The sequence below is a fragment of the Anopheles coustani genome, chromosome 2, assembly GCF_943734705.1.
Source record: "Anopheles coustani chromosome 2, idAnoCousDA_361_x.2, whole genome shotgun sequence".
Taxonomy (NCBI): Eukaryota; Metazoa; Arthropoda; class Insecta; order Diptera; family Culicidae; genus Anopheles; species Anopheles coustani.
Window position 1 is genome coordinate 38,884,959 of NC_071289.1, and position 265,694 is coordinate 39,150,652.

The 265,694-nt window shown below is 46.5% G+C and overlaps 17 protein-coding genes across 22 annotated transcripts; 9 read left to right on the forward strand and 8 right to left on the reverse strand.

The window, feature by feature from the left end:
- The first annotated feature begins 1,461 nt into the window (after positions 1-1,461).
- LOC131266082 (uncharacterized) lies at positions 1,462-128,805 on the forward strand. Its single transcript, XM_058268435.1, has 82 exons — positions 1,462-1,495; positions 26,713-26,768; positions 44,709-44,922; positions 45,032-45,133; positions 45,634-45,750; positions 45,820-45,951; positions 46,028-46,399; positions 46,853-47,095; positions 47,954-50,329; positions 50,573-50,866; positions 50,959-55,560; positions 56,318-56,500; positions 56,589-56,720; positions 56,791-58,605; positions 58,680-58,772; positions 61,724-62,533; positions 64,210-65,541; positions 66,863-67,006; positions 67,086-67,235; positions 80,875-81,093; positions 81,385-81,567; positions 81,684-82,175; positions 82,263-85,598; positions 85,864-86,190; positions 86,337-86,654; positions 86,893-87,219; positions 88,076-88,396; positions 88,499-88,813; positions 88,909-89,232; positions 89,304-89,627; positions 89,761-90,075; positions 90,203-90,523; positions 91,085-91,414; positions 91,526-91,837; positions 92,068-92,391; positions 92,518-93,474; positions 93,566-94,531; positions 95,832-96,152; positions 96,399-96,710; positions 96,787-97,797; positions 97,881-98,531; positions 98,778-99,089; positions 99,166-99,498; positions 99,565-100,176; positions 100,260-100,910; positions 101,157-101,468; positions 101,545-102,555; positions 102,639-103,289; positions 103,536-103,847; positions 103,924-104,256; positions 104,323-104,934; positions 105,018-105,668; positions 105,915-106,226; positions 106,303-106,635; positions 106,702-107,313; positions 107,397-108,047; positions 108,294-108,605; positions 108,682-109,014; positions 109,081-109,692; positions 109,776-110,426; positions 110,673-110,984; positions 111,061-111,393; positions 111,460-112,071; positions 112,155-112,805; positions 113,052-113,363; positions 113,440-113,772; positions 113,839-114,450; positions 114,534-115,184; positions 115,431-115,742; positions 115,818-116,150; positions 116,217-116,828; positions 116,900-117,223; positions 117,370-117,702; positions 117,769-118,911; positions 118,999-119,211; positions 120,103-120,498; positions 120,582-121,550; positions 121,680-123,947; positions 124,034-124,474; positions 125,062-125,577; positions 125,653-126,138; positions 126,611-128,805. The coding sequence occupies exons 1-82, from the start codon at positions 1,462-1,464 to the stop codon at positions 126,850-126,852; spliced, it is 47,517 nt and encodes a 15,838-aa protein (XP_058124418.1). The 3' UTR covers positions 126,853-128,805.
- A 4-nt stretch (positions 128,806-128,809) lies between these two features.
- On the reverse strand, positions 128,810-132,095 carry LOC131266083 (beta-alanine-activating enzyme). The gene is made up of 5 exons (XM_058268436.1): positions 131,881-132,095; positions 131,229-131,804; positions 129,715-131,164; positions 129,361-129,645; positions 128,810-129,271 (listed from the first exon to the last, which is right to left on the reverse strand). Exons 1-5 carry the CDS (start codon positions 132,093-132,095, stop codon positions 128,870-128,872), a joined length of 2,928 nt encoding a protein of 975 aa, XP_058124419.1. The 3' UTR covers positions 128,810-128,869.
- Positions 132,096-133,738: 1,643 nt separating this feature from the next.
- Positions 133,739-137,143, reverse strand: LOC131263012 (rab GDP dissociation inhibitor alpha). Its single transcript, XM_058265137.1, has 3 exons — positions 136,490-137,143; positions 134,969-135,444; positions 133,739-134,896 (listed from the first exon to the last, which is right to left on the reverse strand). Exons 1-3 carry the CDS (start codon positions 136,881-136,883, stop codon positions 134,435-134,437), a joined length of 1,332 nt encoding a protein of 443 aa, XP_058121120.1. The 5' UTR covers positions 136,884-137,143; the 3' UTR covers positions 133,739-134,434.
- Positions 137,144-139,066: 1,923 nt separating this feature from the next.
- LOC131261866 (phospholipid-transporting ATPase VD) lies at positions 139,067-187,938 on the forward strand. 4 transcript variants are annotated; one of them, XM_058263711.1, is made up of 13 exons: positions 139,067-139,382; positions 154,818-155,096; positions 155,331-156,457; positions 179,877-180,057; positions 180,138-180,317; positions 180,392-180,516; positions 180,971-183,212; positions 183,659-183,829; positions 183,907-184,092; positions 184,177-184,377; positions 184,458-184,645; positions 184,730-184,870; positions 186,589-187,938. In XM_058263711.1, the coding sequence occupies exons 3-13, from the start codon at positions 155,382-155,384 to the stop codon at positions 186,632-186,634; spliced, it is 4,737 nt and encodes a 1,578-aa protein (XP_058119694.1). In that variant the 5' UTR covers positions 139,067-139,382; positions 154,818-155,096; positions 155,331-155,381; the 3' UTR covers positions 186,635-187,938. The 4 variants fall into 4 exon arrangements, with proteins under 4 accessions (XP_058119694.1, XP_058119697.1, XP_058119695.1 ...); XM_058263714.1 differs by having other exon boundaries at positions 184,730-184,815; XM_058263712.1 differs by having other exon boundaries at positions 154,818-154,929.
- A 422-nt stretch (positions 187,939-188,360) lies between these two features.
- Positions 188,361-190,928, forward strand: LOC131263292 (uncharacterized). 2 transcript variants are annotated; one of them, XM_058265468.1, is made up of 3 exons: positions 188,361-188,439; positions 188,529-189,826; positions 189,889-190,928. In XM_058265468.1, exons 2-3 carry the CDS (start codon positions 189,253-189,255, stop codon positions 190,344-190,346), a joined length of 1,032 nt encoding a protein of 343 aa, XP_058121451.1. In that variant the 5' UTR covers positions 188,361-188,439; positions 188,529-189,252; the 3' UTR covers positions 190,347-190,928. The 2 variants fall into 2 exon arrangements, with proteins under 2 accessions (XP_058121451.1, XP_058121452.1); XM_058265469.1 differs by having other exon boundaries at positions 188,363-188,439; positions 188,536-189,826.
- LOC131263291 (DNA topoisomerase 3-alpha) lies at positions 190,763-194,684 on the reverse strand. The gene is made up of 4 exons (XM_058265467.1): positions 194,513-194,684; positions 193,799-194,432; positions 193,473-193,730; positions 190,763-192,949 (listed from the first exon to the last, which is right to left on the reverse strand). The coding sequence occupies exons 1-4, from the start codon at positions 194,675-194,677 to the stop codon at positions 190,986-190,988; spliced, it is 3,021 nt and encodes a 1,006-aa protein (XP_058121450.1). The 5' UTR covers positions 194,678-194,684; the 3' UTR covers positions 190,763-190,985.
- A 401-nt stretch (positions 194,685-195,085) lies between these two features.
- Positions 195,086-196,172, forward strand: LOC131266691 (uncharacterized). The gene is made up of 2 exons (XM_058269299.1): positions 195,086-195,550; positions 195,621-196,172. Exons 1-2 carry the CDS (start codon positions 195,211-195,213, stop codon positions 195,989-195,991), a joined length of 711 nt encoding a protein of 236 aa, XP_058125282.1. The 5' UTR covers positions 195,086-195,210; the 3' UTR covers positions 195,992-196,172.
- A 151-nt stretch (positions 196,173-196,323) lies between these two features.
- LOC131266690 (transmembrane 9 superfamily member 4) lies at positions 196,324-199,665 on the reverse strand. The gene is made up of 8 exons (XM_058269298.1): positions 199,525-199,665; positions 198,981-199,387; positions 198,759-198,914; positions 198,422-198,699; positions 198,142-198,351; positions 197,479-198,080; positions 197,254-197,392; positions 196,324-197,187 (listed from the first exon to the last, which is right to left on the reverse strand). The coding sequence occupies exons 1-8, from the start codon at positions 199,534-199,536 to the stop codon at positions 197,087-197,089; spliced, it is 1,905 nt and encodes a 634-aa protein (XP_058125281.1). The 5' UTR covers positions 199,537-199,665; the 3' UTR covers positions 196,324-197,086.
- Positions 199,666-199,781: 116 nt separating this feature from the next.
- On the forward strand, positions 199,782-200,806 carry LOC131267786 (tRNA (guanine-N(7)-)-methyltransferase). Its single transcript, XM_058270741.1, has 2 exons — positions 199,782-199,893; positions 199,964-200,806. Exons 1-2 carry the CDS (start codon positions 199,799-199,801, stop codon positions 200,571-200,573), a joined length of 705 nt encoding a protein of 234 aa, XP_058126724.1. The 5' UTR covers positions 199,782-199,798; the 3' UTR covers positions 200,574-200,806.
- On the forward strand, positions 200,801-203,103 carry LOC131267785 (activating signal cointegrator 1). The gene is made up of 4 exons (XM_058270740.1): positions 200,801-200,953; positions 201,021-202,005; positions 202,342-202,849; positions 202,930-203,103. Exons 1-4 carry the CDS (start codon positions 200,886-200,888, stop codon positions 203,013-203,015), a joined length of 1,647 nt encoding a protein of 548 aa, XP_058126723.1. The 5' UTR covers positions 200,801-200,885; the 3' UTR covers positions 203,016-203,103.
- Positions 203,104-242,645: 39,542 nt separating this feature from the next.
- On the reverse strand, positions 242,646-244,717 carry LOC131264368 (hormone receptor 4). The gene is made up of 3 exons (XM_058266671.1): positions 244,696-244,717; positions 244,202-244,474; positions 242,646-244,135 (listed from the first exon to the last, which is right to left on the reverse strand). The coding sequence occupies exons 1-3, from the start codon at positions 244,715-244,717 to the stop codon at positions 242,646-242,648; spliced, it is 1,785 nt and encodes a 594-aa protein (XP_058122654.1).
- A 3,521-nt stretch (positions 244,718-248,238) lies between these two features.
- Positions 248,239-248,559, forward strand: LOC131263832 (uncharacterized). Its single transcript, XM_058266093.1, has one exon. It carries the CDS (start codon positions 248,264-248,266, stop codon positions 248,372-248,374), a length of 111 nt encoding a protein of 36 aa, XP_058122076.1. The 5' UTR covers positions 248,239-248,263; the 3' UTR covers positions 248,375-248,559.
- Positions 248,496-250,371, reverse strand: LOC131263831 (tektin-4). Its single transcript, XM_058266092.1, has 6 exons — positions 250,300-250,371; positions 250,162-250,236; positions 249,593-250,094; positions 249,236-249,530; positions 248,938-249,160; positions 248,496-248,864 (listed from the first exon to the last, which is right to left on the reverse strand). The coding sequence occupies exons 1-6, from the start codon at positions 250,369-250,371 to the stop codon at positions 248,496-248,498; spliced, it is 1,536 nt and encodes a 511-aa protein (XP_058122075.1).
- Positions 250,372-250,712: 341 nt separating this feature from the next.
- On the reverse strand, positions 250,713-252,365 carry LOC131263373 (uncharacterized). Its single transcript, XM_058265562.1, has 2 exons — positions 251,471-252,365; positions 250,713-251,370 (listed from the first exon to the last, which is right to left on the reverse strand). The coding sequence occupies exons 1-2, from the start codon at positions 251,981-251,983 to the stop codon at positions 250,714-250,716; spliced, it is 1,170 nt and encodes a 389-aa protein (XP_058121545.1). The 5' UTR covers positions 251,984-252,365; the 3' UTR covers position 250,713.
- Positions 252,366-253,627: 1,262 nt separating this feature from the next.
- On the forward strand, positions 253,628-254,634 carry LOC131263115 (spindle and kinetochore-associated protein 1-like). The gene is made up of 3 exons (XM_058265271.1): positions 253,628-253,998; positions 254,059-254,371; positions 254,436-254,634. The coding sequence occupies exons 1-3, from the start codon at positions 253,669-253,671 to the stop codon at positions 254,591-254,593; spliced, it is 801 nt and encodes a 266-aa protein (XP_058121254.1). The 5' UTR covers positions 253,628-253,668; the 3' UTR covers positions 254,594-254,634.
- Positions 254,512-255,681, reverse strand: LOC131263114 (mediator of RNA polymerase II transcription subunit 6). Its single transcript, XM_058265270.1, has 3 exons — positions 255,401-255,681; positions 255,056-255,336; positions 254,512-254,968 (listed from the first exon to the last, which is right to left on the reverse strand). Exons 1-3 carry the CDS (start codon positions 255,598-255,600, stop codon positions 254,649-254,651), a joined length of 801 nt encoding a protein of 266 aa, XP_058121253.1. The 5' UTR covers positions 255,601-255,681; the 3' UTR covers positions 254,512-254,648.
- Positions 255,682-256,706: 1,025 nt separating this feature from the next.
- LOC131262437 (regulatory-associated protein of mTOR) lies at positions 256,707-265,256 on the forward strand. Of its 2 annotated transcripts, none has more exons than XM_058264440.1 (4): positions 256,707-256,819; positions 257,702-260,815; positions 262,664-263,982; positions 265,036-265,256. In XM_058264440.1, the coding sequence occupies exons 2-3, from the start codon at positions 257,763-257,765 to the stop codon at positions 263,817-263,819; spliced, it is 4,209 nt and encodes a 1,402-aa protein (XP_058120423.1). In that variant the 5' UTR covers positions 256,707-256,819; positions 257,702-257,762; the 3' UTR covers positions 263,820-263,982; positions 265,036-265,256. The 2 variants fall into 2 exon arrangements, with proteins under 2 accessions (XP_058120423.1, XP_058120422.1); XM_058264439.1 differs by having other exon boundaries at positions 256,752-257,388.
- Positions 265,257-265,694: the final 438 nt, after the last annotated feature.

A 265,694-nucleotide genomic window follows, 5' to 3' on the forward strand; every position in this document is an offset into this window, starting at 1 on the left:
TCATTTAGAAATGTTCACACAGTTTTATTCTGTATTTAATAAAACTTAGCGTTGTTTACAAATTTTTAGATTAAATGTAACGGACCCCTTTTTTATGAAGCCATAACGATTCACTAACTGTTGACTCCTCGGTTTAAATATTCTGTAACTAACTTAATTCTAAGGTACCTTATTTCTACAATGGATAGCTCAATGTAGAAATACATCAACGATCATAATTGAAAACGATGAAACAACCTCACATGTTTTAATTTTGATTTGATATTGTTTCCATAACATAACTTTTTTCCTATTTTTTTAACAAGTTCAAATGTCTTTCTAACGGTTGTAAATATAAGATCAAAGCGAAAGAAAATATCTGAAAAAAATGACACCATTTCCCTTTGGACTTCTTTGAAAAACTTTATCTCCTGCATTCATAGATAAAAATGAATAATATTCAGAACATTCCTTTTCCAACGATTTTTCTTTCTTAAAGAAAGAAAGATTTCGAAACTTGGTTTTATGAAATGTCAAACCAAATGACCGGTTTCTGAGCCGCTGTGCACCGGGGGAAGCACTTTTTCAGCGTTGGTTTAAGTTCTTTGAAAATAGAACCCACCATCGACCACTTGACGGACACGCTATTTTTAACTCGATGATTCGACCCCGGTCCCGGTGGCTTCATACTTCGACGCGTAAGCAAGGGACGGACGGATGTGAGCGGAATACATTTCGGTATGCTCCTCGAGAGGAGCGCACGTCTTGAGGGCTTGCGTCTCCATAAATTTACAATACAATACGCCGTTGACCGTGGCTTCCAACGAGTGGCTTCCGACGGGCGGGCGCTGCTTTTTTGAAATGTCTCACAACCTCCGAGACCAAAAGGGTTCACGTGCGTGATGACACGACCCTAACGGAGCTCGAAAGGTGGCTGATTGGGTACCTGGACAGGGGGCACCTGGGTTTTGTCAACACAGCACCTGATGACACCCGGTCGCAGCGGACGCTTTTCCGTTTCGCGTTCTGTTCACGAGGAACGGCCAGAGTTAATGCAACACCCCGCTACCGGATGAGCACACACACACATAAATCGTCGCACATGTACGTGCCCAACCACCCGGTCCGGGCTGATGACAATAAGTGCATATTAATTAACAGGTAGCTGGGTAGGGTTTCCACTACTGTTCGGCTCGTTACCGGCCACCGTACGTGCATCGTTCATTACCATATTAGTGTCGATTTCCTCCGCAACGAGACGAGGAAAGCCTCGCTTCTTCCCAACGGGTAAATGTGTCTTTTTTTTTCTGGGCACCTCCTATTGCCTCGCAGTTGCAGGTGTGATGTCATCTATTCTTTTCTCGCCCCCTTCCCTGCCCGTTCGCTTATGCAACGGCCGGTTCGAAGATGCACCCACGATAACGGACTGTTACCTTACCTTCGTCACGTTTCTTACATCTCTCATTTTCTCCACTTTTTCAGATGCATGCGCTTAGAAAACATTCATCAATATTGGGTAAGTAGATTTTCCTTTTTTAACACATCGTTTTCAAACGCCATCGATCCGGGGGCTCCCTAGATTTGATCGCGGAGATTCTGCCGTTTGGCTCTTCTGCTTCCGTACGGTGATGAAGATGAAACAACTCCAGTTCGCGCAAAGATGCAAAGAAAAGCGGCGCTTGGGACGATCGTAGTTGCGATCGCGATCGCGCTCCACATCCATCCGCTTGGAGGAGATCGGGCGGAGGGAGAACTCCATTGTTCGTCTATTCGTTTGGCAACAAAAACAGAAAAATCAAACCCCGGAGCGGGTTGAACAACACAGGGCAAGGAAGTGAAGCGAACCTTTGCCCAAGGTGAACCAAGGCTGGAAAAGAACAGAATACACCGAATAATCGAATTATACAAACATCAGGCAGATGGTAATTTGGGGAACATTTGGTTTTTAGTTATGAAATCTTCTAATCTTCGTTTTGTTTCGATGTTGGAGAGCAGTGGAAACGCCAAGAAATAGAAGGGCACCAAAAGACCTGTTGGTTATGGGATTATGTACCGTTTATGTGCCAAGAATACCGAAAGTACAAATAAATTTAGCTCTTCAAAGCACGTGTCTTTGAAACCGCATAATGATACAAGGCTGTTAGAAATACAAATATAAAAAGAAATCTAATTATGTTCCAGCAATCACATGCTTGCACATGCGGTGCAATTGGAACTTTTAAATGCATAGCCAATTTACCTTTAAACGTGTTACATGTTTATGGGATATTGCTAATTTTGTGCATGTCGTTAAGTACCGCGGTGTACACTTTTTTTACTACTTTTAATTACGTTTAGTGGAAGAAACTTAAATTAAGTGTTTTCCAATAATGTTACATAAATAATATCGGTTACAAAAAAATAACTTCAAATAACAAAAAATAGAAATCACATTATGTTGTAAATGATTGACAGCATTTTATAACAAATTGTTTAAAAAATAGGGCTTCATTTGGGTTACTTGCAATTCGAGTTTGAATATTACAGTTTTTTTTTCAATTTTCCAGTACTAATTTGCAAAATGTAAACATATATGATCATTTAGCAATGAATATACTCAAGTATCTTAACTGTATCAGTTAAGGTTTGAGAATAAGGATTTGAAGGAAATATTAAAATAAGATATGCATTTAAGTATGCTTTGGCACTCGGTTTGAAGGTGTTCTTAGGGCAGTAGTTGCACATTTTACAAACACAAAACAAATGTATACCCTTACAAGTTGTAGCTGATGTGATTTGAGACAGTTTATGGCTCGTTCTTTGATCTTTTCGGTACTTGGCTCGCATTAAACCCGTTCCAAATGGCACCGGGTCAAGGAAGCGGAATGCCTCCAGGTTCTAGGCTTCTGAAACGTGCCGGCGTGCGCGCACGCGCGAGTTCACCGTTCGAGGGCGCAATGCCATACCGGTTGTGCTCTCGGTTGGCCACGCCATCATCTGCAATGATAAACTCATTCCCATTCGTCACACACGGGGAAGAGGGAGGGACGGGATCATCATCACGAAGGTGGCTCATGTCCGTCGACGGGCGTTGCATATCGCTCGCGTTGGCAAATGAACTTGTTAACGCAGTGCGCCGCGAAATTAAAGTTATAATCAGAGCAAAGGCATAGGCAAAGCGTGTCCGGGACAGCTTATGCTGCTCGCGAGGTGGTGATATTTCACTCACGCTTCTCCAATCATGCAATTTACTGCACTGCGGCTAGATCATGTGGCGCTGAGCGTGTATGTGTGTTTGAGTGTGTGATTGGAGCATGAAATCCAGCATATTACCACGCGATGGCGGTGATGCTGGAAGGGGTCCGTACCCGCCTGCTGGTAAATGTCCGCGGGAGGACATTTGAATACGCGGACCACAGCCTTAAACGGACCGACAAGCGTCCACCCAAGGCGGGGTGCTGTTTCGGGGTGGTAGCATAAAAGTGAAACTTTTGCCTGGGTGTGGTTCGTACATTTGCAGAGGTTCCCCGCCGTCCCTCGCCCTGGCCTTCCGTTCCCCACGCGGCGTGTTGAGTAAAGTGAAGCAAAGTAAAAGTAAGCGCACGAGAGGTTAAAAAGTCCCATACGACCTCGCACCTCGTTGCGGTCCGGCAGTCTGGGAGTTGAGTAATACCTCGTACCGCAGGGGGAATAAACGTTCAACGTTCCATGCTCCCGAGAGGGCAAAGAAAAACGCCGTTCTTCATCCCGCCAGCAAGAAAGGGATAAACGAAACGAGCGAAAGGAGATACAAATAATAAGAAACCTGATTAATTCCTCGACCCTGGTGACGGGAACGGGCAAGTTTTGTACATTTTTCCATTTTCCCCTCACCTCCTCGTGAGCCAAGGGGGAATAATTCGTCCGTTCCGGAGCCTTTCGCGCGCGGTGGAAAATCGTGACGGCGTGTTGAATTTCTTCGTCAGGGTTTTTTTTTTCGGTGGCCTGGTCCCGCTGTCCGGGTGACACGCCCGACACTCCCACCCCCTCCCACCTCGGAAGATCGTGCGGCAATGCAGGTTCGTGAGCACGGATTGCGATCTCCCATGGGGGGCCAACAAACGAAAAATACTTTTACTGCAAAAGAAAACAAACAATATAAGAACAAAAACTACCGAACTACAAAAAAACTGCAGCAACAAACTAAGGCAAAAGTCAGCAAAACAACAAAAAAAAAAAATACACCGAACAAAACGTGCTATTTGTTCGGCGACATGGGGTTCGTCGCTTACATTTTTGGACCGCTTTCGTTCTAACACGCTCCCGGGTGCAGGCGTTGAAGTCTTTTGTTTTCGCTCGAAGCCTGAGGTTCGTTGGGCTTCTCGTCGGGTTTCGGGTGTCCTCGTGGGGGTATTATTTACATACAACAAATTAGTTGGGTGTGGTTTGCGCGTGCGTGAGAGTTATGCAAAGGAACAAAATTGCAAACTGTAAGAAAAAAGATGAAAAAAAATGCATCGAAGAAAAGTGCAAAAAATAATCGAAAGGAAGTCGCCACATAGCAGGCGGTACAGAGACACTGGGACCTCTCTCGGGCCCGTTCTTTTTTCACTTCGGTGCAGTCAAAACAATCGCAAATCTACTCGATCAATGCAACCCACCGGGTATTCGCATTTCGGTTTTAAAACGAACCCGCAGAAACCGGTTAAAAACTTGGCTTGTTTCCTCGATCTCCGGCAGCCTAGCAGCGACCGATCTCTCCATAAAGGTTTACCGCTTACCGTTGCAGCGACTTGCACGAAGTAGGTGTAGCCCAAGGTTGTCGTTGCGAGCCGAGGTGTTTGTGTGTGGGTAAGTGTGTCTGGTTTATGATGGCGCCTTCCACGTTGGGGACGTTTGCTTTGCACGGACGGAACTGCAACCGAGTGCCCGGGGTGACTATGCGGAAAATAAAAACAGTACGGATTTGATATTTGAACCGACCCGATTTCACATGATCGCAGGCGTGCATCGGATTGACCGGACAGGCGGTGCACCTTCGACCACTCAATGCAATACTACTACACGAAAGAAACAAACATGGAGGAGCGCTGACTTGACCCGTTTTAGGTGTGTTTTTTTTCCAATTCATCCCTCGTGGCCACATGTGCGCCGGTGTGCGTTTAACTAATTTCCCATGGCTCCCACGTACCACGTACGTTAATCATCTAATAAAACCTCTCACTGCATTCTGGGTCGGGGCGGGGGCGTTTGAGTGCAGTTTTTAAAAGCACGAACCCGACGACGCCGCTGGTGAGTTTGCATATTACCTAATTGTGCACGGTTTGTCGTTACCTTGGGCTCGTTCCGAGCTTCGGAAGGCAGAGGAGCAGCTGTTTTAAAAACACCTTTTCACGATTGCCTTTTTCACAAAACGCCCTGCAGAGAAATGAACTACCAAAGAAAGCATTATTTTTTCATACTGTAGTTAAAAGCCCCCTCCCGAAAGCAAGCAATCTTTCCGGCGACCCCCACGGAAAGGACCCATTGTTTGACATAATTTGGCGATTGTCCGCGATCAGTTAAACGGTTGTTTGCTCTGCCGAGTGTGTTGTTGTTTTGAAAAGGCATCGCCATTCAACGGTAAACTGCAATAAAAAGCGATAGATCTAAGGGGGCGCGCGACCGCTAAGTAGAACGGGCGCGCACTCAAAGCCGTGCATGATTTGAATGTTTTATTTGGATGGCAACATCGGCCGATCGACAAACACACACACCGATGACGTACACCGCGTTGTGCGCCATCATGCCGGTTTCGGTAGAAAAGAGTTGCGTTCGCGATTATCGCAGCGCCGGCCGAATGATCTCACACTGTGGGGTTTTGCTTTGGTTCGGTGGTGGTTTTTCGGCATCGGCTGTGGTTTGCGGGGTCGGCCGATGTTTGTGTGTTGTATATTTATTTCCTCTCCCTCGATTCCATTTCGGCACCACGCAGGGGGTAAGGTAAGGTAAGATAATCTTCTCGGCGGTGCGCGAAAAAACAAAAATAAAAGGGGCGAGAAACCTAAAATCTCCACCGTCGGCGGAATGGACGGAACGCGAAACAACGGTGCTTTCGTGTGCGCACGTTTGGACTCAATTCCCGCCCGCTTCCAGAGTGAAACATTCCTCGACACCCGCTCTCTCTCTCTCTCTCCCTGTGGATGGTGGAAGGAAACGGACCGGTTCGGACATGGCGAACGACGCGACGAGCAGGCGGCGATTTGCTGACGAGGCGGGCTGATTTTGTATCTCAGACGAACGAGATGGTTGCATCATTGTGGGTTTTGAAGGGAAGTCAGTTTTCTTGCTGCTTTTGCCAGACTTCTGCAGATGTGCAGCATCGGATTGTGATCTTCTGCTGTAGCAGATGCGACCGATGCTTGTTTCGTGGTGTTTCGGTCGGGTTAGCTTGCGCGGAAGACAATCACTGGCATTACCATACCGTACGGGCAGGCAGGCGCATAAATTACAAGCTGCTTTTTTGGGCGCAGCGTCCTGTTTGAGGCCGTGAAAAATGTACCACCCACCCGAGCCATCCCCGCGAAGGAAGCGAACGAACGAAATGTCTTGATGCGGCATTTAAGTCTCTTCTGTCTCCGCGGCAACACACATGTGTTGGCAACATTAATTAAACATTCACAGCTCGACGCATCCGCACCAGCTTCTAGCCCGGTGTGTGTGTGCGTGCGTGCGTGCAGAAACACAAACATGGCAGATCACCAACCGAACCAACTGAACAAACACACACAGGCTCGAAGGTCTCGGCGCGGCTTTACGTAATCGTCAAAGTCCACACACACGGGATTGGGTTGCTGGTGACGAACGCAAATGCCGCGGCCTCTGCTGGCGTCATCGGACGTTGTTCGGCTGGACGCACAATCCCACCACCGCCCGGCGCAGATGGTGGAAAATGTGGCAAAATAACGGGATTTTCCGGGAATTCGGACCGGGTTCGGTAATCCAGCCGATAAGCCGGTGGTGAAATGCCCATCCGGCGGCGGTATCAGGTCGCCGAATCGTCGGGAATGCCTGGAAATGGGGGATGTTTACCGCGTGCTCAAAATGGGAACGACCACGGAACGGCGCAAAGGAAGGAAGGGTACGAGAAGTTCGCGAGAAGTTTATCGACTTTTGTCCCCCTTTTGGCACGAGGAATGCTCGTTGTCACCTGGCTCGATCGATCACTGCACAGGCGATTTGACTCCACTCGACGTCGCCATCATCGAAATCGGCGTCACGGGATGAGATTGAGGCGGCGAACCGAGCGAGCGAACGAACGTGCAAGACGCCAGGGGGCGAAGGTGTTTCCTGTTTCCTCTACCGGTTGTCGTAAAGTAAAGAAGAAAAATAAAGTGCGCGGGAAAAAACGCTTCACGCAAGAATAGAATAGCGGGAAGAGGAAAAACCCAATGATGGCCGCCAGCCAAACCGCGCGGGTTGTGGGTTCAATCAAACACCATCACTACCACCACAGACTACAACAACGACAACAACGGGTTGGCAAGGCAAATCGGAAATAGCTCCGGAGTAATTTCCTGTTGTCGTTTGTGGCAACGCATTGCGCTTGGTTGGGCGGGGTTGGGGAGGGGTTCGCAGGGATAAACGTTTATGACAGCCTATAAGCGCTTTCCACAACGATGAGCCGGCGGTGTTGTTAAATTACATCCAGTACCAACCTCATTACTTGAGCAAATATTGTTTCATCAAAAATGGTGTCTCACAAAACCACAAAATTCTAGTCGAGGCTCAAATCAGGGGAACGTGAGGTAAATCCGTTTGAGAGGCAATATGCTTACTTTCATGCATGACACGAGCGTAAATGTGTATATGTTACACGAAAACTAAGTTTCAAAATAAAACTGTGTTTTGTATAAACATTACAGAAACATTAAATTTATAAGCCGACATTCTTTAAGTTTCCGGTCAGTTTGAACCATACTTGGTGCAGATATAGAACATAAAAAAGGCTACTAAACAACATTTAGTAGACTAAAATAATACATCATAAATCTTCCATAAAATGAAACCAATTATAAGTGGAAATATACAAAAACAATATTTGCGAAAGAGTTGCATTAGTACTTTAGCACTATTTAGTAGAAACCAAACTGACAACGTCATAGTTTGTTAAAAGTTTCTCTAAGTGTCTTCGATATAAATAGTAATATACGGAAAACCGAAACCGAAATATTATATCGCCGCTTAGACTTGGTCCTTAGAACAAATTAAAAAAAACAAAACATCTATAATGATTTGGTTTTGCTTGTTGAGATCTTGAAGCACTCCAACCAAAAAGTTTAATTTATCTTCCACTATCTTCTTATGCATGATGTGAAGCTACTTGTTTAAAATATTCTTCACATGGAGCAAAGAGGAATTATTTTCAGGTTTTTTGCGTACACAGTTAGTTTCATTTGAAATCACTTAAAAACGGTGTAAAATTACTCCACGTTACCCTACACTGCCTTGTAAAACAATTTAAGAAGCGAAAAATGATGAACCCGCTTGCTGGTCAGTTGTCGTTTGCAAAGCAAAATGAAACAACTCGGCGTAAAACATAACGACAGCACCTTCCGCGCAAGTGCAGCGACAAACGGACATACGAAACATGATAATTATGAAGCGGCTCACCTCTCCGTTCGCAGAACTGTCCGCAGCATGTCATCATCACGTCGTCCGGCCGGGGCCAGGCAGACAACAATTGTCGTCGTTTCGATATTTTGTTCCGATCGTCCTTTTTTTGTTATTTGTCCTCGAGTGTGTGTGTGTGTTGATTGTGTTGCTTTGTTTCTCTCTCTCTTATGTTCCTCCTGTCGATCTTCCGTGTTCCTCGGCACATCCGGCATCTGGGGTGCGGCTATGGAAAGAAAGCCTCCGGGTCGTTGAATCCGATCGATGTTCGTCAAAGTCTGCAAAGAATGCGGTGTGGTGTGGTGTGGTTTTTTATTCCTCCTGTTTGTTTTTTCGAACACTCTCCGATGACAACCTCGACGGAGACGGTTCGCCAACTCATCATTTCGACGGCGGTGATGGCTTAAGTGCCCGCACATTTCCTCGGGAAGTTCTTCCGAATCAATTGACGGGGGGTTGAACGATCTGTCGATTCTGCATGATGATCGTTAGGAAAATCCTAACGTTCTTCAAATGCAACGCACAGCGGAACGCACCGGGGATGACTCGACGGAAAACAACCGAAGATCAAACTCATCGTTGTCGTTGCCCGTGGAAGTGGAAAAGTAAATTATTCGAATTTCCCCCCTACTCATTACCTCCAACTACGGGGTTTTCCGTTGAAACACTCCAGTACTAGAGGTTTGAAGCGAGCGACAACGAGCAGCCAACTGCATAATCGCCCTCGGGTTTCGATAAGTGATCACTAGAATCAATAACGATGGCACGGCGGTGCATACACCCTTTGGGAGGACTTAATAAGCTCTTATTGGCGCGCGATGGCTTCCGAAAAGTCTACTGACCTTAACCCCCTTCGTCGTTGTTTCACCCCGTCGGTCCAGGAGTTCCTCCTTTCCGTTCCGCCGAGTGGGGCAGAGTAAAGCAGGCAGCAGCTGGCCGGCCCGCGGGGCGAAGGTGTTAAATTGCTTTAATTAATGGCTGCACACGATTGCATCCACTTAAACGCTCTATGCAAACAACCTCATAACATGCCGCAAACCGACCGACTCCCGCCGTCACACTAAATCATGCCGGGAGTCGGAAGCCTTCAGCTGGACCTAGAGAGAGGGTTGGTATTGGAGGTGATGGTGGCGGTGGTGGAAGCAAAATCTGACCACTTGTGCTGGCCTCTTCGGTTCCTCGATCGGTTCGCGGGTTTTCGGCGTTTTCTTCCTCCGCACGTTCCTCCGAGGCGAAGTTGGTGGTTGGGATTTTCCAACACCGTCTCCGTCTCCGGCTCCGTTCGTCCTGGGGATACCAGAGCGCGGTTCCTCGCGAGGTTCCTCGCGTGGTTCCTCGCGCGGTAATTGTGAACCCCCTTTTCTGGCGGTCGGTACACCGCCTTTACCAGATTCTGTTAACTGATAAGGAAAATGAAATTCTCGCTTCGTTTAAATCATTTATTTATAAGAGATCCATCGGGCGAGATAAGGCGTCGGAAACTGGCGGGAAGGTGAAGGTGGGCACGGCGGGGAGAATAGATTGCGATTGCGCGGCCTGCCGAAGAATGTGTGTGTGTGTGTTGTTTAGGGAGTTGCTCGAAGAACGTCGAAGAATTTCGAGTGCAACCCTTGAAGCCGGGCGAAACCAGCTGCTCCAAAGGAGGCGATCGAAGGCTCAGGAAACAATCACGCGCGGAAAACAGAACACTGCGGGAACGGCGAGAACTTATTTCTGGCCCCTGCCTAGTTCTGAGATCCTCTTACCCGACCCGAAGTCTGTGCGCGGAGCGATCAAGGCATCCGCAAAGGCAAAGGAAGCAAATATTTATAAACACATATAATTTTAATAGACCTCAGTGGTCCGCAGACAGGTCGATCCTAGATACCGGATGAGGTGACCGTTGGAGGAGGGGTGGTGCAGGGATGCAGAAACAAGAGAATGCGAAAGATAGCGAACACAGGTCTTACGGCCTGGTCTTGGGCCGCCTGTTCGCGCGAGGATCAACGTGAAGGCTCTGATAGAGATTGTTCTGATCCAATATGAATAAACATATGTTTGGCTATACATTAAACATGAGCTTGATGATTCGAGATGGATGAGCACGCAGCAAAAGCAGCGGCAGCAACGGCAGCATCGGTATCACTTTACCTCCACCACTCGAACCGATCGTCATCCGTCTTCTTATCGCCATCACTTACGCAGAAAAGCGAAAGAAGAAGGTGATCGCGATCGGGCGGAGAGAACACGTACGGGAGGATGATGATCGTGCACGACACGTCCCATACACACACACACCTATGGTGGATGCAAACCGTCTCGATCGTGTGTCCGCGAGAGGGATTCGCGAAAAACGCGTGCCTGCTAGGGCAGAAGGTAAACGAACGACCTTCTCGTATCCTTAAGCCATTATCAGGCCGTCGTGGTCGTGCGTTTTATGCTCCTCGCCTCGGATTCTGGAACCCCCCCCCTGGTGGCGTAATAGCCGAATGGCACGCGGCCTCGGTCCGCCTGCCCGGCGAGGGGGAGGGGTTGTGAGAAAATTAGCATTCATATTTCCTACGAGCCGCCGTCTAACTGTTCTTGCATCCTCTAGGCACGGCCGGCCACTCTAATGCTCGCCCTGCCCGGGAATCAAGTTTGGTTGTTTCTGCCTTTCTTGATAGAACCGGCCACCTCGGCCAACCTTGGACGGCCGTATCCGTAGGCCGTGGCGTAGGAATCTAGTTTTGCCATGTTAGATTCCAGTCCGGGTCCGCTAAAACTGCAGTTAGCTTCAGTATCATTTTGCGCCCGCACGCTTCCATCCGAACACCCGTTCGTACTCTTGTGTTGAGGGCCTCCGGGATGGATTGATGGCCTTTTGACGTTCAATTCGATACATCTTGTCAGAATCAGAAATTTTAAGAACACAGCTTTTAAAGAAGCTTTGGACAAAAGGAAGTTTTTTTTCGATTAGATAATGTCCTTTTAAAAATATTCGTTTCGTTTCAGCATTATTTGTTAACTTATCTGTTCGTAAAATTTATTCCCAATATCATGATGAATTAGTTGGATTGTTCTTTATCTTGCCCAACAATGAAATGTTTCAAATATGTTTTCAAGAAGGATCTATTATCTTGTGTTTAATCAATTCTGTTAACGATTGCTTTCTATATATTATTTTTCTCTTTGCAATACTTCGTTTTTCAAGTGAAAAACTGCGTAAAATCTTGTTATTTTGCTATCTAATTCTGTTAGATTTGTTGCGTTACTCCAATACAGTTTGTTTGTTTATTAGCGGTTCTATTTAACTGTTTTTCAAAATTATGTAAACAGTTGCTTTTACAAAATGTTTGTTTTTATTTTTAATTTATCTATTTCCTAGCTCCACTCTAACGTTAATACAAAATACTCAATCCTTTGAGTTTGATTGCATGCATTGTTGTTTTTATTGACGAATGCTTTCTTTAGGCATTTAGAAACATACTACCGTTCACTCTCTGCATAGCACGAGAAAAGTTGTGCATTTTTGCGCCTAAATCATTGGTCCTTGTATGGAAAAAAAACCCGCTAAGGGGAATCTTCAACCCTTCATGAGTGCCCTCCACCAACCGTCGATCGGTGGTTGAATGGCGGAATTTTGAGTTCGGAAATAGCCTATCGTGTAGTGTCACTTTTATGGGTATTTTAAAGCTCAAAATTCACCTTGCGCTGGGTTTTCTGCACGTTCCCCGCTTGAAAGGGTAGCGAGTGTCGGCGGAAAACACGAGCCAAACGTCACCCAAGCCGGAGATGGTGCCATTCGCAAAGGGCGGAACGGCAGGACGCAACACGGGGTGAACGGGGTAGTAATTACGGCTGCCTGTAACTGATTTACAGCCGCAATTAAAACGATCTTAAAACAAGCAACATTCTGCGCCGTGTGCCGGCCCGCGGATGGATGCACACGCTATATACAGTGCAGTGCGCATTCGTCGCGCTGGGTGTGAGACGAGGAATCGAATGACAAGCAAACGGCAGGTTCGTCGCCGTGGTCGTCGTTGTCGCCAACGTCTTCGTCGTTCCCGGCTCTTCTGGAACAATCGGGTGCGAAGGGTCCTCGGGGAGCGGAAACGAGGCCATTGTAGCCTGTCAGTGCCCGTGTAACCTGAGGTGGGTTTTAGACCCGCTGGGTAGAAGTTTGTGCATATTGTTTTAGTGTTTTTTCCCCATTCTCGGCTCTTGTTATTTCACCAGTTTGTTCCCATTTCCTTTACATCAACGCAAACATTACGGGAGGGCTGCATAGGAGTTCCTTTATTCCTGCAAAAAACCCACACCCCGTTCCCGGAGTGCCCTGCATTCAGACAATTAGTGTTGATTTTATGTTTCAATGTCTGTTTTTTTCTCTCTACTGTCGCCTGTCCTTCCCGCGTTTGTTACACTTGCCGTGAAGGCATCGCATCCACTTGCCACGGAAGGGCGCATGCCTGCTTCTTGAAACATGAAAACCTCGCCCGACCGAGTCATATTAATTTGAACCTGCCCTGGAGGAGGGTGTCGAGCAGTGAGCTTCGATTCAACATCCTCCCCGCCTTGCGCAACCCTGCGCGACATCGTCTCCATCGTTTGTCGGATTTAATAAATTTGCATTAACCTTTCATTGTCGCATTGCTTGTTAATATGTTGGCTCGGCTTGTGTAACATGGTTATAGCATAAGAGCGATCCGATGTTCTACCGGTCGCTCGGGTGATCCCCTCGCTCACCACTGTCCACATAAACACGATGGATTGTCCTGTTGGAGAAGGGGGAATACTATGCTATCCATGACGGAGCGAATAATTGCTACATAAATTTTATGCACGTATTTAAATGAGACGGCTTCTCTTGTGCCACGTATCTTCCTTTACACGACCGATCATTCTAGCATTAAACATCGGATTGTATCGGATGGCGTTTACCAGTTATTAAATCGGGAAACCATTTCCGCTCCTAACATGCAATGGTACATGGGCAATAAAATAACCTTTACCGCCAGGTTGAAGACTGTTTATAACAAACGATGCCATTGATATGGTGGTCTGTAGATGGAGTATAATTTACCATGCCATGCTGCAATAAAACATGAGGTAGGAAATGAAGTATTTGCTTTGTTGACCCAATAAAGCATTGCATAAGAAGAACGTTTAGGGGTACGCTATTCAGCATCGCACGGTGTTCCGATCGACACCCGGTTTTGGGTCATGTTTTATAATGAAGATGCTCGCTACTTTATCTCAAGTTCACATGCTGAACAGGAGCCCTACTTTTTGTTTGCCTCGGACAAAGATATGCGCTCTCATATCCACTCGGAGTGAAGCGTGCTGGTGCATCGGGAAGCACGGTTTAAACACAATGGATCATCCCAAACGGCTCGGGGAATGTGTAGTGTGGTAACGAACGAGGCAAGTCTCTTCTACCCTCCAGGAGATGGGCCCGATATTCCGCCACGGGACCCTACGCCACTGCCGATCCCGTTAGAATTTGCTCGTACCTAAACTAAAAATAAAGAGAGAGGGCAACGAAAACGTTAAGAAGTATAAAAAAACGAAACATAAGCCTACAAATCTAGCACAAATCCGCGCCCCATTCCGACGCAACTAGTCCGGACGTGTGCTTCTACGCCCTTTGCTTCACGGGGTGGGTGGAGGGGATGTGCGAGGGGGTTTTTACACCGATCGACCGCAAGCAGCAGCAGCAGCTCGTTCCACGGTATCAGTGGGAACGATCGCTCACAGACCCCGTTCCGGCAAAGGGGTGGCCAACTCCGGTGGAGGTTGAGATGCTGCAGCAGACCAAGCACAGACCCCCTTAAGCCGGCCCTAGACACAAATTGAAATAAAAGCACACGCAGACAGACGACGGGAGCGAGGAGAACAAAACAAAAACGAGTAAAAGAAACGAGAACGAAACATTAAAAACCGTCAGACAAATCGAAGCGAAATTATATAAATTAGTTCACCCTATTCTAGGGGGCAGCGGCACTCAAACACTCCTCCTCAGGCCGAAGCGAGCCCTTCCCTTCGTGTTGGTTCAAGATCACGATCGGACCACGGCGGAAATCGGACCACGGATGGCATCGGCAAAGCCCGCCGAGATGATCACGTCATTCGGTTGTTTTGTATTGTAATCATTATGTTACTCGCGGGTCATCGCTTCACCCGCTGCACTCCTGACGGCGCACGCCATTGCTCTAGTCGTGAAGTTAATCTTCCTTTTTGCAAGAAGTGCAAAACAAAACTGAACTAACGGAAGGGGTCCGTGAGGGTGGGGGAACATTTTTGACGGCCTTTTAACTTAAGTGCATCTTCAGTTTGTTAGAAAAACGGTATTCTCAACCATTTCTGAGTTCTGGGGTTATTTTCTTCTAGATTAGGGAAGAAGCGCCTGGGACAATCCAACCAGATACGGTGATACAAAAAGCATGCTAGAATGACAAACGGGTGCACGAGGCTATCGGCGGTAACTAGTTGGGCCCTTGCGACGACCTTTACGTGATCGTAAGACTGATCCTACAAAACGCGAAAACCGTTCCATACCGACGCTGCTGACCCAAGCATCCGTCCGTGCAGCGGTAGAGCACTGGAAGATGGATCAATTTTTCTTCTCCCACCCTCCCATACACCTCATAAACCGTAGGGTTCACTTCCTGGTTCACAGGCAAACGACGGGGCGATCGCGATCCGGGCACGCTCAGAATCTGCTCCGTCATTTGCTTCTGGTCGTGTGGCCTTCTTCGTCGCAATGGTTGTTCTTCTGTACCTCAGTTCGCTATTTTGCACATTGTCCTCTTCGGCTTGGCACCGCACCCGGCGAGATGGTCCAGTTTCACCTGGAACACCGATGGTACAACACCGTTACGACGACCGGCACCGTCCGTCGAGTTCCAAATTGGAGTCTTCTCCTCTGCCGTGGCAAGCAACGAACCCTTTTTCGTGACAAATTGATTTGATCGTAGTCCGCCCCTTCGCTTCGTCGGAGGGGGGGCTTTCAGGCAGAGACAATTCTTTCAACTCATCGCTGCAATGACTATCATCTTGCTGAAGTGGGCGAATCAAGCTGCAAAGGAAGTACAGGAGAATGTGTTGTGTAAGGCGTGTTGTATTGCTCTTAGTTCCGGCGTGCTATTCCTTACCCGTTGGATGCTGCAGGACGCGGGATTTGCATTACTCGGGATTCTCGTGAGTTCGGTTGATAAACAAAAATTACAACTAACCACTCGGGACGTGCCGCGAGTAGTCACATCTTCGGCGTGGTGAAACGTAACGCTACCCTTTTACGGAGCGTCCGCTTCTCTCATGGAGCAGGCGGAAGAGTTGGAGGAGTTCAGGGACTACGTGGAAGTTCGCGATGGCTAGCAAGGGTTTGATCTAATCTAAAAATGATGAAGTTCCAAGAGCAGCACCGAGCGGAGAGAGCGAGAGAAGAAAGAGAGAGATAAAGATTCCCATACATCATGCCCAGGGCTGCTCCCCGAACTGCGTTCCGCTGCTCACCCCTTGGATTAACGGGTTCGGTGCATCTTCCTTCGGATCGGATGCCGAGATTGGGGATGCAGGACGCCGCGGTTGGCCCAAAGATGGACCAACCTCGCCAGCACGACGGCGGTGAAAACGAAACATACGGCCGGCGACGACAAAGCGGCCACCGATGTCGGAGGGGGGAGGGACAGTGACCTCTTGGCTCGAGGCATTTCCTGCGACTTTGGCTTCGCGAAAGACGGGAAGACTACATCGATTACCTTCCGATGATATTATGATGATGTTTTTGTCCCAAGCGAGAAACCGGAGGCGCAACGAGAATAGAACAGCGAAGGGTGGGTTAGAACGGCAGCGACACCCGGGAAGAACCGGGTGCAGCTCGGTGCAACGGGTTTCGCGGACCGAAACGAAGCGGCATTGTGATGTTGTTGTGTAACCGGGAGTTACACGACGATGGCGACGGAGCGGTGGGCAACGCAAGATATGATGCAATAAGTGTAATCATAACTACTTGCACCCTTGCCTTCGCCCCTTAGCGCCCTCGGGTGGAAGACCTGACTGGCAGAAAGTTAAAAGGGTTTAACGGGGCTAAAGAAAAAAAAGGCAAGAACTCAAGCACCCAGCGCCGATACTGGGACGCTTCTTTATCGATCTTGAGAGAACGCGCAGCGAGAGGTAGAAAATTACTGTCCGTCGGCAGGGACACTGAACCCAATGGTAGCCGGCGAAGCCGGAACGTGCACTGTCATCAGTGTATTGGCTCGCTGAAGGATTGAAGGCCGGTCCGGACTGGAGCAGGGACTATAGGTTCGTCTAACCTGTTCGCTTGGTGGAACTCGGAAGAACGAGAACCCTGACGACGACAAGACGCAGAGCTCGGGAATGCTCAAAGCATATCGATTGAGCTGTCCACTTTGAAGTGTAACGAACACGCGTGTATTCGCGTGTCGGGTTGTCTCAAGTGAGACACTTCACACCCTTGGGAAGCCGGTTCAACGACCGGGTGTTTGTGGTTTTTAGGGTAATTTGGAGATCTCCAGCAGAACGGAACGGTGATTGTTTTTTTGTTTCTCACTCTTTTCGGTTATGGTCTTCCCAAAAGAACCGTTCTGTCAATCGTGTGGACTCCAGGGAACCTGTGGCCGTTGCAATCAAACCGAAACGACTTCCAATGGCATGTGATGCCTTCATTCCAAGCGCAAACGATTGGAGATCATGTTACTGATGATCATTCCGGCTATACTAATGATGACCATGATCATGATCATTGCCACGACGACGCTTTTGTTTGCTCTCCATAGCGAGGCGAGCGGGGTAAAACAACCAATCGTCGATGGGGATCATAATCAAAACTGACGGAGAAACGGACGAAAACCCAAACTCCAAAATCAGATACCGCGAAAGGTGAACATGGACCGTAACATCAATGGCCATAAGACGTCCGAACTCGTGCGAGAACGAGACACATATACACACATTTGGTCTTCCAGAAAGTAGGGCCCCCGGGTAAGCAATGGCAATAAATAACGAAACAAAAGATCCAAGACCGGGTGGGAAGAGGTCCATCGGGCGGGACCGTTCAAGAAACGCACACCGCACACAGAACAATCTGTAACGGGATTGTGTAAGAAATGGTTGACTTTTCATGCATTCGACCTCAAAACTCCCGTTTCGTCAGAAATCTCAGGATTCAGCCGGTGAACTTTGTCGCGATGCTGCGGCAAAGCGGAATGCTCGTTTTAGAGGTAACGCATGTTTGACAGATCGGCATAGATACACTCGCACACACACACATTCACCGATACGGTGAAGCTGTTCGAGAACGTCGGATAAAAGATTGATAAGCATCAAGGTCGGTTGATGTCACTCGTATGAAGCACTGTTGGAAGTTCGACCAGCTATCCTTTCTGTAGAATTTCTAGCCGACAACAGTCAAACTGTCGACCGATCTTCCAGAACCCAATTTATTACGTCTACCCGTCGGGCTAGTCGTTATTCTTTGCCTTATCCTCCCAATACCCGAGCACGGTTGGTCTTTACGGATAAAACACGAGTAAATTAATCTGTCATCTTTTTTTATAGCGCGCGACGTTGACTTCTGTTCCCCGGGAGACACTAATTCTCCGAACATCCAAAGTGCCCATCCACTTTATCAAACAGCAGACAGGGCAGGGGCGCTTTGGAGTTGAATTTTTATGTTGTTCCTCTTCGAATAGAGTTGCATGTTTTTGTGTCTGGATGGATGGACGGATGGATAGATAGACTCCGCAGCAAAAGAGCTCAGCTTCTGGAGACCCTTGGCACCAGAAACATGACATCGATCCCGATTAGCACGGCTCGTCGATATTTGCGAAGAGTCTAGTCCAGTTCGTGGCGCGAGATTCCGCAGCCCTTTGCCAGGTTCCCTTAGTCGATAGAGCTGTCCACACATTGCTGCCGCTGCTAACGATAATGGCCGCACGTCGATGGTACTCGCTGCGTTGTCTCGGCGCTGAATTCCGACGCGAGTAGAATTAATGAAGAGTTTAAGACAAAACTCTCCGCGAACGGTGCGACAGCCGAACGTCAACTTCATCGTCGCCCGGCCTTGGCTATCAATTATCTGGAACGTACGCTGAGGTCCACAACACCGCGCTCAAACTTAAACACATCCATCCAAGCGCGTGCGTCGCTGGCCAGCGGAAAGAATCAATAATCTGGTCCTGGGGTCCGGTGGTATTTGCTGAAGCCTGACATTCTGCCTGTTTGTTGTGCTTTATTTCTGTCCTTCGTCCATCTGCGAAAATCCTCCTAGTCCGCGAGCACCTTCACCAACCCAGCCCTGCCACGCCAGCCTTCACGGACATCCTGGTCGTAGAAGTTGATCCATTCTAAAGTCTCTGCCGGCTGCAGTTCGGCACTAGAACCTGACGGACTCGCAGAACGCCCACGGTCGTCGCCGAAGGTCGCCTTAATAGGATACGATCGGAGCCAATCGACCGTGAATCATTGCAGCACTTATCACCCACTCAGTCGGCTTGATCATTAGCACACGCCTTCGGTTACCTTCCACGGCGGACCGAACCGAACGGAGTGGATCCCGTATTGAGGCAAGTTGTCTGCAGTTGTCGGTTAAACAAACGACGGCGCGACGCCGGACAAACACACAAGCGGATAGCTTTTCACACCTTATCCCTTCGGGGTGCGGCAACGTTCTAGCGTCTAGAAGGAACAACCCGGGAAGCACACAAACGGGATGCACATCCCCTGCCGGAGCTCACTCGGAGCTACCACCGAGGGTCGAGAAATATGATCCAATTTTAGGATGCGTGAAATGGGATGTGATTTATGTTCACTCATTTTCCCGGTCGGCTACCAAACCCCGTGGCGAAGGACGCACCCGGGGCGACGGTAGCCGCTACACAGCTTACGGTCGCAACAGGTACCCCATGCCCATCAGGCAGGTACGTGGAACGAAGACCCGATGGAAATGTGATCCTCACTCCAGGATCATCCACTCGTTACAGATATCGCCCGTGACGGAAACTCTGACCCGAGGTGTTTCGATTTACAGACCTTGAAGGATCATGAGGATGAGCTTACAAACAAACAAACAAACAAACAAACAAATGATGGAGAGTGTAAAACATTCAGCCACTTAACCTTAAGTTTCTGATGCTTTTACGACGCCACGTTTTCCTTGAACGGTGAGGTGAAGTGTCAAACGGGTGGTTATTTATCACCAACCGGTTTCTACGTGGACGGCATTGCAATTCATCGGTTTTGGCCGATCTTTACCTGTGTCTTGGACTTTTCAACACGTGATTCAAGTGATTAATTTGATTTTTTTCAAAGGGGTAGATATTTTACACACTATTAGAACATCCGTCACATCGAACGCCAAAACCTTGGGAGTACGAGAAATACTTTGAAATCGACCCTGAAACTAACGCCAAACCCACAGTTTACGATCGCACGCTCCGTAACCGGGGTGAAGGAGTTTCGAAAAATCCATTCGTTAAGGTTTTACTACCCCCTCCGGGAAGAATCGTAATGCTGATCAGTGTCTCAATGAAGCCCGGGCATAAATCACGCTATGCAAAACGGCCAACAACGGGAACGGCACAGAACACTCAGCGCCATTTCACCTGCCGCCCCTGAAAGATTCGTCGATTCGTGGTAGGAATTAGTTGCCTTCCACATTTTGCCACCCGTTTGATTCCAAAGACCCCGCCATAAATTCTGTCGTCACTAACGATCGCTTATCGATCGTAAAATGCGATGAGTCGGCTTTGTTCTGCAGGAACAAATCACGGGAGAGGGAAAGACATTGCTTTAAGTCCCTCACTTGAGCCACCGGATCGGGGAAAAAAGTAGCTCATTATACGATCGTAACGAATCGGTACCGTAACGGTTAGGAGTTCTGAAGGTAAGCGGTAGGAAAGTCGGTAGAAATACAGTAAGCCGAGCCTCGCCTATAGGCAGAGGGAGCGTATTATCCGGCGTGACTGACGGGATCACCCAGGATAAGCGCCTTCGCGCCGATCGTAATTGGTCGTACCGGTAAGAAGCGATGAATTCATTTTTAATAATAAATTAAATGAATTGGTAATTAATTGCCACCGGGTTCGGCAACGAGTGCGCATGCCGGTCGCGTCTCGATCTCTTATTCGATCGGCGATACAGCAGGTACAATGCTGCTGCAAGTTTGCCACCCTTGAAAAGAAACTCGATCCCTTGGACTCCCGGGAGGCCCGGAGTTCGGAAGGCAAGCTCAGTCAGAAAAAAAGGCGAGCAGAGCAGAGTCCACCACACGTCCCGGGAACGGCAACGGCAACGGTGGTGGAGAGGTTCAAGTTTTTATTGCAATTTTATTTCTGTCACGAGTATGTACGACAGCGAACATTCGCCCATCCGTGAGCCGTCAGTGAGCCGGGGACCTCCCGAGACATGGCCGAGCAGCCTTTTACAGCCACGCCAAGTCTCGGAGCGGAGGGATCTGTGCACCGTCTGGGGCTCTGTTTGTTTGTCAAGTAGATTACCATAAAACGGGCCTATCGTTTGTTAGGAGATTTCATTAGAATTCTTCATGCCTCTCCGGTTTTCCGTGTAGAACATGTCTTGCGGCTTTCCTCGATTTCTCCCGGGGCGGCCAGCAGCTATCCCGGCGAGAAGGTTAATGATCTTACGACTTCTAATCAGCTCGTACGGTGCCCCGACCGTTGGTTGGTAGGCGAGATACGGGGTAAATTTACGACCCCTCTCTCCCGCTAATGGAACGAAATGAAGCCATTTCGAGGTTCTAATCTTTTGAGAACTTCCCCCCCCTGGGCGAGCACTTTGGCACTCACCGAATCGGCGCAAATGGTCGCTTGGATGATGAAAAATAGCGAAGAATTATTCATTCCGACTAATTGGCGAAGATGCAACGCGACGGGTCTTTGTGCCATGTGCCGAAGATCAATCACGTCTCTTGTCGTCTACCGCGAACCGACGGAGCATATGAACCGCATTCATCAAAGTGGTATGTCCTCAAAAGGCAAACCCCCGTCGCGGTCATAACTGGGCAACAGTTGGTCCAACTTTGACGAAAGGTTGACACAAACCAACCCCTGCTCCAGAAAAAAGGCGAGAAAAAGTCCTTTTCCGGAGCAAAGCATGGACCAACAACGCATGGATACACAAATCAAGAAACCCGCCTCGATCATACAAGGACGCACTGCGACGACACACGTCAAACAGACGCCCGAACCCCGGCCCCGAGCTGAAAACTTGTCCCGCCCGGGTATTGGAGACGATGTTCGTGCGCGATTAACATGGCAGAAAATTGTAAGCATACCATGCTGCCACTGATAATGGCGGCGAGCAGTTTTGCTGCCGGTATTTTTATGTAGTGACGAGTTGGTGCGTCTCGTCGCTTAAAACACGGGCGGGGAGGACCTCTGAGTCTGGGGCCGATTCGTGCGACGTCGAGGCGTTATTTATGTGTATCAAACGCATTGTAATAGTGCAATCCATCAACACGGGTTTTAACGCATTCTGTGACAATTAAAATTCTTACATTAAGGATTAATGTCAAAAGTACGTGCTAGGATCGTGTGCCGGTCGATGGCAAGGATATAATGGAGAAATTCCTTCCAGGACGTTGTATCCAACTGTGCAATGTGGAAGCTCGAAGGCAGATGGGATGTTGCTGAACGCTCATTTAAATAAATGAAACACGTGTGATTGATGTTGATTTTACATTATTGCACACTTAGTGTGTTCAACAAATCTCTATCACACTATTACTTTAGTTCTTTTTCCTATCACACTATTACGTTAGTTCTCTTTACTAGACAAGAATTCGTTGACAAATCATAATGTTTGTCTAGTTTGCATAGTGAAACCTACTAACATTTTACAAGATATTAGTTTTTTATTTGGGAAAATCGAGAAGTTAAGAAAGTCAAATTCTCTAGGAGTAATTGAATTTAATGTTAGCACTAAAATCTTCGCTGACGATGATGAAGAAGCTTGCGAACAAATATTTAAACAACAAAGTCTCTTTCTGAATTCTATTTAGTTAAAGCTGAATACGGTAAGCGTACTCAAATTAATTGAACAGTTTCCAGTATTTGAAGCCCTTTTTGAGAATAAATAAGAACATCAAGTAGAAATAAGTACGAAGAATGAAGATCTCACTGATTTATGGAATGCAGCAAATGAGAAATAAGACTGTTTTGGTTTGCGAGTTTGAACCTCCATGTTGGGCCGAGCCTCCCTGCTTAGTCTAGAACTCCCGGTAGCGCTGGGAATCTAGAAATGGAGCTTTTCCATCCTTTTTCCAGTGCGATGGGAATTGGAACCCTCCCGGAGGGCATCGTAACTCCCGATATCTCGAAAGCAGCGCGCACTCCCGCGATCGGGGCGTAATGAACGAAAAGGCAACCGTGGGTCCATGATTGCATTTTGCGTGCCGTGAACCCCTTCCAGTCCGAACCCAGCCACCATCCCCCGCAGGAAAAGCGGGATGGAAAAGTTGCACATTTAATGAATTATGGCCCTTTTTATCAACGCCTACCACCGGGTTGCGGGTGCGATTCGGGCGAGGGAACGGCGGTAAGTTTGGACTCGGCGGTGAAATGGGTGTAGTACTCGTTAATTGTGCGACCGTGGTGTGGCCATTCTATTTTCCTCTTCCATTCCTACGTCCAGTGTCGCTGATTTGGGTGGTACAGCTTTCGTTCTCTTCCGCCACTGGAACAACGAGTTGTGTTGGATATTTTTCGAGTGTGTATGTGTGTGTGTGTGTGTGTGTGTGTGTGTAATCAGCATCCGATGAAATGTACGGAACGTCTATAGGCGCGTACAAAATTTATGGTCCCCGTGCCGAAGGGGCCAAAATGACACCAGCCCCGTTTTTAATGAACCACCACCTCGGTTCAACTCGGTTTCCCGGCGAAACCCTTCGGGAGCTCATTTCTTGCACCTACTGTGTACCAACACTTTTCTCTTTTTCACCTTTCCACCGTGTCTGTTTTCCGGCGGGAAGAATTGTCCCCGGCGCAGTGCATGGCACCAACGGAAACGGCCCTGATATCCAGAAACGGATGCTGTACATGTTCATGTAGTGTTTTTCTTTCGTTCCCTTAGTTTGCTCAGGTTAATTCTCCCTCTTTTCGCTCCCCGCGCCAATGGCATGCCATTCCGCGGGGCCGCACGGTGGATCCGTTTCGAGGCGGAATTGAATCAGTCTTCCACCCCTTCGTTGCAGTCCAGTTTTGGCCACCGCGGTCGGGGAGGCGCAATAAATTGCCAGCAGCCTGCAAACGTACACGATCGCCACCGCCACCGATCGGTTTTGGTTGTGGATGAATTTTACACGGTTAATTTAATTCCATCACCATCATGACCGGGCGGGGTTGGTGGCGTACAGCAAGGCATTCCTTCCAGCATCGGCCATTGTACTCCAGCTCTCCCTGATGGAAAGCCAACCCACCCCCCCGAGCCCCTCACTGGCAGCACATTCCGGGACCGGGTGTGCGAACGTGCGCAGCTTCCCATACCGAACCAGATACCGGATCGCTCGCCGATCGAGGACTTTGCCAATAAATCTTCGCACCAAATGTTTACCGTGCGTGGTCCGTGTGATGATGCGTTGTCCAAGCAATTGATGTGCTCTCGTTCTGCATCGGAATGTTCGTCCGCCCGAGACGGTACCGATCGAGCATAATTGAATGCGTTCCGTTCCGATTATTGGCAATATTGGTCGACGTCGAGCGACGGTCGACGGTTGTAATTAAGGCGAGCAGTCATAAATCATGTCCTGTCCTTTCTATATTTATTCACGCGTCCCCATCCGGGCTGCTTCTAGGAATAGGGTGGTTACCTTTCCGTTTCGGTGCACTCCCTGACCCCGGACGCGGCATGTTTGGATTGTATGCTAATAGGATTTTTATCCTTTCCCTCGCCGCACACGTGTAAGCGCGTGTGATCTCGGTTGCTGTGTGTGCGACGATCGTGCACTTCCATGTGCAATGCTGCACTTTTTCCGTCCCCCGGCGAAGCGACGTTTGATAGTGTCTACCCAACCGTCGCGCGTCCTGGTCGTCCGATGGCGTTAAAACGCCCTCCCGAGCACCGGAGGATGCGCCAGTACCGGAAATAATATAGTTACAGGCTTTTGGTCGGCCAACGGCGAACGATCGCCGTCATAAATCAGTGATCGATTTCTGTGCTAACAAGCGAGGGGAATTCATTGTTTCTGCCGTCATAAATATTGATTCCCGCTTTCTAAGCCGACACACGGCGGTATCGCGGATCGGTTCGATGTTGGCCGCCAAGAGCCCGACCGATTCGACCGGCGGTACATTATCTCGCGATCCTCTTCACGTGAGGCAAATTTGTATTTTACATACATCATTACGTTCCATCCCCGTACTATTACGAGCTCGTCATCCGCTCTCGGTTTTATCGCCGGGTTTGCGCGAAACCCACTCTGTTACACCTTTCCCGCAGTTGTCCCGGAGGCTACAAGGTACGTGCATGCATCCCACCGAAGACTCCCGTGCGGAACAAGCAACAACAGCAGGAGCAAAAAAAAGCGCAAGAAAAAGGTTAACGAACGGCCACATTCCTCTTCCTCCCCGCTGTGGGTAAAAAGGCACATTCCGATGTGGGAAAATGGACATTGCTCCCGCGCCATGTCAGGTTGTAATAAGCACTTTTTATAAGTGGTATCGATAAAATGTACGATTTGCTCAAAGTTGGGGTTTCGCATTGTACGACTATTTTTTTTTTGTGCGCGCAGCTTTATGTTGATCAATTATCATGTGTTGTTCCATTGAGTTACGTAGCTTAGTTGGTAAGACGTTGGTTTCCAACCTACAACACAGATGGTTCGAAACCCACTTGAACCACACTTTCGATTGTGTTCATTTGTAGTTTATTTAAAAACAATATTATAATAAAGTTTGCAAACTAACCTTTGACACTGAATATTCTATTTCTGATGTTGCACCGATACAAGAACCGCAACAACTAAAGCAAACCGGTAAAGATTTGTTGTCTCGTATTGTTTGTTGCTTGCTGATTGTTTTGCAATTACCGGTTGCACAATAGGTGAACATACTTGTTGTTCTGATTGGCCAGCGTGGCAAATATTTTGCTTCGTGCTGTACTAGCTGTATTTCCAACATGTAACGGTAGCTGGTCTTGGCTTTTTTCATCTCCGTCCACCAGACGGTCAGGCCCGATGCACCACCGGTGCATTTTCTTAGCGCATCCCATCGTGGCACAGATCTGTCAAGTGCCACCGGTGGAGATTGCGTAAGAAAGCAGTCGGTTTGGTCCGCTTGCTTTTGGCACCTGGCTCCGGCTCGGCTATTATTATGCAAAATCGAACCGATTGCCAGCGACAGATAAGCGCCAGTGCGGACGCAGCGAACCAAGGCATGCTGACCACGGCGAGCTTGCGACGCACAACAAATGGGTAGCATTTTCACCGAACAAGCGATGCGGTTTTGTGCATGTTTTCGAAGATGTTGGTTTGTTCGTCGCCTGGAGTGGGCTGAGCGCACCATCAATCCCCGGCAGGTAGCGTCTCAGATGATGGGTGCAATGGAGGGAAGCATCATCACGGCTTTGTGATGCACTTTAAAGGATGATTCCCAAGAGAAGGGAAAGAATAAACCGAGGCTTTTCGAAACCCAACGTACGACGGATGCAACCTCCGAACCGGGAACGTACCGGTAATGGGTTAGTCACGCTGGCCACTTAACACCGGGGCGATCTTCGCGTCCCGGAAGAAAAGAATGACTGTGGGAGCACTCAAAATCGAAACTGAGGTGCACATTCTGCTGGAGGTGTGGGGTTGGCTCGTGGACTTGTTCGACCATTCGTCTCGCGGAGGGTTTGGCAGCTGATCGTAATGTAATGCACCCTAGAGCATACACAAACACACACACACACACACACTCCCAGCACATAGCGGTAAAAGTGCTCGGGAAACCCTTGACGGAAAACTAAGGGCTATAGATAAACAGGCACGCCACCTTCTCCGGCACCAGCCAACGCCAACCGGTATTGTAGTTCGTTACTTGTCTGATGGGTTCACTTTGTCAGTCGTGCAATATCCCGCAACGGGACGCCGTGTGCAAGCTAATAATGCTAACATTCACTCTTCTTCTTCTTTCTTTGCAGCAAAAATGAAAATATTTTTGCCACTAGTGGTGTGGATAATACTCCTGTTTCGAACGGTAAGTCCTATATTTTAAGTGGAAACTTGATTATACAATTTTTCGTTTATTTTTCATTTCATTTTAATCAACTTTATATATGCTAATAAATCTACATCAATTCGAAAACCGAGTAAAACTAGGCTAAATTTGGAATTAAACTCAATAAAGTAAAATCAGTGGACCATCAACACTAGAGAATTGAATGTTAAAACTCCATATTCCATTGCATTAAAAGTCAACTTTGAATAAGTATGAGATATGAACAACTTCCTTTTTTTGTTAGCCAAAAAGTGTTCGTCAAAATGCTGATAGTTAAGATGTTAGATCGAAATGATAAATTAGGTATTGTAACAAGCGTAAATTATTTTTAACTTCTAGAAGACACGGTCAGCAAATTATGAAACAAAAGTTGAATAAATGGTTATGCTTAAAGTCAATTTACATCTTCTTTCAGCAGAAGAAGATATTGTACAGTTACCAATATGTGTGACAATATTGTATAGTTATCAAAATTACTTTTATATTAGTTACAAACAAATTGCTAAAAACATACAATTTCATAAGCTTCTTACACATTATAGGTTCGTGATATTTTTTTACGCCACGTCATAATTCTATTAAAACAAAATCTTCTCTTGCCCCAAATTAACAGTGTTGGTGATACAGAATTTACTGATTGATAATTATAGTTTCCATTGAAACTTGTTCAGTTCTTCGCACTCGCAACAACGGATTTCACTTTTAAATATAAAGATACAAAATGAAGCAAAATTGTGAAACAGTGCTGTTAAATTGAGCCAATGCAAGCTGGCCCGTCGAGTCGTTTGATGAGGCGACCCGATAAGCGCAAAAAGCAGGCTTGAAACCGTCCTGGGGCATCCATTTGATGCAGTTGCATCGAAATGATGTAAGTTCCCCTTGGAGCCGCCTTCGGGGAGCATTAGCGTGAAGGGTAAAAATGCAACCTTGCACTTGGAAATGCAGACGCCAAAGCAAGGAAATGCGCAAAAAGGCCGATGCGCAGCAGACGAAAAACGAAAAAATGCACACGGACAGGGGAAAACAAGCAGACTCACCAAAGCGCTTCCCGTCTCTCGCCGGTGCGTATCACTTACGCGGGCGCGTGTAGTGTCTTTCGGATTTGGTTTCCTCCATTTCGTCGCCATTTGCTCGCGACCCCTCCCTCCGCGGGGTCCCCCGAAGCTTCCTGTCTGCTGCTGCACATTTCGCCTTGTTAACGTTGGCGTTGCGTGCGTGCAAACGCGGGCAGGCACACGTTTTCGTAATTAGCGCCTGATTCCGACAACGACGCCGTCGGGACGATGCGTCCATCCCCAGCCGGGCGGTTGGACCGCCAACATTCGACCGCTTAACGAGAGACGCGATGCGTCCCCTCGGGGGCCGTACGTACGCACGTACGTTGGGGATATGCTAAATTGGAATTTTATTGTGCGACCAATGTGTGGAAAGAAGGGTTTCATCGAAGGCGGCAAGGGCAACTGCACCGAATGGCGGTCTGGGTCTCGTTTGTTGCCTCGAACCCGGCAGCGCCCCAAAACAAATCACCGATCACCGACAATTCCGCCGTACACGGATAATTGTAGGAAGCATTGCACCGGAATCGTTATTCATACCGCGAGGATCTCGCTGGGAAGCTGGCAACGCTCGCCGAATGAGGATGATATACTGAATGCCACACGTGACACGCCATTAAACATGCTCAACATTCAGAATATTGTCATAGACGAGGAATCAGTGATAGCCGCTCTACGGAAGCTGAACAAATCATATTATCCGGGACCGGACGGCATTCCTTCCGTAGCTCTAGTCATGTGCGGGAGTAGTCTGGCTCCCCATCTCGCCCGCTTATTCCGTCTGTCTTTTCTCCAAAGCACTGTACCAAAGATTTGGAAAACCTCCTCAATGGTACCTATCCATAAGAAAGGCGATCTCAACGTTGCATCTAATTATCGAGGCGTAACATCTCTCACCGCATGTGCCAAAACAATTGAAATACTTATATATAACGCACTGATTAATCCGTCCGCGACGTACATCTCTTCGGCTCAACATGGGTTCATGCCTAAACGCTCTACTTCTACAAATTTAGTAGAATTTGTCTCAGAATGTATGAGTAGCATGGACAAGGGCAAGCAGATTGATTGCATTTACACAGACCTGAAAGCCGCCTTCGATAGTGTATCTGTAGATATACTATTAGCTAAGCTAGATAGGCTCGGCATGTCAGAAGCAATCCTGCTATGGTTCCGCTCCTACCTAAAAAACCGGGTGTATTACGTCAGCTATGGTAGATCTCGTTCTAACGCTTTCCTGTCCACGTCCGGAGTTCCGCAGGGCAGCAACTTAGGACCATTGTTGTTTTCGTTATTTATTAACGATCTGTGCTACGTTTTACCGACCGAGAATTTCCTCATGTACGCAGATGATGTGAAACTCTTCCAGCCAATGAGTTGCGCTAATGATCGTGATAGCTTGCAGCAGTGTTTAGATAAGTTTATCGACTGGTGTGACCGTAATTTCCTAGTCATTTGTGTTGAGAAATGCTCTGTGATATCATTTACTCGTCTAAAAAAGCCTGTACATGCTGACTATAGAATAAGACAAGCTATTATAACGCGTACCGACCGAATCCGTGATCTAGGTGTCCTTTTAGATAATAAGTTAACCTTTTTACCACACTATGACAACATTTTAAAGAAAGCTAATAGGACATTAGGGCTAGTTAGGAAAATGACATCTGATTTTAGTGACCCTCTATGTTTAAAAACTATCTATTGCAGCCTTGTTAGATCAATATTAGAATTCGGTTCTGTAGTGTGGAGTCCAAGTGTCGCGTCCTGGACAAATCGGCTTGAGGCTATACAAAAAAGAATGACTAGGTATGCCATAAACCTTTTACATTGGCCCAATAGCAATGACATACCATACTCTACACGTTGTCTGCTGTTAGGGATAGAAACACTTGAGAGAAGGAGAGAAAAAGCCAAGGCTATGTTCATGTTAAAACTGTTAAAAGGTGAAATCGACGCCCCGAACCTACTGCAAAAAGTCGGTATCCAAGTCCCACGTCCAACCGCTAGACATTACACCTTATTGATGACATCGCGGCATAACAACCAGTATGCCAGCAATGAGCCTATTTCTGCGATGATAACTAGCTTTAACAGAGTGTACCACAGCCTCGACTTCAATAGAAACACTCATGAGTTGTTTGAGGAATTAAGACACGTGTCCAGATGAGTCCTTGTTATATCACGTCCAGTAAATAACCATTTTAAATGTAACTATGTCTTGTGAAGCCCACGGAGGCCGACAAGTGTCTTAAACAAACAAATAAACAAACAAATAAACAAAACGCGGAGAGCGTATATAATTGGAAAACAATTTCCCTTCCTTCGCCTTCGGGATGGTCGTGCCTAACTGCATTCAAACGAATATTCCCCGTTAGGTGTGCGGGAGAATCCTCGCTGGGAACCGATGTATCACCAGCAAGGAATCAATTGAAACATCACGCAACTGGAAGACTTTTCCTCGCGGTCCCACCAGGTCTGCAACTCTTTCTGTCATTCGATGGCCATTCCGGCGAGATTCCAATCGAAATCCCTCGACCAATCAAGGCTAGAACACCCCTGTGCCCGCTGGAAGGTGCGTGTGATCTTAAATCAGTGATCACCACGCGGAGCATAAGGTAGTCGACATGTACTAACGTAGATGCGCCTGGTTTCCTTTCGGTGCACCGTACTCGTTTCGTTCGGTGCTGCAACTTCCCTTAACGTATTCCAACAGGGACGACGAGTAGCAGTGATAATAATAAAAAAACGGAAACCCCATCGACCACCGGTGGACCGATGCGATGAGCACATTTTTCACACGACCACTAGTGAGAGTGGAAAATGATGACTATCGCTTCGTTTACACTTCTGCGTTTAGCGCGACGTCGACGTGGCGTGTTTGCTGTAAGACGATCCCGGTACACCGGGCTGTGTTTTATTTTTCTTGAACGGTGTTGTACTTTCCGGCCCCCGCTCCTTCCTCCCCCGATGGTCAATCACCAACGGTGCCGCCCAAGCCGAGCCAATATTGTGGCAAATTTATACTCAATGAACTCCACCGCTTTGCCAAGCAACCGACGCCACCTTCATTCCATTCCGCATCAAGGTCGGTCGTTACGGTTGGCGTAGCCTGGGAAAGGATCTACCGCTGCCGCGCATCCATTTTCCAGCATCGTGGAGCAAATGAAAATTATTTAAACCCCAGCCGCATTTTATTTTGTCTTCCTTCCGTGCTCTGTTTGTCGGTGATTGGAGGTCGAAGTGTTTTGTCCGTTCCTTCGCGCGAACGATGGGTTTTTTAAAACTCGCCTTTAAGTGGGAGGCGATCGCCATTAAGGAGTGGTAGTTTATGTGCCAGTTTTAAAATTGAAAGGAAAAATATATATCATGCCATTAACACTGCAAATTGAATATCGGAGGTGGTAGTAAAAATACGCCGCATTCCACAAACGGGGACTATTTTAGAACAGTTCCTGTGAGTGCCTTTTCCGATAAAAAGTTCTTGGATCAAGGAAAAAAAAATGAACAACATAACGACCTTTCCCGGTAAAATGTAGCTCGTTTAAGTGGAATCTTTTCAATGAGAGCTCGTGTGTGCCTAATTAGTGGCATTTCTCTCGCTAACAGCTGCCCTAATGAGCGGTCTTGGTCGCGATGTGAATATCGTAACCGCTCGTTGCTAAATATCGACCGAATCGCAACAGTCCTGTGCTGATTGGCAGCAAAACCGTAATAGTAATAATGGTAATAAAAAACAAAACTGCTCGCTACACGTCCCATTCGTGCGGCAAAGGAAGAACGTTCCATCATTCCGCCGGTCGCGAGTGACGAAGCGAACGTAGCCGTGTGTCTGCACATCCGTCTTCGGAAACTGTGTCATTAGCTTAACGATCAGGCTGCTGCTTCGGGATCTTCCGGGAGTGAATCTTGGTGCCCATCTCCAGTCGCTAACTCTCGCTGACCTAGGAGATGAAAAATCATTAGTCCGTGTGTTCCGGTTTCGGAGGGCTCTGCACTAACCGTATTGGGAGCGCACCGCTCGATAAACAATCGTTTCCCTGGTGTACCGGGTGACTCGTTGGTTTATTCCCAGTTCGGCCGCACAGCTCCGGCTACCGTGGGATCGAGAGTATGGGATCCCGATTGATCGTGGCATGCATACACTACGGTGTGGAACTTGGACACCCCCTGGGCAACTTGAAAACGGAAGGATTACGACACCAGAACCGGCCCCAGCGTTGGTTCGAGCGTACTCCGGCACGGCATCCGCAGAGGACGCACTCGACAAGTGACGGCGCAGAAGGAATAACTGTTCTTTCCTCGCCGTAGCAACCCGTACGGCTACCGTGCTTACCCGACAACCGTGGTCTCCCCTCGGGGAAAAGTGGGGCCACCGGGCGGGGGGTTTGTTTTTATCTGACACTAGGAAAACCGTGCCATCCGACGGCGGCGCGGTCGCCTACCTTGGCGTCCTGAAGATGGCACACACCACGGCATTACCTTTGCGCGGGTTTTGCGTGGAATTTCTAACCGGGACCGGGACGAGGGAGACATTATGTAGGCCGCCATCGCCACCACCGGTCGCCACCGGCATCCTCCAGGGGGTCGTCGGTTGTAAAAGCCAAATGTCATACGGCGGCCGCAGTGCTGCCAGTCAGTCGCCGATCGATCGGCCAACTCTACCGTTACAAGTCGGCGAAGACGCGCGCTGGTGGCCAGACGCTGCACTGCCAGGGCACTTAGAGGGTTTGTGAATTCCCCCCCCCCCCGTTTGTTTTTATTCGCAACCGAAGGGGTTTTTGTTTTTCACATTGAAAACCGGTCAACATGCACACACAAACCACTTTTCGGAAGAAAGCAGACAAACCGGTTCGTCCAGGCCTGGTGCTAAAACGGTCCCGTGTCGTGGCAGGCCGCGTAACAACTTGCCGTGCGGGAAAAATCGGTTCGGTTTTCTCGCTTTTCGCCAACAACGTGTGACTCTTGGTCGGGCCCAGTTTCTAGCTCGCAGGCGTCGTTAACCAGCCGCAGCCGGGTTTCCGAGTGCGAGTACCGATGCGGACCGAGGGATTGTATGTGGGTCAGAGAACTATTGGCAAATGTCAGAGCTAGCGCGTCCCGGCAAGAACCTGGACCGACGACGATGTTCGCTGGCACATTTGGATGTAGTTGACGGTGAAAAATTGTCTGCTAAACACGACCCCGCCGTGCTGCGATGGAGGACACGCGATTTGGCCGCGAAACAATGGCCTCAAAATGGACGTTATTAACGATGCGACGGAAGGCGGAAGTACAGAGCGCTCCCAAACTGTCATCGCTGACCCGAATGCAACTGTCAAAAGAAGAGAAAGAGAGAGACCGCACAGCAGCGTTTTTTTGTTTAACTTTCCACACATAAAAATGTTAAAAGGTTAGTTTTCAACTATGTAAAACATTTGTAAACATTGTGTCTTAGATGTAGAAAAAAAGTATCTTAAAATGTCCAATGATGCATGCTCCACAAGACGCCAAACTGGTCCAGGCCCACACTAAACACTGATTCCCTTCAGCGTCGAACAGCGAGAAACTCGCGGGCCCAAGAGGTGCTTATTAAATTAAATCTTTCCCCGGCCGTACCGTTAGCCGCTTCGCAACGCCCATTCCGGCGTGCGCCCCGATGTACAATGATAGAGTTCAATGGAAATGAGAATTTATCTGCGTTATGCTCTAATCAGAGCACTATCGGGGGCAATTTAAACCGGTGACTAGTCGACGGAATGCCAGTACAATCAACCGAGCCGCAAAGCGAGAACCAGAGGACTCGCGCCTTTGCCCCAAACAACACCTTGGCGGCGGTGGGGAACCCATTAAATTTAGACGACCGTTCGGGAGCTCTTTATAAGGACGTACCATCGGTATCTGCCGCAGGGAACCGTTCGAAGGTGACGGTGTTCTGATGAGCGCTTGCCGCCTCATAGGGAAACCAATTCTGGGTGCCAATTTAGCCACCGTAATGGAGACAGTGCTTCTGACAGGCCGCCACCGGCTTTCGGCCAGACATTGGACACGTTCTGGCGGCACCGTTCCTTCTCTACCGAAGATATATTTCTATTTTCCAATGTTTTTTTGTTTCCATTTTGTCCTCCTCCTCATCCAACGCAGATGCCTACGGTATCCCGCGGGACTTAAGAATCATGGGACCTGAAAGGCTGTGTTCTTCTAATCATTAGTTAATAACTATTTCGCCCGGTTAATGTCCGCAACTAGAATAACACACACATACACACAGACACACGGCGAAAAGTGGAAGAATGAACGAAAGCGCGCGGCTTTAGAGGGGAGGTTCCCGAAACGAAGCTGAAATTAAGAACACGACCACCAGATCACGAGCAGAAAATGAAGAAGGTGTGGAGTCTGGCGGTACATTGAACCTAGCGGCTGCTCGGGCAAAGAATATTGACCGCCAGAGCAAACGCCACATTGTTTGCTGCCAGCAAAACTTTATCTCTACACACCTTTTCTGCCCTTTTTTTTTGGTGTGTTTCTCTTTCTCTCTTGTAGGTCCCTCGCTATATAGACGAGATGGACGTTTTTGTTGATGTAATTTTCAATTTCCTACGCACTCACTTGGGGATTACGGTCGTGGTTCAAACATAATCGAAATACACGCGGTTCTCCAGACTGGGACTCTCTCGGGGATCTCACACACGCCAATGCGCGATCGAACAGCGCCAATGTAAAATTGAATAATTTCAGGTGTTAATTGATATTTGTAAGGGGTGGAGTGCCGAATATTTTGGGTCTGATTGGATTTCCTTTTCCTTCCTGTCTTTCATTTTGCGCCAGCGCGCGCCGCTTCTAATCAAATTCGGACCGACCATGGCAAGGAGTTCTGGAGGAGCGGCCGGTCTATGAAAAGAGAGAAGTTAGACCTGCTAGCGCTACGTTGCCTGGGCGGCAAGGTTTGTGCTAGATGATGGCTGGGTTAGACAGTCCTGGAGTTGGTGCGTGGAGAAAGAGACTAGACCTGAGTTAAACCCACATTCTTTCGATGTTATCGGTCAACAAAAAACGCTTTCAAGCGATATTTATTTTCATTTTCCACCATATTTTGCGAGCGCCAATCAATATAATCGCTCGGAGGTACCGTTTTCACAAACAGGTACCATATAATTATCCATCTGTGATAATGCCGGGTGGTAAAGGTGAACGAAACCATGGCTCTAGATTTCTGTTTTTTTTTTTTGTGTTGTCCTTTCCAACACTTTCAATTTATGACTATCAAAAAAAAAACAACTATTAACGCGTATTTTAAACATACAGAAAGGTAAAATTATGATGGAAGATAATGTAAGATGTTTGATGGCAAATATAGCTTGAAGAAAACACAGTTTTTTTTGAGTAAAGCAGATTGTCCAAACCGTAGTCAGCTTAATTTAAAGAGCCTAATTTTTATATTTTACATCGAGATGAATAAATATGAGTTAAAAACTATTATTCCACATTCACCGTCAGCTTGAGCTCTGATCTCTGCTCACAAGCATAACCGTTTTCTCCGTACTTTCGATCGCGCACAAATGATACGTCTGCCGTATGCATCGTTTCGCCACTTATTTGCATACAGCCTCACCCGGTTACGGCATTTTAGGGGCTTCACTTTCCATTTTCATCATTATGATTCACTTTCACTTCTCTGGCGTCGAACACGAAACACAAGCGGGTTCGCGTAGTATGGAAAACAAAAAAATGAAACCCTTCGGAAAGGGCAGCACGCACACCTCAAGGGTTTCTTCGAGGGATGTCGACAGGGCCTGTTGTGGTTCCGTTTTCTGCACAACGGGCTCCGCAATAGTCGGATCAGCTCTAGGATTGGTTTTTTGCAGAATTGCAGAACCAATCCACTGCTAAAGGGATTATCCTAATGAATTCGTACTGGTGGTGATCAGCTCGGAATGCTCCCCCGGTTGGAAATAATTAACAAAACTGTCCCAACGTCGGGTGAGTTAATTGAATAATTGACGTCGCCATGGGCACATCGACAGGCAGGCGCACAGAGTAATTTTATTATCTGCATTTTCCGCCGCCCCTCCAGGCGGGCCGGAACGCGATTAAAGCAGCATCTCCAAGGGGAGCGGGGAAGTAGTTTTAAGACAATCCTTCACCGATTCCGGCGCGGCAGAAGAAGAAACACGCGTTGGCTTAACCCTATTCACCAGGCGGGACGGTTGCGGCTCGAAAACCGCATTTGCGGCGGATAATGGAGCGTTCCTTTATTCGCTTGCCGACAGTGCTTACGCAAATATTTGCCGTAATGATGCACACACACACGCACCTAGCACCCTCAACCTTGGGCCCACGGCTACGGGCCCACGGGCGTAAACCCCGGCCAGTCGTAGGGAGCATCTCCGTGCTGGTGGACCATTTTTCTTTGCCGTTGCCGTTGAAGATTATTGCGAGCGCTTCTCTCCGCAGGGGTTCTACTGCGCCGGAATGTGGCCCCGTAATGGTTGCCGGTGCGCAAATCTCAATCACCCGGGAGGTGGGCAGACGAGGAGGACTCAGTGGATTCCATTTGGTTTAGCGATTTAATGACAGGATTCACCACCCGGAGTTAGGGAGGATGTTCCTGCGGCGTGTGCTACTTCTTATATTCCAACCCACGGCTCCAGTGAACCGCAGTAGTTCATGGTTGTATTAGAAGTACGAAACAAAATCTGGCACTAACCTGGAATTGATCAATTTGGCAGGGTTTTAACAGCTAGCAAAGAACATTTTACAATCGGAAATACTTCCACTTCAATAGCGAATAGGCGGCGAATTGTTTAATTCCCCTTAATCTGCTCATTCTCGAGGTATACCAGCACCTAATGAAGTTAATGCCTCCCCGCTGAATGGTCATTGTTTTTTGTAGGGACTCTAACCGATCCTTCCATAGGCGTTTGGACGCTAATAATTGCGTACACTTTGTTCATAACTCGCTAGGCCAAGGGGCATGCGTTAATGGTCGCCGTTTGTCGCTAATGTGTCGCCGGTAAGTTGTTCACACTCCAGACCGACCATAGGAAGCCAAACATTTGATGATGGGCTCGCGGAGCCTTTTGAACTCGGGATGTTAACGAACGAACTCCACAGAATGATCCGGCAATGCAACATGACGTTTTTAACGACCCCTAACGTGGATAGGCATTTACGCACGGTTGGGACCAACTTCCTTCCCCGAGAGCGCCCGTATTCTGTGGAGTGGCGACCTGTGAGTGGCGCTGGATGAACAACCTTTTCATGTGTTGACCTTACAGTGACTCCCAAAAAAACCAGTTCCTTAACGATGTGCAATTCTCGGAAATTTGGTGTACAGCCAAGGCAAATATAAATGGCTTACTTTCGGGTATGGCCATTTATCATCATTTCTCGGCTGACTCACGACGCCCGGTGAGAAATGGCAGACGTTTGCCATTTTATTTGAGGATTCCTGTTTTTTTTCCTTAGGGGCTCTTTTCTCAGCTTGCTTTGGTCAATTTTCATTCCGCTAAAGCAAAGAATGCCACTGCAATCTGTCCCGGAGGGTACAGGCATACAATGGAAAGTGCTGCCTTCTTTGGCAATCAAGTGGTTTTGGGAAGAACCTGAAATTCCTCGTCGACTGGGGAGCGCATTAGCTGAAACTCCGAGTGGAGAATTTCGGGAATCTTGTACACTCGTTACGGGTCAACTTTCCTCGTTCACCCCGAAGCCGGGTCCATTTACTACCGATATGAGAGTAATAAATCTTCCCAAAGCCCCATAAAAGAGGAAGGTAGCGTGTGCAAATTAATAAGCCTGAAGTTTCCCCCCTTTTTGGTTTCGTCGGTTCTTGGGTGTGCCCGCGCGCCCATCTTGCATCTCTCGGGTGGACGACCATTTTATTGCCCTCTGGCGGCCCAAAACGTGCCCATGCTTCACCATGCCATCGAGCATGCCGAGACATAATACCGAGCAAGCAGTCCGAGAGCTAACGGATCCTGATCCCGAACGAAGCCGGAGCCCATTGTGAGCGCCATTATTTACAGTATCACCAGCGGCTTTTACGACCCCCGCGCGTGGAGCGGGATAGAAATCGGCTAATTACCATGTCGAAAGCGAATCGTAATTAAATGCAATCAATAGCGACACCCCACCACGTGGTCCACGATCATCCAGCGCCGCCGTCGATCAATCAAGTCGCGTGACAATCAGTTTTACACCGACGATCGATCGATCGATCGATTGCACGACTCCTCGGCAGAACACGGCTCGGTCGGGTCTACCGTTAGAATTGGGGAGGTTCCTTGCTAGACTGATTGTTTTCCCGCCCCGCCACACGATGCAATGGGCTCGAGAATCTTTCGAACGATCCCTTACGTCATATAGGGATTGAAACGAACGAACTGGAGGAAGGTGGTGGGGCTCATAGAAAACCCCACTCACAAATAATAAAAAGTTGGGCTGGAAAGCACGACTTGCAACCGAATCGGATGCCAGACACGGTGCTAGAATGCCACCAAGAATTCGTTCCGGTCAACCCGGTGGCGCAAAGCGGCATAAAATACGCCTTTTACGGAAGCTGCGGGCGACTCCTGCCACCGAGGGTTTAGGAAGTTCGCAACGCTCGGGCGACCCGTCGTAATCTAATTTGCCGCCAACGATACATCACTGTCCGACGCGCCTTGTCATGGTGAGCAATACGAATTGACTCTGCGTGTAATTTATCGATTAATATTGAAACGTCGCACTAGAATGCAACAAGTTGGGACGATTCGTGGGCTTGATCGGTCCGACGATCGGTCGCTTTCGAACGCCCTCAGAAACGGGAGGTTCTTCGCACTCGAACCAATGCGTACGGTGGAAATGTGTAGAAGCCAAACGTTGGTCGATCCGATCAGTAAACAATGTTGCTGAGGCGACACCGTCGCCATTATGACTATTATCATCTCTATCCCCCATCACCATCATCATCATCATCATCCTTTGCGTCAGTTCCCTTTGAGACTCGGGGAAGCTAGGATTAATTTTCCCCCTGGGATGCTTCCCAACCGTGGTCGTGTTATTTATGCAAGTTGAAACATTCTTAGCGCCACTCTACCGGCGGAACGATGTTTTGTATCCATTCTTTTTCCCCGCACCAAGCGCGTAATGAAGCAATAAATTGCCGCCATATCATACACATTAAAGCGCGAATGTCATTTGTCAATTGAGCCCGAAGGTTTGAACAAACGGAAAGCTATAAACATGGCCATTACATTGGACCTCCGCGGTCCTACTGGTTTGTCAAAGGGATTATTATTTTTCTTGTTCCTCACAAAAGAGGATTAAGTCGGTGAGATGAGCAGCATAATTTATGCGATAAAAAGCAATCTTATCGCCGGCTAGGGGTCGTTTAAGATTTGTGCTTTGCTGGTGTGAAACAAACCGAGAATGACTTACCGGTTTCCAGCAGGGGCCATTCTCTTCTCAAGGGCCGGTTCTTGGGGCTGGAAAGAACCAAAGAAAAAACAATCGGTCCGTTTAGTGCAGGTAATTGTGTGTACAAAACAGTGCCACATTCAATTTTACAGTTTGAGGTATTTGTTTTCCCCTCGCCGCAGAAGGGGGCCACATTTCACCTGAGCCATGAATTCTGAATTGGTTTTGAGCAGTTTACCAAACCTAACTGAGTTTTACGCTAGCGGTTTTCTGAAGAGTCCTCTCGCGCTAGCTATAATTAGTTTCGTCACCTCAAGAACGTTCCACATCAGAACGCAAGGGCAATTGTCTGAGCTGGTCGTAATGGGTAGAGAGATCCACATCCACTCCAAACCCAAACCAACGTCAGTACAACAGGGAAATGCGCTCTACGTGTGCTCTGCAAGAAGACGAATTAAAACATAATTTAACTCGTCAACCGTTTGAAGGTGTGTTAGAAACCGTTAGCCAATTTTCTCCGCGACCCATTACCTCATCGGGTTTGCTGGTCCTGAAACCCAGGGGAACGGAAACGCAAACGACCATGCAACTCCATCCGTTCTTCGACCAAAAAGTTTATGTGTGTTCGTTCATTCCACCGATGGCAGTGAAGCTCAGAGTAAATTGCACGGCGTGGACAGAGGAATCGTTATTAATTATTAATAATCACCCATTTTACAGCCGAGCAGCAGAAGAGCAACCTTGGAACGTTATTTATCGGCCCCGAACATCCCGAAGGGTCGCACGATTGCGATCGAATGCGTTGTTGTTTTGAAAGATGAAAAGCCACATCCTGGGCAGGGCCGGCGCCCGAGTCGGTCATCGTGAGATGACCCACGGCTGGATTCATCTGCTTCCTGTTTCTGCTCTCCACGAGCGGAATCGTGAATGCGCCTGTGATCCGTTCGCAGAGTGCATTTGCGTCGGACCCTAAAGTGAAAGGTTAACTAATAGATTATCGACGCCAGGCACATTGCATGTGTATGTGTGTGTGTGTGTGTGTCTATGTGTAGGGCCAAACCTAAGAACGTTCAGTTTAGCTTGAAGCAGCCGCACGACGATGATTAGTTCCTCACCGCAGCTACACCGATTAGCCATCGCGATCGGCGTGGGCATCCGACCCGTTATCTTCGGTCAGAGATCTTCATAAATTTCCCGATGATTACAAACAGTTTTCCACGGATCAGAGTGAAGCGGTCCCTTGGCGATCCATCCATTAGCCATCATTAGTTGTCAGGCAAGAATTTGAACGGACATTACCATTGAACCTGCAAGCGAACGTGTTCGGTATTCGTTTTCTTGAAACCGTTTGTCTTAAGAAAACCTTACATGCCGTACGCTGTCCCGGTCCTAAACGATTACTTACACCGCACGAACAAACACAACATTTCCATCGGTGCCAGCGGGAGCATCGGATCGGTGGGAATCAATTTCGGTGAAATGTAAACACAAAGTGAACCCACTGACCAAACATTCAATCGTCACGCTGGACAGAGCACTTCAATCTCGCACGGCGATCGATGCATTTAGCCCGGGAACCTGCTGCACCTGGTTGGGAGTGGAGAAAACATCCCACCCGGCGTGACTTTGCAGGTTTGCCCGGAGGAAAACTAATTACGGATCGATTCCAGTCACCGTAGGAACCTCGATCAGAAGGCAAAGTAAAGGCAGGGAGAGCAGGGAACTAATTCAGCCGAGGGTCAAGGGCCGTATAGAGGAATGGACCGCATGCAATAGTTTGCAACATAGTTAAGCGACGAATGCGCTGTTCAACAAAACGCCGTCTGGTAATTGATTTTATTTGATATGGATTTATAATCAATCCCGTAACGCTCGCTTTGTTTGCTCGTGAAAGCGGCCCACTTCTTGAGCAAACTGATCATATTTACCTTGTTTCCTTTTGTTATGGAATGTCTCCGTAAAACTCCTTCAACAATGAAATGATTAATAGAGAAAACAAATTTCAAATAACTTACTTAAAAGATGCCAAGGCATCTGAAAAGCTTGGCAAAATGTTAAAATTCTGTATCATAAGTTTTTAGGGACTTCATGTAAACCTTTAGGTGAAGTTATCCTCATCTGTCCACCATGCAGCTGTAAAGCGCTTTGTGGATATGTTTCTTCTGATGTTATTCGTATTACATGTCTGGTTAGGAATGAGAAAAATCTAGTTGTTATCAAATTCAAATTGGCTTGAACAGTTCAGAGTAACATGGATGTACAAGAAGTTAAATTGCTACATATTAAACATATTTTAGATGACTACTATTAGAAATTATAACCCACGATTCAAACTAATTAAAATAATTCCAACACAAGAACATAAATATCGTTCGTCTACCCGCACTAAAAGCATTTTGTAAGAAGCTCCAAAGGAACTGCGTTGATGTACAAAAGCAATATCAAGCAGGATTTATGGGAAACTCGACACACTAACAACGGTAAATCTTCGCCACTTTATAAGCCTAGGACGGCGTGTACCAGCAGACCATAAACCAGCGAACGAGCGAAACAGGGAATGCTTATTTAAATTAAATTATTGTAGTGCATGTACAATCTAAACTGGTGCATCCCGCCCCATCCGTGTATTGCACCCCCTGTGGCACTACTGTCCATCTTCTTTCTCCTGTGCATGTGCCTGTGTTCTGAAATAACCGATTGTACCAAACGCTGGCTTAAGTGGTTATGGGGGCTCGATATCGGCAAACGAAACGAACTGTTGAAACAAAACCATAAAGAAACGGCCGCTCCCTTCGGTCGCTCTCTAAAATCTGCTTCCATGTTGCCAACGAAACCATTTATGCTCTTTAGCATGTGCGATTTCGAACTCATCACCAGCATCACCCCCACCACCACCACCACCACCACTGCCAGGGCGATAAAAGTGATTGTTAACATGAGACCAAGGCGATTTGGTCTTGCAAATGCTAAACGAATAATAAATCAACATGTCTACGATCCCGGCAAGAGGTTTATGGTACGTTCTATAAATCTTCGCACCAAAACAACCCTATAGTGAGCAATCCATCATCGAGCGGCTGACCTAGGGAGCTGAGGGCCTTTGGCGTGGGCATTGTAAACCTGTTAGTTTTCGGTTCTGTGCCGAACGAGTCTGGAATAATTTTCCAATGGCATAGAATGGGATATGAATCAATTTACAGATCGACCAATAAAACCCGGCATACACGTGAACCTAGCTCCTTAAGATTTGATTCTCACTGAAATGAAAAACAAAAAACAAATATGGAACTCTTTTTTCTACGGTTCGTGGTGAAGTCAAAATTATAAGTTACACTAGCACCGTCCGCAACTGACTGCAAAGTCATGAGTCGTAATTTAAACGCAATAGTTCTGGGTCGTATAAGTCGTATGCAAAGTGTACTTGTACAGCCAGTTTTTTTTTTATTTCATTCCTTCAACATTTCGCGTACATTTAAAAGCGTATAAAAGTTGCACCTGCCATTTATTAGACTCGCCGTATTATTAAACCAGCGTCGCCAGCAAGCCTAACCGATGGAGACGAGTTTGCTGTTTGGTGGCTTCTGCTCAAGTGTTAAACTTGACGTTTAAGTAAATAGTACCCCATCATCAGAACCATCGAATTCCAATCATTATCCTTCCGCGCGTGTAAACCTTTTATCGTGTTCAACTCGTAGGACCAGTGTAATAAAGGGAACGGTCGGTGTATAACCGGTACGATGAGTGCGTATGCGTGTATTTTGCTAACAAGTTCAATCAAGGATGCTATGGCTCCTGGATCTCCGCCCCGGTTGGGCCTCTGCATGGTAATAGCATGGCAATTTCTAGCTGCTAGGTGTCAAGAAGTTGTTTCTTCCTCCTCGCTTCTCACATTCAATCTCGATTATGAGTTTTATGACTCTTCAAACACAATTATCGGCCTTCATCTGGTGCCTCCGATATTCCGGTCCTGTGAGCTCCGTTTGAATCAAGCGTGAAAGAATAATATACATAATAAATATAATTTCGCAATCGCGATCAAGAACCATGCAGGTCAACATGGCGCTTGCGATTGCTTCCTGCTTCTTGTCCGAAACTGCTCCGCAGGATCAATGGACTTTGACATGAAAGGTTACAATGGACAATTGGATCCATTTCCTACCGATTCACGCACCCTACATACAACATTGTATCACGTGACGGGTTCTCTAGGCGATCAACGAATTGCAATGGTTGAGTTCCCCGCTGGCATGATAGGCCTATTTAGATGTCAGCCAGAGAAAGCCCCATTTGTGTAGGCCAGAAAGTAGAAGCTTCTGTGAGAACGCACCGAACGGCTCCATCGTTCGGATTCTTTCCTATTTTGGCAGTGGACTTGAATCACAATCGAAATCCGCTCGTAGACCGTTATGGGCGCATTCCCTTGGAGCGACGTCTCTGGGAGCCACACTTGGCCACACAGTCGAACTCTATTCGTCGGACATAACTTTCGAGGGCCCCGCAAGCCACATAGGGAAACCGTGTGGGCCACAATAGGGAAAAAAGCCGATTGACGAACGGGCCTCCCCTGCGGCAACGACCGTCGAACGTGAGGCATCGGATTTTGTACGCGTCATCGTTGTCAGTCCTTTTTCGACCGTTCAACATTAGCTGGGTAATTGTTGGAATGTTCTTTACGCACTGTTCGCTCTCGTCTCGTTGCGACGTTCAGCCGGTGCCGTTCGAGTGCCACCCAGTGCGTGACAGTGAGGCTGATCGTGGGTTGCTGCCATTACACATTACTTGCCCCAGCAGTACCCAAACGGCCCAACACACCGGGGGTGGCTTTCCCTCGAGCTCCTGCGATCCGGATATTAATTTGTGGTCCTCCAGCATCGTTCGTTCGGAAACCCCAATGGAACGAGCTTAAATTGAAATTTTATTTCGGGACGCATCCAAAAGTGACTTAAAGTAGAATGAAGAAAACAACATTAGTAACAAAATGCGATCATGCTCGAAATACGCTGCTAGATCGTACGATTGCGAGAACACCATCACTGTCGCAAGGGCTATGGTAAATTGGACGAATCATCCTTGCTGCGGGCGTCTATTTGATTTGATTTTACGGCGTTGGCGATCCGGGAAGACCACAAAGCTTCTGTGGTTACGCTTCAGCACCTTCCGTGTGGTAGAGAGAACAAAAACATAACAAACTTTGAATGGAAGCAAACAACTTTGGCCACGTTCTTGGTGGTCCACTCCAAACTGGGATGGGATTAAGATGGGAGAAGGGTAACGGACAGGCTGTGAACCGGTTCCCGTGTTTTTTTGGGTGCACATGCCTTGCCAACATACATGCTCCGTTTGACATAGAAATGTATCCCTTGCGAATAAATAGCCCTCATTCAATTAAACAACATGTTTCATGAAACACGATCCCCATCCACGCAGACATCTCCTTACCATGACAACATTCCTAATGGTGTTCTTTCATTTCCTCCTCTCCTAACAGGCAAACTCACAACTGTCCGCCTCACGCAAGCACGTGGGAATCTTCGGCTTGAAGCACGAGGTATTCTTTCTCAACCTTGAGGATGGCTATTTCGGCTGCCAAGTCAACGAATCCACAGACTACCTGCAGCTGTATGAGCTGTCCAAACTTTGTGATGGTACATCGGATTGCTACATGGGCTCCGATGAGCTTAGGAATAAGTTAAAATGTACAAGTAAGTATGCCGTCACCGGGTGGACGATGACGGGACACTACTGGCGAGAGGCCGTTTAATGATGGCACTCAAATGCAAATAATTCCTTGTTTTCCTTTTTTTCTTGCAGACGATTGTGATAAAGACGGCACAGCTTGCTCGAATGGAGTGTGCTTAGACGGCCAATGCCACTGCAATGATGGCTTTGGTGGTTGCAACTGCCAAGTTCCGGGTAAGTCGTACAGGCAAGACGTTTCTCTCTTGCATTGACCAACCTTCAAACGATTTCGGACACCGAATGCACATTCATCAATCACGAGCACGATCCTGAAGACGGTGTAGTGACGTAAACAATGAATTAAATTATCGATTGTGTCAAATTACCTGGTTCCAAGGTATCGAGGCAATTTTTGATGGTCATATGATTGAATAGATAACACAGGAAACATGCAGGTTACGACCTATTCATCTGTTTCCCGTCCGAAAGGAAATCTAAAACGCATGAAAGATACATTTATCATCCCGATGATGTGCTGGTGGCTTATACCATGTCATTCGGAAGGACGTTCTCATCGAATGAATCGTGTAAAAGCACCATGATAATTAAGCCAATTTGGATTCCAGTTTTAATTACCTGCTTTACAAACAATTTAACATCGACTGTGCCTTCTTTCAGACGATTATAGCGATAAAAGTGCTTTTTGTTAATCCTCAACTGTTTCCCTTTGCTAGATGAAAACGAATGTAAATATCGACCGTGTGACGTTTTCGCCCACTGTACAAACACCCTTGGTAGCTTCACCTGTACGTGCTTCCCTGGCTATCAGGGCGATGGTCTTCACTGCGAAGGTAAGCGATAATTGTGGCAAATCACAGGATCTCGGCTCAGTACCTTAACTTCCTTGTTTGAATCGACAGATATCGATGAGTGCCAGGATCCAAACATCGCCCAGCGGTGCGTGGAGAATGCCGAGTGTTGCAACTTACCAGCGCACTTTGTGTGCAAATGCAAACCCGGCTTCGAGGGTGACGGTGAAGAACGGTGCACAGGTAAGGGCGATGGAAGCCGAATGGGTCGAACTCAGCTTGACACACCGATTTTCTCTCTTTCTCGCGCCCGGGACAGATATAAACGAGTGCGTGGATCCGCAAGCGTGCGGCCTGAACGCGGAGTGCGTGAACCTGCCCGGCAACTACACCTGCCAGTGCCGGGAAGGTTTCTACGGCGATCCGTACAACGGCTGCGTCGATGTGGACGAGTGCGTTCAGCCCGGCGTTTGCGGACCAGGTGCCATATGTACGAACCTTGAGGGCGGTTATCGCTGCGACTGCCCGCAAGGCTTCGACGGAGACGCACGCTCGGCTCAGGGTTGTCTCGACTACGATGAATGTGCACGATCACCGTGTGGGCGGAACGCGCTCTGCCGAAACGAGGTAGGAAGCTTCCGATGCGAGTGTCAGCAAGGATTTTCCGGCGATCCGATGACGGACTGTCAAGGTAAGTGTGGCGCCCCGAGGGCTTTGGGACTTGAAAACCAAGTTCCGAACCTCGATGGCTCGACGAAGGTTTGTTCTGCGAACGGGTTTGTTCGGGCCGGTAGCCCGGTTCGTTCGCGATGGTAAACTCATCCCGGTCTAATCACTGCTAACGCATTTCGAAACTCTAACTTTCAATTCGCATTCGCTGCTATTATCGGCCGGCGCGCATACGGCACACTGCATCAACAACACGGAACTGGCATCAATATCATATTATACACGCAACCACGTGGACACAACCACCGGACACGGGCAAATACCGGGCACTGATACGCCAACCACTGCCTGCTAACTAACCGAAACCGAATCGACCACCACAAAAAAACTCAAAACAATTCAAAACGGAATCATCATGTCGAACTTCATCACACACTACACCTGCGTACACGCAACCACCAACCACCCGACACAGACGTTGACGAGTGTTCCGGCAATCCGTGCGCGGAGGGCGCCGTCTGTACCAACGCACCGGGCGGCTACCGGTGTAGCTGCCCGGCCGGGCTGACGGAAACGGACAACGGCCAGTGCACGGACATCAATGAATGCGCGAAAGCGCACGCTTGCGGAGAGAACGCCAAATGCATCAACTTCCCAGGCTCGTACAAGTGCTTGTGTCCGCAGGGATACGAAGGACGCGGGGAACTGTTCTGCAAAAGTTAGTTGACATCTCGCTTGCTTTCCATTCCATTTTTCCCGCAACCAGTGCAGCTCACGATGACCGACCGGTGGTGGATATACGCTGGAAAAGAGGATAACATGAGGATAATGTTACTATATTTAAATTAGTCAAGTATAGCATTTACTACAACGAAACTTAAAACAAATCTTTAGATATCTATTCTTAATTCAATGTGAAATTTTGATTTGATTGTTTTTTTATAATACAATCTATCCTTAACTCGGAAATGGTAAAAATATGGCAATATTGAAGTCTGTATAACACTAAACAATTGAAGGACTTCTTTCGTGGATCACTGAGTTAGAAAAGAATCCGTTCTGAAATTAAGGAAATTCGATAACGTCTATATCAATTTATGATCCGCTCAAAATTTCAAAACTTATTTTAACATATTCCACCAATTAATAAACAATTAGCGAAACGATATAAGAAACTATCGTTTGAATGAAATTGAAATTCGTTTGCCTAGTGCCTACAGAAATCATTCTATTTCAATTCAATTTTCCTATTCTGAAAATCAAATGAAAAGCTTGCCATAACATTTTCGTTCTCAAGAAAAAAAATCCTTCTTTTTAATTCAATTTTCGTATTCTGCAAAATCAAGTATTAGGTATTCCATAGAATTTGCATCCTCAATTAGATCGCTATCCTCTTCTCGAGCGATCCCAAGCGATCAGTCATCGGGGCATGGTTCATCCACCTGCTTTAGCTTCATCCACTAATCTCGCATTGTTCAACATTACCAACACCCACCACCTACACTCCACACGCGCACATCCGCGCACAAACACACACACACACGCACACGTACATGATTCTGTTTCCACCTTCTAGATGTAAACGAATGCCTTGATAATCCATGCGGGGAAAATGCGATATGCACGGACACGGTTGGTAGCTTTATTTGCTCATGCAAACCAGAATACACGGGCGATCCGTTCCGGGGGTGCGTCGATATCGACGAGTGTACGGCGTACGAGAAGCCGTGCGGTGAGCACGCGGTGTGCGAGAACGCCTCGCCCGGCTATAACTGCCTATGCCCGCAAGGATACCGCGGGCGGCCGAATGCGAAGATCGCCTGCGAGCAGGCGGACGTGAACGTGCTGTGCACAACCGCGTTCGACTGCACCAACAACGCGGAGTGCATCGAGGGTCAGTGCTTCTGTCAGGACGGGTTCGAGCCGCAGGGTTCGGTGTGCGCGGACGTGGACGAGTGTCGCGGTCGGAACGCGAGTGCTAGTGCTGTGTGCGGTCCGTCGGCGGTGTGTGTGAACGTGCCCGGCTCGTACCGGTGCGAGTGTGAGGCGGGGTACATTGGTACGCCGCCCCGCATCCAGTGCAAGCCACCGTGCGCAGACGTCAAGTGCGGTGCGAACGCGTACTGCAAGGCGGAAGGCCAGGAGGCGTTCTGCATCTGCGAGGACGGGTGGACGTTCAATCCGGCCGACATCGGGGCCGGGTGTGTTGACATCGACGAGTGCGACCGGGGGCAGGGTCCGAATGGGCGTTGCGGGGTTGGAGCGATTTGCACCAACCACCCGGGAAGCTACAGCTGCAACTGTCCACCCGGGTTCACCGGAGACGCCACGCGGCAATGTTTCGACGTGGACGAATGCAGTCGACCGGGTGCCTGTGGAGTCAATGCGATATGCAAGAATCTGGACGGTTCGCATGAGTGCAGCTGTCCGCCGGGCTCCGTGCCGGATCCGGACGCGAGTGTGCGCTGCGTGAGTGTGGTCGCCTGTACCAAGGACGCCGATTGCCCCGGGAATGCCGTGTGCGATCAGCATCGACGGTGCCTCTGTCCCGAACCGAACGTGGGCAACGATTGTCGACATCCGTGCGAGAAGGTCACATGCGGCCCGAACGCCCACTGCATGCTGGTAGCGGGTGGTGGCGCGCAGTGTCTCTGCAGTGAAGGCTACACTGGCAAACCGGGTCAGTGTGTGGACATAAACGAGTGTGGTGGAAACCCGTGCCCCAGCGGGGCGGTCTGTACGAACCTGCCCGGTGGCTACACATGCCAGTGTCCAGGGGGCAGCTCGGGCGATCCGTACTCCGGCGGATGTTCCAAGTCGGCGCTGAATGCTTGCGGTGACAACAACCCCTGCCCAGTCGGCGAAAAGTGCATCCAGGACGTGTACAGCGGCAACAGTGTGTGCATCTGCGGACAGGGTTACCGACGGGACGCGAAGGGTGTTTGCCGGGACGTGGACGAGTGTGCGGATGGCTCGAAGGCGGCTTGCGGTGTGAACGCGCTCTGCAAGAACCTACCGGGCAGCTACGAATGTCAGTGTCCGCACGGATTCAACGGCAATCCGTACCAGTCGTGCGACGAGTGCAACAGTGCCGAATGCCGGTGTGCCGCACCGTACAAGCTGGTGGAGGGCAACTGCGTGCTCGATAGTTGCTCACCGGACGGCAAGTGTCCTGGTGGGGCAGAATGCATCTCCATTACCGGCGGCGTTAGCTACTGCGCATGTCCCAAGGGCTTCCGGACGCAACCAAATGGCCACTGCGAGGACATTGACGAGTGTGGCGAGGGCCAGCAGGTGTGCGGATACGACGCCATCTGCCTAAACACGATCGGTGGCTATGAGTGCAAGTGTCCGCTCGGGTACTCGGGTGATCCGTACCATGGGTTGTGTGCGCTCGCCCAGAAGCGCTGTGCGGCCGACCGGGAGTGCGGTGCGAACGAGAAGTGCGTTCAGCCGGGTGAGTGTATCTGTCCGCCGCCCTACTACATGGACGCCTACGATGGCAATCGGTGCAAGAGCCCGTGCGAACGGTTCCCCTGTGGTATCAATGCGCGCTGCACACCCTCCGACCCGCCGCAGTGCATGTGCGAGGTCGGCTTCAAGGGTGATCCACTGACCGGATGCGTTGACGAGGACGAGTGCGCCAACAGTCCGTGCGCGTACGGGGCGCAGTGTGTGAACCAAAAGGGTGGCTACAAGTGCATCTGCCCGAACGGAATGGTCGGCGATGCGTACAAGGGTGGCTGCATCCTGGAGCAAGGCTCGGTCAAGAGCCAGTGCCGCCGGAACGAGGATTGTGCCGAAACGCTGGCCTGCGAACGTGGCACCTGTGTCAGCCCGTGTGCGAGTCTACTCTGCGGAGCGAATGCATTCTGCGAGCCGGAAAAACATGCCGCCTGGTGCCGCTGCCGAGGCGGGTTCGTCGAGGGACCAAATGGAGACTGTGTATCACGTAAGTGGCCGCTTTTTATACCTGGCACGTGGAACGTCACTATAGAAACTCTCTGCAGCAAATCTGGATCTTTCCTTATCAGTATGGCCACCCATAGTTCAAAGCAGAAATAGTAGAATTTTGTAGCCATTGAGTTCTGAAATGAGAAGTAAAGCTTAGTTCCACTACTGTCAATTCGTTTACGTCCTATCTTTATAGCAACATTAAAACTCACAATTTCCTTGTTTCTTTTATCATCTACAGAATGTGAAGGTTATATGTGCGGTCAGGGTGCAATGTGCATCGTGTCAAGCGCTGGTCCAACCTGCAAGTGTCCACCGGGTGAGATGGGTAACCCATTCCCGGGTGGTTCCTGTACGACAGATCAGTGTTCCAACAGCCGCCCATGTGCCGATCCACAAGTGTGCATCAACGGACGCTGTAAGCACAAGTGCGACGGCGTGGTGTGCGGCATTGGAGCAACCTGCGACGGTACCAGTGGCAAATGTATCTGTGAACCGTACTTTGTCGGAAATCCGGAGCTCATCTGTATGCCACGTAAGTATCCGACCAAACACAACAAGTACAGCAAAGTCTGCGAGATGTTTTTTCCGATACTAATCTATTGTTATGCTTCTGTTTCCCTCTAGCGGTTTCATCGCCCGCCTGTGAACCGTCCTGCGGGCAGAATGCCCACTGCGAATACGGTGTGGTACAGAACGTGTGCATTTGCAACCCGGGAACCTCGGGCAACCCGTACGGACTGTGCGAGCCCCAGCAGCGGAACATGTGCGCCCGGATGCGTTGCGGTACGAATGCGGAATGTCGCGAAACGCTTACCACCGCGGAGTGCGTTTGTCCGGGTGGGTTCAGTGGCAATCCATACGTTGCTTGTCGGGATGTGGACGAGTGCTCGTCGCCGGGTGTTTGCGGCGAGGGCGCACTGTGCATCAATACGGCCGGTAGCTTCGATTGTCGGTGCGGGCCGGGCTTTGGTGGAAATCCGTTCGTCATGTGTTCGGCCATCGAGAAGAGCGTGTGCGACAATCCGCGACGCTGCCAGTGCGGCAAGAACCTGCAGTGCCCGCCGGGATATAGCTGCGAGCGGGGTGTCTGCAGGGATCTATGTGCGAAGACCACGTGTGGGCCACGGGCAGCTTGCGACTCGGGACGCTGCGTATGCCCACCGGGCTACACCGGTAACGCGGAGGACCGTGTGACCGGGTGCGTTCAGGAAGGCCAGTGCGACAGCGATGCGGACTGCGAGAGCTCGAAGATTTGCTTCCAACTTGGCAAGGGAGTGCGCCGGTGTGTGGACGCCTGCAGCAAGGTACAGTGCGGACCGAACGCACTCTGCGTGTCGAACGATCATCGCAGTACTTGCATCTGTGCCCCGAGCTACGTCGGTAATCCCGGCGATCTTACGGTGGGATGTCAGCAGGAGGCGAAGCTGGTAGCCGAGTGCCGCACGGATGGCGAATGCAAGGAGGGACACGTGTGTACCGTCACCGAAACGGGCCTGCATGCGTGCGTTAACCCGTGCAGTATGGTCGAGTGCGGTGTGCACGAAACTTGTACACTGAACGAAGCCAAGCAACCGGTCTGCCATTGCCAGAGCGGATACCGCTGGAACCCGGTGTCGTCGACCTGTGTCAAACCGTCGATTCCGGACTGCACGACGGACGCCGACTGCCATCAGGTGGCTGCTTGTCGTCAGGATGAGGTTGGGGTGCTCAAGTGTGTTGCCGTTTGCACGGAATTTACCTGCCCGCCGAACTCGGTGTGCGTCTCGTCAAACCACAAGGGAAGCTGCCAGTGTCTCCCCGGGTACACCGGAAACCCGAACGATCGTAATGGATGCCGACCGGAGCAACAGAACACCTGCCTCACGAGCGCAGAGTGTGCCGAATCGGACGCTTGTGTTACGCACGAGGGAGCGCTCGGCTGTCGGCCCGCGTGCGAGGGCATACAGTGCGGACCATTCGCGATCTGCGTCACCAACAACCATCTGGCCCAGTGTCAATGTCCGCCCGGTTCGTACACTGGCGATCCGTACGATCTCGCTAAAGGATGCCAGTCGGTACCGTGTGTTTACAACCGCGACTGTCCATCGAACCAGCTTTGCAACCGGATGACGCACAGTTGCGTGGACGTGTGCCAGGAGGACACCTGTGGTGAGAACGCCGTCTGTATCGCGGAAAACCATCGCTCCGTGTGCCAGTGTCCGCCCGGGTACAAGGCAAACCCGATCGCCGATGTGGAGTGCGCGCTGGTGAAGTCATGCGAGCCGAACCCATGCCACCCGTCGGCCACCTGCGAACCGGGTCCGGATGGATACATCTGCAAGTGCCCGGTGGGACAGATTGGAAACCCGCTTACCGGCTGTCGGGATGAGGGTGAGTGCCCGAACGGGGACATTCAGTGTCCGGAGAGTAGTGCCTGCGTCAACGGGAAGTGCGTCGATCCGTGCGTGGGCGCTTGTGGCATCAACTCGCAGTGTGCCGTCATTAACCGGACGCCGGTGTGTAACTGCAAGGCAAAGTACGTGCCCGGTGCGACCGGATCGGCTCGGGATGGTTGTGTACGCCAGCGAAGCGGATGTTTGAACGATCTCGACTGCAATGGGGATGTTTGTCGCGGTGGCCAGTGTATGGTTGCGTGTCGCAACACGAACGATTGCTCACCTGGAGAACGCTGCCAGGGTAGTGTTTGTACCGTGCCCTGTTCTGCCCACAGCCAGTGCGCCGAAGGACAGGCGTGTGCCGTTGGAACCTGTACGATCGGATGCCGCAGCAGTAAGGATTGCGCCGGTTCACTGGCCTGCATCGACTTCAAGTGTACGGATCCGTGCGCGGCTGGTAATGCTTGTGGACCGAACGCCCTGTGCACAACGAAGGATCACGTGCCGCAGTGCTCTTGTCCCGCCGGCTTCGAAGGTAATCCGTCGCCCGATCAGGGATGTGTACGTATGCCAACAACCTGTGAATCGTCGGCTCAGTGTGCCGCAGGGCATATGTGTATCGCGAACCAATGCAGCCTGCCCTGCTCGGAAACGACGGCTCCGTGTGCCGTCGGTGAACGCTGTCACAACAATATCTGCGCCAAGGTGTGCTACACGAACAACAACTGTCTGCCGGGTGAGGTGTGCACCGAGGCCGGAGTTTGCGTGCCAGGGTGTGCGACCGATGCCGACTGTCCTTCGCAGCGCATCTGCCAGGCAGGCAAGTGCAAGTGCATGAAAGGATTTATCGGTACGCCGTACGGATGTGCGGATATTGACGAGTGCTCGGAAGCGCCATGTCATCCGACGGCCGTTTGCGACAACATTCCTGGATCGTACCGCTGCCAGTGCCCCGACGGATCGGTAGGTGATGCTTACACGAGCCCGGGCTGTCGCAAACCGAACCAATGCAACAAAGACACAGACTGTACGGACGAGCTAGCCTGCATCGGGGGCAAATGTCGTAGCCCTTGCAGCACCAAGCAGTGCGGATTGAACGCGGAGTGTCAGGTTGTGGACCATCGGGCGGAATGCTTCTGCCCTTCCGGCTACCTGGGCGACGCGATGGACCGCGAAACGGTCGGTTGTTTCAAGGTGGAGTGTGTCCATCACGAGGACTGCTCGATGGATCGTGTATGCAGCGACGATTCGAACAAGTGTATCAATCCGTGCGAACAAATCAATTGCGGACGAGGAACGTGTCAGATCGCAAACCACGAGGCATCGTGCGCCTGCTACCAGGGGTATGCCTTCGTGAACGGGAAGTGTGAGGACATCGATGAATGTAAGGGTGATCAACAGTGTCACGAGAGTGCGATCTGCGAGAACCTCCCCGGCAGCTTCGTTTGCTCCTGCCCACCCGGGTTGGTGGGGGATCCGGTCAGGGAAGGTTGTAAGAGCGCCGCCGAATGCATCTCGAACGAAGACTGTCCAAATGGGGCCGTGTGTGTGGACTCCAAATGCCGGAATCCATGCGCCGAGGAAAGTGTGTGCGGAGAGAATGCGCTCTGCACGGTGCTCGGTGATCGGGCGCAGTGCGAATGTCCACCGATGAGTCGAGGCGATCCGAAGGTCGCCTGCCGGAAGGTGGAATGTACGAACGCGGACGAGTGCACGACGGACAAAACCTGCATCGGGTACCGGTGCCGCGACCCTTGTACGCTTAAGGCTGCCTGCGGCAACAGTGCGAACTGCGTGACTAAGAACCATCTGGCCGTTTGCTCGTGCCAACCGGGCACAACCGGCAACCCGCTGCTCGGGTGCGTTCCCCTCCAGTACTGTAACAGCGATCAGCAATGCCCAACGGGGACGAAGTGCAGTGGTGGAGTGTGTTCCTCCCTGTGCGCCACCAACCGCGACTGCATCGACGATCAACTGTGCATCCAGGGGGTCTGTCAGCCAACGTGCCGCTCGAACACGACCTGCCCGGACTTTCAGTACTGCCACAATGGTATCTGTACGCAGGAGTTCAAGTGCCGCTCGGACGAAGACTGCGATGCGGACGAGATGTGCATCACCGACTCGAGTGGCCGTTCGGAGTGTCGTAACGCATGTAATGCCGGGCGTGTCCTGTGCGGCCGGAATGCTGACTGTGCCGCCCGCAACCATGCGGCCGAATGTGAATGCAAGCAAGGGTTCTTCCGCGATGCGACCGGCGTTTGCCGCAAGATCGAGTGTCAAACCGACGACGACTGTTCCTCGGACAAGATGTGCGAGAATCATGCGTGCAAGATCGCCTGTCTAACGAGTGAAACACCATGCGGGCCGAACGCGCTCTGCTCGGCGGAAAACCACCGGCAGGTGTGCTACTGTCAGCCGGGCTTTACCGGCGATCCGCGCCAAGGCTGCTCGCTGGTCGACTTTTGCAAGGAGAAACCGTGTGGTCCCGGGGCCAAGTGTCGCAATAGCCGCGGTTCGTACCGTTGCTCGTGCCCGGTCGGACTGGTTGGTGATCCGTATCTGACCGGTTGCAAGAAGGCGTCCGAGTGCGACCAGGATAGCGACTGTCCCGAGGCAGCCGAATGCGTCACGGTGGGTGGAGAATCGAAGTGTCGTGACGTTTGCGCCAACGTGGCCTGCGGACCGAACGCGGAATGTACGGCACGCAACCATAACGCCGACTGCCGCTGCCGCCAGCGGTACGACGGCGATGCGAAGGATCTCGTCAATGGCTGCAAGCCGAAGGCGATGGCCTGCAAGCGCAACCAGGACTGCCCAGAAAATTCCTACTGCCACGGGCAGGTCTGCAAACGTAAGTTCGGCTGTCCGGGTGATTTTCGGGTGATTTCCGGGTGGGCTAGAAAATGACAAGAGGAGTGCTACACCGTGTTGGTTCCTTCGCCGAGCGGAACACAAATTTATGTGAACAAATTCATTGTTTTTGTAAACAGATCCTACAGGAAGGCAAACAACCTACGACAATAAGTGTTTTTCCTTTGCAGTACACTTCTATATGATTATTCCCCTTCTTTTCCACAATCTCCTTTTCGACACTTTCAACCGAAAACAAACAGATCACTCATTGCAAAACGATCGTACATCTAGCACAACTGATAAATTAAACATCAGCATTGCACGGGATACCGCGAACGTAAAACCACTAAATTCATTTTCATTTAATTATCTCCGAACTATAGTAAACACGTAATATGTTGACTCTTACTAGTATTGTTAACAATTTATCCAACATGCCAACCAATCAACAACCAATCAACCAAACTCACAGAACCGCTGCGCGGCACAAAAGCGTCATTCGAATCACACGGCTTCGTGATCTCTAGTAGGCCGGCTAGAAAAAACAAAGTAAACTGTCAAAACATTCAACATCGCAGTAAACAATAGCGTTAATTCATTCTCACACCTAGTTTGTCAAATCTTCACCTGATAATTAATTTTTCACCTAACGAAATTGTTAAATCAAGGGGAAAATGTGGGACTACGTGGGGTTAATGAAGTTGCCAGTGTGGACCTTCTTGAAACTGACCGAAGTTGTGCGATTATTTCCACAGCGGCCTGCTCCGAAACCGACGAATGTAATCAGGACGAGGTGTGCTCCAACGGGCAGTGCATCAATCCATGCCACGAACCAAATGCGTGTGGTATGAATGCCGAATGCCTGATGGGTGCACATGCCAAGCAGTGTTCCTGCCCGGCAGGATTCACCGGCGATCCGGCTCTAGAGTGTGTGCGAGGTGAGTAGCGCCGGGTGGTGCCGGGAAGCCAAAAGTGGTGACAACACCAAAACATCCCTTAATACCGTGTGTTTCGTTCCGTTTCTAGTTCCGATTTCGTGTGCCTCGAGCGCCGACTGTGTCGACGGTAGCGTCTGCAAGGAATCGATGTGCCTGCCACGATGCCGAAACGATCAGGAATGTGCGCTGAACGAGAAGTGTCTTCAGGGAAGCTGCATGCGTAAGTATTTTCTGCGGATAAGATCCAAGGAGTCTTCGTTGCTAATACTTTTTTCTTCTGTCCCTCGTAGTGACTTGTCGGCTGGATAACGATTGCTTCCTTGGGCACATTTGTCTAAGCGGACGCTGTGTGTACGGATGCCACGCGGACAGTGACTGCAGTGCGAGCGAAACGTGCCGTGACAACCGGTGTGTCAATCCGTGCTCGGATAGCCCGTGTGGACCGAATGCGGCGTGCACCGTGGTCAACCATCGTGCCAGCTGCTCTTGCTTCACTGGAATGGTACCGAGTCCGACGGCAAAGGTGGGTTGCGTACGTGCACCTGCCCTGCAGTGTACGGAGAATCGTGACTGCGCCGACGGAACATCCTGCATCGATCGTATGTGTCGGCCGGTGTGTGCCAATGACCAGGGCTGTCTGAACAATGAGCGTTGCGATGGCGGTTCGTGTCGACCGATCTGCCGCAAGGACGACGACTGCCGTACCGGTGAAATATGCCAGGGACAGACGTGCATGATCGGGTGCCGATCGGACAGTGGATGTGCTGATCAGCTGGCTTGCATTGGACAGCAGTGTACCGATCCGTGCCAAGAACCGACCGCTTGCGGAACAAACGCCGAATGTGTGGTCATCAACCATCGGAAGCAGTGCAGCTGTCCGGGTGGTTTAGTGGGTGATCCGTTCGGGCTTGGCTGCCGAGTGGAGACACGGCTCTGCCAGTTACGTACCGATTGTCCCAAGGGACAGGCGTGCTATAGTGGGACGTGTATGCAGACTTGCCGTAACGATCAGAACTGTTTGGCCGATGAACGGTGCGTACGAGGAACGTGTCGCACGGTATGCAACAGTGATGCATCTTGCGGAAGCGGTCTAATCTGCGAAGGACGCATTTGTCAGGCGGGTTGCCGCTCGGATACGCAGTGTTCCAACGAACAGGCTTGCATCAACAAGAAATGCACAGACCCGTGCGCCACGCTCGGCCAGTGTGGCTCGTGCTCGGAGTGTAAGGTGATCGATCACGGTGTACAGTGCAGCTGCCCGAACGGTTACCTCGGCAATCCGCTGGTAGCGTGCAGCCCACCGGTGGAAAAGTGTCACGCTCAGTGTACCTGCGACGAAGATGGAATGTACTGTGTAAAAGCTTGCCGCCAGCTGAAGGATTGTGGCTGTGGACAAACGTGCAGTCGAGGCAAGTGCCGAGCGAAATGCAACCCGGGCAACTGTCCAGCGGGGCTACTCTGCCAGAATGGCGCTTGCGTGGCTGGATGTCGGACAAATGTGGATTGTCCGAGCGAGCGCACATGCACCAACGGCAAGTGTGTTGATCCGTGCGCTGGTGGAAAAGCGTGCGGAAAGAACGCGCTCTGCCAGGTTTCGGACCACCGCTCACTGTGCCTGTGTCCGGACGGTTTCCAGGGTGATCCGGCTGTGGGATGTGTGCAGTACGAATGCCAGACAAACGACGATTGCGAACTGGACAAGAAATGTGCCAACGGAAAGTGTACCAACCCGTGCCTGATTCCAGGTGCCTGCGGCCTCAATGCGCAATGCCGTGTCGTGAACCGGCAGGCGCAGTGCAGCTGTACACCCGGTTTCTACGGAAACGCTCGCCAGGAGTGTCAGTCGGTGCAGAAGAACAGCTGCGCTCAGAATCCTTGCGGCGAGAATACCGTCTGCCGGGAGGACGAGCAGGGCTTCGAGTGTTCTTGCGAGCCGGGCTGCGTCGGCGATCCTCGACAGGGTTGTCTGTGCGAGGGCAAGCTGAAGAAGGACGACTGCGAGCAGTACGCATGCGGCACGAACGCTGTGTGTCGGATGACACAATGGGGCGCACCGTCGTGCGTTTGCCTACCGACACACCCGCACGGAGACCCCTACATGTCATGTAAGTCGCAACACACACCGATATCCTGAACACAACCTGAAGTGATACTAATCTTTTCCCTTGCTTTTCAACAGGTACCAAGGAAGACACCGATACCGACTGTCGTACGGTCGGTTGCGTCGAAGGAGAGTGTGTGCGCGATGGGGCCAAGTTTATCTGCCGCAAAGGTAAGCCGAAATTTTCTTCACTTATGCTTTCCACCTCCTGCCCTCCGATTGGCTTAAACCAAAACGAGTGTACTTACCCTGCCGTATCTTTTGACGATACGCGGATCAGGTTCCTGTACTGTTCGCCGCCCTACGTCCTGCGAACAGTAATGGTTCCTAGGTCCGTTTAAGCTCACCAATTAAACTCAACGCATCATCCTCTAATATGCTCTCATGCCCAACGATCGGGCATCAACGGAACAGTTGTGCCGATCGATGGGCCATTTTTGATATCATCTTCTCTAAACTATTAATCGGATGATTAAAAAGCGATCACCTCGAACAACTAAGACTTGTTCTAATATCGGAACTTAATTAAAATCCTAATCTGTTATTCACCCATCACCAACCAATATTATCTGTCACTATTGTTCCTAAGTTTATACAGATAGTCTTTATTTAGCATAATTGCATGGATGTATTCATCCATCTATTTTATTTTTTGTGTAATACATCGTTTAATGTGAGTACACTTAGCGGAATATGACGCTTTTACCCGAAATCGAAACTTGTTAAACATTGACGAAACAATAAGTTTCATACGGAAACTTTAAGCTGTGATATATTTTCACTGTCATGTACCAGTTTCCACTTAATGCCGTTTTTTCTTGCAATTGTTTTAAAGATCTGTGATAAAACAAAGATGTAATGTTATGTTCGAGCAATGTTGCCCCACACACAAAATTTCACACCAAAGTCTGAACATACACTACTCACCGTACACTTGCGCAAAAAGGCAAACAAAAATATGGGGGTTCATAAGAGCCCTTCCACTACACCCTAGGTTAGTAATTCGACGTGTTTTTCGTCTTGTGTATAAATTTACAGCAAACAAAATCAACCAAAAAAAACCGCACGACTTATTCTACTGATATATCTGCATATATACATATCTTATTACACCCTTTATCCTCTGTTTTGCGAATCTGTACTGTTTGGTTTTATTTTTTCTAATTCGATTTTCTTAACGGACGAGCTTATTCTAACTGGATACAGAGTCGTTTGTTTGTTTGTCATTAAATCAAACCAAAAACCGATCTAATGTTCAGAAATGTCGCTGTCAACATCGCGGTTACCCAATCTGCGCTGCATTTACTTCGTTCGTTTAACGTTAGCCATTTCGCTCGCGTCCAACTGGTCTTGTCCTCGAATTGTCATAGATGGACAGCCAGAGGCGTGCGACAACAGACAAACATATTTACGTTTCCACATCGAACAATTGCCTAGTTTGCTAGTTAGTTAGTTAGTTAGCTAAACACCCAATCTTTACCCCGGTTTGATATTTCGCGCTTCTACCACGTGTACCATATCCAACGTGTGTTTGCAGCATTTGTTGTGCATTGTCTTTGATTCGATTAATGCTGAGCCTGTTACCAAATATTTGTACGTAGCGTATCGCACCCCACCCAGTCCAGCGAATGGATAAGAAATTATTTCAAAGGATATCCGTTGCCGTAGTTCTACTTTTCATTATCTCTTTCACTTTTTACCTACCCTCCTCTCTCTATTGAATTGCTTCTTGCCAGATTGGGAACTGTGGACGGGACACTTCTCACATATAGTTCACTACTTGCACGTGTTAGGCCTCGGGTTTTGTATGTGTAAACAAAGTTGGGTTACGTACGGGTTTGCGATTTTTGTTTGTTTTGTTTTTTTTTTCATTTTTGTTCACTATATACTTTTTTAAAATTTTGTAATACAACTTTTATTCAAGTTTTACTCAAAAACACACAAATATTGGTTTGTTTTGCACTTGTTTCCTAGTATCCAAATTGATTTTCAATCTTCTTTTTATCCATTTCGTTTCTCTCTTGTCTTCCTTTTTCTTTGTTTATTCTTATTTTCTTTTTTAATCGCTATCTCTTTTCCTTATATTGCTATCTATTTTTCTACTTTTCTTCTTCTTTTATTGTCTCCGTTTCTTCTGCAAATCTTTTTGCTTTTTCCCCAAAGCTTTTTCAAGTATGATGAAATTTCATTCGACTTTTTTTATCCCTCGCGTGTATGTGTGTGTTTATTCATCTCCTACTAAAAGTATGTTAAAGTATGTGAATGAGCTTGTACCTCATCTGTACATATATAAGAATATAAACTGATTTGGAGCGCATACCTTGCGCTTAGTACTTCCAATTCGATCGACTACTAGGACAGTGCCGATAAAATTGTCTCACCCAACTCCTTCTAGTCTCCTCAGTCGGAGTCTCACCCTTTCTCTACCCTCTGGCCATCTCCTTTTGTTAACGGAAGGTTTCCTATTTTGTCCCGTTCATGTCTATTATCCTCCACCTGTGTTTTCCCTGTTACTTCTAAACCTATTTCCCCCGGGCAGAGCGCATGTGTGTTGGATGTAATTGCTATTGTGAGAGTATACGATCAGCGACCGATACGATTAGCCATACAGCGTTGATCGGTTTCGGAACCACCGTCACCACAGTTCCTTACGCGACCATCTGGCATCCATCGAGACCCTGTTGGCGGCAGGTCAATTCCCTGCTGTTGTTTCCCGTTTCAAGTCGTTCACGATCTGTCTGTGCTATGCTTTTGAAATAATTTCGCAACATTTCCATTCCCGGGATATGGTGGGCTGCCATGCGACCATTTCCAGAGACGTTTGCTATCTCTTCCGTATACTGTTGCGTAAACATCCCGAAACAGTGCAACAGGAATGCGCCTACGCAATGGACTGCTCAAAAGGCATGAGCTCTAGGATTTTGTCAGGGTACGGTTTTCTCCTCTCTTCGACACATCGCGTACAACTTTTGGCCAACAGTTCAGTGGTTTATACTAGCGGATAGGCGACGAAAGTGGACGAGCAAACTGCATCCTCCGCCCATTCTCTACCGAACGAAACCACCACCTCAACCACCACCACTTACCAACCAATCCACTTATCATCACAACAACACCTCTAGACGAATCCTGCGCAAACGATTTGCAATGTGCCAATGATAAGGCCTGCATAGGAGGCAAATGCTCCGACCCGTGCTCGCTGCGGGGCGCTTGCGGCGACAATGCGCTCTGCCAGACGGTGCTGCACCGGCCACGGTGCTCGTGCCCGAGCTGCTACATCGGCCGCCCGAACGTCGAATGTAAACCGGACCCCAAGTGCGAAGAAGTGCGCACCACCCCGCGACCGAACGATCCGAAGATAGTGACGGTGGCGTGCGAGACCGACGGCGACTGCCACGAACGTCTGCGCTGCGACGCTAGCGGACAGTGCAGCGACCCGTGCACGGTGCCGACCCCGTTCGCTTGCGACCCCAACAAGAAGTGTGTCTCGCGGCGCCACCGGCCCAGCTGCGTTTGCGCACACGGCTTCATCGTCAATGACAGTGGCGAGCTGGTGTGCGCGCCGGAGAAGCGCGAGTGCTTCGGCGACGACGGCTGCGCCTCCAATCTGGCCTGCCTCGAGGGCCGGTGCGTCAATCCGTGCTTTGCCACCGGTACGCGCGCGGCCCCCTGCCCGGACGACAAGGCCTGCGTTGTGATGGACCACAGGCCGACGTGCGTGTGCATGAAGGACTGCAGTCCATCGCTGTCGATCTGCCTTCGCGATAGCGGATGTCCGGACGGGCTGGCCTGCCGCAACTACCAGTGCGTTAATCCGTGCGAGACGACCACTTGTGCCGACGATACGCCATGCTATGTCGAAGATCACAAACCAATCTGTAAATTCTGCCCGCCCGGATTCGTTAAAGATGCACGGCACGGATGTTTGAAAGGTAACATGAACACAAATCCAAACCACCACTCCTCTCTGTTTCTGTTCGTTTAGTGGCGACTAGCGCATTGATCAATAGCCGACCTCTTCTACTTCCGAATCATTTCCGCTACATGTTTCACTCTTCACTGTTTCTCTTTCTACTTATTTTATCTCTTCTGACTTCCTCCCGACATGAAATATCACGAATTGCCAACGAATCTATTCGAAAGGATGCCTCTACACCACTCTCCTTGTTAGGGTTTTTGTTAATCTTTTAGTCCATTTTATCTTCTCTTTTCTGTACTTCGTTGTAAGCCTGAACGTTTTTCTTTTAACAGAGCGTACTTCTCAAATCACTGTAAACACCCATCCAATACAATTATTCTGTATTTTGCATCGTTTTTTGTTTTCATCAATAATTTTTCGATATTTGTTACAGTCGTTGCGTTAACGATCTCCTTTATTATGTCTTCTTCCTTCTGCTTTTCATTTTCATCAACTTGGACTTTAAAGATGTATATTGTGGAATTGCTAAAGTGATATCTTGAACACATTATTGGGATTTGTTTATTCGACTGTGCTACAATCTTTCAAATTTTTCCTCTCATCTTTTTCATGTTTCGACTATCTCTTAACTGTCTTTTGCTATCAGCTTGCTCAAGTCTCTGTCAGCCACAACTTTGGTCGTTTTGTCGATGTTGAAGCAATGGCATAGTTGGAACACCACCGAGTGCACTGTTTTTAAGTGCTGATGGTGTTACGTATGGATAATAATTTGTCCAATAGTCCACACAATGACGGTCGCTGTTGAAAGTTATGCTCAATCATTCACACATGCTCATATGCCTTATCGATTCTCCATTACATATCTCTGGTCCTCTCACCAATCCCGGCCAGTCCCACCCAACCTTCCTTGACGGCAGCAAATACCTGTCGTATTACATAGATACGAAAACAGTAAAACATGTGCAATAATTTTTTCCTCATCTGTTTCTAAAAAAAGCACTTGCTGAACGTTTATGGCAGTATCAGCAAAAGTTACAACGGGATGAAAAACATTCACCAACATTGCAAACCACACCTTGGTACATGCTGATAGCAATAAAAGGCAACATTCAATGCGTTTCTCTCTATTTATCTGCGATTCTCTGATGCAGCCTCAATATCTGCCTGTCCTGTCTATATTTCGTATTGCATCTGTCACTTCATCTGTCTATCTGTCAATCTGTCTCTCTACGTCTCGTTTGTCTATCTACCTTTTTGTTCATTTGCGCTTTTATTTTGAACTTCAATGCTCAATGTTCCATTGTTACTAGCATCGAGTTCAAATCGGAGCATGGTTTGTTGTAAATAATCAAAATTGTTCGTGTAACATGACTTCGCCATGTTTTTCATAGGTTTAAATTTTCGTCTCCATTTTTCTTGTTCGCATAGTATTTTAAAAACCATACAAATTTGTATTTTTGCGTTCTGCCTATTCTCACATTGTCTCTTCCTTATCGTTCTACCACTGTCTTCCTTACGATACTGTTAACGTTCTTGTTTCTAAGTTCTGTTCTATCACATCTGTCCCCTGTGACTATGTTTAAAATGTAAAAACAGTCTTGTATATTATTTGTGTACCATCTAAGTGACATTTACCTCAATGTATTTATTTGTAACCTCACACCAACTACTTAAACCTTACTTTCACAGCTGTTGAGAAAGAAGAAAAGGAAGGAGAAGAAATTCAAGACATGAAGAGAGTCAACTGTTCGGAGCACTCCGACTGCGGCGAAAAATTGCACTGTTTAGTCGGCCTTTGCGTTGATCCTTGTAGGTCTGGTTGTGGTGAACGGGCGCATTGCACGGTTAAAGCACACCTTCCTCTTTGCTCCTGTCCTTCCGGTTTCACCGGGGATCCGTTCAAACGCTGCTCAGCGTTGGATGGTTCCACTAGCACCCCTTCCAACAAGCCATTCCCTGACAGTACGACTGAATATCCTGAGGAGTACTACAATGGGCAAAAAATTGATCGATCGGACGAGTTTACCACCGTGGAGTCGGATGACGTGAACACGAACGTAGCCAACGAAGTGCAGTCCTCTAGTACTTTGGCATACGATTCATCAGATGAAATTACCGCATCGTTAACTACGGTCAATGCTGCCGTCGAGAATGAAAGTACCACTGTTAACGATGATAACTTTAGTGAAAGTGAAACAGTTCCGTCGGTTATTACCACTCATCGTATCACGACTATTGTTCCGGAAAATCAAACTGATGAAGCATTTACCACGGCCACCTCTGCCTATTCAACAATTATCACAGAAGCCACCGACGATACCGTTGAGACGACGTTACAAGAAACTATGAGAACTACAAAGGTGTTGCCGGAAACAAGTAATACTACGTCAAAGCCCACCAGTCATGTCGATACCCTGACCAAACAAGATCGTAAGTCAGACGGATTGGAAACTCCAGATGGTGGCCAACGGCCTACCACGCCGATCGATGATCTCTTCGTCGAGTTGTCGTCCACGTCCAAGCACTACGAATTCATGCAGAAAAGTGAAGCCACCGTTACTCCTTTCGGAAAGAAGAGTTCCACGACGAGTATGACAACTGTGGAGGATATTACTACGACCACTGAGCAGAACCTGCCGGACGATCGTAGTATTCCGCTGTCAACTTCCGGCTACGAAGGTGACGAGTACATCGACGAAGATGATACAACAACCGAGCTGACAGTGGACACAACAACATTCCCGGCCAAAACGATAAAACCGACCAAAGAAGCTACCATGCCGTACGACCTGCTTCCAATGGGAACGACTGCCAGCCCACTGATGGAAGTCGTTCAATGTCGTACGGAGAGAGACTGCCACGCTAACGAAACATGCAGTGGAACCGTCTGTATCGATCCGTGCGTTCAGTTCAATCCCTGCCCTCAGGATATTCCTTGTCAAACCGTAAACCATGCCCCTGTGTGCTTGTGCAATAGCGAAACCGACACCGGTTACAGCGTTGATTGTATGAAAACATCAGGTAATATATCAAAAACCACAAAAAAAAATCATCCAACGCAACCAACTAGCTATCCTGTTTTAGTAGGCAGCCGCTCGGGCTCGGTACGTGGATTGGACGGGGTGAACTTGCGAATTATCTTCGAACTGGTTGTCTTTTCCTTTCTCTCATTTGGTCCCATCCTTGGTTGATCCTCATGTCCTGCACGCTAGATTGAACTGTAAGTCCTCCCGATCGCAATCACATGCATGCCACCGACATACAGGATTGACCCCGCATGCAACACTACTGAAGCGGGTGCTCAAGTGTAGAAGTGATGCGATTCGAGGTTTATCTCATTACCATTCTCGTATATTGTGCCTCGATGGATGCAGTGACTCGCAACTCAGCGGTCCTGTCCTTTTGGTAGACGACATGTTTAGACTTCTCATCCTGTCCATTTAGGTCCTCTTTCTTCACTTCGATCTGATTGCATTTGCGAGTGAGCTGTGTCTTCTCCGTAGTAAAGTCTGTCCTTTCTACGTTCGCAAGATTCGTCATGTTCACGGAAGCTTTGCTGGTGCCGCACTGCTAGTCCACGTACCGATCGGAGCTGGTGTTTGTCTCATTAGAATTGAACAGAAAAAAATACAATCGAACTGGAATTTGACATTGGCAATGCTCTCATTATCGTATCGTTTGGTTCATCACCCTCTCTACCGTTCTCGGCGTCTTTTGTGCTGTGATAAAAGGAGCGTGTGTCACCAAATGGCTCCCACACAGAGACACCCTACTGCAGATCAGACCACTGCAGCCGCATGATAAACTCTTCTGAGATCAGAGATCCATCAATTTTCCTCTTCTTTCTATCAGAGTGTATAGACTGATCGACTGTGTAGTACGTAGCGGTTATTAAGTGAAAATCAAGGGAAGGGAATAATACCTCGTAGTGTGTATCTATGTATGAAAAAAACTCTTGTATTATCTCATCAAATGTATTCGGTTTGCATGTGCACCGCCTCGCCCTACTCTGGGATCATGTAGATTAATTTATATAAGCAACACTTATTTTAATACATGGTGAAATTGGGAATATCATACATACTAACCTGTTTGCTTATGAGCTCAGCTCAACTGCTTTTCGTGTGCCTCATGAAACAAAATACGTGTAAGAGCTTTTTTCCTTTTCTTGCATGTACAACGATTGCATTTTAGTCAATAGCATATCCAAAGGAAAAATTGGCTCTATTGATTGTAGCGAACCTCATACTCGATTCATCGAGATTCGTTTTTATTTCAGTGCCATTCAAAAGCGTCACTGTGATTTTGACCATAACTAAGACAATTATTTTACAACTTACAGAACTCGGATGTAGACATAGTAACGAATGTCCTTCGGAACGGTCCTGTATCAACGGTGTTTGCGTCGATCCCTGTCGATCGGGCAACCCCTGCGATGCTGGCGAAGAATGTGAAGTTCAAAATCATGAAACTGTCTGCGTGAAATGTAAGTTCGTCAGTTGTCATTCATACCCGAGTTAGGTTATAAATCTTAGCTGCTCTTTCTTGGTTCGTCAATATTATAGTGTGTCAATGCGAGAAGACAGCAGACTGTGCCGGCGGATTGCACTGCGATGGATGCAATTGCGTTCCAAAGAGCGACGATCGTACGACTGGCTGTGAACATTGCCCGCCTGGAATTCCATGTGATCCAATCACTGGCGGTTGCGTCAAGGGTAAGTACTACAAAAAACTCTCACCCGCATCTACAACTGCGCGCATTGTGTGTCTCCGATTTTCATTTCCCCATACCTCACTACGAAGCATATAATCGCCGACCGCCCCTGATAGTACTAAGGATGGTCTTATCAATATGGTCTATCCATCGCCATCTCAGTATCCTAGATTCATTCTCAGCTCCATCCTTATTTAGCTAGTTCAATAGTATTTTCCTCTGGCTTGCTCCTACTCTGTCGCTCTGCTAATGTAGTGGAATTGCTACGTGAAGTATTTCATCATGATCGTAAGTTTTCCGCTTCATAACTGTTTTGTATTTCACAACAACGTTGGCTATCACAAGTGATGCACGGTTTGAAATCTGCAAAAAATGCAATTAAAAAACTGACACAAACTAAATTACACATTGCTTTCATTGCACATTACTCAGCTCACCTACATGACAACACCATACCATATACTGTTCAGTTACATGAACTACACATATGAACATACGTCATTGATCACATGTTGTGAATAAATGAAGTTAAATAAAAGTTAATTTTATTTTTGTTTTATATTGATTAAAAAAAACACGTAACACAGTTCCAATCGCAACCACCGACACGTACTCTGATGTAAATAGCACAGACATGTTTGTCGAAGGGGAGCCTATGAAAACAGTTAACAACGTAACAAACACAGCTATAACAATGGCTTTGCCTGAGAGTGAGACGAAGCGTCTAACAACTGATCTAATTGAAACTACCACTGCCCGGATTGCAACAACACCTTTCAATAACACTGTATATACCACCGGAAAAAGCCAAGCAGATGTTGATAATAGCAGCACAACCGAATTCCAGTCTTCAAATACCGAAATGATAACTGAAGTCAATGCTTCCACCGAGAGTACCCATAATATGACATTACATCACCCTACTGCGGACAAAGCGAAACCTGAACTTAACAAAAACAACGAACTAACAACCTCAACAATCTTACCGATACATTGGCTTTACACCACAACGTTCCCTGACCGTGACTCTCTATCAAAGCCTCAGACTACTCACAATCCACTACCAGGGACGACCATGTATGACGAGACAGCCCGAACGACTCAAATATACGATGATAGTAACACAATCAGTGCAGCAGAAACTACTCGGATGCCCATTACCAAGCTTGGTGCGTCTGATACAACAACTGACTATCCCGACGATCGCACTTTTGATTTTGATCTACGTGTTGATCAAACAACTGAGCTCGAAGAATTCAACACAACCACAGCCTATTCTGCAATGCACACAACTCAGCCAGAGCCGCCAACCAGCACAGTGAATACTATTGAATTATTTACTACTACTGGTTCATCTCCTCGTGCCGATCAGACAACAACAGTCAACGAGCCAGATACAACTACGGCCTATCCTGATGAGCGCACAACTCAACCAGCAGTAGATACTACTCGATCATTCACTACTACTGGTTCATCTCCTCGTGCCGATCAGACAACAATGGTCAGCGAGTCAGAGACAACTACGGCCTATTCTGATGAGCGCACAACTCAGCCAGCAGTAGTTACTACTCGACCATTCACTACTACTGGTTCATCTCCTCGTGCCGATCAAACAACAATGGTCAGCGAGTCAGATACAACTACGGCCTATCCTGGTGAGCGCACAACTCAGCCAGCAGTAGTTACCACTCGATCATTCACTACTACTGGTTCATCTTTGCGTGCCGATCAGACATCAATGGTCAGCGAGTCAGATACAACTACGCCCTATCCTGATGAGCGCACAACTCAGCCAGCAGGAGATACTACTCGATCATTCACTACTACCGGTTCATCTCCTCGTGCCGATCAGACAACAATGGTCAGCGAGTCAGATACAACTACGGCCTATCCTGATGAGCGCACATCTCAGCCAGCAGTAGTTACTACTCGACCATTCACTACTACTGGTTCATCTCCTCGTGCCGATCAGACAACAATGGTCAGCGAGTCAGATACAACTACGGATCAGACAACAATGGTCAGCGAGTCAGATACAACTACGGCCTATCCTGATGAGCGCACATCTCAGCCAGCAGTAGAAACTACTCGATCATTCACTACTACTGGTTCATCTTTGCGTGCCGATCAGACAACAATGGTCAGCGAGTCAGATACAACTACGGCCTATTCTGATGAGCGCACAACTCAGCCAGCAGTAGAAACTACTCGATCATTCACTACTACTGGTTCATCTTTGCGTGCCGATCAGACAACAATGGTCAGCGAGTCAGATACAACTACGGCCTATCCTGATGAGCGCACAACTCAGCCAGCAGTAGAAACTACTCGATCATTCACTACTACTGGTTCATCTTTGCGTGCCGATCAGACAACAATGGTCAGCGAGTCAGATACAACTACGGCCTATCCTGATGAGCGCACAACTCAGCCAGCAGTAGAAACTACTCGATCATTCACTACTACTGGTTCATCTTTGCGTGCCGATCAGACAACAATGGTCAGCGAGTCAGATACAACTACGACCTATCCTGATGAGCGCACAACTCAGCCAGCAGTAGAAACTACTCGATCATTCACTACTACTGGTTCATCTTTGCGTGCCGATCAGACAACAATGGTCAGCGAGTCAGATACAACTACGGCCTATCCTGATGAGCGCACATCTCAGCCAGCAGTAGTTACTACTCGACCATTCACTACTACTGGTTCATCTCCTCGTGCCGATCAGACAACAATGGTCAGCGAGTCAGATACAACTACGGCCTATCCTGATGAGCGCACAACTCAGCCAGCAGTAGAAACTACTCGATCATTCACTACTACTGGTTCATCTTTGCGTGGCGATCAGACAACAATGGTCAGCGAGTCAGATGCAACTACGGCCAATCCTGATGAGCGCACATCTCAGCCAGCAGTAGAAACTACTCGATCATTCACTACTACTGGTTCATCTTTGCGTGGCGATCAGACAACAATGGTCAGCGAGTCAGATACAACTACGGCCTATCCTGATGAGCGCACATCTCAGCCAGCAGTAGAAACTACTCGATCATTCACTACTACTGGTTCATCTCCTCGTGCCGATCAGACAACAATGGTCAGCGAGTCAGATACAACTACGGCCTATCCTGATGAGCGCACATCTCAGCCAGCAGTAGTTACTACTCGATCATTCACTACTACTGGTTCATCTTTGCGTGCCGATCAGACAACAATGGTCAGCGAGTCAGATACAACTACGGCCTATCCTGATGAGCGCACATCTCAGCCAGCAGTAGAAACTACTCGATCATTCACTACTACTGGTTCATCTCCTCGTGCCGATCAGACAACAATGGTCAGCGAGTCAGATAAAACTACGGCCTATCCTGATGAGCGCACATCTCAGCCAGCAGTAGAAACTACTCGATCATTCACTACTACTGGTTCATCTTTGCGTGCCGATCAGACAACAATGGTCAGCGAGTCAGATACAACTACGGCCTATCCTGATGAGCGCACATCTCAGCCAGCAGTAGAAACTACTCGATCATTCACTACTACTGGTTCATCTTTGCGTGCCGATCAGACAACAATGGTCAGCGAGTCAGATACAACTACGGCCTATCCTGATGAGCGCACATCTCAGCCAGCAGTAGAAACTACTCGATCATTCACTACTACTGGTTCATCTTTGCGTGCCGATCAGACAACAATGGTCAGCGAGTCAGATACAACTACGGCCTATCCTGATGAGCGCACATCTCAACCAGCAGTAGAAACTACTCGATCATTCACTACTACTGGTTCATCTCCTCGTGCCGATCAGACAACAATGGTCAGCGAGTCAGATACAACTACGGCCTATCCTGATGAGCGCACATCTCAGCCAGCAGTAGAAACTACTCGATCATTCACTACTACTGGTTCATCTTTGCGTGCCGATCAGACAACAATGGTCAGCGAGTCAGATACAACTACGGCCTATCCTGATGAGCGCACAACTCAGCCAGCAGTAGAAACTACTCGATCATTCACTACTACTGGTTCATCTTTGCGTGGCGATCAGACAACAATGGTCAGCGAGTCAGATACAACTACGCCCTATCCTGATGAGCGCACATCTCAGCCAGCAGTAGAAACTACTCGATCATTCACTACTACTGGTTCATCTTTGCGTGCCGATCAGACAACAATGGTCAGCGAGTCAGATACAACTACGGCTTATCCTGATGAGCGCACAACTCAGCCAGCAGTAGAAACTACTCGATCATTCACTACTATTGATTCATCTTTGCGTGGCGATCAGACAACAATGGTCAGCGAGTCAGATACAACTACGGCCTATCCTGATGAGCGCACATCTCAGCCAGCAGTAGAAACTACTCGATCATTCACTACTACTGGTTCATCTTTGCGTACCGATCAGACAACAATGGTCAGCGAGTCAGATACAACTACGGCCTATCCTGATGAGCGCACATCTCAGCCAGCAGTAGAAACTACTCGATCATTCACTACTACTGGTTCATCTTTGCGTGCCGATCAGACATCAATGGTCAGCGAGTCAGATACAACTACGACCTATCCTGATGAGCGCACAACTCAGCCAGCAGTAGAAACTACTCGATCATTCACTACTACTGGTTCATCTCCTCGTGCCGATCAGACAACAATGGTCAGCGAGTCAGATACAACTACGGCCTATCCTGATGAGCACACAACTCAGCCAGCAGTAGAAACTACTCGATCATTCACTACTACTGGTTCATCTTTGCGTGCCGATCAGACAACAATGGTCAGCGAGTCAGATACAACTACGGCCTATCCTGATGAGCGCACAACTCAGCCAGCAGTAGAAACTACTCGATCATTCACTACTACTGGTTCATCTTTGCGTGCCGATCAGACAACAATGGTCAGCGAGTCAGATACAACTACGGCCTATCCTGATGAGCGCACAACTCAGCCAGCAGTAGAAACTACTCGATCATTCACTACTACTGGTTCATCTTTGCGTGGCGATCAGACAACAATGGTCATCGAGTCAGATACAACTACGGCTTATCCTGATGAGCGCACAACTCAGCCAGCAGTAGAAACTACTCGATCATTCACTACTATTGATTCATCTTTGCGTGGCGATCAGACAACAATGGTCAGCGAGTCAGATACAACTACGGCCTATCCTGATGAGCGCACATCTCAGCCAGCAGTAGAAACTACTCGATCATTCACTACTACTGGTTCATCTCCTCGTGCCGATCAGACAACAATGGTCAGCGAGTCAGATACAACTACGGCCTATCCTGATGAACGCACAACTCAGCCAGCAGTAGAAACTACTCGATCATTCACTACTACTGGTTCATCTTTGCGTGGCGATCAGACAACAATGGTCATCGAGTCAGATACAACTACGGCCTATCCTGATGAGCGCACATCTCAGCCAGCAGTAGAAACTACTCGATCATTCACTACTACTGCTTCATCTCCTCGTGCCGATCAGACAACAATGGTCAGCGAGTCAGATACAACTACGGCCTATCCTGATGAGCGCACAACTCAGCCAGCAGTAGAAACTACTCGATCATTCACTACTACTGGTTCATCTTTGCGTGGCGATCAGACAACAATGGTCATCGAGTCAGATACAACTACGGCCTATCCTGATGAGCGCACATCTCAGCCAGCAGTAGAAACTACTCGATCATTCACTACTACTGGTTCATCTCCTCGTGCCGATCAGACAACAATGGTCAGCGAGTCAGATACAACTACGACCTATCCTGATGAGCGCACAACTCAGCCAGCAGTAGAAACTACTCGATCATTCACTACTACTGGTTCATCTCCTCGTGCCGAACAGACAACAATGGTCAGCGAGTCAGATACAACTACGGCCTATACTGATGAGCGCACAACTCAGCCAGCAGTAGAAACTACTCGATCATTCACTACTACTGGTTCATCTCCTCGTGCCGATCAGACAACAATGGTCAGCGAGTCAGATACAACTACGGCCTATCCTGATGAGCACACAACTCAGCCATCAGTAGAAACTACTCGATCATTCACTACTACTGGTTCATCTTTGCGTGCCGATCAGACAACAATGGTCAGCGAGTCAGATACAACTACGGCCTATCCTGATGAGCGCACATCTCAGCCAGCAGTAGAAACTACTCGATCATTCACTACTACTGGTTCATCTTTGCGTGCCGATCAGACATCAATGGTCAGCGAGTCAGATACAACTACGGCCTATCCTGATGAGCGCACAACTCAGCCAGCAGTAGAAACTACTCGATCATTCACTACTACTGGTTCATCTTTGCGTGGCGATCAGACAACAATGGTCAGCGAGTCAGATACAACTACGGCCTATCCTGATGAGCGCACAACTCAGCCAGCAGTAGAAACTACTCGATCATTCACTACTACTGGTTCATCTCCTCGTGCCGATCAGACAACAATGGTCAGCGAGTCAGATACAACTACGGCCTATCCTGATGAGCGCACAACTCAGCCAGCAGTAGAAACTACTCGATCATTCACTACTACTGGTTCATCTTTGCGTGCCGATCAGACAACAATGGTCAGCGAGTCAGATACAACTACGACCTATCCTGATGAGCGCACAACTCAGCCAGCAGTAGAAACTACTCGATCATTCACTACTACTGGTTCATCTTTGCGTGCCGATCAGACATCAATGCTCAGCGAGTCAGATACAACTACGGCCTATCCTGATGAACGCACAACTCAGCCAGCAGTAGTTACTACTGGACCATTCACTACTACTGGTTCATTTCCTCGTGCCGATCAGACAACAATGGTCAGCGAGTCAGATACAACTACGGCCTATCCTGATGAGCGCACAACTCAGCCAGCAGTAGAAACTACTCGATCATTCACTACTACTGGTTCATCTCCTCGTGCCGATCAGACAACAATGGTCAGCGAGTCAGATACAACAACGGCCTATCCTGATGAGCGCACATCTCAGCCAGCAGTAGAAACTACTCGATCATTCACTACTACTGGTTCATCTCCTCGTGCCGATCAGACAACAATGGTCAGCGAGTCAGATAAAACTACGGCCTATCCTGATGAGCGCACATCTCAGCCAGCAGTAGAAACTACTCGATCATTCACTACTACTGGTTCATCTTTGCGTGCCGATCAGACAACAATGGTCAGCGAGTCAGATACAACTACGGCCTATCCTGATGAGCGCACATCTCAGCCAGCAGTAGAAACTATTCGATCATTCACTACTACTGGTTCATCTTTGCGTGCCGATCAGACAACAATGGTCAGCGAGTCAGATACAACTACGGCCTATCCTGATGAGCGCACATCTCAGCCAGCAGTAGAAACTACTCGATCATTCACTACTACTGGTTCATCTCCTCGTGCCGATCAGACAACAATGGTCAGCGAGTCAGATACAACTACGGCCTATCCTGATGAGCGCACAACTCAGCCAGCAGTAGAAACTACTCGATCATTCACTACTACTGGTTCATCTTTGCGTGGCGATCAGACAACAATGGTCAGCGAGTCAGATACAACTACGGCCTATCCTGATGAGCGCACATCTCAGCCAGCAGTAGAAACTACTCGATCATTCACTACTACTGGTTCATCTTTGCGTGCCGATCAGACAACAATGGTCAGCGAGTCAGATACAACTACGGCCTATCCTGATGAGCGCACATCTCAGCCAGCAGTAGAAACTACTCGATCATTCACTACTACTGGTTCATCTTTGCGTGCCGATCAGACAACAATGGTCAGCGAGTCAGATACAACTACGGCCTATCCTGATGAGCGCACATCTCAGCCAGCAGTAGAAACTACTCGATCATTCACTACTACTGGTTCATCTTTGCGTGGCGATCAGACAACAATGGTCAGCGAGTCAGATACAACTACGGCCTATCCTGATGAGCGCACATCTCGGCCAGCAGTAGAAACTACTCGATCATTCACTACTACTGGTTCATCTTTGCGTGCCGATCAGACAACAATGGTCAGCGAGTCAGATACAACTACGGCCTATCCTGATGAGCGCACATCTCAGCCAGCAGTAGAAACTACTCGATCATTCACTACTACTGGTTCATCTTTGCGTGCCGATCAGACAACAATGGTCAGCGAGTCAGATACAACTACGGCCTATCCTGATGAGCGCACATCTCAGCCAGCAGTAGAAACTACTCGATCATTCACTACTACTGGTTCATCTCCTCGTGCCGATCAGACAACAATGGTCAGCGAGTCAGATACAACTACGGCCTATCCTGATGAGCGCACAACTCAGCCAGCAGTAGAAACTACTCGATCATTCACTACTACTGGTTCATCTTTGCGTGGCGATCAGACAACAATGGTCAGCGAGTCAGATACAACTACGGCCTATCCTGATGAGCGCACATCTCAGCCAGCAGTAGAAACTACTCGATCATTCACTACTACTGGTTCATCTTTGCGTGCCGATCAGACAACAATGGTCAGCGAGTCAGATACAACTACGGCCTATCCTGATGAGCGCACATCTCAGCCAGCAGTAGAAACTACTCGATCATTCACTACTACTGGTTCATCTCCTCGTGCCGATCAGACAACAATGGTCAGCGAGTCAGATACAACTACGGCCTATCCTGATGAGCGCACAACTCAGCCAGCAGTAGAAACTACTCGATCATTCACTACTACTGGTTCATCTTTGCGTGGCGATCAGACAACAATGGTCAGCGAGTCAGATACAACTACGGCCTATCCTGATGAGCGCACATCTCAGCCAGCAGTAGAAACTACTCGATCATTCACTACTACTGGTTCATCTTTGCGTGCCGATCAGACAACAATGGTCAGCGAGTCAGATACAACTACGGCTTATCCTGATGAGCGCACAACTCAGCCAGCAGTAGAAACTACTCGATCATTCACTACTATTGATTCATCTTTGCGTGGCGATCAGACAACAATGGTCAGCGAGTCAGATACAACTACGGCCTATCCTGATGAGCGCACATCTCAGCCAGCAGTAGAAACTACTCGATCATTCACTACTACTGGTTCATCTCCTCGTGCCGATCAGACAACAATGGTCAGCGAGTCAGATACAACTACGGCCTATCCTGATGAGCGCACAACTCAGCCAGCAGTAGAAACTACTCGATCATTCACTACTACTGGTTCATCTTTGCGTGGCGATCAGACAACAATGGTCATCGAGTCAGATACAACTACGGCCTATCCTGATGAGCGCACATCTCAGCCAGCAGTAGAAACTATTCGATCATTCACTACTACTTGTTCATCTCCTCGTGCCGATCAGACAACAATGGTCAGCGAGTCAGATACAACTACGGCCTATCCTGATGAGCGCACAACTCAGCCAGCAGTAGAAACTACTCGATCATTCACTACTACTGGTTCATCTCCTCGTGCCGAACAGACAACAATGGTCAGCGAGTCAGATACAACTACGGCCTATCCTGATGAGCGCACAACTCAGCCAGCAGTAGAAACTACTCGATCATTCACTACTACTGGTTCATCTTCTCGTGCCGATCAGACAACAATGGTCAGCGAGTCAGATACAACTACGGCCTATCCTGATGAGCGCACAACTCAGCCAGCAGTAGAAACTACTCGATCATTCACTACTACTGGTTCATCTTTGCGTGCCGATCAGACAACAATGGTCAGCGAGTCAGATACAACTACGGCCTATCCTGATGAACGCACAACTCAGCCAGCAGTAGAAACTACTCGATCATTCACTACCACTGGTTCATCTCCTCGTGCCGATCAGACAACAATGGTCAGCGAGTCAGATACAACTATGGCCTATCCTGATGAGCACACAACTCAGCCAGCAGTAGAAACTACTCGATCATTCACTACTACTGGTTCATCTTTGCGTGCCGATCAGACAACAATGGTCAGCGAGTCAGATACAACTACGGCCTATCCTGATGAGCGCACAACTCAGCCAGCACTAGAAACTACTCGATCATTCACTACTACTGGTTCATCTTTGCGTCCCGATCAGACAACAATGGTCAGCGAGTCAGATACAACTACGGCCTATCCTGATGAGCGCACATCTCAGCCAGCAGTAGAAACTACTCGATCATTCACTACTACTGGTTCATCTTTGCGTGGCGATCAGACAACAATGGTCAGCGAGTCAGATACAACTACGGCCTACCCTGATGAGCGCACATCTCAGCCAGCAGTAGAAACTACTCGATCATTCACTACTACTGGTTCATCTTTGCGTGGCGATCAGACAACAATGGTCAGCGAGTCAGATACAACTACGGCATATCCTGATGAGAGCACAACTCAGCCAGCAGTAGAAACTACTCGATCATTCACTATTACTGGTTCATCTCCTCTTGCCGATCAGACAACAATGGTCAGCGAGTCAGATACAACTACGGCCTATCCTGATGAGCGCACATCTCAGCCAGCAGTAGTTACTACTCGATCATTCACTACTACTGGTTCATCTTTGCGTGCCGATCAGACAACAATGGTCATCGAGTCAGATACAACTACGGCCTATACTGATGAGCGCACAACTCAGCCAGCTGTAGAAACTACTCGATCATTCACTACTACTGGTTCATCTCCTCGTGCCGATCAGACAACAATGGTCAGCGAGTCAGATACAACTACGGCCTATCCTGATGAGCGCACATCTCAGCCAGCAGTAGAAACTACTCGATCATTCACTACTACTGGTTCATCTCCTCGTGCCGATCAGACAACAATGGTCAGCGAGTCAGATACAACTACGGCCTATCCTGATGAGCGCACATCTCAGCCAGCAGTAGTTACTACTCGACCATTCACTACTACTGGTTCATCTCCTCGTGCCGAACAGACAACAATGGTCAGCGAGTCAGATACAACTACGGCCTATCCTGATGAGCGCACATCTCAGCCAGCAGTAGAAACTACTCGATCATTCACTACTACTGGTTCATCTTTGCGTGCCGATCAGACAACAATGGTCAGCGAGTCAGATACAACTACGGCCTATCCTGATGAGCGCACATCTCAGCCAGCAGTAGTTACTACTCGATCATTCACTACTACTGGTTCATCTTTGCGTGCCGATCAGACAACAATGGTCAGCGAGTCAGATACAACTACGGCCTATACTGATGAGCGCACAACTCAGCCATCAGTAGAAACTACTCGATCATTCACTACTACTGGTTCATCTCCTCGTGCCGAACAGACAACAATGGTCAGCGAGTCAGATACAACTACGGCCTATCCTGATGAGCGCACATCTCAGCCAGCAGTAGAAACTACTCGATCATTCACTACTACTGGTTCATCTTTGCGTGCCGATCAGACAACAATGGTCAGCGAGTCAGATACAACTACGGCCTATCCTGATGAGCGCACATCTCAGCCAGCAGTAGTTACTACTCGATCATTCACTACTACTGGTTCATCTTTGCGTGCCGATCAGACAACAATGGTCAGCGAGTCAGATACAACTACGGCCTATACTGATGAGCGCACAACTCAGCCAGCAGTAGAAACTACTCGATCATTCACTACTACTGGTTCATCTCCTCGTGCCGATCAGACAACAATGGTCAGCGAGTCAGATACAACTACGGCCTATCCTGATGAGCACACAACTCAGCCAGCAGTAGAAACTACTCGATCATTCACTACTACTGGTTCATCTTTGCGTGGCGATCAGACAACAATGGTCAGCGAGTCAGATACAACTACGGCCTATCCTGATGAGCGCACAACTCAGCCAGCAGTAGAAACTACTCGATCATTCACTACTTCTGGTTCATCTTTGCGTGCCGATCAGACAACAATGGTCAGCGAGTCAGATACAACTACGGCCTATCCTGATGAGCGCACAACTCAGCCAGCAGTAGAAACTACTCGATCATTCACTACTACTGGTTCATCTCCTCTTGCCGATCAGACAACAATGGTCAGTGAGTCAGATACATCTACGGCCTATCCTGATGAGCGCCCAACTCAGCCAGCAGTAGAAACTACTCGATCATTCAATACTACTGGTTCATCTTTGCGTGCCGATCAGACAACAATGGTCATCGAGTCAGATACAACTACGGCCTATCCTGATGAGCGCACAACTCAGCCAGCAGTAGAAACTACTCGATCATTCACTACTACTGGTTCATCTTTGCGTGCCGATCAGACAACAATGGTCATCGAGTCAGATACAACTACGGCCTATCCTGATGAGCGCACAACTCAGCCAGCAGTAGAAACTACTCGATCATTCACTACTACTGGTTCATCTTTGCGTGCCGATCAGACAACAATGGTCAGCGAGTCAGATACAACTACGGCCTATCCTGATGAGCGCACAACTCAGCCAGCAGTAGAAACTACTCGATCATTCACTACTACTAGTTCACCATTGCGTGCCGATCAGACAACAATGGTCATCGAGTCAGATACAACTACGGCCTATCCTGATGAGCGCACAACTCAGCCAGAAGTAGATGCCACTCGATCATTCACTACTACTGGTTCATCTTTGCGTGCCGATCAGACAACAATGGTCAGCGAGTCAGATACAACTACGACCTATCCTGATGAGCGCAGAACTCAACCAGCAGGAGATACTACTCGATCATTCACTACTACTGGTCATTCTTTGCGTGCCGATCAGACAACAATGGTCAGCGAGTCAGATACAACTACGGCCTATCCTGATGAGCGTACAACTCAGCCAGCATTAGATACTTCTCGATCATTCACTACCATCGATTTCAATTTGCGTGCCGATCAGACAACAATGGACGATGAGTCGATTACTAGTTCAGGATTTTCCCATGAAGCCACCCTTCCGACAGTTGAAAGTTCGCTTAATCATACTGTCTTTGATAATTTAGATAACACTTCGTATGTAACACGTGACCCTTATGACAAGACTGTTACCAAGACAATTGAAACGACAACAATTTCTCATGACTCTCAGTCGACCCATCCTACCACATATCCTATTCCCTTTCACAAAACGGTGACATCTTACAATTTATCGGGTGAAAGATCGGAAGCAACAGTTCCTACGAAATCGGAAGCTGATAGCTACACAACGGATGGAACAGGCACTACTCCTACCTATTCTCGCGAACCGCAATCTAATTCAACAATGCTACCTGCCAACAAAGCCTGCCAATCCACAAGCGAGTGCACTGAGAATGAAATTTGTGTAAAGTCACGATGTTTCGTGCTTTGTAACTCTACCAACCTCCTCCCTAACACTCCCTGTGCAAGAGGTATTATCAGCTACCAACACAATCCCCAGCAAGTCTTTCTTGTTCTTACTGTTTATATTTCCATGAACCAATCTTTCAGTCTCTCCCGTTCCCACTGTACATACTGTGTGTTTTCTATTTATGTTCTGTACCCACCTTCAATTCAGTTTATCCAGACTCGCTTTTCTTTATTTCTAATCCTAGCTTCTTACTACTACTACTACTTCAATGCTCTTTCTTTTTTATCTTTTAATTTTTTTTACTTATTCCACCTTTTTTCCAATCCGTTTGACTTATCCACGCTTATCAACATGCCATGAGCTAATCAATGCTTTCGTTAATCATTACCAACTAATACAGAGCCACCAGGATCCCCGAAAATACCTGAACCTTGTCAATCCGACAATGATTGCTTGGATGCGGAGGTTTGCTACATGGGTTTGTGTGAAAACCCCTGCTTATTCGACGGAGTATGCGCTGAAACGGCCACATGTCAGGCCAAAATGCACCGACCAATCTGCACGTGTCCTCCGGGGCACGAGGGTAATCCAACAATCAAGTGCACCGTGCTGCAGTCAAGTAAGCTATAACCACCTAATTACCAATGGCTTTTACGCTTTTTAATCAAATTAAATTTATAAAAAAATCAAAACCATATATTTCATAAATCCCACAATTAAATGTCAACTATAATTCAAATGGTTAAACTCCCATTACTTTAAGTTCCTGTTTTTGTACACCATCGTCTTAGTTTTAAGATCACTTCGTTAGTGTTTTTCAAACACGCGTGTTGTAAGTCTTGTACATACTTCGCACATTCACCACGATGCAAATCCACTTTCTTTCCATGTTTTTCTGCACCAACCTCAGTTCAATGCACCACAAACAACGAATGTTCACTGACGGAAGCCTGTGTTGGAAACGTGTGCCAAAGGCCGTGCGATCTTAAGAATCCTTGCGCGGCGAACGCAGTTTGCATCAACACCAACCATGGTACCGATTGTAGCTGCATTGACGGCTACCACGGCAATGGTTTTGTGCAATGTTTACCAGGTAGGATAGAACCGGCGACGTTGTTGGTCACTGTGGTTGTGTCCATCATCGACAAGCCATTAATTTGTGTAACTAAATATAGACGAGTTGAAACTGACAAGAAGTTAACTTTCCAGTGAATACGCTTGGCTCGGTCTGTCAGTACAACGAAGACTGTCCGCCGGATAAGCTTTGCGATCGTCTGAACCGCGTGTGCATCAATCCGTGCCAGAGCGATTCCTGCGGCGACAATGCGGACTGCTACGCCGTCAACCATGGCATCGATTGTCGCTGTCGGGCCGGTTACACCGGAAACGCCTACATCGAGTGTGAGCAGCACCACGGTTGCCTGTCGGATCGCCAGTGCGGTGACAACGAGGCGTGCATCAGTGGACGCTGCGCTTCGCCGTGCCAGTGCGGACCGAACGCAATGTGCGACGTCAAGCGACACAAAGCCGTCTGCCGGTGCCCGCCAGGGTATGGAGGCGATGCTCGCACCGGATGCAGCCCACCGACCAACCCGTGCGATCCGAACCCGTGCGGCGTGAATGCCATGTGCGAGATCGACAACGGTAGCCCGGTGTGCTTCTGTCCACGCGGCTTGACCGGCAATCCGTTCAAGAATTGCAGTAAGTGAACACCGTTTGTCGGCGGAAACCGATCAATTGCTCACATTGCCTCCCTATTTATACCATTTCTTTTCTCCCTTTGTTCAGTTCCTGAAGGCGACGAGTGCACTCCCAATCCGTGCGGTCCGAACTCGGGATGTCGCAAAATCAATGGAAAAGCCACGTGCTTCTGCTTGCCGGAATTCGAGGGAAATCCACCGCAGACGCCATGTACGCTGCCACAGAATCCCTGCATACCTTCGCCGTGCGGTCCAAACACGCAATGCACGATACTGAGCAACGGTTACGCCAAATGTACCTGCGTGCCGGGATACATCGAAAGCCCGAACACCATCCGGGGATGCGTGGAACCGTCGACACCATGCGATCCAAATCCTTGCGGCTTCGGTGCGGTGTGCGATGCGTCGCGAAACCCTGTATGTTACTGTCCGGAATCAATGATCGGTAATCCGTACAAGAGCTGCTTCGAGCCAGTCATGACACCGGAGCTATGCCAACCGGGACCGTGTGGAACGAACGCTGACTGTTATGTGGCGGAAGGCCGTGAGCAGTGCTACTGCAAGTCGGGCTACATCGGTGATCCGTACGGTGGATGCGTCGAGCAGCCTCGGTCGGTGTGTGAACCAAATCCATGCGGACCGGGTGCTGAATGCGTTCTGCTACCAGATGGTTCGCCGGGATGTCGTTGTCCGCCGGGTTTGAGCGGGGATCCAACTACCACCGGATGCCACGCCTTCGAATGTCTTACCGATGACCAGTGTGCCGAGGATCGGGCCTGTATCGGGCTGCGATGCTCTGATCCGTGTCCTGGATCGTGCGGTGGAGGTGCACACTGTCGGGTGGAGAAACACCACCCGGTCTGTTTTTGCGACGCCGGACTTACGGGAAATCCCGCCATCCAGTGCTACAGTTTGGACGAACGGCCCAAGGATGCCTGCAATCCGAGCCCGTGCGGTGCGAACGCCGTGTGCTCGATGCGCAACAAGCGCCCAGTATGCAAGTGCTTGACGAACTACCAGGGAGATCCCCGCAAGGGCTGCAAGCCAGAGTGCGACATAAACTCAGACTGTACGCCAGATAAGTCGTGTATCAACCATAAGTGCGTCTCACCATGCGCCCTGGGAACGGTGTGCGGTGTGAACGCGGAGTGTAGCGTCAACTATCACACACCCATGTGCAAGTGCCCGTCGGGTTACACTGGGGATGCGTTTGTGCAGTGTGTGCCGATACCGGAGGATAGAAACATGACGCGTCAGCCGTGTTCGTCGGATCCGTGCGGACCGGGTGAGGTGTGTTCGATTTACGGAAACGATGTGGCTCTGTGCGACCCGTGCGTTGCACCGGACGCCGTCCAGAACCCACGCTGTCGACCACAGTGCGTGCTGAACACGGATTGTCCGTTCAATATGGCTTGTTTACAATCGCAATGTCAAGACCCGTGTCCGGGATCGTGTGGCTACGGTGCACTGTGCACCGTCGAACGACACCGACCAGTGTGCTACTGTCCAGAGAACATGCAAGGAAATCCATACGAACAGTGTATGCCACGGGAAAGCCCACGAGAAACCTGCGCCAGCATTCGCTGCGGAGCGAACACTCAATGCAAGCAACAGAATGGTGTCCTGGCGTGCGTTTGTAAGAAGAACTACTACGGGGATCCATTGGTTGGCTGCCGGCCCGAGTGCGTCGTCAACACGGACTGCCCGATCAGCAAGGCTTGCGTAAATTCACGCTGCGTTGACCCATGCGTCGATGCGTGCGGCGTAAATGCCCAGTGCAAGGTGGTGAACCATTTACCGATATGCTACTGTGCACCGACGCACACCGGAGATGCTCTGGTTGCGTGCACGGAGCGTACCTATCAGCCCATCGATAGCACACCCTGTGATCCGAATCCATGCGGACCGAACAGCAAGTGCCGTACGACGCCGGACGGATATGCGATTTGCTCGTGTCTGCCAGGTTACCGTGGCGTACCGCCCGCTTGTCAGGCAGAATGTATGATCAACGCTGAATGTCCCCAGAACAAGGCTTGTATCAATCTGAAGTGTGCTGATCCGTGCCCAGGAACGTGTGGCGTTGGAGCGCGCTGCGAGGTGCTGAACCACAATCCGATTTGCAGCTGCGGACCCAGCCAACAGGGTGATCCATTCGTCATATGCGAAGCAAGACAAAACGAACCGCCACCGGAGCAGCGCAACCCGTGCGACCCATCGCCCTGTGGACCAAACTCGATCTGTCAGGTGCGCAGCCGTCGGCCAGTGTGTTCGTGTCAGCCGAATTTTATCGGTTCGCCACCCGCTTGCCGACCGGAGTGCGTGCTCAGCTCGGAGTGTCCCCAGGATAAGGCGTGCATTAACGAGAAGTGTCAAAATCCGTGCGCGAACGCCTGCGGTCCCAACGCTGATTGTCACGTCGTGGCGCAGTCGGCGTTCTGTAGCTGTCGGACGGGCTTCGAAGGTGATGCGTTCATCGGTTGCTCGGCAGTGCCGAAGGATATCCCGCGGAAGGACGTCTGCTATCCGAATCCGTGCGCGGAAAATGCCGTCTGCAGCGAGCATAATGGAGCGCCCAAGTGCTCGTGCATATCGCCGTACTTGGGTGATCCGTACAATACCGGCTGTCGGCCGGAGTGTGTGCTCAATTCGGACTGCCCGAGTCACACGGCTTGCGTCAACCAACACTGCCGCGACCCGTGCCCGGGCGTGTGTGGTACGAACGCGGAGTGTACGGTAGCGAATCATATACCGGTGTGCGAGTGTAGCCGTGGTTTCGTTGGTGACCCGTTCCGGGGCTGCCGGCGTGAGGTGCCTCAACCGGTTGCACCGAAGGACCCGTGTGCCGCCTGCCCATCGAACAGTGTGTGCCGAGTGGTCGCCGGACGACCGACGTGCTCCTGCGCCGAGGGATACCGTGGCACACCGCCAGCCTGCCGACCCGAGTGTTCCAGCAACGAAGAGTGTCCGCACGACAAGAGCTGCATCAATCTGAAGTGCAAGGATCCGTGCCCGGGACTGTGCGGTTTGAACGCACAGTGTCAGGTTATCAACCACAAGCCGTTCTGCAGTTGCTTGCGCGACATGATCGGCAATCCGTTCGAACAGTGCTACCCGAAACCGGTTGAACCGGTCCATCCGTGTCAACCCAGCCCGTGCGGTGCCTACTCGGAGTGCCGGGAGATCGACGACCGTGCCGTGTGCACGTGTGCTGTCGGAATGCTCGGTGCGCCGCCAAACTGCCGACCGGAGTGCGAAACCGACCAGGATTGTCCGTCGAACCGGGCGTGTTTCAACCAGAAGTGTCGCGATCCCTGCGTAGGCTCGTGTGGTTACAACGCACAGTGTGTCGCCCGGAACCATCGGCCAGAGTGCTACTGTAACGATGATTACGAGGGCGATCCGTACAGTGGTTGCAACCAGTTGGGTAAGTACCCTCCAGCCCATGGAGTGTCACAGTGCTCTCATCGTATTATATCCCCGCTTCCGGAAGGACGGCAACCGGGCCGTTCTTCTGTGTGTTCGGTAACCTAACAGCATTCCTCCTGCCATCGACCGCTCGACCAATACAAGACACCGGTCGACCGACTCGATGACAGAAATAACAAAACAGAGTCGAAGAAAACCAAACTTACCATCTGTTTAATCCGTATATTCCTCTCAATCCATGTAATTACCGTACGTTTTTGTAGAGATTAGACAGGACGAAATAATTGACCCGTGCAACCCGTCGCCCTGCGGATCGAATGCGGTCTGTCAGGAGCGCAACGGGGCCGGCTCGTGCACCTGTGTGCCCAATTATTTCGGCGATCCGTACGTCAACTGCCGACCGGAGTGTGTACAAAGCTCGGAGTGCCCGTCGACCAAGGCGTGTGTCAATATGCGCTGCGTCGATGCATGCCTTGGCACGTGCGGGCCGAACAGCGAATGTCGTGTGCATAACCACTCACCTGTATGTAGCTGTAGTCCTGGTTATACCGGCAATCCATCACAGGCTTGCCGTCCGTACGCGGTAGAAAGTAAGACACTCTATCCCTTTCCGGTTTCATTGGAATCACTTTCACTAATCACTCTCTTCACCTTTGCACGTGTGGCAAACTTCTTTCCTCTACTGTATTGTATATTACTGCTCCGTCCGTGCCCGTCCTACAATGGCTGTCGTTAGATCCGCCCGCACGCCATCCGCTCGATCCTTGCTCACCGTCTCCGTGCGGTCCGTACAGTATCTGCCGAGTGCTGGACAATCATCCGGTCTGCTCGTGTCAGATCAGCTGTTCTGGCGTTCCGCCCAACTGTCGACCGGAGTGTCTGATTAACGCCGAATGTCCGCGCGACCGAACGTGTCTCAACCAGCGGTGCGTGGATCCTTGCCCGGGCACCTGCGGCTTTAATGCCCGGTGCCGCGTTGTCAACCACAATCCGATCTGCAGCTGCAATCCCGGGTTCATTGGGGATCCGTTTGTTCAGTGCTCACCGGAGCCAAGTAAGAAATTGCTTTGTTTTTTTCTGTCCTGCGACGACCGCCATTTGCTATGACCACCGCTACGCCAAGCATACGAAAAAACCCTCCTTGATAAAACCTCCTCCCCCATTGATCTGCCTTAAGCTTAGTGCTGCAATATGCTGCTGCATTCGGTCGTCGCCGTCCCAAATGGAAAAAAATAGCTAAAAATTCTCTTTTCCACCCTGCGAACGTCTTGCGATCGATCCGCCTTGTATAGAACAACCGCTGCTGGAGGAGGAGTACCGCAATCCGTGCGATCCGTCACCGTGCGGTGTGAACTCGCTGTGCAAGGTCCACAACAACAACCGGGCTGTTTGCTCGTGCTTGCCCAACTACGTCGGTCGCCCGCCATCCTGTAGGCCGGAGTGCACGGTTGACTCGGAGTGTCCGATGAACCTGGCGTGCATCAACGAAAAGTGTCGCAATCCCTGCCACGGATCGTGTGGTGCCAACACGGACTGCACCGTGGTGGCACACAAGCCACTGTGCAGTTGCACTCCCGGCTACACCGGAGATCCATTCGCTGGCTGCAGTTTCTTGCTGAGTAAGCCCCGAAAGCACACTTTTTGCCGAATCGCTTCTCGCTAGCGGTAACATTTGGTCATGCCAACGGACAGCGTTCGTTGTCCACTAACCGGCAAACGCTTCCACAATAGCTTCTTCGTCGCTTCAGAGGTGTTGCCAGTACCTCAGCGTTCAAATATCACCAATCGTGATTGCATTTTACAATTGCATCCATAACAAATTGACCAGCAGCATATTCTGCACGAATGGGTACAGACAATTAATGGTCAAGCTTTGAATCTACACGCACAATTTCAATGGAAACACAGTACACGAAAATGCTTCGTTTAAACAATCCTGGGAGTTGCACAACAGGCACACACACACACAAGATACACCCTCGAACATGAAATATCAATCCACGAGTGGTACACTTTAACAACTGATCGCTTTCAGCTTTCAGCTTTACAAGCTGAAGACAATCCATCCAGCGAAATGCATTGTCACATTAATCAATCGCTGCATTTAAGCAAGTGAAAGATTGCATTAAAACGTTTATCATCCCATTGGTTTCAATCAATACTCAATAGTGAGGCCTTTGTCTTTGCACTCAGGTCTTACTTCAATAAATTGCTTATAGGCACAATGGCAAGTAATCCGTCAGCAAGCCAAGCTTACACATAACGGTGCTTCTTATACACATGCTCAACACACCGGCATCCTTGCGATGGGAATTCGCTAGTGATTAACTTACCGACACAACACCATTTGAAAAACAATTATGACATTTAAAACTAGTTATAATTTGCTATTTGGAAATGATGCTTTCAACAAACTAATATTGCCGCTCGCTGGAACTATCTAAACCGTGTACGAAAACCTCCATTGCCTTCCAGTTATTGAGGACGAAACGCCCATGCCGTGCAATCCGAGCCCGTGCGGTGCGAATGCACTGTGCAAGGAGCGAAACGGGGCCGGATCGTGCACATGCGTCCCGGAGTACTTCGGCGATCCGTACGTGGGCTGCCGACCCGAGTGCGTCATGAACAGTGACTGCCCGCGTACGCGCTCATGCATCAATAACAAATGTCAGGATCCATGCCCGGGCACCTGTGGCTCCAATGCGGAGTGCCACGTCGTGAATCACTCGCCTAGCTGCGTCTGCGTTGCCGGCTACGTTGGCAATCCGTTCACCGAGTGTAGACCGCAGCCAGAAAGTAAGGAACCAGCGACCAAGCGCGGCTAGCCTTGTACAATTTCTAACTCGCAAAATCTTTCTCCTCTGTTGTTTGTTTCACTTGAATGGTAACAATGGGCAGTTCGGGACGAACCAGTACGGCAACCATGCCAACCGTCCCCCTGTGGACCGAACAGCGTTTGTCGGGAGATTAACGGGCATGCCGTGTGCACCTGCCGGCAGGACTACATCGGGTCACCGCCCAACTGCCGACCGGAGTGTGTGGTCAGTTCGGAATGTCCGCTAGATAAGGCTTGCGTTCGAACCAAGTGTACCGACCCGTGCCCGGGAACGTGCGGCTTTAACGCACGCTGCCAGGTCGTTAACCACAATCCGATCTGCAGTTGTCAGGCTGGTTTTACCGGGGATCCCTTCGTGCGCTGTATTTCAGAAGAACGTAAGAGAGTTCGTCCGTCGTTTTGCGGCGTTTTCTATCGTCGTGGGGTTCTAATAGTTTGCCGTTTGTTTTGCTTCAACTGAATTCCGCCTTAGGTCGCCCAGTCGTGCAGGAAACACCCGCCGATCCCTGTACACCCTCCCCGTGCGGTCCAAATTCGCAATGTAAAGCAGTGGGCCATACGGCTGCCTGCTCTTGTTTGCCGAACTATGTCGGGCGAGCGCCAAACTGTCGCCCCGAATGTACATCCAACTCGCAGTGCACCCCTATGAAGGCTTGCATCAACGAGCGATGTGGCGATCCCTGTCCAGGATCCTGTGGTTCGAACGCGCTTTGCAGCGTGCAGAACCACCAGCCCAGCTGTCGCTGCGTTGACGGATACGACGGTGATCCATACACCTCGTGCAGTCTAACCATAAGTAAGAGCTTTCGAGCGCCGGAATTGCGATTGATGTGCGAATTTCTAACTCTGCCATTTGCCTTTGAACAGTCTACCGGGAGCCGGAAATAGTGGATCCGTGCAATCCGTCGCCGTGTGGCGTCAATGCTGAGTGCAACGTGCGCAATAATGCCGGTTCGTGCACGTGCGTGAAGGACTACTTCGGTGATCCGTACCACGAGTGCCGGCCGGAGTGCATGCTCAGCTCGGACTGCCCGAAGACGCGGGCGTGCTTGAACAACAAGTGCGTTGATCCGTGCCCGGGCATGTGCGGCATCAATGCGGAGTGCTTCGTCATGAACCATTCGCCCTCCTGCTCCTGTCTGCCGGGATACACCGGGAATCCGTCGCAGGCTTGCCGGGAGATACCGAAACGTAGGTTTTTTGTTTGGTGAAGGCCTCCCCGAGCCTCACTATCCTCGTTCTGAGCACTGAGCTTTTCTAACGGCTTGTTCCTTTACCCATTCCCATTTCTGTGTCCACCCGTGTGTGTGTGCGCGCGTTTTAGAAATCGAGCATACGCCCATCGATCCGTGTCGTCCGTCGCCCTGCGGTCCGTACAGCGAGTGTCGGAACGTGAACGACCATGCTGTCTGCTCGTGTCAGAGCAACTACATCGGTACGCCACCGGCCTGCCGTCCAGAGTGTACAATTAGCTCTGATTGCTCCCTGGACAAGGCGTGCGTCCGGCAGAAGTGCGTGGACCCGTGCCCGGGAACGTGCGGTTTCAACGCCCGCTGCCAGGTGGTCAACCACAATCCCATCTGTAGCTGCCCATCCGGCTTCACAGGCGATCCGTTCGAACGTTGCGTTCCGGAAGAAAGTAAGCTCCGCTCCTCGTTCGCTATTGCTTTGATCTCTCGCCGCTTGCGTACACCTGGAAACTTCTTGCAAACGTCATGAGTAACACCGTTTTCTCCCTTTTTCGTCGTTACCACCTCCGCCTCTAGAGCAAGTAGTCCTAGCTGAACCTACGAACCCGTGCCTTCCGTCGCCGTGCGGACCGAACTCGCAGTGTCGAGCGGTCGGTAACGTGCCCGCGTGCTCGTGCCTGCCCAACTACGTTGGGCGCGCCCCGAACTGCCGCCCGGAGTGCACGATCAATGCGGAGTGCGCCGGCAATCTGGCGTGCGTCAACGAGCGGTGCGCCGACCCGTGTCCGGGCTCGTGCGGCCCGAACGCCGTGTGTCGGGTGATCGAACACTCTCCTACCTGCTCCTGCCAGACTGGATACACAGGAGATCCCTTTTCCGGATGTACAGTTATTCCTTGTAAGATTTCTTCTATCTCTTCCTACTATCTATTCTTACTATGCGTCGAGAATGGTGGAAAATCGTAGATCATTCCGTTGCCCAACGAGACAGGGTGTACCGGTTGCGTTTTCCACGGTTCTCCCTTGTATATGTGTAGATAAAATGTAGCTCCTAAGTATGTGTGTGCATGAACGTAGCTGTGAAAAATAGCGAGTCACGGTTGTTTGCGAACCCGAGGAAAAGTCCTGCAAAACGGAAACGATTCATCTTGTTTCGCAATTAACGTCGGTGACCCGTTATCTCGTGGCATTATTGCTTCCATTCTGAAGGTTAATGTGGATCGAAACAAAACTTCTCTTCTTAAATTGTTTTGCACAACACCTTCCAAAACAGTTACCGTTTTGTTACTCGCATTAACAATCAGGATGGAGCAGTATGTATGTTTGTACTCTATGTAAAATAGATAGTCTTTTAAGGCAACATGTAAACTGATTGTAAGTAATTGTAAATGTATGTGTACATTATCTGTGTGTTTGGTGCATGGGTTACCTACTATGTAAACTATCTCTTTCCTTGTAGTAACACCTGTTCGCGAAGAACCGCAAGATCCGTGCAATCCATCGCCCTGCGGCTCGAACGCCGTTTGTAAGGAAAGGAACGGTGCCGGGTCATGCACTTGCCTGCCGGATTACTTTGGCGATCCGTACAGCGGCTGCCGGCCAGAGTGTGTCACCAATAGCGATTGTCCGCGCGTACGGGCTTGCGTGAACAATAAGTGTGCCGATCCGTGCCCGGGTGTGTGCGGCATCGATGCCGAATGTTATGTGGTGAACCATTCGCCGAGCTGTGCATGCCGTCCCGGCTACACTGGCGATCCGTTCACGCAGTGTCGACCTGAAGAGCAACCCAGTAAGGACGGTTTCAATTTTTCACAATTGAACACACCTGCCAGCGGTTTTTATCCTCCCGAATGCTCACCCTGGACAACTTTCTACTTTCTTTCACGAATGACCTTTCTAGAGCAAAATGAACCGATCAATCCTTGTTCACCGTCGCCGTGCGGAGCGAATAGCATTTGCAGGGAAGCGAACGGCCACGCCGTTTGCACCTGTTTGGCTGGCTTTATCGGCACACCGCCGAACTGTCGGCCGGAATGCGTTGTCAGCTCCGAGTGCGCACTTGATAAGGCTTGCATCGGGCAGAAGTGTACCGATCCGTGCCCGGGAACCTGTGGCCAGAACGCTCGCTGTCAGGTGGTGAATCACAATCCGATCTGCAGCTGCTCGCTCGGCTTCACCGGAGATCCGTTTGTCCGCTGCGTGCCCGTGGAAAGTAAGCAGCTGCCCGTTTTTTATTCAACCCTTTTTTGGGTGCTCGTTGCTTTGCCAACACGCGATGTGTCGCATGGTGGCTTTTATTGGCCCAGATTCTCACTCGTGTTTTTTCTCTCTTCTTCGAATTTGAAACCCCGTCCCGTTTCTGCTTTCTCGCTCTGCGCATACTGTATCTTTCGCTTTATCGCTTTCTTGCTCTCCATCTCCTATGCACCGTCTCTTGCGTAGAAGCTCCAGTGGTGCAAGATCCGGTTGATCCGTGCATACCGTCACCCTGTGGGCCAAACTCCGTCTGCCGAGCCATCGGGACGACGCCTGCATGCTCTTGTCTGCCCAACTACGTCGGCCGAGCACCAAACTGCCGTCCAGAGTGCATGCTCAATGCCGAGTGTCCCGCCACGCAGGCTTGTGTAAATGAACGGTGTACTAATCCCTGTGTGGGCTCTTGTGGTATTAACGCACGTTGTACAGTTGTGAAGCACAATCCGATCTGCGAGTGTGAGACAGGATTTACCGGTGATCCGTTCTCCGTTTGTACAGAAATAACGACCAGTAAGCATCCTTCCTGTACCTCCCTATCCTGATGTTCACTCACATTGTCATTTCAGCATCCTTCAACAGGTGTCGTTGACGTTGTTTATTGTCAATTAATTTAATGCTTTATACAATCCATTCTAGTACGCGACATCGAACCAGTCAACCCGTGCAACCCGTCGCCGTGTGGCGCCAACGCGGTATGCAAGGAGCGAAACGGAGCCGGTTCGTGTACATGCATGCCGGAGTACTTCGGCGACCCGTACACAGGTTGCCGCCCGGAATGCGTGCAGAATACTGACTGCGACAAGTCGAAGGCGTGCGTGAACAACAAGTGTCGCGATCCGTGCCCAGGAGTGTGTGGCCTCAATGCCGAGTGCGTGGTGCAGAACCACGGTCCGGTATGCTACTGTCTGGAGGGATACACTGGTGATCCGAGCAGCACCTGCACCCTGCAGGAGATCGTAACGGAACGACCGAAAACACCGGGCTGTCAACCGTCCCCCTGTGGACCCAACAGTCAGTGTCGGGAAATCAATGGCCATCCGGTGTGCTCCTGCCTGGCAGGATACATCGGTACGCCGCCCATGTGTCGACCGGAGTGCGTGGTCAGCTCGGAATGCAGCCAGGACCGGGCATGCCTCAATAAAAAGTGCATTGATCCGTGTCCAGGAACGTGCGGCACGGAGGCGCGCTGCCAGGTTGTGAACCACAATCCTATCTGTAGCTGTCCGCCGGGCTTCACGGGCGATCCATTTATACAGTGTGTGAAAAAGGAAGAGCAGAAGGATATTCCTCCATTGAACCCATGCGTACCTTCACCCTGCGGCCCGAATGCAAACTGTCGTGCCGTCGGCGGTCAACCGGCGTGCTCGTGTGCACCGAATTATATTGGCAGGCCGCCAAACTGTCGTCCGGAGTGCACGAGAGATGCAGAATGTTCAAGTAACTTGGCTTGCCAGAACGAACGCTGCGTTGACCCGTGTGCCGCCGGATGTGGACAGAATGCTGTGTGTCGAGTGATCAACCACAAGCCAATCTGTACCTGCGATGACGGTTTTGAAGGAAATCCGTTGGAACAGTGCAGCCGTATTTTGCCTCGTAAGTACTCACCGTCGATTGTCGATCACTGCACCCGTTTGCATTGAGAATTATGTTTATTTCTTATCTTATTCTAACTTATTTATCATAGCTACCACTGAACGCTTGACGCCGTGCACACCTTCACCGTGCGGACCAAACGCAGAATGTCGCGAGCGAAACAATGCTGGAGCCTGCTACTGTTTGGCTGGTTACGAAGGTAATCCATACGATGTGTTCTCCGGATGCAGACGCGAGTGCGACGTTAACTCCGACTGCTCCGATAAATTGGCTTGCGTGCAGTACAAGTGTGTCGATCCGTGTCCTGGTGCTTGCGGAACGCAGGCTGTATGTGAAATTCAAAACCATGTGCCAACCTGCATCTGCCCGGAGGGTATGGTAGGAGATCCGTTCGTACGCTGCGAGCTTCGCTTGGCCGAACCAGTCACGCCGGCTCCACCCGTGTGCAATAAGTTCACGTGTGGACCGAACAGTATTTGCCGCATCCAAAACGGTGTGGCCGTATGCAAATGCCAACCAGATATGGTCGGTAGCCCGCCGAACTGCCGACCGGAGTGCCAGCAGAACAACGACTGCGAAGCACAACGTGCTTGCGTTAACTTCAAGTGCATCGACCCCTGCCCGGGGGCGTGTGGACAGAATGCCAACTGCAATATCATCAACCACAATCCGATCTGCAGCTGTGCGCCAGGATTCACAGGCGATCCGTTTACCCGGTGCTATAAAGAAGTTGTCCCAGTGTCAACGACCGAAACACCGCGAGCATTGTGCACTCCTTCGCCATGTGGACCGAACGCAGAGTGCAAAGTTGTTGGCAATCGGGAAGCTTGTTCCTGCTTGCCAGGATACATCGGGTCACCACCAAGTTGTCGTCCAGAGTGCATTTTAAGCACTGAGTGTGCCGACAACCAAGCGTGCATTAGGCAAAAGTGTACCGATCCATGCCCAGGCTCATGCGGTCTCAACGCGAAATGCTCTGTATCACGACACACACCAAGCTGTAGCTGTGACGTTGGATTCACTGGAGATCCGTTCACCGGTTGTCAGCCTGTCATTGGTGAGTACTTTTAATATTTCTGCTTTTAAGAAAACATTATGAAGATTCAACCGAGGTTATACGACATAACAACGTATTTTCTTATTAGTGGTGCAAACAAAATTTTCTTTTTAAAGCTTCATATCAATGTACGATTTGTAACGTCGTATAACCTCAGTTTTATTTGGTTCCATCTATGGCATCTACTTTAATTTTAGGTGGCATTAAAAACATGGTTAGGTTTTTGCTTTCAATCCATTTGAATAAGTTTGAATTCATAGGCATGCCATTAGCAGTGACTATGGATATAATCGATTTTCGGATGAACTCTATTCGTTATAACATGATTTTAGACAAATGTGTTTGTGTTAAAACATTACACAACAAAACAATCATTACGAGTGAATTCTGAAGAAAATGTTCATGGCTTTTTCGAGTTGACATAAAATGGACTGCTTGCTTAAGCATGATGCAACCATATGTATCCAAGCAGCAACATGTTGATTTGCTTCTTTCAAGCATCATTAAATGCTTTGCTAGGAAAAAGAAACAGCTATCTGCCTAATTGGTGTTAAAATGAATGTTGTTTTTCAATACACAATATATTCGTGTATTTATGGAATGATTTGGGAACTTTTCAAATAGAATCTCATTACTTTATTTTTGGCATGCTATGTATCAGCTTGATCTTTCAGATGATTCTTTATCCAATTAAAAACTATACACTATTGTTCGAAACAAATTAAGACAACGTTGAGAATAAACATATTAATTTAAAATCCCATTGTCCACGCCCGCTGTCAAATAATTTTTGATTTGGAATTTGGAAAGTAATGCTTTTTGTGCGTAACATTCAGTAGGTTTCAAAACCAAGCACATTTAAAAAGTTTCCTCAGGCTATTTCAAGAAACTTTATACTTTAAAAAAAGTTCCCAAATTATACCCTTAGACATATATTACGGCAAAAATAAATTTAAGCTTGGGGCTTTATGCTTGGTACGCTTCATTCAATGAGAATTCAAGAAGGTAAGTTTTGGAATTCTCCACCTTTAGTCACGCACGCAGCCAACTCTTGCCCAATATATCACAAAAATATCGACAACGAAAAACGCAAACACAAACTATGCAATTGGGAAAACACTCGCTTCGTTCAGTTGTCCGCTTCAGCAAATATTTATCGTTCAAACGTAGTCGCAATACAGAGGTCAAGGTTAAGGATACCCGCTTCACAAACAGCTTGCACAATACATCCACCTTATAAGCAGCATGTACAGTTGCAATAGAATCTCGTACCGACTTTTTCCCTGTTTGAACCTTACAGAGGATACACCAGTACTGTCTCCTTGCGACCCGAGTCCATGCGGTGCCAACGCCCGGTGCAGGGAACAAAACGGTGCTGGAGCATGTACATGTATTGAGGATCACTTTGGAAACCCTTACGAAGGATGCCGTCCAGAGTGTGTGCTCAATTCGGATTGTCCGTCAAACAGGGCATGTGTGAGAAACAAGTGTCAGGATCCTTGTCCTGGCACCTGCGGTCAGAACGCTGACTGTCAAGTCGTCAATCACTTGCCCTCGTGTACCTGTTTCCCTGGATATGAAGGAGATCCATTCCGATATTGTGACATTCAACAGAGAGAACGTAAGAATCTCAACTCTTATGCCTGATGCGTGCTTAGTTCTTGCTTCATTCGACTGAGCTTAGTTACTTAGAATATCTGCCCGTGACTTGCCTTCACTAAGACTCTTTGACGAAACTCCCCAAACAAACAATGACGCTATGACGAGTACGACTTCGCAAATCCCTTCCCAGTGCCCTTGCTTTTCGCCACCTGTTATGTTACCCCCCACATTCTGAAACACACCCTGTCTTTCCCCTTGTCTACAGCGGTGCAAGAGTACGTTAATCCTTGCCAACCGAGTCCCTGTGGTCCGAACAGCCAATGCCGAGAGGTGAATGGACAGGCCGTTTGTTCGTGTCTGCCAACCTATGTAGGCTCGCCTCCAGGATGTCGTCCGGAGTGTGTAGTGAGCTCGGAATGCGCCTTGGACAAGGCATGTGTCAACCAGAAGTGTGTTGACCCGTGTCCAGGAACGTGTGGCACCAATGCAAGATGCAACGTCAACAACCACAGTCCCATCTGCTCGTGTCAATCAGGATTCACTGGCGATCCGTTCACAAGATGTTACCCCATACCACGTAAGGCCTTTCCGCTTGACTCAATCCTTCGTGCCGATCTTCAACTCCGCTGTGTCTCTACTCTTTTCCACTATAGCTCCGGTTCAAGATATGCCTATCGCTCCCAGGAATCCATGCTTCCCTTCTCCGTGTGGTCCAAATTCTCAATGTCGAGATATCAATGGAAGTCCCTCTTGCTCATGTTTGGCCAATTATATTGGAGCTCCGCCAAATTGTCGACCTGAGTGTTCGATCAACGCGGAGTGTCCAAGTAACCAGGCTTGCATGAACGAGAAGTGTCGAGACCCTTGTCTTGGATCGTGTGGTATCAACGCAAGATGCAACGTGATCAACCACACTCCTATATGCTCTTGCGAAGAAGGATATACTGGAGATCCCTTCACCAGTTGTCGACCTATGCCTCCACCACGTAAGAATCCCCCCACGATCGGTTGTGTCCCAGATCTCTTGATAACTTGGTCCCTTCATCCAACAGCACCTGAACCGGTCAACGATGATCCCTGCAATCCATCGCCATGTGGAGCGAATGCTCAGTGTCAGGACGGTATTTGCACATGTCTTCCCGAATATCAAGGAGATCCTTACCGAGGATGCAGACCAGAGTGCGTCTTGAACTCGGACTGCGCTCGGGATAGGGCCTGTATTCGTAGCAAATGTGTCGATCCTTGCCCGGGTACATGTGGACAAGATGCGTTATGCGAGGTGATCAATCACATTCCGATGTGCCGATGCCCGGATGGGATGGCCGGAAACGCATTTGTGCAGTGTCGTCCACAGCAAACGCCAGTCGTGACGAATCCGTGCAGTCCATCGCCGTGCGGACCGAATAGCCAATGTCGCGAAATCAACGGACAGGCCGTGTGCTCTTGCGTGCCTGGATTCTTAGGAAGTCCTCCGACTTGTCGACCAGAGTGTGTTGTGAGTGCTGAATGCCCTCAGAACCAGGCTTGTTCAAACCAAAAATGTAGGGATCCTTGCCCTGGAACATGCGGAGTGGGAGCTAGATGTTCAGTTATCAATCACAACCCGATATGCAGCTGCCCAGAAAGGTTCACGGGTGACCCCTTCGTTCGTTGTCAGCAAATGAGTATGTTTCATCCTTTCTTGTTTTTTGTTCCTGAGTTTTGTTACTCACGATCGTCTCTTTACAACGTTCTTGATCACTTTCAGTCGAGCCGCCTGTACAAATGACTCCTACCAATCCATGCCAACCGTCTCCTTGTGGGCCGAACGCCCAATGCCGTGCAGTAGGCGATTCGCCATCTTGTACATGCGTGGAGGGTATGATAGGTGCTCCGCCTAATTGCCGACCGGAATGTATCAGCAATTCCGATTGTTCTAATAACTTGGCTTGCATACGCCAAAAGTGTCAAGATCCGTGTCCTGGGGCCTGTGGAGCCAATGCCGAATGCAGGGTTGTTAGTCATACACCCATGTGTATTTGCGCTGTTGGATACACAGGAGATCCGTTCACGCAGTGCGTACCATTCCAACAAGATACGCCCAAAGGTCAGACGACACCTTGCATACCCAACCCATGTGGCGCCAACGCTCAGTGCAGGGAACAAAACGGTGCTGGAGCATGTACATGTATTGAGGATCACTTTGGAAACCCTTACGAAGGATGCCGTCCAGAGTGTGTGCTCAATTCGGATTGTCCGTCAAACAGGGCATGTGTGAGAAACAAGTGTCAGGATCCTTGTCCTGGCACCTGCGGTCAGAACGCTGACTGTCAAGTCGTCAATCACTTGCCCTCGTGTACCTGTTTCCCTGGATATGAAGGAGATCCATTCCGATATTGTGACATTCAACAGAGAGAACGTAAGAATCTCAACTCTTATGCCTGATGCGTGCTTAGTTCTTGCTTCATTCGACTGAGCTTAGTTACTTAGAATATCTGCCCGTGACTTGCCTTCACTAAGACTCTTTGACGAAACTCCCCAAACAAACAATGACGCTATGACGAGTACGACTTCGCAAATCCCTTCCCAGTGCCCTTGCTTTTCGCCACCTGTTATGTTACCCCCCACATTCTGAAACACACCCTGTCTTTCCCCTTGTCTACAGCGGTGCAAGAGTACGTTAATCCTTGCCAACCGAGTCCCTGTGGTCCGAACAGCCAATGCCGAGAGGTGAATGGACAGGCCGTTTGTTCGTGTCTGCCAACCTATGTAGGCTCGCCTCCAGGATGTCGTCCGGAGTGTGTAGTGAGCTCGGAATGCGCCTTGGACAAGGCATGTGTCAACCAGAAGTGTGTTGACCCGTGTCCAGGAACGTGTGGCACCAATGCAAGATGCAACGTCAACAACCACAGTCCCATCTGCTCGTGTCAATCAGGATTCACTGGCGATCCGTTCACAAGATGTTACCCCATACCACGTAAGGCCTTTCCGCTTGACTCAATCCTTCGTGCCGATCTTCAACTCCGCTGTGTCTCTACTCTTTTCCACTATAGCTCCGGTTCAAGAGATGCCTATCGCTCCCAGGAACCCATGTGCTCCTTCCCCATGCGGTCCAAACTCTCAATGTCGAGATATCAATGGAAGTCCCTCTTGCTCATGTTTGGCCAATTATATTGGAGCTCCGCCAAATTGTCGACCTGAGTGTTCGATCAACGCGGAGTGTCCAAGTAACCAGGCTTGCATGAACGAGAAGTGTCGAGACCCTTGTCCTGGATCGTGTGGTATCAACGCAAGATGCAACGTGATCAACCACACTCCTATATGCTCTTGCGAAGAAGGATATACTGGAGATCCCTTCACCAGTTGTCGACCTATGCCTCCACCACGTAAGAATCCCCCCACGATCGGTTGTGTCCCAGATCTCTTGATAACTTGGTCCCTTCATCCAACAGCACCTGAACCGGTCAACGATGATCCCTGCAATCCATCGCCATGTGGAGCGAATGCTCAGTGTCAGGACGGTATTTGCACATGTTTGCCAGAATATCAAGGCGATCCATACCGAGGCTGCAGGCCAGAGTGCGTCTTGAACTCAGACTGCGCTCGGGATAGGGCCTGTATTCGTAGCAAATGTGTCGATCCTTGCCCGGGTACATGTGGACAAGATGCGTTATGCGAGGTGATCAATCACATTCCGATGTGCCGATGCCCGGATGGGATGGCCGGAAACGCATTTGTGCAGTGTCGTCCACAGCAAACGCCAGTCGTGACGAATCCGTGCAGTCCATCGCCGTGCGGACCGAATAGCCAATGTCGCGAAATCAACGGACAGGCCGTGTGCTCTTGCGTGCCTGGATTCTTAGGAAGTCCTCCGACTTGTCGACCAGAGTGTGTTGTGAGTGCTGAATGCCCTCAGAACCAGGCTTGTTCAAACCAAAAATGTAGGGATCCTTGCCCTGGAACATGCGGAGTGGGAGCTAGATGTTCAGTTATCAATCACAACCCGATATGCAGCTGCCCAGAAAGGTTCACGGGTGACCCCTTCGTTCGTTGTCAGCAAATGAGTATGTTTCTTCCCTTCTTGTTTTTTGTTCCTGAGTTTTGTTACTCACGATCGTCTCTTTACAACGTTCTTGATCACTTTCAGTCGAGCCGCCTGTACAAATGACTCCTACCAATCCATGCCAACCGTCTCCTTGTGGGCCGAACGCCCAATGCCGTGCAGTAGGCGATTCGCCATCTTGTACATGCGTGGAGGGTATGATAGGTGCTCCGCCTAATTGCCGACCGGAATGTATCAGCAATTCCGATTGTTCTAATAACTTGGCTTGCATACGCCAAAAGTGTCAAGATCCGTGTCCTGGGGCCTGTGGAGCCAATGCCGAATGCAGGGTTGTTAGTCATACACCCATGTGTATTTGCGCTGTTGGATACACAGGAGATCCGTTCACGCAGTGCGTACCATTCCAACAAGATACGCCCAAAGATCAGACGACACCTTGCATACCCAACCCATGTGGCGCCAACGCTCAGTGCAGGGAACAAAACGGTGCTGGAGCATGTACATGTATTGAGGATCACTTTGGAAACCCTTACGAAGGATGCCGTCCAGAGTGTGTGCTCAATTCGGATTGTCCGTCAAACAGGGCATGTGTGAGAAACAAGTGTCAGGATCCTTGTCCTGGCACCTGCGGTCAGAACGCTGACTGTCAAGTCGTCAATCACTTGCCCTCGTGTACCTGTTTCCCTGGATATGAAGGAGATCCATTCCGATATTGTGACATTCAACAGAGAGAACGTAAGAATCTCAACTCTTATGCCTGATGCGTGCTTAGTTCTTGCTTCATTCGACTGAGCTTAGTTACTTAGAATATCTGCCCGTGACTTGCCTTCACTAAGACTCTTTGACGAAACTCCCCAAACAAACAATGACGCTATGACGAGTACGACTTCGCAAATCCCTTCCCAGTGCTCTTGCTTTTCGCCACCTGTTATGTTACCGCCCACATTCTGAAACACACCCTGTCTTTCCCATTGTCTACAGCGGTGCAAGAGTATGTTAATCCTTGCCAACCGAGTCCCTGTGGTCCGAACAGCCAATGTCGAGAGGTGAATGGACAGGCCGTTTGTTCGTGTCTGCCAACCTATGTAGGCTCGCCTCCAGGATGTCGTCCGGAGTGTGTAGTGAGCTCGGAATGCGCCTTGGACAAGGCATGTGTCAACCAGAAGTGTGTTGACCCGTGTCCAGGAACGTGTGGCACCAATGCAAGATGCAACGTCAACAACCACAGTCCCATCTGCTCGTGTCAATCAGGATTCACTGGCGATCCGTTCACAAGATGTTACCCCATACCACGTAAGGCCTTTCCGCTTGACTCAATCCTTCGTGCCGATCTTCAACTCCGCTGTGTCTCTACTCTTTTCCACTATAGCTCCGGTTCAAGATATGCCTATCGCTCCCAGGAATCCATGCTTCCCTTCTCCGTGTGGTCCAAATTCTCAATGTCGAGATATCAATGGAAGTCCCTCTTGCTCATGTTTGGCCAATTATATTGGAGCTCCGCCAAATTGTCGACCTGAGTGTTCGATCAACGCGGAGTGTCCAAGTAACCAGGCTTGCATGAACGAGAAGTGTCGAGACCCTTGTCCTGGATCGTGTGGTATCAACGCAAGATGCAACGTGATCAACCACACTCCTATATGCTCTTGCGAAGAAGGATATACTGGAGATCCCTTCACCAGTTGTCGACCTATGCCTCCACCACGTAAGAATCCCCCCACGATCGGTTGTGTCCCAGATCTCTTGATAACTTGGTCCCTTCATCCAACAGCACCTGAACCGGTCAACGATGATCCCTGCAATCCATCGCCATGTGGAGCGAATGCTCAGTGTCAGGACGGTATTTGCACATGTTTGCCAGAATATCAAGGCGATCCATACCGAGGCTGCAGGCCAGAGTGCGTCTTGAACTCAGACTGCGCTCGGGATAGGGCCTGTATTCGTAGCAAATGTGTCGATCCTTGCCCGGGTACATGTGGACAAGATGCGTTATGCGAGGTGATCAATCACATTCCGATGTGCCGATGCCCTGATGGGATGGCCGGAAACGCATTTGTGCAGTGTCGTCCACAGCAAACGCCAGTCGTGACGAATCCGTGCAGTCCATCGCCGTGCGGACCGAATAGTCAATGTCGCGAAATCAACGGACAGGCCGTGTGCTCTTGCGTGCCTGGATTCTTAGGAAGTCCTCCGACTTGTCGACCAGAGTGTGTTGTGAGTGCTGAATGCCCTCAGAACCAGGCTTGTTCAAACCAAAAATGTAGGGATCCTTGCCCTGGAACATGCGGAGTGGGAGCTAGATGTTCAGTTATCAATCACAACCCGATATGCAGCTGCCCAGAAAGGTTCACGGGTGACCCCTTCGTTCGTTGTCAGCAAATGAGTATGTTTCTTCCCTTCTTGTTTTTTGTTCCTGAGTTTTGTTACTCACGATCGTCTCTTTACAACGTTCTTGATCACTTTCAGTCGAGCCGCCTGTACAAATGACTCCTACCAATCCATGCCAACCGTCTCCTTGTGGGCCGAACGCCCAATGCCGTGCAGTAGGCGATTCGCCATCTTGTACATGCGTGGAGGGTATGATAGGTGCTCCGCCTAATTGCCGACCGGAATGTATCAGCAATTCCGATTGTTCTAATAACTTGGCTTGCATACGCCAAAAGTGTCAAGATCCGTGTCCTGGGGCCTGTGGAGCCAATGCCGAATGCAGGGTTGTTAGTCATACACCCATGTGTATTTGCGCTGTTGGATACACAGGAGATCCGTTCACGCAGTGCGTACCATTCCAACAAGATACGCCCAAAGATCAGACGACTCCTTGCATACCCAACCCATGTGGCGCCAACGCTCGGTGCAGGGAACAAAACGGTGCTGGAGCATGTACATGTATTGAGGATCACTTTGGAAACCCTTACGAAGGATGCCGTCCAGAATGTGTGCTCAATTCGGATTGTCCGTCAAACAGGGCATGTGTGAGAAACAAGTGTCAGGATCCTTGTCCTGGCACCTGCGGTCAGAACGCTGACTGTCAAGTCGTCAATCACTTGCCCTCGTGTACCTGTTTCCCTGGATATGAAGGAGATCCATTCCGATATTGTGACATTCAACAGAGAGAACGTAAGAATCTCAACTCTTATGCCTGATGCGTGCTTAGTTCTTGCTTCATTCGACTGAGCTTAGTTACTTAGAATATCTGCCCGTGACTTGCCTTCACTAAGACTCTTTGACGAAACTCCCCAAACAAACAATGACGCTATGACGAGTACGACTTCGCAAATCCCTTCCCATTGCCCTTGCTTTTCGCCACGTGTTATGTTACCCCCCACATTCTGAAACACACCCTGTCTTTCCCCTTGTCTACAGCGGTGCAAGAGTACGTTAATCCTTGCCAACCGAGTCCCTGTGGTCCGAACAGCCAATGCCGAGAGGTGAATGGACAGGCCGTTTGTTCGTGTCTGCCAACCTATGTAGGCTCGCCTCCAGGATGTCGTCCGGAGTGTGTAGTGAGCTCGGAATGCGCCTTGGACAAGGCATGTGTCAACCAGAAGTGTGTTGACCCGTGTCCAGGAACGTGTGGCACCAATGCAAGATGCAACGTCAACAACCACAGTCCCATCTGCTCGTGTCAATCAGGATTCACTGGCGATCCGTTCACAAGATGTTACCCCATACCACGTAAGGCCTTTCCGCTTGACTCAATCCTTCGTGCCGATCTTCAACTCCGCTGTGTCTCTACTCTTTTCCACTATAGCTCCGGTTCAAGATATGCCTATCGCTCCCAGGAATCCATGCTTCCCTTCTCCGTGTGGTCCAAATTCTCAATGTCGAGATATCAATGGAAGTCCCTCTTGCTCATGTTTGGCCAATTATATTGGAGCTCCGCCAAATTGTCGACCTGAGTGTTCGATCAACGCGGAGTGTCCAAGTAACCAGGCTTGCATGAACGAGAAGTGTCGAGACCCTTGTCCTGGATCGTGTGGTATCAACGCAAGATGCAACGTGATCAACCACACTCCTATATGCTCTTGCGAAGAAGGATATACTGGAGATCCCTTCACCAGTTGTCGACCTATGCCTCCACCACGTAAGAATCCCCCCACGATCGGTTATGTCCCAGATCTCTTGATAACTTGGTCCCTTCATCCAACAGCACCTGAACCGGTCAACGATGATCCCTGCAATCCATCGCCATGTGGAGCGAATGCTCAGTGTCAGGACGGTATTTGCACATGTTTGCCAGAATATCAAGGCGATCCATACCGAGGCTGCAGGCCAGAGTGCGTCTTGAACTCAGACTGCGCTCGGGATAGGGCCTGTATTCGTAGCAAATGTGTCGATCCTTGCCCGGGTACATGTGGACAAGATGCGTTATGCGAGGTGATCAATCACATTCCGATGTGCCGATGCCCTGATGGGATGGCCGGAAACGCATTTGTGCAGTGTCGTCCACAGCAAACGCCAGTCGTGACGAATCCGTGCAGTCCATCGCCGTGCGGACCGAATAGCCAATGTCGCGAAATCAACGGACAGGCCGTGTGCTCTTGCGTGCCTGGATTCTTAGGAAGTCCTCCGACTTGTCGACCAGAGTGTGTTGTGAGTGCTGAATGCCCTCAGAACCAGGCTTGTTCAAACCAAAAATGTAGGGATCCTTGCCCTGGAACATGCGGAGTGGGAGCTAGATGTTCAGTTATCAATCACAACCCGATATGCAGCTGCCCAGAAAGGTTCACGGGTGACCCCTTCGTTCGTTGTCAGCAAATGAGTATGTTTCTTCCCTTCTTGTTTTTTGTTCCTGAGTTTTGTTACTCACGATCGTCTCTTTACAACGTTCTTGATCACTTTCAGTCGAGCCGCCTGTACAAATGACTCCTACCAATCCATGCCAACCGTCTCCTTGTGGGCCGAACGCCCAATGCCGTGCAGTAGGCGATTCGCCATCTTGTACATGCGTGGAGGGTATGATAGGTGCTCCGCCTAATTGCCGACCGGAATGTATCAGCAATTCCGATTGTTCTAATAACTTGGCTTGCATACGCCAAAAGTGTCAAGATCCGTGTCCTGGGGCCTGTGGAGCCAATGCCGAATGCAGGGTTGTTAGTCATACACCCATGTGTATTTGCGCTGTTGGATACACAGGAGATCCGTTCACGCAGTGCGTACCATTCCAACAAGATACGCCCAAAGATCAGACGACACCTTGCATACCCAACCCATGTGGCGCCAACGCTCAGTGCAGGGAACAAAACGGTGCTGGAGCATGTACATGCGTTGAGGATCACTTTGGAAACCCTTACGAAGGATGCCGTCCAGAGTGTGTGCTCAATTCGGATTGTCCGTCAAACAGGGCATGTGTGAGAAACAAGTGTCAGGATCCTTGTCCTGGCACCTGCGGTCAGAACGCTGACTGTCAAGTCGTCAATCACTTGCCCTCGTGTACCTGTTTCCCTGGATATGAAGGAGATCCATTCCGATATTGTGACATTCAACAGAGAGAACGTAAGAATCTCAACTCTTATGCCTGATGCGTGCTTAGTTCTTGCTTCATTCGACTGAGCTTAGTTACTTAGAATATCTGCCCGTGACTTGCCTTCACTAAGACTCTTTGACGAAACTCCCCAAACAAACAATGACGCTATGACGAGTACGACTTCGCAAATCCCTTCCCAGTGCTCTTGCTTTTCGCCACCTGTTATGTTACCCCCCACATTCTGAAACACACCCTGTCTTTCCCATTGTCTACAGCGGTGCAAGAGTATGTTAATCCTTGCCAACCGAGTCCCTGTGGTCCGAACAGCCAATGTCGAGAGGTGAATGGACAGGCCGTTTGTTCGTGTCTGCCAACCTATGTAGGCTCGCCTCCAGGATGTCGTCCGGAGTGTGTAGTGAGCTCGGAATGCGCCTTGGACAAGGCATGTGTCAACCAGAAGTGTGTTGACCCGTGTCCAGGAACGTGTGGCACCAATGCAAGATGCAACGTCAACAACCACAGTCCCATCTGCTCGTGTCAATCAGGATTCACTGGCGATCCGTTCACAAGATGTTACCCCATACCACGTAAGGCCTTTCCGCTTGACTCAATCCTTCGTGCCGATCTTCAACTCCGCTGTGTCTCTACTCTTTTCCACTATAGCTCCGGTTCAAGATATGCCTATCGCTCCCAGGAATCCATGCTTCCCTTCTCCGTGTGGTCCAAATTCTCAATGTCGAGATATCAATGGAAGTCCCTCTTGCTCATGTTTGGCCAATTATATTGGAGCTCCGCCAAATTGTCGACCTGAGTGTTCGATCAACGCGGAGTGTCCAAGTAACCAGGCTTGCATGAACGAGAAGTGTCGAGACCCTTGTCCTGGATCGTGTGGTATCAACGCAAGATGCAACGTGATCAACCACACTCCTATATGCTCTTGCGAAGAAGGATATACTGGAGATCCCTTCACCAGTTGTCGACCTATGCCTCCACCACGTAAGAATCCCCCCACGATCGGTTGTGTCCCAGATCTCTTGATAACTTGGTCCCTTCATCCAACAGCACCTGAACCGGTCAACGATGATCCCTGCAATCCATCGCCATGTGGAGCGAATGCTCAGTGTCAGGACGGTATTTGCACATGTTTGCCAGAATATCAAGGCGATCCATACCGAGGCTGCAGGCCAGAGTGCGTCTTGAACTCAGACTGCGCTCGGGATAGGGCCTGTATTCGTAGCAAATGTGTCGATCCTTGCCCGGGTACATGTGGACAAGATGCGTTATGCGAGGTGATCAATCACATTCCGATGTGCCGATGCCCTGATGGGATGGCCGGAAACGCATTTGTGCAGTGTCGTCCACAGCAAACGCCAGTCGTGACGAATCCGTGCAGTCCATCGCCGTGCGGACCGAATAGCCAATGTCGCGAAATCAACGGACAGGCCGTGTGCTCTTGCGTGCCTGGATTCTTAGGAAGTCCTCCGACTTGTCGACCAGAGTGTGTTGTGAGTGCTGAATGCCCTCAGAACCAGGCTTGTTCAAACCAAAAATGTAGGGATCCTTGCCCTGGAACATGCGGAGTGGGAGCTAGATGTTCAGTTATCAATCACAACCCGATATGCAGCTGCCCAGAAAGGTTCACGGGTGACCCCTTCGTTCGTTGTCAGCAAATGAGTATGTTTCTTCCCTTCTTGTTTTTTGTTCCTGAGTTTTGTTACTCACGATCGTCTCTTTACAACGTTCTTGATCACTTTCAGTCGAGCCGCCTGTACAAATGACTCCTACCAATCCATGCCAACCGTCTCCTTGTGGGCCGAACGCCCAATGCCGTGCAGTAGGCGATTCGCCATCTTGTACATGCGTGGAGGGTATGATAGGTGCTCCGCCTAATTGCCGACCGGAATGTATCAGCAATTCCGATTGTTCTAATAACTTGGCTTGCATACGCCAAAAGTGTCAAGATCCGTGTCCTGGGGCCTGTGGAGCCAATGCCGAATGCAGGGTTGTTAGTCATACACCCATGTGTATTTGCGCTGTTGGATACACAGGAGATCCGTTCACGCAGTGCGTACCATTCCAACAAGATACGCCCAAAGATCAGACGACACCTTGCATACCCAACCCATGTGGCGCCAACGCTCAGTGCAGGGAACAAAACGGTGCTGGAGCATGTACATGCGTTGAGGATCACTTTGGAAACCCTTACGAAGGATGCCGTCCAGAGTGTGTGCTCAATTCGGATTGTCCGTCAAACAGGGCATGTGTGAGAAACAAGTGTCAGGATCCTTGTCCTGGCACCTGCGGTCAGAACGCTGACTGTCAAGTCGTCAATCACTTGCCCTCGTGTACCTGTTTCCCTGGATATGAAGGAGATCCATTCCGATATTGTGACATTCAACAGAGAGAACGTAAGAATCTCAACTCTTATGCCTGATGCGTGCTTAGTTCTTGCTTCATTCGACTGAGCTTAGTTACTTAGAATATCTGCCCGTGACTTGCCTTCACTAAGACTCTTTGACGAAACTCCCCAAACAAACAATGACGCTATGAAGAGTACGACTTCGCAAATCCCTTCCCAGTGCCCTTGCTTTTCGCCACGTGTTATGTTACCCCCCACATTCTGAAACACACCCTGTCTTTCCCCTTGTCTACAGCGGTGCAAGAGTATGTTAATCCTTGCCAACCGAGTCCCTGTGGTCCGAACAGCCAATGCCGAGAGGTGAATGGACAGGCCGTTTGTTCGTGTCTGCCAACCTATGTAGGCTCGCCTCCAGGATGTCGTCCGGAGTGTGTAGTGAGCTCGGAATGCGCCTTGGACAAGGCATGTGTCAACCAGAAGTGTGTTGACCCGTGTCCAGGAACGTGTGGCACCAATGCAAGATGCAACGTCAACAACCACAGTCCCATCTGCTCGTGTCAATCAGGATTCACTGGCGATCCGTTCACAAGATGTTACCCCATACCACGTAAGGCCTTTCCGCTTGACTCAATCCTTCGTGCCGATCTTCAACTCCGCTGTGTCTCTACTCTTTTCCACTATAGCTCCGGTTCAAGATATGCCTATCGCTCCCAGGAATCCATGCTTCCCTTCTCCGTGTGGTCCAAATTCTCAATGTCGAGATATCAATGGAAGTCCCTCTTGCTCATGTTTGGCCAATTATATTGGAGCTCCGCCAAATTGTCGACCTGAGTGTTCGATCAACGCGGAGTGTCCAAGTAACCAGGCTTGCATGAACGAGAAGTGTCGAGACCCTTGTCCTGGATCGTGTGGTATCAACGCAAGATGCAACGTGATCAACCACACTCCTATATGCTCTTGCGAAGAAGGATATACTGGAGATCCCTTCACCAGTTGTCGACCTATGCCTCCACCACGTAAGAATCCCCCCACGATCGGTTGTGTCCCAGATCTCTTGATAACTTGGTCCCTTCATCCAACAGCACCTGAACCGGTCAACGATGATCCCTGCAATCCATCGCCATGTGGAGCGAATGCTCAGTGTCAGGACGGTATTTGCACATGTTTGCCAGAATATCAAGGCGATCCATACCGAGGCTGCAGGCCAGAGTGCGTCTTGAACTCAGACTGCGCTCGGGATAGGGCCTGTATTCGTAGCAAATGTGTCGATCCTTGCCCGGGTACATGTGGACAAGATGCGTTATGCGAGGTGATCAATCACATTCCGATGTGCCGATGCCCTGATGGGATGGCCGGAAACGCATTTGTGCAGTGTCGTCCACAGCAAACGCCAGTCGTGACGAATCCGTGCAGTCCATCGCCGTGCGGACCGAATAGCCAATGTCGCGAAATCAACGGACAGGCCGTGTGCTCTTGCGTGCCTGGATTCTTAGGAAGTCCTCCGACTTGTCGACCAGAGTGTGTTGTGAGTGCTGAATGCCCTCAGAACCAGGCTTGTTCAAACCAAAAATGTAGGGATCCTTGCCCTGGAACATGCGGAGTGGGAGCTAGATGTTCAGTTGTCAATCACAACCCGATATGCAGCTGCCCAGAAAGGTTCACGGGTGACCCCTTCGTTCGTTGTCAGCAAATGAGTATGTTTCATCCCTTCTTGGTTTTTGTTCCTGAGTTTTGTTACTCACGATCGTCTCTTTACAACGTTCTTGATCACTTTCAGTCGAGCCGCCTGTACAAATGACTCCTACCAATCCATGCCAACCGTCTCCTTGTGGGCCGAACGCCCAATGCCGTGCAGTAGGCGATTCGCCATCTTGTACATGCGTGGAGGGTATGATAGGTGCTCCGCCTAATTGCCGACCGGAATGTATCAGCAATTCCGATTGTTCTAATAACTTGGCTTGCATACGCCAAAAGTGTCAAGATCCGTGTCCTGGGGCCTGTGGAGCCAATGCCGAATGCAGGGTTGTTAGTCATACACCCATGTGTATTTGCGCTGTTGGATACACAGGAGATCCGTTCACGCAGTGCGTACCATTCCAACAAGATACGCCCAAAGATCAGACGACACCTTGCATACCCAACCCATGTGGCGCCAACGCTCAGTGCAGGGAACAAAACGGTGCTGGAGCATGTACATGTATTGAGGATCACTTTGGAAACCCTTACGAAGGATGCCGTCCAGAGTGTGTGCTCAATTCGGATTGTCCGTCAAACAGGGCATGTGTGAGAAACAAGTGTCAGGATCCTTGTCCTGGCACCTGCGGTCAGAACGCTGACTGTCAAGTCGTCAATCACTTGCCCTCGTGTACCTGTTTCCCTGGATATGAAGGAGATCCATTCCGATATTGTGACATTCAACAGAGAGAACGTAAGAATCTCAACTCTTATGCCTGATGCGTGCTTAGTTCTTGCTTCATTCGACTGAGCTTAGTTACTTAGAATATTTGCCCGTGACTTGCCTTCACTAAGACTCTTTGACGAAACTCCCCAAACAAACAATGACGCTATGACGAGTACGACTTCGCAAATCCCTTCCCAGTGCTCTTGCTTTTCGCCACCTGTTATGTTACCCCCCACATTCTGAAACACACCCTGTCTTTCCCCTTGTCTACAGCGGTGCAAGAGTATGTTAATCCTTGCCAACCGAGTCCCTGTGGTCCGAACAGCCAATGTCGAGAGGTGAATGGACAGGCCGTTTGTTCGTGTCTGCCAACCTATGTAGGCTCGCCTCCAGGATGTCGTCCGGAGTGTGTAGTGAGCTCGGAATGCGCCTTGGACAAGGCATGTGTCAACCAGAAGTGTGTTGACCCGTGTCCAGGAACGTGTGGCACCAATGCAAGATGCAACGTCAACAACCACAGTCCCATCTGCTCGTGTCAATCAGGATTCACTGGCGATCCGTTCACAAGATGTTACCCCATACCACGTAAGGCCTTTCCGCTTGACTCAATCCTTCGTGCCGATCTTCAACTCCGCTGTGTCTCTACTCTTTTCCACTATAGCTCCGGTTCAAGATATGCCTATCGCTCCCAGGAATCCATGCTTCCCTTCTCCGTGTGGTCCAAATTCTCAATGTCGAGATATCAATGGAAGTCCCTCTTGCTCATGTTTGGCCAATTATATTGGAGCTCCGCCAAATTGTCGACCTGAGTGTTCGATCAACGCGGAGTGTCCAAGTAACCAGGCTTGCATGAACGAGAAGTGTCGAGACCCTTGTCCTGGATCGTGTGGTATCAACGCAAGATGCAACGTGATCAACCACACTCCTATATGCTCTTGCGAAGAAGGATATACTGGAGATCCCTTCACCAGTTGTCGACCTATGCCTCCACCACGTAAGAATCCCCCCACGATCGGTTGTGTCCCAGATCTCTTGATAACTTGGTCCCTTCATCCAACAGCACCTGAACCGGTCAACGATGATCCCTGCAATCCATCGCCATGTGGAGCGAATGCTCAGTGTCAGGACGGTATTTGCACATGTTTGCCAGAATATCAAGGCGATCCATACCGAGGCTGCAGGCCAGAGTGCGTCTTGAACTCAGACTGCGCTCGGGATAGGGCCTGTATTCGTAGCAAATGTGTCGATCCTTGCCCGGGTACATGTGGACAAGATGCGTTATGCGAGGTGATCAATCACATTCCGATGTGCCGATGCCCTGATGGGATGGCCGGAAACGCATTAGTGCAGTGTCGTCCACAGCAAACGCCAGTCGTGACGAATCCGTGCAGTCCATCGCCGTGCGGACCGAATAGCCAATGTCGCGAAATCAACGGACAGGCCGTGTGCTCTTGCGTGCCTGGATTCTTAGGAAGTCCTCCGACTTGCCGACCAGAGTGTGTTGTGAGTGCTGAATGCCCTCAGAACCAGGCTTGTTCAAACCAAAAATGTAGGGATCCTTGCCCTGGAACATGCGGAGTGGGAGCTAGATGTTCAGTTGTCAATCACAACCCGATATGCAGCTGCCCAGAAAGGTTCACGGGTGACCCCTTCGTTCGTTGTCAGCAAATGAGTATGTTTCTTCCCTTCTTGTTTTTTGTTCCTGAGTTTTGTTACTCACGATCGTCTCTTTACAACGTTCTTGATCACTTTCAGTCGAGCCGCCTGTACAAATGACTCCTACCAATCCATGCCAACCGTCTCCTTGTGGGCCGAACGCCCAATGCCGTGCAGTAGGCGATTCGCCATCTTGTACATGCGTGGAGGGTATGATAGGTGCTCCGCCTAATTGCCGACCGGAATGTATCAGCAATTCCGATTGTTCTAATAACTTGGCTTGCATACGCCAAAAGTGTCAAGATCCGTGTCCTGGGGCCTGTGGAGCCAATGCCGAATGCAGGGTTGTTAGTCATACACCCATGTGTATTTGCGCTGTTGGATACACAGGAGATCCGTTCACGCAGTGCGTACCATTCCAACAAGATACGCCCAAAGATCAGACGACACCTTGCATACCCAACCCATGTGGCGCCAACGCTCAGTGCAGGGAACAAAACGGTGCTGGAGCATGTACATGTATTGAGGATCACTTTGGAAACCCTTACGAAGGATGCCGTCCAGAGTGTGTGCTCAATTCGGATTGTCCGTCAAACAGGGCATGTGTGAGAAACAAGTGTCAGGATCCTTGTCCTGGCACCTGCGGTCAGAACGCTGACTGTCAAGTCGTCAATCACTTGCCCTCGTGTACCTGTTTCCCTGGATATGAAGGAGATCCATTCCGATATTGTGACATTCAACAGAGAGAACGTAAGAATCTTAACTCTTATGCCTGATGCGTGCTTAGTTCTTGCTTCATTCGACTGAGCTTAGTTACTTAGAATATCTGCCCGTGACTTGCCTTCACTAAGACTCTTTGACGAAACTCCCCAAACAAACAATGACGCTATGACGAGTACGACTTCGCAAATCCCTTCCCAGTGCCCTTGCTTTTCGCTACCTGTTATGTTACCCCCCACATTCTGAAACACACCCTGTCTTTCCCCTTGTCTACAGCGGTGCAAGAGTACGTTAATCCTTGCCAACCGAGTCCCTGTGGTCCGAACAGCCAATGCCGAGAGGTGAATGGACAGGCCGTTTGTTCGTGTCTGCCAACCTATGTAGGCTCGCCTCCAGGATGTCGTCCGGAGTGTGTAGTGAGCTCGGAATGCGCCTTGGACAAGGCATGTGTCAACCAGAAGTGTGTTGACCCGTGTCCAGGAACGTGTGGCACCAATGCAAGATGCAACGTCAACAACCACAGTCCCATCTGCTCATGTCAATCAGGATTCACTGGCGATCCGTTCACAAGATGTTACCCCATACCACGTAAGGCCTTTCCGCTTGACTCAATCCTTCGTGCCGGTCTTCAATTCCGCTGTGTCTCTACTCTTTTCCACTATAGCTCCGGTTCAAGATATGCCTATCGCTCCCAGGAATCCATGCTTCCCTTCTCCGTGTGGTCCAAATTCTCAATGTCGAGATATCAATGGTAGTCCCTCTTGCTCATGTTTGGCCAATTATATTGGAGCTCCGCCAAATTGTCGACCTGAGTGTTCGATCAACGCGGAGTGTCCAAGTAACCAGGCTTGCATGAACGAGAAGTGTCGAGACCCTTGTCCTGGATCGTGTGGTATCAACGCAAGATGCAACGTGATCAACCACACTCCTATATGCTCTTGCGAAGAAGGATATACTGGAGATCCCTTCACCAGTTGTCGACCTATGCCTCCACCACGTAAGAATCCCCCCACGATCGGTTGTGTCCCAGATCTCTTGATAACTTGGTCCCTTCATCCAACAGCACCTGAACCGGTCAACGATGATCCCTGCAATCCATCGCCATGTGGAGCGAATGCTCAGTGTCAGGACGGTATTTGCACATGTTTGCCAGAATATCAAGGCGATCCATACCGAGGCTGCAGGCCAGAGTGCGTCTTGAACTCAGACTGCGCTCGGGATAGGGCCTGTATTCGTAGCAAATGTGTCGATCCTTGCCCGGGTACATGTGGACAAGATGCGTTATGCGAGGTGATCAATCACATTCCGATGTGCCGATGCCCTGATGGGATGGCCGGAAACGCATTTGTGCAGTGTCGTCCACAGCAAACGCCAGTCGTGACGAATCCGTGCAGTCCATCGCCGTGCGGACCGAATAGCCAATGTCGCGAAATCAACGGACAGGCCGTGTGCTCTTGCGTGCCTGGATTCTTAGGAAGTCCTCCGACTTGTCGACCAGAGTGTGTTGTGAGTGCTGAATGCCCTCAGAACCAGGCTTGTTCAAACCAAAAATGTAGGGATCCTTGCCCTGGAACATGCGGAGTGGGAGCTAGATGTTCAGTTGTCAATCACAACCCGATATGCAGCTGCCCAGAAAGGTTCACGGGTGACCCCTTCGTTCGTTGTCAGCAAATGAGTATGTTTCTTCCCTTCTTGTTTTTTGTTCCTGAGTTTTGTTACTCACGATCGTCTCTTTACAACGTTCTTGATCACTTTCAGTCGAGCCGCCTGTACAAATGACTCCTACCAATCCATGCCAACCGTCTCCTTGTGGGCCGAACGCCCAATGCCGTGCAGTAGGCGATTCGCCATCTTGTACATGCGTGGAGGGTATGATAGGTGCTCCGCCTAATTGCCGACCGGAATGTATCAGCAATTCCGATTGTTCTAATAACTTGGCTTGCATACGCCAAAAGTGTCAAGATCCGTGTCCTGGGGCCTGTGGAGCCAATGCCGAATGCAGGGTTGTTAGTCATACACCCATGTGTATTTGCGCTGTTGGATACACAGGAGATCCGTTCACGCAGTGCGTACCATTCCAACAAGATACGCCCAAAGATCAGACGACACCTTGCATACCCAACCCATGTGGCGCCAACGCTCAGTGCAGGGAACAAAACGGTGCTGGAGCATGTACATGTATTGAGGATCACTTTGGAAACCCTTACGAAGGATGCCGTCCAGAGTGTGTGCTCAATTCGGATTGTCCGTCAAACAGGGCATGTGTGAGAAACAAGTGTCAGGATCCTTGTCCTGGCACCTGCGGTCAGAACGCTGACTGTCAAGTCGTCAATCACTTGCCCTCGTGTACCTGTTTCCCTGGATATGAAGGAGATCCATTCCGATATTGTGACATTCAACAGAGAGAACGTAAGAATCTCAACTCTTATGCCTGATGCGTGCTTAGTTCTTGCTTCATTCGACTGAGCTTAGTTACTTAGAATATCTGCCCGTGACTTGCCTTCACTAAGACTCTTTGACGAAACTCCCCAAACAAACAATGACGCTATGACGAGTACGACTTCGCAAATCCCTTCCCAGTGCCCTTGCTTTTTGCTACCTGTTATGTTACCCCCCACATTCTGAAACACACTCTGTCTTTTCCCTTGTCTACAGCGGTGCAAGAGTATGTTAATCCTTGCCAACCGAGTCCCTGTGGTCCGAACAGCCAATGCCGAGAGGTGAACGGACAGGCCGTTTGTTCGTGTCTGCCAACCTATGTAGGCTCGCCTCCAGGATGTCGTCCGGAGTGTGTAGTGAGCTCGGAATGCGCCTTGGACAAGGCATGTGTCAACCAGAAGTGTGTTGACCCGTGTCCAGGAACGTGTGGCACCAATGCAAGATGCAACGTCAACAACCACAGTCCCATCTGCTCGTGTCAATCAGGATTCACTGGCGATCCGTTCACAAGATGTTACCCCATACCACGTAAGCCTATCCGCTTGACTCAATCCTTCGTGCCGATCTTCAACTCCGCTGTGTCTCTTTTCTTTTCCACTATAGCTCCGGTTCAAGATATGCCTATCGCTCCCAGGAATCCATGCTTCCCTTCTCCGTGTGGTCCAAATTCTCAATGTCGAGATATCAATGGAAGTCCCTCTTGCTCATGTTTGGCCAATTATATTGGAGCTCCGCCAAATTGTCGACCTGAGTGTTCGATCAACGCGGAGTGTCCAAGTAACCAGGCTTGCATGAACGAGAAGTGTCGAGACCCTTGTCCTGGATCGTGTGGTATCAACGCAAGATGCAACGTGATCAACCACACTCCTATATGCTCTTGCGAAGAAGGATATACTGGAGATCCCTTCACCAGTTGTCGACCTATGCCTCCACCACGTAAGAATCCCCCCACGATCGGTTGTGTCCCAGATCTCTTGATAACTTGGTCCCTTCATCCAACAGCACCTGAACCGGTCAACGATGATCCCTGCAATCCATCGCCATGTGGAGCGAATGCTCAGTGCCAGGACGGTATTTGCACATGTTTGCCAGAATATCAAGGCGATCCATACCGAGGCTGCAGGCCAGAGTGCGTCTTGAACTCAGACTGCGCTCGGGATAGGGCCTGTATTCGTAGCAAATGTGTCGATCCTTGCCCGGGTACATGTGGACAAGATGCGTTATGCGAGGTGATCAATCACATTCCGATGTGCCGATGCCCTGATGGGATGGCCGGAAACGCATTTGTGCAGTGTCGTCCCCAGCAAACGCCAGTCGTGACGAATCCGTGCAGTCCATCGCCGTGCGGACCGAATAGCCAATGTCGCGAAATCAACGGACAGGCCGTGTGTTCGTGTTTGTCGGGATACATTGGAAATCCGCCAATGTGCCGACCAGAATGTACCGGAAATTCTGAGTGTCCGCTAAACCAGGCCTGCGTTAACTTCAAATGTGCGGACCCGTGCCCTGGAAGCTGCGGTTTCTCGGCACGCTGTACAGTGGTCAACCATAACCCGATATGCAGCTGTCCACCTCGGATGACCGGTGATCCGTTCACAAGATGCTATGAAATTGGTAATGTTGCTATTTTCGCTTGCTCCTACCTTGGACCGTTGTATCTAACCGTTCCACGCTTTACGTTGTAGTTGAGAAATCTCCACCTCTAAATATTCCTGCCGATCCTTGCCAACCAAATCCATGCGGTCCGAACGCTCTTTGTATCGACTCCAATGGCGTTCCATCGTGCAGTTGTCAGCCGGACATGTTGGGAGCGCCGCCAAACTGCCGTCCAGAGTGTACCAGTCATTCCGATTGCTCGAGGGTGCTTGCGTGCTCGAGACAGAAGTGTGTCGATCCGTGCCTTAACGCCTGTGGTATCGATGCCAACTGTCACGTTTCGTTGCACGTTGCCAACTGCTTCTGTCCGGACGGTTACGAAGGAGATCCGTTCCGAGCTTGTACCCTGCGAAGTGAGTGTTTAGACCTATTGCATAGTTTGTGTTTGTGTATTGCGCGTATAATATATAATTTTATTTGACTACTTCATTGAATGATTTTTAGAAATATCTATCGACAATATAAGCCACTATTTAACATCGTTTACCTTCGTTTACAGTTACCAAACCACCGCCGCAAGCTGGACCGAAGGACTCGTGCTACCCGTCGCCGTGCGGTACCAATGCCCGGTGTCGCCCAGCCAACAATGGTGCGCCATTGTGCGAGTGCATCGAAAACTATTTCGGTAATCCGTACGAATCGTGTCGCCCAGAATGTGTCAGCAATGGAGACTGTCAGAAGTCTTTGGCCTGCATTAACAACCGCTGCAAAGACCCGTGTCCTGGTGTGTGCGGAAGGCAGGCGGAATGTGCCGTGGTCAACCACACACCGGTCTGCTCGTGCCCAGACGGCATGAAGGGTAATGCGTTCGAGCAGTGCCTTCGCGAGGAAGGTAAGTCTTACACTGAACCGTGCCGATTGAAAAGTTGCTTATATTCTTGTGTTTCTATACTTGCAGTTCCTCCGCCACCGTCAGATCCTTGCTATCCGTCTCCTTGCGGCCAGAACACTGTTTGCCGCGTGTTCAATGGAAATGCGGTATGCGAGTGCTTGCCCGAGTTCAAGGGAAGCCCATTCGGACGCGGCTGCTATCCGGAGTGCGTGATCAACAGCGACTGCCCGCGCGACCGAACCTGTGTGAACAAAAAATGCGTCGATCCGTGCCCGGGTGTGTGCGGCTATCGTGCCGTCTGCCACGCGATCAACAACAGCCCGGTGTGCTCGTGCCCGAGCAACATGATTGGGGATCCGTTCGTGGAATGCCAGCAGGCACCGCCGAAGGATCCATGCAGCCCGTCACCGTGTCGTTCGAACGGAATTTGCCGCGTAGTGGGCGACCGCGCCGAATGTCAGTACCCGGAGTGTATCATCAACTCGGACTGCTCGACCAACCGGGCATGCTACAATCAGAAGTGCCAGGATCCGTGCGTTGGTGCGTGCGGCCTGAATGCGCTCTGCAATGTGATCAACCATGCGCCGGTATGTTCCTGTCCGGCCCGGCACGTTGGTTCACCGTTCGTGCAGTGTATGGTGCAACGGGACGAGCCGCCACAGCCACAGCCAGAGTGTACCAGCGACGGTCAGTGCACAAACGACAAGGCGTGCATCAACGGCCAGTGCCAGAACCCTTGCATCGTCGGTACAGGCTTGTGCACGCAGAACGCCGAGTGTCGCGTCCAGTTCCATCGTGCGATTTGCGCTTGCCGCGAAGGCTATACGGGCAACGCGCAACTGGCCTGCTACGAAATTGGATGCCGCAGCGACAGTGACTGCCCGGCAACGGAGGCGTGCGTCAACCGGAACTGTATCGACCCGTGCCGCCATACACAGTGCGGCCGCAACGCCGTGTGCAAGTCGGACTACAACCATAACGCCCGCTGCCACTGCATCGATGGGTACAGAGGAAATCCACTGGTCGGATGCACTCGGCCGGAGTGTACGAGCAACGACGAATGCCCGTACCACCAGTCGTGCCAGAACGAGCAGTGCCGAGATCCGTGCAACTGTGCACCGAACGCGCAGTGCCGTGTGGACAACCATCAGGCGAGCTGCCGCTGTCCACCGGGCTACACCGGTGATCCACAATTTTCGTGCGAAAAGAGTAAGTTAGAGTTTGGCTCAGCTCATCTACTTGCGTTGTAATGAAACTGATTAACTAACTCAACTCCTTTTCAACATTGCCTTACAGTTCCGGTACGGGATCCCGCACAGTGTACGATGGATGCGGACTGCCCGAGTAAGCTGGCCTGCTTCAGCGGCATTTGCAAGAACCCGTGCACGGAAACGAAACCATGTGCCGAGCACGCCACCTGTACGGTACAGGATACGCTACCATTGCGCACGATGTACTGTGTTTGTGATGAAGGATACGCAGGTGACGCCGAAAGGCAGTGCTTGCCTGGTGAGTTTCAACTCTCTATGCGGAAAACGCGAGTTCCCTTCTATTACCGCTTACCGTTCCTCGTAGCTGCTTTGGTGGTGTACTTGCGCTTAGATGTTTTTCTAATTTTTGTTCTCTATTCCAGAAGAATACCATATTTTCATTTCCTCACTTACAGCGTTTTACAGCTCATCTAGCAACCGGAGCAGTGTATGTAGAACATCAAGAATGATAGCCTACTGCAGAGTATTTGATGTAGAATAGCAAAACCCACAAGTGGCAACACAAACCGGTAAGTAGAATATCCATCACTTTCTAGGATCTACCAGAATGAAAGTTGTCGCGTGGATGTTTGTAGTAGGCACGACCAGTTGAGGGGTGCAGGTAAAAGTAGGGGAAAATCGCTTTCCGGTCGAAAACATACTTTTGCGAGGATTGTTGTGATTCGCGCTCGTTTTCTGATGCGAAAAAGCGATCATAGCCTACCTTATCCTGTACCTTTCAACTGGTCGTCTCTACTTCGAACATCCATGAGACAACTTTCATTCTGGTAGATCCTAGAAAGTGATGGATATTCTACTTACCGGTTTGTGTTGCCACTTGTGGGTTTTGCTATTCTACATCAAATACTTTGCAGTAGGCTATCATTCTTGATGTTCTACATACACTGCACCGGTTGCTAGGTGAACTGTAAAACGCTGTATTGTAGGCCATGAAGGTGTCCTTGTAGATTATAATGCTCTATTTGTTTTATATTTTTAACATTCTCCGCCTAAAACAACCCATGCTTGATCTTTCCTTAGTAAATGCTTCGTAGTGTTGTATCGTTTCTTCTTCGGAAAAAGCATTCGTATACTTTTTATATTTTCTTTAAACTAACGTTACCCTGTTTAAATTTTTTTGCTGCACTAGTTTCCAAAGACGAACCGGGATGCTACAGCGACGTCGAGTGTGCGCCCACCGAGTCATGCCGGGCGCGCGTGTGCGTCGACGTATGCAGTAACTTCAACCCGTGCGCACCGACCGCAGAATGTTTGGCACAAAGCCACAAAGCGATCTGCTCCTGCCCGATCGGCACGGTGGGTGATCCGTTCCAGAACTGCTACAAGCCGCCAGTCGTGTCGCCTGAGTGCGTTGTCGATGCGGATTGTTCGTCGAGCATGGCGTGCATCAACGAACGTTGCCAGGATCCGTGCGCCGGTAGCAATCCGTGCGGTGGCAATGCCGAGTGTCGCGCCATCTACCACCGGCCGCACTGCACGTGCCCGATCGGTTGGGGTGGAGATCCGAAAACGCAATGCTACAAGCGTAAGTATCTGTTTGCACAGCAACGAGTTTGTCTGGCAATTGCTGCGAGTATTAATAATACACTTCGTTCGTTGGCTTTTTAGCGGAATGTAAGGTCGATGCGGAGTGTCCCTTCGATAAGGCGTGTTTCAACGAGAAATGCATCAGTCCGTGCACGTACGGTGCCACGCAGTGCGGCAGGGGTGCCAACTGTGTCGCCCAAAGCCACCGGGCTGTATGCATCTGCCCGCCCGGCACGCAGGGTAATCCATTCGTATCGTGCGTCACCGGTATGTGCCAGTACAACGAGGACTGCGCGGAGCACGAAGCGTGCGATCGGTTAAACCGCGTCTGCCGCCCCGTGTGCGACGATGAAACGTGCGCCCGTACGGCCACCTGTGTCGCGCGGAACCACCAGGCGAGCTGTGAGTGCGGCCCGGGAATGCGCGGTAATCCGTACGTTGAGTGCGCGCGTGATGAACCCGAACCCGAGTGCCGAATGGACAGCGAGTGCCGCTCACAGCAGGCCTGTATCCGTAACCGCTGTGTCAACCCGTGCACAGAACTGACGCCATGTACGAGTCAGCAGACGTGCAGTGTGATCGATACGCTTCCGCTGCGGACGATCATTTGCGCCTGCCAGACGGACATGCTGATGGATCGCTCCGGTAGCTGCAAACCGATCGTGATCGAAGAATGCCTCGCGGACAACGACTGCGCCGATACGGACCGATGTCAGCGCGGCCAGTGCATTACGGCCTGCAAGATTGATCCGTGCGGTATAAACGCGCAATGTACGTCCATCGGGCATCGGGCGCAGTGTAGCTGTGCGCCGGGTTACGTCGGAAGTCCACACGTGGAGTGTTTGCCGGAACCGAGGGTGACGACACCGAAGGAGTGTACTGTGGACGATGACTGTGCCGTGGATCGTTCGTGCTTCAACGACCGTTGCGTCAATCCGTGCGCTGGAGATGCCTGCGGACGGGGAGCGCTTTGCCGCGTGGACAACCATAAGGCGATGTGCAACTGCCCGAACGGATTTACGATGGATGCGAACGGAAATTGTGTGCCACGTAAGTATTCACCTTTTTGCATAACATCTTAAGATAAATGAACAACAAAGTTGTACACCGTTTTTACAAATATTTTCCCAATTTTTTAAGTTGAAGTTCTAATGAAAATGTTTTTCTAACCACCTTTAGCCGCTGGAGACTTGCCAAGGTGTCGTTCGAACTCGGACTGTACACAAAGCGAAACGTGCGTGAACGAAATATGCGCCAATCCGTGCAACTGCGGTCAGAACGCGGACTGCTTCGTAAAGGATCACTATCCGGTCTGCAGCTGCCGACCGGGCTATTCCGGCAATGCGCAGTCCGGCTGCTTCAAGCTGGAGTGTGAAAGCGACTCGGACTGCACAAACGACAAGCAGTGCACGACCGGCGAATGCGTCAATCCGTGTCTGCTGCAGGATCCGTGCGCGATCAACGCCGAATGCTACGGTGACCGTCATCGGGCGGCGTGCCGTTGTCTGCCGGGTCTGGAGGGCAATCCGTTCGAGCGATGCCGGCGCGTCGAATGCCACTACGATGGTGAGTGTGCCAAGACGATGGCCTGCCAGCGGGAGCAGTGCGTGGACCCGTGCGCCAACTCGCCGTGTGCCCAGAACGCCCAGTGCTTTGCGATGAACCACCAGGCGCAGTGCAAGTGCCCCGAGCATCTGCCGGAAGGTAATCCGTTCTCCTTCTGTCGACCTCGGGCCGTCGAGCGGGACGAGTGTCGCGTCGATGGAGACTGTCCGAGCCGATTGGCGTGCATCGGCAGCCGATGCCTGAACCCGTGCGATGAACTTAAGCCGTGCGCTGCGTCGGCGCTCTGTACCGTGCAGGATAGCGTGCCTGTGCGGACGATGGTGTGCGAGTGTCCTCCACTGCACGTTCCGGACAGCCGTGGCGAATGTCAACGAGTCATCCAGCAAACACCGATCGGCGTGTGCACCAGCGATTCCGAGTGCCCTGAGCAGGAAGCCTGCATTAACCGGCAGTGTCGGGATCCGTGCAGCTGCGGAACACACGCGACCTGTACGATCAAGAACCATCGGGCGGTGTGTTCGTGCGAGGACGGCTACGAGGGAAATCCCAATGTGGCCTGCCGAGCTATCGGCTGCCGGGTGGATTCGGAGTGCGAGTCGACCAAGGCGTGCGTCAACGGCAATTGCGTCAATCCATGCCTGGACAACGATCCTTGCGGAATCGGAGCGGAGTGCTACGCCCGGGCGAACCGTGCAGAATGCCGGTGCCCAAGTGGCTACCGAGGCAACCCGCTGGTGCAGTGCAATGTGGTCGAGTGCCGCAGCAATAATGACTGTCCGGACGACAAGCAGTGCCGCAACTCGCAGTGTATTAACCCGTGCATCTACGAGAACTCGTGCTCGCCGCGAGCGGAATGTCGTGCGCAGAATCATCTCGTCGTTTGCCGCTGTCCAGTGGGTCTGGTGGGCAACCCGTACGTCGATTGTCGGCCGGAGCCTGTTCCGGAGTGCCGCGCCGATACGGACTGCCCGTCACATCTGGCCTGTATCGATAACCGGTGCGTCGAGCCGTGCAATGCGCTTACACCATGCACTCAGCCGGCCCACTGTGAGGTAGTACCATCCTCGCCAGTACGCACCATGCTGTGCACGTGCCCAGATGGATACGTCAGCAGTGGAAGTGGAACGTGCAAACCGGTGGTTAAGGCCGGTTGCATATCGGACTCGGACTGTTCGAGCGACACGGCCTGCATCAACAGCATCTGCCGCAATCCGTGCAACTGCGGACCGAACGCGGAGTGTCGCGTGAAGGACCACAAGCCGGTCTGCTCGTGTACCCAGGGCTACGACGGCGATCCGGAAACGCAATGTATCAAGATCGAGTGCCGCTCGGACAGCGATTGCTCGAGCCAGGCCACCTGCTTCAACCGGCAGTGCGTGCCCGCCTGCTCGATGGAAACGTGTGGACCGCAGGCCGAGTGTATCGGTGTCAACCATCGGGCCGTGTGCGAGTGCCTTCCGGGCTACGAGGGTAACCCGCGGGTAACCTGCAAGCTGATCGGATGCCGCCGAGATACCGACTGCCCGCTGGACAAGGCATGCATTAACGGTCAGTGCGAGAATCCATGCGAAACACAAGCAGTCTGTGCGCAAAACGAACAGTGCCAGGTGTACCAGCATCGACCGGAATGTGCCTGTCCGCCACCGTTCGAGAACGATCCTCTCCAGGGTTGCATGCTGCGCGATGACCGCTGTATGACGGATGGCGAATGTCCGTCGCAAACAGCCTGCATACAGGGCGACTGTGTCAATCCGTGCAACGTGACCGAACCGTGCGGCGTGAACTCGAACTGTAAGGTGCTTGACACGCTTCCGGTACGCACAATGATTTGCGAGTGCCTACCAGGATACCAGGGCAATGCAGCGATACAGTGTGATAAGAGTAAGTACTGAATGCGACCGACGGTTGATGTGGAAATGGCTTGAAATATGTTGCATACTAACTAACTAATTATTTGCTTTTTTCAGTGGCATTGTGTCCAACGGAACGAGGCTTTGTCAGGAATAGCAACGGAGAATGCGTCTGCCCACCAGGATACGGGCTGTCCGAGTACGACGATTGCCAACCGTGCCGTGAAGAGGACGGTCTCAAGATAGACGAGGCAACGGGACGGTGCGAGTGTGCACTGGAGCGTGGTCTCATCCTTGACGAGCGTGGCCGCTGTATCTGCCCGATCGAGCACGGCTATCGGTTGACCAGCCGAGGCGAATGTATCCGCATCGAGCGGCCCGAGTGTGAGCGCGACGAGGACTGTGCCGACTGGCGCTACTGTAACCTCGACTCCAAGACGTGCGACGATCCGTGCGACCGGAAGATATGCGGAACGAACGCGCTTTGCAATGCCACGAACCATCGGGCCGTATGCCAGTGCATTACAGGCTACACGGGCAATCCGGATGTGCAATGCAGTAAGTGTCTTTACCCTTGTTTCTCATGGATTATTTTGCATAATCTTTACTACCGGTTTTAAAATTATTATGATGTATGCGTCCATAGATATTATGCTATCTTTCAGCACAGTAAAATGTGCTGTTTGTGAAATATTTATTTCATAGCTAGAGAAATGCTGCTAAACCATGCTTTAATGTTCTCAAAATAGTACCCTTTTGAATGGAGTATTGGCTTTCTAAATAGTAAAATTACATAAAAAGTGGTAAAAGATATTTTTTTTAATTTTAACGTTAAATTTTCTTAAATATTTTCAAATTTTTATACTTGTTGATGTTTTTTCGATATATAAAACAAACAGCTCGTCCAACAAATTTAATCTTCATTTTTGGGAAGAAAACAAACCTGACATCGTAAACAAATCCCATAAAACCCCATCTCAAGTTTTTTGTATGAAGCACTAAAATTTTCTTACGGGCCGGATAAAATCAGTTTCCGGGTCGCATTTGACGGACTTTGCCGACACCAGTTCTAGATAATGTTTCTCCATGTTTGTACACTCTAAGATATAAAAATCTATTTCTAATCCCTTCCTTTTCATTTGCAGATCAAACGACTAACTTCCGCACGGACTTCCCGCAACCGGAGATGGTCGTAACATGCCAGGCCGATGGCATCCAGGTCGTAATTGGTTTAGCCGAGTCGAACTTCAACGGAGTCCTGTACGTGAAGGGCCACAGCAAGGACGAAGAGTGTCGCCGGGTGGTAAACCTGGCCGGTGACGGCTCATCGACGCCACGCACGGAAATTTTCAAGGTGCACTTCGGCAGCTGCGGCCTTATCCATGTCAATGGAAATGCGAGCTTCGTGCTTGTCATACAGAAGCATCCGAAGCTGGTGACGTACAAGGCACAAGCGTACCACATCAAGTGCGTATATGAAACGGGCGAGAAGAACGTCACGCTCGGCTTTAACGTGCAGATGCTGACAACGGCCGGTACGATCGCAAACACTGGTCCACCGCCGACGTGTGCCATGCGCATCGTGGCCTTCGACGGGAAGGAGATCAACTCCGCCGAAATCGGTGACAATCTGCGGCTACAGGTAGAAGTACAACCAGCAAGTAAGTATCGAAACACTGACCACCTTTCAGCTTAACGAACGTGTTATTAATTTGTCTCCTTCAACATTCTAACAGCAATCTACGGTGGCTTCGCTCGAAGCTGCGTGGCGAAGACGATGGAGGAAAGCGTCGAAAACGAGTACATCGTCACGGACGAGGACGGTTGCGCGACGGACCCATCGATCTTCGGCGACTGGGAGTATAACGCGGAAACGAACAGCCTGCTGGCGAGCTTCAACGCGTTCAAGTTCCCGTCGAGCGACAACATTCGCTTCCAGTGTAACATCAGGGTGTGCTTCGGCAAGTGCCAACCGGTCAACTGTCACGGGGCAAACGCTTACGGCAAACGACGACGACGCCGTGAGGCCCTCGGTATCGATATGGATCGCACGATCGAGGTGGTGTACAACCGCACGAAACGTGCCGCCGAAAACACGGCGCTCGCCACCGACGACGACTCGCTGGGAATGGAAGGAACGTTGCGCGAGGAGATCACCATCCAGTCGAATCCTATTCTCACGCTGGAGAAACGCGAAGAACGATCATTCGACTCGAACAACAGTAAGTTTGCTAGTGTTAGCACAATTGGATGGAATTATTAAAACGGTTTATTTCGTTCATCGCATTCTATTTCATTCGATGTTAGAAAACATCAGTATTCAGTTTTGAAATACTTTTCACATGGCGGATCAGAGTTCATTCTGAACCAAATACACAAATTAAAAAAAAAACATATTTCATTCTTTCATCTTGAACTACTTCACATGAAGATGAATCAAGGTTATGCCTCGACTTTACACAAATATTCCCGTTTCATGCTACTTATTGCTCTGCTGAAGAGTTAGAACAAAAAGATTTTAAAAGACGAAAATAACAGGAGATGTTTGTCAATTAAACTATTTGAAACTAAATTCATCCACAAAAAGATTGTCTCATTATATAAATAGCTATAATGGAAATAAACGTCGCCCGTAAAAGCCCCTGCGATAAATTATAAACTCTAACCCACCCCGCTTTCTTCCTACAATTTCAGTCACTCCGGCGGCCCAGCGTGTGGAAGACATTTGCGTCTCGATGATCGGACTGATACTGGCCCTGGTGATCACCGCGCTGCTGGCACTGGTCGCCGTAGCGGTTGCAGTTTCCTGCTGGTTGATGGCATACCGACGACGGCCGACCATCACCGGACCGCTGCCACATCCACCCGAGTTCCCCAATCCGCTGTTCGCACACCACGAACCCTCGGAACCGTCGCATCATGATTTCATGGGATAGAAGTAATCGTTAAACATAAGTAGTATCGAAACAGAGAGATATAAAAAAAATGCATCGAGCAAACGATTGAGAGACGAAGAGTAAAAACGAAACTAACCGAAACGATGATAGTAACGAAACGAAAGTGACTAACTCATGATGTTAGGAAGGAGGTTACTAACTCATTAAACGAACAAAATAACCATACAACAGCCTTCGCCGGCTAGTGGTGGTCGGGACGCACGAAGTGAAAAATTGTAAATAATGTTAAAATCCAACCGAAGCCCAAGAAAAAACTAACGGAAATTTATTCGTTAGGAAGAAGATACAGATAAACTCCAATCGCTCAAAGAGCGATCGAGACTTTCTTTCGTTGCAAGTTGGAAGAAACAAAAAAGTAACAAAAGACAAACAGAGCCCAGCAATGATCACGATTGAGGAAACGTGATCGAAAAACCGTAAAAATCGCAATTGATTTTTAAAACCCAGAACCAGTGTCCTTTTTAGGTACAGTTAGCTTAGCTTCGTTGAAAAATATCTTACTAGCGTTATGTGGCAACAAATCGAGGAATGCGAACGATCCAATCCAAGCTTCTAGAATCGATCGGTGGCAATGGTTCACTTTTTGGAGGAAGGAGGCGAACTGGTCGAACGCATTCCTGCTCACCGTAACATCTCCTCCGTCGGTCGTTCCTAGTCCTCTATATTTATTAATGTTAATATGATGGTTAAAACGGCAACAACGAGACAAAATAGTAAGAGAGATTTGAAGGAAGAAAGCAATCCTATATCGAAACGATGGCCCTCGATCCGGAGCGTAAGGGGCAAGGAATCTCAATCTGGACCCCGGATCGCGTTGCAACCGGCCAGAGTGGCTTATGTGTGTAAATGTGCGTGTGCGAAGGTTTCTTGCGCGTGAATGAAACCCGTGCAGCTTTCTTAGGCGTGCACCCCAAAGTGTGTGTTCCAATGCGTTCCGAGCGTGTGTCGTTTTCACAGCCGATCGCGCTCGCGTTTTAACTGTAATTTATTGATATTTTAAAGTATGCTTTTGATATATACTGAACGAATGAACGACGATCGGCGGAGGATTTGAAGACCGAGCGTTAGGAGGAATTAATTAAAGTAGTACGATTGTTTTTTTTCTTTTCGTTTCCTTTTTTCCGCACTCTAAAAAAAGGCATCAAATGTAATGTTGTATTATAGTTTTTTTTTTTTTTTCTTGTTTTACGCCACGCAAGTGTAACATGCAATCGTAAGTCTTAATGCAAAGGGATAGACTAAAGCTGCACGAGGTAATGTAAAGGTGGTTGCAATCGTGCCTTTTTTACTGCCAGATACATGTGCTTGGTTCATGGTGGCCAACTAGACGTCGGGTCCATTCGTAACGGAAATTCTACTAGAATGGTTTCGAAGCAATGATGGTGATGGAAAAGGAGCAGCGACCTTCCCCTCGCCATTTGCGCCGATCATCAGAAGTTTTCCGCTACGGTTGGGATGAGAATTCTACCAGCCATTGCTTGGGGATTATCTCAACTGAAACCACAAACTGCCTACCGTTTTTAAAACGTCACTCCTCTTCTTCTTTGGATGTGCATAAGTGTTCAAATTGCGTAGCAAATAATGTAGTTTGTCGCGTAATTTCCGTTTGTAACAATGTTAAAGAAAAAATTAAAGTATATCAGCAAGAGGTGCTACGCTTTACATTACCTTCGTACCAGCCTAGTAGTAGATGTGTAATTATATTCAGGTTCTTTCAGAAGACTGCCACCAAAACCAACGTGCACAACACGTCCTTCGTCATTTCATGCCTGTCCACCCTTCCTACTTGTATGGATGTTTTGTTTCTCTCGATATGCAACCGTACTGAAAACACGTTCAGCGCACCTACTCCTACGAAATATGAATAGTTAAAACGAAACGAAACTAAACTAATAGGAAAAAGAACAAAAAACGCGATAATAAAATGTAATACTAATCAAAGTGAGTTGTTTTTATTTTTATTTTAAATGAATAACCAATAAGATTGTTTTTAGAATTACAGTCGAATTTTGTACAAAAAGTTATCCCTACACCCAACAAACACGGCGCTTCCGTGCGCAACTGGACTCGCAAACAACTCCCCGTTCGTTTTAAGGGTAGATACAATTTTCAGACTATCCTCGCCTTCCTTACACTCCGTGACCAGATCGAGTACATTGATGTAGCCGGAAGTGGTGCACACCAGTAGGTATTGACCGACGACGAGAGGCGTTGCGTAGATCTGCGATTGCAACTCCACTTTCCAGCTTAGTATCAGGGCATCACACTCCCCGGGTAGATACTCGACGCAGTGGACACATCGATCGTAACATCCCACGAGTAAGCTGATCTTGGCGGTGGTTTGGTTCAAAATTTTCAACGATGCAAAAACATTCCCAGGTAGTCTGGTGGATGAGGTCTGGAATCGATCGATCGATATAAAAAAAATTGGTGAAGTATACTTCAAAGTATACTAAAATAGGCTAAATAAGCCTTGTGAAATCTAACCTCTTCTCCTGTAGCGATGTCAATAACGGATAAAGCACCATCTACTCGGCATGCTATGACCTTTCCAAAATCGGCAAAGTAAGCTGGTGTGCTGAATATTGGTACGCTGCGTGAAAACGTGCTGCTCCACATGACGGTGCCTAGGGCTACACGTACCGAAGCAATCGTGCCATCCAAGGTAACAATCAACACGCAACCCACGCCATCGATATTGCATGGAATCGGTTTTGCAAATACTGGCTTTGAACCAATCCTTAGCTTCCATCTTACAGCTCCGGTATCTGACTGGCGAAGAAAAAGTGAGTACATAGAGTAGGCATTTCTTACTATTAACAACGAATAGAAATCACTTACCCCAAGGAGGCAGTGCAAGTTATGCGACGATCCGTAGCTTCCGAAAATGATTGTATTCGTTCCCGGCACTACTAGAGGACAACATTTGATCATCCCACCTGCATCGTACTTCCAGAGAATGGTTCCATTAAGCGGATGGAAACAATACAGATTCCCATCGTAACATCCCACAACACCATGAACTTGCCCATCGTCGAGTGTGAAAAAGCTTACCGAACACTCAATGCGATCCGGCAGTGAAAGACGGGAGACGGTAGCATTTGTTTCAACGTCGATCGTAAGCAACAAACCGGAATGACTACCAATGCTTAAAATGTGTCCCAAACTTTGGCAGAAAGTCACCGTCGGGCGGGCATCGATACATTTGCCCATATCAAAGCGGCACTCTATGGATAGGTTGTTGTCGTGAATCAGATCATTGAATTCGACAGTTGGAGAACCTTTTTTCTGATTTTCTAAAATATTTTTATGCTTTAATTCCAAGTATCTAAGCACTTCTTCCAATGACACAGTTGGGTCTAACAGGTACGTTAATAGATCTGGTAATGCTGCTTCGAGTGCTTTTTCCATCGTCCTGTGCAATCGTACGGCAGCGATCGAAGTTCCCCCTTGATCCATAAACGAGCCCAACTTTCGCCTTTTACTATCATCACGTTCAGGCGTACTTCGATCCGGAATTCCAATTGCAACCAATTCTGCGCGGAAGACTTCCACAGAAGGACGCCCTTGGTGGTTAGTGGTTTGTCGTCGTTTAAATTCGTCATACAGCTGCAGTAGGCCGTCGTTGCTAACCTTTCCATGCGATGATAAAGGGATGTGTTCGACGCGATAAAGTTCATCCGGTAGTTTTTTAGACGGCACTGTTCGTCTAAGGTGATCCCATATGGCAGTTTCTATGCACTCGTTTTCCTTGGAGCAAGTGAAAAACAAGATCAACCGAACGTCCTCGCCAATAACGCACGCAGCACATTGATCAACCGATTCATGGGATAGCAATACTTCCTCCAGCTCCTGCAAACTGACACGGCAACCAAACCGTTTTATAGTTCTCTCACACCGACCGCGATAAATGTACTCGCTATCTTTCGTTAATTCCACCACGTCGCCCGTCGCACGGAACAAAACTTTTACTGATGCAGTGCATGCTTTGGAATCTCCTGTGACTATACATTTTCTGGTCGCACTGCCTATAAAAAGATGGCCAATAGTCGAACCATTGTCGTTTCTTATGGCCAGTTTTTGATTTTCTTCCACACAACGCAACTCGAGAACGATCGAGCTGTCCAAAGGAATGCCCAGGGGAACGTCGCTCCATCGATGATCGTAGCTCACTTTTTGTATCAGACTCCAGCAGGAAATTTCGGTTATACCGTAAATGTTGTATACCTCCGTTCGACTGTCTGGTGGTATTTGAAGTATTGGAAATTTCTCTCCACCAAACACTAGGACTCTACGGAAAATGGGATTTGAAAATTATTCGACGCGATGTGATGGTCAACTATCTTCCTACAAACCTCAGCGTACTGTGCGAAGCTAGGATAACTTCCGTTATGTCACGATTACTCCATCTCGTGAATAAGGATGGGGTGATCTGCATGAATGTAACACCAGGAAACAACAGGGCCACCACACGGTGTGGACTAAGCCGAACCTCGATGTGCACCATTAAAAGGGTTGCCCCAGCACGCAACCCCAGCAGCATGTCAATGACGAAAGGATCGAAAGTTGGTGGAGAACAGACAAAAAGTACATCACGTTCACTAAGCTGAAACCGCTCGCTTAGAGCTAAAACGTTTGGCATTATGCAGGCTTTAGGTACAAGAACTGTTTTCGGTGGCCCCGTGGAACCTGACGTACGAACTCCAAAGGCAATTTCCTTATTGCCCACCGGCATTAACGATCGGACGATGAGTGCAACATGCATGGACATAACACGCATTCCAAATACTAATTCCAGCCCATTGTACTCTTCGAACGATCCTCGGTCGGGGAAAAGAAAAGCTGAACATTCTCTGTACTTTGCTAAAGACGAGTACGCCGCATCCTTTTGAACTTCGATGCAATTGAAACTGTTTCCCGATATAATTATACTGCAAATGATCAAAAACAGTTTTAAAGGTCAAATTTAAAATGGAATATTTAAAGCTTTAAAATAAAAATATTTACCCTCCTAGAACAGCAATGAGCGCTGGGCAATGCGTTAACTTTACGCCAATCAACTGTCCTTCGATATTCTGCGCTTTTAGTGAACATGCTATACGTTGTATATCGTTCCATAGCTGGCTGTAGCTGACTTCGATCAAACTGCAACGGGAATCGTAGTATTTGATAGCGATGCGACTGTGAAACTTAAGAAAAATTGCCCTATCCAGTAGTTCCATGATGCAAAATATATTTCTATTTGTTTACACCGTAAACCGGTAGTCGGTAAAAATATACACGGCTAATTTCACGCACTTCTAACGCTGCGTGTTTGTTAGGCTTACTTCACGCACATGAAACTGTCCTAAACTTAGACCAGTTTTAAATTGTATGTGGAATGAATGCCTCACGTAGAAAATTTAAATGGATGTTTTTTGCTGCATATTTTATTTAGAAGCGATCAATTGAAAGGACCTGTTGCGATCAGTGAATGCAGTTTATTATGATCTTACTAAAATAAAAAAAAATAGTTTGTGCATGACTTATGGCGTGTTGAATTAAAAAAAAAGGAAACAAAACATCTCCATGATGAAAATACCTTTTATTGATCTTTCGAATTCTGTTTATGCCATATTTGGGGTACTTGGTTTTGTCTTACTTTCGCGTACGCATACAACTGAAAATATTAACAAACAGAACAACCAATCACGACATTTATGTACGCTGAATTGAAACATTTTCGGCACTACACGATGTTGCATATCTGTTAGGTCTACCATATTCACGATTGATTTCAAGAAAATAAGTAGAATAACGAAAAACTATGGTAGTAATGTGGAAACGTTATGGAAAGCTTTTGCTCTACCTTCTCCCAATATATTCATCGATATGAATTTACGATCGGTATCTGGAAGCAATATTTCAACAACACAACATCGAGCTGTTTAAAGCATACTTTTTAATCTACGCATAGACAAGAGCAAAACCAAATTTATGGTCGGCGATGTGCTCAAACGAAAAAATGTGGAATGTGCAGTAAACTAGTTGGTCAAAATATTGTTCCATATTTGCGTGCTGCGAACGTTATTTGTGTTTCACTTCCGTAGCAAATTCGCGGGCAATTCGACCATATTTTTTTACTCCTCGCTGTGAAATAGAAGCACGGGTAAGGGTTTTTGCATCTAATGTATATGTGATAATCCTCTTCTCATACGTTGTCCTTTTGTAGAACTTGATTTGTATATTCTTTTAATAGATCTTTTTTACCCCATTGATGTACCACTTGGGGTGTCTTTTCCATCCAGAGAAGTTGTAAAGTTTATCCAATTGATCGACGATCGGAAGCTGTTCGAAGACTCCAGGCTAAGCATGGGTTTGCCAAACGCCCCATAAAGGTAAAACACCCGTTTATAAAAGCTTTCATAGGTTCACATTGTTGTGTGGCAGCACGCAGGTGTTGAGATGTGCAGTATTTTTAGCTCACTTAACAAATTTCCAACAACATCTAATGTTTCTGCTACTCGTTGATACTCACGCCATCGTCTTAATTGTTACTAGCGCAGTGTTCTCCCGTCTCCCGAAACCCAAAATGTTATTAATATTTTTCTTCAACTGGTTGGTTTTAATCTTCTATTCATTCGGGAAATTTTAATTCTTTCAGACGCATCTCACTGTGTGAGCATAGGAAAAAGCATTCCAGAATGGTTAGTGAAACAGAAGATGAGAACAGCGAATTACCCCCAAATCAACGAAAGCAACGTGAAATCACCTCCAACAGATTACTCGTCCATCATGCATTGTATCTCTTATTCGATGTTTTCGTTGCTAATTATTTCTTTCCTTCATTCTAACTTCCCAGCGATAGTTTTCCAAAGCACGCGAATGTATTTGCAGCTCGATTATTCAACATGTTTGAGTGTGTTTTTGGTTGGTTTGTTATTGATTATTTTTCATTTCTTTTATAGAGATAATGTATAATAGCGTATGTTTCGATCGTTCCAAACAAGACTACTAGAATGGACGTTCATCGATCTTGGATGCCGATCCTTTTTTGCCTTTTTTCTCATTTCTGTTCCTTCGTAAGGAGATTTCATCTTCATTGCCACTTGCCGTACATGCGAATACGTTTCGTTACAGACATTTGAAAAAACAAAACTTCGGGGGCAATACGATTCAGAGTCGCAAACAATTTAAAGTAAATAATCGTGACAGTTTTTTTCACTCACAGCATCGGAAGCTTCTTCTTCTTTTTCTTCTTCTTCTTTGCCGGATGCCGCATGGAAAATCGGCAACTGCTCTCATGATGATTCGAAGCATAATGTAACATAAGAAAGTTTATAAAAAAGCCCTAGAGGTATAATGATTGATAAATGATGGCTGAACGTTATGTTTCCCTTCAGCTTGCAACTTTTCTTTATACGTTTTTGTTTGCATCATTTAACTTCGGAATGAAGGAACCGAATTATTCAGAGTAGAAGCATTTTTCGTTCTAACTCCATCCACCACAGTCCCGCCTCGATGTGTTTATCTCTTTAATACGCAGCACACACGCACGCTTCATCAGCGCAGAGGAGCGGTCTTACTGCTCCTCGTCACCAAGCTCCTGCTTAATTTTGGAAAAGTCAAAGTCCTCGCCTGTGCCGCGCTTGAAAATGTCCAGCACGTCCAAACAGGTCGTCTCGAAGTGAGTGGTGGCGTCGTACGATTGCGAGATGAACACCTGCGACTGCAGACCGTCGTCGGTGGGTTCGTAGTAGTCCGTGATGGACAAGAACTTTTGTGCGATCGGGCCGAGCAGATCGAGACCGGGCTTGATCTCCGCCTCCGGATTGGCGGTCTCGACTGTGGTCGAAACCATGGCAATGAACCAGCCCTTGGCCGACACCTGGTGCGTCGAACTGATAAGCGATACGTAGATGTCCGACTTACGATCGACCTGCATCTGTGGAATGATAATCTGCGTGGACAGTGCATCCTTCGTGTTGGGGATCGGATGATCCAGCAGGCAAATGCAGCGGATCACCTTTCCTGAGATGCGTACCTGCGTATATGGAGCAAAACAAAAGGACATGAATATCGATCTCGCTCACCACCAGGCTCGGTCAACACCTACCTTGTTCGGTACGTATGTTGGGTCGCAGTAAACCTGTTTGCATTTGGCCACCTCCTCGCCGGAGCGTACGCCAACGACCTTACCGTCGGCGTCGTACACAATCTCATCGATCGGCTTATCCAGCATGTACGTGCCACCGTAGATGGCCGACAGCCGGGCGAAACCCTGTGGCAGTTCGCCCAATCCGTACATCGGGTACAGATACGGCGACTTCCCGTAACGTGCCAGCGAGTCCGAGTACAGCTTAATGCGATTGATCGTTTTGATAGCCGGTTCGGTCAGATACGAGTCGTCCCGGTACAGGGCCAGGGCATGGCCGGTGAAATCTTGGGTGCTCTTCTCGAGGCCGAACTTCTCGTACAGAGCCTGCATGTCCTTGGTGGAAGGATCAAAGTCTTTCCATGTCTTCGGATCCTCGGCCACGAAGTCCTGTACGTAGATAAGGAAGTTGCGGAAACGACGCTTCTCGAACAGACCTACAAACATAAAAAATTAATGATGCATCATTCTACAGACAAGCCATCTCTAAAGAAGAGATCTACATTTTGCTAGCAAGAAATTATGCAGAACATTCTTATCATCACAGGACTCTAACATTATTTATGAGCGGGGGTAAAAATTCTACCCTATGTTGATCAATACATCGTAACAGACGTAGTCGAAAAATATCAGACTTGCCTATGGGCAGTGGACGAAAAAAGAAAGCGTTCACCTTTGACTCATAGGTTTCTTTTCATTGAGCGTAGAAACGAACGAAAATGTTTCAGCTGTCGAAGCAGCGGCGAGAAACAGTGGTGGTTTATCAATTTTACGATAGATTTCTTCATGCCTTTGCTTCTCCCACGAACTCGCTCGCTTTCTCCAAGCGAGCGGATGCGGCTTACTGGGATGATGATAGAGTTTTCGCTGTAAAACAAAAGTGGATAGAAGTATTGCAGCAAAGCCTCGCGTAAATGGTTCAGGCATTCATTCTTGTTCTAAAGAGACGGACATGCTACCATACTGGAGAGCAGAAAAATTATCAGCCAGGAAAAACTTCCGTTTTGTCGACGCAACGTGTCATTTTCATTCGATTCTTTTTTTTTCTATTTCTTTACCCCTCAACTATCGTCATTTCTACGCCACACTCCATTACGTGTTTTCATGTATTTCCTTTTGCACGGTTCGCTTCCAATATATTTTTCCTCTTGCTCCTCATTACTGTGCAATTGGAAAATGGACAATATAAAATAAAAAGAGATAGAGTAGGACAGAGTTGCAACGCGCTTCAGTTCCCGGCGGCCAGAAAGGGAAGAAAGGAACTTTAGCTCTGACCGTCTCGATGAGCAAGAGCGAACGTGTCGGAGAGTTATACGCAGAGACAGAGAGAACGAGTGAGCTAACCCGTTTTTTCCGGACGAGCGAAAGTACCGAATTTTGGGCAATTCGAAGTACTTGGCGAGGGTTGCAGGGAAAACAGTTTATCATGAAACACCCTCTTTATCCCCCCTCCCATGGGGTATCCATCATAATATTACGTACCCATCAGATCGGAAGCGAGAGCTTCCTTCTGGTCGACCGGAACTTTGGAGATCTTTCCACCTTTGTACACGTAGCTTCCCTCGACCGACTTGAACTCCAAATAACGGGTCACACCCGTGTGTATCAGCAGCTTCACCAGCAGCCCGTTGGCCATCAGGAACTTGGGAATCAGATCGACGTTCCAGTCGCGACCGCGGCCATATTTGCCCTCCGGCAGCTCGACGCCGAATCGCGAAAACAGGTCCTCGAGGGGCGTAATCGAGGCAGACTCACCGCCGTAGTACTTATTGCGATCGATGTGCAGCACTTTCTTGCCCGACACGGACAGCATTCCACTGAGGATGCACTCCTTCAGGCCGGTACCGAGCACAATCGCGTCGTATTCCTCATCCATGATGACGGTGCGTTATTACGGGCTACGCGAGTTGCAAATTATACTTCACGCCACAAAAAACGATTCCGTCACAGTTCTTCCGCACGAGGCTAGCAGGGGGTAAGGTGTGTCCGGACCTCCGCGTTGCTGGAATATTCTTCGTAATTTGCACCTATTCAATCCACTGCGGTACGCGCGTGCTTCACCTGCACCAGACGCACAATCTTTTTCTCTGCACACTGCACGAAGTCAGGAAACTTAGCTGGTGACAGGAAAGAAAATACAGACTGCAAAAATCGACTACGATAGCGACCAAGGTAACTATGTACTACGGGCAAGATCAATTGAAAGACAGGTCGGGTCAAAGCTGTTTTCTGCTCCGCCATTGTGGCGACAGTTGGTTTAAAAAGTGTTTACAAACATACTTGCATACTTGTGGTAGATCTTATAGATCTTACTAATAGTAATTGGAAATTCTAGAACACAGTGTCTATGCTCTCGCGGATAGAAACTTCTCTTCTGTGTGATGTCATGGGATCGAAATTAACTGTGTTGGCCTGACTCATGCGTAGCCGTTCTCCAGAACATATTCCGAACGACTCAATTCCTTGCTTTGTTGATAAAACATACAAAATTTGCCGTTTTACTCCACTTTCTTAGCTGCTCTTGATAGGTAAACAAACTTTCAACTAACTGTCAAACATTTTTTCCACGGTTTTTGGTTCGTTACATGGTATGCTGCGACCTCTTTTCCAATGATCTTTAATATGGGCTAGTTTATACTAATCTTGGTAGTAACGCGATGACATCCACAAAATATGGTGTAAACAGAGTTGAATACCGCCACACGGTGTTGCATGCTACCTTTTCGGTCATACGTTATTACCTATCTTCGAAACGTTCACCGAAATTCAAAAATTTTAAACTGTTCTGTTGAACCATTTATATTGAAACTTCACAGCATTTGTATAGTTAATTCGTGGATATGGTTTTCATTTACACTTTGATAAATGTCAGTTTGCATTGCGTCAGATCAAGTTTATTTGGCAAATCGTGGATAAAGACGGTATTCCTCCTTATCCATCTAAAACATAAGCTATTTAAAGATGCTTGCACCAAAAATGTGTTTTCTTTTTTTGCGGGAAACCATTTTTGTAAAACTCTTCTTCGTCAGCTCCCGCGTCGGTCGGACGTTCGTCGCTACAGTCTTGGTGTAAGCAATTTAATGTTAAAATAACATACAAAAAAATGCACAACGTAGGGTAATTCTTCAGAGTGTAAGTTGGAGCTCCTTCATTAGTAATTCGTAAACCAGAAACTAAAGTTAAAGGTTTAATAGAGAATAAAGAAAGCCAGAAGCTATTTCCAAGCTGAAATTTACCAAGAGATGCTGACAAAAAATATTGAATCGTTATTCCAACTTTTTCAAACGAAGGCAGCGCTCTGTGAACAGTCCAACAAACCAGACAAACACGACACTGTCGGAAAGGTGCTCTGCGAATTGTCGTGAAGAACTGTCACTCATCCAAGCAGCAAGGTAGCAGAATACACAAGGTATAACAGTTTCACAGTGGGATACAGCCCTGCACGACAAAATCAAACTGTTTTGTTCTGTGTCGTGTTTGTCTGACATGTTCGATGCAGGTTGACAGAGCACCTCCATATGATTGCATGGGTTTGATCGTTTTTTTTTTTGTCGTGTTTGTCGTGTTTGTCTTGTTCGATAGCTCACAGAGCGCTGCCGAACTCAGACTACCGACGCAGCCAGAGAGTACGCTGCCTAATTCCAAACCGTTTGTCGAAATACTCGCTCGAGATGACAATAGATTTTTTTGGATCGAACCTGCTTTAGTTCCGGTTTGATTTGCCCACCACTAGCTCATCATTTTCGCCGCTATTTTTCGCCCGAAAAAGGCGAATTCTCTCTTAAAACTCAGGTGAAACTCTTTTTTGAAATGGTCAAAAGACCCTGTTTTTCTTCTCAAAAACAAGAAACGAAGGTAAAAGTTTTCCTTAAACAAACTTGCGTGTGTTGAAAATACTTTTTATTTGAGGGGTCACATTTACAAATTGGTTAATTGATCACAAAGTTATTTGCAAAAACGCTTTTTCAGCATTCACCAACCAAGGTTTCTATACCTATTTCCTATACGAACCCGATTCTTGCGAACCTGTTGTCAGTTGTGTTTGTACTTCCACGACGGAAGGTTGTTGCTGACGCGCGCGCGTGCCACAAATTTCCGTTCTCCTTTGTCGTGCCGAAGCACCAGTTAAGTTTTAAAGTTTTTGGCTAGTTAAAACCACCAGTTACGGTTGTATAATTATCGCATCATCTGTTAAACCGACTGTCGTTAGTTATCGAGTGCTTTACGGCCGTTAAGTTGGAAAAGGCAAAATCACCTCATCGCGACTCTGGTCCGGTTTCGTCAGCGGAGCAAGTCTGTGTTGGCCGTTTTAACCGTTATGTCTGCGAAGCAACGCAGCTAGAAGCACAGACGGCGGAGAAGTGTACCGAAGAAAGTAAGCATTCCCCAGCGGGGTTTCAGCGCCTGTTGCTGCAGCGTTTAGTGTGTAGTATGGGAATGTACGGTTGCATTATTTTACGGTGATCGCCTTCGGAGCCAGATCTGGCTAGCGAGGCAGTATTTTGGCCGGAATGCCGTGCCGTCGTTGTGAACTGTGCGCTCTGTACTCGGCCGTCCGGCAGCAGTGACGACAAAAAGTGGGGTTCCCGTGAAGCAGGATGCTGTGAAGAATAGTGGCATCACATTTCGATGCATACGATGCAAGAACGCAAAAATCGGAAGAAACTTGAGAAAAGAACCGAAAGAACGAGGTATATTATGGTACACACACACACCGTATGATTCACGCACATGGATATGCGGATGCTGTAGATGCTGCTTTCTTGCTCCCTCCCTCGTTCGGTCGTTCGGTCTTCCTGTCGATTGCTCACGATTTCTCCGGTTGTTCACGGTCGGTGCCGAGATGGTTGATGCAGCTCGATCTTTCTTCGCCAAAGTGGCATTTTCCAAAGTGTTGTGTAGCTCGTGCAAGGGAAAGAAAAAGATGCTCCTGCAGATCAGACAAACGGACGGATGTCTACTATGGCATGGCAATAGCCATTCTCAAAAACTGACAAGAACCATTTTGATAGATTGCTACTTTTGGTAATCCTAGCCCAAACGTTCCGAACGATAAACGATCGCGAAAGGTGAAGATCGTATCCCGTATTTTTCCTTGTTCTTCCGTAGGTCAATGGTCCATCGCACATGGCGTCCCAGCTGGTCTCCGGTGTCGGTACGCAGTTTTGAGTGTAGACGTGGACTATTTCTTTTTGCCTTTTATCAGATAACCGTTATCATGTCCCCTCGCGGAGCTATTCGCTTCGAATTGGTCTTTCCCAGGGGTTAACATAATATCGAACGGGTAGATTTCCCCAGTCTCAGGGGCTTAAAAGTTGTATTCCCCACCAATGGTTACACAAAAATCGCAAAAATCATTCTACTGTTAGGAAAGGTATTGGTATGTCTTTTAAACATTTGTTATGGAAAACGTTAAGTACTGTTAGATTATTAGATACCCATCCCGAAACGCCAAACAGATAAAAAACACGCCGGTGACTGGACGGCCAATTTTCCGCCATGTTATAATTTCAAACCGCCCGGGTTAATTGAACGCCATATAATTGACCGCCCAATTGCCAAAACAGCAATTTATGGCCGTCGTCGATTCCACCACGTCAGTGCAATGTAACCCAATGCCCGTGACCTTTAAGTCGGTTCGCTAAGGCACACGTGTGCCTGACCAAAGCTATCACGATCGTGAGGCCATTCGATCCGTTGGTAGGATCTACGGTTCCATACGATCGTTCAGGGATTTGAGATGCTCGACATCGCGCGACTAAACTCGCGAGTTAGCAACGGTTCCACCAACCATCAACCTTCACAACGAACACCCTCCCCCGTCGCGGTTTAGTTATCTACAAACATTCTTGTGCCGTGTTGCCACCAACGACGACGACGACGACGGTGGCTGGCTCAGGAGTAGCAGCTGTTCACGTTCTACTTTTATTTCTTGCACCACATTCAAAGCGCCACGTCGCCAGCGCGAAGAAAACGGCCCACTAGATGCTTAGAAAAGATCAGCTAAAGGTTGCTTCCGGTTAGAAAAAAACAAAATTTTGCACAGATTTATGAGCGCCATAAGTGGGTGAGGGGGTCCTTGAACACGCACGCCCAACAAATAACACACTTGCATATAGTAGCTTACAATGGGTAAATGGTTTGGCTTAAAACCCGACTGCTTTGATTTGATTTATTTTTAACGGCTCCACGGTACTGCTCTTGTGGGCAATTAACCACCCCACAGGAAAACGTTATACCGGTTCGGTGCCGGTCACTCCCAGGCTCCCGCCGAGGAGATTGTGATACGATAAGCACGAAATGCTTGGGCTGGACCTATTCTAATCTCCATTCTTTCGACCGCATAAATTTGCCGCACGGAAAGAGAGCATGGGACCACCTCCCACACGTACTTGACCGATTTGTTAGAAACACCTCCCCGAGCTGTGCGGTGCGGTGGGAATGCAGGCAGGGCGGTCATCCGTGAGAGTGCCAAGGTGGACAACTTTCAGGCTTCTGAATATTGCAAAAAAAAAAATTAAACAACACGGGAATCAAATGCGACTGGGAAACTAGACAGACGTGCAAAAGAATGTGTCTGTGTGAAACCGGACCCTTTCAAGGACCCCCCCGGCCAAGATCCGCAATGTAGCCTGGCACATGCCACTCGGTTTGCATTACACCCTCTCGCCTCGTTTCCGTGCACGGTCGTGTAATGCATAAAAACATATTTTTCTTATTATCATGCACAGACGCTGTCGGTGTGTATATCTTCGATCTCGGTGGAGAAGAATGTTCTCCGTGCTCCGATGGCATCCTCGATGGTTAATAGTTGAACGGAACCTCCATCCGGCCTCCACTTGTTGCATCTCGAGCGTTCATTTGCACTGCTAAACGCACATTAGAGGTTATGCATCGGGCTGCTGCAAACGGGTGATCAGATACACACGTCGAAAGCATGCCATTTGCAATTAGCATCGTGACATCTTTCGCTAAACAACGCGTAGGCTTTGAAGGGAACCGGGGACCAGGTTTTGTAGGAAACCCCAACCCATCTCGTGTCCCTTGTTTGGCTCAACCTTTGGCGGTGCAATATCAGATGATTGAAATCGTTTGATCGACTCACAGCGAATGTATGATGCGGTTTCAGAGCATCTTTTTTCCCTGCCTGCTATGTTTGCGGCTTGCAAATGCGTCCGATGGAAAGTGCAGCCGCCTTGTAGACTCCGTGCTGTGGCTGCGGAAAAGCGAAGCACAATGGCACGAAGAGCAACGAGAACAAACATCCAAATTGTTTGTGTCGGCACGCGAGAGCCATATTGTTGGTGCGAACAGAAGCCAATTTTCCTCTTAGAAAATCCATTCATCTCACGTTAGCGAACTTAAAGTGCGTATTTTCCTTCCCATGTTTTCTCAGTGCTCTTTTGAATTTCCTTTGGCTATTGTTTTCTATTCGTCCTTTGGTTGATAACTTTTGTTTTTCTCAGGCAAAGTTCAATGAGTGTATGATTATGGCATTCAATGGCGTCAATGGCGATTTCCACTGGTAAAAAAAAACCTTCCCGCTGAGACGGCGAGCAGATTTTCTTGGAATGTTCATTTTCACTTTGTTGCATGTCAACACAATCGCGTTCCGTTGACAAGCTTGGAAACATAGTTATGATTGATTGTGCTTGTCTGTTAACCTCTGGTAAAATAAATCACCGTCATAACCTTCTATGAGTAGTTATGAGTGGCTTTTAGATGTGTTTTTTTTATTTTCTTAAATTGAACGAGGTATACAACTCGGAAAACTGCTATCTTACGCTAATTACGAGAAGTAAGTTTTGTAGAATAACGAGACAATAGTAAAATCACCATTAGGGTTTACAAGATGTAATTTACTTTGCTATTGATGGTATAATTTCTTTAAATTGTTTAAAAAAAACTCAATCTGGTGATATCATAGCTCAATGAGAAATGAATTTAATAGCATTGATGTTGGAATAAAATTTTCAGCTCAGATAATACACCATTTATTTTTCGATGTTTTGGCACTTGGTTGTATCTGATGTATCTAATGATGTATGGACATTATCGATTGCAGGGGTTTTCAGCCAAAAAATTTTGATTTAATGCTTAAAGTAGATATTACTAAAAGAAGTAGCGAAACGAATTTAATATAAACTTGTTCTTGGCATGAAGCCAAAAATAAACTATCCTGCGTTTAAATGGAAAATTAATGTAGTTTTTATACGGCACTTTTTGATAAAAAATATCCTCATAATTTCAATCATTAAAGTTCTAAAACATGAAGAACGATCAGTCTTAACATATAGCCAAGGGTTGTTAAACGCGGACATTGAAAGGGGAGTAAAACCGCTATATTGCATGAAATTTATCCAAATTCCATCCATGTATATCGAGCAGCAAGCGAGAACCGTTCCTAATCAAAAACGATTGGGCGCAGATAGCATTTTAGTAGGGGGAACGTTTCTAATCACACCGATTCCACTCCAAGATGTTAATTGTGTGCGTACAGCCGCATGGATGTGTGTGTTTACTAGCTAGACACACAATTGTAGTAGTAAATCGTAGTAAAACTATTGTGCTTCGAGGGGGAGTTAAAAAAAGAAAATCGCGTAAACTCGCCACAACCACGATGATCGATCGAATGAAGCTATTATAGAAGTGCGGAGTCGCACCGTGAGGCGGCGGTTTACCGGTGCCGGCGGATGGGAACGGACTTCCGTTATTTTGTGGTTCCGGTTAGGTAGATTCGGCCGACGATGAGCGCGCAAACCCCGTAGGCCGCGTCGGATGTAATCGGACGCGTGCATCAAGCTCCAACACCTGCGTGAATTGTGGTGACGGAGCGGGGAAAATGAGGGCCGGTCGCGGTTAATGTGGTGATGGATCGCGGGCAGGCAACCGAAAGAACCGAGAACACAATTATTCGAAGAGAAGGGAAGCGGTGTGGAACCTGGAGATGATGGGGTTGAAATGATTTTTCTTACGCTCGTGGCGCGATGATGGCATTGCCAGTGTAACGGTCGGGAAAATCGTAGGGAAAACCCACCGTTTGTCCAAAGCAGGCTAATTTGATGAGCATAAATTTGCACACGCATTACAAGTGTTGCTGACACATGTATTACCTTCATTGCTCAGTATATTGTATGGAAGTCAATTTTTACGTTGCACATTGTTTTAAAACCTTTTTTCATAAACGAATGTAGTTTTCAATTTGTTGTCATTTTAATTTCAAACTAGCAGTCAGAATAATGTTTCTCATGATTATCACTTAGTAATTGTGCTGATTAAAATAACATAACATGCCAATATTTGTGTATTACCTAGACATTTAGAATTTTCCGCTACTGAATACTTGATTCATGAAGTAATGCTTTTATAGCTAATAGTTTAACTACAGTATCTGCTATTTTCTATTCACTTATAAAAACAGAACAACATTTCTAAAAGTAATTAATTAACACTTTGACGTCCGCACAATTCACGCTGTCACAACGCTTTACGACCGGCGCATTTGCACCAGTTCTTCCGTATCTGGCCACCTAGCTTAATCATTCTTTTCTAATCTTTATTCGAATTTACGTAGAAACTGCATCGAGCCCTGTGATTTTTTTTACACTCCATTTGATGTTTGTTTACATCTAGTAAGCTATGAAAACCGATACTATACGAGGCGATCCGGACGGCAAGGTGTTAAAATATAATTCTGGAGTATATTTATTCTTTTACAGACATCTTTTTTTAGTGGATCAACAAACTGTAGTTGAACTGTTTAAAAATAGCGATGTATTTCAGCCAATACCTGTTTTTTTAAATCAATCCTATGATACAAAAAAGCTTGTGAAACATCTCGTTCATTCGTTTTCGATTTCAGCATCCAAACTTAACACAGACGGCAACCCTTTGGTAAAAGCACTCTAGAATGATCCATATACTTCACGAAATTAACATTTTAAATCATCTTACCACTTGTTTCGCGCAATCTTGTTATCGTTCTCAATGTTTAGTTACGAGCCAGGGATCGGGAGGTTCGGGAAGGATTTGTACTCTGCAGCGACTGGGACTATCTTGGGTTTTCCCCGGTAAAAAAACGTTGCCAAAACAGGTCCGCTGGATCTTTCGGGAATCCCTAGAGTAACCCGTCGTTAGTCGTGTGGTGGTGCTGGTGCGTGGACGAACGATTCACGCACATCGTGTCAATCAAAAATAGAAAGCTAACGGCGGAAGGGCAGCACCCATGGGGCGTCGCGGTTGCCCCAATCCGACGCCAGTCCGTCCGAAATCCGTGCGGCATCCCGGATTAAATTTAGCCAAAGTCTGCCTTTTTATTCTGCCAGCACAACAGTGTTTGTGGACGATGATGATATGCGGCCGGGCCGCAGGGTATTGAGCAATTCCGGTTGAGGAGCGACCCGAGCGCGACACCACGATTGCAGCCGGCTATCGGATCTCGGGGGGATTTAATTAAAGCGGCATGTTTTTGTGCGATCTGACCTGCTTTTCCTGCAAGCTTCCTGCTTCGTGTCTTCGGTAAAAACCGCCCGCTTCCGGAGTAAACCCCATCTTCGGGGTGGGTTTTCTTTCCCGGCGAGTTTGCATGATTTATTTTGTTTGGCGGTGCCGTGCCGGTGTGCAATTTGACAACAGCTGCTGTAAGTCTCGCTGTGTCTGGCAGTGATTCGTTCTTCTGTAAGCATCCCACATAGGGGTGGATGGGGTAATACGCACCCCTTAAGGAAAACTATAAAATTTTCTAACAACTTGGCACTTGATTGTTGATTTTATCACTGGATAGGATTCATAAAGGTTCAAACTAGTTACCAATTCAGGAATGTTTGCTTTTTTTTGCTAAGAAAAACGTATTTTTTTCAGTTTTGAAAAAGTTCAATTTTTGATCGATCTGTATCTGGTTGAGGCAAAACGCACCTTTGCTAGGGGTAATACGCACCACAACAAAGGGGCAATACGCACCACAACAAAGGGGCAATACGCACCATAACAAAGAGGCAATACGCACCATAACAAAGAGGCAATACGCACCACAACAACGAGGCAACATCCACTGTCAAATAAAGATAGTTTGTTTACAAACCGGTGCATTTTACCCCGACATACTGGGTGCATATTGCCCCCATTCATAGTTCCCCACATTTTCAACTAAAATATGAGTAAATCTGCATACTTTCCGAAATTTTCATGAATAGTCTCAAGCACTGATTCTCAATTCAATAAATTTCGTATTCCTCGTGGGTAAATATCGGTTTTTGCACTTAATATTCCTTAGCGGAATGGTAAGTCACATTATAACAAAAACTGTCTGAGCTGAGAATCATTTTGTTTTGCGTTTATTTCGCGTTTCTGTTGATGTAGAGCTATCAAACTCACAGGGTGACCATATTTCAGGTTGATCTTGCAGGGTGACTACTTTTTACGCGTTGAAAACTCGTTTTTCAATGGAAATGGGAAAGGGTGCGTATTGCCTCAGGGGTGCGTATTACCCCAGCCACCCCTAATTGTTTTCGGAATAACAAAATATACACTTGGAACTAACAGGGAACGATTTCAAGAAATTTTTATTTTTTAAACTTTCCACTCGTTGAATGACATACCATTCATGGATCTATAAAAGAGAACGTTAAATTATCACGTTCGGACGTCAAACTTCTAGTACCCTAATCTTCTCAATTTATTTCCACGTAATTCCGGTTCAATGTTATTGTTTTTACTTTTCATTTCAACTTGTCACTGTCATAAATGCTACGGGCTATGCTTTATCTTGCCGATAAGGAATTAAACTGTAATGCTCCACTTTATAACATTACCCTCTTTGAATTCGTAAAAAGGTAGCTTTACGCTTCCACTGCTTCTTGTTTTGTGATGGTTATGCGAAAGTATTTAGGCCAGGGGCTGTATGCAAAACCCGCTTGTAGTGAGTCATGCCACAATCGTGTCAAACAATCCAACAAACCGCACGACATTGGGCACATCCCTTTCTCCTAAGAAGGGGTTAGTTGTTTTTTACTATTCTGCTACGTTTGTGAATGTTTTCTCGGTTCCGATGGAACGGAAAAGCTTTCCCCACTCTCTTGCTCGAAGAGTGCGTCACTGATAGTTTCTACATTTCGTTTGATGTTCTATAAAATCCTTTTTAAAAGTTTTTGTATTAGAATGAATGATCCTCACCGCATGATTCCAGAAAATATCTGTTTGATGGATACTCTCCGGAGACAGTCTCTACTCTTCAACGAAATAATTTGGTTGTATTTTAAATACCAAAGACTATATTGAAGGGTTGAAAATGTAAGTAAATACAAATTTCGAAAAATTAACTTTACTTTTGGAAACTCACCAAAGCTTCCAGAAAATATCTGTTTGATACTCTCGGGAGATATTCTCTACTCTTCAATGAAATAATTTTGTTGTGTTTTCAATACAAATGACTGTATTCAAGGGTTGAAAATGTTATGGTATTGAATATGTTTTAGAACAAGCTATTTTTGTTTCGAAAAATTACCTTAATTTTTGGAAAAAACCACAATATTTTAACATAATTTCTCGTCAAAAACACAGTGACTTAGGACCGGGTGCTTTTTTGGTTTAAAAGAGTTTCCTTAAACCAAAAAAGCACCCGGTCCTAAGTCACTGTGTCCCGCCTTCAAGATGCCAAAGCCTTCAAGCTGAAGTTGTTGCTCGCCGATGTATGTGTGGTTAGGTTTTTGTTTTTTTTTGTGTTTTACATTCACGTGAAAGGTGAAGGTGCGCCAACACAACAAAACCACCGACACGACACCCCACAGCGTTGGATTCGCTTTCTTGCGCCTTCACTTCACGGCGCCTTTGGATACTAATTCATATTTCTGCTCATTGCTCAAGACACAACCGCCGGGACCGCAAGTCAGTAAGAGAAATAGAGTGAGAGAGGGGGATGAGGTTGAGCAGAAATCACAATGACAAACGGATTCCGTCCGTCCGACGGTGGTGAGTCTGTTGTTTCCGTGTGTATTTTATTTCTCCCCGAGACGTCCCGCTAAAGGCCAACATGACGACATTTATTTGGCAATGTGGAGCCGAGCATACACCCCGTTGTCCTTACCCCTTCGGGTCGGGTGAAATCATATGTTTTTACACACCCTTAGCCCGATCGAACACGTATACCCGCGCACCCCCCTCCTGCTCCCAGGGAAGACATACACAATGACTCGATCGAACCAGAGGCACTGAAAAGACGCAGAAGGACACGGAGGCCACGGAGGGGACGGATCCATGCAAACGTCTTGCATTTTTTGTGTGCGCCGCGTCTTGGCACCTTTTCGCCATGGAAGGAGAAGTTTAATCCGCATCTCGGCACCAACACTGCGTTACAGCTGCGTCGACGGCACACGACCACCAGCATGAGGCGCAACGCTTCGCTTCATTCATCGCATGCTCTCGAACAGATGTTGCTACTCGGCTAAGGATTACTTCCGACGCAAGGGAAAGAATGGAGGATGGGCCCAAGAATGGTGGGAGAGAATGTCCGACCGAATCAACCGGCGCACACCACGAAACAACAGCCACCCACCAACCCCACGTTGCTGCATGGCGGTTTGGCAGTCGATCAACTTCCGCGTGCTCTTCGCATCTTCGCTCGGACGATCATCCTTTCCCCTTGCTACCACTTCCTGAGAAGCGCGGATGATGATGATGATGGTCGTGCGTGCGCCGACACGCAAAGACGTTGCTAGGTGTTTTCTTTCTCTTCCGTTGGTCGTCGGGAGTCAAAAAAAAAAAAACAACAGTGTTTGGCCCACTTTTACTTTCACCATTTCGTGTGGCACGATTCGGAACTGACCAGAACTTCGGCTAATGCCTTTTCTCTGTTGTGTGGAAATTCTGCAATGTCGAATGCCTCTATTCCCCGGGTCGTGTGGAAAAATGAGGTCAAACATATGCAAAACACTCGCGCTATGCTGTGTAGATGGTTCCCATTTTCCATCTTCCCCTTTCCCCCCCTGCATGGGAAATGGGTTTATGCATTTGGTCAGCGGTCGGAGGTCCGCTAGAAGATGGCGAAGAAAACGCTTCCGAAGCATTCATCATCAATGCAATGTCGCGACGCAACATTGGACTGGTGAAGGGAAAAATAGAAAATAAATTAACCAAGCGGCGGGTGGAAAACTGAAAAAGGGTCGCCCCAGTTCGTGCTATGCCAACCTATGCAGTGTGTGTTTGTGTGTGTGTGGCGCTCCGGCCGTTAGAAACTGGGTCAGTCAGCGCTCCACCGTCCGGTGGGAGTTATGTTGGCTGGGCAAAAATATCACCGTGGTGGCGCTAACGCTGCGTACGTTGTGGCAAAGGTAGCTGGAACTTTGCGGTAGTGTTAGTAAGTAAGTAGTGGCTAGCGGCAATAGCAGCAGAAGGAGTAGTAAAAACAATTCCGGTTGCCGGTGGAGGAGCACACCCGGGGAGCCGATGGAGGAGTTCGGTTCGTGAAGATTTCTTGTTTGCCTGCCATGCTGTTGATGTGTGGCTTTGGCTTTGTGGAAACCCGGTGGACGGGTGGGGTGAGGCGGACTGAGGGATGGAAGGGCGGGATGGCATACTGTGAGCTGACGTGTTGGTGTTGTCCAAGATGCAGCTGGCCCGTTTCTGGTGTTTGCAGCCAGATTGCATCGTTTTTTTCCATGCTTGCTACTCGTCCGTCAGCCGTTCTTCAGAAAAAAAGCTGATGGTGGGAACGTGTCATGTTTGTCCGTCGGCTCTCAAGGCAGGGAAAAAAGAACCTTATCTCACTCTGTCCATGTGGCATTCCTACTATTTCCAATTAGTTTCACCTTACAAGGGCTTGGGTGTAGATTTTTCAAAGAAAATGAAATTTGTCGTGATAAATTTTCGCGACTGATGTTCTGCATATTCTGTTCGAGTTTGTTTACTCCTTTGTGTTAGAAAATTTATTTACACTTTTTCTTTTGCTTTTCTTGAAAGGTTGAACCCTTAGTACTTATGCACTTTGAAAGTATATTAAAACTGTTCAAAAAGGACGTACGGAAAGCAACTACACTTAGGTTAATACAAAAACAAAGAAATCAAATATGTCGGAGTAGAAAACAAGTAATAATATGATTTTAAAATTGGACAATCTGCAATGTGTGTTGCCTTAAAAATCTTACCTTAAAATATGAGGAATTATTTGCGAAAGCACAAATAGAAAAGAATAACACAACACTAACTGATCGGGCGAAATGGTTAATGTTTTGGATTTGACTCTGAGCAAAAACTAGAAATTAGGACTACTGGACATAATAAGGACTACTGCATTTATCTAGAATCAAAGAAGTTCATCTCTGATCCTTGTTTTGATGGAATTTTTGGATGGAAGACGAGTTTTAAACTTGAACGGCTTGATGAAAATCATGTGAATATTATTCTTTCCACAGAATAGATTCTCAGACATTTATAAATACGAAATGGTCAATGGAATGGAAGAAAAAGTGCTGGATTTGAACTGAGACATAATGACCGGATAAAAAAAACCACTGAAAGATCAATATTGTAACTAATCTATTAACAATTTTAGGGTGGTTCTTTTGAACTCCCTGATGTTTCATGTTTTGACGAGCTTTAATTTTAGTTTTGTTATTACTTTCGATTTTCAGCCCAAACATCATTAAATAGTTTGTCAAATGTACCATGATTTATTATTGATTTAAAAAAATGTTTTTTAAAAGAGCATTATTTGACAGTTTGCACCAAGTTTTCCGAAGATCTTTTAATGATCCAATCTTTCATGTCTCATATTTTCCGTACCGAAGTTTAAGGGAAAAAAAGTTAGTTGGTTAATACGATGTTGATCACACACAACGATTCAGCTGAAGTTTAGCAAGCTATCTTGACTAATTAAAGGCCATCTAAATCTAATTTTATTTAACAACAATCGTTCAACGATCCGCTGCCACCGCCGTGAGTAGATAATATGCAAAACCAAAAACATGCCGTTTCCAACGTGTCCAACCTTGGACCACCGCGAACAATCGTAGGAAGCCAAATTAAATTTGCCACGGCGCGGCCGTTGCCGTTTGGTGGCTTTCCGTCCCGGGAGGGGCCAACGTTCAATGGCACGGTTTTGCTAAATTCACGTTTTTAGTATGACGCAAACCCCACTGTTGACTGTGTGGCAGCCCTTGGTACCCTTTCCCCCCCGCAGTGTAAAGCCAGTGACCCTGGGAGGGGTGTAGGAGCATGGGGAAGCACAAGAAGCTACCAGCACGTCCACGGAAGACGGGAAGAAAATTCCAGCAGCACAGCGTTCCGACACGGTTTCGGCGTGAGTTTGAGGCGAGAAGCCAAAAGGAAGGCGAAACGTCATCGCTTTCCCAAAGCCAAAGGCCTACCAAAACTGCCCGTCTGGGCTGAAGAGGTTCGCGACAACAATAAGCCACCAGCGACTTTTTGCCAGCGACGCAGCCAACCATCATCAGCAAGAAGAGTTAAGCAATTTGCACGAACCGCTTGATTTTCCGCGGCGTTCAGCGGTCCCTTTCCGAGGTAACCGAGTGTTTCGTGGAACTCGCGGTGTGAGTAAGCCCGATCGGTTTGGTTTGGGCCAACGCTGAGTGAACACGAGTTTTACGACTGTAGTTGTTACTCATTCTTGAGAATGAAAATTAATCATAAATATTACAATCTTCTATCTTTTCAAATGCAATATTTTCTGTTTTGGTTTGATGGATAATTTATCACATTTTATCATCAAACAATTGCTACTTGCGAAGCATTAAAACTTACAATGAATTCACTACATTTCTTATTTGTTCACTGGAGGCCTTCCACAATGGGATAACTGGCGGACTGTTCGATAAATATTATTGAAGCGTTTAATGAATGTCTAATAATTGCCCGAAAAACTGTTATGGTCGAAGAATTAACTCAATCGTTGTTATTGAAAAATTTAGAAAAAGGTTTCAACTGTTGCTATTTGTCACTAAATTTCAACATTTGTGAATTCATACTGGTACAGGTGTGTTATAATTTTAGGGTATATTGAAATGCTTAAATTAACTGATTATAAATTCAATGATTATGATGAATGAAAATAAAAATAAAGATGTCATTACATATTTTCCACACAACATACACATGGTATAAAAAAAACTTTAAGGTTGCAGCTGTCTTGATATGTTAATTTTATAAATAAACTCTTTAAGAAAATCCATCGCACAGTTTGCTGATAATCCATTCGTAAATTATATCAAAAACCGGTTTGTCCACCCGCTGTCCTACTGTGGACGGATTAGTTCACAGTTTGTAGTAGTAGTTTCGTGTTTGTTCGCCACATCCACATGGTCTCAGTCTTTGGGTAGGCTGTTCGATCTGGCCACCTCTCGATCGTGAGGCTGTCATTTCGCTCGGAACCGGTTTCCTTCTTCCCAGCAAGTAATTGCCCACCGGCAACGGACTCCTACCGCCCGGTGGCCTTGGCTTGCGTCAACATTGGTGCAGCGGATTGGAAATTACTGCCGCCCGCCCGGCCGGGCTCCTGTCATTTTGCTTCCTTTGCATCCATTGGCAGGATGGATGAGTAATTCGATGATGGGACGAAAATTGATTTCATGTTCTAATAAATAAAAATCAAAGAAAATCAACAAAAACTGTTGGCAGAGAAAGGCACGGTAGGCACTTTCTCGATGGTAGCGTCCCACATTGTCGCCCATTGGCGTTTGTGGCAGTTCGTCCGTCACCCCCGGTTGTCGGTGGTTCGTCGTTGATCGTCAGATTGTGCGCCAATTTACAGCTAACCATGACCACCAGGGGTGGGCCTGCGGGGTACGCTGCAGCAAAGGGGTGGTGATGAAGTGAAACGGCGGCCAAAAATCCGCGGCAGGAGAGACTGTACTAAATCCATCACATTTTCGGCCGTGCGGCCAGCGAATCGGGTTTCTTTAATTCCTTTTTTTTACGGTTTGCTCTCTGCAATGTCCATTTTTCTTCCACCAGCGTTGTTTGTCCAACGCGTTGACCAACTAAGCTGTTTTTATACGTGTGTTTTTTTTTGCCTCACATTATTCGGCGTTGCCGAATGTATTGGGTGGCGTTTGCGATGTTCCACTTTTGCTCGCCACAACCCCGCGGGTGAAAACAGAAAACCCTCTGGAATGACGACAACCTCCCGCGAGCGTAAGGTTCACGTTGGGTGTGCGACGAACGGGGTTGGGACAAGTAGTGAAACGCAAACGGAAAGAGTGACCGAGCTATGCGTCCAGGGAGTTTTATACTAACGCCAATGTTGGGATTATTTAATGTTTTTGTGAAGCGCTGGCGAATGTTTCGTTCGTTTCGACAGCCGTTCTTTTGGAGGAAATTGGGAAAATCGATCATTTCCAACAGCGTTCGATTGGGAAAGTGGGCATGGGAGAAACTTTTGCTTTTTAGTTGAAGCTCCGGCTTCAGCAGGAAAGAAAACAGACGCTCCAGTTTGGGCAACAGATGGTTTAGTTCGATAAATGAAAAGCATTTCATGGGCAGCTCGGGCGGGTTTGTCTTAACAAAGAATTTTGCAACGTAATCGAACGATGGTGAAAAGAAAATGCCCTGTAATGTTAATGGCGTTCTACACCTATTTTCCCATTTCTACCGGTATGCAGTGGAATGCTTGTCTTGAGACACTTTTGCGATCATGCGATCATGAAGTCTCATTGATTTTAGTATGATTTAGGTTAATATTTTCTGTCATTTTTTTAGTTTGACAACGTAAAATTGTTTTTTTTTTTGCAGGAAGTGTGTCCATCCTCTTTTGCATTTTTGCTTGTTGTAACAGTTGTATTTATCGATTGAGTTTGATTCTTTGATGATTGTGTACATTTGTTGAAAGAGTCTTTATTACGTATGAATATATAGAAAAAAAAAATTATCTATGACTGCACTTTTGTATCGTCTTTCAATAAATTTGAATCTTTCACGCGACATCCATTCGAATTTATCCATGAAATTTTCGAGATTCATAAATCTTAATAACAATGATCGAGCTAGAATAAAATAGTTAATTTTCATGATTCGTTAAATATTCGGTAATTAGCAACATGGTACTGTCTACCGAAACAAAAAAAGGGCCTGTGGTTGAAACAAAAAAAATACCAATCCTCATATTAATCTACATTTGGAGTGCATATTAATTCATTTGCTCTGGATAAACATGAATGAATCTAGAATCTGAATTACCCAACTTTAAGAGCCTTCAAGATAATCGTTGGGGTCAAAAATCTTGCAACCATTTGGTGCATTCTACATAGTTTTGTTTAGTTATTTAAAAATATAATAATTTTTGCCAAATAGAAGTCTATTTTGTTTACGTTTTTCCGCATTGTATTGTATTTTGTGTTCATGTCTTGCTTAGTTTGTAGTATGAGATATTTCGTAGGGTCAGGACGATATGCCAAATGGTATGAAATGGTTAGGTGTAAATATGAGCCAGTAGGAAGACGGGAATCCAGACCGGGGCCTCATTTACCCTTTTACCGAAAAATGCAATGTTTTCCAAGTCTTTTGTCGTTTTCTCAATTTCAAATGTTAGTATCATTTGATCGTGGCCAGATCGTCAAACGCTCAACGAATATTGTTAAATCACGTCAAAGCAAAGCAGAAAATCGCATAACGCTGTCATTTACGAGTAACTACACCTTTCGTGGATGATTTCAACGCCTTCGGCGGCGATATTAAACCCCTCTTTAATTTCGATTGGAAGTAGTTGATGCTTCTAATGTCTCGCCGCACGCCAACCGTGCGTCGGTACTTCATAAGCACTTGCACGCTTTTTAATGTTTACGTATCTCTTCTTCTTCCTTTGCAGCGATCGCGGGAAAGCGGGTTCACAGGTTAGCAGGAAAGGTATCAATCAGCCAGTGACGTCCCACGTGGCACAACAATGCCGTTGATGCAGCTTACCAATTGAGATTACCAAGGTACCGAGGCGAGGTAGAGCCCCCTTTGCGAGTGTGTAAAGTGTGACCGGGTTATCGTCGCTATCGTGCGGTGAAAAGGGCCGCCCTGTGATCCGTGGGTGGTTTTTCCCGATTTATCATATTACGCCATTGCGGGGCGAAATGCGAAGTGTGCTCGTTTGGCCGCAGTGAGTGGTAGGAAAAAAAGGCGAATAAAAAAAGAGCGGCGGTGGGCACCAACTCCAAGGGTTGTACCCCGTTCCCAGTTGTGGGGAAAGCAAAGTGGTGCGGTGCTGTTGTAACGGCGAAACCTCGATGACGCATCGTTATATGCGGAGGGCGGGCCACGATTAAAGGGCGTGCGTGCGTGCGTGCGTGCGTGCGTTCGGGCGAGCGAAAGTGAAAGTGTTCTTCTTTCTCAGGGTTCATCTAAATGGTGCTTTTCGTCGCCGGAGGAGGAAGCAGCAGCAGCAATGACGCAAGCGAAGGAGCTAGAGCTATCGAAGGATGTGGCGCCGGCGGGCGACGGTGGGGGCGGTCTCGGCACCGGCTTCCATAATCATCCGCTCCATCCCGCGCCGGTTTCCGCCACCCCGCACCGGAGTCACCCGCTGGAGGCGCACGGTGGCCATACGACGTACGTGTTTCCGGGCTCCTCGTCCCAGCTGGGAACGGCGGCGGGTGGAGGGACCACGGTCTCCCAGGCGGTGCAGGCGGCGCAGCTGATCGGCGGGGGGCCGACGGTCGGCTCGACGAACTCCACAACGACCGGTCGGATATTGCTGGAGTACCCGCGAACGACCGGCGGTGGCCATTCCCGTTCCGTCAGCCACGGCGAGGGCTCGCTCGGAGGAATGGTGGGTAGCGGCGGGGCGGCCGGACGCCCGTCGGCCCTCAAGTCAGCCGTCAAGGGTGGTCACCAGCGGGCCCTCTCCCAGGGCCAAATCATGGACGCACCTTCGGCGGCGACGCGCGGACACAGTCGCGTCGGCTCGAAGACGGACTTTATCCTTCCGCCGGGCCACAAGGAGCAGCCGGAGCCGCGCGACACGGCCGCACCACTGTCGGCCGGCTCGATCAAGGGCCACTCCCGCCAGGCGTCCCGCTCCGAGTCGATCTACACGCTGCGCCGGGCGAACAAACCGCCCTGGTGGAAGCGGCTGGTCTACTGCCGCACGGCCAGCGCCAAGCTCGAGGACCGGGGCTACCGGATAGTGGTACCGAACCACACCGTCCCCCCGAAGACCCCCAAGCGGGACCACCCGAACGGGCGACTGTGCGGCAACAAGATCCGCACCACCAAGTACACGCTGCTGTCGTTCGTTCCGAAGAATCTGCTCGAGCAGTTCCACCGGATCGCGAACCTGTACTTCATCTTCATCGTGCTGCTGAACTGGTTCCCGCAGATCAACGCGTTCGGCAAGGAGATCGCCATGATACCGGTGCTGTTCGTGCTCGGCGTCACCGCCATCAAGGACCTGTTCGAGGACCGGCGGCGCAAGGCGTCCGACAAGCGGATCAACAACTCCACCTGCCGCGTCTACAACGGGTAAGTTTGCTTCGAACCGTGATCGGTTTCCCCCTTGCCCACAGCGCGCTCGTCTCGATAAGAAACGATAAGTGGCCGCTGGCGAAGCTGGAGCGAACGATATGGAAGTCTATAAAATGGGTTATTTTATCGTTACCGCTTCACAACATCACTGACTTCCTGCTTTCCAGCGCACGTCATTCGAACGTCTTTTTCTCCCGTATCATCATCGGCTTGTTGGGTGTCGCTTTTTTACTTTCGGGGACCCGAAATCAAGTGCGCAAATTTACGCCGCTAAGCCTGCGCTTCGATACCAGCGTCGGGACTGGGTCTCTCTCTCAACACCAGGAATCGCATGCGGGTAATCAATGTTTTATCGTCGCGCACGTCCCCGCGTGCTCCCTCTGGGGTCCGTCCCGATTAGTTGCGGCTGTGGTAAATAAATTTCTTATTTGCGGGGACTCTCTGCCGTGTCGTATTATTTTCAAAGCGTTTTACCACTCTCTTTAATCGTGCCGCGATAAGAACGGTAACGAATGAGTTACGCGCTGTAAACGACCGAACACGGAGTTCCGGATTTGCGAAAACCCGTGTTTATTTCTCCAGCCGGTTAACTGTGGTCCGGAAAATCGGGATGAAACGAATGTGTTTACAAACATTGCTGCCAACAGCATTTCCTCGCGCCTTTGCTTCGAGCGACTGATTTTCACAATTTCACACCACACTTAGCACAAGAAAATGCTGCCAAGAAAGGCGTGATTTTTCTCCCAACACACAGGCGTCACAAGGTTAGATAAATTGTGTAATGTGGTTGTGCATCGCATTTTGACTTTCTTCTTACTAATTTATTTGATAAAGGATGCTCTAAGGACAAATCATAATTTTCAATGGCCAACTTATAACGACAGGTTGTTTTATGTTAAACGGATTTCAAACGATTGCAACTTTCACTTAGCAGCATCTGTTAATCGTTCATTTCACTCATGTGAAACCCAGCTTAGCATGTTTAAGTGCAAAATAAACCAGCAATTTATTACAATAAACAAGCAGAGCTAGAAATTTATTTCACAGCAATGAAATTTGTTTGACAACATGCTCAACATACAGCTTTGAAATCAGTCAACAGTATTAAACCATTTAAAATGATCGTTAAACGAAATAAACAATTTATTGATTGTGATTTAAGTTTCCTCGCAAGATTGACGACGCTAAATGAGTATTAGTATTAATGTTAGAGATGAAATAATATAGCTCATTTACAATTCTTCACAGTTTGTGTACCCGCTCATCATTGCCAGTTTAACAGTTAACGTTAATTTGTTGTGAGTCTTGTATGCATGTACTGAGTTTTGAAACTTTCATACAACTGAAATTTAAACGAATGAATGAAAGTCATGTTCTCACCGAATATTATCGTTAATTGAACTAATGAGCTAGTTTACTTATCCTACGACCAGAGATGGTTATGATCTCCTAAAAATTACGGATAGTTAAATTACGCCCCGCTGCTTGGGTTCTAAATGTAATGTTTTTTTCACTCAGGCTTTTTAACTCGAATAAAATATTACTTCCATCTAATCAAAATGGAAGCTCGTGATATAATGGTACGAGTAAAAATGGTCTGGAACGTGAACAAAAATGAAGAGAGAACCCTAAAAGAACCGATTCGTGATCGTTCAAAATTTCAATTGATCTTGAAAGAGCACAAGACCGAAACGAAAAACAGTTCTCGATAAGTTCTGGCACTAGGGCACTAGTTTTTAAATTATCTATTTCCTTTAAAAAAAAGCCAGCGCGGAAAAGGCTAGGAATGCATAACAAAACAAATATTACGTTTTGAAGTAAAATGAAAACAAATATTATGTTAGTAACTTTTATAAGTTATCAACTTCATTTGATTGCTTATTTCTTTAATCAAGTAATGTTAGAAAAGGCTTAAGATAGCGCAAAGTTTAGGCTTTTTTTTCTTGACGTAACGGCCTTCATTGGTCATGCCTGCCTGTTAGTGGCTTACGAGACGTACAAGGGAGGGTACGGTCTGGGATTCGACGCTACCTCGGCTCGGCTGTCGCGGACCCTCCAAAGTTTATTTTAATTTGCCGAAGATTCTTCTACCATAGATAGATTAAACCAACTTTAGCTTGATGTACTTGCGTTTATATAATTTCATAATGTTCAATTACTTAAAACGCTTTTGGGCATCTAAGTGCAGCAATGTTCTTTGTTACTGAAGACACGTAAGCGGTAACGTTGGTTTCTTTCTTCGAAGTAATTTGCGTGTGAATCAGTAGCCGTGATTGATTTGTTGTGGACTATAGTTAGACGGTACTTACTCTTCATTTCACAGTTCATCAAACATGAGTCATTAATAGATCCTGGAAATAGGCCACCGGCACTTTTCAATCCCGCCGTAGAACTGCGAGTGTGAAGGGTTTAGAAGAAGTCGATTGCTGTAAAGAATAAAGTCATGTTGGCGTATCTTATGAGCACTACCAAAGTGTCAAACAAAAAGCATTTTGAAAGTTTTTCCTAATGTCGTTCTTCGGGTGCCCTTCGAGACCGTCTTGAACAGGCTCAACCTTCAGCTTCCCCTACCACCTTCCCCTACACTCCTGCTCGTATGGATGTTTTATTGGCAAACACGTGACATATCGCTGGTGGACGCGATGTCGAGCCAATGTTGCGAAGGGGCCAGCAAAACTTGCCCATGAGAGTTTGCCCGCAGCCAAAGCCGTGGTGGCCGCATTTTATCGGACAGAAAAATCCCTTGCGAACGGGCTCGCAGCTGTTTAAATGCCATGTGCTAAAACGCCGTCTCTAGAGTGGTCCATTGCCAAACTGAACACTTAGTTCGAGCCGATAGCGCGTCATCGACAGCCGTCGAGTGCCTGCCAGTGTTTGTATGTATGTCTGCGGCATATTCGTATGCTGGTGGTGATGATGATGATGTTATGTTGTATTATTGTTTCTGAACTCTCTCTCATTCGCTCCAACGTCGTTCGTTGCCACTTTCAAAACCGAGTTGTTTGGACAAGTTGTTTTAGCTCCACTACTCTGCCGCGCCACCTCAACACTAGAAGACGTCACGTCTTGGGGAGCCCCCCCCTCCTTTGAGCGGTCTCGAGTGCTTGGGTCGCGTTTTGGCCGTGGCATGTCCACGTGTCCACGTGGTTCGGTTGGACGTATGGGTCGCTGATAGCGAAGACAAATTATCATAAGCACTGCACACAAAGAAACACATGGTGATGCATCGAGTGCAGCATATACAACCGGGGCTGGTACATCGGAAAGCCTGTCCCAGTCACGCCCGTGTCGTGGCCGAGTGGAAAGGGAATTGTTCCGCTGCACACACGTCGTTGCAAGCCGTGCTTGGGTTGACGCTGGCTGCGCAGCGCTGTTCCGCCCATTCTGCTACATAATTAGAGATTGTTTGCGCCTTACTCATCGCAACGGAATTGCGTCAAATCAAACACTTGATAAAAGCGTGCAAATGTGGATATTCCCACAGCAACGTGCTATGCTCGTTAATCAGCTAACATTGACACGCTTAACACATTTATGATTTGCAAAAGTGCATTTCCTTTGGAACATAACATAACGCTACGTATAACTGTTGTTTATTATACATAGTAGAGAAGAAAACTAACTAAAAGAAAATCAGAACAAACAATAAACTAAACATGCTAAAAAACAGGGTGCAATGGATAGATTGCCAATTGTTTGAAATAAAGTCGGGTGAAATGATTTGTTTTCATCAAAAGGTTGACAAGAAATATTTTTCATGATATGTTCAGCGACATTGCAATATGAAACAACAAAGAGGATTAATTATAGATATCGGTGACTATATACAACAAATTTTGTAAAGCAAATAATTCTACAACGCCGATTTGATAACACACACTTAAGATGATACATATCACCAGTTGTTTGTAGGGTTCATGTTATGCCGAACTGGAAGCACTTAATAGCACTTAGAGCAGCACATAAAGCAATATTAATTGATATATGGCCGCTCTTAAATTTTGTTCAAACGGTGTTCCATCAATCAACTTTAAACCAATTGTCGCATTTTTAACTTGATAAAGTTTGCAATTTGTCCTAAAATTATTCGCTTTATAAAGACTATGCATTTTACACGACATACACCAAATTTCCAGTGATCGTAAGAAAAATTGTTTACGTTGAAAATTATAATGTTTGCGGTTACCTATAAATATGCAGTTCTACGATACAAGGGATTGAAGTTCAAAGAGTTTGAAAACAACACAAAACGGTGCCCAAAACATAGCCGTCACGTTCGTAAGACATGTATTAGAAATTTTTTAATTTGCCATTCCGGCACTGTCATCCTTTTTGGTCCTGGTCCGCTTCAGAGGGTGCTCACGTGTCGACGACCTCGGTTTTATTGGCCAGCGGGGCAGCGGCATAAATAATAAATGAGTATGCGCTGTTTTCTGGTGTTTTTTTTCATTATGTTGTGTAGAAGGAAAGCGTGAACGACGAAAGGATTTTTCATGCTCCAAGTGGTTTTTGTCGTGTCCATTTGCAAGAAAAGTAGGTTTGGATTATCGATTGCTGGAAAGAGATTTTCAACCCCTTCGCTCCTGGCCATCGTCTGTGTTTTCCTCGGTCCAGCCCTCCCTCCTTGGCTCGTGGATTCTTTCAAGTCGGCGCTGGGTTGCGAAATGAAAATGAAAACGTTTTGTGCCAATTGAAACACTTGCGTGTGACGAAAGGGGACGTTTCACAAATAGAACGCTAATGCCGCGCAATCACCATATGAATGCCTCGGGCCCGCGGAAGAAGGGGGTCACGACTCATATGGCAGAAACCATCCGCGCACCATAATTAGCGTTTGCTCATTTTCCCGCCACCGTTTTCCGTTCTGACACGACGACGAGAGCTGGTGGTTGGCACATCCGCCATTTTTCGACCGCCGGCTTTGGTCGGGAAGTGTGAATCTCTGCAAGTGTCAGCCGACAGATGGACGAAACCGAAAAAGCAGCAGCAAAATAAGAACAAACTGCCCACAACGTTGCGTAACGACGCAGCACAAAAAAAAAGAGCAGTTAGTTTCGCGCCATGTTTTCCCTATTGACATTGCCTTTGCGACCGCGTTACGCGAGGCGACATTGTTATTATTTATACTTCTTGGCCAGTTGTGCCGGACGGTGCAAATTTGTGGCCATTTTTCCCCGTCACACGCGTGACCTTTACTCGCCACGGATTGTGCCACGTTCGCGCAGAGTGCTGGCCGAGCGCAACCGGTGGAGGCAAGTAAACATCGAGCTTTAAACTAGATTTTTGGACCCGCTTCTCCACGTACCGGACGAAAGCGGACGTGGTCGTGTGTGTCGTATGCCAAAGTCAAGCTAACTGGCCAAAGTCAAGCCAAGCCGTGCGAGGAATAGCAGGGAAGGTTTGCTTTGCTCGGCCACATTCGAATCCCCTCACGGGACAACATACCCTAGAATGATATATTACTTCTTCGTGGACGCGCGTTATCGATCCAGAATGGACAAACCTTGCGGAGGGAAGGAAAGGGGACGGAGGAACGGGTTGCCCGACAGGAAAGGCGGGCAAAACAACACGGCTTGATATTGACCGATAGCAGCAAACAGAATTTGATGGACACTTGAAGTCGACCGGGGGTGGAATTCGATTCCGGAAAGTACCCTCTTCCCGGCCCTGAACCTCCAGCTTCACCCCCACCCCAACACCCCCGCGGCAGCCCTGGCCGTGTTATCATCGAGCGCAAATCAGCTTCACCGTGTCGTGTTAACGTGGCCACGACAAGTTGGTTGGTTGGTGCGCTGCCGAACACAAAAGCATGAAAATGCAATTTTGCCGGTCGAGCCTTTTATTGCATTGCCTTATTTTTACTTCCATCGGACCATCGCACACCGATTCGGATTGTCACCAACGATCCACAAGCGGGTGGAAGGAGGCTCGGGATTGCCCGAATCCGTACACGTCGCGCGTTATCAGCGCAACCCTGGGCTCGTTTTATCGGGCGATTAGACAAAATTGGTACCAATGAGCCGATGTTGTTGAAAAACCCCTCTGTTTCATATCCGGCACCTGCTTTAGGCTGACCCGTTAAGGGGGTGGGGTTGGGGTTAAGGTTGGCTTAAATATAGCAGCATGATTTATTTCACGAGATTATCGGTATGCGCGGGATAGCATGAGAATTAGTACACATTTTCCGCTAAAAGGCTTAAGATAAACTGATTTGAAGAAGGTGTAAAACAGTTGGGGTAAGAAAGGAGAATTTAAAGTTATTGAACAATAAAACAATCTAGTGTATTTGTTCCGTGTTGCAACTATCATAAAAAGCGAGGATAATTTCGCTTTCTTCATACACTTTTTTATACTTTCTCTGACCCTGAACCTTTTGGAAAATTTCAGTTCTACTATGTTACATTTTTAGAATGTCAATGTGAGTTGGTTAAAAAGATTAACATTTCCTTGTTTTTTTTTTTCAAATAATCGCATATATGTAAAAAAACCATCTTATCAAAACGGGAAACAGATATCAAATATGTTATCTGAAACATCAAATGTAATGCCCATTGGTTGTAATCTAGAGGTAATTGTTTTTTACCATGCTGCTGAGTTTCGGCTACAACGGTTGCATTTTTGCACTGATGACGTGGCGTATCAAAACAATGTATGATGTTTACAATCATTTTAAAGCAATTATAATGGTGTGACTACATTAAGCGTACCATACCAAAAAACTGGTACGGTCCAGGTGTCAAAAACCGATTTTTCTGTCAGAATTGAGCAATGCAAGTGTAGTCACAAAACTTCTTACTCTAACCATATGATTTGTCCTGCTCACCTTATATATTCAAACTGAATCCAGCAGTTTATGGTTACAGATGGTGATTACAGGCAAATAAAAACAATAAGATTCGTTTTAACACATTAGAAGAGATGAGAATAATTGTATCAACGGATTGAATGCCGTATAACTTCTTTCAAAACGAAATAGTTGTTGGATTTTAAGAACTATGACCAACAGAGCGGGTAGAAATTTTAAGCAAATTCATCGTATCAATTATTATAAAAGAAGAAAAACGATGAAAAGAGAACGAGTATTTTTGTTTGTTAACACCTGGTTTGAACGACAGTTGCAGCGCATTATTTTCATCCATGGAGTAAAATTGTCATGTTTCATCAATATTATAGTATGAAAAAATAATAATAACAGTTTTAAATTCCATCATGATTCTAAAATATACTATTTTTTCTATCAATTAACTTTTTGGAGATGCTCTTCGCAAATTAACTGATAACTGCTCGACAAGTTCTTACCAATATGAAAAGTCGAGCACACCATCGTCAGCCAACCCAGAAGTTCTTGGTTGCAGTTGGTATGGTACGCTGTAGCTAGACCGTACCAAGTGTTTGGTATGGTACGCCTAATGTAGTCACGCCATAAGGCTTTATATTAGTGATGAGAATTACGACTCTTTTTAGATTCGAATCTTTAAGTCACTCTTTTGTGATTTACTACGTGTAAAATTAGTTATTAGTCGTCGCAGAGATTTAAATCCTTTATGGGATTTCGAAACCCAAAAGAGTGATTGAGGGGGTAAAATAGTTGCTAGTCCTTACAGAGATTTCCAAGAAGATATTCGAATCTCAAATATGGATAGGAGGATAAGAGGTTATTTGTAAGGTATAGGTGTAAGGTATAGCATTATGGTGGTCATTTAGGACTACTGTTACGCTCTGTAAAAATTCAAACTAACAAATAACAAAAGCATACAAAAAAACAAATAGAAAAAACTATACGTTAGGATTTAAATCAATAATTCTACGGTAAGATACGACTCTTTCACTCATTCATATTTAGTACGCACTACTTTACATACTGCACATCAATTGAGCTATTAAATATAAAATACACGATTGCGTTGGAATTGGACACAGATTTACAAATTTGATGGTTTCCTGTCTTTTCCAATGATATTTTATGTTCCATTTTAGGTTAAGGCAAAATGTTCTTTAAAGAACAACACATATGTGGTACAGAATCAGTACAGTGACCCTTTTATTTATTACCGAAAAAAAATCTTTGCATGGTTTACAATTTGTTTGTTTATGTCAGCAATATTCTGATAAAAGTTTAATGAGTTTGATTTAACTCATTATTTATCTAAACGCTCTCGTCTCGTCACTCCACCAAGCGCTTTCGTTTAAATCCACCTAGGTAACTCTGCCTCTCGGGAGGATAATACGCGCGACCCAAATCGCAATCTAACTCTTCAGGCAGGTGTTGAAGTTTGCCTCGGCCGTTACCAATTGCGCAGACAGCTCCGCCCCTTTCAGTGTCACGCAGAGCTGGGAACGGTTCAGGACAGCATTCAGGTTCGATACGAGCTGGGCGTACGTCGAGAACGAGCTGGCGAGGGCCGGTTGCAGGGTGTCGAGCTCTTGGCTAGACGTTTTCTGCAGAGAGGTACAAGAAAAAGCTACATGAAATAGATTCTGAATTGAGGCAGAACTCATCGGTACTCACGGCGGAAAGCTTGGCGAAAGCGAAGCGTCTCGCGCTGACCTCGCTGGTACTGGTGACACCGTACAGCGCATCGTTCCAGAGCTTGACGTAGGCGAGCCGGTCCTTCACCAGCGCCTCGATCGACTGCTGCAGGGCGCGCAGAACCGATTCCACCTGACCGCCGGTACTGGAAATGCAGCCTCCCAGTGCCGGCGCCAAGTTGGAAGCGAGCAGCTGTACGTACGGGCTGATGTGCTCGATGGCACAGGAGCGCCCCTGGGTGGGAACGGTCGGGATGCGGCGCATCACGTTGTCCAGCACGCGGTAGGTGATGAAGAGCTGGTTCTGCGCCTCGTTCAGCACCGTATCGGTGGCGGTGTTCACGACCAGCGGCAGCCGCTCGTCGACGTTCGGCTGCAGGATATCGTACGTAGCGGAGAATTGCGCTCCGAATGGTTCGGTGATCGCCCGGATGTTGGCCGCCCCGGCACCGATCACGTCGTCGGTGTACGTGGCAAGCTTTGCGTTGAACGCTCGTACAGCGTTAGTGACGGTGGACTTCGATTCACCGAATTTCCGGTTAAAGTCGGCCGTTACTCGCGTCAGCGTGGAGTACAGGTTCGTCAGGCTACCGTCGATGTTGTTGAACGCTTGCGACAGACTGGCGACGTAGGACGCCATCAGCGCATCGGCGTCGGTCAGCGTGTCCGCCGTCTCGAGCAGTTTCCCTGCCGTCACCTTCACCTCGCTCTGGAGTGCATCGAGAGCTCCGACGATGGTGGCGATCTGGAACTTGGTCAGCTTTTCGAACACTGCCATCGCGGTCAGTGGCGTGGAGAACCCGTTGGCGATGGCACGCTGGAACGTCACGAGCGTCCCGTTGATGTCGCCCAAGATGGTCAGCATGGAGTTGCGCGAGTCACTCAGCTGAGCGCCGATCGCTGGCGAGAACGAGGTGATCAGGTCCGTGGCGTTCGCCGCTATGGAGTTCGCTCCGAGGGCACTGACAGCCTGCACATACGCCACACCCAGCTTCCCGAAGACGTCCGCCGGCGGGTCGGTAGTGTTTCCGGCAGCCCAGCCGATCCGATCGGTGAAGGCCGCCACACGCGACACCAACACACCGTACAGCTGCAGAACGGCTCCGGCCGTCACGTTTTGCGCGGCGATGGTAAAGGGAAGTCGGTTGGAGAAGCTGTCCAATGGTTGCCGCGACGGTTCCAGTGCCAACCCCACCGCCTTGGCCGACACGGTAATGTCCCCTTCCGTCTGGAAGCCACCCTGCACCGAGAGGCCGAAAAAGGGTGAACAGCTACCGGGCTACAAGGGAAAAACCGGGGGAGGACACGTTAAGACCACGGTTTGCCAAATTTAAATGTCACCCGATGTGACATTTTGGGCAGGAAAGCAAGAAAGCTTTCCCTAATCCCCTGCGCCTTACCTGCAGGGACATCAATAACTGGCACACGAGCGCCAACCCGCCGAGCGGCTTCCACCGGGGAAGAAGAAAATTCATACCGTTTGCACCAAAAACACGTCGAATAATAAATTACAACGCCGGACGACACAGCAGTAGCAGCACCGTCTCTATTCGTTAGTTCCGTTCGGGATCGATCGTTTTCCACTACTAAATCGCCTATCGCCCGTTCGGCAGACGCCAACGTAGCGGTTGGGTACTGGTTGGGCCAAGGCAATACACACTGCCGCTGTCTGTTTTAACTGCAGGCCAAGGAAAAAGTGTCACACTTACGACATCGGATAATGTTTTTCTTTTGTGTGTTTCGGCCGCGGGTTTCGGGTACGGTTCCGTTCCATCGCGTCAGAATTGTTTTCTCAGCTGGCCAGGTAATGCGCCGAAGACGACCCAAGATGAAGAAGAGGAAAGCAACCTCGTTTTGTGGCGCCTTTCGTGGCAGGTCCCATCTAGCGACGTCCTCCCGGGGGGCTTTAGTCGAGAAGTTGTGCGACGAAAATGAGGTTGTTAAAATTCTCTCTGATTGTGGCATCGGTGCTTGTAAGTAGGCAGACGGTAGAGATCTGGTGATACGATGTGGCGGCATGTGGCGTGGTGTGGCGATTGTCGGTCCTAAAAATGTTCGTGCGATTAATATCCAGGCCTTGCGCTCAGCGTAAAAGAGCAACGGAAGTAATATATGAAGTGATACCGTAATTTGTATTCGAGGCTCCTATACTACTTAATTGTATATACGTGTAATATTAGGATGAACCGATCAAATCCTTACTTTCTAAAGAGCTCGATCTTCTCGCATACATACACTCCCAGATAGTCCATGACAATTCTTTAAGAGGGATAAGTAAATGTATTCCATTTATTGATTGGCCCTTCGAACCTCGACACTATTGTTTAGATATTTGCGTTAGAAATCGAGATATTTGGTCTGAAAAGCCATTAGGAAAGCGTCAGAATTGAGTTCAACTCCTTCGGAAGTAGACATAGAACCACTGGAAAGTTAGTGTGGTTCCATTATATGTTAAAAAAAATCAGGCCGTATGTTTCAAACTATTCGTTTTGTATCTAAAACTGGATCTTCTATCCCACGAGTCGTGGTTTTTAAATGTTATAAGTTTTTATATATGCCTCAAATTCCCAGAATTCCCTGTCCATGATCAATGAAGGCATATGTTCTGGTTATTTAAGAAGCTAGTCGATGGGCAATCATAGTAATAACTTAAAGGGTAAAGAATTATAAAAGAATGAGTCTTCTTAAGCGAATCACTTGGTTAAGGCGTTCATTTCAAATGTCCGATTATAAATAGTGAACTACGTTTTGCAATGTACCTCAACAAACCATTCCCGATCCGATGGGCCGGAACTTCTGCTTCTTGAGCCACCTTGCCACTGCCATTTCGTTGCCAAATCTGTTGGGTTACCCTTCGGGAAACTGATTGTCCCTTAGGTGACGTCCTCTTTCAGGGGCTGCGATGCGCTGTTCGGAGTGGAGGTCACGCCGAACGTTCCCGAGGCGACGATAATAACGAACGCTTGCTCGAAACTGGTGGCCGTTGCGCAACAGATTATTGGCGCGGTGACCAGCGTACAGGATCTGTCCTACGCCACGCGGCAGCTGCAGAATGGTGCCACGGCGCTGGTCACCTCCGTCCCACAAACCTACAACGGCCTAATAGCGATCGCGAACGCGCTCAACACGGCCACCAATGCCAACAGTGGCAACCTGACCGTGCTATTTGATAATCTGCAAGCCCCACTGACGGCGTTCGGTGATGCATCGTTCGAGGTACGGTTCGGGGTCTGGTTGCGGCAGCTCAACCCGACTGCCCTGCCCGACTTCTCCAACGTGACGCTAATTCTGGCCGCGATGGGCACGTTCTACAGGGATGTACTTGCCCCGGCTGTGAAGCAATTCACTGCCACCCGCATTTCCCAGGCCACGTTCTACAACGCCGTCTCGAAAGATCAGATCAACACGTTCGCGCAGGGAGTGGCCGGGATGGCGCGCTACCAGGAGACGGTCGTACTGCCCTTCATCACCAGCGTCGCCGGTGGGTACCGGGCGGTGAGCGAGAAGCAGACGCAGTTCCTCAGCAGCACCGACCAGGCGTTCCAAAGCGCGGACGGTGCACTCACGTCGGTGTACACGCGCTACAACGATCTGGGAAAGACGTTCCACTCGGCGTCCATCGAAATGCTGTCGACGATTGGTACGGCCGCAACCCAGTTCACCCGCCGGCTGAGCGAATTCACCGACCTGTACCTGGGCGGTTCGGCGGCCGACTACACCAAGGGAGGCATGTACGAGGACTACCAGCGCAACGTCACGGAGCAGACGCGCAAGGTGGAGCGCCGGATCGAGCTGGCACGCGATAATGCCACCGACAATCCGCTGGCCAGTCTCGGCACCGCGCTCCAGATCGGTTCCAGTGCCGTCACCCAGTCGCTGCAGATTCTCCTCCAACGGTCCACCGACAGCGCCAAGGTGTCCTGCATCGGGCAGGCCCTCAACCGGTTCACCAACGACTTCAGCAACCTACTGCGTAACGCCTTCTCGGCATGCGTGTCTAGCGGCGAGTACGACCACTCCGCTCCGTCTATCGCCGCCACGGGCACGGTCAGAGACGTCCAGAACGACGTCCTGCAGTACTTCCAGCAGCTGAACAATGCCATCAGTGGCCTGTCCAACTCTAGCCCGGTCAGCGCTCGGCTTCAGGCCGACAGGTACCTCACTGCGGTAGGTGACTGGGACGCCCGATCCCCCAATGGTTCCCATTCTCTGACCTCTGACTTTCTCGTTCCGACAGTACTTCAGCCGTACGTTCGGCATCATGAGCACCATCCTGCAGCAGCTGGTCAACATGAGCACCGAGCTCGACGTCGGCTACGACCTGCTGATCGGCCGATCGCGCTACTGTCTGGCGGTGAACGTGGCCGTCGCGGACCGGATGTCGGTCGATCTGGCGATGGCGGTCAGCGCGTGCTAATCAGCGTGTCAATAAGGGTGAATGTGCCAAAAACGTGTACGTTCGGGGGGAGGAGGATCGTTGCTGCCTATCACCGCGGTGGGTCGCACGTGATGTCGCCGGCTCGGAGGCTTACTTTAATCAGCGGCGTGTTCTCACTTGTTGTCGTTTTGCTCCACCTCCGACCATTATTCGATAGGCAAATAAAGTCAAACAGTTTCCTATGAAAAAAGCACGCGACCGTGCGTAGTCCTGTGGACGCTTAGCAAAGGTTTTTTTTCAGTTCAGCAAAGAATGAATATTCACGCGATATCTGATATGATTCTTCGTGATTTTGGCGTTTTGATTTTTAGTGTATATGGATAAAAAGTTCTTACATACAGTGTAAGGTTGGGTATTGTGGTTATAAAATTCATAGTTATACTTCTTCTTATGTGCGAACGCCCTGACTTCCACTAGTTCTCCCTTGGTCAGATACACAGAGCTATTATACGTTTCGAAACTGTATCGAACGCGAGCGCTCGCCTCGAATCGAGATTGGATTGGTATTATAACATTCGATTCGAGTCGACAAAGCTCGTTGGCAGTTGTCAAAATCACATGGTCATTACAGATTTTTACGTTAAATGTGAAAAAATCGTTTGTTATTACTAGAGTTTCGTGATAAAATTTATATAAAATGATACTACCCTCCCTGTAATGTGCGTAGATCGCACGCACGAACCAATCATCGCTCCAAAAGTAATAATAACAATCAAATCTAATTATCGAAACGTCGTCAAAGGTTTATTCAGAACATTCAGTGGAACACCTTTATACACTTTACATACACCTTGATAATTATCGAATTCTTATTTGGTAATACCAAACATCGAATCACGAACGTAAATCTCGAACATCCGGTTCTCGGAATAGGACAGACAGTTAGATACTGATTCGAACAACTGGTCTTGGTTTCGAAATTTACTTTCTTTTCGTAAATTTTCCGATTGGTTATTTTAACACTATAAATTCTGGACACCTTTTTTACTGGATAGCCTATATTAAACCCACATTTTTCGCTTGAAGAATGTGCAATTTGAATAGTCCCTTGAAATGATTTTTTACAGTTAATACATCAAAATAATCACTATGCTTTTTTTTTATTAAATTGATATCCACTTGTTGTTTAAGAGACATTATTAAGGCAATTAAAATCGAAAATAAAATATGCATAATCTGATTATTTGAAAGTAGTAAGTAGTATTGAAAAGACTATAATTGCACAGAACTTTTAGAACTGGTTGATTCGTTAAAACGAAATAGTATTTTTATTTTAAAATTTTGCAATTTTCGTAAAAAAATAGTTTTGTTTTCGTAACAATTGCATATTCGAACTTGTTTTAGAGAAGCTGTTAAAGCATCTTCATTCGCAATCTGTAAGAAGCAGCTTATGTAATATTCTTTACCCTCCCTTCACTTCTGTAATATTAGTTTTTCAACTAAATTATTTATCCGTTTGTTTAACGACATAAAACTTTGGTCTTGAAGCAAATTACTATTTACATACATGCCCAATGGTTCCGATGCGTCTACGTGATTACGCCACCTTCACAGCACGCTCGGGACGGGAACTTCCATTGAAAAACTTGACTTTGAAAAGTAATCATGGGCCGATTCATAGCTTTCCTTCCATGGTGGGTCGAACGTGGGACGGGTGGGTCCCTGCGCGTTCGGGAAGGGCTGAATAATAAATGCGATAAGTGCCACAATTATCAATGAACAGTCCGAGCGGCCGGATACCGGCAGCAAACTCAAACGAAGCATTTCTCCGAACCTTGACCTGGTGCGCGAGCATCGCAATCTGGGCATTACCGGACCCACCCATCATCATCATCACCACAATCATCATCGTTGTAATCGTTTAAAGTAATTGGTGTGTTTGGGAATTGACTCTCGCGGTCACAGTGCGGTTCGACTTCGGTTCCGATTTGCGATTTCAATTTCCTTAGCCGATAAGGAACGTCGATTTCGATTGTCTACGGCACGGGGCCAATCAAGGGGCATTGCATCGAAATTATTGCTAATGGCCAATAACGATGTGCATTTCCCTTTTCCTTATCTTGTTCGGTGTAATCTCTTGTTGTCCGGTCGTAATGTTACTTGCTCCGCAACTGAAATGCACGATACGAGAGTGTGTTACGTTGGCAACGAATCGATCTCATCGTCATTTTCATGGAGGCAAAACTTCTTCCGGATTTTCTGACGAACGCCTTGCTTCCCGAGTGTGACATAAGAAACGCTACGTGGGCATTTTAGTGTCGCCTCGTGGCTAACTTCTTCCTAACGTCGCCGAAGCGACTTATTGCGCCTGGTTTGCGGTGCATTGTGATGAATAAATGTGTCCGTTTGCTTCCTTCACCGGGCGGAACATTGCGCATGGGTGGGATTTCCCACCCCAACGTCCGACTCATGTCAACTCGGTAGCAACTAGCTCTCTTGGGGGTGTGGATTCATACCGTTCGATTGCGTCCGGTCGGCCGCACTTCTTCACCGTTGTTGTCCCACGGCAACTCCCCACAAGAGAGCCAATGTGTGGCCGATTCATCCTTTCACCGCCATGTCGATCTCGTTACCGCTCGCTTCCTATAAGTTGGGAAATTCCACGACTATCTTGCCGACGACCCGCTTAGCTCAGCGGGAAACGGGAACAATGTTTGGACGGAAATTGTCTTAATGCTCCGAGGTGCGGTGGTGGTTAGATCATTTGTTTACAGTATAACAAATTATAAAAGAAGTCATTTGTGGTGTGCCGCGCCACGGCCCTCCGTTGGCTTTCCCGGGCCGGACGCGGAAGGTGTGGCGAGCAGCAGCAGCAGCGAGCACGGCAATAATCATAACAACAAAGTGTGTAGGCTTGTGGAGTAAACGATGCTTCACCAACATCATCGCCGTTCGACGGCAGCAACGACGTGTCTTTCCTCCTCCACATCGGAAAGGTGGAAGATAAACGGTTTGCGCATCGATGAGTATGGAGGAAAATATTGTCGTCCGTGGCCGAAGCAGGCGGCACTCCCACTCGATAGGCCACGTCTCGGTGCTTCGCGCAACTGGAGTTTCCTAGCTTTCGTAACATCTTCACGTTAAATCAATATCGGTTTGCTTCGCCGGAGGTTTTGAACAAATTCATTTCAGTTTGGGAACAACTCCCGCCAAGTTGTTTTTCTACTCAAAGGCATTCATTCAAAGGAAAATGAATTAATCGAAGATGCCCCTCCGTTGCATCACTGGTTGTCCATGTTTTCCCTGGATCGAGTACTGTAACCATCTGGCACAAATGCTTACGTGTTGGCGTGTTATCTCCGTCGGTCGCGGATTCAGAACACACTGAGTATTGACGTATACATGACGGAATGCAGGTTTGCTTCGAACGAGCGACGACGTGTCATCAACTGCCGTGTCCGTCGTCTTATACTTATCCTCCATCCATCGACAGTGCGGAACGGTGGTAGTTAACGCTAAATGACTGATCGGTCATAAGTCAAACAGACGCGATGTGTGGGCGAGCCGGAGATTGTATTTTTACGGCGGTTAATATTCACATCGCTTCTCCGGTGGGTTAGGTCTAAGAAAGGGTGGTTTTGTTGCTAGCAGTGCAACTGTTTCATACATTTGTTAACTACATACATTTTATGATAATTTATTTTCATACTAATCCTGGAAAAATTATGGGCAGTTTGCGGTTATATTTTATATTTTTTTTCAGATCAGGGCAACGATTTTTTTTTTAGTACTGGGCTTTTAGCTGGCTGTTTTTTAGTATTTTTCGGGGCAGATAAAACTCAATCTATCCAACATTATATTCGACTTTCGGTTTGCAAATTGAAACAAATGTTTTCGAACTAAACGTAATTAAACATTTACATTTTAGGATGTTAATGTGTTAAACTAGTATAATACTGTATTTGAAACATCAAAAAATGTTTCTATATTTTCCATTTTAATCTCGTTCAATCTTACTCCGTAGTTCATCTGCAGCAAAAAATAAACATATGAAATGAAAAATATCGATAGTAAGGAAGCGACGGTTTTCTTTTTTATCGGGATTGTTGAAAATTTAGTTTCTTTTACTTTTCCCCTATTTTTAATATTCAAAAATAAACTTAGGCTAAGTTTAATTTCGCCAAAGATTATGGTATATGAAAAACAGGAAAATATAACATTTGAATGGTTTATAGGATAATCAGCGAGAATGAATCATTTTACATTCCAACAATTTAAACTCATGACGTATTCGGGGGTCTTCACTAGTTCCTTCCGGTGTTTGTATATTTCTTTATATTTTTGCATATTTGCAAAATCATTCTGATCCTATCGATTGAAGTAAACATTTTGTAAACATTTTTCTTCCCAAATCAAGTTAAACGCAAACAAGAAACACAGCCGCGGGGGGGGGGTCCGCGACAGCCGAGCGGTAGCGCCGGTTAGAAAATCGGCCCATGAGCGCCGAGGCTCAGCACCTCGACGGCAAGGGTTCGAATCCCAACCGAGACCGGACCCTCCCCTGTACGAGAGGACTGACTATCCACGTACAACAGGGAAACAAGTCTCGTAAGCCCTTAACGGGCAGGCATGACCAAGAGGTCGTTACGCCAAGAAGAAGAAGAAGAAGCAAACAAGAAAGCAACAAAGAGACACACATGGATACTTTGTGGTCGAATTGCGATTGTGAGCAGGGCTAAACACGGCATGAACAATGTAAAGTTACCCCCATGTGGTGGATAAGGCTTTGCCGACCGTTCGTCATCCACCGTTTTGGCATCGTGTCACATGCGTGAGCGAACGTGTAGGGCGGAAAAAAGGATCAGCGTTTACGCTGGGCACGAGCACACGTGACCGAATCACTCCAATATCCGCACCAATTAGTGCCCTCCCCCAGGCCAGGGCCCCAACCCCTCTCTGCCGAGCCACATTGCCGGAACTGAACTTGGGCGGCATTGGAAGTGCATATCGAAGGCGGCATACAGACACACACACACAGAACCGAGACTTGCACTGGCGGCTCGAATCGATGGCTAAAAACCTGTTTTTGTGGTCTCGTTTTCTTTTTCGTTCAGTTTTGCTGCTTCGTTTCGTTTCATCGCGACCATACTGGTACCGGACCTTCCTCTCCTTTCCCGGTTGCTTACTAACTACTGCCACGGTTCAAGGTCGGTCCGCGGCCGCCTTCAATTCGTTTCGCACAACGGCTCCCGGAAGTGAACGTACACACACTACCTACCTGGGGGGGTGGAGGGGCCCGAATCGAGTAGGAAATGTGCGCGTTGTTGCACCGAAAACCTAACGACTGGCCAGGGCTTGAGCTGCAGCATTTTTTTCTGCCATTGCGTGACTCGCGTTTGTCACCACTTGGCTTTCGTTGATTTTGCGCCCAGAGAAGGGCCCTACCGGACCGTCCCCCCGTTCCGTGTCCCGCCCGCTCGGCATGTGAGGAGAGCCCCCTGCTTTGGTTCGGCAAAGCGAATTACCTTCACGACACCGCAGCAGTGCGGACCCGACGATGGATGACCATGACCGAGCGTTGTTGGTGTGCCAGTGTCCGCGGATGGGTGGGGAAACCTAGCGAGGGCATCGGGTTTTTTTTCTCTTTTCCTTCCCTTGCTTATATGATGGGCTATGCTCAGCGACTCCAACCAGCGTCCTCCGTCACGTGAGCATAATGTTCCGGCAATGGCAATGTGCGGAAGTCACATACATACACTCGCGGCACACATACCGACTCGCCGAGTCAGTCAGCCGGTCAGCGTGGGCCAGTGAAAGTAAATGGTTCCCGCCGCCATTACGCACCATTCATCATCTGCATGCTTAAGCACACTGACATACAAATAATTTCACCTTTCTCTTGATCGTTCGAAAAATTGTTTGTGTGTTTACCATGAGGCTGGTGATGGGCAACGAGCAGTTCGATTTGCTCGATAATTATAACTCATTTTTATTATTTACGGTAAACGTTGACATTGTTCGACAGTCGTCATTACGAGTGATAAAAAACACGTATAAATTCCCTTGAGAATCCAAATTGAGTTAAACTCTAGTTAGTCCTTGTTGTTAAAGTGCATCAGTTAGAAAAACAAACCATAAGTCAGTTTCTAAACGCGTTTCTAAAGAAAGAAGATGTTACAATTAATGCGATGAACACTTACTTCAACCAATTAAGAAAAAAGGCGTTAACACTAGAAGACATTGATTTGGAAGCTTGCCCGAATGCTTTTTAGGGGTCATTTTGATCCCTATTTTGAAAACGCTATAACTTCACTATTTTTGAAAATTTTTATATCGGTAAATTGTTACTTTTTAGTATATTTGTTCACTATCTTTTGGCGTTTTTAATTTTTTGATTTATTTTTGATCGATGCGAATCGAATTTTAATTCTTTTTAACTTTTATTTTTTTTCAAAATGTATCATTTAGATTCAAAAAAAAAGTGTGCGCTATAATGCTTACATATTAGATCAATTTTTAAAAATAATTTCATATTTTTCAGATTACAAATGACGCCACAAATTGACCTTGAATTAACGGATTTTAACTACACGTTACTATGGGAAGTGGCATTGTTTTCGATCTTTGTGGTTAATTTATGGCGTCATTTATAATTATAAAAATTTGATTTTAGTTTTGAAATTTTCCTCAACATACTAACTTTCTAACGCACACCTACATTATAGATTTTGAATAAATAAAAGCTGAATAAACACAATTTCAACCATTTGCTTTACACCGAGCTACTAGCCAGAATGATGAAGAAATGCATCGAAAACCCAAAAACGCCAAAAGATAGTCAACAAATAATCTAAAAAGTAACAGTTTACAGATTGGTAAAATCTTCAAAAATAATGAAGTTATAGCGTTTTGAAAATAGGAATGGGATGATCCACATTTCTTTTCGATTTAAATTTATTCTCGGTGTATTTCATTGTACTGTTTGTTTATTATATTACAAAATAACACATACGAAACACAGTAATTTTTTATGCTAACCAAAACACTGGAAACTTCTACACCTTCCTCTGCTACACACTTAATCTTGTAATCTTGAACCTTCCGCATCGTGACCATGTTGTATGTAGTGTGTCCACGACCTATGTTCAATTGCTTCCTGGCATTTGCGCGCACCGTACGTCAGAATAAGCAGCACTCCATATTGAACTTCAATGATTCAGCGACCCCGGTATGGGCCGATGAGACGGGCGGGCACGAGGGAACATTGAGACCGAGCTTGCCCTGGCATGTGCATGGCGGTCGCGCACATATAAGCATAAACCTTGGAACGGCCGGCGGGAGGCTATCGTCCGCGTTGAAGAACACCTTTCCGTGCAGCTGGATATTAAATTCCTGTTGGTGCACTACTGCTCACGGTCGTGTACGCCTGGCGGGGATGGGGGTACACCGGAAGGGGTGGGGAAAGCTGGCATGCTTGCGACGGTAATTTGTCCGCTGGAAAAATGGAGCGTACCCGCGAAGGCAGAATTGTCGAGCCAACCGAAAGCTCACTCAAACTCGGTGTCACACCAGTAAATATCAATCAAATGGCGACCGCAGAACCACGGAACGCGGGCGAACCCAGGCTGGCATGCGTCCAGGAGAAGCCACGCGATCGGCGTTGGTGGATGGTGTGTTGTGTGGCCGACGAGCGATGGCAATCATCATGTTGCCGGGGGGTTGTTTTCTTTTTCGTGCGCGGAAGCGGCACCATCGCCACGCGGTTTACATTGAACTTTTCCACACGCGCCTCGTTCACTTTCTTCTTCCGTGAACGATGCCGGCGCGCAACCGTGCCAATGTCAGAGGCCAGATTGAGCAGCCAATGCAGCGAGATGTAGTGGCGCACTGCCACCGATGGGACGGCCAAATTGGCCGCGAGTATGTTATTGATTCGGTGCGGTTCGATCTTCAATTGCGGGAAATGTCGTGGCGATTTGTTCGATTTGTTGTTGTCCGCTTTTCACTTCTTTGTAATGTAGTTATTTGGCAACATACATTTATTTGTTTCGTTCCGCATTTTGCTTGTCCTTAGTTTTGATTGAATTGAACATGTTATTAGTTTTGCTGAATCCATAACCACCGGTTTATGAGATGATAAACTCTTACTTATTTCACTTTACAATGGAATTGTAAAAACAAGTTTTGTCGCCATGTTTACCAAAAAGGATAAGCGTCAGTGTTTTCGTAATCAAGCGCATGTGTAAAATGACAAATTTGTAACCAATTTACGAAGCGTTTTATGTATGTTTATTAAGTATTTGAAAAAAATCTCTATTCATTGTAGTTAATAAACCATTTGATAGTTTAAAATTGGCAATCGTCAAACTTGGAAAAAAATTGTTAGTGACAATTAGAGTTGATGATACATCTTTTGTTACGCAAAATGTTGAGCAAAACATCGATTGGTCTATAAATTGTCCAGCACAGTGTGCAATAGAAGTCTATTTTATTCATCCCGTGCCATTAAATTGAGATCAAAAATGAATTTGGGTTTTAAACATTGAAATTGTATCTTACAGCCGTTTTCTATATACTTTGATAAATTCGTGAGACCTCACACTGATTGTAGCAATCATTTGTAACGACGAAAACAGTTGGTTTAGCATTTTCTCCACTAACATTTCTATTACTTTTTCTCTTACCCTATTTATGATTATTTGAGTGGAGCATAGAAAACATTGCTTCCATTAGTTTCACTCGATGCAAAAGGCGTACCAGTTTCAAGTGTTTTCCCGGTTCGCTGCGGCACTTGACATTTCAAGGGTCTGCCTGTGAAATGTGAAAGAATCCATTCGCTACAATTTTTTCCCCCGCGTCTCGTTTGATGATTTCCCATCATAAACGGTATGCAACTTTCATTGGTATCGATCTGACCGTGTCCTGGCACGCTACTTTCGCTAATAGGGCACTACGTGATCGTCCCGTTTTTTTGGTATAACCCACAGTAGTTACATACCAACCTGACATCTAGCGGAATTTCCCACACGGTCATAGTCGTTCCTGTTGTTCTGCATCTCGCGTCATGCCGTGGATCCATCCACACATGTCACCCAGGCACCTGGAATGCATTGCAAACGGTGGTCGGTCGGTCCGACCCGGTTCAGGGTCCGTCTGCCCGTTCGGTCGGCAAGAGGGCAAATAAATCCGCGCCAGCGAGGATGAATGCATTATTGATGGCGATACTCCGACAGGCAGCAGGCGGCGGCCCCTGCTGCACGATGGGCGAACCGGTGGGTAAATGATTGAATAAGTAATCGAAGGAAAACATCTATCATGCTCGAATGGAGAATGGAAGGGTGGCATTATTCGGGCGGGCAAGGTCTTATTGTAACGGTCGGTTCTTGTTCGGCGCAGGAAAGATCACGACGGCAGGAGGGGACAATTTTGGGTGACCATGGGAGGGAACGTCGAGTAATAGATGGTTAAATAATAATGGATACATTTCATACGTCGTCGCATACGTTTCGGAAAATGCCAACGGCATGGTTTGGCGGGCAAAGAGGCGGGTTTCCGAAAACATCATTCTTCAATAAAACGAATAATTAAAGCGTTTCGTGCCCCAGTAGTGGCGATCGAAATGATTACGTTCTCGACCCCATCAATAGCACCGTTGTTTTGTATGAGAAAAATGAAAATTAATCCCCGTTACACTTGCTGGTGGTTGCTAATATATCACGAAGCCATTAAAATATAAACGAATGCGAACGTGTTATCAATATAAAGTTCGATTCTTTATCTTACTTTGTAGTGTAGTGTGCGGTGGAAAAATCTCATATGAATGTCAGCAACGCTTTCGGCACGTGATCAATAACTGCAAGTTCGCTCGCGTCCCTTTTAACGTTTTCGAAAACTCAAAACTCGATAACAGCAGCAGAACAACGATCCAGAACTGGCCCAGATAAAGGCCGTGATTGATTGAACCAAGAACTCGTAAAGACATTGTAGTTGACCCATTTGACACTCAGAGGCGAACAGCCCGACACACAGTACGTGCTTGAAATTCTAACTCGCAAACCGAGCACGACGATGGTGACGACGACGACGACGACGCCAGTCCCCTCCTAAGTTGGGTATATCGCCCCGCGACTTGAATTATGATTATCGAACAGGCGGAAGATATTGTAAACATTCCTAACTGTAGTTCGAGGCGTGCCCTCGCCTTACGCGCTGATACGTCGTGGACCGATCGCGTCCAGCGCTGGGACGGAATGTAGTTGTGAACTTTTGACCGTATGAATTAATCTATTAACACATTCTGTGTTGGTCACCACAAAAAATCCTCACGACACAACGTTCCGGTTTGGTTGTTTGTCGTCGGATAGGAAAGGAAAATTCGCGCCACACTGTTCACACCCCGGGAACGTGATGAGAATAAACCATCTCCTCCGGTCGCCGGGAGAGGTCCGTCGATGTCATTGTACGATAATGATGTCTAACGTGTAACTTTCTTTTTCGCATTCTTTTCAGCGAATCGGAGCGGTACAAGAAGGTCCTCTGGCAGGATGTACGCGTCGGCGATCTGGTGCACCTCTCCAACAACGAGACCGTCCCGGCCGACATACTGCTGCTCAAGTCCAGCGACCCACACGGCGTCTGCTACATCGACACATGCGACCTGGACGGCGAAACCAACCTGAAGCGACGGCAGGTGAGTGTGCCGAATAATGCATACGTCCAAACGGTTCGAATGCGAACCTTCACTTCAACTAATGTCCGCCCCGTTCGCAGGTGGTACGTGGATTCGTGGAGAAGCAGCACATCTTCGCACCGAACAAGTTCACCAGCCGCATCGAGGTGGACGCGCCGTCGACGAAGATTTACCGCTTCCATGGTGCGGTGATTCATCCCTCGGGCGAGCGCGTTCCGGTTTCGACGGATTGTCTACTGCTAAGGGAAAGCCGTCTCAAGGTATTGGTTTGATTCGAGTGGTTGGATTTTTTTTCAATTGTGTTTGACACCCGTTTTGAATTTCTTACTTTTAGAACACGGACTACGCCGAGGGAATCGTCGTGTACGCTGGTCATGAGACGAAGGCTATGCTCAACAACAGCGGGCCACGATACAAGCGGTCCCGGATTGAGCAGCAGATGAACCTCGATGTGATATGGTACGTGCCAAATGGTCCCTGTCTGTTTGGTATAATTTAATATGTTGAATGACATTTTTCATTTGTTGCTAAACTGCATTGGTACTACTGCAGAGTTTTCCAAAATCAATGCATCATTAGGGGAACAAAGTAGATTAGTTCTTCTATTGAGATCGTAGACAAAGAATATTTCTATCGATAAAGTAGTGGTCAAAACATCAAGCATTTTATTTCTGAACTCAAGAGTAAAAAATCAGGTTTGTAAAGAAATGAGAATGTGTTAAATATGGTTGCCAAATTGATTGCTTTCTTGTGAGAAGACAATAGATGTAGCGATTCTCTTTACTGATATAATCAATCTAATAGAATTAAAAATAGGAAGCTAGTATGCTAGAGTTTTATAATATTTTTTTTTCGCTCACCAAATGTATGTCTTTGAACTCACTTATTTAAATATTTATTTTCCCACCCACAGGTGCGTTATCATCCTGATCGTGCTGTGCATCATTGGTGCCGTCGGCTGCAAGCTGTGGCTTTCGTTCTACGCCGACGGCTCCGACGAGACCGAGGGCAACGGCGATGCCAACAACGACACATTCCGGACACCATTTCTCCCGTTCAAGATCAGCCCCGATTACGAGGGGCTGCTAGCCTTTTGGACGTTTGTCATTATCTTGCAGATCATGATACCACTGTCGCTGTACGTTACGATCGAGCTGTGCAAGCTGATGCAGGTCTACCACATACACAACAACACCGAGCTGTACGATCCGGACTCGAACAAGCGCACCGAGTGTCGGGCGATGAACATCACCGAAGAGCTCGGCCAGATACAGTACGTGTTCTCCGACAAGACGGGCACGCTGACGGAGAACCGGATGATATTCCGACGGTGCACAATCGTCGGCGTCGACTACAACCATCCGGAGACGGAGGAGGAGAAGGAGATGAATAAAATCGGCGCTCCGGTTCCGATCCTGCAGCCAAATCTTAGTCTGCTGGAAAACTTTCGTGGCAGCACGCAATCATCGTTGGAGGCGAGTCCGGAAGCGAGAATGGGTGGTACGGACGGGGCTTCTTGTGAGCCGGTGGGCAAGCAGATACAGGAGTTTTTCCTCATACTAGCCATCTGCAACACGGTGGTGGTAAGCGCTACTCCCCACCGGGACAATATGAATGCAAGCGGTGTGATAGAATTGAACGATAGCGACACGAGCGTAACGCTTGTTCGTCCGGCGTTGGTAGACTCGGACGGAGGCAGTTTACCGCTAGCGGCCGAGCAGACGAACGCATCGGTTGGGGATCGGTACGCGCGGCTCACCGAGTCCCGCTCGATCACACCGTCTCCGCCGCCCAGTGCGCCCAGCTCGCTGCCCCTCAAGACGACCCACGTGCCATCGCTATCCCCGATCAGTAGCTCGGCCGAAACGTCACCCATGTCGGAGAGTCCTCCTATGCGCATCAAATCGATGACCACACCTACGGCCCGAGTGAAATCGCTCGTTGCTAAGCTAAGCAACGTGGCGAGTGGTTCGCGTGGGGCCAGTGTGTTCAAAAGTACCGACCGGAGTAGCACGGGCAGCGGCACGAGCACCGGAGGGGTGAAGAATCGGTTTTCGTCCACAAACAGCAGCGGTGCGGCGGCAAAGTTTCACAAATCCTTCTCACAAGGCTCCTCGACGACGTCTCCGGCTGCCAGCCGACCGATCTACGAGGCGGAAAGTCCCGATGAACTGGCGCTCGTTAATGCTGCGTTCAGCTACGACTGCTGCCTGGTGAATCGGAGTCCGAACCATGTCCTCGTCAGCGTACCAGGCGAAGGCGTGATCGAGTACGAGATGCTGAAGGTGTTGCCATTCGACTCCGCTCGCAAGTGCATGTCGGTCGTAGTGCGGCGCTCCGGGACGCAGGATGTGGTGCTGTACACGAAGGGCGCCGACAGTAGCATCATGCCCAACCTGGTACCGTGTACACCCGGCTCGGAGGAGTATCGGTTGCGGGAGCAAACGCAACATCAGCTAAACATTTACGCACGCCAGGGATTGCGCGTGCTGGTGATGGCCAAGCGTAAGCTAGACCCAACCGATTTCAGCGAGTGGTACAGCAAGCACGAGGAGTGCGAACTGAGCATGGAAAACCGGGAGCGTAAGATCCGCGAATCGTTCACGGCGCTCGAGCGGGGACTAACGTTGGTCGGCACAACCGGCATCGAGGATCGACTGCAGGAGGGCGTGCCTGAGACGATCAGTTCGCTGCTGCAGGCCGGCATCGTAATCTGGGTGCTCACGGGCGACAAAGCAGAAACGGCCATCAACATCGCGTACTCGGCGAAACTGTTCAACTCGCAGATGGATATCCTCAAGCTGACCGCACGTTCACGTGACTCGGCCGAGGCGTCCATCAACTTTTACCTGAACGAAATCGAAAAGCAGCTGAACAGCAACGGCGGCAGAACCTCGATCGATGATGCCGATTCGTTTGATCAGCTGGACAAAACGCGCGCCCTCGTCGTGGATGGGAAAACGCTCACGTTTATTTTGGACCTGCGGTCGAACCTAACCAAGCCATTCCTAAGACTGACTCGGTACTGCGCCTCGGTGCTGTGCTGCCGAGCGACCCCGCTCCAGAAGGCGTTCCTCGTGAAGGTGGTGAAGGAGGAACTCCGGATCAGTACGCTCGCGATTGGAGATGGGGCGAACGATGTTTCCATGATACAGGTAATGAAAAATTGATTCGATACCACCCGCTTTGCTTTAAACTTGAACACAAGCATTGCACAAGCAATAAGGTGAACGTTGCATAGGGTTCTTTATAAATCATTGACTAGCAGGTGTTGAAGTGAAAGGCAGCCTTTTTTCATTTGCTTTGTGCTCCAGAATTCATATAATCTTTTACATATTTTTAAAATTGTTTGATTCTTTTAACGTACATTCGCAATAATCATAATATATGTAAGAAAATTATATACTCATCATCAACTACAAACGAATAACTTAACAAAAAATAAATCACGTATAGTTTTTAAAGGTGAATGACATTGCTGTTTTCAAAATTGTAATGCTTAAAAATATTATAACAATACATTGATTGACCGAGTTGATTATAAACTGATTTGGAGACGATCATACAACCTAAACTCACATCTATCTCACTCTTATTACAGATGGCCGACGTTGGTGTTGGTATTTGCGGACAGGAGGGCATGCAGGCGGTGATGGCATCCGACTTTTCGATTGCCAAGTTCAAAATGCTTGAGAAGCTGCTGCTCGTTCATGGCCACTGGAACTACGATCGTTTGGCACGGATGATCATTTACTTTTTCTACAAAAATGCGGTATGAATTCATGTTTTAATGCTGTGTGAATTCCTTTGTGTGTTACTAACGCTTTCTATTGCATCGATTTGTTGCAGGCATTTGTGTTCCTTCTGTTCTGGTATCAGTTCTACTGTGGGTTCTCCGGTGCCGTCATGATCGATGAGGTGTACCTGATGATTTACAACCTGCTCTTTACCGCCTTGCCACCGCTGGCGATCGGAGTGTACGACAAGAAAATCATAGATGATCTACTTTTAGCATATCCACAATTATATCAACACGTAAGTAGCTGATCGGAGGGGATCGTTGCGACAAGCCAAGATATACGGATTGTTAAATATTATCCCTGTTTTGCGTCCACCCAGGGTCGCCGGGGGAAAGGCTACAAATGGTCAACATTTTGGATAGTGATGCTCGACGCCGTGTACCAAAGTTTGGTGATATTTTTCGTAGCGAAGGCAGCGTACTGGGGTTCGGATGTGGACATATGGGTGTTCGGGACGACAATCACGTCCTCCTGCCTGTTTACGATGCTGCTACATTGTGCCATAGAAATAAAATCATGGGTAGGTGTGGAGACGCCGGATGCTTTCGTCCAGTTGGTTTTTGGGTGGTAATCGATTTCTTCCTTCTTTCCATGTTGCAGACCATACTACACGTCCTGTCGATCGCGATCAGCCTCGTGTCGTTCTACGCGTTTGCGTTTGCATACAATTCGGTTTGCGTGACCTGCTTCGGCCTGCCATCGAACTACTGGGTGATCCACATGAGCATGAGTACAATACAGTATTACCTGATAACGTTGCTAACCGCTGTACTTGCCCTACTGCCACGGTAAGTGTCCATCCAAGACTCGCACAACAGGGGTCTTTCAAATGTAAAACCAGTTCTAAAAGCTTACCCGTTCCCCTCGTACAGGTTCACCTACCGCGTCGTCAAAAACACCCTCTGGCCATGCGAGGGCGTGCGGGTGACGCTGCAGTATAAAGAAGAGAAACGAAGAGGTGAGAATCTGCTGGTAACCTGGTCGCGTTCGACATCCGCCTCGTCCATATTCAGGTACTTAACACACACAACCTCAAGCAACCACTCGAAATCCAGTACGCTGATCACGAGAAAGCGGTCCGCGACCGCCGCCGCCGTCGGTGGAATTCTAGAGCGCAATGCACCGCGCCAACGGTTCGGCTACTGATGGGCAAAGTCCGTTCAATCGCCGTGCGCGGCCTGCCGGAAGATGTGCACACATTTGCCGCCATCCCATTTTCCATGCCCTTGCCCTTCTACCCTCTGCCCATCTATTTCTCCCAAAATCGCTTGTTTCTGGTTCACTGAAAGACGGGAGCAGGAGTATGCGAATTGTTAACACAGCTGGGGTAAATAACTTTTCATGCTTTTGTGATTTATGCTTTCGTTGGTATGCGCGTGTTAAATACTGCATGATTCTACTAACTTAGGAAGGCTCCTTAGGAATCAAACATTTTCCTTTTTCTCACTTTTGCAAGTTAAAACTTATTCTAGTTTTGTTGTAGGTGTTTTTCATTGTATTATATATTGTACTCTAGTTTTGTGGTAAGTACTGTATAGTTGTACATTTCTATTATTCGTAGATTTCTACGATGCACAGACTTCTGTTCTTTTATTATTTGTTACACTAACCCAACGTCATGTGTTGTACCGAAGCATGTGCTGCATCTCTATTTTATTGTTTATGGGTTAGGAGAACTATGTCAGGATTCAAACAGCAGAAATTCAGAGACGAGTCTTCGCTTTTTACAATATTCTTTTAGTATTCCGTTGTTAACCTTGATTTGGTATTATATTTCAATTAGTTTATGTTCTTAAACAAATGTTTTGTTTCTAATAAGATGGATTAAAAACAGTAAATTCATCTATTTCCGTGATCCAACTCGTTGCTATTTCAAATTGCCACTAATTTTCCTTGTTTTTGAAAGTATTGTATAATTAATAAGTTGCCAACTACAAATTCAATCTTATAGTGGAATACATAATTTTAAAACCCCTCCACAAAAGGTATGTATGAAATATGTGTTTATTAAAAGTAATTTAATCTTAATTGTTATCCTAAAACCTTCATCACTCACATTTCTTTCCATTCTCACCGAATGGGTTTCTCATCCTTACCTAATAATAGTCAACTTCACTAACTTTTGCCTTCCTTCAAATTATTCTAAAATGTGTGCTCATGTTGTGCTGGTTTTATTTTTTTAGTTTTTTAAATATTTGCATTTTTATATATTTCCATCAATTACACTTGTAGAGTTTGAGTTTTGTTGTGATGTTGTGTGTTGCGTTAGGTTTCCTAAAATATGGCTGAGGTAAGTTTTCCGAGTTTATCTTCCCTTTTTTCACGATTATTCTTTCATGGAGTGTGTCACATTGCTCACTTTTGTGTGTTTTTTAAATTTATTTTAGACTAGTATTTTGTAGAACTAAAAGGAACAGCGATTATTGAAAAAGAAAAATAAGCTGGGTCTGTTCCAGGACGAAGTTGTAAAAAGGATTTTCAAAATGACCCCCCATTTGGACCACTCGTGTAGGGTGTGTAATATTTATATTGTTTTTTTATGCTGTGCCTGTTTTGTTTGCTGTTTATTGTCGGTTGAATTGGCACAGCTTTGGTTTTGCTTTGTTTCTATATTGGAAACAGCCTGCGGCTTTACCGTCAGGAGAGCATTTTTCTCAATGCCAATGCTACACGTGGTAACTGATAATGATAATATTCTTCCGCTCTTCCTTTCATACCATTTCCATTACAGAACCGCCCATCACAGGACTTCGCATAAGACTGTAATGAAACGGTAGCTGGAAATATGGACTGTTGGAGAAATGTGTCGAAATCACTGCGCACCGTGAAGGAGTAGATGATGAGTCAGTCTCCATTCCAGCACGTACGTCGGGGCCGCACTAACTAATGTGATTGACTGTGAAGAAGACAAATATGCAGAGAAAAAAAAACGATGAGATAATCGGAACAGAAAGTGTCTCAATTTTCCAGTGATATCCAAAACAATCAAAACTAACGAAACAGGAACATTGTTCTGGCGGCCTTAACACAATGCTAGTTGACTGAGTTCAGGCTAGCGAACAAATACATATGTCAACATAGTAGATAAGTGCAAACTGTGCGTTTGTTCATATCCTAACACTGAATGTATTAACACGAACGAATATTCTCGTGCTCTTGTGTAAATTTTTCTATGCTTCTTTCGTTGCATCCGTTCCTCAGATGTAACGACTGAGTTATATGCTTTATGATTGAGAGGAACAAACTATTCATTGTCTTAGTATGCGTAAAATATGTGAATATGAAAGGAAAGTCCAAGGGAAAGGATGTGTTAAATGTGGATACGACCACGGCTGTGAAAGAATGTTTATTGGAGTGCCCTAGGAATGAACTTGAGAAGCGTTGCATCATGAGCATCGGTAGAAAACCAAGGACTTATCAAATGATTAATCAGCACATGCAAGGTACTAGTGTAGCGTAAACGAAACTAGCTAAGATGACAATAAAAGGTAAAAACAGCCGTGACTATGAACTATAAAGAGTATGAGTAGAGGAACAGCAGTATGCATTTAATTGAGATAAATAAGAGACGAGACGATAAGTAAATCAAGTTGGTAGACGTCTAATGGCTATCAAGTGCCTCCTGATGGCTGAAGAAAACGCTTCGTTCACGAGTAATTCGATATTTAGAAACATTATTTATATGTGACTGCTACAAGCAACAAAGTTTACAACTAGACAAAACTAAACCCATCATGAGACACTAATTCAATAACAAAACCAGGTAGAAACATCGCTTCTAATGATACAATATGGGTGGTTTAACGCAAATGTGAATTTCGTAGAGCTAACCAAGACGAAGGAAAGCTTGGCAATACCTGAAGCGATACATAAGCGTTATAAGCGAAAACTTATGCGGTGTATCCCGTTTTAAGTAATTACTTAGCTATTGCCCATAGTATCCTAATGCGCTGTACATAATGTGAGCAAACTATGCAACTAGGGAGCATCCAAAATATCAAGAAGGCAAAATTATGATAACAGACAGCAACACCGCTGAGAAAAAGATGAAATATTTTTTATACAATGCGATGGAAAAGAAAAAAAAACCTTAATAATTTTTTTGTGTCAGTTTTTTATGAAAGAAAATTTCAATATCAACTTTCCAATTCATTTTTCAACCAATTTATAAAAACAGATTTTCATATGTAGTTAGAGTACAGTGTTTTTTTGTTGCTATTTTCGCCAGAACAGTAAAACAGATGCTTCTATATCCTATATTGTCAGTTGTACAATTGCGTCTAATATTCTTTATATAATTCATTGTTCTTAGCAAATAGCTACCTGCATGATCAAATAATCGGTTTGTGATTTATTCGTATTGTATTCGTCGGAAACGCGACTTCTGCTCCAAATTCAAATTTTTTTTCTTGAAGCAATATTACATACCCCAAATTAATTTGAAAATTACACCTGATTCAAGTATCCTTGGCTTTTCAGGCGTTGTCAAACATTACAATATAGTTACACCTTCTATTTTCCATGAAGCGTGGTGCATACCATTTACTTCTAGGGGTCATCAACAATTCTTGTAATTTGTTTGGTAAGTGAAGGCCGAGATTTGTGATGCATCTATTATAAATGCTCACTAATATTCACTAATATATTCGTTTCTTGCTTCCTTTCTTGCAGAAATAAGGCGCAGTATCGTAAACACAGCCATGCAACGCCGGCAAATACCAACATTCACATTCAAGCTTAGTGATTTAAAAGAGTATGAAATAGCAAAACAGGAACGATTAGCAGCTAAAGCAGCAAGTATGGAAGAAAAATCCGTAAAAACCGGTGACGGAACGATGGATCAACAAAACGCAGGCTCGTCGCAAAAGTCTCAAGATAGCTAATTTCCATAAGACCTACAGTAATTTACGATTAAATGTAAGATTTGTGAATAAATAGGCCAAGTAATTGATTTTTTGTAACAAGTTAGGCTATTGTGAGCTTTTTACAATAGATATTTGAGAACTAACAACATGCCGATTACTCGTATCATGACTTGCTAGGTTTCCCCGATTGTGATTAACGAATTTGTACAAAGGCTGAAAGGTTGGTAAAATCGGATAACATGATGACGAAGAAATATCGTATTTGCATTCTTTCATGTAATTCCTTGACTAGTCGTTGATATATTGCACGTCCTTCTCCCGCTGCATGGTCTAATATGGCCAATCCAGTGTAGAATGGACCTCCTCGAGACAAACACCAACAGCGTTGTTTACAAACAACGTGTATACAACCTGTTTTTTCCGTAAATCGTGAGCTATCCATAGATGCGGTCGAGAGGTTTTGTTGATAAACATTGATTGCAATATTTGCATCCTTTTCCGTAAGCAAAAATAACGCTAGTCGATTCAAAATGAAGCCTAGACGCACGTTTATTTCCTGCCAAGAAAAGAAAGGCATCATTAAATCCTACCTTAATCAGAAGAAGACTACGGAAATTGCTAGGATAACGGGATTGAAGCCAGGGACCGTGTCGCAAATAGTGCGAAAGTATCTGAAAACCGGTAAAATCGAGAAAGGTAAAGTTAACAGTTGCCGTCGACAGCGGAAGCTATCCGAAGAACAAATCGCTCAGGTACGGGCATGGATTGAAGAAGACTGGTCAATTTCACTGAAACAGTTGTCGGATCGATGCCTGCGAGAATTTAACATCAAAGTGTCGAGGACAACTTTACATGGCTATAAGTTGCCTGCCGCGTACAAGTGCGAAGCCATCAATTGCAACAACAATAGATACTTTGTGACCAAGTGCAAACTTGATATCACATTCCATAAGTTTCCCGAACCAAGTGATCTGCTCGAAGCGTGGATACAGTTTTGCCAGCAACCCAAAGGCTGGAAGCCGTCCCAGTGTTCAACTGTCTGTTCGAAACACTTTAAAACCGAAGATTTCATTCCAGCATCTCAAGGAAAACTTCGTTTGAATGGTAAGTAATTTTTTTCGAATTTTACAAAAATAGTTTTTTTTATTTTTATCTACGTTCTTTAGCGGTTCCATCGATATCGTATCCAAAACGAAGACGTTCACTGGATTGCCAGGTTCCATTGGATAGAACGGAGGATGCGTCAGAAAAGGAGGAATTTACATGTAACGAGGATACTGCACCTAACGAGGAAATTACATGCAATGCGAAGATTACAAGTGAAGAGCAGCAAACTTGTAACGAGGCGAACATTCGTGGAGAGACAACGGGGCCCGCTGATACTTCAATACTCGAGTGTGAATTGTGTAGTAAAAAAGATGCAATTATCGAAGCCAAGGCTCAAGAAATAAAACTGCTTTGGGAAACGATCAAATTGCTTCAAAAAAAGCAAATGAAAACGACAAAGCATGAAAAGGTATCTAATCAAATAGATGATTCAACTCACCCTGATTTAGAACCGCAAGAAATTGAAGTGCTAGAACCTTACATCGATTCATCGGATGAAGATCAATGGGAGTATTAGAACGGACCACCCATTCATCGGATGACGAATCGAACGCAAATCCTCAACCTTGTTGTATCTGATTATCCAGTTGTTGAGAGTTCCATACCTTGATTGCAATGGCTGTTTAAATAATCTGATGAGATTACTTGCAATAAAATACAATTAAAATCGACAAAAGAGTTTTACAATGTAAATTAATTCAAAAAAAGGCAAAATATTGAGCTTAGAATTGATTCCATGATGCACCTTTCCTCGACCATAATAACATTCTAAACTCAAAAGACTTTTGTTAGGCAATATTTTTCTCATCAAGCTCAAGAGTATTGAACAAAAAAAACATTAACCAAGTACAGACAATCACAAATATTTTAACATGAGATTAAACATAACATTTAAACAGAATTTGTATTTTATGGGCAGAAGTAGTAGGAGATAGTTAAATATGTTCTATCTTTATTGTGCATTTCATCGACACCATTTTTGTAATTATATGTAGTAAATTTTTGTATAAAAGAATACGACCCATTTTTCACTTAAACTGGTTTTGTTAGCATAACGATTGAAATATCATTAACATTTTCATGTGATAAACAAAAAATTATCACCATAATAAAGAAAATCCGTAAATAAAAACAGCATGGCAATATTTTTATTCCATCAATAATCTGGAGCCTCATCTCGCTGAGGACATTTGTTTTTTGTGTGACCTTCCTGCCGACAAATGCCACATTTGCGTTTCCGTCCCGCATTCGCACCGGACCCTGACGCGGCATCGTTACTACTTCTCCCCCAGCTAGATCCACCCGACTGCCCCCCGCTTCCCCAACTGATCGAGCCATTCATTCCTCCCCCACCACCGCCACCCGCGGGGGGTATATTTTCATCGCCCCACTTAAAGAAGCCACACTTATTCGCCTGATTCGGGCAGCTGTAAAATGGTCGCCCCTTGTTTGGTCCATCCTTTTTCACCGTAAACCGCACGGCTGGTGTTCCACAACGGCACATGATTTCTTCATCGTCGTTGGCGGTTCCGAACGAGTTGCGGGAATTGTTCGAACCGCTGTTCCAGGTGGACGGTTTGCCACTTGCGTCCCCATTACCACCGTTGGATGGTGGTTTGCCCCACCCGGATGAAGTTCCTCCGCGTTGGTTCGACGGTTGACTTCCACCCCAGTTGTTGGACGAGCCTCCGGATGGTGGAGCTGTCCATGAGTTACCCCCAGGAACACTGTTCGATCGTCCTATGCCACTGGATGTGCCGGAAGTTGTACCTTGAGTCGTTCGCCCGGCCGTTTGATTATTGTTTGTACCGCCCCATGGAAGGTTGGTTGATGGTGTGATATTAGGGCGTGCTGGGGGAACCCGTGCCGTGTCCGTTACTGCACGCACTACCGCAATTCGCCGCACCGATGACTCATTGATGTTGAACAGCTCGCGAAACTTGTCATCGCAAACGATGCACATCCGATATTCGGTCATATACACACTCTGCAGAAGCCCGTAGTAGCGCATGTTACGGAACTTTACGATCAACTTTTTGCTGCCACATCGCGCGCACGTGTCGTCGGTAACGTTGATTTCCCTGATTGCATCATCGAACCATACGTTGTTTTTGCACTCGGGAAACGAAACACACCCGAGATAGTACCCTGTGGAGTCTCGCTTTTGACGGAGGCACATCTTTTCGCCACACTTGGGGCATTTGCAAACTTCCTTCATCGGCGTGGCACCTATCGATATACCTCCTCCACCGCCGTCGTCCGGTGGTGGATCTCGCGGCGTTTGATTGAACCGTTCCCCAAGGGCTCGATCAAGGGCGCGCGCCTTTTGCGACATGATCCGGTACACCTCCTTGTACTTGGCGATCTGTTCCGCGAGCACATCGGCCGGGTTTTTGCGACCCTCGCAAATAAGCTTGAGGTCCACTTCGAGCCCGGCCCGCAACTCGGGATGCGCCAACCGGAGCTCCATCATTTCGTACCCTTCGACCAAACCCATCCCCAGCGTGCCCGGTACGAGAAACCCACGATCGCGCTCACCGATGTAGCCGCGTTCCTTGATCGTGTTGATATGTTCCGCGTGCGTAGCATCTGTGCCGATGCCGTGTTTTTCCATCAGCGCAATGAGGTCGGCTTCGGTGAGCATGTTTGGTGCCGTCGTTGATCCTTCGTGCAGCCCCAGTTCGGTCGGCTCGAACGTGTGGCCTACGCGGTACGGATGTATTTCCTTGGCACTCCACCGATCGTACGGGTACACCTCGAGGTAGTTCCGCTCGTGAATGCACAACCCGGAGGCGCTGAACTCCTCCTCATCGCCGACGACCACGTTGACGATCGTTTCGGAGCCGGTCGCGTCACGGCTGACGCAGGCGAGAAAATGACGCGCGATCAGTTCGTACACGCGCCACTCGTCGCCGGACAGGTTGGTTGGGAGTTTGGTCGGATGGATAGGCGGATGGGCTTGATCGGACTTTTTGCCATTCCGCGGGTTGACGCCCCACTCGAGAACTTTCTCGGCAAACGCACCCCACCGGTCGCTGCTAACCTGCGCCTGCACAAGCGGTGCCAATTTCATATCCCCGGTAAACATGTTGGTTTCCGTACGCGGATAACTAATAATACCTAAATATGGGCGAGAAAAGAGATAAAGAAAAATATTATTAAAAATGAAAAAAAAAAAAAAACTCGGTCGTGGATAAGCGATTCTTGAACACAATGATAAGATAAGTTATGAATTTTCTTCAAGAACACTAAGAAGCGTTGTATTAATGCAGTTAAAAATGAAACTCAAATGATTATGTAAAAAGTTAAATCACAATTTCGTTTGGGAATGGAATCGAAATGCAAAGATAGCATGTTGCTAATAAAGTGGATCCGTTAATTAAACAAATGGTTTGAAAATGTTTTCGATACCAATGCAATTTCTAAAACGTAGGTCGTTTAAAATGATTTAGTGGTTCTGATATTAAATTATTAAAGAACAGCAAACAGCAAAACAATTGGGCTAATAAAAAATAATTCAACAAATACTACTACGTAGTTCAGCCTCCTATCAAAAATTAGATTGTAGAACAGTCTGATATTGGACATTGCTTCTGGATGCCTAGGCCTGATAACAGATTAATTTTTGAAGCCAGCATTTTACCTTGAGTATACAGCTTTTCCGCAATCGTCATAACTTGTTTGGCGCTCAGCTTTAGTTTACGTGATCCCAACTTTTCCAGCTCCACCGTGTCCATCGGTGTGGGTCGCCATTTATTTTTCGGTTTTTGCGTAACGTTCACAACCTTGGCCAGTGGATTGGCCTGGCATAGCATCAGGTACGCTTCGCAGCACTGCCTATCGAACAACCGATTTCGTGACCAGTGAAACTCGACGGTTAGTTCCTCGATCGTATGTGTTACTAAAACGAAGCAAAAAAAATTAGATTTATTATAAAAAAAAAAACCTGCACCGAATGTGAAGACGTACGCTTTATCTTCCAGAATTGTTGCGGTATAAAGTTTTCTATCTCCTTGTACCGCTGAGCGACAAAACCGAGCGTCGGGATCTGACAGCTTCCGTACGATACCAGATTGTTGGAAATATCCTGCGGAAAAATCTTTTGCAATCGCAGCGTCTGGTAGCGCGTGAAGGCCGCCCCTATCCGTAGGTCAAGCTCGCTTCGCACATTCACCGCATCGCTTTGACGTTGGTCCGGTTGGATCAGGTTTTCAACCGCTCGCTTGATGGACGGAGCGGTGATTTCGGAAAATTTGGCACGTAAAACCCGAATCTGCGGTTTGATGGCGCGGCACACTTCGATGATTTCGAACCCAATGTTTTCACCCTCTCGATCGCAATCGGTCCAGATGATCAGGGCCGCACAGCCGCGCGTCTCGCGCTCGAGCGTTTTCTTGATCTTCTCATAGTTTTCCGGACAGAACTTGCGGACAGGTGCATCGAATAGATCCTCCGGGCTGCAGCTTTGCCAGCCACGAAAGCTCGGTAAAAACTCCAAGTTTAACAGGTGTCCTGAGACGGATGTCATTATCATTTGTACGCTCTGGCCATGGAGGTTGTAGTTGAACTCGTATATTTTATTGTACGGTGAGTAGCCTTCTCTCTGTGCGGGGTAAATGTGGATGTTAGTTCCGTAGGATTTCTTCCTCCCAACGAATAAGCAAGTATACCCTTTGAACCTACCCTTTGAGCCGTTCCACGGGACAACAAACCCGCTATGGTTTTCGCAGCATCATTCTTTTCAGCCACGTTAAGGTACTTCATTTTCGAGACACATTCACTAGCTAAGAATCGAAATTGTAGGCAGTGTTTTAACGGCGCTAAACAGGTTCTTGAAAAACGTAACATTCACCACCACCGGACGATTCTGTGTTGTGAGGTAATATAATTCCTTCCAACTATGATGTTTACACTTTTTAAACCAAGAGTTCCGAATGTTCGCGCCATTCATTGTTTACATCATTAGTTGTCAAAAACAAACATGCAAAATAAAACAGGTTGCATTACAATTTCACTTATTTGCAAAAACACCATTGAATTTTTTGACCGACTTAAATGCTGTTAATTTACGCATAAAGATCGTTGAATAATTTCGTAGTTTAAGACCTACAAATGAAATCTGAATCTGAAATACACGTTCCAAACACAAATCATGTACAGATAATTCTGTTACTTACTGTAATGTATTTTTATCTCTCTGGCAACACTGGACCATGTGCTCGCCGGTTGTCATTGTGATCAGAAATAAACAATCTGCTACTTCTTAGTAGCTGTGATAATTGATCGACGAATGAATAAAATCGCGTGTGCAAATCACTTTGCTAGTTAGCTGCCATAAATAGTATTGCAATAAACACTACGTTTTATTAATCTATTGGAAAATGAAGAAGTTTGTTCCAAAACAAGCATCGGAAGAATCAGAAAATTCACCGTCCGAGGATCAATCAGAAAACGAGGCAGATCTGCACGAAGATCAATCAGAAAATGATGAGGACGACGACGAAGACCCGGAGGAAAATGACGACGAGGAAATGGAATCCGAAAGTACCGAATTACCGAAGAAAGTTCCCAAGGTAACACCGTTGGTGAAGAAAAAGAAAAATAAAGCTGGCATCGTGTACATCTCCAACATTCCGAAGCACATGAACGTCACCGTGCTGCGTGGATTGCTTGAACCGTATGGCGAAATCGGCCGGGTCTATCTAGAACCAGAGCGCAAAGGTCAGTTTAACGACGAGAAGAAACATTGGTCCATAACAAACAATTGTAAGAAGTTTTTCTCATTTCCCAGGGCGTAAAATACGTAAGAAAACGGCTAACGGTAAACAGGCCATGATCAATTACACCGAGGGATGGGTGGAGTTCGTACATAAGCGAGTCGCCAAAGCTATAGTGCCGCTGCTGAACACTAAACCCATAAGCACGAACCGAAAATCTGTCTTTTGCGACATGCTCTGGACGATGAAATATCTTCCGAGGTTTAAGTGGGTCAACCTTAGCGAACGGCTAGCGTACGAACGGGCGGTTGCACGTGACAAATTACGCACTGAAATACGGCAAACACGTGCTGAGGCATCCGTGTTTGAGGCCGCGGTTAGCTCGAGTGCAGCGTTTAAAGCAAGGGAACGGTCCAAAACAAAACAGCGCAAAGAAGGCAAATAGATGCTGTTACAAATTGTAACTTGAGATTCGGAAAAAAAACCTTTTGTGGGCTAATAGGAATAAGTTAACTGAAAGAAAAATATTACTCATTCAACTTGTCTTGAGTCTTGAGGTTGCTTAACAAATTTTGGAATTCCCAACGTTATCACGCGTTTCGTAACTTGACTTCGATGTTCATTTTTATTAGTATTTATTAAAAATAAATGGTCGTTTACGCTTCATAGATCAAATAAATGGATGTAAACGCTTCATAGATCAATTAGTAATGCAATCCCGTTTTGCAGTATAAACACAATGCGGTTTTGAGCCGGACGAATGAAAATAACGAAAAATCAAGGCATTCAACATGAATGCTTAGAACATACACGTAATTCGATATTCGCTCATGTTATGGGGTTGTTTATTTATCCTTTTCGTAGTCCATTTATACTTATCTTACTTTATTTTACAACTAACTAAAATCGCGTAGCCTCGGCGTCATTATTTTTTGTAGATGTAAATTGTAAAACAAGTCTAAAACAAAGAAATGAGTGTGTCCCGGACTCAGGACTTTCTCTGTATCATCCGGAACATCAACGGGGGGAGGTTAGGCCGAGTCTGCTAGCTTAGTAATAATTTTTGAAACACATCTAATAGGGCCACAATTAATTAAGCTTAATCATTGCCATGCTCCTTGGTTCTTTGTCAGTGCCGGTCTATAAAACGAATACTGTCGTTTCACAGGACCTCCAGGTGCCGTGTGATGAGAGCGGCGTTGTAAAAAAAAAATGCGTTGAGTGCACACACATCCGTCGTACTGTCGGAATTTGTTTTCGATTCTTCTCGTTCTTACGCACTAAAAGTTCAATTGCACCCGGGCATGCGGTGTTCTATCACAAACAAGTTTTGGGGGGATAATGTAGTGGCATATGCGTTTGTAGCATAGAAATCGACATTTACCGAGTGTTCAATTGTATGTACTTTTCCCCTATTTGAATGAGAGAAACTTGCCTTTCATATCAATTAAAATAAGGACAGTTAGAACGGTTTAGTTGAATTCACCCGCTCATATAACGGGGAAGCATCTCGACGAGAACGAAAGCTGTTACCGTTCCTTTAGTCGATTTTGACGGCACCATAAATTTTCCTAATGAACCCATATGCAGCAAAAAATCCTATCGTACCAGTGAGAATGTAGAACGTGATTACCATAAGTCCTGCAATCGGAGAAACATGAATTATTAATCGCATATGATAATGGGTAGACTGGAGTTTGTACTTACCAGTGTATCCAAGATACAGTAATGTAGGAATGAATTCCGTTATTTCGAGCTTGGTAAAGAAGTAGAATATACTATAGAACAGTATGTACACGGCTGAACCACCCGATACGATGAAGCTTCTCCACCACCAGCGATAGTCCTGAAATTGAAGATATGGTTTAAAAAAAAATATTCAAAATATTGTTATATATGTTCATGCTGTACGTAGCTCTGAAAATCACTTACCTCGGCACAAAGCTGGAAGTAGGTCATTACAATGGATATTTGCGAGCAGCTTACGATCAAGATGCAAAACACCAAGAACAAAAATCCGAACAGATAGTAAAACTGATTCTGCCAGATCGCCGAAAAGATAAAGAACAGCTCGATGAACACGGCCCCGAACGGCAGGATGCCGGCCATAAGAATGCACAGTCCAACGTTCATGTACCAGTGCTGGTGCGGTATCTGCCGTGGGATCATGTTGGTGCGCACCGGGTGCTGGTACGGTTGCTTGCGGTACCCGAAGTAGTATCCGAGAAAAACCAATGGCAGCGAGATGCCGAACCACAGCAGAAGCAGGGCTACCATCGTACCGAAAGGAACGGCTCCGCTGGAGTGCTTGTCCCAGATGAAGAAATTCAAAAAGAAACACGTGCCAAACACGAGTCCCGGGTAGAAGGTTGCGGTGAGGAAGGCAGCACGCTCCCAATTACGGCCCTTCATTGTTTTGTAGATGCGTGCTGAGAAGTATCCGGCGATGAGCCCCATAAACACGTACAGCATGATTCCGGCAGTCATCAGCGCTCCGCGCGAGGAAGGGGATAACATTCCAAGCATGGCAATTACTGTATCAAATGTAAAGAAACATTTTAAAAACAGCTGGTGACTTTTAACCCCAATACTTACTGATAGTAATGAGAGCCATGAAAAAGATTTGTATGCCACTGCCAATGATGGCCGCAAACAATCGGGGATGTCGAGGCGGGCGGAAAACGTCACCGTGCACCAATTTCCACCCGGTTTCTTCCAGAGTGTCCTCAATGCTAATGCTATCGTCTGTGTTGTACTTGGCAATATCCCGTCTTAGCGTACGAACCATAATCATCGTTAGTATTCCTGAAAAGAAAATCACAAGTTACTATGGATTTGACTAATTTCGATGTTTTATCAATAGAACTGGTGTAACCTGATAAAAAGAACACGACAACCAGTGAGTTGATGATGCTGAACCAGTGGATTTGGACGTCGTTCATGCCCAGATAAATATCCCACCTGGATGCCCATTTAACGGATGATTCCTGCCATACAACCGAGTATGTAAAGTACAGCTCCGTCAATCCGTTCGGGTTGACCGCTTGAGGTTTAGGGTTTTCTGGGAACGTACACGTGTCACCGTCGAAACTTAGTGAATTTTTGCTGATCGACAAAGTTTCCACTTCGAATCCGACTACTCGGTATTGGTTCCTGCAAGATAGATAGATAAATTAACCAGTGAATCCTTGAAATACTTCTCCTTCACTTACTCGCTGTGAAGATGATAAAACAGTCGAAACCGAAGGTGGTTGTTAATGTATACATTAGGGCCGGTCGTTTGCCCTAAACGATAACCATGTTCAAATTGTTGTTCCATCGTATCCGGATTGACAAACTTGGTTGCCACCGGTAGATTGTCGATAATGCTAAAAATAAAGAAATCATGATATCAACTGCTACTTTACAAAGGTAGCCAACTGCTCAACACTTACAGATGCACAAAGTACTCATGCCGTATCCGCTCGGCAACTTTAGCTGACTGTTCATGGTCCCAGTTCATAGGTCGGTTCTTTGAGTTGCACAGCAATTTGCACTGGATGTTTTCGGCCATCCGAACCTCGTATGGCGTGTTGACGATACGGTCTCCACGAAGAACCTCGCCAAGATTTTCACTTTTATACACAAATGTCCCATTTTTCGGTAAGCACAGCTGGAGGGAATAGTACTCGTATGGCAGCTGCGTATGTGTGCTCGTCATTTTGACCGCTTTTACATCGATCTTCTGGCCCTTCTTGAATTCCACCGGCGCCACTCCGGGCACGTAAAATGCAGCACATTGGTTGACCAGTTGCACTAAACTGGCTGCGACCAGCAACCAGCGTACCGACCATCGATTACTCTGCAATAGAGGGGTTGGGGATGGCAAACGCGAAAAATTAGTCACAATGCCAACATGTAGGCTCTTCGACCCCGTATCGGAATGGTCGATTATTGTGGCCATTTGAACCAGTGCACATGTTTGTCCGCAACTCTTACCTGGTTTTCCATGTTGGGCTTTATCTGGAGTGCGCGAAAGAATGATGCATCGGGAAATCAAACGAAGCGACGGAGAAACAGCAGCTGTACTAGCGCACAAAACTCGGTAGAGAAAAACAATTTATTACATGGAGCAATTACATGACAGTTCGTAACAAAAGTAGCACGCTGGCATGAACGTGAGTGTGTTGGTGAGACTGGATTTGACAGCTGTCGCAGCTACGTTGACAGTTCTCCATGCAGTTCTGTTTATTTATTTTCGTAAACCGACACGATGGAGGCGGTCGAGCAGCGTGTTAAATTACCGCAAAAAAGGTTCTATCGGCAACGGGCACATTCGAATCCGATAGCCGATCACAACTTTGACTAGTAAAGTATCGTACTGGTGTGTTAACCAGGAGAATATTGCAAATTCTATGGCATCTTTGATTATTTACAGCCCTCCGCATCCCGATGCGTACGATTGGAGCCAGCTGTATCCGAGCATCGGTGACCGGCAAGTGGAGTTCGCCGATATCGGTTGCGGATATGGTGGGTTTTTGGTTACGTTAGGAGAAACGTACCCAGACAAGCTTGCCATTGGAATGGAGATTCGTGTAAAGGTTTCCGATTACGTGATGGACCGCATACAGGCACTTCGAGCCCTGCACGCTGGAAAGTATGAAAACATTGCTTGCATCCGAACCAACGCTATGAAGTACCTGCCGAATTTCTTCCGCAAGCATCAACTTGAAAAACTGTTCTTCCTGTATCCGGATCCACACTTCAAGAAAGCAAAGCATAAGTGGCGTATAATCAACTCTACCTTGCTGAGCGAATACGCGTATGTGCTTCGTCCTGGCGGTAAAATTTATACCGTTACCGACGTGCGCGATCTGCACGATTGGATGTGCAAGCACATCGAGGAGCATCCTTGCTTCGAAAGGATACCCGAGGAAGAAATCAGTGCGGATATTCTTTCGTCTAAGCTGCTCGATAGCAGCGAAGAAGGGCAAAAGGTAACAAGGAATAGTGGCGATAAATTTATGGCTATATTTCGACGGCTCTGAGGTTGTTTTTGGATAACTGCTGAATAAAATAATGTAAAGTGTAATGCTTTCGTAATTGCTTACAATATAAGCACATTGATTTTAAATTTATCACGATCAAACAATCCAAATGGAATTGAATCCGGAATTGTAGTTCGGAGCGCATCGGAACGGAATCTATGTTTACAAAAGACATCTGACAGGTATCACTGACAGCCGAAGAAGCTAGATTCAATAAAAACCGAAAAGGTGCAACACAGTAAAAATACTTCTTAGTAGAAAACAGTAGTAGTAATCTTTTAAAGGAAAAATACTACCCATAATTAGTGCACGATGAATCAGTGGATAAGAGAAGAACTTTCGAAATGTTTATGCTTCGAAATTCCGGATGCTATGATAAGGTAAATGACTCGTGGCATTCTCCGGTCCATCAACATAATTTCACATTCCTATGCAATTTCGTTGTAGCTACATACACACTATTCAGGACAGTCACGAAATCGACGAATACTTCCGGACACTTTTGGATTTTAATAATCCAGAACATGTTACGTTTCTAAGTGAGCTTAAGAGCAAACTGCGCCATCGGAAAAACGATTCGGGCCCAAATGTGCAGCAAGTTAAGCAAAGTTCATCTAAACCTTCAGCCCAAGGAGGAGGAAAAAGCAAACGAGCAAATGGCAACGAGGCACAACAAGCTTCCAAGCCAACCGCAAACAGTGGCCCAGCTCCAGTGGCGGCCGGACAAGGGGTGATGCCAACTGGTGCGCAAAATACCTCCAAAAAGAAAACAAAATTCGTAAATCTGTACGGACAGGACGGTGAGCTGGCTAACGTGGTGATGTTGAAGGGACGTCATCATTGTGACTGCCAGGCGTCCAAGCACAAGCTAGTCAACAACTGCCTGCACTGCGGCCGGATCGTGTGCGAGCAAGAGGGTAGCGGGCCGTGCCTGTTCTGCGGAACCCTTGTCTGCACTGAGGACGAGATGCGATTAATTGAAAGTTCGTCCCGGAAGGGCGACAGTTTGCGGCGCAGTCTAATGGAACAGAACCGGCCGGCCGGTTGGGCTGAAGCTCTAGCGACGCGCAACCGTCTACTCGAGTACGACCGGAACAGTGAGAAGCGCACGACCGTGATCGACGATGAGGCAGATTACTTCAAAACGAATTCGGTATGGCTGTCTGATGCGGAGCGTCAGAAGCTCGAAACGCTCGAAGCTGAGCTGCGGGAAAAGCGTCATGCCAGTCGTATGTCGCGTAAGATAACGCTGGATTTTGCTGGTCGCCAGATTGTCGACGAACCAGAGCTAACGGCCGAGATGGAGGAATCTATTATAAAGAAAGCACTCGACGATAAAGAGAACACCGTTCCTAACGACTATACGGCCCAATACACTAACCTTAACAGTGATATGGACCTCCATCCAATGTTTAATGGCCCAGTTCCTACGGTGAGTAAACTCGCTTTCTTGTAAGTCCCTTGTACCATACGTATACTTTGTAAAAAATATTCTTTATGCTAAATTGTCTGTAAGCAGCTTTTCTTTCTTTGTACCTGCTATACCTATATTAGTGGAGTCCAGTTGTTTGCTCAACGAGGGTTGAAAAAAAAAAACTTTAAAGAATTGTAACGTTCAGTTTTCCATAAGAAGAGATGTAATCTGTTATGTTTTAAACATATCCCTGAATTTATTGACTGTGTAATTTATACAAGAATAATTATCATTTTTATCTAAATCTGCTAGTGACATTGCCTATGTAATTATATTCTACGATCTTTTTTCAAGTTCGTAAACATCGACAACCTGTCGAATCAGCAAGCCGCACCTTCCCCGGTAGTGCGGCAGGCCGGTTTTGATGGTGTATATAGTCGAGTACAGGATAAGGAATTCTTAGAGATGTCGGACATGCGACACTGTCTATCGATGCACCAACCGTGGGCCTCCTTGTTGGTAGCAGGCATAAAGCGTCACGAAGGTCGCACCTGGTATTCGTCGCATCGAGGCCGACTTTGGATCGCGTCAACCGCACGCCCTGCTTGTCCTGACACGGTGCGAGAGCTCGAAACATTCTATCAGACACATTATGGAACCGCCGAGGCCGAGCCACTTTCATTCCCATCGCAGTACCCATCCGGCTGTCTTCTTGGGTGCGTCACGGTGCAAGACTGTTTGCCGCAGGAGGAATACCGCAAAAAGTATCCGACGGGTGAATCCGACAGTCCTTTCGTGTTTGTTTGTGTTGAACCGCAGGAGCTTCCAATTCGGTTCCCAGTTAAGGGGGAGCATAAAATCTGTAAGTAACTGACAAAAAAAATAAAAATAGTAGCAACACTGTTCATGGAACGTAATCCACCATATTTCGTATTCTTTCAGATATGTTAGATTCCAAAATTCACCAAGCGGCAGTAAAGGCTCTTCAGAAGCAAGCGAAACAGCGCGACACCGAAGTAGAGAAGTAAGGGACCGTCATTCTTTGGGTCTATCAAATGTATCAATGGCGAAGTCTCTATCAGCCAATAAACTTTGGAGATAGCTATTTTAACATCACATCCGTGTTTTTTCTTAATCTGTTAATCTTATGTGCTAGTCGTAGTTTGTTATTCCTACTTTTAAAACCACTTTGATCATACTCATATTTCAAATCTTTATCCTATCTTTGTTGGCGCAACTATGGTTTTTGGTCATGCCGTCGCGTTAAGGGCTTACTAGACTTTTGCCCTTTGGGCGCATGGAAAGTCAATTCTCTCGTACATAGGTGGAGTCTTGGTTGCATTCCGATCTTCATTTGTTTGAAACCATAACGATTCTGAATTATTAATATTTATTTTGGATAATTTGTTAACCTAGATAGCCTTGCCCTACATTTTGTGGATTTCTGTATATGTTTCGATAAAAGTATGCAAGCGTAAACGGAATTGGTGCCGTGAAAGAAACAGTACTCGGTGTTCAACATGCTAACCGGCTGGAGTCTTACGTTGAAAAAATAATGATATTTGAATTTTGGAATGAACTCTGATTCCTAGTATAATAACCTAGTAGAACTTTACATATCATAGAGGTTTCACAATTATCCTGTTCACGGTCACACGTTTGCCTCGATATACTAGATTTCTACAAATGTAGTGTTTGTGTTACTTTTGATTAGATTCTGTTTATTAAAAATGAGTCACAGGCACGTCAATACAAGATTTAGCATATTTTATTGACATGTGGCGATTACCTAAACATTCCGGCCTGCATTCTATCTTAACCATGTGATCTCATCCGGGATTGAACATGTATACATAACCGCGGACACCCTCGGTTTAATGAACCATATTAGAAAGAGAGCAGACTAGAAAAGTATCTGTGTCATTGAATCAGTTTTCCCTTCCAGTTTGAACCAGACATAACTATGAGCTAAACTCCGATGTTTAATTTGTTTTTGTGCCGTGTACCAATTGCTGTTGTTAATTTTCAGCTCACAATTCTTAAAGAAAATCTTGGCGTAATTGAGTGCAATTTCCCGAGAGTCAAGGGCAGCAGGGTAGGGAAAGGTACGATGAAAACTGAAATTGTTTACGAACCTACCAAATAATGCAGATGATTGTTCACTGGAGGAAAACCGTATCTGCCGTGGGATGCCTATAAATTTACAATTAAGTCTTCTTAGGCAGTGAATTATGTTCTGCGGGAGAAATTAATTTGAATAATCAGCATCAGATAACGTGCCATACCCTCTTCTCAGGAATTTCTTAAAGGAAACGGAAAGTGAATGCTATGCGAATGAGGAATACATCCTGAGAATGTACACACCAGTTCAGACATCGTAAAGACGGTGCACTAACGTCAGGTGTAATGAACTTCTCTAAAGTTCCGAGGCCACTAAGAGGCCCAAAAATTCTCACCATTAATTTGAAACAACCCCAAGTTTTTCTTGTGGTACCGAAAAGCCTCCCATAATGGCTAAATAATTTATATCTGCCGACTACGAGCAGCACAAGAACACATTTATCATTTGAATGCCACTTTTATTTAAGTACATATTTTATTGAAGCTCTTTTTTTCCTCTCGTTTATTATTTCTTAAAAGTGAATGTGTGTAAATAAAGTGAGATGAAAAAAAATCGATTTCCGATCTGAATTTGTAATTATTGAGAAAATGTATTTGTTATTACTATTTGTTAATGCCTGCAATTAAAAAGAAGTTACTTTATATATACATTAGATAGAAATATACAGCTCTTACATACTCATACATATACAGCTCTTTATCGAAGTTAGATAGAACTTAGAGTCTTGACAGTTCCAATCGATTCGGTTACAATTTATTCCTGCATTGAGTTTGTTTGTAGCTCTTCATATGGTCCCAATTTAGTGAGGATATTCTTCTGAAATGGTTTCTTATGGCAGAGAAAGGTGATCCAAAACTTCCTCCATGCAGTGAAAACCTGGTTGTCTGTGCTCAAGACCCGGAAACTTATGTCCAAAAAGAAAAAAGGAGAAAATAACAGGAAGTTGAAAGCGTAAACAAGTGTTTTTTATCGCTATTCTCTAGATATTTTTCGTTCGGAGCATCGATAAAACATGGATGGGAAATGGTTTCAGAGGAACGCCGGAAAGAGCTTATGCATACTTGAACCCACCGTGTTGTCGTTCGGATGCGAATTGCATTTCAACGGAAGTCGGTGTCGCATTGTCTGTGATGGGGTTGATGCGAATGCGCTGGAATGGAATGCGAAATGGAAATTGGGGGACTGCGAACGTCAAAAGTCGTAGCTATAACACAAACAGTATCGCTTCGATTAGGATGCCGAGAGTCTTGTTTCACCTCTTCCGATAAGTCTCCGATTCGATAAACTGCTCCGGAACTACCGTTTCCGATAGCAACAGTGGGGCAGTATATCGTAAGACCGTTGTGAAAGATGGCGGCCATCCGAAGCGCAAACACCTAGGACGGTTAACATGTCGCCATAAAACGGCCGGGACGAGGAACAAGCCCAAACATTGACGCTGGAGCCGATCCGCTGGAAAACGCCACGGGCTGGAAAGAGCTTCGGGAAAGGAGACAGCAGAACGTACTACACGTACCGACACAGCGCCACACTACTACTATCAATGTCGGAAAAGCTGAAAAATATGGAGCGCTTGGATCCGCCCACAATTTTCCATGCAGGCTTGTAGATGTAGTACTTCGAGCATGGCGATCCCGTAGGGACAACAATGTGTTGAAATGGTGAAAAGCGGGAAAACTTGAGTGCGGTGTTATTTGAGGCATCTCATTTAGCAGGAAGCTCTTCTTTATTTTTTTGATAAATCAAACGAGAAAATGGTATTTAACAAGCCAAAGCTTGAACGTTTTCATCAACCATATTTAACGAGCGAAGAAGAGAAGAGCCCATCCGACGTACGCAAGGTCAACAGATTATCATCCCTAAGTCGGAGTAATTTATCAAATTCCTTGGGGTTTTTCAAATATGAACTTTTTGTGTAAATTTCTTGAACAGCAAAATGAGAACAAACAAATATGAAAATTGTTTCTGGACTACGGAATGGAAGAAAACGTCTTCATTAAAAATAAAAACAGATTTGAGTTTTGCTAAACATTCTAAAAATGTTTGTACATAAATTTTTCTAAAAGAGGATAAGATTAGACAAAAATAGAAACAAATCATGTAGTCGTATATTTCATCTTACCAGTGAGATTTAATAGGTATTCATCTATTGTATTGGAAGCTTCGATGGCAGCTCACTGACAATTTTGACTAAAATACATCAAGATTGAAGCAATCACCTGAATTCACTTACATGAGATAAATTTAAAACATAATCGTATGCGCTGATCTAGGTTTACAGGATTCAACTAAATAAAAGCGTAAAATACTGAATTATTTATACTATTCTACTTTAATAAAACTTTCATAAAATGGATATCACAGCTGTGGTGAAACAATGGCTTAAAGCTTGTATTCCATACATGAACGATGGAAATATGGTGCAGGAACGTCTGCATCCATGCTGCCACCCGCCGCACCAACACTCGAACTGGTTCTCCAGACTAGGTTGTAATGGAACCGCAGTTCAATCATTCCATAATGAAGTTATCTCCCAGGAACCGCCTGATGTATCAATAACGGGGACCCTACACATACCCCCCTGAAAGTGCCACACACTAGTGGAAATTTGATCGCTCATCTCCCCGGCGAGGGGAGGAGGAAGGAGATAGAGTGTGTGAGGTTAAACATGATGGGGTTTGCCAAGTGTGTTAAAAATAAAAGTGAAATCGTGCGGAAAATACAATTACTTGATTGTGTGGTGGAAGGCAAATTATGTGAAACTTTAATTATGCGTTGTTAAATTAATTGAAACTGTGATTCAGGATACAAGGGAAGTAATAAATATGTAGAAGGATTTGTAAAGTAATTTGTTTACAATCCAATCCAAAAAGCAAGGCGTTATTAAAGTGGGAAATCTGTTGTTTTCAACATTTAGTAGGAATTTGCATGAAAAACTTTGTATTTATTTCAAGTAAATTTACGTCCTAGATGAAGTGTAACCTTCAGTTGTTCCAATCTTCTTCCTGTTCCAATCAACGCCGCACGTCAACCACGGTAGCCGGCGGAATCGGGAGGAAGGAGGACCTGGTTATATCTCATTTACGTTGACTGACATCTATCCTGCACGCCCATTGAACAATCGAACACGTTTCATGCGTCCGCACTCCGTCCGCTCCCCTCATACATACACATACACGCAGCGATACACGCGCCCATCCATTCCGACGTGTTCCTTCGGGCGACAGGTCCTTGGGAGATTCACTGGCGGGAAGAGGTCGGGAGTTTTATTGAGCCACCCTTACGACGCGGTGTTCTGACCTTTCGCCACTGACGTCATTGGAATGATTGGAGGAAGCAAAAAAAAAATCAAGTGTCCCCCTCGGCAATGATCGGTGCATCCTTGCCCTCAGCCCACGTCCCGCTAAGCGTGAGGTGGTGGATGGATGGAATGGTTGTCGCTGTCTTCCATAAATTAGACAGCTATCGGTGACTTCCTATGGGGGCGGCCAAAGTGTCCTCTCGATCCGGCTCGCTTCCCGCTGTGCCACCGGGGTTTGTCCTCCTAAGGAAGGCACGCACACCGAACCAAACCATCCCGGGTGAGAGACACCCGGTCGAAGCCCGCCGTTGCAAGAGCTAGGTTATGCGGTGAAACGGCTATCGATGAAAATCCACCGTAATGTCCCCGATGCTGGATATCGATTTTCATTCGATGGGGTTTTTTGTTCTCGCCCTGCACGGACCTTATCGCTGCAATGGCATCGGTCGATCGGCAGACATGCGACTGAGTTTTCCCTCACCGTTACCCGCCCTGGAATTTGTTCCGATGCAGCTAGACTCCCGGGAGGGACTGTAACCGTAAGTCTACGGAACAATTTGCAGTGTAGCTGTTGAATTGATGTACGATGTGTTGTGCTTTACCGTGCGATGGGTAGACCATCATGTCCACTCATCTTTAAAATGGGCTTCAGTTATTGATTGCCCGAGTCTGTAAATGTTACACATGGCGACAATTTTCTACAATGTTTTAGATATATGCAGAATCTTAAATATAACTTGTTGTCAATATAGGACAATAAGTTCGAACATATTTATTAAATTTTGAATTTTACTGTACGCCATCGATTCATTTTGTTTCTGTGATATTCATGTTTTAGTAAGGCATTTCGAGGTCTTTAATTCTAATATCCTGGTAGCTTCTGTAATGATTCGCTACAATGTCTCAAATTTGCTATACTCTATGACAGATCAGAGAGATTAAAGAGATTTATTAATTCTTAGAACCCCAGCAAATTTAGATCCTTTACTAAACAATTTAGAAAAAATCTTCCAAAATTTGATCAAAGATTTAAGGAACATATCTAGGATAGGCATATTTCATTTTTATGTTCAGATTACTATAATTTATGACTTTTTTAAAAAGCCGGTAGGTATAAATTAAGGTGGGAAAATGGGCAATAGAACAAAAGAATTTGAGAGGATAGAAGAATTTTTTTCCACGAGTATAATTTCTTAAAGCAGATAACGTGTTAAATACGGATATTCGTTATACGCCAACATGTATAAAACAACAAAAGTTTTCCAACCCAACAATTCCAAACGATCCAAATTTAGTTGCATCAGAACTAAATTAACATTTTTGTTAATTTCAACATTTTCAAAAGAACATTATTCAATAACGATATGCGACTGGCGACGAGAGCCATAGTTATCCAACCGGATTACAGTGGAGGAAAAAATCAAAGAACACACGACTAAAAAACGTTAATTTCTATAGTTTGGGTTCTATACTAACTACTTGTGTCTTAAAAACCCATTTGAAATTATTATGTTTTTAAATATCTTCAATTGCTGAGCAAAAAACCAAAGTGGTGCTATTTTTATTTCTTCCCCGTTTTCGTGATCGTAAACCACTGCAAAGTTGATAAACTGATAATAATAACGTTCTTAGCTGGAAAAAGTTTAAGGAAATTAAAAAAATATTGGCAAAAAACAGGGTGGTGCTATTCTTGTTTCCTCCAGTGTATAAAAAAAGGGGATGGTATTAACCAGAGCTAGTGTTATACGTTGAATACATAAAACAGATAGAAAAACACAAGGCCTTAATTGATAAGATTCGAAATTATTTAGATGATGCCGGTAACTTCATTTTGAATATTTTTTGTGACTATTTTTAAAGCATTTTTAGTCATGGTATTTCAGTTTCGACGCCACTTTTGTGGTGACATTCCAAATCAAATTAGTTAATGGGGTGCGAGTGCTTTAATCTTCAAGGCGTGTTGTCCTTTCAATGATAAACATAGAAATGATGAAGTGTGAAATGCTTTATAATGTGTTCACCAAATAAAAGGGTATTGAAATCAATTTCATTCCAATCGTGCTCGTTCTTGGCACGGGAAGTGTTTATTCAAAACATAATTTATGTCGCTAATAAATTGCCCAAATTTTCCGCTAGCCGTACGACGGCCCATAAATAGCGTAAGCAAGCGTTGAAAGTATTGCTTTGGTATGATCTTGCTTTAGAAAAAAAGTGGAATAAAATAAAATCAAAATAAAACGATTTGATCGAGAGTGGCACGATCGAACGGCGTAGCAGAGAACAGTCGGGCTAGTGTGTCGGTGTGCCCGCCCGTATGTTGCTTAATACTTTTCTAATCTCATCGGATGACTGGAGGATTTCCTAGAAATTGGCACACCGGATCCGAGAAGAAATGGAAGCGCACCCGAACACGCCCAAACCCCGTTGGAACCCGCTCCAGCGGAATGTTTATACTTTCCCACAGTAAATGGTGGATGCGCTAGGCGACGGGGTTGAGTTAGAAATATATCCACCCCTTTGCCCCGTCCATCGACGTGCGGATCATACCAAGCCCTCCTGCATGCTCCGGGCCCTTGAGCTGGGCCGAAAGGTTCCGGCAGAGAAATATGAACATTTATATGTCGTTTAAGGCGGATTACTGATGGGAGTATTATGTCAATAAAACGGAGAACACTTCTGCGCCGCACAACTCATACGCGGGGTCGGGATTCCGCAAAAAACCATACGGTGCCCAACAACAACGACGACGACGACGATGAAGACGTCGATGCAAGGAAGCCACACGCCACCGGGGGATGCGCGTGTGTGTGACGCAGTTTGGACCGAAAGACTAGAGAAATGGGGACGATCGAGCCCGAGGGTGGGAGACACAGTCATCATATTACATGCCTATATGAACATCCAATCTTGTATGTCATCTAAGACCGTCTCACCGTCTTAGCCGGGGTTTGGAGGTAGCACAGGCACTTCACTTAAGAAATGAACCGGGATGCAGGGTGGCGGCGCGGAGAAAGGGAATGAAAATTATTGCCGAGGAATTTTGAACTTCTTCATCCACCAAACTGGCGTATTAGTGAGAAAATAAAAGACGAGGAAAACGGCAAAACATCCCCGGACAGCGCACGCAAAGAACCGCCCGGACCAAAGGGGTTGGGAAATGATGGGAAAAACTGGAGGAAAATCAAGGATAACAAGTACATAAATTGATAAACTTTATTGATTCAAATGGACCGTATAATCGTATATCTATTGAAAGAAAAGCCACGCCAAGTTGACTCCAAACCCAAACACATGGCATTTAGTAGAAACGTAGAGAAAGACAGAGAGAGTGAGTGAGAGGTAAAAAACTGGCTTGAGTTTGCTACGAGATGGCTCGGAATGGGTATTATTTTTTGTTATATTTGTGTCTTAGTCCTAGTCAAGGAGAAGTGGGTTTTTGTGTGGATGAAAAGCTCAAGATTTGACCATGTTCTTTGTTGACTGCAACGAATGGAAAAAAAACATCCAATACTTTAAAAGTAAGGCGTGAATTTATATACCGCTGGAAGCTTATGATGCCTCAAGAAGGTCAAGCCAAAACAGAAGATAGGGAATGTAGAGCGAAAAATGGTCATCTCTCAAAATGATATAGCGTGGGCAGGGTTGGCTTTTGCACGTTTTTGTATGCATGTTGGAAAGTTTAAAATTTAAAAGAAGTTTTTCTTTCTGATTTTTTTCTCAGAGTCTCAAAATCGTGAATCTTTGTGAATGCAGTAACTACTGCTTTCAATACAGAAATTTCAGATCTACCAAATTTCTTTTAGATCTACCAATCTAATATCATCAACCGCGATAATAGAATACTATGCTAACATGCTAAGCTCCATATTTGGTTAGTATTTTTGTTAATTTCGTATTCATGTTGCCTTACCAGTACTACTTTGCATTTAGATAACAAATTACAATAGCCCATTTATGGTAATGTTAAACAATTTTTAACAATGTTTTAAATTTTGTTGTTGTTTTTATTGCATTTTTGAACCCCCAATGAATCCCGATTGTTTGTAAACATTGTCTAAAAAGGCTTCCAAGGAACTTTATATTTTTTTAGAATTCTTATCAAATTAATTTCTACAGAAAAACAGCGAAGAAACGATAAGATCACAAAAAAATAAAACTTTCTCTGGTTTACTAAAATAAGCTATCATTTTGGGGCTTTAGATTCTCTGTGAGTTATACCATTTTTGTATTCTACAATCATAAGAATGCTAAAACGTTCCACACAATGAACCGCCAAAAATAAGGTTGATAGATTACTAATAACAAGTCTTTAATTTGTCTCAGGCCCCCTTATTTTAAAACACTAAACGATTTTAAATTTCATCCAAACGTAGTAGGGGAACTAGTATAAAAATAATGATAAACAGGAACCCGTCTAATGGCAATTAAATTTAAAACAACAAATTGTTAACTAAGTGACGTGATTTGTGGTCGAAGGCAGACGCCGCTTAGGGGACGGACTTTCTTCCGTTTCGGAAAAAAGTCCCTTACACTCTGCAGTCAGCTTGAACAAGGTATCATTATTATCCTTATTCCTCGGAGGGAATGAAGCGGCTAGTACAGGACCACGGTGGAAGCGTAAAGCGGCTAGCCCTACGCGCTGGGTGGTCTAATTTTCACGTTTTATCACCCGCCACCAGGAAAAGCGGGAAAACTCTCTGGTCCAGTGGCGGTTCGGTAATTTGGTCGCCAGTCATCGGTCACAGTTTACGCACCGGAGAGTGGCCACATAGACGACAACGAACTCGTCGGCAGGTTGAAAAGATGTTAGGTGTGATTGGGGGAAAATAACAAAATACAACTTCACATAACAGATATCTTGTGAACGTTGACTGACAGAATAGTATAAGATTATAAAAATAATTTTTATGAAAATACTAAAGCCAACAGTAATTGCCAGGAGAAACAAATTTGAAATTTGATCTAAAGTACAACACTTTTCGACCAACTTCTTCGTTGTAGGCATTTGCCAGCGAAGAGTTTTCCACGGCCAGCGGGAGTAACAAACGGGGGTGGCAAATTTTTCGGTGTGATTTTCAACCCCCTTTCCGGCGCTGCGATGCGTAAACGTTTCAAATCAGAATTTATAGCGTTAAAATATCTGCCTCTACACCCCGTCCCATGCCACCCGTTGTGTTGGGAAACGCCTTTTCCCTCGTTTCTTGAAGTTTGTCTCGTAACGAATCGTTGGCGTAACGATTTCCCAGCGAGACCGGTTCAAGGCAGGCGAATCGTGTCACGGAATCGTCGGCGCACGGTTTGGGCAACCCTCCGGAAAACGCCGCAAGGATCAGCAGAAGGGCTCGAAAACGGAAGGGCCCACTTTTCACGGCACCATGGTCGGCTTGTATGTGTAATTATTTTAAATTCATTGAATTAGGTTCTCCGCCGCCTGTCGAAGCCCTTTCCCCCGGCTGAGGTGGTTGATGAGTATCCTGTTCATGATGATACTTTGATAACGAGCTGCGAGGGTCGCAGGTCGGCTTGAAAGGCTTTACACCATTGTGGAGGATCTGTTGTGGCGGACAATTGATTTATTGAGGTGCAACAGAGAGTGACCATTGCCCTTTTAAGAAGTATTTGTTCATTAATCGGTGAATTATCGATCACGAGAGTGTTTTGTAAAACGTGGTAGAACATATATTCATTTTTTGAAATAGAATAGAATAACAAGCGTCAACTTATAGAAAAATAATTACAAAAATAAATAAAATAAGATAAAAAAAGAAAATTACGTCAAACCAGTTAAAATGATAAGAATCTATATACTCATTCGATTCTATTCATTCGATTTCATTCATTCTATTTTGATATTTTCCATCCCAAAAATATGTAGTCCATCATATTTGTTTTGTTTTTGATTGTTTAATTATAGTAAATAGTAAATAAATAATACAATTGTTTAAATTTTTGCTGAAGAGGAATAGTTACCATTTCCTTTATAACTCAACTAGCGAATCAACAATTTTTTGATATCAAGCGAATCAAACCAGATTTGCTAATCGACATGAAACGAGATTTATAATGCTTATGATTTAGAGTCTTTTATACAGTAGAACGTATGTAATCCAAAATTTTATGTTTGCATCTAGTCAACCCTCGTACGCAATTCTAATCCAATAGTAAAAAAGCAGAACACAATTTCGCCATTGTTGGAAAACAAATTGATTTTGATTTAATTTTTTGTTTTTGATGCTTTTTGAAAATAGGAAAAAAAACAGAAAAAAGTTGTTTATTGGTCTTAACCCTAAACTTAAATAGAAAGCACGAAGGATTTACAATGTTTTGCTGTATAGACAGGCAAGAAAGTTCAGTTCTTGCGACACTTTCCGGTGTACTAACTTGCGCTTTAAATGTTCTCAAATAACATAAGTGTACAATTTTAATACATCCGATTTTATTTAATCAACAGAAAACTAAAGTAAAGTAGAAAAATCCGCTATCACAAAACATTTCCCAGGTCCGACAAGCACCTTCCGTGATCCAATTTGTATTCGCTTTGAAGTCTACTCCCAAATCCCTTCATAGTCCGATCCGATTACGGGGTGTGGCCCATCAACAGCCACCAGCATTTCCTCCAAAACCATTACCGGCACCATTACCGAACAGACCGCGGCAACGAAAATCCCGATGGAGCAAAGAAAATCCCACCCCTTGTCTACGAGGGTGGTGGTGGTAACTGATGAAGTGATTTTATAAACGCGTCTTTTAACAGGACTTTAATTGTCCTCGCTGCTGCCGGGGGAGAGGTGCTGGAAGATGGTGGTGACGACGCACTAACTAACCACCGGCAACCGAACGAACGAACCCTCGTCACCGCCGTTTGGACTGGCTGGAAGGGATGGATTTCCTCGTTCCAGCACCGACACCGATCGGAATGAGATGACTTATTTATAAAACAATAAATTTCAAAGGGCTCCGATCCCTCGCCATGATCCCGCAAGGGGATGCGTCGCAGCCAAGCTGAGGATGGTTAAAGGAGATGATATTTTACATTTTAACCGTAAGACGTTTCGCTGTCGGTTGATATCTTCTTCGGGGCTCCATTTGTGGGCCGTTGTGGTGGCGGTTGATAAAAATGTGTCACTAAAAAGAAAGGCAAAAGTCATCCCTTGGAAGAATGCCTAAGCTGCCTTTCCCTTAGCAGCTCGGGAAGGCGCAAATGTTATCGGATTTGCGGCCGAATTCACGCATTCACGAAACACCGGAGGCTTCCACCATTGAGGGAAAACATGAAGCGTTCCTCGAATGGCGATATCGGCGAGGGTTTTGAGAAGCGAGGAAGACACCGAAGAAGAAAAAATTAAAAATCAAATCTCAAGAATCATCATCCGGTATGGAAGGAAGAATACACAGGCGCATCCTGCGGGACGCATCGTAACGACAGGGGCGTGCAAATACGCGTGCAAAGAACGCCGTGTCGCTATCGAACCGGGCCTTTCACGAGTTTTCCACGACCACCAGCTCCGCAGCCCCGGCAAAAGCGCCGCAGATAATTAATTCAATTACAACGATACACTTAGCATAATGTTGTCATACTCGAATAATTTATAAACGTACCGTAAATGGTAGCGGCGAATTTCGCCGCGTAGACAGTTTCCATTCAAACGCCGCTCGGCGGCCGCTGGTGATTGCTTTGTTTTTGGCGATACCCTTTGGCTGGCGTTTTTTTATACTCCCAATATGCTTCAATCAGTTTGATTCTTATACGAAAACGTACCTGGGAGGGTTGGGGAGCGAGTTTAAACCAGCTCAGTCATCTTCCTGACCAGTGTTCTCTAATCTGTTCTACATTTCTTCGCATAGATTAGGAAAGAAGCACAACAGAATTGAACAGCTAATTATATTCATAGAGATAGTGTTTTTAGGAAGTGGGGAATAATATGCACTATCAGTGTAAAAACAGTAGCAAAATTGAAAAGTTTTTTAAAGGTTTTTTTAATCCTGTCTTAGTTAAGAATGGAATTTACAGATAGCAAAGAAACCGAAACAAAACAGATTGATTCCGAAATTTTTTACCAATTTCCAGCAATATATTGAGAAATAAATATATTTAAATGCAATTTTACATTTCTGAAAGCATTTATCAAGTATATGAAATGCTATTACAGAATGATAAAATATAATATATTTCTATAATACAAGAATTCTAAATTAATTTGAATTTAAAATTAATACGTGTTCAGTGGAAATGGTCACTCTTGAACGTTTTTATTTTAAAAATTGTAGTCTATATATAAAAAATATTTATGCGGATACGTTTTTTTGCGTTTTCTAAGGATCAATCTGTTGGCATTTGAGGAGGGTGTCGCTACAATGATACAGCGTGTAAATGATGATAATTAACTTCAAGATCCCGAAAAAAACATTCCAGAACATTAAAGTTAGAGTTCGATCGCAGTAAGTTCTCCTAAAAACCGAGAAGATTTTGCTTTTTAGAAGTTAGCTTAAATACGCAATCCAAATTAGGGGCGATGAGCAAATTTTGTTAAATCACGCAATGTTCAAATACTAGTTCTTATTTAATGCATTTTAAAATGAAATTTAGTTGAAGTTGCAAAAATTCTTCAATTGCTGAGAACTTGTGTTATATTTCTCCTTTTTCGTGAAACGTACGCCAATCTCAGATTGAATAATGTTCTTTCTTGCCAAGTTCACCACATGCATAAAAAAAAACAGCAAAGTCATTATTTAGATGTAAGCCAGACGAATTCAAAAACAGAGGAATCAACAACCTTGTTCTACCGGTTTTTTAATGATCAACATCAGTAGCGCCTTGTGGAGCATGTGAAGCGAGCAGTAAGCATAAGAAGCAGAAACAAAAGAACAAGATTAGATGACCAACGTCAGTATTTCGTCAAACTCTGAAGAATTATCAGCTACGTCTGGCGGCGCAAAATAAGTGCCATAAAACTCACCATCGGACGATTAGCTTTCAGTTTCGTTTCAAACTTTGAAGAATCAACTTGTGGAAAGAGTTGTTCTTTTCTTGGAGAATGGAGATACCGCTGTTTCTTGTGCTACTGTGTTGCTGCGTTCTACTTGGATTAGTTCAGTCCGCCTCGGTCAGCGATGGCGATGGAAAAGAATTAATTTTGGATAAGTTGAACGTTTTGCAACAAAAACTGGATGCGATAGAGCGGAGAATGGTTGAGAACGATGCCAAGTTGGAAAGCTTCGAGCGTACTATCAAGGTGAGAGTTAATGATTTTTGTATGTTAAATCAGAAAGCAATATAAAACAAGTGACGGTTTGTTGTTTGCAGGATAAGCTGGAGGAACTGGATAAAAAACTGAGTTTAACGGGGAAAGTTAAAAACGATACTAAAACCGCGCCAATCTACAGATCATGCAAGGACGTGTCGACAAAAGTGTCTGGCATATATCAAATACAACTCGAGCCCAATGAGAAACCAATATCAGTGTATTGCGACCAGATTGTGGAAGGCGGTGGATGGATTGTTTTTCAGAACAGATATAAGGGACAAGTAGACTTCTTCCGCAACTGGACGGAGTATCGTGACGGTTTCGGTGATCTTGATGGTGAATTTTGGTTAGGACTCAAGTACCTGCACAAGCTAACCTCAGCCCGAAGGCACGAACTAATGGTCTTGATTAGGGATTTTGATGGAAACAACGGATATGCATATCACGATCGTTTCGCGATCGGTGATGAAAGCGAGAAATTTAAACTAAAAGTTGTTGGAAACTATAGAGGAACAGCAGGCGATAGTTTGGCAAACCGGGTGGACAGCAGCTTCACTACGAAGGATAATGACAATGACGAATTGGACGACGGTAATTGTGCTGTGCTTTACGAGGGAGCCTGGTGGTATTACGCATGCAGCAGTACCAATCTCAACGGACCCTATGGAGACAGAAAAGGTGTCGATGCTACAATGAAATGGTTTGCATTCAAATTAGATGGGCGTGCTATGTCTGCCTCGCGAATGATGATACGGGAGGTCAGTTAAACGCTTAAAAATACACTACTTTAAGCGTGGTAATTGATCGTATACCAATAATTCACTGCATTTTGAACTGGTACTATAATGTTCTCTTCTACATAACAATTATGGCATAATAACTTTATCGCTTTATAGTTTGAGGCGTACAGACACAATAAAGCCCAAGAAAATATCAATATTGGTTCGAGTGATGTGTACTTTTTATCTTTATGAGCAGAAGAATAAACGTAGAAAGAACTCGGCAATAAAGATCACGAACTTGCGGAAAATAGAAACGAGCGTTGTGTTCAAATAGTATGTCAACAAAACGAGGGTTTAAGCAAAACTTAAAATGTTATGATCAATAAAATCGTCAGAAACAGCTCACATATAAAGTTTAGCTGAACCAACAACCTTTTACTATGGTAAGTTTCATTCTAAAGAATATTTGTTTGGTCTTGAAATAAGTTATAATCAATGTGTTTTCAATTTCAGTTGACAATTTGGGCATATGCACCACAATCATCTTCAAAAATAAAAACTGACTTTGGCGTAAAGGTGAAGACAGAAAGGTATTTGCAGAGGAAGACACGCTGAAATTTTTTTTAAGGCGCAGGCGATAACATTGCTTTACCAAAAAGCGAACTGCAAATCATTATCAGCTGCACCTTGTGGAAGACAAAAACCGAACAGGGACCATTTGAAGTGACTCAAAACTGAGCAGCGAATCATCAGCGTTGGTGTTGCATAAAACTCTGTTGAATTAGCTGTCGAAAACCGTCGTTTCATTCCTAGCGATTTACGATGAGTGTCGTGTTTTGCGTTTTTGTATTTATTTAAACGTTGTGGAACAGGAACTGATTGCAGTAGTGTGATGAATGAATGCAAGAGATACTAAGTTGGATAGATTTGAGGATACTAAGGTGAGAGATTTGAGTGAGTTTGAAAATAATTACTTATTTACGACAAATCAGACAGGCAAGTAATGATTTCCTGTTTGCAGAATAAGAAAAAGCTGACTTCAACGGAGGAAAGTAAATTTATTAACAACCGCACTAATCTCACCGTAATTCTTGAATCATGCAAGAAGAAACCGACAAAAGGGTCTGGCAAGTATAACACCTAGCTTAAGCCCAATAAGACAATATTATCAGTGTTTTGCTAGTAGACTGCGGGGGATGAATCATGTTTCAATGACCAAGTGAACTTTTTTCGCAACTGGGCTAAGTTTCGGCGATCTCGACGGAAAACTTTGGGCGAATAAAAATTAACAAGAAAGATCATAATTGGTTGAAGAATTTTCATTAAAACTATATGAAAATCTCCAAAATTATCAAACTAGACCATATCAAAACGGAAAGCCATACCAAGGATTTTGAAATGTTCCTGCTGCGAACTCTTGTTGTCTGTTTGCAGTGTCGTACGTCACCGGGTAGCGGTTGAAGTTTAATAAGGGAAATTTATGCATGACAAGTGGTAGAATCGAGTGCAGTACAAACTTGCTCCTGCCGTTAAACCCCAGGATCTACGATTCTTTTCCTACATGACCCGTGCTAGCTTCGTTGGATGGATTGAAATAACTAGATCCGGTATGTAATTGTTCCATTGTCAAATCGATTGTCTGCCGACGAGGATGAGATGCAGTCAAACAGGATGTACAGCAAAACGGAGAATGGAAAACCTTACTCCTAAGGTCACAAGGTGGCGCATGTTGGTCGTACAAAATGCTTTTCTCCATATACACACGTCATGTTTGGTCTTGCTTAAAAAATTTAGAAATTTTGTAAAAATTGTAAAGTGGTAGCATAATTTCGAATCGCATACTTTCAATTGTTTAGAGACGGTGTGCAGATTCGTATCATTCCACAAAACAATTCGAAATGATCGATTTTTCTTTCCAACTGTGCAAAAAAAGTTGCCACAAATCCAGACTTGATCCCCGCGGGAGGTAACCTGTACAAAGGGCAGATGTCAACAAGTTGATGACATCGATGTCACTTCACCACCCATCTGATTCCAGCTACGCCATTGGCTGAATTCAACGGAAGGAGTTGATAGAAAAGTATAATGCATTTGGCTAAAAAGGGATTGAATAAGGAACAGACCTCAGTGTTTGACGATTAGAACTTATTATTTATTACTCTTTCGAAGGGTATTTCTGTAAAAAACATTACAGTTTTAAATTATTCAAAAGTTAAACTATTTTTTGGGTAGATATTGCTACGAAATTTAAGAAAATATTGCAACTCTTTGTTTTTTTTTTGAATAAAATGGCTTCTCTGTTAGTTCCAGTCCCCAACCAACTAGCATAGACTATCTTGTATGAAACACCTAGTGAAAAACGATTCCCCCAAGGACCATTCCTATGCCGCACGCATGATCGGGATGAGTGATAACTCTTTCAATTGCCTTCATTGACAATTAAATTTACTTCCCACACTTCCGTTCCGGCCCCGGAAGCCCGTGATTGAGATAATGCAATTGATGGATGGGGCGATGAAATAGAAATAATTGCCACCTTCGTAATTCCCGGCACGTTGTCCGGCAGCTTGTAAGGGTGGCCACGGTCAGTCCTTCGCCGAGATCCTGCGGTCAGGATATCTGCAAACGACAAACCCCCGTCACTTTCCTGACCGCCATCGCTTTTCTCTCGTCGCTTGTCTACCGTTTAATCTGGTCCACCTCCACCATGTGCCAGCTCCGGTCGCCTTGCGTAACGGTCAGGTGAAACGCTTCAACCTTCAATATCCCGGTTCGGCACACGCTTGGTATCGGGCGGTGTCGCAACTGTTTACCCACGGATGATGTACCTTGTTAGTGGGCCCCACTCCATGACGTGGCGGGCGCAATCATGGATAAAACATTATCTGCACCCTCATTATTTGTACAAGACTCGCTATCGGTTCCAATCACTTTATTGGCAGATCCACCATGGACGAATTTCGTCCCCGACAGACGCAGAAGGTCCTGAACCGAGCGCCGAATCGCCGACTAACCTGGACTATGGTGGCTTCGTCCGGACACTAAATGAAGCATCCTGATCCATCCTCCAACGGTTCTGTCTGGATGGTACGGGTAAGATTTTGTTATTCCGAGCACATTTCGACGGGCCAGTAAAACGAAGTCGAGCTCGAGCTCTCGATTGGAGTGTGTGAATTTGCTGTTTTACCTCCCCCCCGGTCCGTCCTGGCACAAGTTTCGGGAGATGGCTAGTTTTTCGTATTTTCTTCCTTTTTTTCTAGGGTTTGCCCCCGGACATGCCGAGAGTGGCCCGAAGGTGAGTAACGAGCTGCCTAAGGTGTAGCGCTGGTTGCCCGGCCAAGACTGGGTAATTAAGGTGACATGTTTGAACGGTTGTTGACAAATGGCAATCTGGAGAGCATGTCTTTCTGTGTCGAAAGAAATAATCCGGGAAAACTAAGATTCTGTTTTATCAGGAGACGCTTCATGCTGGCAGGAATGCAGGACTGAACTAAATATCATTGGTTTATTTTTGCAAATTGCTTCATATTGACATACGAAATAGAAAGTAGATTTACAAATCGAAAAAATCAGATTCTTTGCTATGTAATAAATGTTAACAGAATAACGATTTAAACAGCTTGAGTCGATACAAATAACCGATGTTTCAGCGATCTTTTAAGGAATTGAATGTTTCAAAGTAAGATATTGCATCACATCAAAATAAAAAAAAGACAACTGAGGTTCTTGAATAAATACTAAACCATTGACATAAACATTGGTGACCATAAATAAAACGTTCCGGTTTTAAATCGTCAGGACTTTCTAGTTTTAAAGTAGTTAGGGAAAATTTATTTATTTATTTTTTTAGTAATTTTTGTTACGTTGTCTACATACCTACATCTCGTTTTCAACAGATTTTTGTATATTTTTACCTTTTTCTTTAACACTTTGTCAAATTTCATCCGGAAAATTAAAATTTTGTTATCTTCGGTATTTTCTAATATAAGTATAATTTAAAAGTTCTGTTGTATAATTTAAAATGAAATAAAATAGTAGTTGACGTACATAAACAGTAAATCAATGTTTCAAATATTAAAACGCGTCCCTTTTCGATATTTTTTTAATTATTATTTTCATTTATTCATCTACGAAAGTATATGCTTCAAACTTTCATATATTCATTTTTTTTAATTTTAGATGTCTCATAATGACTTTCAAAAGACATGCCTGTCGAACCGTTCGAAACAAAGTAGCATTCAGGACATTTTAAACCATCAACCATGTCTTGGCGTAAAGTATGATTAAATTACCATTAGTTCACGCATCACCGGCGCTGAATGCTATAAATTCGATTACAGTTCAGCGTCGCCGAACTAGCGTGTCCGGTCAGATATATAAAAATAAATAACGTCTGATTAGAAAAGGGCTCCTGCTGCCGGCCACCAGCATCCGGAGCCAAAGCTAACGGGCGAATATGGGCGATTTACTTCACTAAATAACAATAAATACATTGTGCATCGCAACCGGGCCGCGTGCGGAGGTGCGCTTTCCCAGCAGTGACCGGAGGCCCGATTTGTTAGGGAAATGAATGTCCGTGTGGCCAGAGTGGCCAGCTCCAAATATGCCACGATGAAATACACCGACCTGTGCGAAGGAGGAGGGAGTATTATCACATTCCAGTCCATAAAAACCTGACCAATGGCCGGTTGATGGATGCCCGCACGTGGACCGGCCAAAGGACAGCTCTAATGTGTGCCAACCGGAGGAGTCGGACAATGGCCGATGATAAGAGACTGTCGGGAAATTTATTGCCGAGCGTTCGTTCCCAGCGCCGGGAAAGTGGGAGAAATACACCAACTGTCCCACATTTCATTGACATTCGTTTTTCCCGGTTTCTCTACAGCTGAATCTTTGTGGATGTGTGTGTGTGTTTTTTTTTCGCAACTAATTGCCCGTGACTTTTCTTAAAAAATAACAGAAAACCAACATGCTCAATCTATTTGAAAAAGGGTTGCCATTTTTCCTTCTTGCCAGTCAAACGTAGATAAGTCAAGTCGATGGTCAATTTAAATATTGCCTCGAAAAGAAACATCATTTCCCTGCTAAGCAAGCCGACCAAACGGTAGCACACCCGAACCATTTGAGAGCGGGAAAATCGAAGGAAAAATCTAAAACTCATCACCGTGTAAAACCCAATTCGATCATCCGTCAATTTGGCCGATTGTGGTTTTGGCCGGGAATGAGTGGCAAAGTGTTTGCGACCAAAACGTTAACTAAACAAATGCGTCCCGGGGGACAATTAGTTCATTATGTTCCCTTTCTTTTCCGCGTCCCCATCCGATACCACCCTCCGGTAGCCGGAGTTCCGGCGGTGCGGGAAGATTACCCGTACGCCAGCTCGGACGGATAATCGATAGCCGGAAGGCGATCCCGGCGCGAAAGGTCAGCGAAGCGAGCGTGACGAAAGGCGGAGGATTTGATTCTGTCCCTTGGCCTTTGGAAAAGTGCCGCCTCCTTTCCCCTTCCCCTTTCCCACAGCAGGGTTTATTTCTTGTTGTTTAGTTCTTCCTTTTTTTTTTTGCTGTTTCCTGTCCAGTTGTCCGTATGTTGCTACCCAGTCTGTCTCCAACCGTTTTCCCTCCCCCATTGGACCCGGCTCGGAATTGTCCCCTTTTTGATTTATGCCCGAGTCGCAAGTGTGGCATTATGCTGCACGCGGAGTTATTTATGGGAATCGATACAGTTAAGGAACTCCCTTCGATTCTTGTTTCGTTCGTTTTTCTCTTCCATTTCGGGGATTTCGGGTCTCATTGATATTTATATAGATTAGAAGATGTCCTGCGAGCGGGTGGATTGGCGGCGTTTGATCTGTTTCTTTTGGGCGGTCGGCAATCTGGTGCAGCACTGAAGTCGTCAGACGGTCCAGTTCGGGAGGCCTTCCAACACGGTATGAATCGATTGCATCAATTACTTTAGCACTCCGCCCAGCGGGCCGCGAAGACTGGACGCCAACTCCTTTCCCTCCTGTTGGAATTGGTCCAAAATCCGTACGTCGAGTCGTTCCTGTTGCCTTGCAGGAAAAAGAAACGAAAAAAACAAATCTAGAGTGAGTTCCTCCAGTGGAGCACTTAATTGCCCATCGCTAGATTGGTCCTATTCATTATAATTTCCCACTTTTTTCTCTCCGACAGAGGCGCGCGCCCAATCGAAGAAAACGTTCGGAAAAGTGGGTCCGACGAAATTAGCTCCATTTGAAAGTATAATCAACGACCGGGCTTCGCATGGTCCGTTTCAGGCTGTCCGGTTCCTTACTTCCAACACTTTCGTCTGGCCGACCTCCACAACGGCGAGACGGCAAAGGAAAATGTACGGAAATGAACGGAAATTATCCTATCCGGCTTCGAGCGCCAAAGACAATCGGTTATAAATATTAATTCATTTCCATTTTTTTCGAATGCTGTTTACTTCCGAATCGAAACGGTCGATCGAACGATGGCTAATATGATTTGTACGAATTTATGTTCGGCGTGTTCCGGTGCGATATCCTTTGGAGTGTATGTGTGTGACTACTTCTTTCGTTGGCGCCAGGACGCAGATTGCGTCCATTTCCGGGCAACCAGCATCCCAAACACAAATCTCCCGACCGCTGGAATGCCGATAAAGCCGCCAACGATCGGTGAATGCTTTTATGCCCTAGCAATTAGGCTGTGAGCGAAACGAATCGAACTTGATTTACCAACTTTGGCAAGACGTTCGAACGGTTGCGCGAAGGGAATATGTGTAACTGCATAGCGGTTGATTGTCGATTTTATCATAATTACCACCAGTTGTTCGGCCCAGGAAGGGATGTTTCATTTCGTTCGGGGTTAAGATTCTAACAACGACATAACCGTAACTTAAGCATCCAATAACCTGATTGTTATGTTAATCGAATGCTGGGTTGGCTCGAGCAAAGCCTCAGTCGAACGAATTTGTCTCAGCGTCAATGACAAAATTTAAGATCTGTTCTATTTCATAACACGAGGATATTGTTTTTTACGAACAGAGCAATGGCAATTAGTAGATAATTTAGTTTAAAAAATAAGAAAGGGAAATAAATTGTTCAACGAAAAACTTTATTTTCATTCATTTAATCGATATTGGAAAACTTTAAAAATATTCGTAATCTGTTCACATAATCTTGTCAAAATATAGCTAGTTGGTTGTATTTGATAAATTTGAAATAATGTACTGTGTTTACGAAGAAAATTATAAAAATAATTGGAACACGAGGAAACGCATGAAACACAAGAGCGAGCAGTTGAATATTAATATGTAGTAGTGGCATATTGATATACATTCAATTTAATGAGCTAAAGAACATAACAATCAACAGAAAAAATGTAATTATTCAAATTCAAGAGCGAAAAAAAGGGACATACAATATTAAGACATGTCCGAAAAGGACTAACAATTGCATTGCCTAAAATAAACATACCTAAATGGATATAAAAACGTAAAAAAAAAATGTTGATGCCTATTATCTTTGTTAAGGTATCCCGTGTTATAAAAAAATGAGACAGAATATTTTTTCCATTTGTAGACTTCACATACTATTTAATTACTTTTCTATATTTTTTCAAATCTATTTTTCATTCATTTCATCTATTCATATTAAGTCATTCAAGTTTGTTTTAATTCAATCCAATGTTCGTCCTACTGAAGAGTGTTTTATTGAAATTTGGGCCAAAGTTTCTGAATTTTGTTTAATATTTCACAATCGAAGTGAATGAAACAACATACAGTAAGCAATAATTTAAGGATAAGTTGCCGCAGTCCAAATAGGTTCTGCTCTTTCTGTAGCTGGATACAACAGCTTTACTGTGCCAGCTCGGGCCAATCTGCTGATCGCGTCCTATGCACGGTACAAACAAAGAGCCATTTTGCAGTAATTGTTGACCTGTGACTCGTACAATTAACGTAATTGAAAAGGTCTTCTCTTAGGTTGCCGGGTTGATGAAACTTTTCACTCTTCGAGCCTAATGTGTTTCCTCGCCCAAGGAAGGCGTACGCCAAGTGGTCTCGTTCGGTGTTCAGCCCGCCACAATACCACGCTGCAGGACACACGCTCCAGCAACGGAAGCAGGATGAACGAAGGATGAAGCTCGCCATCAAATCACTTGCACAGATCCAGCCAAAAACCACTGCCGTGGCTCGTGCCGTGTGCACAATTTGCGGCACGCAATAATGTACGAGTATTTACGCAAATCGGTAGGGTGTAAATAATTGTCATTAAATATTTGATTTCCCAGCATTGTTCGGCTGAGGTTAGGTTGAGGGCCTTCTGTCCGGGTTTCGAGCGATGGGTGAAAAGTCGCGAAACTTTTTAAACCCTTTCGGCCAACCCTTCCGAGCGCCGGAAATCTCGCCCCGTGCACTCGCTCAAACAATCAGGCAACGATAAACAAACGGTTCGGAATGCAAAAGCGTGCCGGAGCCGGCTTTCCGGCCGGTAGTGGATTTGTTTAATTATCATCTGCATCCCGACATGCCATGTTGGCATCGTTCGGAGCATTTCGGGTATGAAGTCGATCAGCTTCCCTCGACGACGTGCCACGGCAGTAGGTGAAACTGATAAAAGAGCAAACAAATTTCCGGGCGCTGCCAGTTTTCAGGACGCATCTCAAATCGTTGCCGTCTTAGCCCGAACCAAGTGCAGACGATCCCAATTAGCATACTTTATACCCGAATGGTGCGCGCCAGCACCGAGCATAATTATTAGATTTCCCAGCGTGTGCTCGCAACGGTGCGTTATTAACGGATTATTGGTTGAGTGAAAATTAATTTGAGTAAGATGTAACAGATCATTTGAACTAGTTCGCCTCGATATCAGTTATAAAGTAAAAACAAAGTTGTTTGTCTAATTTGCTATGACATAAGAAATTTCCGATAAAACCAATACAACAAAATAAACTTAATAACCGTGGGGAACAAACCATTTGTTTTTTGCAAAAAAAAAAATGAATGAACACACCAAATTGATTCGATCATAACTAGGTAAACTTTAACCGATGTAGTATTTAAAAAATTTAGAAAAAAAATATCCCAACCAATATCTTTTAAATTCACGTTGTTATGAAATAACGTAAATTTTGCACGATTGTTTGCTACAAAATTTTATTTTAAACCAAAGAATTTATGTTTGAAATAAATTTTGTTTTTTCTAATCAAGAACTGAGTAATACCTTCAAGTTAAAACGTCGCGTTGTGATCTGTTGTACCCAAAATTGACATTGGCCCATGACATTGTTGAAGATTATTTTTAAATTTTCAACATTTTTGTTTTAGTTTGAGCTAGTACTTTACCTACATTTTTGCATTTTTTAATTTTTCTCCCAGACTGAAACCCATCAAACGATAGTAATTAAACTATCCATGAGTGCTAAAAAATGAATCACGCTGAAGGTCATTGTTCGAAATTGAACTCGAAGTTCGAACAGCTGGTCGCGGCTGACGTCCATGGCCGGCAAATGCAGCGTATGGGAAAAGTTCGCGCAACGTCCACATGCCTGCGGTTCAAATTTACCACCCTCAGCAAGTCCTGCAAACATAGGTACTTTAACGACAACGTTTCGGAAATCTGATTATCTTTTCCATCGCGGTATAAACCACGGTCTTTAAGGTAGACAGGTCATCCGATCGATGGCGTTAAAATGGTCAAATTGCCTATCCATCGAATTGCAAGGTTTGACATTCGCGGGCTGTAAAATGTACGTCATTGGCACGGTGACGTACGGCGAGGAGGCACAATTTTCTCTAGCCGAGGATCCGAAAGGTAAATGTTTTATGATTTTTAACGATAATGAGCTGTGTTTTTATTCTTCTTTGGACTTTAAAACACGTCTTGATTTATCTGGAATATTTTATCAGCATAATTTCATCCTCCAAAAACACCAACAAATAGCTTCTTTTTAGCAATAAGTTGGTTCAATCGCAGCGTTGTTACCACTCCCGCAGGTCATTCACCAGCTCGAGTCGGCTAACCCAGGAAAAGCAATGAAAAATACCACACGGTCCCAAAAACTGTTACTAACTGCACCGAGTCGGGCGGTCTTAATTTTCCCGTTGGTAACGCACCACCTGCAACGTGCACCGGTGTCATACGTTGGTTGGAAAATGGTAACAGTGGAAAACAATAGTGGCGAAAAGAAGTGAAGAGCCGAAGCCATGCGCAAACGTTCACTGGCACGAAGGCGTGTGGATCGTGTTGGGTTAAATTTGCAAGCGTGTCGCAATTTGAAGCCGGCCGTCTTGCAAACCGTCCCGACAGTTCGGCTCGGACAGCGGAATTGAGTGACCTTTAGATTTCAAAATTCAAGGAAGTTATCGTGGATTTCTTACGGGGTTTAAGAAATTTGGCGCTGAGCCACATCTAGAGATTTGACGCCTAGTCTATACAATTAAGTTATATGTTGATGATAAAGATGTTTTGTATTGTAAAAATGTATAAAGGGCATTTGATTTATCGTTTTAAATAAAATAGACCGTATTTATTTTTTCACCTGAATGAAAATTTGATTCAAAATAGAAGTACTTGAACATTTCACAATTATGGAAAAAAATGTTTCTTTCACACTACACCTCGGATTAATTTGAAATTAATGAAATATTAACCTGCCCTGTATGTGCGGTGGATAGACATTTTTTTCTCAAAGAACTTAAAACTCAGTTTGATTAAATTACAGCATTATTACATTTGATTTCCTTTCCTGCTTATGTTTTTCAAGCTTTTTCTTTGTTCATTACAAAAATCTACAATACTTATCGTTCTAGTGAACGTTTGTTCCTACTTTCAGAATATTGAAATGTAAAATATTATTTAGAATATTAATTTCATTTTTGTTTTAATATTTCTTGTCATAAAAATACTGAAACGTATGCAGTCTCTCAAACCTTAACAAACCTTCCAGGATACTTTTTCGTACTCAAAAGCTGTCGTGTCTAGCCACTCTCAATGAATCTAAGTAATTGCCGTGGGTTGTTGCTAAAAAACTTAAAAAAAAAAAATGCAAATAAATTTTAAATATTTAAATAAACTACACGCTCTTTGCAACATATGTTAAATTCATTTCAATTTGTTTCCATGTCAGAGCATGCGCTTTCAGAATTTGTGAAGCATTGTTCAAAAAACTAAAAACCTAATATGATGTAAAAGTAATAGGTTTTCTCTTTCTCAAAAAAGAACAAAAAGGAAAAGTACTTTTATAAACAAAAACCAACCTACATATTTTTCGCATTTGGTCGCATTTGTTCGCTTTCACCATGATCTTAGTTTCAATTTTAAGAAACCATTCGATTCGCATTCAACCTCTCCTCGGCCGGAAAACCTGCCAATTTGTCCAACCTCCCAATTACAACAGTCGGCAGTCCAACCTACCCGGACCCTTCCTTCCCGGCTCAGGTGAACGCCTTGGGCCTGCCAAAATTGGTTTCATTCGGCAACGGGTTGCCCGCGATCCGAACCGGGTGATTCTCAATTTATTTTCCGCCCGATTTGAGCGTCCCGGTTTCGTGCTCAATCTCGCCCCGTATTTTCGATGGATGGAACCCCAGCGGGAAGGTCGATGGAACGTGCGTGCTTTTTTTTAAAGAAATCATTGGTTTATCATATATTTTTTGTAAGTTTTTTCTTCCTACACACTGCATCACAACTGAGGAAATTGGGAAAAACGAACGGGTTCGTGACACTTTTCTCTTGTCGGTAGTTTGAGAAGAACGTAGAAGAAGTGCTATGCTCTGTGGCGGGTTATTGGAAGGAGTTCCTTAGGTGTGGGACAAAAACCAAAAACGTTCCTTCGTGTCCTTAGACCAGCATGGACGCGATCGGGATGTCCGCGTCCGTGTAGCTTAGTTTAGCTACTTAACCCGCATGCGGCGGCAGCGTTCCGGCAAAAGATGGCACCCAAGCAAAGCGTACGCCTACGTGCGGAACTGTCTACCACCATGCGCTTTCCAATGGAGCATCAAATTGCGGTGCGATTCACGAGCGCAAATTGTCCCGCGATTTTCCACGGATCCACACACGTGCGAAACAAAATCGCGTACCTCCACACTGCACGCCATCGGCAAACGATGATGCTGGGAAAATTGTACTCGGTAATGCTAGACTATTCCACGGTTTGCCCGCAGATTACCCTCCCACCCTGGAAGGTGGGTAAAAATGGTTCAATCAATTCAATCAATGCAAATCGTCTCCTTCGGTTGTGAACCTACGAACGATTTATAACCTCACACCTTTCGGCACGGCACTTCCTTGCAGAGATTGACAACATTGTCGCCATTTGTCTTGCCGTTTATGCCGTCCCTCATATGAATCGTTAGCAGTTTTCTTTTTGTACCATCTTTTGTTTTGTCTTTTTTTTGCGTAGCTATGGGTTGCTGGTTTGCATTACATTATCCTACGGCACATCGCCCACTTCTCTTCGGGCACCACAGGAACATGTTTACTAAATACTCTCCAACCCCGGGCCTCGAAAGACGATTAATGTAAACATGAGATCTATGGCAGCTCTTCAAGCGATTAGCATTATCCACGACAGGCACACTCACACTCACTCACCCACATACGGCCGCACCGTTTATCAAACCTTCGCGAACCCGCCCCGCAGCAGGGGACACCCGTTTTCCCGATATTTTATTATGTTTACGGACACCGGCCACCGGTCACCCATCATCAAGAGATACAATCGCAACGATCGTACGACCATCGCATTGCCGGCGAAAAGTGTACACATACCCATTACCGCGGAAAGAAAAATGCTTCCCTTCGGATCGGATCACCCTGGAGTTGTCCGGGCAAACCGTTGACCAGCGATGGCTTTCGGATGGCCGAAATGTCACGTTTTACTCATTAGAAGCTACAAAAATCGGCCACCCGACCGGAACCTGGTAACCCTTTCCCGGCAGCAAACACTCCTCCGTACCTATTCGTTTGACTTTCCCCTCGCTTGGTGGGGAAATAGGGATGGAGCGGGTGTTTGGAAAATCGGACCAACCACGGACCACGGTGAAATGGCGAACGGCTGGCAAACAAACCGTAAATAGAAATAGCCGAATGGTATTAAATTTTAGTGACCACCGGGCGGAAGGACCGGTACCGGATTTGGAAGCACGCCCCGGGAACGGATTAGATGTCTTAAGAAACGGTCCACACCATAATGGACGTCTTAAGTAAATTTCATTAAAATTGCAAACACTCTTCTTCGGACTTTGCAACTCCCGGGCCAAGCATCCTGGATCTGTCGAGGGGTTAGGGACGGGCGGGGGAGTAATTTGCCGCCTATCGGGAAAATTGTGCCCATCCTAGCTGGTAAGTTTCGCTCCAGACTCTTCCACGCGCGGGGCGAAAGTAAACGGATCCGATTTATCATAAAAGAGCGCATGCAATTTCGTTTTATACAGCACAAAAAGGACCGGCCATACCTCGCGCGCGCAAACGAAGCTCGGCCAGTCGACCGGAAGATGGTTTTGAATTTAAATTCAAATCTATTTATTATCTCCCCGGGTATCTGCCCTTTGTAGTTTCGTAATCCGGCCGAGGCTTTCAACTAGAGCGTCTTAAGAAAAAGCAGGGCAGCGCGCGTTTGGCAATTGCATTCATAGACGTATCATAAATTCGGTTGATGTTTGTAGCAAAATATTCCGCCCTTCGAGGACGCGGCCGTGGATGAATTGGTATCTCAAATCCGAGCTAAGAAGTCTGGAAACGCGCGAGCCCCAAAGCATCGCTGCACTAAATCAACTCCTTTCGGAAAAATTCCCCGCACGAACGGCGGTAACACACTCGGTTCCGCACTGACGAACGGGGTTGAAAAGTTCAATCTCTTTTTCCAAATTTCACGCTTCATTCTGCGAACCCACTCTCCCAATGCAAACCCTTTTCTTTTCTTTTGCCGGCGTAAGTGTGTATAAAATAACTTTTTTGTGCTTTTTTAAACACAAGCCGATGTATGTGTTTCTGTTATCTTCGAGTTGAAATCAACTCCATTTTTATAACTCAACCATACAAGGGTGAATCAGTTCGCTTGTCCAGTAGGATAATCGATTTTCAATTATTGGTAAAGAGTACAGTTCAAACCCTTTTTGTGTCTCACGTTTCATGAGATGAGGATCTTTGACCGGTGACACGTGTAACCTTACTTACTGCTGACACATTTAAGGAAGTGTAAATGGAAGTGGACATGCTTGAATTTGTTTGTCTTTCTTGGCCAATTGTTTGCCAATGTTACACGCCACTTATAAAATTTTTGTTCACAAATTAGGGATAAAAATTGTATGCAATACAAGTCAAATATGTACATTAACTAACTTTATGTTTTGACTTATGCTTAAATTTTGAACTATTTTCATATTGGCATCTTTTCTTCTAAATTTCTAAATCTATTTATTTTCGTTACCCACAAAGAGCTGTTTAGTTTTCAACAAACAATAAAATAATTTGGATGTTTAACATTCATTTTTTAGAGGCAGCTACTAAAAATAATTGTTTTTTTACTTTTATCATCACGAAGTTGTTCATAAAAGGTGGTTTCCTTTTTTTTTGTTCCTTTACTTATTCTAAACATTCAAAGCAAATTTTAATCTTCAAAAACAAATATCCCAAGTAAATTTACTCTTAACTTAACTTAATGTAAGCGAGCTAACCCTTCCTGTATTTTCTAATATTTTTACAACATCTCCTCATTTGATTTGAAGGTTTTTGTTTTAGTTTTTTTATTCTGTTTGATATCAATGACATTTGATGTTTATGTTCAGGGTTACTTTCTACCGTTTATTTATTTTCCTTCTCACATTTGCGCAACAATTACTGCTTTCAATATGTTGTACAAAAAAATCCTCAACCTCGGAGGTTGTTGAAAACGGAAACCGAACGAAAAAGAAAACACACCATAAAGAGCAGGAAGGAAGTGAAAGGAACATTTAGGGCTAACATATTGGTTTCACATAAATCTTCCCCTGTCCGATAAAGCCCCGTCCTTTGAGCCCTAACTAACTTTCAACTAATACGTCTCTTCTAATCCCAAATCAAAGCAGACTGCCACCACGATTCCCCGCTCTGCTGTCCGACAAAGTTCAATCTTTGAAGATTCTATTAGTGCTCGTTATCTTTAGTCCGTCCGCCATTATCATAATATTTAACCTCTGTCCCACTTAACCATTTTTAGCACTCCGTGGACGCGTCGTTGCGTGGTTGATTGTGGTTTCGTTGTTTGCCTTCGTATTTCCTGGAATCCTTGCGCTTGATAAAGAGAAAGGAAAAACTAAATAATATAACTGCACATAATGTCCTTCCATCGCCATTCCAATGCCTTCCGTTATGGCGTGCTCGGACATGCGACCGTTTGTTTTTTATTCTTGTCCACCCGGCTTGACCGTATCGAATTCGTTGTATTTTTTATTATTTATTGACACCCCCACCCCTCCTTACAGGGCTTTCCGCTTCTTCTTCAAAGTCCTCGTCCCTGCAAGAGACATCCACTTCCAAGATGTCACGCGGAGTTTGGCTGCGAGATAGAATACAATAAAAACCAGAACTGAAGAAAATTTAATATGATCTCCAAATCGCACGTGTGACGCTTCCTCTAGCTCGTACGACATGGGGAAGTATGGAAAGTCGAGGGAAACTCGCTGCTACACCGGAAAACCAAATTCTAAGCGCACCGGTTATCGAAATGAAATCCCTGACCATGTTGGGCCCGAAGCTTGCGGTTAGACGTTTTATTTATTGTTTTTCGATTTTTCCTTTCTTACGATTTTTTCTTCGGATTTCCCCCCTTCTACTCTGCTGATCTTCATACAATTCTTCACCTCTTACTCCCACACATCTGCCCATGGGTTTGTGGTTGAGTTCGGCTTTCATAAACGATTTTTCGTGCGATTGCGGTTGCGAACAACCTAGCAATTGGGCTTTATGGGCAGAGAAAATCGTTCGGCCAGCAGAGTCGATATTGCTGTTTTATGCGCTCCATATGTAAATTACGGCTCCCGTGTATGGTCACACCAAGCCCACCGCCCATCCGTGATGACCATCCGGTTGAAGATGCTCGGCGAAGACGCTACGAGCCCCAGGGGAGGGGCGGTTTGAATAAGTATCCTGTGTGACGGCCCGCCGTAAAAGCGTATGGTAAAAGGGCAGCGGTCGAAGGCCAGTTTGCGTGCCGTAGATGCACTCGATGTCGATACTAAATGGTTGGATTTTATTTGCTCCTCCGGGTGTAACGACATACGCATGGAATTCGGTACTTAAAATATAAACTAACTTTAAACGTAAAAAGTGTTACTTACGATTTCAGCAGATTTGTGTTGATATTATTTGAACTTCATCATGATAGTTTATACTTGCTTCCCTATCTTCAAACCTTTCTATTCGAATACGGTTAAAATTAATACAATCTTATTGTACTTTCGTACTGCAAAGATAACATTTATTTTTATTCATTAATTTCCATCTCAAGTGTCAAAACTTAGGAATTTCCTCAACTTTGTAAGAAAATAAAGATCAGATCAGATAAATCGACATTACAATAATGGTAGTTTCGGTTCTAAACAAATAAACCACTTTGTTATACTTAAACTACTTTGACATACCGGAACACTATACATATTCCATTTTGTATCATTTTAAAAATGTTAAAATATTGGAAATGGTAATTACTTTTATACAAATAGCTACTCCTCTTTACTAATATACTGAAATCAAAATATTTTCATTTCTCCGTGTTTTGTTTGCCGTCGCTACATCACAATAATTCACAATAATTTTGGATTCTATTTTATACATATCTCTTCTATCGCGTTTTGATGGATTCATAATATTATCAAAGCGTATCTTGTCTTAAAGAACATTAATTTATCTTTATCGTTCTTGTCTAGGCGTGTTCATTTGAAGACCTTCTGTGCTTTGAACCACGAACGGAAGCCAGTCGTTACCAAGTGAAGAGGTGAACGACACCTAACACATGGCAGCACGCAACGACCATAAATGCTGGCTCATCGGTTATCGAAAAATCATAACAAAACAACATTGGCACAGTGCAAATCGCACCAATTAGCATTTATGTCGTTCGGGCTCCCCCGTAAAAAGTCCACCGGGTTCGTTGGCCCCGCAGAAAACGCGTATCGCCCCAATGGCCCCGGGGCAAGGTAGCAGGTTCCCAGCTGCTTGCTCCAGCTCGCGCAAAAAGTTGTTGCTTGGCCGAAAAACTGCACACCGCAGCTCCACTCCGGGCGATGGCGAGGTCGAATGCTTCTTCCGTTCTGTGTGTGGTGGAAAACAATTTTACAAAATTCAAACATATGATTTCCCACCACCAACCATGTACAAGTGCCATACCAGGACCGCCCCGACCGGTCGGTAAATCGTGGCAAGTGATGGACATCGAACCGTACTGCCAATAACAATAAAAAACGAGGGCACCTCACGACACGCAAGGAAAAAGGAAAAACCCATAATGAACGAGAGACAAGTGCGAACAGTCGTCTCGTTCCGGCGTCCCTTGGCACCTTTCGTCATCAAATGTCCTCGCATTGCCAGCTTCCCTCAGTGTGCCGTACTGTGACACTTTATATGAGTCAAACGTGACTTTTATGAATTTAATTTTCCGACCCTCCGCAGAACGGCGTCTCGGGGCGGCCCCCTTCGGCGATTAGGTGCTGGATTCCGGTTTGCCCGCCACCATCTGGCAGCATCCGGGCAGCGGGCTTTTTTCCGGGGGCAGAAGAAAACCTGAAAAGGGAAAACAGTCCTTGACGCTCAAGTGGACACGGTCGGTTGTTTTCGTAAACCTAAAAATTAGGACCGAGCACACTTACGGCTCTTCGGGGTTGACAAAGTTGGCCACTTGAAGGGCATAGATTTCCGCGAGTTTTGTTCTCTACTTTGTTCTAGTTTTTCATCAATTATTTTAAAAATGTTGATCTTTGTTTTAAGTTTTGAACACAAATTATATATTTTCCGCTCAAAGAAGCCAAAGAACGTTTCAAACGAATATAATTTTTGAATTCCCTTTGCACTAACTGTGCGTTTTCGAACAGAATTATATAAAATTACATAACTCTGTCCAAAATAGACAACAAGAGCAAGCAAGCAAACACTAACAAAAAACATGCCGGCCTTAAAAAACCGTCCCCTATCGAACTGAGCACGCAATCGGCCCAGAGAGCGCATTTATTAAAGCTCTGTGGCGAAGCGTAAACAGTTTTATCGTCCCAGACTGATAGTAAAACCTATCCCCGCCATTGATCAGTCGCTTCTTCAGTTGATTGTCGTAATGAGCTCAAGGAAGCCGCCCTAAGCTGCCGAACCAGCGAAAGGGGGAAGCCGAGGAAGGCGACGACTTCATCGGCGAGGGAAATCCCTATTTCGGGGTCCGGTGTTTTTCCTGGTTACATTTTTTATCTCATTGGGTTCTCTGCGTTTGTGTGTGTGTGTTTGTGTGTCACGGAGAAAATGAAGGACAATTGAGCAGACGGCTGAGAGGGATGGAGAATGAATGGAAAGGCGCCTGAAGGTCAGAATGTGGCAAAAAATGTGGAGACAAAAAACTGAACAATAAAAAGTGATTTTACCAAATTGGATATCGGTTTTCCGACGTTTGACCGTGCGCCGAGGGGACGGGAGACCCTGCGTTCGACTGATCCGGGGCCACCATCGATGATGATTCGATGATTGCCGGTAGGAAATCTAAAGATTGAGTGGGGGGAGGCTGGAAGAGGATGCAGTTGGTCACACTTGCTTAAAGTGTGCTCCCGGGGGTTTGCTGGGCGACTTTGGGCTGGACGAACCGGAGCGATCCTTTGGGAGTTGGAATTACTTTCTAAATCTTATTCATTGGAACCGGATGAATCGAAACGGATGAAGAAGTCAAATGTGTATTACTTGTTACCAGGACTCCGGCCAAAAGGTGGATGTGTATGTGCCTGTAAAGAGTTCGTTTGTTTGAGAGGTAGACCAACTCTTCTGTTCTAGTCTAATCAACCTTTCTGAGAATTTGGAGGCCCTAGACTTATCCCTTTTTTATTGTATTTTATGCAATGTAAAATTTTGTACGGAACATTTTATCACATTTTCCTTCTACTTTATATTATTTTCTACTTTTATGATACAATACGAGGTTTCTCTTTGTTGGCTATCTCCAGTAAAGTCTAGTATATTATAAAATATTTATAAAAAAAACAAGAAAACTGCCACGTAGAGGACAAAACACAAGGATTTGAATTGACAATCATAATCCATCATGTTTTTAAAGTTAGAACTTATCATGATTGGTTTAAAAGTAATGGTTTAAAAACACCTTACATGTTTCAAAAATATCATTAGATAACTCCACTATTCTAAAACCTATGTTGGGGTAGGAAATGGGACTCATCATCACTTAAATAACATGTCAATTAGTTCTTTCATTGCAATATAAGCGTATTACGCCTTACAAATAACTTTTACTTTTATGAAACCTTTGTTTTCTTTCTATATTTTTTCTAACCAATTATCAAATATCAATATCGATGACATAAAGCGGAAAAATAATTTTTAGGAAAGTCGAGTGTAAATTGGATAAAACAGCTGAAACTGGATAGCTGAATGGGTGTATAAAATAATAATTACCTTAAATTTTGACGCACATGATAATTTTGGAGGAGTAGGGTTTTTTTTAAGAAAACACAAAATCATTTTTATTTTAAACAAATAAAATATTAAAGGACAAAACATAATATTCGTTCGCTATCCAAACTGCATCAATCGCTCTTACAACCTCGCTTGTACAAAGCACCACTCAAAATACATCAAAATCTAGGTCGAACGACGTAAACACTGTCATTGCTCGATTGCCCGACGTAAATCTGTCATCAACAGTTCATACTGATCGGGCCTTGAAATGAGGACACCAAACATATGATTAATCGAACGATAGCGAACCAAACCTGTCTTCCAATAATACTTCTCCGGAATAGGCACAACAAAATATAATCGAAGGGAAAATCACAGCCGTACTTTACGGATCGATTGCAATCGCACGCCGGAGATTTAATCGGAGACGATGCGATGAACTTCCCGTGGGTCAACCAAGGTGGCAGATTTGTTTCCAGTTGCAGTTTATTGACTTAGATGGTAAAGTGGCGGTTGATACGGGTGGGATGCAAACGACTCTCTCCCATCGAAGCGACTGGCATGGGTGTTTGTGATTACACCATTTATTATCAGTCGCCAATATTACGAAGCAAACTATACTTCGATCCATAATCGGAACTGGAGGCTTCAGGGTAAATCTTGGAATCCCATCAATATCAAGCGTGAACTTAAACATATTGAAACAAATCGGTATTAGCAGGAAATACGGAAAACTACAAATGGTAAATTGGTGGAAAATAATCTAAATTAAAGGAATGTTTGTTGTTTGAAAACATTACCAGAGCCATCGTTCAGTTGCGTTTTTTTTCATTTTTAATGTTCCTTTACCTCCGTTTTTTTGCGAGTAATGCAGGCAACTGTCTAATAAAACATCCCCAGCAACGGCTATTATTGGTTTGGAACGAGCTCAATAAAATGAATACACATGCCGAAGGATGATTAAAAGCGATACTAATAAAATTTGACGCATGGTTTTGCGAGGTTTATGATATTGGGTTTCGCCACGCCACGTTGCACCAAAACAAGGGACAAGGATTTCGATATCAAACGATTTTTGAAAAACAAAATAAAACCATCGCCACAAACTTGACCAACCGAATCGGACGACATTTTACGATATTCTATAGTGGACATCGTTTTTAATTCCGAAACAAAATATTTATGACAATGAAACGGTTTATCGTATTTTCCTACATATTTGTTATTGATTTCTGGTTTCAAAAGTGAAGCGAAACAATGTTTCAAAAATACGTACTCCTCTCTAACATGCGAGCCAAATGTTTGCGGTTGTGAGACAACCTTCGAACATCGACTTACAAATTGTACAACTGTTCCAAGATGATCCTTCTCCTCGCTCTTTATTATCTGCAGAGCCTTTCCCTTCTGTAGCAATGTACGAGATTTCCTTTTTCCCTATGCCAAAAAGGGGTGCGAAAATCGGCGCACGTCCACCCGCCCGGTCCAGATCCCGATCATTATCCTGGTCACGTTTTTTCGTACATCGTTACCAATATCATAGCCGCCGTTGTCGACACTGGTCAGGGTTTTTCGGTGATATCTGATGAAATATCAGACGACCCACGCCCCCTTCGGCCACGCGGTGGACCGCGCGTGTCCATCCGATTTTCCCACCACCACACTACACGCCACACGCCCGTGTGGAAAAATCCTATACACCGATTTAGCATCGGACCACAAGCGGTCCGTTTCCTCTGTTTTACGTCCGCCGTTTTGGAGGTTTTTACTTTTTTATTTTAACTTTATTTTATTACCTTCCCGACTGGACTTTATCTTGTCCGGCTCAAGAGTGCAACATGTCGGATAGCTGCTACCCTAGTTACAAACATGTATCTGCTGCCTTCGTTTGGGTAGGGTTTTATTTCATGCTGTTTACTCTCCGTCCACCAAATGTCTCTCCCTCACGCTTCCTTTACCCTCTGTTGTGTTGTTTTCCACGCGTGTTCGCTTTAAACCGGTCAGTTAAGGCCAAGGGTGTTGAGGTTAGGTGCTAATCTCTAGCATCCCGGAACGAGCATTCCGGGGTATACTGCGATTCCTCGGTTGAACCTAAGCATCAGCCAAAGAAATGCTGAACAGAACTGCTTGGTGCTAGACTATTTTAGTTTTAGTAAAAACATTGAATACCATTTGATCCGATGAAACGAAATTTACGAAACATACAAAATGTGGAAAAATGTGCCACATATTTTATTCTATCACAATCGAATCGTGTGTTCAATAGTTTCCGTCATACGATGTACGGCTGTCTAAACATTGTCCACTGCGTTTCTTATCCCAACCAAAGAGAGTCATTCAAATTGAACACCGATCCCGTTCAAGTGTTTCCTTCCTCGCCTTTGATTTTCATGCGTACGCTAATCGCTCACCTAATTCAATGGGGATCGTGCGTCGTGCAAAGGGACCGTGTTTATAATTTATTTAATCACTTTTCAAGTGGTACACTTGCGCATAGATCGCCGAAGTTGTTCCTGCTGACTTGAGCTAATCGGACGGCAAGCGCGCGAGTGCCCGTGAAAGACACTCGAAACGAAATGCGCCATGTCAATACGCTTCATTCAGCTGAGCAAGTGTGCCCTTCATTGACGATTTTTGAGGCAAATGTTTTGATTAATGGAATAATAAGAGTGGATTGTTTATGCCACAGAATGTGTGTAATATCTTATTCTTGCGCTCCAGGGTGGGATAAAGTAAACAACGAGAAAATATTTCTTCACCCACCGAACACTAGGGAATTGTTGAAGAAACGTATGATATTCATAAATTGTGTTTATTTTATGAAATCTAGCTAAGCGACACAAACGAAGGCACGTGGGTGGACAAAACAAAGACACTTAGCTTTCAAAAATTCTAATATAGACGGCTTCAACGAAAGTTAACATTTGCCATAATATATTATTGAATGCTGTACTGTGCCGTAGAAGAATCAATTTATTATTTAGATTTTTAGAAAATTGAAAAACTTTGGATTCTTGTGATCTGAATTTATTTTATAACATACTCACTAAATACTGACACATTTTGTCTACATTTCTTAGTTTGAACGGTCATCATACAAAACATCGACAAAACCCGATCGATGAAATCGAGCGATTCTAGAATCGGTCTTATAAAATGTTCATTGTCAAAATAATATTAAACATTGGCTTTGTTTTTTATCGCTCTTCCAATTTTCATGCAGTCTTTTTTCGGTCAACAAACATTCGTATCTCAAGCGTCAAACCGGACCATTTCCGTAACGACACAAGGCCATAAAATCGGGACACGCCCGTTGCTCTTACCCAACCGAACCGTTGCCAATCGGTTCCATACAACACCGACAAAACGACATCAACATAGGAACCGCTCAAGAACCGTCGTTGAGGACACCACACCACGTCAAAAAGGAAGCGATTCCGACTGGCGGGACGGAAGAATGTTTTCGCCATTCTCGGAAATGACCATCCTTGTTGACACTCGCAGAGTTATGTGTCAGATAAACACGCACCACCCACGGATGGCAACCCGCAGCAGCCGATAATCCGGAAGGACCTCCGAATGCTAATGCCACCCGCGCACGATGGACATTCGAGACGAAGCCAATATATTGTTCCGCTGCTTCCTTGCCATTACGCGAACGCGACGGCGGGCCGCGCAAAACAAAACATTCGCCAATGGACCTCCCCTTTCGGACGTTTGAGCGGACCGGAGGGTAAACAAACAACAAATGGATCCGCGGGAGTTTTCTTTCGCCATGCAACAAACAACACTTTGATGGATAGGAGGCATAGGAGCGAAAAAAATACCGCCATACACTTACTTGCGTCGATCAAATCAATGAGAACCCGATGAACCACAGCCCTTACGATCGCCGAAGAAAAAACACAAGACGTTATTTTTTTCATTTTTGTGCATTTTTACTTTATCTTTAACATCATTTCATGATAAACCTTCGAACTGTTCCCTTACAATCATGCTCCTTCATTTATACATTAGCGGTAAGTTAAGTCGGTTAGCTTACAGTTTTTGGCCTACGGGAGAATTAAACTGAACGAAACGAGATGCCAACAGATCGCACTCACCAAAGACACTGTTCATCTAGACTTGACGGAATTTACATTCAACCACCGCCGTATTGATTTATTTAACTTACTCTACTAGCAATAGAAACAAAAACCTTCACTACTCGAACGATTTTTAATGAACATGTTGATATTTCCTTTCTTATTCGTTCATCGAAAAAAAAACTCCATCGCCTCGCATGGTCGCTATTTAGCTTTTCGGTAAATCTATTGCTATTACTATCGATATAATTATTGCTGCGATATTTTCCTTTTTTTCTTCTTGTTTATCTATGTACATTAGTAGATTTTGCTGTTGGAACCAGTTACTGTTATTACCTGTTATTCACATAGCATTAGGAAACATGTTCGACAGTGTGCGGTTGCTATAACTCAGACTCAGTCGTATACTTTTGCCATTTCAAAAACAATAGAGTAGAGCTTCTGGATAGTGTTTGTTACCCCTACGACGCATATTTGAGCGTTCAAATAAATTGTTGTAAGATAACAAAACTGAGAAATAACTATTAATATAGCTGATACGTGCTTAGGGAGGTAGAAATTAAGTTGAAACATGATTAAAGTTTATTTGCAATTTAAGCAGTAAATAATGTTGTAATTATTGTAAAATGATAACATACAAAATTTCTAATGATGTAGAATAAAAATACAATTTTCTGTCGCAATTGTTAAACATTTGAAAAGCATTCGAAAAGCGTATAGCGATAAAATTATAAATTTCACCATACATCGGTCGTGTTATACATTTGGCTCGCAAATAAATCAGCAAATAAACTTATACTAGATAAATGCATCATTATTATCCGTAACGAATGCTCTACGGTAAACTTCACCGATATTAAGCAAAACTAACCTTTTTACAACATGAATTTAAGTGAAGTCTGGAAAGAATTTATGACTTCACCCAAAGTAACGCTTAAACTCTTAAAAATGTAGACACAGGGAAAAAAGGATAATAAAATTGAAAAAAAAAAATAATCATTTGCAAGCATTCGGAAACAAATTTTATAACATGGTTCGACCGATTCTAATGAAAAAATATCACTTTAAATGTAACGATTAAACAAGCTAAACAATTGATAATCGTCGTCCTAGCACTAACTAACAAATGATACACATGAGCATATTATGCAAAATTTTAAACATTTGAAAAGAAACTTTAAATCGTCTAAAAGGCAGTTAAAATTAAAAACAATAAATGAACGGTTCAAAAAGAAATACGATTAAGTAAACAAACAATTTCAAGTGAATGTTGACAGAAAAGTGATTAACCAAGTGAACTTTAAACTTTACGTAGAATAGGAGCGTCTTCTAGTCACCAAGTTCTCTTTATCATTTGCAGCAACTCACCTATCACGATGTTGAATTAGAGCATTTGAAAAAAAAATAGAAACATCTATATACAATACGACTTTTCGTCCCTCTCTCTTTCCCTCTATCTATACATGGCCATGCAATGGCTCTCTTTTTCCACCGAGTAACTAACATGCGTATCGTCCGACCCACGACGGCGTTTGATGGCCACCGAGTGTCGTCTGGCGTCATACGTAGTACTCCTGGGAGCTGACACTTTCGGCAATCAGTTGCTTCACCGAAGGTACCAACCCTGCTCCGCCACCGTTGCCACTTCCGCTACCTCCTCCTGAACCACCGGTGCCACCGCCAACGCAAGTTCCGTTGTGCTGAGTGCTGCTCAGATGCTGCTGTTGTTGCTGCTGTTGCTGTTGTTGTTGTTGTTGCTGCTGCTGCTGCTGCTGCTGCTGCTGTTGCTGCTGTTGATGATGGTGCAGATGGTGTTGCTGCTGACGAGATTGCTGCTGATACTGTTGATGCTGTTGGTGCTGTTGTTGGTGTTGCTGGTGTTGCGGGTGTTGTTGCTGCTTCTGTTGTTGAGCTTGATGTTGTTGCTGCTGGAGGACGTTGGCCGTCTGCTGTTGATGCTGTTGCTGCTGCTGAGCTGCTGATTGTTCTCGCTGGCGCATCTGCAGTGTCTGGATGAGTTCGTCGCGCTCCTGTTTGATCTTGGCCAGCTCCACCTTCATCTGCTGCATCTCGTGGTGAAGGTGACGGTTGGTGAGCTCTAGATCATGGCGCTGCTGGAGTCGCTTCGATCGGCAGTTCTGTGCGTAGCCACGGTTCTTTAGCGTTCGCCTTTTCTGCTTCAACCGCACGACCTGATCGCGGGGACAACCATGGAGCCGCTTGTTCAATTCGCGCACGGATAGCGTCATCAGGAGATCGTCGTTGATCAGGTCCTCCGACGATAGCCCGTTTCCAGAGCCCGATCCACCGAGCCCGTTGTAGCAGCTTCCGCCACCACTGCTGCTGGTTCCGTTTCGTGGCGAGATCGTCGAGCTCGTCGAGCTGACCGAGTGCGGGCGATTCGGGTGCAGCGAGTGATGGTGATGGTGGTGATGGTGGTGGTGCGGGTGCGAGTGCTGATGCGACGCCGTATGCATGTTGAGCGGACTGAACTCCAGCTGTGCCGCCGTGATATGGTGATGATGGTGCTGGAAGCCACCGCCTACTCCACCCCCAACACCACCACCGTTGCCAGCTCCATTCGCACCAACGCCATTGATGCCACCGCCCAACATTCCATTCTGGCCATTCGGACCTCCGCCGGACACCGCCAGCACACTGGCGTACTCCTTGCGATCCATCCACTCACCTTCCGGACCGATCGAGCAGTGGAGTGGCCGCAGATCGAGCGGTTGCTCACCACGCATCGTCTGCGGTAGGAACATCATTTCCTCGACCAGGCCCGTCTGTGAGCGGGTGCTGTAGAACGGACCCCCACCGTAGCCACCGGTGCCCGCCCCGGCTCCTGTTACTGCACCGGAAGAGTTTGGCGAACCGATGACCGGCGGCGTTTCCGGTGGAGTCGATGGAACACCACTGATCGGTGGATTGAACAACATCGGCTGACCGTGCGTGGGACCACCGACATGTGTGAACAGGTCCCCTGCACCGGGCGAACAAGCGTGCAGCTTCCGGGCGTCCTCCAGGTGCCATCCGCCGCCACCACCACCTCCTCCTCCACCACCACCACCAACACCTACAACACCACCACCAGTTCCAACGCCGACGATCCCACCCGCCACAACGCCATTACTGACCGCCTTCAACCGGATCGGCACCAGGACACCGTTCTCGTCCACCGTGGCCCCGTTCCAGACATTTTTCGAACCCAACCCATTCGCGAGCACCGAGTTGGGGCTGGTGTCCTCGCGCTTTACATTCGGTCCGGTGTCGTGGTCCAGGTGCTCTAGGACGAACTCCTGTATGTAGTTATCACCGAAGCTGGGCTCTTCGAGATTCATCACTCTAGCTAGTCGGTCGAACGGGAGTTTCATAAAATTGGCACACACTTTTCCCAACCAAGATCACACTTCTTTTCACACGCTTTGCCTAGACAGCCGTACCCTACCACCTGTAGACCTTTCGCAGTAACCGTATTCACGAAGTCCAGAATGCTTAGAGTCCGCAACAACAATGATCTACTGATTCTGAGACCTCCCTTATATGTTTACAGTTGACTTGGTATGGCTCTTTTAGATTATTCTGAGCGGGAAAGTGTAAAGACCTTACACCTTGAAAACACTTGGCTCATTTCCTTGCGAACTTCCTATCACATTCCTTGGCATAACATCTCCAGGGAAGTACTCGTTTGTACGTTGTCTTTCGCACCGTCTCTGGCGCTGTTTATCTGGTTGAAAATGGGACCATACACTTTTTTTACATAACTCTTACGCTTGTTCGCTCCACACATGAAACTTTTTTCGCTTTTCCATCCACTGAAGCAACGTGATTTCGTATACACGGAAGCACTAACTGGCACTAACGGGGTCTAGAACTTCCTAGGACGACCAGACCGGGGTTTATTTGCCGGTGGGCAACCAAAACAGTCACATGAAAACGAAACAATAGACAGCCAGGCAAGTGTTGGGCTTATTGTCGGCTCACTTTAGCACTCGATCACTCGGGGTTGGGGCCAGGAATGCCTCGCTGGGACCCACTGACCATTCCAAACAAGTACCGCCCTGTCCGGTAAGCTGGTGGGGTTGGGTTTATTTTCCTTTTTATGTGAAAACAAATAGGAAACAATTACTACAGTGTGTGAAAGCGACGCTTCAACAACATTGGCAAAATGGTGACAACATTTAGAGCGATGTACTAATGCGGTTCTACGTTGGTTTTGTTGGTCACTCTCTAGATGGTTGTTGTATTTTTCTCCCAGTTATCCACCCCCTTTTGGCTAATGGGTTCTTTTGCACTTTTCACCGACCACAAGCACTCTTTTGTTTTTGCTAGAAAGTCGAGAAGTTCTCGCGAACTTTTGTTACCGCAAACAACCCCCGTATGCCGTAACACTTTCACCACTTTCTCGGGACTGAATTTTCCTTACCACGTGATTCATATGTTATCCATGTGTCTCTTGTTTTGGAACATTGTATATTTCCTGTTTTTGGCGTTTTTTTTCCTAACGTAGTTTTTTCGGAAACATTTCACAAACCACGACCCTTTAAGACTATCAGCAGCAAATCACCACAGCTTCCATTCGAATGTTTTGGTTTAGATTTTCTACTGCCACGCTTTGTTTGGAGGAAAGCAAGTGGAAAAGTGTTTCCGTACGATTGATATCCTTATGAACACTACTGTTTCCGTATGTCGAGCACAATTCCCTTTTCCACAAAAGGCACCGAAAATACCGACAGTTTGCAAACTGCGCCGTTCGAATAAAAACGATGTGCATCGGTCCACTACTCGACGACAAATAGTCCACCGGAATTTGTTCGTTCTACACGCACGCGTTGCACTAACATCGCGCACGTCGGAACCGCAGACACGATGACTCCACCCCTCATGTAGGTGTAAAAGAGACCAGTATGTCGAAAACCGCGACAACACGATCATTGTGCAAATAAAAACGGATACCTCAGGTTCATCGAATTGGTTGTGTATGTGAAGCTCCGCCCAAGTCTCGATTTGGTAGTGTTTGATGGAACATTGTGAAGTGCGCATAGTCGTATTTATAGTTAAAAGTTTATGTTTTGGTATTTGCGGCTCGCAAGCCTTTATGAATCGGCACGTTTAAACAAATTAATAAAATTTTCACAAGAGCAGCAATCAAAACAAATCATTTTCGTGCAATAGATCAAACTCGAATATTTGCAAAAGAAATATGCTGAAACCAAATCAACCTGTTGGAACTGTATTAAGAGGTTGCTATGCATTCTTTAAAGTTTTGTAAATAATATTTCCATTTCAGAAAAGTAGTTTTCTAGTATTTTCATGAAATATTAATTTCACCATTTAAAATAATAATAAATTTCCAAAAATATTGTGATTTACAAATTTTGTCGGCCCTCGTTTAGTTCTACATTTCTTCGTTCTCGTTAATTTGCTTATGAACTGCCATTTCATATATTTTTCTCTTATTTTAATCCTGGATGCTGAAAGTAACCATATGTATGTTACGTTAATTATTTTTTTTAGTGCTAGATAATTTTTTGTTTCTTTATGTAATAACTACTGAACAATCACCACTCGTTTTTTTATTGACTTTGAGTAACAGAAAAGTTAAGTCATTAATTTAAAGAAAAAGATAGTCGAGTACCAATAGTACAATATTTTATTTAAATTTGTTTCGTGCTCGATGTTTTTCTAACATATTATTTATTTATTGAAATTCAAAACGGTCGGACCTAGTTTTCTCGTTCACAGTTCCTTTGAAAGGACCGGCCTAAGGTTCCCAGATATTGACAACCAAGCTCCGCTTCGTTTTAAGAACCTTGCTACTGTTATAGTGTTGGGAAAATCGATTCCCGTTTGGGATTCCAATCTTTCGATTCGAATCCATTTGGAGATCCGGATCTCCGAATCCGAATCCCAATCCGTCATACCATACACGCTTTCCAGACTGCACCGTCGCGTAACGCGACATCGCCTGACAGGCGCTGAACTCCATGCAAAAAAAACCTAGCGCGATTCGCGCGACATCGCGCAAGGTTTTTTTTATACGGAGTTCATCTCCTGTCAGGCGACGTCGCGCTGTAGTGTGGACCCCGAGATACATGCACATCTTACTCGGGGTCCACACTACAGCGCGACGTCGCCTGACAGGAGCTGAACTCCATATAAAAAAAACCTTGCGCGATGTCGCGCGAATCGCGCTAGGTTTTTTTTGCATGGAGTTCTGCGCCTGTCAGGCGACGTCGCGTTACGCGACGGTGCAGTCTGGAAAGCGTGTTACTCGGGGTCCACACTACAGCGCGACGTCCCGTCACAAAACGCGACGTCACCTGACAGGCGGCCGAACTCCATACAAAAAAAATGTCGCACAAATCGCGCCAGTGTAGAAATAGCGAAAACCGCGACGTCACGCTAGCTCTTGTCAAATGTTAATTCGAAACGTAAACAAACCGACAGCTGGACAAAACATAAACAAACCGAATCATAAACTCGAACAAAACGAGCAATATTCTTCACGAAACATCGGGTTTTTCGTTGTACTACTTATTTTTAGGCTTCACAAATGTAATTCAGTTATCAAACTCCATTTTAATTGATATTTTTACCAAAGTTTTTTCGGGTGCCGAAACGTAAACAAACTGCTCTTCAACAAGTAGGAGATGACGGAAAAATATATATCTCCTACGGTGGGGCAAAATATCGTCGTTGTCTGTTTTAGTTTCTTTTCTCAGTGAATTTCAAATGTAGAATCGCCAAACTTACTCAGAGGGCATAAAATAAGTAGTTAAACAAATATCATGCATTACTATGTCAAAATTCAACAAAAATTTTTCGCCAAGTTTGCGCCCCGATGTAATACATATTTCCACATACTCCCATATTTCTGTCGCGCTTGGCTTGCGCAATTGTTCTGCCGAAACTGGGTCAAGTCAGAACCGAATCAAATCGCGTCCCAAACAAATCAAATCAGGTTCGAATCCCAAACAAATCAAATCTGATTCGAATCCTAATCGAATCAAATCTTTAGAATCCGTCAAATGGGACTCGAATCTTTAGAATCCGTCTAGGGATCGAATCTTCAAATCTTCGTAATTGAGATTCTGCCAACACTATACTGTTGTTACCGTAAAAATGTAAACAAAGTTGTGCAAACCGGTTTGTTTAACTGGTTCAGCGTCGGAAAATGGAAGAAGATATCAGTTACTACGTTTATATTACGCTTACACTCGTGCCAGTTTATTTAGCGTTCAAGCTCATACAATGGATGGGCTGGGAACTGTTTGTCAATAACTAAACGTTACCCGGGACAGTGCCAAAACAGAAACCAAAGCCGAAAGACAGTGCATCGAAATCGCCCCAAGAAGAGGTGCATGTGATTGTAAAACTATTCTAAAAAATTCCACACAATTTAGTTGTTAATATCCGCTTAACGCCGTAGATGACGGAAAATGTGATCTCAGCAATTGACAACGGTCTCGGTCGATGGCGATGGTGCGTCGTTTGAGCATAATTTCGCGTTCCAGCTCGTTGCGACGATTTACGAGTTCTTGTTTAATATCCTCCTCCTGCTTCAACTGGGCATTCATAGCTGATGTACCCTCCTCGAGCGATTTGACCTCGGCTATTAGAAGTGCCTGCGGCTGGTCACGACAGTTTTCCACTCTCGGACGTTGATTTCTGTTATCGAGCCGTGTGTGGACAACCATCATACCGTAATCCATGTTACGAATAGCTACCTGCAGCTTTCCGATCTGTATTTCAGTGTCTGCCAAGCGTTGCAGCGTCTGAAAAAGGAGGTGTACGTTGAATAAATCATTCCGGTATGCATAACACGGTGATCAACACGGCCTATCTTACTGTTCGCAAATCAATCTCAAGCTTCTCTCGGATTTCTTCCATGCAAGATATGCGTGTTGCCAACGCCCGCTCTACACAATCCGCTTGCGTTCGCAAATCTCGGGCGGCATTAGTAAGTATGGCATCAAGTGTATTACGTAGCTGTTCCGACTTACGGCGGCAATCGTTGAACATATCCAAAGTTTCACGAGTAAATTTTTCCCAGTAGATCTCGGTAGATTGCCTGAAAGACGCAACAAAAGGGAATTACCCAATCAAATACGTGTTCCAAACCATTTTTGAATATCTTTTAGCACACTCATTCGAACAGCGTGTCGCTCCGGGCTTGAACAGAGTGTTGGTCGACTGGTTGCGCAGGTTACAATTGATAGCATCGTTCTCGTGGGCCATCTTCTTTTCGCTCCAGTCGAATTCCATCCTTTGCCGTACTGCGCGATTGTCGCTTTGCTGTTGTTCAATGTTCGCCAGAGTTTGCAATAGGATCGCTTTTATCTCGGATATAAGACTTATTTCACGTATGAGCTCCTCTTCTGGACGGTCGCGGATCAATTCAGTGTCTGGACGTCCTGTACGACGTTCGAGGCATTCGTTCGCTATGATGAGATGGATGTTGGATAAAAATGATGTGTTCTACTGTAAGCTAGCCATAACTCACCGATTGCTTCTGGCATACGTAGAACCGCGAGCGATTGCTTCAAGCGCCGACGCTGACGTTCAAGAGCCGTTATTTCTTCCTGCATTGCAGAAATGGCTCGATTCAGCTCACTCTTTAAATCGTCGATATTCTTAGCGCGCACATGCAAACTCTGGGTGCAATCGGTTTGCGTCTTGTCCGCCGTGGCGTAGGTGCGTATGATGGTGTTTTTGCTAGTGTTTTCTACCTTGACGCTATGGTCAACCGTAGACTGACACGCGGCTATGATGTCCGCATTTCTTTGACGCCATTCGTCCACACTGTAGCGCGTAATGCTGTACTGATTAACCACGGGACGTGTTCCAGTTTGCCCAGACAGCGCACCCCAATCGACGCGACCCGTAGCCCAAGGACCAATGGGACCCATCAGTTTTGCCAAAGGATAACCATCCGAATTGCCATCCCTTTGCGGTAGATACGGTGGTGGCTCGCTTGCTGGCAAACCGACCGGATTTGTTTGTAGCTTTTACAAAAAGAAAAAAAATCAAATTTGCTTCTAACACTAATTAATAACTACATTCAATGTTTACCTCCTTTTGATATGCATTAATATCAGCTACTGTAGGTTCCCTGGGAGTGTGGAAAGGATTATCCAAAGAAGTTTCCTGCATCGAAAACAATATTTTTAGGTAATAAACAAGTTTTCCGTACCCCCAACTATCACTTACCGTTTGAATTGGTTGGTGTTCAATACAAACAGATGCACAAGGGGTACACGGCGGACAATTTAGTTGAGCCATTTTACTTTAATTTCACAATTTGCAACCACGCCGAAAGAAATGCTTTCACAGTCAAGACTTTCGCAAGTCTGGCATCCACAACCCCTGGTTGCTAGGTTAATTGTTATGAGGAAGCATGAAATGTTTCTAGGAAACGGTTGCTTTGTATCCATTCGCCGAACTTTTCTAGCCTCCCGAACCGTCGGAAGAAAATGTCCTTTTTCGAAATGTTTCATGCCGACAATGAATACAGGGATGATATTTGGCAAATTAATACTTTCTCTTTGCATAACATCAGGCGTGTGTTTACGTAACCAACTGTTAATTTTTTTTACAATTCAAAAACATCAATCTTTGCCCATATTACAAATCTTTTATTATATCAATAAGAACCGGATTTACAATTTGATTGCACCTATCCATCTCTTTTAACGAGAAATCGATATCCTCAAACAAGCCCTTTAGGGAGGATTCATTTTTAATCAAGCCGGACAACGCTTCCACGTAATCCTTAATGCTACGCTCCAGTTCCATAATGTGCGCTGGCGGTCGACTGCCAAAAGGGTTTGAAATGAGGATATAATTAGAATTATTCCAACCATGCCGCAGCAAACGGCCGGTAGCGGAATAGTGAGACACGCTTTCCTCTGGCTCGGAACCATCCGAGAACCAGATAGTTTTTCTGACTTCCTTCATGGTTTCGGATATTTTCCCATCCAGTCTCGAAGGTGCCGCTGTTGGGACAGCAGGTGAAATTTTATGAATGCAATTGCCAACCCTGCCCTGAACGTCAACCGTCTGACTGCAGATTTCGCCAACAAAGTTAGTCAGGATCAAATACCGTAGCAGCAGCAGTTGCAGCCCATCCGGGACGATAATTTGTTGCCCGTTACTATGGTCGCCACACTTTTCTGCCGTGCTCAGCAAGCCTTGAAAGCTTGCGGAATGTAAGCCATCACTCTCTTGCCGGTAGGCCGTTACGTGGTGTTGTTCGTCAAAGTAGAGCTGTATTTGCTTTTCCTATTAAAAGAAACCGAATAGCAAATATTTGAGAATGACGCATTTGCAATCAGTAATTGATATGTTAATTAACACCTCGTAACAGGATCGATCAACTAACCTGCCTTGTGTTGCCCGCGATCAGCGTTTCACATTTTCGCTCTTGCAACGGGCGGCAATTTCGATCCGCAAACGACATCAGCTCACTTTCGGCCGTGCGTCCGAAGAATGTGAGTCTGGTACTGGAAAATGCTGCTAATACTTCTTCCGCTATCAAGCTGACGTTGATAGCGGCGCCACCCACTATATTTTCGCTTCCGTCGCAAACCAAAAGCATTTCACTGAAGCACAGCTTCTTCATGATGTCTTCGCTGATCGGATGGCGCAGAATGTCCCAAAGCTGATGCACCCGGTGCGCGACCGGTGTAATGCTGAAGATTTCCTCGCTGCCATCGTTCGCCGCAACGGTGGAGCGGTTGGATTCGGTTTTCTGCGCATCGTTCAAGCTGGTCTGCCGGATAAAATCCTCTGATAAATTGTACATGCATTGTTCAATTTCGAAAACTTTACTACTTTCACTGGGATCGCTTCGCTTGGCATGGGATCGGAATTTAAAAACGGAATTTGAAGGCATTTTGATGCGAACGGAATATTCAACAATCAATCTAACCTTTTCAGCGACCAACAGACGACCAAAGCGAACCGATCAGACTCAAAGCACAGCACGGTATGTCTCTAAACTGTTCATGTGCTAATGAGCAAAGTGGATCGAGTAAGCTACGGCGTAGTCGCTACAGACAAGTTTGAATCGAGATACGCCTTTCTACCAATTTCTACCACCACTGCACTGCAGATGAAATGAAATACATCAAGCTAGTTGCCATCAATATGCTAAATGATTCGCAATTGTGAGATCGTTTGTAAATAATCTTTCGGAAACGGGAACGTGTTCGTAAAGTCGTCCAACGGAACTACTACCAAATCGTATCTGCTGCCTCGTCGTCGTGACGATTACTACATTTGAAGGTGTAATAGCTTGCAGCTAGCTACGTACAGAGGATGAGCTGAAAATAGATTGCCGCTGATAAATGCAAGCACGCTTCATGCAAGTGTCTCCGTTTGTCCTTGTAGGTGTGGTATCGCAAGCTTTTGCGTCTTTTTGCATAACGCATCAGCCATCGGGTATGGATGCAACTTTGTTGCAATCGAAACACGTTCTGTAAAATAAAGAATACTTTGTACGGCTTGCAAAGAATGTAAATTTAGAATTTTTTTTTATTCTTCCATATCAATTTATAAGTACGATGACAAGTTAATCAGTTTAAGTCAGTTTTGCTAATTCGACATAACGTTAATACACTGATACAGAAATGCTCCTGGCACTTATGAAAATAATCTAGAATGTCCAGAATCACCACCACGTACGAACAATTGTATATTGTAGAAAATCAAGATTTTTGAAACGAGTTACGTAGTAAATTTCATAATTTCGTAATGGAGCGGTGCCTGGTTTGTTACAGATTTCTGATTTTTTTATAGTGAACACCATCTATCGTGTTCACTTCCAACACTTTGAAAAAATACATTTAAGCCACGCCGGCCACGTGGCCTGCGTGGGAGCACGTGCACGAGAGAAATATCGTGTTGGGATTTCTTTTTGTACTATTCCTTGGTGAAGGCATACAAGAAAAGTATTTTTAAGAAGAGCAATCATGTAACATGTATTTCAATACGACGGTGGGAAGGAAGCTAGCTAAAAATAGGAATCAAGAGTTTTAGACAACGTTAATTAGACAGCGTGGAGAAATAAATTAGGGAATGTTATTCAAATCGACTGGAATTTGAATTTTTATTCTATAAACTAAAAGCCTTTGAAAACAATTCGTTCGAAGAATGTGTAATGAAGATAAAAGATGTTTACAGTGTCTTTAATCTGATTCCGTCAAAATCTTCCATATACTATAGAGGTTCCGAACAACACTACAGATTTCCCGAACGATATGTCACAAATCCAAGGTCTAAACAAGACAGATATCCAACGAAAATTTTCTGGAGTGGTTGGAACATGCAAATACAATAACCACAGGATTCGAGAGTTTTATGAAAATTTTGTAGATTTGTTCAACTTAAAAAGGCTAATCATATAAATGATTGGTTGCATAAACATTTTGCATATTTCTTTGGGAATTATTTCAAAATGAACTGTCATAACAAATCATGCTGTGAATAGACCTCTCTCTTCCACTATAGACCTTGAACCAATCCTTCGAATCTGAAAACCATAACCGACTTCTGTTGTTTTGCATCAAACGCTCGAACATGGATACTTTAGAAGCATTGTTCCAAAAGCAAATCGATACAATTCAACGTATAGAGTTGTTTTTAGACATCTACAAGTGTAAACAGCACGTTTCGGAGGACTTGCGGGAGCTTCGGTCGGACGTTCGCGTAGCCAGTGAAAAATTACACCGGACCAGGGAATACCTCGAAACCGATCGGAGGCAGGTTTCATCCCAATTTATTGAAATAATGCGTAAGATGAGGAGAAACGAATTGTTAATGCTTCATCTCCTAGAATTGGCTCCATCCAACGTAGATAATACTGCATCCAAACCCGCACCCAAGATACCTTCGGATGTGTTGAAAGAGGTACGCATATGGAGCCGTGAATGATGTGAGGTGATTAAACAAGCAGGAAATCTTTCGCAGGTTCAAAATGAAAATCCAACGAAGATGTATCTTGCGGACTACTCAAAGTCCCCATTTACGGTACGCTCAAAACACAGAGCTATGAAGTTCTACGACTTTGATGCGGAAATTACCGAAGAACAGTTTGATTCCATACCCAAATACTTGAAAGGTAGGATGCAGCTTTCTGAGCTCACCCAGTTCTTGCAAGGAGAAATTATCAAATGCTTTGAAGACAAATACGCACTGATGTACAAGCAACGGAAGGCTATACCGAACCAACAGGATGTGACTGCTTGGAAGGAGTACAATAATTTACAGGCGAACTTCCCTGGTGAGTAGGATTGTCGGTGGAAATTCGGGAATGATGTGTAACGACAGATGATTAATGCTTTTAGGACACAGCTTTATTACACAAGATGACTTGACGCGGAGAACAGGAAAAGTGCTAGACAAGAAAAGCTACTCGAAACTGCAGATGTTGCGCCATCTCCACATCCTGCAGGAGGTACGCTCCGATGGAATAGTTTATTTTCTTTGGGTTTTCAATAAATGAGAGTGGATTTTAATCATTAAATATATTTTTTTAAACGCTGACATTTAGTGTAAAACTACATTTTCATTTTCTTCTCTACGGGAGCATCGCTGTTTCCGCCCCGACCGCCACTGCCATCGGAAGGCTCCTGTTTAATAATAGTGTGATCTGAAGCTGAGTGGTCGTTTTCACTGCCCGCACCGCCGTGATTGTTATTTGCATTGATATCGGTTCCAGTTCCGCCAGCTGTACTGTTTGCAACCTGCGGCAGCGGAAGAGGAAATTTTCTGAGAAGGTCTCCGAGCAACATATCCACCCGTTGACGCTGAAAGATGGAGCTCGGTTCCTCCTTCACCGGAGCCTCTTTTTTCGTCTGTGTTTTCGTCTTTTCCGCAACTATACCAAACGAAATCCTGATGTCAGTACTTTGGAAATTTTATCACACAAAATGTATACCGCACGAATCATGGCTAGGTGACTTACTGGCTTTGTTAGAGGAAAAATCCCATGAGTATCCTTTGCTTGGGTGGTAGCGAGAGTAGGAACTGGCCTCATCGAATGCCGTCTGCAAATGATGTACGGTCGATAGAATCCTTGAATTGAATACGCTGGCCAGATCTGGTGCCTGGTACACAGTTCCGGCTATGATGTAGTAGTCCGCCATAGGTGTAGCTTCCGTTGGAGAATGCCGATGCTGCTTACGGATCACATAGAGAATAGGATCTTGTACGTGTAGCAGAATGTACTCAACCCCGGTCATATTGCTGTAACAGAAGGGAAGAATTCAATTGTTTTCGACCAAGCTATATCGCTATCATGAACACATACTTTAAAAGTTCTAAGCTTTGGCGCTGCATCCGTACAATCTCATTATTACACGTACGGTCGTAAAATGGATTAGATTTTTCCGAAAAGTAGTCCATCACATTTCCGGGATTCAAAACCGGTATCCAATTGGAATCGTGCCACGATATCCAAAGAGGATTTTCCTGCACGATCGGAGCCAGCCCTAACCTACCCGGATTCATGGCTAAGAAGGGTGATAATTTAATAACAGTAACTTTAAGTTGTAGAAATGAAAGAGCAAACACCACTGTTTGGTAAAACTGCACAAGTCGTCTGTTTTGTTTATTTGATGGATATTTGGCATCGCTTACAAATGGGATATTTTCTAAAATACCCAAACAAACACGTATTTACTTTGGCGGGTCGAATTCTGCAGTAGAAACATTTTCAAACCTTTCAATGCAAAAATTGCTTTACATATTTACTTTAAATTTCATGTTAAAAATCAGATTATATTTTTCTAAACTTTTAAATCTCAACAAAATAATTAAAACTAACAAGAAATACAGAGTTTCCAAAATATCCCTTTCTATCAAACGGGATTTAAATATAATTAACCCTTAAGGGTAGTTGAGCAGGTGATTCTTCAGTTGACACATTGTTAAAAGAAGAGTGATGGGCGAATCGAATAAGATCTAGAATGTGAATCTCATTCCATGATACAAACTGGGCACGCTTATTTTTCGCAGTGAAAGACTCAGTGCAAGCACGAACTTTGATCGGCGAAAACGCATCATGCATCGTTTATACTGCACATACCCAAGGGTTCCTTTGGCGTGATATGTATGACACGCTTTCCAGACTGCACCGTCGCGTAACGCGACGTCGCCTGACAGGCGCAGAACTCCATGCAAAAAAAAACCTACCGCGATTCGCGCGACATCGCGCAAGGTTTTTTTTATATGGAGTTCAGCTCCTGTCAGGCGACGTCGCGCTGTAGTGTGGACCCCGAGTGATAATTGAACGATCGACTTAGTATGAGATTTGAAAGGTGTCGTACGATAAAATCAATATCATATCGAGGAAAAATCGATTTGAATCAAACCTACATCAACTTTCAAATGAAAGTTTAAACGGAATGTAATGAAATCAAGTATTATCAGCATCAAATATAACCAGATCTAATCAAGTCCTAGACGAATCGTATCAGATGAGATTCGAATCCGCCACATGGGATCCAGTCCAATCGAATCCGACAAGGGCTTGAGTCTTTGAATCTTCCGGATCGCGATGCTGCACACTAGATGGCACATCACTAGTCAAATCCCCATCGATTGTGACAAAAAGCGAAATAGGATTTTCATTCTAACCTCCCTTTCTTCGATTAGACGTATTGAGAAGTGTGAAGCGGCGCAATAAAACGTTCGGGAACAGGTCGTGCCGAAGGTTCAATGTACATTTGTATGCATCGTTTCCCTGTAAACACGTTAACGGTTTAGTAAACAGACGCATCCCATGGATTTGAGCGCATAAATTCCATTTGAACCGGTGCAGCAGTGTTATTGCAGTGCGTCCAGTAGTCCCCCGATGCTAGAGGTCCCTGCAAAGGTTTTAAACCACAGCATTCGATTCCAAGTTGTTTGATAGTGGTTCTTCTGGCGGTGGGATTCCCCTCGCGGAAAACAGGCGTCTTAAACGTGTATCACTGAACCATACTCCCCACGAGTCATCGCGTGCGACGGACGCCAGAACGGCGACGAAGGAAGGGTGCGCAACACAACACTGAGCATGGTGGACGTGTTCCGCTGCGGAAAGACGAGATGGTGCTAATACTGTCATAGTACAACACACAAACAGGGCAAAACGAACTTTACTTCATCTTCCGCGGTTGCCCATCAGCTGCAGCACAGCCTACTTCGAACGTGATAAGCGCACGCCCGTAAGTTCGAAGAAACTCGTCCACACAGTGAGCCGATCTGATAACAACAACAAGCAGGCCGGAAGGGATTGGTCGAAACCCTAGTCGAAGGGTGAGTTTGGTTTTGGAAGTGACGATCAAAACATGTGTATTACGTACGTTCAATATATCCGAACACGCGTGGTTCGGGTGCAGCTCGCGTAGATGGTATGCACGTGACACACAATGTTTTTGTTTGACTCTTTCCATTCAGAAGATGCAAAGATGCATTACCTAATGCGCCACCGACTGCGAATGCCCAGTGACTATCTGTGTGTGTTTTTGTTCTAAAATTTTCCACCTAGGATACATCAATGCCTAAAGTGCATCCAGGCCCGTGCAGACCCTTGCTGTGACCAAATCTTGTTTTTCTTCCTTCACCGTAGGCATATTGCAGGGACACGGTGGTAACCTCCTGCCCGGCTGGGTGGGGCCGGTATGTGAATTATGATTGAAACGACGGACAAAGCCAACGATGCCACCCAGCAGGAGGATGAGGACGATGCGACGCTACCGATCAGTTTCGGTAGCGTGCGGCATTCCGGCCGCATCGAGGGCATCAACTGTACGACGCAAAGCTGGCGCGTGAAGGAGCGTATGAAAACGGTCAGTGTGGCCTTGGTGCTGTGCCTAAACGTTGGCGTCGATCCGCCGGATGTGGTGAAGATCGACAAGTGCGCCCGGATGGAGTGCTGGGTGAACCCGTCGTCCGTGTCGCCCAGCAAGGCGCTCGAGCTGATCAGCTTCGCGCTCCAGAAGCAGTACGAACGCTGGCAACCGCGTGCCCGCTATCGCTACTCGCTCGATCCGACGGTGGAGGACGTTAAGAAGCTCTGCACCTCGCTGCGACGGAACGCGAAAGAGGAGCGGGTGCTGTTTCACTACAATGGGCACGGGGTTCCGCGCCCGACGTCGAACGGCGAGATTTGGGTGTTCAATCGTACGTACACGCAGTACATCCCGTTGTCGATCTACGATCTGCAGACGTGGATGGGCGCACCGTCGATCTACGTGTACGACTGCTCGAACGCGGGAATCATCGTGACCAGCTTCCAGGCGTTTGCTGAGCAGCACGAAAACGAAATGGATCAGTTGCGCACTCGTAGCGGCAGCACGGCCGGCCAACAACAAGGGCACGGTCCTGCGGGAAGCGAACGGGACCCGCCGGAAGGGGCTCGAAAGTCGCCCTCGCCATCGATAGGGACGGGGACGGGTGGCCCGACCACGTATCGAAACTGCATCCAGCTGGCCGCATGCGCCGCGGATCAGCTGCTCCCCATGAACCCGAATCTACCGGCCGATCTGTTCACCTCCTGCCTCACAACACCGATTAAGATGGCGCTGAAATGGTTCACGCTGCAGTCGGCCTCGAAGCTGGTGCCGAACGTGACCGAGGAGCTGATCGAAAAAATCCCCGGCCAGCTGAACGATCGGCGGACGATGCTCGGTGAGCTGAACTGGATCTTTACCGCCATCACGGATACGATCGCGTGGAACACGCTCCGGCCCGACCTGTTCCAGAAGCTGTTCCGCCAGGACCTGCTGGTGGCCAGCCTGTTCCGTAACTTTCTGCTCGCCGAGCGTATCCTCCGTGCGTACGATTGTACGCCGGTCTCGAGTCCGGCCCTACCACCCAGCTATCGCCATCCGATGTGGGCGGCTTGGGATTTAGCGCTCGATCTGGCCCTAATGCAGCTGCCCGACATCCTCGAGCGGGGCAAACCATTCCAGCACTCGCCGTTCTTCGAGGAGCAGCTGACAGCTTTCCAGGTGTGGCTCGAAGGCAGCACTGAGCAGCGCAGTCCACCAGAACAGCTGCCGATCGTGCTACAGGTGCTCCTATCTCAGGTGCATCGCGTACGTGCCCTGGAGCTGCTCGGGCACTTCCTCGACCTAGGACCGTGGGCGGTCAACCTAGCACTGAGCGTCGGCATATTTCCCTACGTCCTGAAGCTACTGCAAAGCTCGGCCAAAGAGCTGCGCCCGTTTCTCGTGTTCATCTGGGCCAAGATACTGGCCGTGGACGGTACGTGCCAAATCGATTTGGTGCGTGACCAAGGCCACAAGTACTTCCTGGCAGCGCTGCAGGATACCAACCCGGGTGGCCAGCCGTTCAAGGGTAACCACCGTACGTACGCCGCGTTCGTGCTCGCCAGCATTGTACATAACTTCCCCAATGGGCAGCTGAGCGCGCTGCACGGTCAGCTGGTATCGATCTGCTTGGATCAGCTGAACGACGACAGCAATCCACTGCTGCGGCAATGGCTGGCCATCTGCCTTGGGCATCTGTGGCAAAACTGTGAGGAAGCCTACTGGCCGAGCGTGCGGGACAACGCGAACGAGAAACTATACCCGCTGCTTAGCGACCCGCATCCGGAGGTACGTGCGGCCGCCGTCTACGCCCTCGGGACGTTCATCAGCTCCGTGACGCGGCGGTCGGATCATGCGAACAAAATCGACCGCTCGACCGCGATGCATCTCTTCGCGACGGTCAGCAACGATATGAGCCCGCTGGTGCGGATGGAACTGATCGCCGCCCTCCAGTGGATGGTGCTGTTCTTCGAGACGCAGTTCGTGGCCACGCTGCAGATGGCCGACAGTCCCGAGCGGGCCGGCACCAATCCGATGAAGCGCGTGTCCAGCACGAACAACATTATCGGCAATGTGGGCAAGGCGTCCGTCACGGTCGGTATTTACCAGAAGCTGTGGAATGGGTTCGTTTCGCTCTCGAAAGACCCATTCCCGGAGGTGGCGGCCATGGCGCAGAAGGTCGTCGATTACGTGCGCGCCGAGACGGCCAAGGAGGTGACGGTGTGCGATCGGAGCGGTAGTAGCAGCGGCCACTATAGCAGTGCCTCCAGCGTCAGTTTGCCTCCGTCACCGAACACGCGCGTCAACTATCTGACCGGCGAGTCACCACCTACCGGGCACGGTCCGAGCGATAACGGGAGCCATCGGATCGTCGGTAACCACCATCACCACCCGCACCATCAGACACCCCTGTCGCTCAAGCGAAGGGTAGTGCACGCCCTCAATGAATCGTCCGACTATTCTAGCATCGAAACAACTAGCACCATCGTTGCCGGTCCAACGCAATCCTCGGCATCCTTCACCAGCGGTTCGACGGCTGCAACGGCAACGGCGACAGCGATGGCAGCGGCGACAGCGACGGCGGTGGGGTCGGCCGTTCCGCTAAAGCCTATCGTTGGCACGAAGTTTATCGAGTGGTCGGTCAGCTTCTTCGCGCAGCCCTCGAAGCACATGCACGACACGAAGGAAACCGGGGGCACCGCCGCCAGTACGGATCACAATTCGTACGAGTTCCTCAACCGGCAGTCGCGCCGCGTCCGGAACCAGGCCGTCCGGGAGGAGGGCCGTTCACAGCGCAAGAAGGCCATCTTCAAGCGGCTGGACGTGCAGCATTGGTCTTGCCGGACGCAGCACGCCCCGACGATCATTAAGCTGAACCCCTATGACGAGCAACTAGCCTTCGCGTACAAGTGAGTAATGCGTATCCGTTTGCTTTCATCTTTTTAGACCAGAGGTGCCAAACATGCGACCCGCAAGAGCGATGGCTTCAGCCCGCGACCCCTTTGAAACAATACATGGAGAGTTTTGAGCCTTGACTATTGGCATTCGTTTGAGTAGCAAACATTTGTTGTGAACGCGGTTCCACGTAATGTGAATTTCATACGAGCAAGAGGACTGAATCACCATCATTTTTTGAAAAATCTACAAGAAAGTAATACTCATCATTGTTCCACATCACGCTGACATTCATATATGTGGTGGTGGACATGAGTAAGGGCTTTACACCCTTTTTTACGAGAAAAGCGAATAAATCTACAAGAGTTTTCGCTATGAAATTACAGAAGTGTAGCAGTATATACTATTATAAACGAAAAAACGGCATAAACTGTGCTGTCCTAAATTGCTGAGATCAAGAGAATGTTTCTTGAATTGTCTCAAAACCTGACAATTATCTGAAATTCATTACGGAAAGACGAACAAAACAGATATATTCTGTTAATTAATGTGTTTTAGCGCGCAGAGAAAAGTTTTTCTTTTTACTTTCTTTTTTACCCACTGTTGTAACGACGAATAGAGATCGAATTTTCTAAACGAGACGTGCAAGTGATACGAAATCAATGTTCGCCTTTTTTATTTTCGATCTGAGCTCCATACAACAAATATGTTGTTATTTATAAGTTTATAGAAACTTTGAGCCTTGATCGCTTTTTCGTTTCTAATACAACAAATATGATCGTTAAGTGAACTAAATATGATATAGTTATTTAAACGTATTTTGCAATTCAACATTATTGTGCTTTTTGGTAGAGAGTTAAATTAAAGAGAGATAATTAAAAGTACATAATTACTACAGCTAACTGAATGCTGAACAACTGTAATTTCATTTAGAATGCTCGTGCAGTTCGTCAGCTTCGTTTTCAATGAATACTGTTTATATGTATATTTGTCTCGAAAAATTTATGAAAACCCCTTGCTCTTGTTCACCGCCATAGTGGGATATAATTGATAGCAAATTTATAAGAGAAAATATGTATTATGAGAAATGTGTTAAGCATGCATGTTAAGTTAAAAGCACACTGATAACAGCCAATTTTCATAAATCCAACCAATGTTACATTTTGGCCCGAAAACGTATTTTGGGAGGTAATGCGGCACGCGAGGTCAACTTTGAGTTTGACATCACTGTTTTAGACATTAGTGTCAACAACCTGGGAGTTATTCGCCGGCCAACCCTAACTAAAAACTTCCGTTTCAACTAAACACCTGGTCTCTGAGTAGTCCTAGTTACCCTTCGTAGCTGAACACTTGCGATGCATAAGTTTTTAACTTGTCAAATAACAACACTGTTACTATTTACGTAATGTCTTATTTCCCAAAAAAAAAATTAAGGCTAAATCTTTAAATATGGTATGGTATAAAAAAAACCTACTTCAAAACCCAGTGCCTACTATTCAGTCGTTGAAAGTAAAAATGAAACATCGTGTATGATACGTTTTGATGGCAATTGTTCCTTGTTTTGCACTGCCACTTCTTTGGTTCATTGTTTAATAAGAAACGAATCCGATATTATCAGTTGGCAAGTAAAACACCCGTTGTTCAGTTGAAGTGCAAATGTTTAGTTACGGTTGGCATGTAGATTGAGACGCAAGTTGACGGTTGGACTCAAAGCCGCTGTGTGTCCCTTATGAAAAAAATCTCTAGCGGTTACTCAACTCGTGTGCCTTTCGCAATTCTTGCTCTTAAAAATAGTCTGAAATGCTTTAAAAGTACAGAATTTCTATTTTGTAATAACATTTGCGTTTGTCTTGTCTCCACAGGGATCGCGTTATTGTAGTGAATATGAGTACGGATGCAACGTACAGCCTTGTGCCGCAGAGACAATCAGGCAACGGGAGCGGCAGTGGCAGCATGGGCGGAAGCAGTCAACACCTCCAGCCGAACGTGCACCACCAGTCCCAGTCAATGCACACCCAGCACGCACCCCCGCATCGGTTGATCAGTCAGTCGATCAGTTTCCTCGAGCAGCACCACCACGCGCAATCGCACCAGCCACAATCGCTTCAGCACCAGCTGCGACCATCCTACGAATCGCTGTCCGGCGGAGGTGGCTTCATCTGTCCGGTGCTGAGCGTCACGTCGCTCGAGTTCATCAACGCGCACGACGTGGCGCTGGTGATGGCCGGGTACAGCGACAGCACGGTACGCCTGTGGCGACCCGAGGACGCGAACGGCGATAACTGTTTGCTGTCCGCCTGGCACGGACTGCTGGATTTCAACACCTCCAGTCTGTCGAAAGTTAGCTGCATGGAGCCGGCGCCCCTCGCCGCCCACGGCAGCGGCTCGGCGGCACCCGGTGGCCTAGTGCTGGCCTGGCATCAGCGCTCGCAAACGATCTTGGCCGCCGGCGAGGCGAAGTACATTCGCCTGTGGGACGCCGAACGGGAGATGCGAATCTGTGATATACCGAGCGGCTCCGATACGGCCGTGCTAAAGCTGTCGTGCGCTCCGAACGGGCTGTTTGCGGCCGGTTTCTACGATGGCAGTGTGCGCCTGTTCGATAGCCGTTGTCCGCCTGCGGATGCGCGCCTGGACACGATCCGGGAGCACGTGAATCCCATACTGACGTTGTGCATGCGTGACGACTGCGAATCCCTCGTGACGGCCTGCACCGGCGCGGTGGTGCGGCTGTACGATCTGCGCAAGCAGGGCGGTTCGCTGCAGCACTGGAGTGCCGGATCCGAGGTGTCGGCGATGGCGATCCACTCCAGTGCGGACATACTGGCTTGTGCGTCCAACCAGATCGTCATCTACGGACTGGACGGAGCGGTGCTTGGGCAGGGTCGTAGCAGCGAGGGCTTCATGGCGACGAGGAAAGGGGTCGCCTCGTGCCTGTCGTTCCACAAATACAAGCTCAACCTGGCCGCCGGGTACAATGACAACACGGCAGCGGTGCTAGTGCCCGAGCGGAAGTAGGAGAAGACCGTCTCGTCCGTGTGCTCTCGTCGCTACCCGAGGAAGAAGGTAGATCGGTCTAAACAACGTTAGCTTTATTACCAGTGTAGCCTACAGACAATGCAAGCAGCAGCTGCCAGCAAGCCGATGCAAGCCAAATCAAGCAACGCACGAAGCTTCCCAGGTAGGAAACCGTACAAATAATTTTAGTAATTTTGTAATATTGCATCCGTCTATTAGCAGATTTACAAGCGATCAGCCCAGTTTGTTCAGTGCGAAATCAGTAAAACTTTTGTATATGTTACATGTAGTGTTGTGCTTCATGAATCTTTCGATGAAATTCATTCATGTGGATCTTCTGCAACGAGTGATTCGATTCACGAGTCGAATCTTGAATCCGATTAGAGAGATACACGAATCTCTAAGATTAATGAATCTCGAAGATTCGTGAATCTCCAAGATTCATGAATCTCAAAGATTCTCGATATCCAAGATTCTTAATAGTCCAAGATTCACGAGTCCCGGCATGGCTAGAATTTGGAAAAATGCAACAAATGAGAGTGTACGTGTTTTGACTAGCGTGTGTGTGTGAGCCTGTACTACGTACGGCATTTGCTTGTGCGTCGTCAGCTGACTAGGCTGGCTGAGCATTGCTTCGACGAGCACTGCTACTTTTTAGTAGGCTTTGGCTATTAAAAACGATAGCCAACAAAAAATGATAAAGAAAAATGGTCTGTGTGGAAATATTACCAAAATTGGTGTGCCAGTCAAATTCAGTTGAGCCAGGCCAAAGAGAATGAAAAAAATCATTAGAAACAGCGATGCACGTCTGCTCTAGAAAAATGTATAAAACATCGGTCAGCTGACGACGCACAAACATATGTCGTACCTAAAACAGTCTCACACACAAACGCTAATAAAAAAACATGCCCCCTCATTTTCTAGTTCCGCCTTCCCAAATTTTTGCTAAACCGGGTTTCACGAATCTTGGAGTTTTACGAATCTTGAAGATTCATGAATTTTGGAGAATCATGAAACTCTAACATGAAGATCCAGATTCATTGATTCTTTTCAAAGATTCATTAAGATTAAATAATCTGAATCAGATTCACACAACACTAATTGCATGTTGTTATGGCCCTTAAAGTTGAGGTTATCCGTTAAGCAACTTGTACGTTTCTGTGATACCATCATCAACGAACTTAAAAAAAAAAGTTTAATTTTTCTCTCATTTCAGGCAGAATTGCACTTTATTTTCCAACAAACACAGAGACAAAGGAAAGGCAGCCCACAAGCACCTCTTTCCCCAACAATCCCGGTCCCATCTATCCTAGATCCCAGGGCGTGCGAATCCTTCCCAGCCTAAGAAGTCCGAGCGAAACGGCCGGGAATGCAGTCGCGGATACGGATGGTTTGCGTGCGGTGCAGAAACGAAATGGAAAGAGAATGCCATGCCATTACGGGAATTTATAGTACGGTTCCTCAATCGCTTGCTATTGCTAGCTATAAACGAAACAGAAAAAAAAACAAACAAAAAACCCACATGTACAGCATAGTGTCGCTTGAAAAGCAAATCCCAAAATGAAGCATTAAACGAAATTTAAAAAATGTCATAATGCAAAACGAAAAAAAACACGAGTGTCGGTTCCGAAAATGCTAAGAGCACAGCGAGCCCAACAGCGGCTCGCCTTCGCCGGGATGGTACGTACATATCGTAGGAAGTACGCCCAGTATTAGGCAAAGCTTCGATAGAATCTAGTTCTTGTACAAGTGTTTTTTTTTTTATTGCAAGTTCCGTTGTTTGCGATTGCATATCGGTTTTGTGTTTAAAAATATTGTTTTAGCTTTAAGCATTGTTGTACTTTGAATTATTTTTCTTATGTACCATTTTAGTAC

What these genes read in the sequence shown, in the direction of transcription:
- LOC131262437 (XM_058264440.1), top strand. Translation starts at nt 257,763, where the DNA reads ATGATTGAAACGACGGACAAAGCCAACGATGCCACCCAGCAGGAGGAT. An exon ending in CAACTAGCCTTCGCGTACAA is followed by an intron (nt 260,816 to 262,663) that starts GTGAGTAATGCG and finishes TTGTCTCCACAG; the next exon opens with GGATCGCGTTATTGTAGTGA.
- LOC131263012 (XM_058265137.1), bottom strand. Translation starts at nt 136,883, where the DNA reads ATGGATGAGGAATACGACGCGATTGTGCTCGGTACCGGCCTGAAGGAG. An exon ending in TCTCGCTTCCGATCTGATGG is followed by an intron (nt 135,445 to 136,489) that starts GTACGTAATATT and finishes TTATGTTTGTAG; the next exon opens with GTCTGTTCGAGAAGCGTCGT. An exon ending in CAACATACGTACCGAACAAG is followed by an intron (nt 134,897 to 134,968) that starts GTAGGTGTTGAC and finishes CCATATACGCAG; the next exon opens with GTACGCATCTCAGGAAAGGT.
- LOC131263831 (XM_058266092.1), bottom strand. Translation starts at nt 250,371, where the DNA reads ATGGCTCAACTAAATTGTCCGCCGTGTACCCCTTGTGCATCTGTTTGT. An exon ending in TTAATGCATATCAAAAGGAG is followed by an intron (nt 250,095 to 250,161) that starts GTAAACATTGAA and finishes TTTTTGTAAAAG; the next exon opens with CTACAAACAAATCCGGTCGG. An exon ending in ACGTATGCCAGAAGCAATCG is followed by an intron (nt 249,531 to 249,592) that starts GTGAGTTATGGC and finishes ATCTCATCATAG; the next exon opens with CGAACGAATGCCTCGAACGT.
- LOC131261866 (XM_058263711.1), top strand. Translation starts at nt 155,382, where the DNA reads ATGACGCAAGCGAAGGAGCTAGAGCTATCGAAGGATGTGGCGCCGGCG. An exon ending in CCAACCTGAAGCGACGGCAG is followed by an intron (nt 180,058 to 180,137) that starts GTGAGTGTGCCG and finishes CCCCGTTCGCAG; the next exon opens with GTGGTACGTGGATTCGTGGA. An exon ending in ATGAACCTCGATGTGATATG is followed by an intron (nt 180,517 to 180,970) that starts GTACGTGCCAAA and finishes TCCCACCCACAG; the next exon opens with GTGCGTTATCATCCTGATCG.
- LOC131263115 (XM_058265271.1), top strand. Translation starts at nt 253,669, where the DNA reads ATGGATACTTTAGAAGCATTGTTCCAAAAGCAAATCGATACAATTCAA. An exon ending in CTTCGGATGTGTTGAAAGAG is followed by an intron (nt 253,999 to 254,058) that starts GTACGCATATGG and finishes AATCTTTCGCAG; the next exon opens with GTTCAAAATGAAAATCCAAC. An exon ending in TTTACAGGCGAACTTCCCTG is followed by an intron (nt 254,372 to 254,435) that starts GTGAGTAGGATT and finishes TAATGCTTTTAG; the next exon opens with GACACAGCTTTATTACACAA.
- LOC131267786 (XM_058270741.1), top strand. Translation starts at nt 199,799, where the DNA reads ATGGAGGCGGTCGAGCAGCGTGTTAAATTACCGCAAAAAAGGTTCTAT. An exon ending in GCCGATCACAACTTTGACTA is followed by an intron (nt 199,894 to 199,963) that starts GTAAAGTATCGT and finishes GATTATTTACAG; the next exon opens with CCCTCCGCATCCCGATGCGT.
- LOC131263292 (XM_058265468.1), top strand. Translation starts at nt 189,253, where the DNA reads ATGAAGCCTAGACGCACGTTTATTTCCTGCCAAGAAAAGAAAGGCATC. An exon ending in AGGAAAACTTCGTTTGAATG is followed by an intron (nt 189,827 to 189,888) that starts GTAAGTAATTTT and finishes TACGTTCTTTAG; the next exon opens with CGGTTCCATCGATATCGTAT.
- LOC131264368 (XM_058266671.1), bottom strand. Translation starts at nt 244,717, where the DNA reads ATGAGCCAAGTGTTTTCAAGGT. An exon ending in GAGCCAAGTGTTTTCAAGGT is followed by an intron (nt 244,475 to 244,695) that starts GTAAGGTCTTTA and finishes GGTTGGGAAAAG; the next exon opens with TGTGTGCCAATTTTATGAAA. An exon ending in CAGTAATGGCGTTGTGGCGG is followed by an intron (nt 244,136 to 244,201) that starts GTGGGATCGTCG and finishes GTGGAGGAGGAG; the next exon opens with GTGGTGGTGGCGGCGGATGG.
- LOC131263832 (XM_058266093.1), top strand. Translation starts at nt 248,264, where the DNA reads ATGGAAGAAGATATCAGTTACTACGTTTATATTACGCTTACACTCGTG.
- LOC131267785 (XM_058270740.1), top strand. Translation starts at nt 200,886, where the DNA reads ATGAATCAGTGGATAAGAGAAGAACTTTCGAAATGTTTATGCTTCGAA. An exon ending in ATTCCGGATGCTATGATAAG is followed by an intron (nt 200,954 to 201,020) that starts GTAAATGACTCG and finishes ATTTCGTTGTAG; the next exon opens with CTACATACACACTATTCAGG. An exon ending in TTAATGGCCCAGTTCCTACG is followed by an intron (nt 202,006 to 202,341) that starts GTGAGTAAACTC and finishes TCTTTTTTCAAG; the next exon opens with TTCGTAAACATCGACAACCT.
- LOC131263114 (XM_058265270.1), bottom strand. Translation starts at nt 255,600, where the DNA reads ATGAATCCGGGTAGGTTAGGGCTGGCTCCGATCGTGCAGGAAAATCCT. An exon ending in CAAAGCTTAGAACTTTTAAA is followed by an intron (nt 255,337 to 255,400) that starts GTATGTGTTCAT and finishes CTTCTGTTACAG; the next exon opens with CAATATGACCGGGGTTGAGT. An exon ending in TTTTTCCTCTAACAAAGCCA is followed by an intron (nt 254,969 to 255,055) that starts GTAAGTCACCTA and finishes CGTTTGGTATAG; the next exon opens with TTGCGGAAAAGACGAAAACA.
- LOC131266082 (XM_058268435.1), top strand. Translation starts at nt 1,462, where the DNA reads ATGCATGCGCTTAGAAAACATTCATCAATATTGG. An exon ending in AAAACATTCATCAATATTGG is followed by an intron (nt 1,496 to 26,712) that starts GTAAGTAGATTT and finishes CTTTCTTTGCAG; the next exon opens with CAAAAATGAAAATATTTTTG. An exon ending in AAGATGTTACCCCATACCAC is followed by an intron (nt 99,090 to 99,165) that starts GTAAGGCCTTTC and finishes TTTCCACTATAG; the next exon opens with CTCCGGTTCAAGAGATGCCT.
- LOC131263291 (XM_058265467.1), bottom strand. Translation starts at nt 194,677, where the DNA reads ATGTTACGTTTTTCAAGAACCTGTTTAGCGCCGTTAAAACACTGCCTA. An exon ending in CCCGTGGAACGGCTCAAAGG is followed by an intron (nt 194,433 to 194,512) that starts GTAGGTTCAAAG and finishes TACCCCGCACAG; the next exon opens with AGAGAAGGCTACTCACCGTA. An exon ending in GGAAAAGCTGTATACTCAAG is followed by an intron (nt 192,950 to 193,472) that starts GTAAAATGCTGG and finishes GCCCATATTTAG; the next exon opens with GTATTATTAGTTATCCGCGT.
- LOC131263373 (XM_058265562.1), bottom strand. Translation starts at nt 251,983, where the DNA reads ATGCCTTCAAATTCCGTTTTTAAATTCCGATCCCATGCCAAGCGAAGC. An exon ending in TCGCGGGCAACACAAGGCAG is followed by an intron (nt 251,371 to 251,470) that starts GTTAGTTGATCG and finishes TTCTTTTAATAG; the next exon opens with GAAAAGCAAATACAGCTCTA.
- LOC131266083 (XM_058268436.1), bottom strand. Translation starts at nt 132,095, where the DNA reads ATGGAACTACTGGATAGGGCAATTTTTCTTAAGTTTCACAGTCGCATC. An exon ending in CTCATTGCTGTTCTAGGAGG is followed by an intron (nt 131,805 to 131,880) that starts GTAAATATTTTT and finishes GATCATTTGCAG; the next exon opens with TATAATTATATCGGGAAACA. An exon ending in ACATCGCTACAGGAGAAGAG is followed by an intron (nt 129,272 to 129,360) that starts GTTAGATTTCAC and finishes GATCGATTCCAG; the next exon opens with ACCTCATCCACCAGACTACC.
- LOC131266691 (XM_058269299.1), top strand. Translation starts at nt 195,211, where the DNA reads ATGAAGAAGTTTGTTCCAAAACAAGCATCGGAAGAATCAGAAAATTCA. An exon ending in TCTAGAACCAGAGCGCAAAG is followed by an intron (nt 195,551 to 195,620) that starts GTCAGTTTAACG and finishes CTCATTTCCCAG; the next exon opens with GGCGTAAAATACGTAAGAAA.
- LOC131266690 (XM_058269298.1), bottom strand. An exon ending in CATGGCTCTCATTACTATCA is followed by an intron (nt 198,081 to 198,141) that starts GTAAGTATTGGG and finishes CATTTGATACAG; the next exon opens with TAATTGCCATGCTTGGAATG. An exon ending in ACTTCCAGCTTTGTGCCGAG is followed by an intron (nt 197,393 to 197,478) that starts GTAAGTGATTTT and finishes CTTCAATTTCAG; the next exon opens with GACTATCGCTGGTGGTGGAG.